Here is a 288,358-nt window from a genome sequence, read left to right as displayed (position 1 = left end):
TAGCAGTTAGCTAGCAGTTAGGTAACTGTAACGTTGTAAACAGTCCAAGTAACTTGAGCATCTCAGCAGCAAATTATTTGCGCCTTTTACAAAAAAAGGAACAGAACTCATGGATGGATCTGGTATCGGACTGGTACTTGGTGTAGGCGGATTTGAGTATCTGTAAGGAAAAAAGGTATCTGAACATCTCTAGCAGAGAGCACAGAATATTTGAAGTTCAAACTTTACAACTAATAAAAAAGTAGCTGATTAATTTTCTTATGATTTGTTAATCAACTATTAGTTTCGTATCAAAGAAGGCTATGTTGATTATCGCTACAGTAGAACTGCTTCATATCACATCCACGTACTGTGGATTATAACGGGATTCTGCAGAGATGTGGAGTAGTTACTGGAGAAGCATGAAATGATGAAGGTTAAAATGGCTTTGCTAAATGTATGCAAATCAAGATTTCGAGGCCTTTGTCAGTTTCCATTAATAAGTTAGTAGGAGGTGTAATGATGACATCCCCGAGAAAGATGAAGATTGCACAGCCTTATGGAAAAACAAAGAAAATCCTTTGAAACCTCAAATGGTCGTCTTCAGCTGCCAACTCTGCCTGATTAATCAACTGATAAGAACGTGGCAAAATGACAGTGACATGATGAAATTGCTCAAGGTTTTATCAAAAAGGGTTTTGAAAGAATCTTTTTTTTTTTTCTTGATTGCAGCCACAGTCAGCAATCCCCGGCTTGGAGACAAAACAAAGCGATTCTTAATTTCCAGCAGTTACAAATGCCAGAACCCAAGGCGCATGGAGGAGGCAGATAAAGTTGTTATTGGCAAATGTCCTTGGTGCAAGCAGAGTGAGCACTCAGTAATCCTACTGTGTTATTAGTCTCCCAGGACCCAGGGACTCTGCGTTACTATCACAGGCTGGTCCCATGCAGATAACACCAGCTCCATTCACCCTCACATCGACTCATAGCTAAATTGACTGCAATTATCAGGACCAGGGAGCTTATTATTGCCCTCTTTTATTTACACACAGACTCCCACACAAGCCCGAAAGTTTTTAATGCTGGGGGATGTTGGACATTTCCGAACATGTCTTAATTCTCCATTAAATCCTGTGGAAGAACAGCATTGATCTCATCTGCCTTCCCCTAAGCCTTAATTGACCGTGAAGCAATCAGGTATTGTATAGTTTGCATTTTCAATTCCTTGTTGACCAATCAAGAAAGTTACTTGGACAAACTTGAGGTTAATTCACATTGAAAATACGCTATTATAGCAGACATGCTATTTTTCCACACTGTTCAATCTGAAATATACATTTACCATAAAATCTGGAATATAAATCGCACCAGAATATACAACGCAGTCTGTTTTAGGGGGTACCCCAGAGGGAAAATGTTTTCTATAGCTATTTATTAATAAAAACATGTTATTTTAACACAATTTCAATTTATTTTCATTTAAAACATACAAATTACAACTTACCATCTGTTTTCGCCATGTCGAGTTTGCAGTCCTGCTAGTTACTGGTGCTGTAGCTGGCTGCCTACGGTCACGTTGATTGTTGTGAGGGTGGCGGCTGCAATGGTGATCATGATGGTGCATGTCTGTGACGAACGGTTAGCATCAATCAAGCTAGTTTTTCTCACTTAAAACAGCGAGAAAAACACAAAACAGCACTGCAGCATATTGGTAATAGGAGACGTTGTAGCGGCTTGGACCTGGAAACAGTTTAATGCGGATGTGTGACGTTGTCACTTAACATGTATTAACGTAAGCATTATTACGTTAAAATACCATAACACAATAACATACCTCTCTGCATTTGATACTGGTATATTGGTCACACCAGTCTAAAGGACGCAGCCCCCTTCATAGATGAAAAAAAAAGTATAACAAGTGCGTCTTATACACTGAATTTTATGGTAGCTGTTTTCACTTTAAAGCTCTGAATGCTTTATGTTGTCTGCCTTTAACATCCGCAGCATCTGCGTCCACCTCTGTGTTTATTCAGTGAGAGTTAGCTTACCTCTGGCAACTGTTTAAAAAACAAACAAGTCAGGTTCAGTGGCCTCAGTGTCAGCGGTCATGCGCACAAGACAGGAGAGTATAAATCAGTAGAAAAAGGCAAGCTGCCAAGTGGCAGGATGAACAGGTGAGGCCGCGACCCTCTCCGTCAGAGAGATGTCACCTGTGGTCAGCTGCTGCGGGAGAGGCCTGTAACCTCCCTCTCACTCAAAATCAGGAAATAGGAAGCGGCCTGTCAGAAATGTGAAGTGTAGGAGGGCAACAGGAAACTGAAAGGGAAAAATATTCAAACTTATCATTTTTGACACGGCATGTGTTGAAGCATTTTCAGTCTCATTTGTATTCTGCGTTCCCACAGGCTTTTCTTTTCATTCACCCGAGCATGGCAGCTGAAAGGCTAAATAAAAATGAGGCTTATCCATACGGGTAAACTGACATACCGTTGGACCTAAAGCAAAGAACGCTGGGAATATTTTCACGAAGAAAAAAACATCAATATCCTCGGGGCCACATCACAAAGTGCACCGTAGAAAGTAAGTAATATATCGATAAACATGAAGTTGTTCCTAAAAAGTTGAAAACAAATCCATAAAGAGCATCACTATCTAGTCGTAGTAGCTGCAATAGTCAGTCGTCTGTTATATCACAGAAATAAGACATATATAATGTAAAGCTTCATGAATAAGTGACTGGTCCAATCTCACATGCTGATGCATGACAAAGCACGGAGTAATCATTAGCGATGCAGAAACGGCTCCGGAGTGCCATCCTGCTTTGTAAGGAGCCGGCTGACTGTGGGGTGCAATCGCTCTCCGAGCCGCCCAGCTGAAAAATGGGCTCTGAATCATTTCATCTGAATTGTGGCCAAAAAGCAGTCAAAAACTCTGACATTTTATTTGCATAAAAGGGTTATCTCAGTAATGGGATATTCATCAAAGACGTCGTTGAATTGGGTTGTATTTTAATGAACAGCATGCAGTCATACATTATTGAACGTAGACCCTCCTGAAACGGTGTGCCTCAAGTTTGCCGGGGGCTGTGTTATCCCAGCTGACCTTTTGAAAATTTAATCTCTGATTACTCTGAATGGGAAAATATTGAAAACAGTGTATGGTGTAATCTGCAGCTCACATTTCAACTGGGCTTTGCATGTAGCTTATGGAAATGTAAGATACTGTTTCTCATTTTCTGTGTTGTTGTTTTGGCCGGACGGGCAATTTGAAAACAAACCCAATAGACGGATCTCCTACTGACCTTTGAGAGTGAATATCTATGCGTAACCCACTCACTTCCACCTAAACATGCATGTGTGTTTGTTTGTGTGGGTTCTGCTTTATAGTTAACAAAGATAAACGATCAACTTCATTGATATAATTTGATTGTAAGAGGTCTTATTACAGAGAAAAGACTGTCGATTTGTGTCCTGTGTCTTGCACAAAATTGTGTGTTAAAATGAATTATTCAAGTGAGTATCTAAAAACTTGCGATCTTGCTGATACAACATGTGAAAGGACTTGCAGAAACTGTTGAAATATTCATGCACACTTAGATCTTCTTTATAGGAGGTGTTACTCACACAGAATAGATCTCTGAGCATGACACATGAACGTGGTGTATTTTTAATACAACTAAATGCTCAGTCATTACTGTGGGCATACAGGGGCTGTTAATTGCCCAGTATGAGCAGAAATTGGACCATTCTGATATCCAAGAGATTCTCCCCATAGGTGTAATTAGATGTGCAGCTGCCAAGGCGTCCCCTATAGAGAACCTGCCATGGGTAACGTTGCTTCCCAGTGGATGCCTGAAGAAGGATAATTGGTGTAATGTTCATGCCCGGTGTTGTGAGCTAATTAAAGCTAGGGGCATTGGCTATCAGATCCCACAAACTTTATACTGCAGCAGATGTCCACTGGTGTACAAACTGCTCTGAAGTGACTCATTGCAAGTTTGGAGAATTACATTTTACCTTTGTTTACAAAGTGTTTTCCTACTGTTTGTCTCTTAAGGGTCACTCTTGGTGAAAGTTATTGGCGAATGCAACAGATATGAATTTATATCACATTTTATTAACAATGGTGGGTTTTGACACCTCCACAGGGGTGCACGCTTTAGAAAATCCATAGGGCCAAAGCTATTGTACTGTTGGGCTGCATGATAAATCTCATTCTCATTGTCACTAAGATAAACAGTACAAGTGCAATAAACATACGAACACTTTCACTACCTGGAATGCAATGACAAGACAAACCATTTCATACACGCACCACTATGTGCATTCACACTCAGCTTGTAAACGTTTGACCTCCAGGATGAAGCATTGCATATATGGGCCATGCATTCACACCTAATCCCCTTAGATCAGGACGAAGAAGACGTGTTTGATGCAGACCACGTGCATGAAAAGAACAGCACTTGTGCCATTTGAATCTATTTTCATTCAGGAGAGACAATGTGTTAGAAACACAGATTCATGCTGGTCAGCAGAAAGATATTGCAACTGTATAGCTAATAAGCACACTGTAATTTATTCATCACACGTTATATCGTCATTGCAATTAGAGCTGCACAATTAATCGATTTTGGCTTCCAACGATTAAAAAACATGACTGACGCAGATATTGACGTTTAAAATGCGTGCTCCGCCTGTAGAAAACTCTGCTGCATGTCAAATCAAGCGGCCATAACTATCAGCCGCTCCCCCAGAGGGCGATGGAGAGGTTCTGGCTTCACTTTTGCACGTCATGTCCACAGCGCCTACTTTGCTGCAGCAGTTTAGAGTGGAAGAGTAAACAACATAGACAGAGACGGTGTTTCAGTTCAAAGAGTGACCATGTCAACTGCTGTCTTTCAGCCAAATGTGCCTTTGGTTTTCGTGGTTACAGCGGCTGTTAAAAAAAAGCTTAAAATATACTCATCTGTTACGTCTTTGAAGTGTTGTTTGTTCAAATGTGTCATGTAGCAACTAACGCTCAGTCGCGTCTGAAACGCTGCTTTTTGTTGCGCTATAACATGAAGTCAGTCGTTAAACCGAAACATCGGTCCCCCGAGACGACTCGTCGTCAGTTGTTTGGAGGTATTTCAGGTTTTGTGATGTTTAAAAAGGAAAAATAATATACAAAGAGTGCAGTATGATAAATGTATGAAGGCCAAGAGGAATAACGTATATTTAAATGTGAGAGTACATTTTAAAAAATGCTGTTCCTAAATTGAATAAATAATTATGATCTCAATATTGATCAAAAATATTGTGATTATCATTTTGCCCATAATCGTGCAGCCCTAACGGCAATGTTAAACAATGTTTTATCACATCGCTGAGCTTTTCATCGGCTTACTGTACAAGTAGATAGAAATACAGATTGTGGTATTAAACGCAACAAACATACCCACACAACTAAAACACAACTCTCCCGTCGGTAATAGCCACTTTTAAAGCTAGCTGTGTACATAAGTGCGTGGGAAAAGCAATCTGCAAAGTAATTATAGCCTATATTGAATAATGTTTTATTGAATCAATACTTTTAAGCATAAATTACAGCAGTGAATCAGCCTTGAAGTACTCATTTCTACTTTTGAACTGATTTTGTCTGCACTGTATTGCGAGCGTTTTTTCTGCCGTTTAAATAAGCCTATAAACGCTTTAGGTCCCTCATTTAAAAATTATTCACGTTCCTTTCACAGAAATGTCAACTAAAAACAACCAGAGGATAAATGTCCAGTTTAACCTCCATGCTTAATTTCAGAGAGCATCCAGGAAAGGGAGTTGCCGGGCTGTAATTGCGTGAGAGTGATTATAGCTTTTATTTAGAGGCTTTTCATAGAGAACGAAAACGAAGCACCATTACCTCGCCATGATTGGACTCTTCTTGTCGTCAGCGGGATAATTGTCCACAAGTTCATGATCTCTCCACGGCGCGGACTGAATTGATTCTGGAAATGAAAATCGCTGCACCTCCCACACAGCACTCCCCTACTGAACCACCTCAGCATTAACTCTGAGCTCCGGCTCTCCCACCCAGGAAGACCTCTCCAGTCACATGTGTTTGTCATTATAATTGGACATTTCTTCCAAATACATGGAGTGGTGTGTACCCTGGTATGATTTACACTGATCAAACACATATTTCTCTTGCTACATGAATGTGCGGGAGCAGTAAAAATAGGGATATATAACTGTTCATTTTTATCCACACCTTTCAGAAAACCTGCTTAGAGGAGAAATGCGGCATTAGTGTCAAAACATAAAATATCTCATATATATTTTCACTCTAACAGAGAAGTAAGCTCCTCTCCTTTTCCCATTATTGTGGTGACAGTTAAGGGTTAGGGGGACAGAGGAGTAGATGTGGTACTGATATAAGATGGGGGTCAGCTCCAACAGTCCAGGCTGATAGCAGGACTGATGAGGACAGCAGGCTGAGCACTGCAGCAATCTGGCCTCCTCTAGACCGGCTCCATGGACATCAGCAATGAGATCTCCATTACGCTGTTAAACTGTGTCTGAGAACGCAACCTCACCATTATGTCAATGTCAGTGGCTTAATGCTGATTCATACAGCCACACAAATCCCAGATTAACCTCCAGGCTGGGAGAGAAGCTAACTGCACGGGCAACTTTATGTCTGGAGGGAGAAGCAATGTGGTTTAGTTTAGCGACGGAAAGATATGTGGAAATGCACATGCCTTTATTGACAAAGAGACTTTTAACACAATGAAGGAGTGATCTTTGGGTATTTTAAAATACAGTATAAGTTCTGTACCAAACTGTCTGTAGTCTAAAGCCGTTTTCCCACTGGTCAAAAAACCCACTTACACACGGCTTCTTCATTTAATGGGAAAGGCTACAATCGGCATTCAGACCCGGGTGAAATGACTCTGCAGTAGACCAGGGTAATTATCCCCTCGGCTCTGATGGGAACACAAAACCCATGTCAGCACGCTAATCTCCGCCCCCTTTCTGGCGTGATGCTATGCTTCGTCTGTAACTTCTGCGACTCCGTGTCATCTCAGCTATAAATTCTGCCCGTCGCCGTCCAAGCAGCGCTCGAACATCGTTCCACATTTGTCTGCGTCGAGCTTGGTACACAGACTGAATGTGTAATAGATACAATAAAGACCTAACCACCGTAACATTTCACTGTTTTCTAACCCTGTTATAATAGACTGAAAGAAAAGAGACCAACAGGAGTATACTTCACTGGCAATGGGAACAGAGACAATGAGCAGTTATAAGCGGGTCTTCCCGGGTCTAAAAAACCCGCGTCAACATGCTAATTAAGGTGGGAAAGCATAAATATGCTAAGACATAACATTGGAAATACACATCATGTGACTTTAAATCAGCTGTCATATTATTTATTATGTACAGTGCTTCATAGTTTCAGACTCCAATGTCAAAGATAAAGACTGAAACAGAATGGTCGTCCTTTCTCAAAGATAATAGAGGGAAATCCGAGTCACTATTGTCGAAGTACTGCAGTGCACCCCCACCCCGGCCTGGCTGCTCGGGCACTAAGAGCTGCAGTGTTCCTCTAAGAATGAGTATTAAGCCATAGTGGGGGGGAGAGAACTGGCAGGAGGGTGAGGGGGGGAGTGTTCAGCTGCAAGCCCTTGTGTGCCGCCAAGTGGTATCACTCTCCTTTCACAAAAATAATCCCAGCCAAAGTGGTCAATTTTGTTTTTAGGAATACGCAGCCATGAAAATAAAACACATTCATGAGTTAGGTTTCCTATTTTCCTCATTAAAAACAGAATGATCCAAAATCACATGTAATCTCAGTAAAAAATAGGCCCCTGTGATGCACATGCACTGTGGTTACGAGCATGCCAGTACAGGCACAGAAGTTGTGGTGTAGATTCTGGCACCACTCATACAGCTGCAGAGTGTTTTGGTTGGTTTTTATAGCTGCATCTTCGAAACACGTCGGGACACGGTGCAGGAAATTGCATCAAAAATTGCGTGTGTGTGGAAAATGGGTAGGTGGTGAGAGAAGTGAAATACAATAATCAAAAACAGGAAGGCGGCAGATGAGAGGTTCTCTCTGGTCAATGGCTGTGAGGGTTTATTTTAGGAAATAACAGTTTGCTGAATGAAGAGCTCTCTTTGAAAGACTTGGCTTCCTCGTCGCAACAGCCACTTCCTCAACCCAGGGCAGGGGATAAGCATCAAAGTTTGAAATGTGATTTAGCTTTGGAATTCATTATAAATCCATGATATGAACTCTGGGTGGCCCAGGCGCTGAGCACTTGTGTATCTTTAGCAGCTGCCTCTGCTCCTCAGTCACTGGCCCTGTGCCCTCTGGGACTCAGAGGGGTTAGTGACACTGTTACCCCACGTCTGCTTGCACATGACTAATGTTTCAACCAAAAACTGTCTTCCTCAGTTACTTGGCCGTTATTTATTATGCAGATTAGTATCACTTTGCACTGGTGATCATGATCCTCATGATTACAGGCTGTGGTGGAGATCACATCCATTATCATCAATTGTTACAACTTGTCATCCGAGTCATCTATCCGTTGAGGAACCCTGGTCTTTACAATGATATTCATGTTGGAGCTAAAAGGTTAGGTTGATTAATCAATATGTCCATTGAAAAAATGAATCAAACCGTTTAGATAAGATTAATAATTTAAGAAGCTTGAGGATTTGCTTCTTGTCTTATTTATTTCTAATCTTTAACTTAATAAGGACCTGTGTCCAATAACGGCATTTTTTGTAAACAAAGGCAGCGTGTAGTTAATCGCTTCGTCTGACACCTACCCCCCCAGCAGTTTCAGACATTAAAACTCCTCACAGGAGCTTTAAGCATACAGAGCAATTTAAAACAGACTGAACGATCACTACCAAGGGAAGCGGAAGTGCCGCCAGACATCTTTTGTAACCTAGAAACAATAATCGCAGGTGAGAAGCACTCTGATGTCGTTGTCGTGGGCGCTGCTAGCACAAAAAATGCTGTTAGTGGACACAGACCTTAACTTGGGTTTTTGTCTGCTCATCAGATAAATAAAAGAATTAGATATCTGAGACTTTAGCCATGTTTTCAGCATTTTCTGATATTTCCTAAACAAAACTGTTGATTAAAGCGACACGAAAATATTCAATACATATTTGAAAATGACATTGACTGTCATCTGCAGCCTTAATCCATATAATCTCTGTATTAAAAAAGCTGTAATAAACTCAGAATACCTCCTATTAGATTAACTGGGTAGACTTCACTACATACTGTTTTTCCAGTGGCCAGGCTGGTGTACTTTTCATGGTAAAACATAACAATACAACAGTAATGTGGACCTTGAACAGGCTTGAGCAAAGTTGACATTTCAAAGTTAAAAATATTTCCCACTGGTTTATAAACTCATGACAACTTCGGTGTTACTGATTACACCGGACATTTTACAAGTCTGTATCAGGTTAGACTGTTAATATTGCATCTACATGGTTTCAGGCAAACAGTGGACTGCGGCAGAGCAGATACTATTTTAGTGTATGAGGACAGGATGTGCGGCTGTGGCTCAGCAGTCACTGAACCCCAAATTGCTCCCGGAGGCATAGCCGCTGGTGTATGGATGTAGTCCGTTCCTGATTGGAGATTGGCACTTTGCGTTAAAGACTTTGCCATCAGTGTGTGAATGTGTGTAAAACGGTGAATGTGACATGTAGTGTAAAAGCGCTATAGGTGTAGTCCTTTAACTATTTAAAAACGGGCGAGGCCAGCAGAGAATATAAGTAAGGGTAGTTAGCATTCGTGTCAAAGTTGTTAATATTTTACTCTTTGCCATCCTTCTCAATTGAATTTGATATTTGATATTAAAGAAGCTAAACTAGAAGCGAAAAATGCCATTCAACTGACCGTAGAGAAAGTGTTGTCCATGTTATTGTTTTGTCCGCTTAAATCTATGTGAATCCCGAGATATTTAACGTTGGGTCCACCATCATCATCTTGTTGGTTAGCTCATTGTAAACATGCCTGAGGTCAACTCTCGCTTGATGTTAACGTCCAACAGAATTGTGTCTGCTCGCAGCTTCCCAATCCCTTCCTTCTTCCTTTTAGAAAAACAGACTCATTGAGGTTAGCACGCGCCAATCGCCTTTTGGAGGAGGGCTGTATTTATCAAATGACCATGTCATTGGTTAGGAGAACTACAGAGCGTGTCATCGAATGTGTGTCTCTCTCTCACTCACTGAATGAGTAAGGTCCCTTTAAACGATACTACACGATTATGAAGGGGTGGAAGTATTTCAGGCGTGCATACAAAGCTAATTCACAGACGTTTAAATTACTGACAGATGAACACAAACTAGGTTTTGTAATGGACATGAGCCACGTAGCTGTTATATCGCGATGATTTTACGAGAAGACCAGTAAACCCAATTGGAGCTGTCATCGTTCAGAAACGAGTGAGAGTGAGGAAGGAGCGAGTGAGTTGTTTCTTTGTCGTTACGGGTCAACCAGAAATGTCATTGAATGACTTGGTGAACGAGTCTCCTGAACTAATCTTGCTGCTGAACGAGATTTGAAGATCCGAATCACTGCAAAGACCCATAACTGCCATCTCTACTCGGTCTTGCTCATGTACTGAGAAGACACTTTCAGTTAAAAACTGGAGCGTCCTTTGTCAGACGGTATGACCTACTACTGCAGCAAGCCTAATTTGTATCTGTCCAAATCGTACACTTCTTGTTGAAAATGGAAATAAAGGCGAGATTGTTGGAGAAAAAAATTATCAATCCAATTAACTTTACGTTGCTTTAGGCTTATAATTCCATGTCTGGCCTAAAAGCTGTCAGACTTCTAGCAGGGCTGTGGAGCTGTTTTTCAATCAGCAGGCCCGTGTTTGGTTTATGTCATGCATATTAGGATGTACATGCACGTGTGTGGGATGAAGAAGACTTTCATTCTTTAACATGAGCATGTAAATAATGTTAGATTTAAAACATTATCAAGTAGGCTTTGCAAATGTTTAATGTGACAGGAGGATGCACAATCTACGATCTGTTTATGGATACATTAACCAAGATTGAAGATGTTTTTCAGGACTTTAAAAGGGTTGTGCCATCTAACAATTATATTCTTAATGGAATCAGTTTATGCGGCTCTAATTTTCCAGCTCTCGAACACGCACTGAAAGCTCAGGCAATCTTCAAACGCTGACCGATTAAGTAATTACGGCAGGTATTTGAACACAATAAAACAAACTCTTTTGGTTTCCGCAGCTTTGAATGGCTGCGACTGAACTGTTATCACGCTTAAGCTCGAATGGGGAAAGTGCTGCTCATCCACTTCATTGTGTACTTTGTCTACCTGCCTCCTGACGTGCTCACATCTCTCAAACGGGTTCTATGACTCAACTCAAAACTTTCTTTCACACACAAAAGTCTCTTAAAAACATACTTTATACCTATTAGTGTGAATATAATTGATAGCTTTCTGATGAGCTTTCATTTGCTATGTTAGCATGCTAACATTAGCAATTTAATAATGTGATTGATGAAGATTGTAGCTTTTAGTCAGCTAAATACATACTATGGATGGATTTATTTCCAGTACACAATATAATACAGAGCATGTAGATGTTTCAGGCCATGGCTAATATGATTAGCACAGGTGCTGTTGCAGTTTAGCTTCCTGTTAGAAGGATGTGTGTAAATGGCTTCTTGGGTTCAGCTGTTGCCTTTCACGATGAAATGATGGCACCATTACTTCTACTGTCCCCTAATTGCAATCCCCCCCATCCCCCCCACCCTTTCCTTCCTTCCTTTATTTAAAAATTAACAGACTGTCACAGTCCCTTAGAGTTAACATCATCCGTCTCAGGTCTACCAATGTGTGTCTGTCAGCTACTTAAATTAACTTCCTCTAACTATAAGTAGCCCTGCAGTATCTGGACACACGAGGCACTTCCATGTTAATATTCATCCCTTTAAATCCAGGGTGAATTTAAACCAAGGCTGGATACACTTTGGGAATACTGGCTCTATACTTATCATGATTTAATTCCTCAACAGGCAATACTGAGGGATTTCTATGACTTAAATTTCAGATGTATTCTGACACTCTTCCTCTGATAAGAGTTCAAGAATGTGGTATGTATGGCGTGTTGGTTTATCACTGATGTCGATCTTCAAAGCTTCCATTGCAGAATCAAAGGCCATGAGAGATGGCCTCCCTTGGTAGCGTGCGACGTGAGCTGAACTAATCTGCTTTGACAAAAAAGATCAGTAATATTTTCTGACATGTATGTTGCCATGCGCTTTTTTTAAACGACTTTCCAGGGCAGATTCATTAGAGTTAAATCGTTGTCATTTGATTTATTGGATTGACTTTCAGTTTCTACCTGAGGGGACAAGCACGTAGCTTTTATCAACAGATGTGCAGCTGCAGAAAAAGATACATTATGTGTTGAATGCCACTAAGGCGGACGCTATTCTCTTTAATAGCGAATAGAAAAGCTCAGCAGACAGTTGGCTCGATGTATATCATCGGGCGTGTGCTGCAAGGTCAATGTGGGTCATGGTCTTGGCATAAGCAAACCAGAATGGACATAAAGACACGTTCAGACAAAAGATGAAACCTGGCAGTGATTTCTATACAGCGGGGGAGAGGGTAAGATGTGCCAAAACAGCTTCCTAAGCTGAGCAGGGACAAAGGATAAGGTGGGAAGGAGTTGAAACAAAAATGTGTAGTTGAAAATGTAAGGGATTGTTGGGAAAAGGCAGGATGCAAACCACAGATGTCCTCGCCTTGCTAAACCGACAAATACATTCTGGAAATATTCTCACAGCAGCTCTGTCGAATGGAAACACGGTCTCTCCCTCATGATGCAATACTTGTCAACTTTCTCTCTGCCTCTGAGCAGGTTACTTCATGCTAAATATCCCCCCAGCCCCAGTTAATTCAGTTTTTGAACTATTCAATGGCTGTTTTATTTCAGAACAAGCCATCTGCTCCATTAATGTGTGATTGGCAGTAAAATACAGTTTCTGAAGTTTTGAGCTCGAGCCAGGAGGGTCGGCCGAGCCATTAAGCTGTGATTGCTTGTTCATTACGATGGCCTTTTAGGAACTGCTGGATGGAAAGTTGAAAAGCAGCAGGATCGGCCTTTTTACCGGCTGTTTGGAGACACTGTGATGGAACATTTGAGTCACAGTGTTATATAAAGTACACCTTGCTTCTCTGCAGAGCTAACTGTGTGTTGCAGGTTTCTTATACTTGATTAAAGAGACAAGGGATGCTAACAGCTATTCTATGTAATGCTACAGTGTATTCTCTAATGTATTTCTGTACATTTTATAATATGCACAGCCGTTCTCTAAATGGTTCTTCTTGTTTATTGTTCTTAAGGGACTCTAGTGTAGGCAAAGAAACGTTGTAATAACTTATTGATGTGGCTTCTTTAGTTCTTACATTGTTGTTTCTACCATAAAGGCAGAGAGGACATGGACATTCATGCCATTTTTAAAAGGCCTAAACATACAGTACTGCAGCGCCTTGTGCCTGCCAGCTTATTGTGCCAATATCGGCAAATAATTATATAAGTTCCCTCCGTTGAATATAGTTTCCAGAGCATATTCGGTCGCTGCACGACATTTTGCACTACGCTGGAAATTAAATGTTTGATATGTTAAAATTCAGTGCGGATTACAGCGCCGAGGATTAGGATTAACCAGCTAAGCTTGCCTAATCACTACATGTTAAACAGGATTGGTGAGTGTGCTCAGGTGAGCCTGTTTATTAACATTCGTCTCAACCCTGGGACATAAAAACGAAGCCGCAGCACCTCAGGTTTGTGCTGATTCGCTGCAGAGATGATAATACTATATGTTCCAGCAAAGTCCAGCCATTTATCACCCGCCACTTCACTATTGTGCGGTGTCACCTGCGAGATTGCTGGAAGACTTTAGAATGGATGTGCAGACTTTGGTTGTTAGTTATTAAAAGGCAGAGGGTTACAATAAGCAGTGAGAAGCCCTTGTTGTTGTCCTGTCTCAGGCTGGTTTGTATTGTGTGTTTGTTGTGGTGGACAGAATGATAAAGCTGAAGGCGGGTGTTCACTGGGTTGTTTGCTGAAGCTTATCAGATGACTCGTGCAGACTGCAAAAGCCAGGTTAAAAACTCAGTACGGACAAACTTAGCTGTGTTGGTTTACCTCACCGATACATAGGCTGTGTTTTAGGGCTGGTAGGTAATGAAAGAAACTCACATTGCAATATCTGCATCTGTTTCTGAGTTATGATTTGCATGTAGTAAATAATACAGGAAATATCAGCAGTGGGTCTTATTCAAGCACAGATTAGGGTTGCGTAATAAAAATGAGCATTTGCAACAAACACATCACAAAAGTCTGAGTTAGGACAATGAATGACAAATTATTTGATGTAAACAAGTTGTGCTTTCTCACTAAGCATGAATTTGAAGTGTTGGATGGGGCCCTGTTTTCACAGCATGTTCATGCTATCAGATGAAGCACAAGCTAGCCGTCAGTTACCCTCAGATTAAGCTATTATTTTCAGATTCTACATAAAAATGTAGAATCTGTAGGCGTGTGACCGGGAAGTGTTCTGTTTCCGTTTGTAGTGCATTTGTAGTCCGAGTATTATTGGCCAATTACGTATCAGCAGGCTTTGGCGTATGCAGGAAATACAGTCTGTGTGGAGAGCAAAATACATCTTCTAGAGACAAAATACAAATATAACTGTACCCAAAACTTTTAACTTAAATCAACAGAGCTCTGCTTTCACTTCAATGTGCTACATTCCTGCTAATATTAAAATCTTTGCATCAAACTAAGACATAAACTGAATTCAGTGCATCTCCTAGAGACAAGTAATGTTTTTTTAATCCTTGTCTTTGGGAGTTGGCCGGAAAGGGTGTTACGCTGTGCAGCATCGCTGTTATGGATGGTTGACTTGACGCTGGACAAGGACGAGTTGTAGCGACGTTTTCCTCTTGGCCTTGATACACTCATCATGCTGCACTTTGTGCTGTTTTTCAGGTGGTTGAACAAGTTAGTTATGTCGCTTTGCTGCGCAGACACGGGTTTAACATTGCTTGGCCTAAACCCAAATTCCTCCAAACAACCGATGACGAGCCGTTTGGGGGGACCAGTTCTTCGTCTTCTGTTCCAGACATTTGACTTTTGTTTCTGCCGACCAGTCTCTGTTGTTTACTCTTCCACTCTAAACTGCAAGGCAGGCGCTCATGACCTGACATGCCAGCTCCCCCAGAAGTGAAGCCCAAACCTCTCGATCGCTCCCTGGGGGAGTGGCTGTTAGTTTAGGGAGTGCTTGATTTGATACGCAGCGGAGCACGCATTTTAAACTTCAATATCGCTGTCAATCATGTTTATTTAAAGCATATTAAAATGATCAAAATCAGCAAAGAAATAAGAGGCCCGGCTTTGTCCAAAGGGGGCACCAAAATCAACACAAACTGAAAGTTCCTCACCGGAGCTTTAATTGCTTGAAGCCAAACTCGTGATGGGGATTAATATTGGATTAATTGTGCAGCCCTATATTCCATATAACCCGTAATAGGACTTCAGCTGCTTCCAGCATAAATAATCATAAATAGGTTTAAACAATTAACATAAAATGCAGCCAAGTCACTTATTCGGTCAAATAGATGTGAGTTTAGGATGGTGTGTTGCCCCAAATGTAACACAGCGTTGATCCATTGGCTTTAATGCATCTGCTGTGGTGATGGAAAGCTGCATAATGCTTTGTGACAGCTATGAAATAAAGTAACCCCAACCCCGCTGTGAGCAAGTATTTATCTATAAAGCCTTACATTTTGATGGCACAAACATTCAAAAATGATGACAAGCGCTCTCTTTTTTCATCTTGAACAAAATATAATTTCATGCTGGATTAACTACATATTGACCAGGGGTAAGGAAGAATAATCTCTGGGCACAATTGAAGCCCCTGGGCTTGAAGATCTTCATCAATTCACCATGTTTCAACACATTACTGAAAAAGAGGAGAGAGCGGGAGCGAGAGAGCTGAGGTAAAGTGAGACTGATTTTGACTCGTGACCTGAGGGCTGTCGCGTGCTTAATCTAGAGACATTACTTCTGACACTGCAGTCTACATTGCCTCACACATCTATGATTAAATTCCACTATTTTACATTTTAATTGCTTTATTACCATGATAATTCAGGGTGTAGGAAAGACTTATAGGTCTGCGATAGTAAGACATCCCTGCATAAGCTCCATCATAGGAGCACAGACAGCTACAACCAGGGCAATCATTCAGCTGGTCAATCTTTTCGACAGCTCATCAGATCATCTGCTGTTATACTTTTGTTTTTCCATCTACTTCCTGTATGATAGAGCAGAGCTGCTGCTTCAGAGGCTTGAGACCTCTGTCCGACTCCAGATATGACTTGAGACCCGACTTGAACTCTTTAGCTTTGAAAGCTGACCTAAATCGCTCTTCACCGCCCATGACTTCACTTTAAACTTGCAGCCACAAAGTTGATCACATTTGATAGCCTAGAGCAGTTAATATCAGAAAGTGCTTCACATGCAGTATCGCCGTTATGAACAGAGCATGAAAAATGGATACTGTAATGGGGACGGGCATGCCGATGTATCTATAGTCTAAAAATAAAAGGTTGTATGCGCTCCAGCTGGTATTAAGTCTGAATTCAGATTAGAGAATTAGCTGATCACTATAACATTAATTACATCAAATGAGTTAATAGTTTACTCTGTTTATATACACAGCAGCTGATGTTACCTGCTGCAGCCACACACACACGTTTGATGCTACTTCCTGCTCTATAAAAGGGTTTTTATTTGGGGTTTTATTTGTCTCTTAAATATCGGGTCAACGTCACTAAATGTACCCGTTAATGTACAGTATGTATTGTAGCTTATATATTGTATCTAATGGGAAGTATACACAATATTGATACCGCTATATATCCCCGTCCATTGAATCTATATCTATAATGATATGATGCAGTAATTTCTGTGGGAATATCATTCAGAAAATGTCTGTTAATGGGAGTATCTGTTTTTGGCTCCTTAAAAAAATCCAGGTAGTTCCATTCACTGAAGCAGAAAGCTCATAGTTATATCTCTATCTGTGGTCATTGTTTTGCAGCATAACTTGGTCCACCATCAATAAAGGGAAATCAGCAACTTCAGGAATAAAAAGTATAGAAAAATCTCTGTGGACAAACTTATTTCTATTCTATTACAGTATTTTATTATCAAATTGCCCACCCTTGCACTTTATTATTACAAGTAATGTATATTTAATGACGTTTGTGCTATTTTTTTTATCAAAATGCCATTAAATAAATTTGAGTGGTTGAGAAATTTTGGTTGCAATTTGTCATTAAGGAGGTGGTGGTGTCTCCTGAGGCGAGACCAGCTGAGAAGCACTGAAATGAAATTCACATCACATGAAAATTGTGAGGGTTTCATTCACATGGCTCAGCTGTGAGACCATCTGCAGAATCATATGCATCAGACGTGTTATCAATTCACAGATTGCAGCCGAATGTTCTGGTGCAGTTTGGACCCGACCAGCAGGTAGCGGTGCGAGGAAAATAGTCTCTTTGCAATTCATTCAATTAGCAGTTTTTTTTTCAACAGAAATAAAACACAAAAGTGCAACATTGATGCTTCATCATGTTTCAAGAATGTAAATGTAGCTGGGATTATAAAATCAGTGGATATATGGAGTGTGACTAAACTACACTTCTACTGCACGCACGTCATAGGAAAACCATGTCCTTCAAAATAAAAGCGCAGCATAGACTTTTTGCCACAACTTTGTTTTTTCAAGCACCCATCCCACTGAAAACAGCTCCATGACCCACTTTTGGGTCCCCACCCACCAGGTGAGAACCACAGCCTTAAAGCATTTAAGGATAAATATTCGACATTTTACTTTTTGACCACAAATCCAATGAAAGGGCCAAAACCAACATTGATGAATAAACAATTGAACACATCCAAATCCTGATACCACAAAGGCTGACATTAAGATAAATATATACTTTTTCATGTTATCCAGTGGGTCACATTAAGCTACATTTAGCCATGACGATAACATGCACTCTACGCCGTGCCACGTACAGGTTGAGTGCTTGTGTATTTCTGAGGGATGTGCAGGATAGACCAGAGGAGGAGTGTTGGGAGCGTCGGTGTGCAGACTGCTGTGTTCCAACCCAGAAAAAACTTGTGGCTTTTTGCATAATTAAACTCATTTTACTTCAATTTATTTTAGTGAACTACTTGACAAATAGAAAGACATTCATTCATCAATTGCAAAATGATGTGTAATGAACCACTGTTAACCTCAAAATACAAGTATTTGATGATTCTGCGTTGTACAAGGCAGAATTGGCAGAGTCAACATGAATAGACTCATAAGAACTGAGAGTTGGAGTTTGCTTCATCCAAAATAATTAGAGACTCCTCTGATATACTGAAGACCAAACATTTAGTGCGTGTTTTTCTTCCCTGATATCCTCGAGGTACTGAAAATGAAATCTAATGGGCTTTGACACTCCGGGATTTGGCGAGTATATGGCAGCTGCCACGCAGGGTGGCATTGTTGGGAGCTGTCTGTCAGCGTTGTGTCTGGAGAGCTCTGGCTCGCGGCCCAGAGATGCTCAGCACAACCTGAGCAGTGTTGGTCGGGGCTGCGGGGGTTGACTGATTGAGTACAGATTGTATTTATACTCAACCACAGCGTGTGCAGGAGCTGATGCTTCAGCAACTTCAGGAGACAGACAAAATTAGATCATTTTTCATTATTGCAGCCAGCAACAAGAAATCAATTTTGATGACAAAGATCTTTTAAGACATGAAAACAGGACGAATTGGAAAAGTAACATCTGTATTTCTTCAATCTCTTTGAGCAGTTTTGAATTATGCATGTTTTAATTTGAGGTCATGCAAGCAGAGAGCACACTCTGTCTCTTGGCTGACTGCAAGATGTGCCTCTTCTAATTTAGTTTGGATCTCCTATTATTGTGAAAGACAAAATGACAATAGGGAGGATAAATAAATTCCCCACTTGATTATTATTAATTTCAATTTATTACAAGGGCCCCAGGAGTTGTATAAAAGTAAACCAAAGTGACAAACTGGCTACAAAACAGCTTTTAAAATAGCTTTACTGTAGTGATGAAGTGTTGTTTTATATGACGCCTCATAGGCAACGGCCAGAGGTGTTATGTTTTTGGGTTTGTCAACTGTCCTTCCCATTCACATGACGTAATGACTACATATTTCACACAAACCTCTACTTGGACTCAGGGATGATATGATTAGATGTCCTTGGTCAAAGGTCAAAGGTCAAGGTCATTGTGACCTCTCAAATAACTTATTTTTACCACAAGTGTCTAATAGGATTTAACAATAAAGTGATACTTTTTTTAATAATAGGTCAAAGGTCAACTTGCCTCACATCGTGAAGTCACAATGACGAAGAAAAAAGTATTCTGGCTGGTTACCACGGCCACTTCCTAACAAGAAGAAGAAGAAGAAAGAGACATACCCCAGTAATCCCTGAGGGTAAATTAAACTTTGTCACTGTGTTTTTACAAACATGACAAACACAGGCCCCAAATACACACATGCACAGTCAGGACACGCATTAATGGAGAGATGTCAGAGTGAGAGGGCTGCACATGGCCATGGTTCCAGGAGAGGCACCTCTCCAGCTACCAGCCCCGATTCCTTGGTTGGTCTGTACTGGGACTTGAACCGGCCACCCTCCGGACAGGATGCTACTGTATACCCAACATCTTAGGAACACCAAGGAGGAATATCTGGCTTTGGACTTAACAAGATGGGCAAAGGTCAAAGGTCACTGTGACCTCATGTCTGACCTATTCTTGTGATAACTCAGCCGTGCCTACAGGGAACATCAGGTATATGTCATTGTTTTCATCCATCCACCATTTATGTTTGATACGTTGACAGTCTCTTCTCACGCTCCCTCTTGTATACCTTTTTGGTCCGCTGACGATCACATGCTCTGCAGAGAAACACAGATACAGAGATGTTCTCTTATATAACATCCCCACTGTAAACGATGGAGTCGAGACCTTTCCTGTTTAATGTAGACCTGCTTATATAATACCATTATTGTGTTTTTTTAGGTTGATATATTCTTCCATATATTTTCAATATACAAACATATCCCAGTGCACCGTCATTCTGTGGGAAACACATGAATAAATGAAAAATGCAACTCTGCTTGTTGGTGCAGGCATATACAACCCCAGGGTGATAACTCTGGTTTTATAGTGCTGCATGCCACCTACTCTGGACACACTGTATGTTCAATGCCAAGTGCTTTGTTGCTAGAATAAAACCTGCTTCATACTGTGACAACAAACAGCAGATATCAGCGTTCATCTAAAGAATCTAAGAGGGAATAGTTTAACAAAAGCAAATCACGTGTTTCTTCTATTAGTTCCCGTGTTAATGCTAAAGAAAGTTCTGGTCTCTGCTTAATAATTGTGAGAGCCAATCAGGCTGATTGGAGTGCTTCATGCTACGCTGTGATTCGAGCAATCTCCACTTCATAATTGCTTCCACGTGAAGCCCAAATGCATCACTTCTTCTCTGACGTGTCCTGTTATGCTTCTCTTTATCCCTCTGCTTCTGTTTTCACATAAAATCAGGTTGATAGCTTGAAAGCTGCAGACATCTTGCACACTAACAGATCATGACTGGTGATGGCACCACAAGAAGAGGAAGAATATGGGCAATTAGCATACCTCTACCATCACAGCGAACAATTTCCATGATCGCCAGCTGGTGCCTGCTAGCGTGTACACCTGTCTCGCTAAAAGTCACATGCACGGTGTAAGCCTCAGTGGCAGTCCGTGGCTCTGTGCCCTCTGATTGCTCCTAGTTATCCCCAGGTTTCTGCTGCGCTGACAGGCAAGACACTCAGGCCAGATGGTCAGGGCCCAGAATCCGGGCTTACAGTTTACAAGGCCACTTCCTGAGCTGCTTTACAATGATAATAAAAAGGATGATTTATTAGAAGGTATCCTTATTGCATCAAATTAATGTCCAATCAGTCCCACACACTTGAGCGACACTGATAAACGCTCTGTCCTTAACACCATCAACATTACCTACACCAAAATTATTAGTCTAGTAAAACTATGGAGTTTTTATTGATTGTGCATCAGAAACATTTTTATAGATAAAGATAAATGCTTTTAGCCGTTATCAGTATCGAGTTGAGCCTTTATTCTGGTCTCTTGTCACTCTGCTGTTGTAAACGTCTCTAATGGGTCATAAATGGGAAAAGATGGTTGTCCATTCCAATTTATGATGGTATTTAGCGAGTGCGAGTTATAACCAGTTCGTTAAAGCGCAGTTAAAGGTTGAGTCCTTTGTCGGCTTTACATCATCGTGCCCACTTGCACATCCTGTTCAGCCCGTCCCATGTGATAGCCTATAAAAGATGTCTCTCTTCAGTTGTCATTATGTCTCTGTTAATATTTTAAACATTTTAATATCCTAAATTTTCTTTGACAACTCTTATTTAACAGAAGAAATGGATGGGACTCAGTAGAGAGGATATTGATAGAGCCATAAGTTATTCATTGAATTCCGAGTAGGCATAACTTAGCAAACTTCACCTCTCCATACACGCTCCAAAACAGAATTTTCCTCTTAGATGTATTAATAATGGAAGAACCGTACAGCAACTTTATTCCCCTGACTTCAGAGACTCGAGACGTCTTTTCCTTGAGAAATGAAAGAAATCATTGGCATCTACCAGCCCCGGGTCAAACTCATCAACACGTCCTACATTGATGAAGGGGGATCTGAATGCTAATGACGGTGTCCTTGACTCACTCACTTCTAGTTGGGTTATCTGTCCTAAGATCATTAAAGAGCAGTTCGACAGCCCGCCTGCTTTATTCAATACAGTTTTCTTTGTTTAGCATTTTAACTTGCTCTCTCTTTTCTACCTTCTCTGTGATGTTTGCAACAATTTCCTTTTTCATTTCCTGCTCTGTAATTAAGCGACCACAGCTGAGATCTTGGATCGTACAGAACACTGTTCCTGTCGTTTTAGCCACAAAATGGCAAATGTGATGTTCAATTTAACACAACGCACGTGGTTAAAAACCTTCACTCAGTGTTTGTGTTCAATATAGACACTATTCGAGCATGAAAGCAGTTTTTGGCCACAGTAACGCCATGGCTCTATGGACGGCGTTACTCTGTCTGTTGCTCAGTTGGACCACCACTTTAGAGACTTTGAACTTATTGGTGGATTGCAATGAGAATTTGTACGGATTCACGGCCCCCACAGGATTCATCTTAATATCTTTGGTGACTTTTTCTCACGTGCGACCACAAGGTTGACATTTTTGGTTAGTAGTGAAATACCTTGACAACGTTTGGATGGATTGCCATGACATTTGGTACAGATATCCATGTTGCTGACAGAATGAATCCTAAAGACCTGTTCATCAAATGTTTTAAGATATAAATGGTTCTTGAAAAGTGTCCTACTGACTTTAATTATCCTGCAGTTTCCTTAAAAACAACCATGAGGTTAAAATTAGTGGATCAGAACAACATGGTGCCGCCATCAGGTGAAAATATGTTTGTAATCCTTAAAGTATTAACATTCCCATCAACCTCAGTGTGCTTTCTGTTAACCCCTATTAGTAAACGTTAGCATGCTAATATGCTTAACTAAGATGGTTAAATGGCAAACAGAGCAAATATTTTGTCTGATCATATTAAAATTGTCACTGTGAGCATGTTAGCATAGCATTTAGCTTAAAGCACGTTGCAGCAGATTTTTTTGAAAAGTTGCGACGTTTTGAAGCTTTTTTTGTGTTACACATCCACTGATCTGTGTCTGGGACAATCGCTCCAACGAAAGCCATCTATTGGCTGAGCGAGCCGTTTGTCTTCTGACATCACTTCCGGTCAATTTCGGTGTCAAGATGCCGAATAAAATGTGTAAAAATGGAATGAAACTAAAGGAAATTGCCATGTTACGGCTGGCTCAAACACGGAACATAATAAAAGACATGACACCGGGAGAGTAGATTATTGCATTTATTTAACTAATGGATAAATAAATGAAAACCTGATACCAAAAGGACACAAAGGTGGTGCTGCAGCGGGATGGAGAGCGAGAGAGAGCTGAACAAAGGCCCTGCCTAAATAGACTCAGCAGGCCTGCAATTAGGTGATTCACCTGAGCACTGACAGGAAACACTGAAATATAACAGGATGTAACACCACTGAATAGTGATTTCAATGCTATCCATATGCCCAAAGAAGAATATACACATTATTTATTACATTTAAGCTGTTCTACTTGTTATTTTGTCTCATGAGGACCGGGGGATTATTATCTCACTGTACAAACACATGAGATCAGCACTGACTCACATTTGTAACAGAGCCTCTGGTTGGTGGAAAGTTTCAGGCACCAGGTAGTGGCTAAGTGAGCGGCTAACAGTTTTAAACATGGATAAGTAATCACAAGAAGACATTAAGTATTGGATTTGTTATCATGGATTCAATTTGCATGAATTTGCTGAATCGCAACTTCCTGGAGGGACGGCTTGATACAGGCTCTTAGAGCTGGCAGTGTGGCTGAAGACTCTTATGTGGCTTTGTCTCTAAGTTACAGTAGATATTTTGCATATCTGAAGCCTTTAATGTGCTTACCGTTCAATACAAAGTCATGTCTTCGCACTTTCTATGAACTGCACTCAGGCACACTCAGCTCTCTCTCCTCAAAGTCCATGTGATGCCCTTCATCTGGGTTGTTTTCCGGTGTGTCCGTTAGGAACGCCGTCTCCTGAGAGCCACTCACAGGATTCTCTGTGCAGGAGGCCAGCAGAGCGTGTGATATCTCCCCAAGGTGCTTTGTCAGAGATCTATTAATAGGTCCAAGGGACATCCTCCATCCCCCAACGCTCCCACCAACACTACCCCCCTACTTTCAACCGTCAACACATGGGCGCACCTCTCCGTTGGCGTGCCCGGTGAAAAGACGATGAGCAGTCAGCCATGAGGCTGTGTTTATACGAGAAGCCCGGCGTGCCTAGAGACGCTGCGCTCGTTCCCTACGGGCGACAGGGCTTTTATTTCCTCTTTAGAGTTTCGAGAGGCTGTTGAGCGTGCGGCAGAGAGATAATGCAGAGTCATATATTAAAGAATGATCAGGTCTGTAATTGTTACCATGTCAGTGTATTTTTTATTGAACAGTAAGTTTCTGACACAAATTATGAAACACTTGTGGATGTGATATCATCAGTCAGACTGATGATACAGGGCAGACAGTATCCCTTGAAATACGGATGTCTAATAAAACATCCCTGAGATAACTTCTGTGTCTCAATTCCTAAATTGGTATGCAGCCCACATCCGGTGTAAATCAGGAGAGAACTGATGACATATCCCCTTTTCTCACCGTTTGAATTGCTCCCCTCAGGCAGGTAATATAATGTGTCAAGAGCCACTGAGGAAATCAAGGTCTTTTTCCAAAATGCAGTGCAGCTTTTGAACTCCCAAAACACAGACTTTAATATACGATATAGCTGCATTTACATCCTGGCTGGAGAAATTACATTTTAATGTTAAAGAATTGTCTTAATTATTTTGTATTTTGAATGACGTCTGTGTGATAAACGTCTGTTATGAGTTATAGATGCCATGTCTATATGTTTGACATCTGTTATTGATGCCAAAGGCGAGAGCATACACATGTGGGTCATAAGCTTTCCCAGCATCTTCAGACTCAGCCGTGTTATTAAGTCATTGTAGTCCACCAGCTTTGAAGAGCGGCGTTTTTTTAAACACAATTTCTTTAATATCGCATCTCGTCGTGAGAAAAGTGCAGAAACATGCTCATTTTCATAGAACTTGACCAACATTGGTTTCTTAACAGGAATGACTGCAAACAGGCGGAGGGACAAACACACAGAGCGAGAGAGGAGGAAGGATTAATCACTGTAGCCCTGCAGCTTTTTCTCCCAGCCGAACACAGTTAACTCCCCCGCCTCTGTCCTCCTGGACCCGCGCTCAGATAGGAGCGCTCTGTTTGCATTTCACCTAACCGAACCCACGCAGCATCACTAACTCCAGCCTAAAGCACATCAAGGTCAGGGTATATAACGTCTTTAGCATCTCTTATATGTCTTTTCAGACCTGAGTAGGACCAAACTGACCTGCTGCTGACACTACAATGTAATATGATCTGTTGGTAAATATCAGCCATGCCATCCTAACTGCCGAGGCTGGATGTTCCTTTAATCACAACAAATGTCACCCTGTGGCTTCTTCTTACAAAGGCGTATTATTGACCGTAACATTTCTATAAATGTCTGTTGTGCTTTGTAAGAACATTCTTTCATTAAACAAGAGTTGATTGGATGTGGCCTCCATTTAACACCTGGCCTTTTAGTTATCAGACTTTAGACTGATAATCTATGAAGTGGTATTCAATGTTTGGCTGACTTCCTTCCTTGTTTGCATTAGGGCTGTCACTTTTCAATAGAAATTCATTATTGTTCGAACCTGGTGAAATATTAAGAGTTTAAACTGTAATGATGTGATCGAATTCAACATTGAAGCACAGCAGATACGCTTGCCTACGAACAAATTAGTAACCTGCTTCCCAGAGTCCCAGAATGCTCTCACGTTTAACGTAGCGTGCCTTGTATTCCAACACGTGGCAATAACATGCTCCCTGCTACAAACCAATGAAGGAAACTAACGAGCCAACCCGTTGTTAACCTTTCCTGCTTCAGCGTCCCAACCGTAGTCAGACAGCACAGGGGAGACTTATTGTCATTCTTTTTTTTTTAAAGATTATTTTTTTGGCCTTTTGGCTTTATTTTTATAGGACAGCTGAAGATAGACAGGAAACGTTGGGAGTAGAGAGTGGGGGATGACATGCACAAATGATCGGCAGACCGGGAGTCGAGCCTGCGATCAGTGCGACGAGGACTGTAGCCTCTGTACATGGGGCGCCTGCTCTACCGACTGAGCTAAACAGCGCCCCCTTATTGTCATTCTTCTCCAGGGCCGAAGCTTTAGCTACCTTCAGGGCTAACTCACGTCACTTCAATACGCAAGCAGCATGTGGCGAGTAGTCTTGAGGAGTCTTAGGGTTTATTTTGCTCAAACAGCCTAAACAGTACATTAGTTCTGTTGTTTATACAGCTACCAGTCCCCGACACTTCACGTAACTCGTGCACACATACTTCTGTTCTATCTCACTCGCTCTACCACCCCACCTCACACGCACTTAGCTCTTCACAGAACAGAGCTACGCTTCTAGTAAAAGGCCGTGCAACAGAACTGATCATCTCAACACCAACGCACTTCAGAAGCGCTGCATGTCACAGTACGTACCCAATATGCAGGCTTGGGGAGTAACGGAATACAAGTAACGGCGTAAATTAATTTGGATACAAAAAAACGTGAACTGTTACAGTTACATAAAAAAAAGAGGTAATTAGATTCTAGAAACATTTATTAAAAATGAGGATTACTTGCAGGATTACAATTTTAAAATGAAGACGATATAATACCAAAGATGGTCTGTAACATCTGCCATCTAAACCCTCTGTCTGACCGTCTCTGATAATACCATGCACCTGCGTGCACACGTTACGACTCCTCAAAGCTGCCATGGCCTGTGCTGAGAAAATCGCTTTCACTGGGGGGAAATTTCGCCCTTATTTTGTCTTCACAGGAGAAAATTGGAGCAACATCGCAGTACGGTGCAAGTTATGCCTTCCGGCTTTCATAATCCAAGGACTCGACATCTCATTTGCAGATCATTTACAGGTAAGACCGAACACTAACGTTAGCTGCACAGAATTTCAGCTAAAAATGTTAGCTAACCTGTCCTCTTCGACGACTACTGAGAAATAGTTTGTGACTCTGGTGATGGCCACGGCCGGGGTGGTGTGGGTAAAATCACAAGCCCCAGACTGGAATAAGTTTATGGCAGTTTACCTGAAGTTTGAGTGTGAAATAGTGTGAACCACAGATTTAACAAAGTACATTTAAATTTGCAGAATTACCGCTAATAATTTAATGGCCATTTGCACATTACAAAAGTACTGAAAAGTATTTTCTCTCGTCTTTATTTGCAGATTTAGTTTTGAAGTAATGCATAACTGAAAGTAATCAGTTATGTTATTTAAAATTGTGATACTTGGATTACTGATTACATATGTTAACAGGTCATTAGTATACATATGTACCTGAATATATTTTTAAAGTAACCCTCCCAACACTGCCAAAGGGAAATTTGGGAAAAGTGACAGCCCTAGTTTGCATGATATCAAACCTGTGTCCATGGAAAAGAAAATAAAGGTGACCAATAAAGCACTTTATAGAGTACATTCAGAACTACAGTATGTTGAAATTGTCAGGTGGTCCATTAAACTGCAGATGTAGAGGGCCTGCTGGAGCAGAGCGCTTCAGTCATCACTCATTGTTTCTGCAGCACTGCTGTGTATTCCTTTCTTTACTTGAAATGCATGAACATATGTTGAGTAACAGTGTTATGTGGTCTTGCCTGGAGGCCGTGGGAACTCTGTGCCAACTCCAAACCTTGAACTACCTTCACCTGAATCCAAATTTAATTGCACAAATCCTGGCTCTGTTTCCCGTCAAAACATGTACGTAATTGTTTAAATCAGTGCCAAAAGCAATTACTGCTGCTTTTCAAAAGAGAACTATTCCTTCTTAAGGAGATCATAACATCAGCTGTGGTTTAAAGTTGTTTAAATATGTCTTTGCATGAGCGATCTACATAAGTGGATATTATCTGAATACTAATACTACATTACGGTAAAGCCCAGGGAGCACAATAGAAGATCTCCTTGGCGAGGTCAGTCCACATGATGATGAAAACCAGCGACTCAATAATTAAATATATCATTAACACAGTACATCTGGAAACATAATTAAAATAGTCTATTGGAACACAAGCATCAGTTGATCGTTGCATAGGCTAAGGTTGGCTTAATTTGTCAGTGGGAATCCGTCAGTAATGACAATCCTAACCTTGATGTGCTCTTCTGAAGTCCAATTAAGTCTGTGTGATTGCTCGTATTGTTGCTGCATGTAAATCAGTCCGCTTCCACTTTTCATACTCTGCTGTGTGGGTGAAGGACGCTGTAATTGCAATCACACTGTATTGCATCACAGTCATTACAAAACATGACATTTGAATGATTTCCGCTGTGTTGGAGACTCTGCCTCAGACTGCGCCCACGTGTTTGTGTAGCCCGGCTCAGGTCAAGTGTTTCTAAATGATATCATCAAATCTAAGAAGGGGCGGGACTCTCCTCGACCTTGCCTCTGTCAGATCCTGGCCTGTTTTGTTTGGGCTTGACCGCTCTCCTGAATGACACTTTAAACAGCCTCGTTTCCGTAATAAGCCGCATTCTCTCTGCATATTCCTCCTCATAGAGCGCTGCTGGCCCGGCACCTGTCTGCTCATCAATCTGTGTCCCTGTAGTTATAAATCAATCACACATCTGCAGCGCACACGCCCACACCCTTCTGGAGGTACTGCTAACATTCAAACAAGTCGAGCAAGAAGCCTCGCCTGACTTTAATCATGTCTCCACTCTGAAAAATCAATGTCTTCACCTATTTTGTCACATAAAACGAGTTATGGTAAACAACGGGTGTCAGAGCACATAATGTTTGATGTGATGATGGGATGCTTTCACTGCATCATCGCGTCTCATGTCAGGCGGAGTTAAACGAGGAATCCAGCGTTTTCGTATTGAGCTTCGGGACCTGTGAGGGACGGATAAAACAAAGGTCAAAATAGAGGCAGCAAAGGTCACAAGGCAAGAACACTAAAATACCTCTCGTGCAACAAACCTTCTTTGTTTGGTAGATTCCAACATCTTTTAAATTTCACAGCCTTAAAACACACTTAGACATTTTTAGTCACCATGAAATCTGCTTTAATATTTTATAGTCTGTTTTTTTCTTGAATTCTTTGTTACCATTTAATCTTTCTGAATTCTGTTTTACAAGCGAATTTAGTCATCAGAAAGAGTGTCTCATCAGATGGTGAATTAATAAAATTTCAGTGACTTACTTAGAAAATATAAAGAATATAAAAAACTTGGATGTTGTTCTACTTAACATGAAGCTGTTCTTGTTTAATTCTTTATTTTTTTGGTGTCATTTCAACCAGCTGACAGATTTTAAATGATATTCCCAGCTGACTTACGCAGGGTTCACTCTACAAGATGATAAAGACATTCTCCTGTGATGTGAGGGATGTTAAAGGGGCCACATCTTTTAAATGGATATTCTCATATCTTTGGGTGTTTTTGAAAAACTGCATAATTCTGTTTTTCCAGAATCACATTTTTAAAAAGGTCGCCTCGGAAATGGGCCGTTCAGAACAGCTGCAGGGTTCTACATTAGAACCTTGCTTTCGTCATTCACAGTCGTTCACCTCAGGCTGCCTTCTTGCACGACAGCTTGTAGTCAAGTCAAGATTTCAACTCACCATTCTGATACCTCCTGGCGATTCTGGCTCGTACATATAAGGCCAAATAACCGATCCTAGAGCAGCCATGTTTTCTACAACTTTGGAGTGACAGTGGAGTGCGGCCGCTCCCACACATGGTGGAGGGACTATGCGGTCACTCCGAAGTTGTCAGCCAATCGTGGCTACGGTCTGACCTTTGAATGGCAGAACGGCTTGTTGGTTTCAGGAGGAAGGAGAGGCTCTGAAAAAACATTAAATTGAAATATGTATACAATTTTTAAAACGAAAACAAACTTTACCAACGTGATTCAAAAACATGTTAGAACAATAGAACATTGATTGCAGAGCTAGCTACTCTGGTTGTTTGTGAATGAATCTGTTAGTGTGTTGTGTGCTGGTTTGGTCATATTGTTGCTCTCCACACAATGCGGGAACAAAACTTTTAAATCTATTGTTATTTGTCGTCATGTGTGGGGTCTTACACATTTTCAACATTTGTTAGGATTTCAAAATCTTTAAGTGTGGGCCAGCCTTTAGCTGTCAGCTGATTGGCTGTTATAACAAGTGATGTGTCTAACGTTCTAGAACGCCACTGGTTTCTTAGTTGCACATGCAATAGGCGTCTCAGCTCAGTTTACACTGCTGCATCTTTTTGCTGTTATTAAAGGGGAATCATCTCGATCCAAAGCTTTGGTCTGAACCGGGCTCCTGCTGTTTCAGAGGGTCTCCTTGACTTGACTGTGTGTGCGTTGGAGGAGCTGAGCCTCACAAAGGTTGTTTCTGTTCATTCAGTTTAGGTGGTTTGAATAAGGTTTATTATGTTTAAGATTTTTAGGAATTGCATCCACAGTTCTGCAAATTCTATGATATTCCACATTTTACTGTTGTGTTTTCCTTAATTTCAGAAATCACAAGGCCCTACATCATTCAGGTAATGAACTAAATTAACTAATATTTGTGTGTGTGAAATTGGTGGAATGCCCCTTTAATATAACGGTTATAAAATAGTAACCATCCTGTGCTGTGTAATACTTCCAGCAGTTCTCGGAACAACAAGTGTAAAAGGACAGAGCTTTGATCTTGACAATGTTGAAGGACGATCTTATGTAGTCGCCATAATCACCATTCTCCAGCTCACAGTAGCACAATGGACCTTCAGTGTGTGTGTGTGTGTGTGTGTGTGTGTGACCTACAGTGAGCGTATAGTACAGCTGAACACCAGCTTGCAGAGCTGTGACAATCTCAATGACTTTTCTTTGTAATCCAATGAAAGCGAAGCGCTCTATCAAGGAGAAAATGAAAGACGAATCCGAGTCAAAAACAGTGGAATTGTACAGCGGCCCTCATGAATAACGGGCTTGACAAAGGGGGCATCCATCTCCGAATAGGCCCTGTTATTTTCATTAATGTCTAAAGAGGACAGATTGGTGTGTGTGATGGGGAAGGCACGGGGCGGCTTCATGCACGTTTCCTCTGCCGTCACTTTGTCATGCTCGTTTCATGGCAGACTACGGCTCAAACCCATCAGCGCATTATCATTCAAGTCGCTGCTGTCTGTATCAAGGACATGGGCATTATCATGAGAATGAATTGCCAGCTGACATCGATGATACACAGATATCTTCTCCAGCAGCACGCGACCTTTCTCACTTTTCCTTTTAGGAAACTGTGTCATGAGGTTTCAGCACTGGAAAGGGCAAAACTTGCAGCATACGACACTCACTACAGAACACCAGTATGTGCAGTAATATAGCATACTCCTCATGCAGCTGCTAATGCTAAACCTATATGTCATCATTTCACTCACGAGTTGGATGCAACGTGAATATTGGGCTCACTGGTATTCCAGCTCTGTGGGTGGGAAATGCTCCTCTCTGCTTCTAAGCAGTTTGACTGGGAGGGGAGGCCCCCCTGCGCTGTGAGACATGTAAATGTAAATCACAGGTAGGTGGTTATGCTTTTCTGCCTCACTGGAAGCTGCACACATTCCTGATTGGGAGACCAGTGCCACCTAGTGGTTTGATTCGGAGCAACATGTTTTTTATCAGCATGAGTGCTTCAGTTGATTAAAGCTCAGTTGATGCATCATTATTACATTATTAAAACAGTCCATTAAAAAAAAAGGCTGTTCATCGGTTTGATGCAGTATTTTACATCTGCAGTGACGTGTGGTAACGCCTCAGAGATGCATCAAACAGTTATAATTTTAAGCCAAACTACTGTGGGTAGATGTCTCGTACTGAAGTCACACATCTGCCTTTATATAAGATATACAGTATTGCATTTAAGCAGGAATGTTTGGGGTCAGGGCTTCTGGTCTGTCACCCCCTCTGCCTTTATCTCTGCCTGGACGTGAAATACATCGCTTGGTGTCTGTTTGTGATTCTCCACATTTGTGAGCTCAGGAAACCACTCAGCCATTCAGTGTTCTTCACAGTAATTATGTTTTGTTTTGCCCACAGAAGTGAGTCACAAAAGAACAGCTGCATGTGTTGGTGCAAGAGTCAGGCACAAGGAAACAGGCGTGTGCACATCTGCGCTCCATCCGAACGGCATCAGGTCGAAGTAAGTGTCGAACCATTAGCCAGCTCAGAGTGCTAATGGAAATCTAATGTAAGAAGTAAACCTTGTTCTCTGTTGGAAATGTTATAAAGTTTTGGTGAGATAGAAAAACGGATCACGTCCTGAATGAGGAGGCTCTGACATTGACAAATACTGTACTTCTCTACAGTTAGGCGATGATATTAAAGTACAAACACAGAGTGAAAAATCCTTTCACGCACTGAGACAGGCGCTCAAAGAAATCCAGAGGCGATACAAATTTGCACAGCCATGACTCATAAATTATACATGACAGGTTATTTCCTTTTATATTTTAACTACTTTGTTGACACTTCACAAGGTAGCGCGGCAATAAGCCGCTTCACTGGCTGGAAACAGAGCGGCTTCAGTTCTCAACTTCAAATTGTCTCAGAGTGCAAATATATTTGATGATTGCATTTCCAACTATTGAACATTGTTCGGCAAAGTGCGTGTGCTCAATAGCACAAAAATATTTGTCAGCAAAAGCTTAATAAATGGAAGCAGCGAATTAGAAAGTAAAACGGCTGCGTATTTGATTCCTCACCGAGAAATTAAAGGCGCAAGAGCATCACTCAGCGGAAGAGGCTTTGCTGTGAGCAAGGGCAAGGAATCTGCTGCCTGCTGAAATGAATATTCTAAATGAGGAATTGATTGGCCATTATGAGGAACTAGCACTCTTAATTTGCTTGTAAAATGTGTCAGAAAATAAATTTGCATATATATTACAAAAGCTGGGAGATATAAGCAGCTTGGGCAGAACTCAAACCAGTGTAGCTACAAGATTGAATTACATCCTAATTGAATCCATCAGTTATTTCAAAATACATGAAAGATTGAATTGTGTTTCTGAGTGGCCAAAAAGTTTATTAAAGAGTAATTTGTTATATTTTTCTGGTATTAAATCTGATTTTAAACATCAGAGACTCTTCGTTTGGACAGCAACTATAAAGCATCTCTCCCTCTCATTGTCTCTGACACCTCCTCTCGCCTTCTCCATGTGTCTTATCATCCTCTCCACCCCGCACTGTATTGTTCAGCTGATGATGAATGACCACAGCGCTGGAAGCCAGAATGAGCTCTCGCCGAGACCACACGAATGCCACACTTTCAATACCTTCTCCAGAAAGATTCATTACAGTAATTAAAGTTCTGTTTTCTCACATTCTTCCGCAGAAGTCACTCCTCGCGATTGCTCCCGACTCGGAGCAGAAACAAAGCCTGCTGCACTTCTGTTGGCATTACAAGTGGGTGGCTAGACCGCTTTTTTCTATTTTTATCAGGGTGGACATCAACAGCTTGGATAATCAACTCCAACAGATTGCGCTCGGAGAAACAAATTGCTTCATTTAAGCATGAAAATGATTGAGCAAAAGGATGACAAACACAGCAGAGTGCATTTATCAAAGCTGTTTACATGAGACACAAATCACGGCTGCTGAATCCACTTGAAAAATTGCTTTGTTATAGTTACAATTTATCATTGACATGTTGTATTTACTGAAAACAAATCTGTCCGATGGTAGTCAAGATAGATTCAATATGTCAATTATAACCACTGGGTAGAATTAATAAGAGGTCCCGTGTGTGCTGCACACACAGTTTGATGCAGAAGTCCTCCTCATATTATTTAAATGAAAGGAACAAAAGTTTTGGGAGACGTCACATAAACACCGTTTACTTGTCCAGCTGGAGGTCACTTTAATCTTTCATGTTGTGTATTTGCATACAGACAGGTGACAGATTAAAAACAACAACCTGAATAAATGAGTATAGAAACATAATGAGTGCAGAGGCATCAGTGCGGAGCATGAGAGGTCACTCAACGGTTTAATGAGGGTGACAAATTTGGATCCATTAGGCCCCGATCACACAGAACGCGTTTTGTAGGCTGTAAAACATGAGGTGCACCGCACTGCCTTTTCTTATGGAGCTTATGGTTAAAAAAAGAGCAGCTTGCTGCACCCTTTTTTTTCTACTGTTGTTAAGGCAACCACCAAATTAGCTGTCATTAACCTCACTATTATATAGTTAACAGACAGAAGGCCCGCCTCTCCTTTCATCCTATTGGACAATGAGAAAAAACTGCAATGATGTCGGGCACTTTTCTGCTTCGAGTTTAATTTTTTTCAACTCGAGGCGCTACAACCGTTTCCTCACATACACGAGGCACACAGAGCGAAAAACGCGAGGCACTCTGCAACGCAAAAGCAGCGTGCAAAAAGCGTCCCTCTCACTGAAAACAATGACAACAAAGCCCCCCCCCCAGCTGTTAAAACTGGTTCTGCCCTTACTGTTCACCATATTTACACCACAGCCTTTTCCCTGTGACCTCACGCTTGAGGCAGGAAGTTATCCAGCTGTTATCCAGAGAATAATGTCATATCTCTGTGTTCCAGGTAGCAAATCGTATTAAGATATTATCGTAATCATGTCTTTCTGATTATAGATAATAATTGTCACGAGGTGACCCCGTGACTTATAGAGTAAAGTGCACACTAAGGATGGGTATCGAGAACCGATATTTTTTTGTACCAGTAGATACATAAAAGATTTACTTCACTACAGTGGAGTCCAGTTGGTTAAGGTAACTAAAGTAACTGACAGCTCGGCTAAGTGTGAATTTTGAGTGACAGCCAGAAAGCTATTTTTGTATTGCTTATGATTGTTACTGTTACTACATTTACTGTTAAGGTTAACTGCTGTTACTGTAGGGAGATGGCCACAGCCCTTAACCCCAGTGACAAACCCCCTCATTGAGGCACATTATCAGACTCCCTAATAGTATTGATAAGTATCGGTACCGATAAGCAGTATCAGTATCGATAAAATCCTAACAAAACCCATCCCTAGTGCACACAGAAATGCTACACAGATCCTCTCATAATTAATTACATCAAGCCAGCTGGGAGGTCTGTGCTAAGTGTTAGTGTAGCATGATTTACTCTAATATATTTATTCTAGAGTGTTTAAAAAAAATAAAGAAATAACTGTAATAATTGTTAAACATGTTTGTCAAATGTAACAATTGTTTGTTACCTGTTCCTCCTCTGCCATGCTTACACTCCAGGGTTCAGACCAGGAACTGCCAAACAGAAGGGAAGCATGCCATTGGCTTAAAAGAGGGTGTTCCCTTTGGAAGGCTACAAGATTGGTAGAGGTGAAGGGGTGTTTGGTATTGTTAAAATAGAAACTGTTGTTTAAGTTACATTTTGAAGAGGTATTTACCTGAAAGTTATTTGGTATGTTTTATATTATAGGTGTACATATTTGGATGACGTACAGACCAGGTATTTATCTCATGTGGCCAAACTGTTTTGAAGTGAAGATTGTTGACTCTTGGTACCACCCAGCACGTATAAAAGGGGAGGCTGGAGGCCCTGAAACAGTTGAGTTGTGGCAGGAGTCTGGTTGTCTACAGAAAAGTGAAGTGAAGTGAAGAGCCCGTAAAAGCTGCAATAGCCCACACTTCACAGCAAATAAATTCATTTGGATTGTATTTTAGGATTTTTGATTCATTTTGGAGTCTGAACCACTAGGCCATCCTTAAAATAAAAATAACCGTTTAAGAAAATGTTGGCCCTGAGATGGCGACCACCACATTGTTTGACTTTGCAACAATGATCCAACTCTCTTCTCCAGACTGTCCTGATGGAGTGATCCGTGGCGCGAATGCATGGGGCTTCCCTTAAGACTCTCCGGACATGCAATGCAGCTCACAAGTAAGTTAAACAAAGGGTGTTGCGTGATCAACTTTAATCTCTAGTTCTATTAGTTTATGGGTGGAGAGCTCAGGGGTGAGGGGATGTAAGGGTCGCCATTGGGAGGGTGGGGGGGAGGATTGCTTGGAAATTTATAAGTATGTGTATGTACTGTGGGGGGTGAAAAAGGGATAAAATGTATGATGTGTAATGTTTCTCTTTTGCACTTTTCTCTGTGAAAATTAAATACAAGTATGCAAAACGTCACAGTATAGAACTAGTGAGAGTGTTTTTTCAAACAAATGACGCATCGCTCTGCCTGTCACACTGACACATCGAGCAGGTTAGAACGACCTACGTGACACAACATGAAGCTGATTGTTGCACGCTTCCACTTTCCAGAAAAGGTCAAATTATGAGACTCAGAACTGCTGTGTCATACCATCCATTTTTAATAGATATAGCTTGTTTGATAGCGACAAGGTGACAGTGTTTTTTCATCCTGGCCGTTAAGCTCTGATTGGTCAACTGTATCTCAAACTGAAAGAAACGGTTTTCAATATGCTTAAATTAAGACCAATATGCCAAACAAGATGTCCATGCAGAAGTCTTTCAACCAGGCTGAAGTGGTAGCTACATTTGTCGTGTACAAATTGAAAGAGGAAATGTACACCAGCCCAATAAGCATTGTTGAAGTGGGGTCAGCTGTGACATGGTGAGCAGTTTTAAGAGTTGGTCTTTCTTTGCAAATGCTTAAGCCCACAAATGTTTGCTTTCATTTTTTCCTGGACATTGATCCTCCGTGGGGAGAAAACCAGAAATGGGTAATTAATGACTTACAGTATTTGTACATTCAGTATTTAAAGACGGCATGACATGGTACACCAACAGAACTCTTGGGGAGGGTATCAGGGTCGATACTTTGGCTAACAATAGCCTATGTATGAATTCATTACACTGTGTTTACATCCTATTTGAACAGTCAACAAAACATATTTTTAATAAAGATATTATTGCTTTAACTTTTACCAAAAAGCTGTTTTTGTCAATATTTAACAGGAGAGTCAATGGATCAGAAACAGCTCTTTCTATTGAGTCAAAAGGGGCATATTGGAAGGCACTGACAATCAATCTACTTCTATCATTTACCCATGAGGACAGGGTCCAAAATTCACTTTTAGGTCCTGAAATAATTAACCAGCCACTCAGCCACTTTGACTCAGTTTATATTTCATGGTCATCAAATTAGGAGATTATGACAATGAGTCCCGACCACAAACATACAGGTTCTGTTGGTCAAGTACCTGCGGGCAAACGCTGCAATTTATCGTACTACCGTTGCTGTCATACAAAAGCCAATCACTCCTCACCACCTTTTCTGTGAAGCACCACTTCTCCATGAAATTTCTTTTAGCCACACCTCCTCCCTAATCTTCATTCATTCTTTTGGGTTGTCTGACACCGGCTGTATGCCACCGTATTCCCTAAAGTTGGTCTCTCTTCCCTGATTAGCATGAAAGTTGCAACTGGCTGGAATTTCTGCTAGCCAAATACAGTTAGCATCACCACAGAGATGGTGCACAGCGAGGGTCAATCCAAAAATGTAGATACAGTTAATGAGGGTCATACGTTGCATGCCGCCGCCAGTGTGCAGAGTCGAGGCAGATCTAAATGTTATCCTATAATGTCTGTGTTGTAGTGATGCGAGTTGAAGAGTGAAGTAAATACTGCCGAAGATCCGGCCTTATTTATTTTATTCTCCAACATAGATTTTCACTCGCATTTGGCAAGTGGCGGTTGTTAATTTTGGACACAAATTAATTATCAGAAGACTGCTCAAACTCAGAACATACAGCTCTACACTATGAAAGAAAAGACAGAGACAGTTACTTGCACATGTAAGCACAAAGCTGGAATGATTATTGATCTATTTCCTTGCTTTGAGGAGGCTTGACACCGTGACATGCGATTGTTTTTGTTTACCCATTACCGCAGGATTATTGCCACAAACCACACAGCGTTCTACTTTGACAGTCTACAGTAACCCGAAAAATCGCTGAGGGGCGTCTCAAATCAGAAATGATGGTTTAATCAGAGGAGAGTTTAGCCTGCTGCTCCCCGTTTGTCTTCAACTTGATCTTCACCCCAAACCAAATTCTCTATCCAGGCTCGGTACGCTTGAGAGATGATTATTAAAATGAGAGGTCTTGGTTTGTTCTACCTGCCTTTGTCCTTGGGTTTTTCCACAGGCTTTACCTCCGGCCCACACAGGCAGACGGCCCAGAGCCTGAATCCATAAGAATTTACATGCCGGGCTTAGGCGACTATAGAGACACTGATGAGAAGAGACTGAAGGTCGAATGAGAACTGGGCTGCAGTAAATCTGCTTTAAGGGCAGAGTTGCGAGATAGTTCCAAACGTATCAACCAGCAGTGACATCCACAGCTTGCAACAGCTACTACACACATATTACTGCTGCTGGTAATTGCTGTGAGACAAAGCTAAGACTCCTCTGTCTGATAATTAGGTCTGCCATTGGGACAGGGGAGAAGGCCTAAGGAAAGGGTATGATGATCACATACTGTACTGCACAATTCAGCTCTGTGTGTTTCCCAGTCATAAAATCACACACACAAAATACACCCGACATCTTAACATATCTTGTGGTCCATTCCCCTGTAAATCGACATCATTTTTATGCAGTTAACTTGTTTATCCGAGCTTTCTTGAGAGTTTACTGCCATCTTCTGCTCGTGTGAGATTTCAAACCACATTATGTTTAGTGTTCAAAACAAAAGCTTCAGAAATTGGCAGGGAGATCAAACAATATGAACATTTGGAAAGAAGCGCGTATGCTTGAGAGATTTCCGCAAAAGTCTCTTCATTTCCCTGGAAGCACCATTAAATCCCGCTCACCCAGGCCGGCCATATTTGTTGGATTTCCGTCCAAATGAGAAACTTGGAAAGAGCCCAGTTGAAACTCTCATCAGGATTTAGTGGCTCACTGCCAGACGGTTTTAAGGTGCGAGATGATAATCTTCTCCTCAAACATTAGATGCAATGTACCAGCCACACCAGATGGCTCTAAATGCATACAGTGCTGGTTTCTTACAATGGAATATGCATAGTGTTGTTTTCTGGGGTTAATTTGGGGTAAAGACTCATTCATGAGATAAATGTACTTAAAACTACTGTGAGAAGTATTTAACTGATAATGAAACACTGATGCCTTTTCATGACCTTTAAAAGCAAACTAGACCAGCAGCAAGAAGAGAGACTGTTTCTATAACGTTTTGGATCATTGGATTGAATTCTGACATATATACACCGATCAACCATAACATAATGACCACTGATAGGTGAAGTGAATAACATTGATTATCACATTACAACGGCCCCTGTCAGTTGGCAGAGTGGGATATGTTAGGCAGCAAGTGCACTCTTTGTCCTCGATGTGTTGGAAGCAGGAAAAATGGGCAAGCCTAAGGATGCTAGACAACTGGGTCAGAGCATCCCCAAAACTGCAGTTCTTGGTCTGTAGTGGTCAGGCCCTGCCAAAAGTGGTCCAAGGAAGGAAAACAGGTGAACCAGCGACAGGGTCATGGGCAGCCAAGGCTCATTGATGGGTGTGGGGAGCAAAGGCTGGCCCGTATGGTCCAATCCAACAGAAGAGCTGCTGGAGTTCAAACTGCTGAAAAAGTTAATGCTGGTTCTGATAGAAAGGTGTCAGAACACACAAAGCATCTTAGTTTGTTGTGTATGGGGCTGCTTAGCTGCATACTGTCAGGGTGCCCATGCTGACCCCTGTCCACTGCTGAAAGTGCCTACGATAGGCACGTGAGCATCAGAACTGGACCACAGAGCAATGGAAGAAGGTGGCCTGGACTGAGGGATCATGTTTTCTTTCACATCATGTGGATGGCCGGCCAGTGTGCGTCGCTTACCTTGGGAAGACATGGCACCAGGATGCACTATGGGAAGAAGGCAAGCAGGCGGAGGCAGTGTGATGATTTGGCCAATGTTCTGCTGGGAAACCTCGGGTCATGTGGATGCTACTTTGACACGTACCACCTACCTAAACATTGTTGCAAACCAAGTTCACCCCTTCATGGAAACAGCATTCCCTAATGGCAGTGGCCTCTTTCAGCAGGATGATGCGCACTGCCACACTGAAAACATGGTTCAGGAACGGTTTGAGGAACATTGACTTGGCCTCCAAATTCCCCAGATCTCAAAGCATCTGTGGGATGTGCTGGACAAACATGTCGATCCATGGAGGGCACACCTTGCAAGTTAAAGGACTTCAAGGATCTGCTGCTTACGTCTTGGTGCCAGATACCTCAGCACACCTTCAGAGGTCTAGTGGATTCCATGCCTCAAAAGGGGACCTACACAATATTAGGCAGGTGGTCATAATGTTATGGCTGATAGTTGTATATTTATTTATGGCATGCAGAACTGAAGAGCCTTTGTTTACGTTTTCACTGGCTTGGTTTCACAGTGAGTGAAGTATGTAAGCTAGTTTAAAGAGGCAGGAGAAGATTGTTCTTTAGAGAAAACAGACACACATATTGGGTAGGAGCAAAGTGATAAGAAGTAGAGAATAGATTGTGGCTGAAAACAAGAGACAACCTTGATCAGAAAGTGATCTTCAAATTGTCCCGTTTCTTTCTAGACAGCTATATAATATGTCTAATGTATAAAAAAACATGAGACTTGACTCTGCATGGTCCATGGTGTTCTCACCAAAGCATACATTACTGTAAACATCTGGCCTGAAGCAACGTTCATGTTGGCCTTGGCCTATAGCCTTTAATTACACGGCTGTGTTAAATACTTGATTCTAATTGGTTAATTACAGCATTCCGAGGTCTGCTATTTGTCGATAACAGACTGTTGCTATGAAGAAGAGGCCGTTGCTACGGATGCCGGTCAAATCACAGAATCTGGAGGACTTAATGTGATCATATCAATCCACCGAGAGTAGTCCAGTACATTTGACGTTGTTAACCGTTGCTATGGACGCAGCTGTAACTGTGAGTGTAATGGACTATTTTTTAAAAGGAAAACTGAAATATAATCATTTTAGTTGTAAGTATATAGCCGGATAATGTATAGTGACAGGTTGTTATAGCACAACCCCTTCACACTATGGGTATGAAAGCTCACGTTATACTTTATTATCATCTTATAGTCATTTATTTTACTGAGCCACAAATTTAGACACTTTTAAGTTAAACTGTGCATCCTGCAAACAGATCACAACTCTAGTTGTATCACATTTGCCCACAGGGGCCACCACAATCAACACAAAGCAGACGTTACTCACAGTACCTTAAATTACTATTTAGTTACATTAATTTTCATGATAAATTAACTTTAACTGAGGAACACAGCACCAATACTGTTTGATAGCAGCCACTCTGCCTGTTATTGAGGAACTGAATACATGATTCTCCTGGAGAGTGAATAACAGAGCCTGTGGGTATGTTGAATGTTCGAGGAAAGTGTTGAAGAACTTGTTTACCACAGTTTGCCTGCTTTGAGCTTCTAACAAGCTGAACTTCTGCATGTTTTCAGCAGGGTGTTATGGGCCCCAGGTAGAAATGTACAGGCCTGACGCAGCACAATTTGCTGCTGAAAATCTTTGACACTCTTTGAGTCTCTGAAGCTCTCAGACCTCCGTATGCTCAGCTATAAATTGCTTTTTGTGAGACAAGACCCAAGCTCCATTACCCTCTGTGGAAAAGCCTCTCGTGGAAGGAGTTGTCACCTTGAGACCGATCTGTTCTCACGACTGACTGACTGACAGCGCTCCCTCTCTCCGTCTCCCTCCTTCTCCCTCTTTCTCCCTCTGTCTCTTTTTCCTCCATCTCCCTTTTCTATCACTCCAGCCGCTTGCTCTGCAGTCTGTTTAGATCAAACTGCTCTGGCAAGCGGCTCTGATTTTCAATCAATTTCAGGAACAGCACCTCTCAGTGTTGTCTGCCTGTCTGTCAGTCTTCAGAGCAGCCGCTGCTGGAGGGAGAGGAAGCAGAATCCATCAGGGACATAAAATGATAGCATTCACCATTTACATACAAGTCTGAGTAACACTGAAGGACCACTGCCAGCCCTCCTCCCCCTCACTGCTATTTTAAGTACACTGTATAGTCAACTTGGTAGAAAACAAGTAAAAATCAAGCGTTCATTTTATGAGAGGAATTCATCCGAGTGTGTCCACATTTCCGTGCATGTGATGTGAAGTGTCAGCGAGGCTAGCTCTCTCTGCCCAGTGATCACATCTCTCCTGCAGCCTGATTAGATGGCATGTGAGCAGCACGGTGGCCTTTGATGCATCAGACAGGCCTGTTCATGCTGACCAATTATACCAGATCGCCTGCTGGAGTAACTCAGGCGGCAATGCCAAACAAACAAACAAACAGAGCCTGATGAGACCCAAAAAAGCACGGAGAATTTGAAATTAAAAGCACTTTTGGATGAGCAGATTCATGAATTGTGCAAGCAAGCAAAATCAGAGTACAACAACCAGTGTCACCAAGCATGGAGCAAAAAGCTGTGTACATTATATGTTAGCTTGGGTGATATGACAAACATCATAAGAGGGCTCAAACTTACAGTCTTGTTGTGTGGCAATGACGTATATATAGATGGACAACGCGTCTCCATCTGCTCCCATTGTACGAAATTGATGCCAAAATAGCCCCTGTGATAGGTGCTGCCATCTTGCGATGGCTACATCATGTGGAGCCAGAGACTGAGCAGGAGAGATCGGCGAGTGAAGCGGCCGTAGTCACTTCCGCTAACCCAAACACACACTTAACTTACCGAAAAAGCAGCAAGGATCCCGCACACCGGCGTGTTTAACAGCAGAACAGCTTCTTTGTGTTGGTCTGAGGTTAACGTTCACAGGTATGGAAACTTCAATGACTGTAGTGATTGTTTTAGTTACGTTTTCTCTCGCGGATCGTCCTCTGCTCTGCTCACCCGGAACTGATCGACTGCAGGAGCCGAATTTGTCAACAGAGCTGTCAATCATCATTTTTACAGCATCAAATAACTAATTAAAAAAACCGTCAGAAAAATGAACACTTAAATCAGCATGATAAGAACTAGCTATAATGACATGATAGAGAAACATTTATTGGGCGTGTATTTAGATTTTATAGTTTGACCCATGTCCCACCTGTTAACATGGAGGAGGCGGGCTTTATGACCCATACTGCAGCCAGTCAGCAGGGGGCGCTCAACATGATTTGGCTTCACTTTTAGGGAGCTGTCATGTCATCCATCTTTTTATACAGTCTGTGTTGTGTGGCAGTACTGAGGCATAGTTTTAGCGCAATGCTAACTCAAGCCTCTGAGTGACAATGCTAACATGCTAATTTTTAGCACGTATAATGTGTAGATTCTTTACCCTGTATAGTCAACTTGCATACAAAATACCTATAGCATACAAACACCTATTAGCTCTGGACACGAAGGGAACAAACAAGCAAATCATTCATCCGGTATTGACTCTTTGTCACATCCTGTTTGTACCTTTTCAGACGCACAAGGTTGCTTCTGTTGTCTTCCTTTCTTACATGGTAAATGGACTGTACTTATACAGCGCTCATCTAGTCTTTGCGACCACTCAAAGCTGCTTTTACACTACATATCACATTCACCCATTCACACACTGATGGCAGAGGCTGCTACGTAAAATGCCCAACTGTCAATCAATTATCACATCCATACCCGTTGGCTATGCCACCGGGAGCAATTAGGGGTTCAGTGTCTTGCAGGACACTTCGACGTGTAGCCTGAGGGAGCTGGGGATCGAACCTCCGCGATAACGATATGAAGTACCATAAATTAAAGGATGCGAATTAGCTATAACTCTAAGTTTCTATGTCTATTTATTGTTCTGCATGGTTTATACAATACCTGTGTTTGCAACATGTCCCTCCTAATAAAAAAAAATCCCAAAAGCTTTTTTTTCACCATTAAATTGACACCAATCAATCTGAGGGTAGCAGATAGCTAGCTCGGGCTTCATCTAATCACATCAACATGGTGTGAAAGCATCGACTTTATACCCGAGACTCCATCCAACAGGTAGCCTTTTCTTATTTCTTGTCATAAATTCAGACGTTTGCAATGTGTTAATTGCGAATGCTCGTATTGCGATATCAATGACATTGCGATTTATTCAAAGGCATAATGTAATTCTTGTGAAGCGGTCTGTTTGCTTAGGTTAAGCTAAAAATCAGACACAAGAAAGGTTAGTAAAACGCACGATGTGGGTTTAAATACAAACACATTTTTGGCTTTTTATCTGACACAGAGTCCTCTGTTATTTGGCCCATTCATCGTCCCTGACTGCCACTCAAACTGAACGTTCTCCTTCTCTCAACTATGATACAAAGAGCAGTTGCTCTTTGCTTCATATATCGCCACAGATGGGTTTACACTAGAGTTTATTAAAAAGTCTAGTGCGTCTCATTTAAAGATTCAGTGGCACCTTGTGCGTCTACATGAGAAGCCAGGGGCCGTTAAATGGTGTCTGTGTTTGACGACAAGGGGCTGACTGGGGGTGGGAAAATATCAGTACGGCTTCATGACTCGTGCAATACAATAATTGGTAGGCTGACACCAAATACCGATATTTGAATTTACAAATATACGGTGCTCTAAACAGATTTCCCTCTGACTTTGACCCACTGCGTCATTACTTCATGACTCACAGTGGCGCTTATGACATGAATGAGGTTAACGTGAACGGAAAATAATTGTGATATTGTGATGTATCATTAATGATTGTCTTGTAATATATCAATTATCGCAGAATCGCTGTATCGTGAAATTATTGTCATCGTGGACCACGTATCACGTACCGTACCGTATCGTGATTTACCCTGCGATTCCCAGCAGGGCTGACACTAAATGATCGCAGCTGAAGCTGTTGGAAATGTCATTGCTTTTTCATATATTAAGTCAAAACCAAAGTATTGAAAAATTCATGTTTTGATCTTATGGTTGTAAAATAAGTCAGAAGACCAAAAAATGAGTAGGATTCATCCTCCAGTCTGCAGAAAGGTCCGTACAAATCCTTCCAACAGTTGCCTTAAATGTGTTTAAAAAGTCCTAATGTGATGTCCACTGAATTAAAACTGAGTAAAGACTCACCTGCCCACATGGGACAGCAACATCATGCAGTATTAATGCATTATTTCCAACACTCTATCACACATTTGAATACCGCTCTGCTCATGTAATGGAGGCCATTTTTATATGTTGCTTTTGGGTAATGTCAGAGTAGTTAGCTACTTAATCAACCAGGCTCTGTGTCACATTAATAAAGCCCCAGAGAAGTAAACAAATACGTTTTCAACTCTCATTAGGACGATTTCCGCACTGGTAGAGCGGGAGGAAGCTGCTGGGTAACGACGTGCAGATCACGAGCTAATAAATTACACACAGCCAAGAATTAACAAACCCTCGATATTTCATGGAGAGAGCATTATGAGTGGAGCGTGAATGCATGTCCCGGTCTCATCAGGGCAAAAACACCTCGTATGTGGTAGACATGAAGAAAAAGGATGGTGATAAGGGGTGGGTTTAATGAAGGAAAATCAGTATTAACAATTAAATGTTTAAAAAAAAAGGTATAAAAATAAAATATAAGAAATAAAAAATTTAATGTGTTTGTAATTGATGTCTGATAAAAGCAGAAGAAAGCTCTGTAAAATGAGTGGGAAAGAAGAAGAGCACTGTAAGGTCACCTCGCATCAATTTGTCAAGTTGGTGCGCTGTAGCTAAAGATTTTCAGTTTTATGAGAGGCTTAAAGCTAGAGGAAGGGGATTATGAGCAGAATCCTTTGTAATTAGGTCCACTGGGCAAAAGTCTTAGAAACAATAAACTTCAGAGGAAGCAAAAGTCAAGGTGATTGGACGTCGAGGAAGGAGGCAGAGGAGGCAAACATGTTTACATGATGAGAGATGATGCTGCATTTCGCATGTTCCAAGTCCTGTTTTCTGTCCTCGTTACCCCAGAGTATGACAGGATTATCTCTTATAGTATTTTAAATCACAGAGAGAAATCAGTCCCCTCCTCTACTTTTACAGACAGGGTCGCTTTATCATCTGCTCAACATGAATGAGACGTCCTCCTCCCTGTGCCGTGTCTCCGTCTACCTGAACCTGTGCGCCTCCTCTAAGGTCCTGCTTCTGGTCCCCGGCTTCGGCTTGAACATCTTCATCCTGGTCTCCCTGGTGTCCTGTCTGCTCAGCAAGCGGAGCAAGATAAGGAGCAATGTGGCCGTGTTCATCCTGGGAAGCACCTGCTGCAACCTGGTCAACCTGAGCCTGTGGCCAATGACCATTCACTGGAGGCAGCAGGGACGCTGGCTGCTCGGCTCGCACATGTGCGAAGTCATGGTGAGCGCCAAACACCTGACCAGCTCGGCGTCCTTCCACTACGTCTCCTTCATCACCTTCTCCATTTACCTGACGGTGGTGTGCGGCTGCAGACACCTGGTAAACAGCAGGGTGTTCCTCGCCCTGCAGCTCCTGTTTCCTGTGCTCCCTGTGGGGGTGAAGGAGCTGACCCTGTGGATCCTCGGCAGCCACGTGGATCACCTGGATCCTGTCCGCCTCACCTGCTTCTCCTTCATTAATGATGAGGTCATGAGGGTGCTGCTGCTGGTGAAGACTGTCGTGTTTCTGCCGTTAAGCCTGTATTTTTACTCTCACGTTCTCCACACCATCGTGCAGAGCGCTAAAGTGATGCACAGGAGCCAGAGAGTCAACATCCAGCTGGCCAAGGTGTTCAGCCTCATCACTCTCATCACCTTCACTGCACACATACCTGGTAAGAACATGTTTCTTTTAGGGTTTTTTTGGTTGCTTTAACTCATTAGTTTGACTTGTTGAGGGATCGCTTCACATTTTTAAGTGTCTCACAATATAAAGATATTCACATGCCCATATATTTATGTTTAAAAGCTATAAGATGCTATATTTTGGAATCGTCTGCTACACATACATATATTTGAAATAACTGACATTGGTTTTAATACTTTCAGATTTACATTTGTAGAATTCATTCATATTTACTCAACATGTATAAATACGCATGTAACGAGAGGATGTACAGGGCCCATTGTTTTAACAACACAGCTTTTTATAAACAATCTAACATGGTGAACTGACCAATGTTTAAAGAAGTAACTCGTAAGTGTAGGTGGAATTTTTGAAGAAATAAGCTTGTTATTCTGAGCTGTGGACTCAAAACTGCAGCCTGCAATGTCAGTTTATATTTTTATTTCAAAATCAAAGGAGATTTAGTGAAATCAAATCTGTGAAATGTTCTCCTGAAAAATAAAAGTGTTACTTTGGAATGTACAAAAAATGGATGAATTTAGTGCATATTTATAGTCTCATATGATTTACATGTTTTACTGGTTAAAGCTAAACTTACTGAACCTTTTTTAAAAAAAAAAACAATGACTGTATAGATGGACGACGCATCCCCATCTGCTCTCACTGAACGAAATTTAAGCCAAATTGGGTGGGTGGAGCCGCCGTAGCCACTTCTACTAAACACACGCTTAGATTACCGAAAAAAAACAGCAAAGATCCCGCAGGCCGGCGTATTTAACAACAGACCAGCTTCTTGTGTTGCTCTGAAGCAGACGTTCACAGATGAGTAAACTCCAATGACTGTAGTGATTGTTTTAGTTATGTTTCCTCTCACCGTTCCTCCTCTACTCCGCTAATCCAGAACAGATCGGCTGCAGGAGCCGTATTTGACAGAGCTGTCAATCATCCTTTTTACACTTGGACATAAATCAGCATGATAAGAACTAACTATAATGACAGAAACAATGTTTGAGAAAATTATATTTGTCGTGTATTTTGATCTTATAGTTTGACTCATGTCCCATCTGCTAACCTGGAGGAGGCGGGCTTTATGACCTATGCTGCAGCCAGCCAGCAGGGGGCGATAGAGATGATTTGGCTTCACTTTTAGGGAACTGTCATGTCGTCCATCTTTTTACACAGTCTATGGTAAAAAAAAAAGAAGAAAATCCTTAACTTTTGTCTATTAGTCTTTAAGATGCAGGCCTACAAACCTCATGAATATAAACTTGACATACTTGTGGCTCTGTATCATCTCCAGTCTTTGCTATAATTATCATTCTTCCTCCGTACTTTCTGTGCTGTAGGTGCTGTGTTTGCTCTGATGGAACACCAGTCTGTGTGTCAGGAGATGGTCAGAGATTTATTGCTGGACCTGCCTTTACTCTCCAGCCCCATAATCCTGCTCTGTATGAATAAAGAGCTGAGGGCCCAGTGTGTGCTGCTGCTGCAGCGCAGCCCGGCCAGCCGCTACGACGGGAAAACATCGATCAGCAAGACGTACGAGCAGGACAAGAACCTGACGACTCGAGAGAGTGACACCATTCACCTCTAATGGATAAGGTTATGACTAATGATGATTAATTATGTCCATGTTTTATGTGCATGCTAAAAGAACTTGTTTTGTTTCGCCTTAACTTGTCATCCAGTTTGTCACTGAGAGGGATACATGTTAAAGAAGAAAAACTAAGTCACAATTTAACACATTAAAGAAGAAATAAACATAAGGTTTGTTTTGTCCTATCATTTACATGTGTGCACGTGTGTGTTTGCAGGTCAGACTGTAAATTAAGCTGCAGAACGACGAGCATCACTGCCTGCCTGTCTGGGATCAATATGTCCGAGTCGTAGTGTTTCATATGCAGCAGAAAAACATCATAATTAATGTATGATTTATTTCCATTGGATTTAACAGTCAGACAACTGACACTGTGCTAAAGCTTGACCAACGGTTATACTGTGACATCTAGTGGTGATTTGGCAGACTGCATTTACTCTAACTGTGGGCTGTTTGATCATAAATAGTAGGTCGCAAATATAAATTAACTCCACTCATTACATCTTTATGTGTGATATTCTCCCCCACCTGCATCACCTTTGCAGGTGTCTCTGGTTTCTACATCTGTTGCAGAATAATTTAGTTGAATTTAACCACTTTCCACCTGATCAGGATGGATTGTTATAAAAAATAAAAACATATAAGAAAAGCAGCAACAGCAGGATTTTGCAGCAACATTAAAAAGAGGCTTTAAACAAAATATATTACATTGTTATATATGCTGTATAAATAACATGTCTGCTGTTGAGTACTGCCTCTGGCCAGCAGGTGGTGCTGTGTGCTCACATTTGAAGTGGCTGCTTACAGTAAGTCATGAATGACTGAATAATATTCATTAATCTTCATGATAGATTCAGTGAGAGGGATGCAGCTCCGGATAATGAATATGCATATTTATGAGCTTCTTCACTCATGACTTAGATAATCCGAGCACATACAACTAACGTATTCTCCTGCAGCCTCTTTGCCTTCCTTTTCCCGGAAGCTTCTGTAGGTCACCCACAGCATGGCGCTCCCACCAATCGACCTTTCACCCCGGTAATTTCCCACAGGTCCCTGCAGCACGGAGAAGCATATAGAATATGGTAATTACTGGTGTTTCAGACTACCCACATATTATGTTAACTAGATGAACCGCAATTAACATATTACTGGAATAGTCTCGTGTTTTGCATGGTGGATAGCTGGTGCAGTGCTGCACTGCAGCAGGAGAACTATTATGACGAGGACTGACAGCGTGGGTCATTTTACTACATGTGGATGTAAATGTGTGGATGTATAGGAACGAGTGATAAACGCTCATTTTAATGTAACTCAGGTTACAGCTTTATATCGTTTCGACTTTTCTCCGGCCTTAAACAATAGCTTTACATGTATTAACTCGTTTATATGCGAGTAACTATATGCTTGTATTTGCAGCCTATATTTACTCCTATAATTAGCATAATATTTAGCTAATCTTTATAATGAAGTGTGTGTGTGTGCTGTATGAGTTATTATCTTTCGCAATTCCCATTCATAACATTAAAACTTCCTGATCTAAAGTGACTAACTTGAGAGGAAACCCGTTTAACTCCTGCTGTGCTTCACCACGTCATACCAGCCGACCTAATATTTCATCATTTCTAATTACTAAGACATTTTTTATGCAAATATCTAAAATGTCTCCCCTGTAATGCATTATATAAGATCTTTCCTTGAATCAAAGAATCATTTCAGTCTGCAGCAAGTGTCTTCAGTTGCCTAGCAACTCCAGCCCTGGTGCGGACTAATGCTGTTTGGTGTGTGGAGGTAAATCGGGGGGCAATCTGATTTCGAAATAGGTTGCATGTAGGCGGGGGTCAAACTTTGCTCATGCTCGAGGACAGTTCTCCCAATCGCTGCTGGATTCTTGTTGTGCTGTTTGTCTTACAGGAGAGAGGAGTGTACTTCGGTGCTGCAATTAGAGCGAGATTAAGAGACTTCTGTCCAAGGACAACAAATCAGATAAGATCTAGTGATGGGAAAGTAATGCTGAGCTGCTGACCACGGAGGCTCCAGCTTACGACTTCTCCCAAACGGTGAATTCACCATGCCTGCCACCTGAGCTGCAAAGTCCCCGCAGGCAAGCTGTGGCTCTGTTCAAAGTGTGGAAATGTGCTTTGTGGATTGCAGCCATGTCCTTCCTCAGTGCTATGTATAATTGCAGAGGTGGCTCTTACACTCACACGTGAAATGCAAACGCCTATAGCCATTGTTCTTCTTCTTCTCCCAGGTTTCCTGCTTCTTGTCCGCTACGCTCCGCTAAAACAATTCCACATCGCCTTCAGCAACTCGGCTTCTCTTTGCTCCCTCTATTCCTCCGTTCATTAAAGTTTCATGGCCGATTTTTACTTTGATAACATATGCATATTGTATGTCATGCTGCTGGATGCAGGTAGCATCACAGGGGCTGAAAAAGTCTGAAAGAAGTCCACGTCCTTTGTACCCGGGCTTTGTAATCTGTCATGTGCGTCTGCTGCTTCCTTCATCTCTTTACAGATGTGTCAACGCCAGTTATGAAACACTGTGACAGCAAGAAGAGGCATTTTATTGTGATGTTAAAACTCATCCATCCAACCGATCACACCGCTATGAAAGAGGCTGCGTGCTTTATCGGATATGCTATTTGAATTTCCATTGCTTGTCATGCTTCCTTTCCTACCCAGCGATGACAGACTGCATTTCAAATGTACATGCAATCTGCGATGTGCCATCTCAGAGTTTTGATGAAGAGAATAAAGTATGAGGAATCCTATTTGCAGACAGATGGGAAATGCAATTTCCTCACTCGACAACCATATGTTCCACGTTTTCCGTATTGATTTCTAATCAAAGACTGAATCGGAATTTTATGAGTGAAGAGCCGCCTTATGAAAGCGGTTGCACCTCCCAGATCCTTTTGAGCATAGTTCAGGATTCATTCATGGTCATCCAACGCTACCCACAGGTTTTTGCCTTAAGAACAAGGTTACAGCGCGAAACGAATCAATAGGAGAAATAAAGCAGGAGCAGAATTGTAAAAGTATGTGCAGTGAGAGCTATATAAAGGTGATTGAGTGCTTGTGCAGCGCTGTAGATTTGTCAGTGAAAAGGGAAAGTAGAGCAGTACAGAAATGATTTATAGCAGCTCTAATGCTGAACAATTAGATCAAATATATTAGTGTTTACCAGCATATCTGAGGGGAGGCCTGATGGCGTGGAAGTAATTTGATGCTGTCCAACTCGATGGGAAAAGTCCCGGCCTCCGTTTTTTTTCCCCTCTCGCTCTTTTTTTCTGAGGCTTTCTGATGCATTTGCGCTCCTCTCTCTCCGTGCCCCGAAAAATCACTTTGTCACATCGCGACGCATCATTTCACATGCTAAATTTTTAAAAACTGGAACTGGAATTCCTTTCTCAGCATGCAATATCCATTAGGGAGAAAATTATTCATATGATTCCCCTGCATTATTTATCACTTAATGAAGAGAAATACGTGGCCCACACGCTCGCGCCATTGTTACCCGCCAATACTTCCCCTCGCAGGATTTCAGGGGATCCCGCTGTGGCTTTGTAATCTGTGAGGAACAACTTCTGATCACATAGTAATGGGATTTAAAGTGCCCTCATTCCTCCATCACCTCTGGAAGATTCACTTCATGGAGGTCCCATAAATCTCTGGAGGTTGTTGGGGTCCGCGTTGCTGCTGCTTTTTACTATACAGGGGGAGTGTGTTTTGGTCTTTAGTGTGGACACACATGAATAACTAACACCAAATCCTCGCCCTCTCTCCTCCCTCTGATGCACCGCAGCGCTCTAAGAGTAGTAATACAGTATAAAAGCACAAGGCAGGATGTAATTTGGAAAGACAGAAAAACATCTTCAAGCACCGTCCAATATATTTATTCTGGCTGCTGAAAATTACTGCAAAGCATCAAGCGGATACGCCTGTGTCAAATACAAACTGTCATGGGCTATTACACTCAAGGTTGGCTTGACTGTGTGTTGGGTTGTGGAGCTTTTTTGTTGTTGCGCGGTGCAGGGGGAGCAGATGGAGACTTTGCAGGTGGGAGAATCAGGCTTCTGTTCTTGGTGGGGGCATGGAGAGGTAGAGCTGCACGTCTGCTGCTTATATCCAGCCTCTCCGGGGTTCCTAATATCACAGAATGGAGGGTGATAAATGGACCTGCGAAGGCGACGCTAACCAAGTTCACGGTTCAATGATTTGGTCAATGTTTTTTTGCCTTTTCAAACAGCATAGATAATAATTCTTTTTCAGAGGGGCTTCAGGTATCCTTACGCGTACTCACAGAACACTAGTGCTTGTGTTAGCATGTGAGCAATATGTAGATTAAATTTAACGGATGCAAACACAGGCCTGTATTCGCTCATAATGAGTCACAGTAAATGCAATCAAGTTTGACTGCCTGTGCACATGTGCTTACATATGTTTGCAAATTGAGGTAAATACCAGAGACGTTGAAAATGTGCAGACGCTGACCTTTTCCTCGAAATAAACAAAGCGTCTTCTGCTGCGGGTTCTCTACACCCCGCAGCTTTTACAGGTCACAAAGAACACTTAAGTCTGTATGTACATGTAGAAGCACTAATGCTTCTGGCAGGAGTGTGTGGCTAAACAAACAAAGGAGGATGAATAATTTTACCTCTGCTGCGGGATGAATTGAAGTTTGATTTTGTGTCAGAATATCTAATATATCATAAATACTTTTAGTGTTGTTGTGAGTGTGAGCTGACCTCCATCCGTCCTGGAGGAATCCCTTCCTGCTTCCTGCACCATCCTGCACGGCCTCACCTTTGTTTACCCATCTGCCCCTGTGCTCTTTTTTCCTCACTATGATAAATAATTGACGTGCTCTTCTTCTTTGATATGTGCTTTAATGCTTTTTTCACCAAACCTTGTGAAAGTCTGCACTCACACTGCTCCTCTCCTGCCGGCTTTAAAGTGCACCAGTCGCCGATTTACTTCAGTATTCACATGTAGGTCAATCATTTGTTGATTTTCAGAATAAGAGCGTTAAACATAAATACACAAATTGACTGCCTGGTGTAGTGCTGTCAAAATTGCCCCAGAATGACATTTGATTATTCCTTCTAAAAACACAGAGGTTTGAATTATACGAATATCTACTTTTACGCAATATGTCAACATGAGGACATACCAATACAACGAGAGACAAACTTACAAGCAAATATATATCAATTTAAACATACACATGCCTTTTAAAAGATCAGCATTGGATTCCTACACCTTACAAAATAAACAGATAAAAGAATGAGGTTTCAATTCTCCGCCATTTTTACCACACGCCACACGGTTGTTGTATTAGTTCATTTCAGCTCGTGTGCATTCAAAGATGCTCCGTAACATAAGCTGTCCCCCAGTTCATGGGCTGCGGCCGTATTTAAAGGCCGATTGCGCCACAGTAGCACATCGAAGGCTGTCCTCATTCGAAGGCTCCTTCAGAGGCGGAAGACAAATGTGTCCTCTTTTTCCCGGGCCACGAAGGATCCATCGAGTGCATCCTTCTCAACGTACCCTGAGATTCATTGCACGGCAATTTAAACAGAAACCATGTTTGAGATAAATTTATTTGATGTGTATTTTGACTTTATAGTTTGACTCATGTCCCATCTGTTAACATGGAGGAGGCGGGCTTTATGAGCTATACTGCAGCCAGTCAGCAGGGGGCGCTGGCGATGTTTTGGCTTCACGTTTAGGGAGCTGTCATGTCATCCATCTTGTTATACAGCCTCCGTAGACCGCCTCCTTCGAAGGCTGCAGCCGATGGATTGGGACACAGCTATAGAGAAAGCGAACGAGTACATAAGAGAACATGCGAGAGCTCGCGAGACAGCCGCGTAGTGCAGATTTTTTTCACATCGAATATTCATTTTAAGAATCAAATATCCATGTTTTATAACAATTCGCTTATAAGGTACTTATCTTCTGTCGGCACAAAGCTGTTTCACGTGTGTGCTTCACAGGATGCTGTTAACCCACACACTGCACATCTACAACTCATAACATTTAGTGTACTGTTGACTGAAGTTATTGCCTGCTCACCGGAGTCTCATTTATTGCACGCTCCAGGCAAGAAACATTTCAAAGAGAGAAATTGTCTTTTAGAATTCTTTCTCCCCCCTCCCTGCCAAGTGCTGTAATTCTAATAGAACTACTTGACACACACACGCTGCACAAACAATTTCAAACAATTTGAGTTCAGCCCTTGAAATGTTTAGATTTTTCTCATCTATAAATCACATTATGGTTTCAAAGTGTGCAGAAGAATCCATTCTATCCATTATTAAATCTGTCTCCCTGCAGAATTGTTCAGTGTTGCAGTATGCACCCAACACGAGCATCAGCATATTAGCACATTTTTGTTGTGCTTTTAGCTGCATTTAGCTGCTCGAAGGATAAAAGGCCTCGCTTTTTAAACCGAGCAAACAGCTTAAATAATAAAGTAATCGAGGAAAAAAAAATAAGAGAAATAAAACTCCTTTGCTTTCTTCTCCACCTGTGAGACCTTGCTTGTGCTCATCTGCTGGCAGCGGTGACAGCAAACCTGCTAATTAGCTCCCTCTGTAAAGCTGTCATTACTTCCAATGATAAAGGGGTGGAAGATGGAGGACCGCACAGGGGGATACGATGCTCTAATTTGTCCTTTTATACGAGGAGAGTCGAGAATCCATTTTGAACGGTGTGAAACATATGATTGAGTTTTACAATAATTCCTCCTGCAGCATGAGCAGGCCTGTATTTAAGTCCGTGGAGCGATTAATACCTTCTTTTCACTCCTGTTACCTTGTGTTTAATGAGGAATCTAACGCATTAAAGAAGCAAAGCACATCACACACTCAAGGAAATCCCCAAAAGAAACAAGAACACCAACTCTCAGCAAGATAATGGGAAGTAAAGATGGAGAAAAAAAACCCATCTTCCTCTGGCATCTTTTCCTGCTTATTATAACTAAATGAAGACAATTTGACACAAAAGTGATTATGCATCCAGGCTAGGAAATGTGAAATAGGAGCACCATTGGGACGCAGATTCAGAAACAGGCAGTGAAAAGTGATATTCTGTTGAAATGCAAATTCTTTGAGGGTTTTGTTCCAGAGGCATGCAGGGTGAAATTGGCCTTTAAACACATCGGCATACTAATGTCTTGAGGTGCCTCCACCTTCCGCCCTTGCAGAATAACCATGGCATTAAACTGTAATTGACTCGTAGTTCACAATGAAAATGCATACATTTGCATCCGATAGAATTGCCGTGCTTTAAGGTGTGCGTGCGTGAGTGCGCGCTCGTATCTGCAGGTGTGAAGACTGACAAAGGAGTGGGTTGACTCGACGTAGTGTTGAGGGTGGATCCACGTTTGCTTTGAGGATCTCGTGTCAGTCTGCTCACCCTGAGAAGGTTCAGCAGGTCTGTTCGAGTTTGCTTAGTCATGCGGCTGTTTGATTTTCTACACATGTTGTTTATTTCACCCACTTTCCTTCTGCTCCTGTCTTTGTTTTTCTTCTTTCCTGTATCAAATGAAATCAAACACATGTTCGGCTCAGTGGTTTTGGCCTGTGACCCAATTGAACAAAACAATGTCTGCTTGTGCCGCCTTGTCAGCAGTTGCATGCCTATAAAATTCAACTACATAGTTCAAACAAAGACATATTTAATTTTCCTTTTAAGAGAGTCCAGAGAAAATGTAAATTATTCAGAAGATAAAATACAAAGATGAGATGGAATTTAAAAAGTAAATGTGTTATTTTTCTGCTTCCTTTCTCAGTGTACCAAGGACAGGCTGAACAACACGTTTTCAGATTGGCAGGTTTGAAACGTCACAAACCTAAGGAGCCAATCCCGTTAATGGACAGGGTGACGCTATGCGTATCATTATGTGTAACCTATGGCAACCACTTCGGCGATGCGCGAGCCAGCTGTAACCGTCATTGTAATTTTTACAAACTCACTACTCACGTTTAAGACAGAATTTCTTCTCAGTTTCATTCTTTTTGGCGGCACATAATGGCAATGTAAAGGAATTGTGGGCGCACATAACCAGACGTCTACGGTTGGCGTCCTTTGTTATGGCTGTAACTTTTCCTTCAAACGCTTTCCTTTTCAGACTGTTTGCCTTCATCTGAGCGTCAAATTTGTTTCTTTTTCTTTAGATTTTCACTTATTTTTGAAGTTGTATCTGTCGTCATAGATCTTTTTTTTGTTTGTTCAGCCATAGTAGATTACTGTTTACCCGCAACACTTGCAGAGACCGGAAAAGCAGCCGCTTAGCTCCGCCTACCCTCTCTGGCAGACCAACCACTGCTGGGTGATGGAAAACGCGTCACTAACTGGGCGCCGCTTGTGATTTTTTACACAAAAGTTGCCACAGACACCCAGTCTGTAATACTACTATACACTGTGAAAGGCTTTCATCAGTGGGCCATAGGCTCAATCACCATTGTGTTACCTCATTCAGCGATAGATAGTGACTTAACAGACATTTATTTACTATTTATTTTACTATGCAGATTAGGGAATTTTGAATGAGGGAGAAGAGGAGATGCCTTGGGAGGATTTTTACAAGGTAATTAAATGTATTTTGCAGAAAAAAACATATAAGACACAATTTATTATTTCAAGCAGAGCATTTTTTATGTCTTAAAACATGACTGGAGCTGGTCTTTAAACCACCATGCAACTGCCAGTTTCTCAGTTGACACACCGAGTCAGGAACCGCTGGTCTAATTAAAATGTGTCTGAACCAAATACATTGATCTCATGTGGAGCGTCTGCCTGAGGAAGGACAGGTCAAGTCAATAATTTCTTCAAACATGTTTTTACAGGGAAGTTTGTTCTCTTTAATGGAGGTTTCTATTTTCACAGATCACTGAAATGAGTATAATCGGTCATTTTCTGCCGTGTACGAATCACTCTTAAACTCCAGTTTTCAAAGATGCTGTGTATAAAGAGAGAGTGTTATTATCGTTGTCACTTATATAATAGAAACAACGTCAGCCAGTGGCTTTTTATCACAGTTTCAGAGCTGACACCTTGAGCTACTTATACCTCTAACATTTAGCTTCAGCAGGTAGATTTTAATCAATCAAACGTCATACAGTGTGCAGTCGGCGCCGTAGTGTGCAGGCTGCAGATGCATATTTGTTTCAGTGAGTCAGCTCTACGATTGGCATTCAGTTGAACTCCCCGCAGGATTTCAGGCAATAAATATGGAAATCTGAGCATGAGAGCCAGGCTCTTGTCTAGCTGCTTTTTGCCTATTGCACAGTTTAGTCAAGTATCACTTCAGCATAAACAGACTGATAGCAAACAGAAAGATTGGAGCTTTCAAAACTGGCAACTATTTACTTCAACAAGATCGTTTTACACATCAAAATTAAACATTTCCCATTAGCACGATCCTGGTTACCTCTAGCACTTTGTTTTTCAGTAATTATACGCAGCAGAGATGATAATGAGTACAGGAGGCGGTGGAATCATCTGTGCACAATACATTTAGCATGTTAGATTCAGCTTTTTTAAAGGACTCGTGTAAGGGAAAGACCAGCACAGCCCTCAGCGCTTGGCACAAAAATATCCCTAAATCCCCTCTCCCACCCTGGGCAGTGACACATGCTGTGACTAACCCTTTTCTGTCATAATGCCGGTGAGATTATTGCACAGAGAAGCGTGTCCTAATAACTCCAGTGTGGTAGTAAACATAAAGCCAGTGAAAAAGTGTGTCTGATGTGAACATTAGCAGTAAGAGCATGCATCAGAAGCTTGATTAAAACTCCTTGTTTCCGTCTCTGTTTAGGGTCCGGGGGAGATATCCTGATTTCCGAGGCTACCTGGGAAAGTGCGTGATGTGGGATGCTGTAATCAGCCTCTGCCTGAGAGCCAATCACTGTCTCAAAATATCATAAATGTGTTTGGAAACCACAGAGAGCAGTTCAACCGAGCTGAAAATGGATGTTTACGATGAAAGAGGTACGTACAATTTGCAGCAGGATTACTGCGGACATGAGCGGTGAGTAAAAAGCGTGAACATTTCACACCACCCAGATGCCCTGAAAGCTGAATTTGTTGCAGAACTGACTCTTTATTCAGTTTGTAAGACAAAAACAAGCATCCCTGCATGAGATTTTATTCATTAGACCAGTGTTTATTCGTCCTCTTGACCTTGCTATATTAACAATAATTTGGGGTTTTGGTCACCTTGTGAGCGCCCGCTGTGACACCACATTTTAAATTATGCACTTGTTCTGTGGGCGCTTAATAGATCCTTTAATTTCCTCTAAAGAGGGTGTTGTGTGTCTGTGCGCACACTTGGCTGGTTTTCAGCCAATGGGATAAATAAACACTCAAATTAAACGGTAAACTAATAAATTACATGGTCAACATTCAACCACATTTTCAACCCTGCGGTAAGAAGAGAAGAAGAGATGATCTGTTAACGTGGAAATCAGTGGAAATTTTGGTAATGAAAATTATGACAAAAAATGTTCATCGATGACCTTTTTTTCCCTGATGAAGACGAGACGTTGAAGAGCTAAAAATAGATCTTTGATAATAAAAACTCTGACGACACGTACCGTGAAATCCGGAATACAAGACGCGGTCTGTCTTTGGGGGTATCCCAGCGGGAAAAAGGTTTTTTTATACTTGTTTCCGCCGCCGTCCCGGGTGGCAGCCTGCTAGAGTCTCTCCTCATCGGCTGTGTGTAATATTTTTTTTCTTTTAGGCACTGTCTCTTTTGCATATACACTTTATATATTCACTGATATTTGAGTTGTTTTTTGTATCTGGCACTATAATTTCCTTCCCAGCCTACACAGTAACGTTGATTGTTGCGAGTGTGGCTGCTGCAATAGCGATCGTGACGGTGCATGTCCGTGACGAAGCGTTAGCAACAATCAAGTTAGCTTAACAATTAACAATCAAGCTTAAAACAGTGAGGAAAACACAAAGCAGCACTGCGGCATGCAGTAAATAGGAGATGTTGTAGCGGCTTGGACACGGAAACAGTTTAACGCAGAGGGGTGACGTCACCACTTAACACCCTACGACTTTAGCTAGATTATATCCCATCGTCTGGGTAAAATACCGTAACATACCTCTCTCTGCATTTTATACAGGTATATTGGTTGCACCCCGCTTTTTAGATGAAAAAAAAGTACTTAAAATGTGTCTTACGCATCGAATTTGACGGTATGTTTTGTTTCGTTAATGAGACGAAGACAGGACTAAAATGTCCTCACATGAAAAAAGGCGTTTTACGCATCCTTTGTTGCTTCTTCGGCACAAAAAGGAGCCATCACCGGCTGTGTGCTTCAGTCAGACTGTTAAAATAAGAAGCGATTATGAATTTACAAAACGTTTTAATGGTAAAAACAAATCCCGCTGCTGCTGTAACAAAGGCAATGGATGAATGTGCAGTGTGTGCAACTGCACGGCTTCGGTTTGTGGCTTTACATGCTTAATGTTACGTTCCAGAAGTTTCTATTTACATATAACCTCAGTTGAGGATCTGCATTCCCCATGAAGAACATCGTCAGGAAACAATGAATGTAAGGACGGATGAAAGGAGATTGAACTTGTACCAGGCTGATTGAATAAGATTAAAGAGAGAAAAATGTTTTGACTAAAATGTGCTGACTTTTTATTGACTAAAAATATAAAGGGTAAAAATGTATAAAATGTAACTCAAACTAAAAAGCATTTTCGTCTTAAGACTAAATCTAAAACAGCTGCTAAAAGTAACACTGGTGGAAATCCTATTTTAACAGCTGTCTTTATATACAGCTGCTATCATAAGGATGTAATATGAAAAGAGTTCTATGGGCTCAAATTCATGTCACGGTTACATCTCCCCGCTCTTCCCTTTCTATTTTTAATATTCACTCTGCGGAGCAAAGGTCAAAGGTCACGAAAGGTGCTGAGTAAGTTGGTCAGGCTCAGGCTAATGGTAGCAAATGGTAACAGCAAATGGTTTCAAATAAAGCAGGAAGTCATTTAAAGTGTGAGAACTGTGTAATACTCTGCCGCACTGGACATCTGTTAGGGATAAGTGACAGAAGGCCTCCGTTTATTTAGTACTCACAACAGATCAGGACATCCTTTTTCACTTGTAAAAGGTTCAACTAAAAACACATTCTTTCAACTTCAGAGTATCAAAAAGTCGAGTTTTACACTGACTTTAATTTGTGTGCAATGCTTACATGTCTATAAATGTAATTACAGTGTGTACATGTGTGTTTTTACGAGTTTGTATTGTCTTAAGCGTATCATAAATATTACAAAACCTACTGTGAACATACATCTCATGCATCTTCAGTGAGGTACCTGGAATCATCAGGTGATCCAGGTCTTTCAACATCATACACCGTCCTCCAGGCGACCCAGCTGGGACTGATCAGACAACAGCTTGTGTCCAGGATGGCTGACTACCTCTGACTCCATAGTTCCCCTCTTTTTAACCATAGCCGTCTTGAGGCTTTCTCTGGCGCTTTGGTGGTGCTGCAGATGGCTTTCCTCATCCTCTCTCCCTCAATGCCCAGGTCTCTGAAGGCTCTGACCAAAAAACACACCGCAAATCCCCTGCAACCAACCTCACATGGGAGACACTTGGCTCTCCATCCTGCCTGCTTGGGTCACTCACCAGTCCTGCATACTTGGAGAGGTTCCTTTCAAAGGCCTCCTCCATGGGATTGTCAACTCCAGCAGCACAACCTGCTGTCAGGTCGCAGGGTGGTGGCCACGATGTGGTTGGGGAACTTCAGCTGCCTCTTGAGGTCCAACGACAGCTGCCGGTCCCTTGTAGAGGTCAGGAGACCCACAAATGTTCTCTTGGTGGTATAGATGGACGACACGTCTCCATCTGCTCCCATTGTACAAAAGTGATGCCCCACGTGATAGGCGCTGCCATCTTGCGCTGGTGACTTTATTGGAGTCAGAGACTGCGCAGTAGAGATTGGCGGGTGAAGCGGCCACAGCCACTTCCGCTAACCAGAACACACACTTAACTTATTGAAAAAACAGCAACTGATCGGCTGCAGGAGCCGGATTGGTCAACAGAGCTGTCAATCATCCTTTTTACAGCATCAAATAACTAATTAAAAATAAACTTGTCAGAAAAAGGAACACTTGGACGTAAATCAGCATGATAAGAACTAACTATGATGACAGAAAAATGTATTCGACATGTATTTTGACTTTATAGTTTGACCCATGTCCCATCTGTTAACATGGAGGAGGCGGGCTTTATGAGCTATACTGCAGCCAGTCAGCAGGGGGTGATAGAGATGTTTTGGCTTCACTTTTAGGGCAGCTGTCATGTCGTCCATCTTTTTAGACAGTCTGTGGTTTCTCCCCAGCTCTGACAAAGGCGATGGTCTGCTTTGAGGGTCAGAACCGCCTTGCCTGCTCAAAATAATCACAAAACAACTCAACTTTTAATCGTGATGTTGTAAAGCATAAAATAAGGAAACTTCATGAGTAGTGGTGTTGGAAATGTTGCAGACTGGGTTCTCATGTACCGTTACATACGGTGTGATGTGTGATCCCCTCTCCCCAAAACGTTGCTGTATATTCTGAAATTTCATAAAAGCAGGTTTGAGAGCGACTAATGTAAAAGGAGTCATGTGTCAGACTGTGTCCTCCTCAGATTCTCTGCCCCGAGCTTGTCCTGGGTTAACTTTTGTCGTGTGACTGTTCATCTGATTTCTTGCTCACATCAGCGATCAAAGAAGTGAAAGAATGTGTGAATAAAACATTATGGCCGTGTCCTGCTGAGGAGGTATCAGGCTGAATCCACTCTGCTTATAAATTACAGAAGTGACAACAGATGCTTGTTGCAGTGCCCTGTCCCGGTCCTGACCCTTTGTTTTAGCACGAGAAGTGTAGAGAGTGTAAATGCGTCGCCTTCTAGACCTCTGTCTTCTTTCAGCGCTTTTATCCGCACACACAGAGACGCTCTTTGTCTTTGGGGATCCCAACTGTATTTTTGGGCACACATTCATGCAACTCCTTAGAGAGCACATGACCACACAACAGCAAGGCCTTTATCTGTGATAACAAACTATTTAAAACTGATTATGAATGATCTTATCAAACCTTTTGATCACTGCCCATAATAAATCCATTTGAATAATTGGATAACAGGCTTAAGTAAGTTATGAGCTTCTTGGAAAACGTTTTACAGAGCTGAAACCGCAGACACACCAGAGGCAACCATCCAGCTTTACCACGTATGATATCTCCGGCCACAACGTATCTTTTAAAGCCATTTTTGTTGTGCATGAAAATAGAAGAATCTACTTCTCCTACAAATGCAACTGTGACCAATTCAAATAAACATGGTAATGTGGAGAAAAGTATGCAGTACAGAGCAACACAGCTGCGTCACATAGATGTTTCAAAGGTTTACTTAAAGCCGAAGGCGTCACAAGACCGAGGCACAAGGCAGAGCGTGAAACAATAAACTCTATTGCTAGATTAGCAGAATAAACTCAGCGTCGACTCCCTACAAGCTTTAAAATGCAACACAAACACACAAGTGTACTGTAGGCTTCACCCTAATTCAATGACCAAATACAGGCAGTCAAAGTGGAAACAAAAATAACAGAATACACGTGTTTTGATATGTAATAAAACAAGATTTAATTGTAGGTTTCGAGTTTAATTTTGGTGTCATAAAAGGCTCTGATTTCAACCTGCTTCCAGTCAGTTTAAAAGGCTTCCCGTATATTTGCCTCACCTAACCGATCATCTCTCTAGAAAAACGTAATAATTCCTGCAGGACTGTGCTACGGATGGAGGCACTGCGTTCACATTAAAGTGACAAGAAGCCAAGAGCACGGGGCATTGTAAAAATACAGCACTGGAATCACTTTGCTTCACACAATAATTCAGCACAGATATAATAAATGTCAGATTAACAGCCCCGCTCTTTCTATAAAACATGCTTCTAACAAATAGCACATGCCTGACCACAGCTTGTGATCATTTCATAAAGCTTTTCAGAGTTTTCTCCACACGTAATTTCTTCACCGCTGAGGCTGTGATGGTGTGAACCCAACTGTGGCCAGTTCCTAGTTTGAATCACGGTTTGGACGCAGTGGGCCTTCCTGTTTTGTTTGCATGTTCTCCCCGTGCATGCGTGGGTTCTCTCCGGGTACTCCGGCTTCCTCCCACAGTCCAAAGACACGCTCGTTAGGTTCACTGGTGACTCTAAAAATAGCCCGTAGGTGTGAATGTAAGCATGAAAGGTTGTCTGTCTTTGTGCGTCAGCCCTGTGATTGACTGCCAATCAGTCCAGGGTGTACCCCGCCACTCGCCCAATGACAGCTGGGATAGGCCCCAGCCCCCCAGCGGCGCCGAACAGCATAAACGGTATAGATAATGGGTGACTTGATGGATGTTTAACTATGTCCACTTATCCCAATGTCAAAGAGACTTCCAGCCAAAGCCTTTTTATACTGTGTTGTTTACAGTCCGACCAGCAACCAAAGAAGTGAGAATGGGGTTGGAGTTGAGATACGACATCTAAGAATGGATTTTTGGCTCCACTTTCATGGAGATATCTGTTTAAAGAGATTAATTAAGAAGCAAAATTATTGTCAGATAACCAGCTCCACACGCCTGTTTTTCCTGCACGCAACCAAAACCTGCCGATACGTCAATAATACAAATTTTCAGCAGCCAAAGAAATATTATGGTTATTAATATTAAAACATTATAATAGAAGAATGAATAATTAAACCTTAATGGAACTGTAGGAGAGCCGGCTACTCAGGTCAGGACTCAGCCGTCCACCTACATTTAAAGGACGATGGACACTCCTTTGAATACAGCAAAGTTCGCATCCTGGCCAGAGGAGATCACTGGTTTGGAAGAGATGTCAAGGAAGCCATCTATGTTAAGCTGGAAAAACCAAGGTGGTGGTCTAAGACACCACCTATCACCCACTTACAATGCAGTGTTGAATTCTCTGCCCAAACAGCTGAGATCACACTCACACTCAGGATCAGCCTAACGACCCATCAACACCAGTGGGTACTAACGGCTCTCAGTAATACTGGGTCAACAGCTCTTGCTAACGACTCACCCCTGATTAAACATCTATTGGCATACTAATGACCGACAGAGGCTTATATTCGTGGCTCTGTCCACCAGTCAGTTTAGAAGTGAAGAAGCCTTTCGGATGAGAAGTGAAACGTCTTCCAGAGTCCAGTTGCCAATTAGTCCAATTAATGGAACAACACCTACGAGCGAGTTCAGGCAGTCACCTCGAGCTGCGCTGTTACACACTTGACATGTCTCCAGTCACATGACAAACGCACCTTCCCAATTTGCTGATCTATTTTAGCTGCAAGATTTCACCATCTCTCCCCCTGCTCGCCACCTCCGGGCTAGGGGGGTTTAAGATATTATTTCATCACTCACCCAAATTTGTGCGTGGAGCGATGAGGTCGGAGCCTGGACGACAAACTGTTCTACTGTTATTAGTTATTAACAATAACAGTATAAATTAATGGTCCCCCAAGCTGTTTCCCAAATTAAATAGATATCTTGTGAATATTTGAGCAACACACTCTTAAAGTCTCTCTTCCCTTTCATCCCCTCACACTGCAGCTCTTTATTGATACACAGTCATGGTCATCACAATGTCAGCTCTCGTCCTCTCTGTTCTGCTGACTCTCGTGTCCCGCTGGCCTGTCGTGTTTATTTATCTTTTCCTCTCCGCGTCTCCTGCCTGACATTTTTCCCTTAATCTTGACTGTACAGTATTTGACAGGTCTGAGCCTTGTTGTTTCTTCATCTTCTGTGCATCCCGCAGCCCGTGCTTCTACCTTTAGCCTTCATGACCGGCGCCTTTATCGTTTTAAAACACTCGTCATGTTAATGTGCTTCTTAGCATCTGGCCAAAGACAACTGGAAAGATTTGCCTTGTGGGGTTTAGATTGCTTTAACTCATTTACATTTTAATTGTTCATTAATGGCCTAAAGTTATAAATCGTCTCTAAATGTGGGATTCTTCTACAGCACACAAAAAAGACGTCCCCGGCTGTGTTTCCTTGTTTGTATGCTGTTTTTAAATCATCATGGGATAAAAGTACTTAAAGGTAAGAGCACTTTCACATCCTACTACCAAGAGACCAAATCGCTTTTGAATATGCTCTGTATTGAACCCTGAAAAGCCTTTTGTAGAGTCATTTTCCTCTGTGCTAAATGTTCTATCCTCATGGGTGTTGTTAGCCTAAATATTGTTGAATTAAAAAGTATAATGCCGGCTATTGGCTATTTTTAGGTTGTAAAAATTGTGTTCATAGATCCCTTATTTACGACAGCATTAGGGCCACATTAAAGAAAAAAAAGAGATAATGAGAATAAAGTCGCAATTTTATGAGAATAAAGTCGCAATTTTAGGCTATGGTTAGCTTATATGTTAAAATGAAGGGGAATATCAGAGCAGCAGCCAGCCTTCTGCGCTAAAATGACTAAAATCACGAGTCATTTTCAAATTTTCAGAGTCCTGATATTTGTGACAATGCGTTGCTGATGTGCCAAAAGATTAATGGTATTTCGCTTTTGTGAAACCAATACTAAATATAAAGTGTATAAATTTAATGTGCTTGCGCAATACTACGTGTTATACGGTAACACAGCCTTCAGTGAAACCTAGGACACTAGGAGATCTCGCATGTTCTTGCTTCCATGCTACCAGGTGTGTTCAATAAATATACAGCAGCTCTGGCTAGAGTGGTATTATGCCTAATTTATTAGTCCATCTCCAGTCATGTTTTAAGACATATAAGATGCTCTGCTTGAAATAATAACTTGTGTCTAATGTTTTTTTTTCTACAAGATTCGTTTAATTACCTTGTTAAAATCCTCCCAAGGCATCTCCTCCTTCTCCCTCATTAAAATTCCAGAATCTGCATAGGCCCCGCCCACTATGCAAATTTCCAACCGCCCCCCTCCGTCGAAAAAACAAAACACGTCTCTGCCGTCGTTTAGCAGCAACTTGTTGAAATTTAGCTAGCTTGGAATGTAGTAATTAATAGTAACATTAACGTTAGTAGTTTAGTTAGTGAGTTTGTAAAAATTACGGTGACAGTTACAGCTGGCTCGAGCATCCCTGAAGTGGTTGCCATAGGTTACACATAATGATACACATAGCGTCACCCCGTCCATTAACGGGATTGGCTCCTTAGGTTTGTGACATCTCAAACCTGCCAATCTGAAAACATGTTGTTCAGCCTGTCCGTGGTAGACTGCGGTTTAAAAGCAGACAGGCCCAGCCATGGAGATGACTGCTGATGTTGTCCCTGTTATGTCTTGTAGCACATGAAACACACCACCTGGAGATGTTCACAAAGTTAAACACTTAATTTTCACTGGAGGGGGTTTTTAAGTAATCATTTCCAAGCGTAACTTCACAAGATGCTCCATGTTCCACATTTTAGCGCAGGCGGCTAGCTGCTCTTCTGATATTCCCCTTTATATCCAGGCCAACAATAGCCTAAAATTACCACTTTATTCTCTGAATCTAACAACTTTTTTCTCGTATTATTACAACTTTTCTAACTGCTTTTCTAACTATTCTCATATTTTTTTATTCTTTAATGTGGCCTTGATACTCTTGTAAGAACTGTTGTACTTACCTCACAGCATTGAGTCCTTTTTTGATGCTCATTGCAGATTAAACTAAACTTTGGTTAAATAAAATGAATCCACATGTCAGGATTCTTAAACTCTTAATTTGAGCATATTATCACAGAGATGTTTTGGGACAGTTAATGGAGAGCTGACATGCCCACATTTTGACATTAAGTGGCTCACCCTCTTTCCTAAGGCATAAATATTATTCTCCCGCATGCCTTTGAACTAACCCATCCAGACGCCTCAGGCACTACATTCATCTGTGTGTGTGTGTGACTCAGTTGACACGATCCTTGAGAGAAAAATTCGTCCTTGTGAGTATGAATGAGTGGCCTGAACCCACCTGTAAAACTTCAACTCTCCCCGTGTGTCGCCTCTCTGCCGCTCAGTGTCGACCATTAAAGGGCCGGGGTCCCGCGGTGTTTGTTTATTTTGGTTTGGCGGGTTGTCTCTCCTAAAGAGGACGACTAAAGTTGCAGTTTTAAGTTAAATATCGGTCTGTCATGGTGAGGGTTGTATTGCTTCTCGTTCTCTTGTGTTTTGAATGGCAGTGATAAATAGCAGCTCCATCTCTTTAGTTGTGACACTTGTTAACATCAGATACTTTACTCTGTATAATTAAGTATTCTCTTCAAAGAGCGCGATAAACAGTGTGCTGGTTTCAGTGCCAGGCTCTACATTAGATTTCATTTGAAGGAGATATTAGTGGCGGCTGTATCGTGGCTCTGATTGTTGCATTAAACGTTAAATCCTGCTTCTATTTACACCTGCAGGAGTCGCTTATTATTTCTTATTTTTGTGCTGTAACTACAGTTTAGAGCATGCGTTGAGTTTAAATCTAAAGGCAATGTTTTATTTGGGGTTTAAACTGTCCTTAAATGCATCATTACTTGGTTTTAAGTGTTTTAATTTCCAGCAAAAGTTATGTCAACTTTATTTATAGACAAAATGTCAGACAAAGTGCAGCACAACTTCAGAAGGCTCAGACAACATCAGAGCAGAGACACAAGGACAATTTAGGCGTCACACAGAAAGTCAAAGCACTGATGATGCAGTATTGATCACAATTGGATTTAAAGGCCAAGGAGAAGAGATGCAACCAAGATTTAAAACTATCAATAAGAGAGGGAGGCAGACTTTTCCTGTATGAGGAGGGATCAACTGTTCCGTAGAGTCACTTTGCGACTGTGCGTCTAAAATAACGCAGAGTCAGATCTCTCCAGGGCATTTCAATAAACACACAGTAAATCCAAGTTCACACACAACAGGGAGCGGGAAGGAGTTTCAGCTGTGATTATTGGAAACTTATCAGAGAATGTAGGATAGAAAGGAGGCTTATGGGGAGGCCTGGCAAATTGCTGCAACGTCGCTGGTCACATCAAAAGTTAGTCCCTCTGAATCTCAGGTAACCACACCAAATAGATACATTTTATAACTCTACTTAATGTATTTAGCACCTTTGAAACAAACATGCTTCCCATAGTGTTTCATATATCGGGACAAAATGGACGAAAATAGATACAATTTTTCAAGAATGCAAAATTACAAAAGTAAAAACAGCTAAATGTTATAAACTCAGTTCAAAACATTACTTCAAAATAAAATCCCAATTAAAAAGATATGCCTTTAACTTTCTTTTAAAAATAGTGACAGAGCTTGAGATTTGGGATCCAGAGGCAGCGAGTGAAGCCGCCTTTTACACACATATTTATAGTGATATAACAATTTTGATAAGGTAGTTGTCACCCTTATATCCCCCTGCTGGTAGATTTGTAGGTCTTAATATTTCCCCACATTAAGTCTGCATATATTTTTGTCACACCCAGGATCCTCGCTTTATATTCCTCTCCGTTACATTATTGGCTTGCAAACATTAACATGGATATAAAGAAAAAGGCTGTAAAGCAGCTTTAATAGTCTAAAGTTAAATTACTGAGTCAGGAAAGTCAAATTAAACACATCCGAGCAAAACTATTCTGCAGCTTATTAGACTTCTGATCAGCCTATTCAGCTTTTTACTAACTTTTACTTCTCCTCGTTTTCATTCATTAACATCAAGAGTTTGTTATCTTTGTGCATGGCTTATCTTCAGCAGGATTTTATCTTAATTTAAGAGAAATCCAAGAAACTTAATGAATCTGAGGATTTATGAATGTTCCAGGAGAAATGTGACCTATAAGATGACTGATGCCTTTAATAGGACGCTGTTGCGTCTTTCTGTCAGAGACACTTCCCGTCAGCGGAACATGAAAAAAGGCCATTTTTGATGACCTGTCAAAGACGGCCGAGCAGAAGGGCACAGCGGAGTTGGAGGGCATCAATCCTCCTCGCGCTCCTTTTCATGTATGATGCGTGTGCCCTTGGTTACCTTAGTAACTCTCCTCTCTCTCCGTCTCCAATCGGCGCTCCCGAGTGAGGCCGCCGGGACCGCGCCGCGCGCCCCCGCCACCCGAGCTCGTGTTGAGCCGGAGAGTGAAGGCGAAAGCATCCAAACGCACCAGGAGCAGGAGGAGAGAATCCCGCTGAAGAAGAAGAAGAAAAAAGAGAAGAAAATGGGAGAAACGTTGTGAAATGTCAGCGCAGAGAGGATAATGACTGTGGTTATCGCTTCACGGGAAGGTCATTAACGGGAAACAAGCAGTGCGCAGACTGGACGGATATTTGGACATACCCTGCAAGTGAAGACCCCGAAACAGTGAAACATTGTCCCGGCTTTTTTTTTTATTCCAACAAAGCAAGGCATGGGGGGATTTAGGTCTCGACAAGGCAGGTGAGTCATTTCTAATACTTGATGAGCAGCTGGAGGGGGAATCTTGAGGCTGTGACTGTGCGTGGGGAGAGAATTAGGAGGGATGCAGCAGGGGGAGTGGGCACATCGGGGACTTGGACTCACATTATACGACTTTGTGTGTTGTCTGTAAAGATAAAAAGAGGCTTTGGTGATGCTACATCGACGCAGCGCAGTAAACCGGCAGGAAGCACGTAGATTTCCAAAAAACGCATTTGGATTTTGTGACTTGAACGGACTCCCCCGGTTTCTATTAAAGGCAGGGGTTTGGATGCGAAATATTTATCTGCGTAATTTTCCCAAAACGGCACATCTAACATGTTACACTTAGAAATAAATGTGCTAATTGTTCAGGGCACTTGTTACTTGGCCATAAAGACATCTTGTGTGCGTGATGGAGCAGTGACGCGCACTCTCCCTCTCCACCCCCCCTCTCTCCATCTTTCTCTCCCTCTGTAACAAAAACGAAATAGCCTGGTGACTTTGGGCTCTAGGCAAATTAAATTGCAAGCTTCGAAGTTTGACGGAAATTAAAGGAAGAATTACTGAGCGAAGTGGCCCAGGATGACATCAGATCAAAGGTTGTCTAATGCGAGTGGGATCCGCCACCAGTTTTGTAGCAGGCTGTGCACCTCCATCTGTTGTGGAGAGGAGCAGCAGAATCTGCCACAAGCATATGTGGGGATCCCCATTTTGCTCTTCTTTTAAGTTCTGCTCATGAATTGATTTGATTGGAATAACTAGATAGCTTTGTGGCTAATTAAGAATATTTATTTGAGTCATTTCGAGTGACAGAGTGAGCTACAATACAGATCTTTTATGTCATTTCATGCCTGCTCATTGCTGAAATTCTTCCTGTTGTCTCCCGTTTACCGTGCCTCACTTTCCCAGATTTGTAATTCCCATGAAAGCTGGAAAAAGCACATGCACACAGTGCCGTTGGAAGAAAAGAAAGCGTAGTGCTTAAATTTAAAGCTCCAGAATGATGCAGCAGGCCTCACGTGTGTCTGCTTCCCCACTACTGTCTGAAATTCCTGGACTCATGGCAGGAACTGAAAGATCAATAGTCCCATTGTAGCGGATGGAAGAAAGAATAATTAACTGTGAGAGTTGGATTCCAAAAACGCAGGGAGAGGGAGTGAAAATGTCAAGAAAGAGTTGGCACTGTGATTTGTTGCATGTGTCCCTGAGAGAATTTAAGAGATGATGCAGGCTTTTATTTTGGAATGCAAACTAGTGGATGAAAGAAGGCCCTAATGGGTGGTAATAGGACAGACACACAGAAGAAAATTATATGAGATTAGAAAGGCTTTTGGTTCAATTCGCAGCAACATTTGCACTCATTTCTATTGTATGTGTTGTATGAAGGATTATGCATCCTGCTGCTGCTTGTGAATTCTCTCTCTGGCCCGTCTCTGTTTGTATTCCAGTCCTGCAAAGTCCTATTTTTCAACTTCCCTGCTGTTTTAATATCCATTCTTCACTCTTTTTCTTCTCAATTCTTCTCGGCTGTGCTCAAGCTGTGTCACAATCATGGCCTCTAAAAACCGAGTGTCCTCGAAAGGAAAACGCATTACCGAGAACGCTGCTTCCTGAATGTGTTCATTTGCTATACATATGAGCCTGGAAGGGTGAGGACATCATGAAGTGGTTAACATGTGATTACTGCAAGACTCTCTAAGCACACACGCACACATTTCAAAGTGCAGCATTGAGTCTGTTGTTTACCCTGCGACTCTCAGGACTGCTGGGGAAAAGCTCCATGAGCCTCCCTGTCTGCTGCAAAGGTCAGCGAGGCTCCGTCCTGACCTGAAGTGAATACACCTGAGAGCGCCGCGGCCTGACTTAACATGGATGAGCCACTCATTGGTCTCTGGCCCGGGAGGCCTCGTGTTCTTTAGCCTTCGGTTTCTCTCCTCTTGTTATTGCTTCCAGAGGCGTGGACGGAGGTGTGCGTTTGCATGTGCTCCTCTGTGTATATGCAGAGGTGTGTGTTGCACGTGCAAGGAAGGTTATTTGTGTTTTTCTAATATTCTTCATCGTGTTTGACGCGTTGTCTTGAAGCAGCAGGAGCAGGAGCTGAATAATTTCCCAAATGGATACCTCCGACCTTCTGAAAACATGTCCGATCACCGCCTATCCCGCAGCCCGGGAAAAGCCCGTCATTGTTCTGGAAGTGTTTTCAAAACTCTGCAATGTCATTCGTACAGAGAGGAAGCGGCAGTTGTGGAGAATTTTTGGATTTATTGCAGATTAGTTTCCAGCACACATACCCGGCAAACAAGACGAGTGCTTCGGCCTTGATGGCTGATGCTTGAAAAGACTCAACAAACAGACGCACTTTACAGATCTTCTTTAAACTGTGTTTTCTTCTGTTGTTGCAAGAAAAGAGGAAGAATTCGCTCTTTACATTTTAACAGCTAAAGTCCTTCAGGTTTTTAATTGGCTGACACAGTCACAGTCATGTAGAAGGCTGTGCAGAGTATTTGAAACCAAAGTGCATCAGCTGAGCTCTCCAATAACCAGGCTACCCACAGACATGGACGTCCAGGGACTGATGATGGAGGATGAACTTGTCTCTGCATGTTTGCTCAGGAGGACGCGCTCACATCATCATTTAATGACACCTTTTTGGATGAAAAATACCCTGATTGATTTTGGAGTGCTACTCGAACCGAGCTGCTTTCCACCAGATACACTTGTGTCACTTTGGATTTTAATAATGAGTGAGACCTATTTGTTAAATCTGTGAAAAGATGAAAGAGTCTTTGTTTGACGAACAAAATGCTTTTTGGCCTGAGGCACAAAGAAACGCCTCAAGACTGCTGCACATAACATATTTAACAGAGATTTTACATTGTTCATGGCCCAAAAACATCTCCCTCGACTAACAGGTTTCCCTGCCAAAGACCAATGTCTGCTTAGTAAACAAGATTCTTTTGGACATCACCATTCTAACTACAAAGCAGATGTCACGCAGTATGTCTCCACTCACTGTCTGCCAGAAGTTATCTCCTTATTATTTAATTATTAATTAGACAATTTACACTCAATAATACAGAGACCGAGGACGAGGCCCGCAGAGTTAAAATCACTGACGGGACCAAGTGTGCGACGGCAGCAGCAGCAGCGAGGAGCTATTTTTTGATTGCTTTTGCTTTTTTAAAGGAGACTTTTTAAAAATGCATCACATGGAGAGAGAGAGAGAGAGAGAGAGAGAGACAGCGAGAGGAGAGGTGGGGGGTGGGAGACTGTCATGACAGGGAGACAGGGCGCCGGGATGCAAAGACTTACAGAAGCTCAGATTGGGATGGAACTCAGTTTGTTTCGTTCACGTGGAACATGCAAACGACATGAATGGCCTTTTCAGCTGTGCAGAAAGGAATCAATGCACCCATGTTTGTTTACATCCCATTGATTCGAGTGCAAAACTCTGATTATTGCATGCATGCTTTCTCCAAACACGGATGTATGCTTACATTTCCGTTGACCTGCACTTGCTACCCTCTAAACGTCTCTCGCATGCCAGCTCATTTGAATTTCAAAAAGTCTGTCAGAAATCATTTAAGGAAAGCGTGAAATGAACAAAGAAACAGTCATACTGCCCTCCCTTTCTGCCTGACAGGGGCGAGGCCCTGCCTGTTTGTTTTCCGCCCTAATCCGTATGATTCAAATTGCATTTTATTCTGCTTAATCCACCCTGAGAATTCACAGACAAGTGACGGGGAATCAACACTTTTTAAATCCCGGGGATGAACGTTAACTGTCCAGGTAAAGTTGATGCAGCCGAGTGTGTGTGTGTGTGTGTGTGCGCCTTCCCCTGTTGATTCCACAGCTTCTTATCCAACTTAGCCATCGCTAAGCCCCTTTCTCTCCTCATTTTCTTAACACGGAGCGAGCATTGTGTGGGTCTGGCAGGACACAGAGGCGAGGGCCCGCCTAATTCATGGGGTAAATTAGTGGAGATAAGGCCTGAGTCAGTACCTCCAGCCTCCCATAGATCCCCCGGGGCAGGCTCTTAAGGAGCTTAGTAAAAGCCTGTCGTATGAAGACATGACATGGAGCTGGCTAAATGGGCTACGTTGGAGTGTCTTCCATCAACCTTATATTCACACACTGTATGGGTCACTGTCGCTCAAGCTTTAATCCCATTCAATTTATTCATTCTTGGTTATTAATTCAGAGTTTGAGGAAAACACGGCGCCGTGTTGTAGAAAGGTTGTAGAGGGTGTTTATTAGTGAGGCTGCAAACCAAACTGACAAAACACTTAGGCCCACTCATACGACCATGTTGTGTGAGAAGTCTGTGCCACCAAATCAATAATGAATGCTGCTTTACGCGTAGTGAAAGAACAAGGAAGAACTCCTCCAGAGTCACTGGGTCACATACACTGGGGAAACAATTAGAGGCTTCCTCGCTCTGCACAGTTCCGCCGCTTCTTTTTTTTTTTTCCTCCCTTTTTTCAAGCTGCACGCATTTCGCTTAATTTTTCTCCGGGGTCCGGCAGCATGTCCGCGCCGCTGTTGAGAAATTACAGACACCAGCCGCCGAGTCTTTTCCAGCCTGAGCTACAAAAGGCCACGTCAGGGCCCCTGTGATGTATGTGGGGCCGTGTGAAGTGGGAAGCATGGTGACGGATAGGACATACCAGTTCTTGCGAGCGTGTGTTAACCTCATAATGCTGACAGATTACAGATTTAAATATTTTAAATCTCATAGAGCACATGCTGCTGGTGATGAAGAGAGTAGAAATGACTGCCGTAATGCAAGAGATTAATAGAGATCCTTCCTCTCTCTCCCACTCAAACACACACACACAAGCTCTGCTGCCATCGGTCGCCCGTCGTATCCTCGCAGACCTCTGTGCTCTTGTCTTGAATTACATTTGCTTTAGACTCTTTTGTATCGCCGCTTCTTTGCTTTAAACCAAATCAGGGCTGACATTGAGTCGAGCTGCAGTGTCACGCCGCTTCTTTTTCCTTTCTTTCTCAAGGCAAGTTGTAAATAATGTAGAAGCGTTTATTTATAACCTTTTTTAAAATCTGTTTTTAGGCAGACTCTCCCAGACTTTTCACATGTATTTGTCACAGTACACAGAGAAGGCATTAGGCACAGATGTGCGCTCTTCAAAGCTCTGGACGACTGAGGTTTCGTCTATTTAGATTTTATATTTCAGGTCTCTATTTTGGCTACTGAGTCTCCTGGAGAACAAATAAAATAATGTGTATTATAAATGTAAAGCACAGGATTGTGACAGTGATAAAGTCTTTGGTTCGTCCATGTTGTTCTTTTAGCTATACCAGAAATACTGCTAGTCCAAATTCTTCCTTCTCCAACCATCCTCATCCTCGTACACATTTTTGACAGGCGCTTTATAAAAGCAAATGATATGTTTTATAAAAAGATATGTATTCTGTCGTTTCCATCTCTTTAAATCTCTTCCAAAATCTTCCTGTCAGTGCCCGGGATACAATTCTGTTGGAGAAACACCAAATCCCTTTATTTTTCCTTTTATATTTGGGCCTAAAAAAAGTCCAGATTTAGAACATCAACCTTAAAAAAAAGCACTCATAAAACATCATGTGTAAAAAAAGATTCCAATGACCCTAACAGAGGTCATTAAACCCCCAAACCCCCTAAAAACCAAAGCGAAGACGTGCCCTTGTTTTCTTTGGCGGTAGCTCCGTGTCTCTCTTCTGAAGCTCACATTTCCTTCCTTTCTTCCATGTTCATGCAAATCAGGTCGACTGACTCTGAGTGGCCCGTAGGTATGAATGTGTGAGTGTGAGATGATGTGTGTCAGCCCTTTGATGGATGTCCACTGTGTCCTGCTGTAGCTCCAGTCACCTTAATAGGACTAAACTAGTGCAACAATATTTGGATTAACAGGAAGCCTCTAAATCTGATCAGCTCGTCGTTATAGCGCTGCGTTTTAATGACATTGTAAACCTTAACAGGACAGTACCTGTTTTATGATCGGTGTATTTTGGTGCCTACATGTAGACCTGCTCCTGACTGCAGTCTATTTATATCCGTGCCAGCTTGGCGATGCTTCCTGATAGCCTTTGAGGACACAGAAATTCCTCCATCAAGCTCAGGGCCCATCTGTGCCCGTATTCCTCCCAAAAGGAGCCGTCCTCCACAATTAGAGCTTTCTTCCAACGATACCATCATCGTGCCATCACTCTGTGTAAGAACAGGCTCCAGGAAATTGACTTGATATTAATCTGACAAAATTACCAAGAAAGGAAATTAGAGTGGGGAATTTTCGCTGGAAGTGATTGTGTTTCAAAGGCGGGATGCTCACGTCGCGGACCTCTTGGAGCTTAAAGAATAAATTACAATATTGATCATTTGAAATATACTCCGAGAGCGTGTATTTCAAGCTTTAAAATCCTCGCAATATACATTTAATTTGACCTCATACGTTCTCTTTGACTTTCTGCAGCTCATTACATTGATAGGGATCCAGATTCACCTGAAAATCTGGGTCACTACCGAAATAGCCGTGTGGCTTACTCTCCCAAGATGGCAGCTGTGATGAATTGGCGGCTGTAGGTCACTATGACAATAGTTTGAGTGAAAAAAGTGAGCATGAAAGAAGGAGGTTCTTATTGGTTTTCAAACCAGGACAAGTTTCCGAGGAGTTTGTTGATGTGGGCGAACACATAAGACTAGAGGGTTCCTCTAGGCGCTTCTCTGATCCTTTAAGTAGCGCAGATTTGAGGGTTTTGCTACAAATGCCCAAATTATTTCCTCCAAAATCCATAATCGCATATTATTTGTAGACTGCTTTAACTAAGTGGGATGCAGTTTGAACCCTTATTATTAATATTCTGTATTTCCATGAGCTTAAAGTGGCATTTCAGCTCAGTGCAGTCCTCTAGAGTGACACATTTGTCTTCTCTCTCTCGAGTCTCGACAACAGGAAGGTAGATTTGGCTTGAGAGACTCCAGAGTTGTAGTTTCTCCTTTCAGTCCTTTCAGCCTGCGCCCACAGTGAGTTTCAGCCTGGTTTAAGTACAGGTGTTGAATGACATAATAGTGGTGGGCAGTTGGGTTCCTGAAGCTGAAGAGTGAAATGATGCAGTTGGATCGAAATGGTTCTGTGAGAGTAGCAGGAATGGAGAGGGGATCAGAGAGGATAAGAGCAAGGACAGAGGAAGAGGTGAGATTGAAAAGAAACAAGAGGAAAATGGTTACGTTGGAGAAAGGTAAGCCTGGATAAGCCTTTTGACAAGTGAGCTCTGGGCTGGGGGAGAGCCAGTCAAACACAAAATCTGCCAAGTTTGTTTTATTCATGCTGTGGACAACTACGGCTTTACTATCTATTTTTTACAGCCGTACACAAACAACAAGCGGAATACAAATGCTGCTCGATTGTATCCCCGAGTTTTTCTGCCTTCCCGCTTTTATGTGAAGATTCCTGATTGAGCCAGATCTCCCTGCCATGTTGAAAATTACTAAATGATTCAACGTTTTCTGACACCCCAGAATTTACAGGCATTCTCATCTCTTATTCTCTTTAATCACATCCTCTTTCAGTCCAAACCTGCTTCACACACTGCATGCATTTAAAATTCCACTGAAGCCCAAACTCCAAAGCAAACAGTGACAATAAGCTTTTATTGTGGAAGCTTTTTGGTGGCCTGGCACCAAGTAATATGTTAACTAATGGGGTGTCGGATGCAGTTATTTGCTAATGCTTCTGAAGAATAATAAAATAGGATCATTCTTAAAGGAGCAGTTCGCCCCTGCAGAAAGCCTCTGTCAGTCAAAGCTGGTGTTCTCTGTAATCGATAGAAGCAATGATATTTGAAATTGACGCCATAGCTGTGGAGAAAGTTGTACAAACAGCTCGTGGTTTTGCCCATTCTACATTCCTACAACACCCAGCATGCATTGCGCCCCTCCCTCTGAAAGAGACGCTGGAGTGAAATACTACTGCTACGCTGCAGACAATGGCTCAGAGCGGCACAGAATCAGAAATACGACGAGAATATACCGGTGGATTGTCTAAAATATCTTCAGGTCTGCAGTCTACATTTCGCGAGCTCCCTGGCCTCCGCCAGATGATGCGTTTTACATAGTCTGGCGGAGGTTTTCCAGGGCCCATTGGAGAAGCGCATAGCGTCCTCCAAAGGCACAGAGCGAAATAGCATTGTTGTCCTACCATAATGGCATTAGCTCCCCATAATAGCATGATAGGACTGAGGTTGAAAATCGGCAAAGTGGGCCTTTAAAGCTTCATGTTGAAATGTATCTTACAAATCTACACCAGAAATACACAATTTAAAGGAAGAGTATTGTGTATATTACACTGCAAAAGGCATCAGAACTGTACTTCAGGAGGGCTTCCAAACTGCTGCACATGATCTAACTTGATTGGTGCTGTATTAAGGTTGAAAAATCACCTTAAGGAATGTCATTAGCAAGCGTACAGTGTACACACACTTACAGGCTGCATCCGAAACACTCCTCGGGGTTGATTCTAATGAAGCCCATGTGATTTATCCAGCAGATCCATGATAAGTGTGCTAAAAGGAATCCAGATTTGACCTAATAAGCCATATCTTCACCTTTTGTTTCCCACTGTGCTTCTTTTAAAAGGAGACATTAAGAAGCACCAATGAGGAAACCTTATCACAAAAGACGTGGGAAATGTGACATATTTCCTCAGGGATATTTGCGCTTTGTGTCTCGGTGGCCCACTTTTCCTTCGTATTGATGCTTTGCTGCACACGAATGACAAACAGCTGCATCACATGGAAAGGTCTTTTTAGTGAAATCCATTAGAGGAGAGGACTAGAGAGCGGCATATCACCCATATATGAAATGTTTACTCCTTGTATTGAATTGTTCGGCACTCTCTGGAAGGAGTTTTCCAATTGGGTTAAATGGAGATCCTCAGTTTCCCTTTTAATCCGAGACTTGCACCCCATCCCAACACAACAACAAAAGCAGCTGAAGATAAGACCAAAACACAGAGCATGGATATAGTGTTGAATGGCTCATAGAGGATATTTATGTAATCTGGGGGCACCAGGGCTGACTCAAACCCGACTCAGAGCCGCTGTTGCAGAGAGAGGCCCAAGGACAGTAGCAAATTTTCTAAATCCCTAGTAGACACAGAAAGTTAAGACATGCAGTGTTGCAGTAAAACAAAGCCCAACCCTTTTATCTGAGCATCCCACAAAACCCCTGGCCCAGATTTACAGCCCCGAGCATCCACAGCTACCAAATCTTCTGGCATCCACTGCCGCAGATATTGACGGGGAGAGTGAGAATCCCACCGAGGAATTCTGAGCTGGAGGGGCTCGCTCACCAAAACATGAGCTGTCCCTTAATGGTGCTGAATCAAACATCAAAAGTGCATGATATAAAATGTTATGTGCTCTAATCACATTGTAAATTGGGATAAATTGTTTCACATTGATTTTTAGCTTTTTCTCTGAACTTGTCTTGCTAGTATCTTGTGCTATGTGGCATTAAGAGTTTATGGATTGTTTGACAAAGCTCGGGCTTTGATGAGCATTTGTAGCCTCCGGAGACAGAACACAGCCGCTATTCCATCAAGAGCAAAATGCCTGTTTGAAAACAAATAAAAACAGGCCCTCTCTCATCATTAGATCTAAAGCACTTAATCCTGCACAGAGGCTGCTCTCCTCTTCCTCTGAAAACCTTTTCTTTGTATATATCACATATGGATTTCCTGCATGGAGTTTGTCTGCATACAAAGTTACCTCTGGAGTTGGAGGGAAGTCTTCGCCATTGTGCCCCTCTTTTGGTTTCCTGAGGGTGTGGATGCAGATACTTCTAAATTATTCAGAGGATAAAAAGAGATTTATGGATTACAGTGGTGAAGAGAGGTCTAGCTCTAAGAAAGAAGAGATAATTAGTTGTGAAAACAAATGCTTCTGTTCCTAAAAGTTAGAACAGGCCTTTGAAAAACCTGTACAAAAAAATCTGCAATAGTAAAACTGCAAAGGGGCCAGATGTTTACATTTCCTATGTCTGACCTGTAAAGATAGGAGTTTAAATATGTTGAATATGCACCTTTAAATCTTGGAAGATAAGGTTTTTGCATTTTTAATGCAATTACAATGCAATATTGAATATTTTTTTTCATATTTTTATTCAGTTTGGTTCACCCTAATCTCCTCTGCTTTAACAGCATGGGTTAAAATATAGATAAGTCCATTATGCTTAACAACAGACATAGCTAATGGGCTGAATAGATGTTATTACGGAACATAATTACCGTCAAATAATCAAACAAAGGGCTGAGGAAGGTTTTTTTAATATTAATAATTATTCAGTTTTATTACACTTCTGTGTTAAATACTTGATTCTGAGTGGTTAATTACTGCATTCTGAGGTCTGTTATTTCTCGATAACAGACCGTTGCTATAAAGAACAGACCGGTGCAAGGGATGCAGCTCTAATAACACTATCCGGAGAACTAACTGTAATATTATTAATCCACCGAAAGAAGTGTGGTACATTTTGACGTTGGTCTGTTTACGGAGGGAAAAAAAGAGATGAAAACAGCGGAGAGAAAGCAATAAAGGTTAAAAGGCGTGAAAACTGTAGGCTACGACAGAGAGATATACAAAACTGAAGACAGCACATGAAGTAAAAACTAAACAGAACACAGTACGGGATATGACAGGGTTTAAAGATGAGAAATGAAAATGTCAACAGACTGACAGTGATGAGACAGAAAACCTCAATCAGGCGCTGCTCTGATTCCTGCAGCCTCGTTCGATGTCTTACTTCACCATCAATTAAAATTTTTCCATCTAATGTGAAACAGCTAGGTTAGCTTATTTTAATGTGAGTGCAGCTAGGTTAGTTCTTTTTAATGTGAGTAAAGACAGCTAGGTTAGCTCATTTTAATGTGAGTAATAACAGCTAGGTTAGCTCATTTTAATGTGAGTAAAGACAGGTAGGTTAGCTCATTTTAATGTGAGTAACAGCTAGGTTAGCTCATTTCAATGTGAGTAAAGACAGCTAGGTTAGCTCATTTTAATGTGAGTACGGTTAGCTCATTTCAATGTGAGTAAAGACAGCTAGGTTAGCTCATTTTAATGTGAGTAATAACAGCTAGGTTAGCTCATTTTAATGTGAGTAAAGACAGGTAGGTTAGCTCATTTTAATGTGAGTATGGTTAGCTCATTTCAATGTGAGTAAAGACAGGTAGGTTAGCTCATTTTAATGTGAGTACGATTAGCTCATTTCAATGTGAGTAAAGACAGCTAGGTTAGCTCATTTTAATGTGAGTAATAACAGCTAGGTTAGCTCATTTTAATGTGAGTAATAACAGCTAGGCTAGCTCATTTTAATGTGAGTGCAGCTAGGTTAGCTCATTTTAATGTGAGTACAGCTAGATTAGCTTTTTTTAAAGTGAGTGAAGACAGGTAGGTTAGCTCATTTAAATGTGAGTAAAGACAGGTAGGTTAGCTCATTTTAATGTGAGTAAAGACAGGTAGGTTAGCTCATTTTAATGTGAGTAATAACAGCTGGGTTAGCTCATTTTAATGTGAGTACGGCTAGCTCTTTTCAGTGTGAGTACAGCTAGGTTAGCTCATTTTAATGTGAGTAAAGACAGGTAGGTTAGCTCATTTTAATGTGAGTAATAACAGCTGGGTTAGCTCATTTTAATGTGAGTACAGCTAGGTTAGCTTTTTTTAATGCGAGTAAAAACAGTGAGGTTAGCTCGTTTTAATGCTAGGTTAGCTCATTATAATGTTAGTAATAACAGCTAGGCTAGCTCATTTTAATGTGACTAATAACAGCTGGGTTAGCTCATTTCAGTGTGAGTAATAACAGCTAGCTAAGCTCATTTTAATGTGAGTAACAGCTAGGTTAGCTCATTTTAATGTGAGTAAAAACAGCTAGCTTAGCTCATTTTAAGAAGGCTACACAGTTAACTGTTGCTATGGACGCAGATCTCACTGTGAGTGTAACAAACTATTTTTAACTATTTTGATAAAATTATTTTGAAATCAATATTTTGTGTCAAATAATTGATTTTGTAGGAAGTTGTGTAATAAGCGGGATAATGTATAGTGAGCGGGTTGTCATCGTGGAGGAACCCCTTCAGGCTGTCACAAAACCCTGACTGCTCACTCAGGTTTCCATTCCGCTATTAACCTGCTCACTATACATTATCCCTTACATGACTAAAGGGTCATTATTTTAGATCATTATCAGGCTGGATTTGGCCTGCAGGTCACCACAATAAAGGTCTGACGAGGTCTGATGTAAAGGCTTTCTTTTCCAACTGTCATATGAGCAAGCCTTAAATAAAAGCTGGATTTTACTTCTACTGTGTAAAAATTCTGTCATGATTTATCTTTTCTTTTACAGCCAACTCATAAAACCTGAAAAGAACAACACAAATCTCCCACCCACACACATAAACACAAACTGAGACACGCCTTCCAAGGCCAGCAGTGATGCTAGCCAGGCTCTCTGTTCACCACAGGGGTAAATATTGGTAATAGGTTATGTGCCATTTCAGCTCTCAGGGCTATTTGTGTATGCTGTAAGGCCTTGTCACATGAAATTTTACAGCTGTCATGGAGGCATTTTCATTGTTGTGTTTGCTCTTCGCTGAAGCTCCAAGGCTAAAAAAACAACAACGGCCTCGTTGTTCCGTCTCATCTACGTTCATGCCTGCTAAAAGGAACATAAACCTCTGTTCCCTCTGCGAGCCCCTGCCAGTTGCACTCGTATCGGCACAGTTCAGGCACAGAGGAATAGTTTTCAAAGTGTCACCGTTTAGGGCATGGTTTGGATGTCAGCAGCTAAATGAATAAATAATGTGCCCTGAAGTTGCATTTGATGTAGCAGGATCTGATCTGATATGACTTCTCAGTCAGGCTAGCTAACATCCAGATGTTAGAGGAAAAGCATTTTTTCTCCCTGAGGTTACTAATGAAACATGGAACGGGGAGGATGTTTGTAGTCGTTCCACCGACAGAAACATTAAGACGGTTGAAAAGAGTCAGATAAAAGAAGCTGAAATTGACTTAGAAATGTTGCGATGGGTGTAAATCTGTCTGCGTGATCACAAAGCGTACGAGCACGTGTACAGTATCTACAGTATGTGTTGTCATCGCTCTGGGCTTCTTTGCTGCAAAGGAAGGCAGATCGTGTAGTAGCTCTCAGCGTGTTGTGTGCAGTTTTTGAGGAAGTGCAGACAACCCGAGGCCAAATTTTCCCTGCAGTGTTTGGACATGGCCTACTTCTAAGCGTGCAGTCATTAATGTGGCGTTCTACTCTGTTTAAAGTGCACAAACCTGATTTTAATTCATACTTAGCTCTCCGTATGCAGAGCATCTGTACTGTGACTCCAAAGCTTACTATAATGTAGAAGCAAAGATTTAGATAGAAAATATATTGATTTTAAGAAAGTGGTCGCATCCCTTATGTGTGGCGCCTTCCTGTTTGACCTTGAGTAACCCTCAGTAAGCCGCAGTGTCTGAGCATGTGTGTTCAGTACTGTAGTGGCCCACGCTGGTCTCATGGACTTTGTAGTGCCTGCGTGTTTGAATAATGTCCTGCAGGAGACACTCTTAAGTGCAACGTCTAGGACTCAGGCGTCAGCAGTAATATCACGGCAACCTCTCCTCTCTCCTCTGTGTGCACTGGTATGAGGGATATTACGGCATTAGAACGCATGAATTATGGCCGCATTGTTCGCTCAATGTCAGGGGACGTCCCCGTGCTTGTGGTACCATCATGGCATCAATGGAACAGGGGAAACACGGATAAGGAAATGATTTAAGTGTGGCCATGTGCACACTGTTTTGGACAAATTTAAGCCATTTCTCTGATAATGCCACATTGAATTAGGGTGCCACTTTGTCACAAACAGAGCTCGAGGTAGCTCCACTGTTTGCTATCATACAGCTCAGTATTCAGAATCACAGTGAACGGATCTTTGCGTTTCCCAAAGACGTGCAGGCTAAAAAAAAGAGAAAAGACCAACCGGTGCAATAACATAGGATGCATTACCTAATAGATTTGGCAGAAATACAGAGTTCAGGGCGGTCTGATAAAGCTGGGTTACAGTACTTTAATCAATCACTAAGAACACGAGCCAATTTAGGAAGAAGCCTGACATTCAAGATAGGCTTTCAGACAGGATTAGAAATAGTGAATGGAGAGGAGACATATCTGCCAGGGTGAGCCGAAAGGACCGCTGTCAGGGGACACTCTTCCCTCCTCCATGTGTGATATTGAGGCATGTCTCTCCCTCAACCCCCGCTTACACAACTGATCCAACCCCCTCCATATTTGGAAAGTCACATTCTGTTTTTCAGGCCTTGCCCCTCAGTAACACGTGTTTTTTTTTTCTTCCCAGAATGCAGATGAGTGTTAGTAACAAGACAGTGTTGGGTGCCTCTGCTGTTTACCCTCTCCCTTCAAGAAAGGGCACTGTCATTTAAAGCGTCCCTCGGAGCTCATCATCATCTGGATTCTCTGGCTTGTCTAATAATATCTTGAATATCAATGTGGACATGCAATGAGCAAAATAAGATGAGTGCTTTTCTAAACAGACTACTGGGAGTGTCACTGGAGGAAAAACAGCTGCTTTCTTTTCCTCCAGGACATTTCTCTGGAGTTTTATTTTTAACCTAGCTGCACCAATCTACCCTTCTTATCTCATCTGTAACACTTCCAAGCAAGAGGACACCCCAGTCTTTGTCCAATTTACCGATACATTTGACTCTTTCCTAAAATTGTAAAACGAAAATAGCTTTTTTTCCACAGCTTTAGATCCCCTGAAGAGATCTAACCCTTTGCTCCACCCCTCCAGCCTGAGCAGGATCAATGGGGAAGGCAGCCAGGGGCTGTGATGGTGGTGGATAAGAGGGTGGTTCAACTGTGGTGATTGATATCACCTCGCTAATCCCTCTACATCTCCTCTAAATCCACCTGGCTGGAGCTCCGATGAGCCTGTAATGTGATGAATTAAGATGTTAATGCTCCATATTTACATCACCGATTTTAAATGTAGCTTATTTATTATTGGACTGAAATCCAATTCACTGGAAGCAGTCGGGATTATATTTGGTTGCTTTTTTATCCCCATTCATACGTCCTTGTTTCCTTTGTTTCAAGACCAGAACACATCCAACAACAAACTTCTACTCTGAGATGTCAAAGGTCGCGTGTCACATACTCCATCTGAATATTAGAGTCCTAGTAATGACTTAAACACCTCTTATTAAGGGCTGATAGAGGCCATGTGGTGCGGCATGTGTTTGCTTGGTCTTTGTTTACGCCGAAGATGAAGGTCACCCCCTCATTAGCGCTGCAGCATCTTTTTTTTTTGATGTTGTGATATACATAGTAATCAAGTGTGGCTCGCATCGCTGTTTACTGCTGACCTTTAGTTAAAAGCACATCACTGTCGGGTCGGTTCAAAACTTAATTATGCTCCCATAACACTGCAGGCATCATGTACAGCGGACAGAGCACATTTAATCTGTCGTCATTAGGCCGTGGTAGCCCTGTGCTCTCGCTGTAAATAGAGCCCACACCATAAAGCTTGTGAATCCATTACGTCTTTATTTTGTATAAAAAAATAAATGCTGGGGGTTTTTCTGTGTCGAGCGCGCCCGTGTACATCCAGTTTTTCAGCTGTGTATTCAGAAATTCTGCTTGTCACACAACAATACACTTTGGCACCTCTCACTTCTCTGCAACTATCCGGCATTTGCATGTCAATAGCATCATTCTAGCACTGTGCTTTTGGCATTTGTGAATACTCTGCGAGGAAGCCAGCTAGTCGAGGCCTTTGAAAAGAAACATCACAATAATACGTTGGCCGTTGCTTCGTTCATTAACACTTTATTTTCTCAAGAAATTCCTCTTGGCTTAATTGATCATCCATCACAATTAAGGCACACTTATACATATGATAAATGGCGGTTTTAAGGGTATATGCAGCATTTTAAAGCACATGCCTCGTGGGAAAAGGTGAAGCTGGGAAAGTGCTGCATATGAAGCTCCAGAAAAAGATGCACTGTGATACTTTTAGATCAGGACAAATTCATTACTTCCTGTTGTGACATTAAGTCTAGCAGTAACACCATATTTTACCTGAATATGTTTCTCCATGTTTGCACATTACTGTAACTGCCGCGAATGCTAAGGAACCTAGTGCATTATTAGCTCATTAATTTTACAGGCAGCATCTGGGTCACGTCTCTGCTCGGTGTATGTATGGTTCTGCGGAGCTCTTTCACACCCAATGATAAAGCTGACCTTTCAATTTTCTCTGAGAACAGCAGCCTACTTACCTTGAATTAAAGCTGTTATTTAGCTTATTAGGCCATGGGAAGATTCATTTTCTCAGCACAGTTGTAGTGTGTAGTACAACTGTGAGCACTCATACAAATACACAAGGCTGTTTCATTTCACAGCGCAGGCCCGACAGCGCTCACATTATTCTTTAAGAAAATTAATTAATGTCACATTCTTCTGGACAAGTTGATCTGAATTCGTAATCTTTGTCTGCAGAAAACATAATTCAAAATGCAGCGGATGAAAGCGGTGAATTACATGCACTCAGAGCAGGGCTTCATTGCTTTTTGAAATGGTGCATAGCTAAGTGTTGTCCTCAGGATGATCAGCTCTTCAAAGGCCTGGCTTTGTATGCTTTATGAGGATACTTCTGTTTGTGTTTCAGCAACTCTAATGGGGAGTTGGTGCTACAACCGCAAGAATTAATTTCCTCTATCCCTAACAGGAAGTGTCCACCAAATTGTAGACATTACTGCTCGGTAAATTACCCACATAATCCCATTTTTAGATGTATATTGTGTTCTTTTCATTGCAAAGACAATCTAAATCATGTAATTGTCAGAAGTAGTCTCGCTTAGAGGAACAGTTCCCTTTAAATAACTGCTCGGCAATGTGGGTTACACTTAGCTGCATATCTGCGTTTTAACCGGCTCCGCAAGTAGTAATTCAGGCCAAGGACGGCTGCATGCTCTCTTTAACCCAGAGCAGAAGAGTCAATACTAGCCATAGGAGCTGATCTATCTCAGATTTTATAATGCAGTGCCAATGAACTTGGAGCCCTGATTGTGAGAGATCGACTCCCTGATGTAATTACCACCCAGACCTCAATTAACTCAGCGTAAACCCTCAGTTCAACTCTATATGTTTGTGAAGTGTTAATAGCTGCTCTAAGAGAAATGTTTCCCCCGCTCGCATCTCCCTCAATTCTGTGGTGCAGTTAATCCACGCGGATCAATATTCAATGCACGGCATATTGTTGGATACATTACTTTAAATGACATACATTAAGCATTCAATACAGAGTTTAAACAGGAAATAACCCATTTATCCCAAATGATACCCTCATTAATCTTAAACTATAATCAATCAATGTAAACGTAAGTGAGCTTCCTTTTCCGACTGTGACTCTGATAGCTGTCTCGAGGCTCCATGACAGGCAGCATTTAGACCAAAGAGAAGGAGGAGTAATACACAGCAGCTCACATTTGAAGTGATTGTCATAAACTTTGATTTGCTTTATATACGTAGTGCCATGCCAGCGCCGTTCAGGTTCCTTGCACTTGCCTGAATTTTATTAGGGATGCATCCCAGAAGGCTAAAAATCCATCCTGCTTTCCACTGTAAGCCAGAAATTGATGTTAGTGCTGCCATGTTATACGTGCTGTCCTCACAGTGGAGGAGATGAGAGGAGCTGTTTGAAATACCTGCTGAATTCTCCTTGGTACACCTGAGTGTATGCTCTCTAGGATTTCAATCATGTTTCACATATGTTCAGCCAAGTCCAATCAAACATGTTGCCTCAGGTGTAGGATGATTCCACCTGCAACTGGGAAACAGCGTAAAGAAACACATCCATGTTAACAGTTCATACATTCAATATCTGTGTCAGCTGAGCAGTGACGCTTTTTGAGATACAAACAAGCTCATGATGTCAAAAATGAAACACACCAAAGTGATTCTAAATTCTAAAAGTAAATTCTGGTCTAGCGGAGAGTTGCCAATTGTAACATTTTTCTTTTAATTACACAAAGTTTGTGGTATTTTCAGTCTAACTAGCGGTGCTTTCTGCTTTTATAAACCTATTAAACTTTTCTGAAAGAAAAACAAGTCATGAGGAATTAATCTGAAAGTGGACGCTATCCAATGTAACAATTTAATCGCCATGTTAGTCTCAGTTAAATTCGGTTGTAAACCAGCTAAGAAACAGAATAATTATTTTTTGGGCCTTTTATGCCTTTATTTAGAGAGGGAGGACAGTGGATAGTGTTGGAAACAGGGGAAGAGAGAATGGGGAATGACACACGGCAAAGGGCCGAGGGTGGGAGTCGAACCAGTGGCCGCCGCATCGAGGACGGTAGCGTCTGTACTCGAGCTGCCAATTTAACCGCTAAACTGACACCTGCAACATAATCAAATAAGTTGTTTTCTTGATGGATTTCTTATTAAGCAGATACTATCTAAAAAGTAATGATATCATTGAAACTCACCAGATGTACCACTTGGCACATTAGTGTCCTTCCTTATTAGTAACTGCATTGAATACACCGACAAATTCTGTTGATGGCGAAAAGAAACCTAATCTTGTTTAGAATACATTTAAATGACTTCTGAAATAAGAGTGTATCGGCCAATAAGGCACATTCAACCAAGAGGAACGCTGTACTCACAAATCAGGGCACTTACAAATAAGGGTGGGAACCGCAGGGTAAGTCACGATACGATACGCGATACTTGTCCCACGATAACGATTATATCATGATACATCGATTCTGCAATAATTTATATATTGCAAGACTTCTTCCTTGGCTAATAAATTTCTGGTCACGTCACCCTCATTCATGTCCTAAGTGCCACCAGGAGGAGTCATGAAGTGGTGACGTGGTGTGTCAAAATCACAGGGAAACATGTTTAGAGCATCGTATACTGTATTTGCAAATTAGAATATCGATATTTGACACTATTGATAATTGTATTTCATGAGTCAGGACGATTGTATATTGCTGTATTGATATTTTGTACCACCCTGCTTACAAATGTAACATGGGTTAATGAGACACGAGCCATCCATGCTTTGACAATCCTTACAGATAAGCAGGCATTGAATGAATCACTCACTGACAAAGAACACACTCTTGCACAACATACAAACTCAATTTTATATATAAATAAAAAAAAACCTCCATTTCCTGTGGAATAAACAATCCTGTTAAATTTCATTGGTATCTTTAGTACTGCACATGCCTGCAGAAAATTAGGTCATGATGGCATTATACGTGCCTAACATGCGTGTTACAGCTGTAACGTAAGCATTTAAGGCAACTCTCCCCTACTCGTCATCATTCATTTCTTATGAGCAACAGTCTTTTAAAAGTGTTTACAGGCATGCTCGGGGCTGCTGTAGCTCAGTGGTAGAATCGGCCGTCTTTCGATTGGTTGACGGTTCGATCCCTGCTGCTGCAGTCTCCACGTCAAAGTGTCGTTGGGCAAGAAACTGAACTTGCTCCTGAGGCCATCTTTGTATGAATGTGTGGTTAGCTGATTAGAGATTGGCACTTTGCGTAGCAGCCTCTGCCATCAGTGTGTGAATGTGTCTCTGAAAGGATGAATGTGACATGTAGTGTAAAGAGCTTTGAGTGGTCGGAAGGCTAGAAAAGAGCTATGTAAGTGCAGTCCATTTACCATTTCTGCTAGCAGCTCAGTGAGGCTGTTATTAAGAACAGTGTGCTTTGAGATAAATGAAAGTGAAAGGCAGCAAGCTTGCTAACAATAAAAATTCTGCTGAATTTCTAGCAGATCTACTGTGAATTATTTTGTGCATGTTAGTTTAATGTGTTAGAAGACACTTGATGCTGCTGGTCACTGATCACACAGCACACCTGAGTCCGATTAGATTATTTGTTTTAATTTGGAGGTATTTTGACATAAATTGTACATCAGTTTTTTCCACAAGTTTTTACATTTCACAAACAATCGGTGAAAAACTGTCTCGCTTGTGTGGGAGTTTTTCACAGATTGTTTCAAGACTGCACCTCCCTCCGACGAAGCTGTCACAATTCAGGTGTGCAGAGGTTTTCTTAAAACATTTCACAAACAGAAACTGTGCACCAGATAACATTTGAATCCATTCTGTCAAGATATTTCATTAAAACTGAAACAATCTTCTTAGTAATGGTGCCAGATCTAAAGTAACGAGATCACCAAAGTAAATAGGATTCGTCCTTGGGATCAAAGGTTAATAGTGACCCAGTTAATAGGTGTCAGGGTTTTAACTGGCAAGGCTGGTGTGACTGAAAAATTCCCCATAATTCTGAGTATATGTCTGTATCATGTTATGGTTGGGAAAGTTACCTACCTGCAACTGTTTCCCTCTTTATGGTCTGTTATTTGGCTATCTCCGAAGACGAGACAGAAGCCCTCCTCGTCTTGTGCTCTTTCCTCAGCAGCACTCTGGAGCTGCGTTGGCACGGTGATAGAAACTGCACACAAAACACTCTGTCAAGAGAACAGATCCCACCCTGCAAACGGCATCTGTGGGAGGCTGGATAATGAGTACGCCATGTGTAAAGCCTTAATGTGTTTACATACGGCTAGATTAGAGACGGACCCAATACTTGCCCCTGCGGTTTCTCAAAGAATCCCCGTGGGCTGCTTGAGTGATTAGCAACTTGAAGTTTTTTCAGTGGGAGTGTCTAGTGGGACTCGGCAGTGGATCAATACGAGTTAAGATGATGAACTGTTGGGGAAATTTCTTTATTTATCATTTTTTAAATGTAACCTACTCATTCCTTTTCCATCTAATTGAGTGAGTTAGCTTTGATTAATATCCCCGGACCCCCACGTATTGTTTCACATATCGCATTACTGGCTTAACTCTATCTGACACTCTGAGGCACGCACACCAGTCAGGAGAAAGAGAGGCAGAATAGATTTAAGAACGGCTCCACTGCTTCCACTCACAGCTTTAAGACTGCTAGATCAAATCTGTCCCTATCATTTTAGTCCTGAAGAGCAAACAGTTGTTTCAAGCACCGTCAGCAGTTAAGAGAATGGCCATTATTTATTTGCTGTGCAGCCAAAGAATTCATCTCAACATGTGCTCACCTGGAATCCGTCTTTATTTGGCCTGCCAGGCTCCCCTCTCGCTGTTTCCTCGGCCGTTTGCCTGGTAATGATACTCCAGGCAGCATTTATCCAGCAGCCAGGAGAAGGGGTGGAGACGTGTAGCTTAGCAGGCGGCCGCAGCAGCAGCATCAGCAACGCCCCTCTTTCCTCGCCGTCTTCTTTAAAAATATGTGGGCATCACTGTGGTGATTAGCAGTCAGAATGTGCTGCGTCTTTGTCCTTGATTTAATGCCAAATCTCCTAAGTAATGACGACTGCACAGGCTTCTGTGTCTGATGGAAAAAAAAAGAAAAGCAAAGGAGCGGAAGAGTGGGCCCTCATCCCTCACTGTTCTAGTGGCACTGGTTCCCAGCAGGAGCCTTATGAAGCTGCGGTTTAGTTTTGACATTTAGTGAATGCTGTTTCTGAAACATGCCAATCTTCCTGATTTAATATGGCGTGCTGTTGTTCGTGAAGCTGAGGAGCTTATATGAGGAACGTGCCTGCCCGAGGAGACGGGTAGTATGTGCATACGTTCATTATTGATTTCGCCGTGTGGGAATCCATGTTTGCCTGTTTGAAATAAACACGTGTAAGCAGACAATCACAGATATATTTTCCACATTACTGACGCACTGAGGCCGGAGAGCAATCCTATCACAGAGCTGAGCTCGGCTCAAAATGGAGCCTCCTCTCTGGATGGTGAAGACTCTAAATGAAGTTTTTGCTGTAGCCGCTCACATTTTAATGAGTTCAGCCGAGGTAACAGCCCGGGTACATAAGTTTCTGTCTTCTGCTTCCTGTCTTATTGTTTCCATAATGGCACATCGAGCCGGGGTTATAATGTACCAGCAGCAGGAGCATTTGTAATCAGTGATTACTCTGTCTCAGGTCAGGACGGCTCACTTCATTTGGAGTTAGATGTTGCACAGGACTAATGCAGCTCTGTGAATGCCTTTGTTGCAGACTACTGGCTACTCTAATAACAGAGTGGAGAGAGAGTCAGAAGCTCCATCCACTCAGAACTCTTATTGGTTCCTTTTTTATCAGAGTCCATTCAGCCTCTCTCTAAGGGATGTCAGCGCGTAGGAGTACATTTGGCTCTGAGCTTAGACTTTTATTGCAATGCAGAGATCTCTGCGCGGTAAGAGAACAAAGAGGATTCTACAGTAAAACCAAAATCAAGAGGAAGAAAATCTATGTGATGTCTGCTAAATATGTGAGACAACATTAGAATATTAATGAACAGCGATTAGACCTGAAGAATTGAACCCGTCCGATTAATCAGGGACTTGAGAATTGGGAGGAGGGTGTTTAATGGTGTGTACTTGGTGGATTTCCATCTTGCATTAAGGGCTAATAACCTCCCTTAGACTTACAGCAACAGCAACCCTCCCTCGCCTCCACCTCCTCCTCCTCCTCCCTACGCCGCCTCCATCACTCCAGTTGTATTTATTATGGGCTGCAAGGCCACGGTGATGAGACGATCAATATTTCTGGGATGATGAGGGAGAACTCATGCAATATCTCTCTCCCTCTGTTCCTCCCTTGGCAGTGCTTCAGCAGGTAGAGAGATCAAAGCGGAGAGGACCTCTGAGATGCTGTTGGAGGGGAGACTGATGAAGTCCTCTGAGCAGCGTGTCCTCTAAACACACACACTCCATCACGCTGTCCTATGTCCTTGCTATGTCCTGATTAAAAAGTTTGACCCGATGTATTTTATCTCGATGAGAATTAGTGTTATCGCACGTATTCTGCAGCCGTGTGTGCACATCTAAACAGAAATGGCTTCAGTCAGAGTTTAGATTGAATATCTTGTACGTATGATGGGGAGAGAGGCCCTGTTGTAAACCAAACCTCCTGTGGGCCGACAGCTGTCTGTGTTCATCCACAGAGCTCATAACGGATCATAAATGTGATCAATTTGCAGGTTAAAACAGTTTTTGGGGATGCCGGTTAAATTGTGTGTCTCATATACAGAGACTACAGTCCGCGATGCAGCGGCCCCGGGCTCGACTCCCATCCTCGGCCCTTTGCCACAAGTCATGCCCACTCTCTCTTCCCCTGTTTCCGACACTATCCACCGTCCTCTCTCGCTCAATTAAGGCATAAAACGCCCACAAAACAACAACACAAAAATAAAAACAGTTTTTGAAGATGGTATTTTACATTTCCCAGTTGATTAGGTACGCCTAAATGCATCCACTAGAAGTGATCTGCAATAAATACTACGTTCACGAAGCTTTTAGAGTTATAAAGTGGGAAGCCGGCTTAATATTTTTCTATATTCTATTACAAGAAAAGTGAATGTGTTATTGAACATAGAAACACATGACTCTCCAGCAGGGTTTCCGTTGGCCTGTATCACATGTAGTTGTCCGGCAGATAAAGATAAACGGCCAAATGCCGGTGGGAAAATATGCCAAATAAATAAATAATTTTAAAATTAATAATGTTGTATTTAATTGCCTTTTGTACTAATTAAAAGACATGTTGCCAGGGCGCTGGTTTAGCTCAGTTGGTAGAGCAGGTGCCCCACATACAGAGGCTACAGTCCTCGACGCGTTGATCGCAGGTTTGACTCTCGGTCTGCCGATCACTTGGTGCATGTCATCCCCCACTCTATACTCCCCACATTCTGTCTCTTTTCAGCTGTCCTATAAATAAAGGCAACAGCCAAAAAAATAATCTAAAAAAAAAAAAAGACTTATACAGCCTCCACTGTTAAAACATCGACAGATGGACAGGCGGAGACGGACAACAGCGCAATGCAACCCATCATTTGCATCTCGGCACTCGGCCAGGTGCAGTGTTGATAATGACAGCGCTGTGTGGCTTGAAATTCCACACGGCCTGTGAAACTATCATTCGGGATCTGGGGGAAATTTACCCAGACTGGGCAAAGCTGGCAAAGATTGTCAGCACGATTCCCGTATTGAGTGTGGCTGCAGAGCGTGGATTCTCGCTTCACGACCGTATAAAAACAGCCCTGAGAAGCTGCGTCACTGAGGACAAAGGTTAATAACTTGAAAGTTGTCCCAACGGATTGGATGGCTTCAACATTGCAAAAGCAGCAGAGCAGTTCTGTTCAGTGAAGCCCCGCCACAAACTAACCTAAACGACAATTTTTAATTTTTTTTTTAGACCTATATTGGCTGCTTCATGTAGCTTAAAGTTATTTGTCACCGATTACCCAGAACCGGAAATTTGCGTTGTTATGTTGAAGACTTTGTTTTTTTTCGTGGGTTTCAATCCGGCATTTTTTCAGATCTAAAAATGGCTCCGCTGACTAAGCATCCCCGTATTTAAAATCTTAAGGAAGCCATTGTATTGTGTTGTGACTCAGATTGAAATTACGTAATCGCCAAACAGCAGGACCTACCCGGCTTTACCTGCCGGAGACGGACTCTGTTTTCCGGTGGGCAGTGCGCCCCTGTCGGTAGTGAGGTCTAAAAAGCTACACATGCCACATATTTAGTATCAAATTAAAAAGGAAGTTGAGTTTTTTTAAAAATGAAAACATCTTCCTTTCTGTTTTTGAGATTTTGTTTGGATGAAGCAGGAAAATGCTCATTAAGTGAGAGTTCTCAGTGAACTGCGGTAACATTATAGAAGTCTACCGGGGTCTAGAGAGTTAACGGCTAAATTGACTGTCATAATGATGTCATCATGAAGCTACAGGTTTACGGTAGGGCCGTCACTTTGAATAACATGAATAACATGTTTCGATCTTTAGTTTTGCATGGCAGCAACTAAATACCACAAAACCAAAGAGCCTCAGTTCTTCACAGAGAAGAGGCCAGTCATATGCAGCGACAAAATCCTCTTCATCACTGTTGAGAACAAAACTCTGCACCATAGTAATTTAATACGTCCACAACTGAGCCAGGATTTGTAAATTTAAGCTGCAGATTATGTTTTCACTTCCCTCAAATCTGTAATTTTAAGCTAGTTGAATGGACATTCTCGCCAAAACACAAATCTGGAGTTGTTGTAGATAGAAGTTAACCTTTACCGACATGTTTTCATGTACACAGACTTTGTATCAAAGGCCGAGATGTTTCCCAGCAGAGAATCTTTCAGACTGACAGGGAGAGTTTCATGATGGTCCAAGCTTTAGAAGTGCTCCGCTCTGTTCGGGAAATCGTATGAATAAGAACGAGCTCTTGTGAGACAAACAGAAAAATAGATTGGGCAACATAAATATCAGCAACCCCTCTCAGTATAATGCAGTGTAATTGAACAGCACAAACTGCAGCCTCTTCAGTAAGCGTATCATTACTACCTCTCTATAATAGTTGCAACAGCGGCTGAACATTACAAGCTTCAGGTGGGGAGGATTTATTGCAATGATGTCGCATTAAACGGAATTAATTTAGCTATAGCTAACACACAGGCCACTGGGTGTATGATGTAACAGGTTGTTGTGTTTGTAGATGTTTCCTTGCGTAGCTGTGTGTATTTCTGACTGAAAAGAGGTCATTCCCGGTTCGAGTGTTTCACTCCGGCTGAGGCTATAAATACTGTGCTCTTTCTCTGCTATCAAAGCAAACAGGACTGAAATACTCTTAACAATATGTATTTTTTAAATATGTGAATATGGCGGTAATGTATGCTAGCTTTTCAGCCTTTGCGACAGAGATCCAAGTGAGCAGCAAAGTGGTACTTTGTCAGTATGACTTTTCTAGCATATCAAAGCCTTCGCCAGCTCTCGGCCCCCCAGCGATGCATGCTTTTTACTCCCCAGATTGGATATGGATGGCTTTTCATGTATTATCACCTAGCAGGTGCTCGGTGTGCCAGAGTCTCTGAGCAGAATTGCAGACCACCACACACATTTCATTTACACTAGTATCAGTGACGGCGGGCTCATCTGCAGTATTTACTGTATGTATGTGTTTTTGATATGAAGTGAGGGCCTCCATGTACGACACACGCAGGCAGGCTCTCTCCGCTGATCCGAGGCTGCGGCAAATGGGAATAGCTGCCGAGCGATAACGGCACCTCCAGGAACGTCAGGATTGCTTTCTCTCAGTGGTTAGTGGCCCTCCGACGGCTGCTGATACATTATAAATCATTTACACAGTCATTTTGGAATGCAATATCCTCCTCTAAATGCTGGCTTTTCTTCTCCATTGTTATTAGAGCGAACTCTGCAGCAGGCGCGCGGGGATGAGGGGGACCCTAAGCCACAGAAATTGAAAATTGATCAGGCAGTGTGGGAAGGTGTTGTCACTGGCACCAGTGCTCCACCATGGGACTGTTGATTAGCATTTACAGCGCTGTCACTGGAGGCCGCCTGTGGATTCATCCTCCTCTGGCTCCGGTTTATCCCTAAATGATCTGTTATAAGATCAAAACAAGAGAAATATGTTTAAAAGCCACCTTGTTCCAAAGGGAGGTGAAGGGAAAACGCTGCATGATGTAGGACATGAAATTTTCATCATGTTATTATGTTCCTGTGTTTTGCAGTGCTTCTGTAAAGCTAACTTTCTATACCTACAATGAAACAGGTTTTTTTGCTGTAATATTTCCTCCCGCTCACATCGGGCTTTAATATATCCCTCCCTCTTCAATGGAAGTCGGTCTCTGCTTAAAAAAAAAATTCAGAAGTCAATCTGAAGTTCTTAGGCGGCTCCAGTCGTCCAAACTTTCTGCCTTTTAATACAAATTCCCTCTTTTTGTTAGCGTCCCTGCACCGCGCAAAGAGGGACTTTTTACACAACTTAAACTTGGTTTGTCTCATTCAGAGTGCAGAAAACTTCAGATAAACTTTCCAGTGCATGTTATCGTAGAATGAGGACAGTAGTCTTAGTCCCCTGTCACTTCCATTGGAAGCATACGGGGAATAGATTTTTAAAGGCCGGCACGAACAGAAGGAAGCAAAATGGGAGTTTCAAAATAAGAGCACTTCATTTTGTTTCAAGACAGACTTGAAAAATCTGTCCTTTAACTATTAATGTAATTAGTGTCCTTTGAAGTAGAGAATAATTACCTTCTGACAGTTGATGCCTTTCACATTTCACTTGTCCTATTAGCATTATTAGGCGCATCTTGACAAGTTGCCCAACAGTTAATTGCAATATCCAAGTCCAGGGCAGGTTCTTGAATACGTGGATTGATGATAGCACTAAGAGCTCTGTCATGTTTATGTGAGCTGTTTTATGTCATGGCAGAAAAGGACTCCACAAGTCAATAAAAATGACGGACTAAAAATGGGATGCGAACTGGTGCGCTGTCAGGGAAATATCATTAATTTTCCTGTCCTCTTCTTCTCTTGCAGCACGGGATAGAAGACCTGACGAGGACGGTGAATAAGGACCTCGCTGCGGAAAGGAAGGAAGCGCGTATCTGCGACTGTTTCTCCTCGCCTGTAGGCCGGCAGGCTCCGCTATCGCAGCTGATGACTGTCCCTCGGGTGGCTGGACTGCAGGGCTGAGCGGGAGGCCTGTGTGTGTGTTTGCTGAGGGGGGAGCCCCGGCGTGTATGTTGGTCACTTGCAGTTGCACTCGCTCACAAGGACCATGTGGTTTTCCCCGAGGAGAAGTCGCCTCCCCGCGCAGAACTGGCACGGTGCCCACAGTTGCACCGATTTCAGCGTGTCCTTGTGGGTATTAAGCTTTTGTTGGTGCTTTGCGGCCGTCAGAGGTCAGAACTACCACCCAACTGTGAACACGCAGTACGGGAAGCTCCGAGGGGTGAGGGTGCCCCTGCCTAGTGAGATTCTGGGACCTGTGGATCAGTATCTGGGGGTTCCTTACGCCGCCTCCCCTGTGGGGGAGAAACGCTTCATGCCCCCGGAGCCTCCCTCCTCCTGGTCAGGGATCAAGAACGCCACTCACTTTGCTCCCGTGTGCCCGCAAAATATTCACAACGCTGTGCCAGAGATCATGATGCCAATATGGTTCACCTTCAACCTGGATATAGTTACGACATACATACAGGATCAACACGAGGATTGTCTTTATCTAAACATCTATGTTCCCACTGAGGATGGTGAGTGTGTGGAGTAAACAGGACCAAACCTCTCCTCCTCTCTCTTCTCTCTGCTTCTCTGTCTTTCCTCTTAAACTTTGTGTCACCTCTGTGTTTTTGCGCGGAGCATGACCTGTTGTCTGGCGCATGCTGTGTCCGTGTCCATCATCTCAACCTCCCATCTTGACTTGATCTCTCATTTAGTCTTTTCATCAACTCTCCCCTTCCATGCCACTGTTAGAGGTTCCTCTTTTGATGACTAAATGACCTATAAATACGACTGAAAAGAAAAAATAAATCTAATCAGACAAGCAGAGCAGATTGGAAATACTTGGTGCACCTTCCTACCCTCACTGTCTTGACTGTTCTGGGGATATTAGCCATTAGCGATTAGCAGCCTGCCTCATAAGTGAATGATCTACTACTGTAGGGTTGGTGAAATATTCTGTCTGGTACACGAGAGGCCTGTGGCATCAGCCTGACCTATGTAAGACCCTTTACTCTCCTTCCATTCAACCAGTTTGTCCTTGCACAAAGCTCAAAACAAGAGCAGGCTTTGTGTGAAAGGCAAACACAGATTCGGCCTAACCGTGGCGAAAAGTCTCAAGTTTTAAATCTGGAGTTGTTGCCTTTTATAAATGGCCCCCATTATTTCACCACTTGAAGGAGACCCACACAAGAAAATGGGCTTGAAATGTTAAGTGCTCTGAGACTCAAATGTGCAAAGTCATATAACACTCTCACTTATCTGATTACAATCGCAAAACTTTTAAAACGCTGCCTCTCTGCCCTCTGTGTGGCTGTAATGGGTCTTAAATAGAAGTGCATGTGAATATGGGCTTCCTGTGTCCCAGGATGCAGCAAATTCATTCCACCATTTTGGAATATTTCTGCAGCAACACCCCAGTTACTTTCTCAACAGGTCCTCTGTTGTTCTTGTTGTTGATGATGGCTGGGAGGGCGGGAGGAGGAGGAGAAGGAGGTGGAGGAGGAGGGAAGGAGGGTGAAGAAGGGGGTCTGACTCAGTCTGAGTTGTTGCATGTCACATGCGATCTTTTTCCAGAGCTCTCTGTTATTTTGTAGTTTTTCCATTCATTTTACAGTCAAAAGAATATCCAAGGAATGTGCCAGGAAACCCAACAAGAAAATGTGTAGAAAAGGAGGTATGTAAAAAAAAATCAATCAAACAAAGAAAGAAAGAAAAGCCAACACTGGAACGAAAGAGGATTTGAAAGAGTGAAAGAGAGAGGAGAGTGATGGGTGCATCCTTCCAAAGCTGCCAATATCACCACCTATCAACTCCCAAATCAAAGTGCTAATTGGGATGAACGTGGGACTTGTGACTCAGATCAACCTTGACATGAGTGTGAGAGATGAGTGAGTAGGTTTGCTGTGTTATATATGAGTGTGTGTGTGTGTGTGGGCTGAAGTGTGGTTTTACAATAAGAGTGTGTCAAAGGGTGAAAAGGCCCTGAATAAATAATGACATTTGTCAAGTAAGAGCTGTTCAACAATGTGATGTATTTTATTTTATATAATTGTATGGCGTGTGTAATATTCTTTAATTTGAACGCAACTGTTGATTAAATCAGAAGCATGAGAGCTGCTCGAACATAAACCTGGTAGACTTTGTATGCAAAGGACTTCAGTCATGTGTCTGACTGCTGTGACAGCACCTGAGACACCAGCTTATTGGAAATATTTGTCAAATACGACACCTGAAAGCGTCTCAGTCCCAGACGCTGATTAAATTTACACTAAAAAGTGGAGGGCCGCCTATCTCTCTCCTGGATTTATTCTTCACGATTGTTCAAATAGAGGCTGGTCGGTGTGTTTTATTGGCATGACAGCTTTCATCTATCCACGTGGTTAATGTTTAAACACACAGCAACAGAGAAAAACAGTCCAGTTTCATTAGCCGCCGCTAAAATATCACAACAGAGGGCTCATTTTCTAAACGCGCCCGAAGGCACCAGAGGACCTTGCGAGTAGCCTCCGGACCGATCCGGAGCGTATCTCTCTGCACAGAGAAGATTCAGCTTCAGCTGGGAGACCTCTGCTGTTGATTTCCACGGAGGCAGCAGGCAGCTACCGGCCTCACTCTGTGCAATCCTACATCCTGCTTTGGTAAACCAATTTTGTTGGAGACAGACTGGCCCTCCAGGCACTTCTGCTTCTGAATTAGTCCCAGTTGTGGAATACACACAGAAATATCTCTTTAATATTCCCCTTCCACTTGGAATTTTTCAATTATCTTCCCCATGTTTGGTAATGAGAAACCGGTTTATCATAAGTTTCATATGTTGGTTTTGTGACACATTATTGTGCAGAGAAATGATTGTTGCATCGCTCCTCTGTTGCTATCAACACAAAGGTTGTAATTTTCAGACTCGCTGGCTCTTTTTATTTCAATTGCACTGCTTCTGCTAATCTTGGCTTATGTTGAATTAGCAGTGCAAATGAAGCATAATTTATCCTTCTTAGGCAATGAAGAAAGCAACCTCTGAAGCATACTCTGGATACGGTTAAATGTTTCCAACACGGAAGTAAAAGTCTTGTTTTACAAATTCAGAGTGAGCTGGGAAACTGTTAAACAGTTCATCAGCGCCCTCATTAAAGATTTTAATTAGTGTTGTTTCAGTTTTTAGATCTCTTCCATAAAACTGTTAATTCTAACAGGGAAGTATGTGTTGTAGCTGCCAAAAGAGACCTGTATACTGCAGCAGAGTCATACACACTGAGCATATTCAGTAATAATAACACCTCCACCACCAATTTTACAATCTCTATCTCTATGAATGCGCTTCCTCTGGAGGAAAAGAGTGATTAATTTTCAGAAAGTATGGTTTTTGACTCTTGATGAAATGGTTGTGTGATTGTTGCCAGGCAACAGTATGCAGCTGTGTCAGAAGCAGAGTAAATGGGCCTCTTACCTCGCTTGAAGCACCTTTGTTGCAATGGTGATACCTATCAAGTGAGGGAAATACATCGCCCATCAACCCTCTGAAATAAATCACACCTGATCTTAGTGAGATTCCTCTGTTTTATGAGACAAGGTGTTAGTATGGGATGATTTGTGCAGACTGGAGCAAATATATAACACAATCTGCAGTGCAAGTTAAAAGGAGAAGAAGACTGTGTTTTACAGATGTTACGATACCCTGTTTATTTTATTCCCCACACTGATATACAGACCTGGGTATTGGAGACAGTACAGAGTACCCCTCCCATACTACTAAAATCTACAAAATATTGGTGGAAAAACACTGATTGCTTACATTGTTCTAGCTTTAAAGAGGGGGTATTATGCTGTTGCACATTTTAAGACATATATATAATGTTACAATGTTGGATGTTCACACTAAACGTGGGTGAAGTTTCAAATCTGTAGGTAAAAGTATGTTGGAGTAATCCCCAGGCTTCTCAGGCTTCAGACGTTTTCAGACACTGCACTTTGTGACGTTAGAGAGCTGGCCAATCAGAAGCAAGCGGGCTTGTAGGGGCGGGGTTTCTTAAAGGGACAGAGCTGACTGAGTGGTTTCAGGCGGAGGCTGTATGAGTCCCTGCACAGAGCACCAGAGTGAGAAAAATGAGGATTTTTTAACTGTAAATGATGCTAAGCTACTCCACAGATACCATAGAGTGAAATATGAAGCTTGAAATTAGCGTAATACCCCCCCTTTAACTAACATTACACTTCCTGCTAGCACCACACTGTTGTTGTTTGTTATCATCACAAGATGATTTACTTGAAACTAGCTGATTTTTTGGCTAACTGGTCACATTATCAGATCCCTGCATTGACTGGCATACTCACTGATACCGCATACTGAGCAGCATCGGCGGCTGATAACAACTGTTTAATGCGTAATTTGGATAAAAAAAGTAATTCTCATCTTCCAAGAGATTATCGTTATTGGAAAAGTCTGCGACGGATCTTTCTTGGCATTGTGCAAAGAAACCAATTGATTTGCTGATGTAAATATGGGGCTCATCATCCTCCATTTCTCCAGAGGAAAGCCTTTAAATCACAGAGTAGTGCCCTGACAAAAGATCAAAGACAGCTAGCTAATCCTGTTCTTAGTGTGTCTCGTTTGTATTGAGAGCAATGGGGTTGTTTTTAGCTAATTTTGACAATGCAAAATCTCCACAGCATCCGCGTTTGTCCTGATGTAACACTGACTGAAATGTCATTAAGAGAATGGCCGTCCCTTCCTTTGCTTTACTAGTGCAGCACCCCGTGTCCAAGGTGTCTGAGCACGTAGCCACGAGATCACGTGGAGGTGGTCGAATGTGCGAAATCAGCACCGTAGCCCACTGCTCTCTCTGACGTGTCCTTATAGCGCGTACACACATAGCAGTATCAGAGACACAGGCGCTGGAGCCTTGGTTATACCACTCAGTCATTTTCTCTGCTCTGAGTCAGAGTGAATGGAGTGAAGAGAGGGGTAATGATGTGCAGGGACACAGCAAAGCACTATTCAGCCTCAGAGTGCTAGATCGGCTCGAGATGGGTCAATTTTGTGAGGACAAACCCAGATGAGGTCAATCTTTATCTTTAAAAGAGGTTTACATTGTTAAATTGATTGACAATCTTTTAAAGAGATCTGTAAAATCACATCCTTTTGATGGGATCCTCATTGAGGCAGAGCTCTGATGATAAGGTGCACTCACTGTGCTGCGTGCTGCCTGTTTATACAATATGCACATCATTTTCTACTGGGTTTTACAGCACGTCTCTTTCACTGCTTGTAACCCGCTTGTAAAACCCGTCCTCAGAGTCCTTCACACTGGTCTCTCTGAATAAAACAGCTTCTGAGAGCGCTCTGAGATCAACCTTCCTGACTCCTAAATTCATCCCTCATCATGAGTCTATTTGAGATAAGTGCAGCGAAATCTGTTAGACATTTTGGCTTGATTTGGACCACTCGACTATCATTCTTATGCAGGCCTCACAGGCAGCAGGCTGCCATGTGTTACGCAGCCCGGTGCCAGTACTGAACAGCCCGATCGGTTGCCAAACCTGTAGATTAACTACCCCAGCAGAAACAGGACATATTTTCCTCTTACCAGATGACCTCCAGATGCTAGAGAGCTGTAAAAACTGAGAAAGAGCCCCAATCCCGGTTAGACTGCGTCTGGGCCTTTGCAGACAGTAACACACCATGGTAATCCCGTTGGTTGGCCGACTCAACCCTGCCTCGGGGAAGGAGGGGCTGCTCCCTGAGTGCTGCCGAGGAAATCTGTTCGCCAAGCAGACAGCACAAAAACTTTCCAAGAAGACAAGAACAAACATTGGCTTGTGCGATCTGAAAACAGAGCAGATGTCCACTTTTTTTTTACAGAGAATTACTTTTATAATCGGCTATGATGATCTATCAGCGACTGTTGATGACCCGCGAGAGTGAAGGCTGTAACCAGCCAGCAGCAGATTCAGCAGCCACACTGACTTGAGATGCAGGACGCGACCTAAGCAGGAAGTTCCCATTCAGAGGCCTCCTGCTGCTGTGCTGTCCAGCTTCCCCAGTCAGTCCAAGGCTCAATATCACTGTTCTGTTCTTTGTTTACCCCAAACTCAAAGGGAACAGAGGATGCAGCCTGTGGAGTCCTAAAGCCCTGCTAAAGGGGAAAACAAATTTATTTGTTGCTTCTGCAATCTCTGTTAGCGTAGACTGAAGCTCCTGAGCCCTGATTTCACTTAAATCCCTCCTATAAGGGGGCTGCATCAGAATCATACTTTATTTATCATGGCGTCTTTCTAACCTGTGTTCATGGCTGCACCAGAACAAGCATCATTTTATGCACAGACTATTTCTTTTAATTCAAGCCGATATTTTTGGTATCTCTGGAATTTCATAAAGTAGTGCCTTGCCACACATGCTGCATTTGTCATGAGGCGCCTGCAAGTGACTTTGACGTCCGAAAACACCCCCAAAGTGTTCATTTACACAAACAAAATTTATGTTTGCATTTACTTACATAAGTAAAACGCCTTTCTTCTAATCTAGTGTTTTGTTTTTCTTCCAGAATAGATCAATGTTTAACCGCTTACAACTGTTTTCTTCGCTGCCTTTGTCGGTGCTTTGCCACATTTCTTGGTAAAACAGTGTGAAACCAACAGCAGGACGTTAATCGCCTTGTCTTTACGCTCTTGTTAATACAAACAAATTGTGCTCCCACATGTAAATACATTGCTTCATAAGTGGTTAAAAAAAATCAACAGGGTACCTTTAACAAGAACCCAGTGTTGGAGACTACATACCTGCTTTGCTTTGGCTTTTTCAAATCAGTAATGGTGCATGTTCAGCTGGCGCATTGCTTATTTAAACGACTATTATGTCTAACAAAAGATTATTAAGAAGCCTAAAGCTTTGTGAGCCTTGATGGTTTTTTACAGATATTTGTGCCGTGTAATCTTTTTGTCCCTAATATGAGAAATAAATTCTTCATTAGGGATAAAGAATAGAGGTAGGACGCCCCGGTGTGTTAGCTCGCTTCCATACTCAGATTCCCGACTTCTCTGTTAAACTTGTCTCTTTCCATTATCAAGCTGCAGACAGGCAGGGAGACGACTTGGCTGCCTTTATTTGTTTCGTTTTTTTTTCTCCTTATTTTGGGAACAGCTGAAGCGCAGTGTGAGTTTTGGCTGTCCTTTACTGCAGGATTACAGCCTCCTTAACCTTTTAGCTGCATTCTCCATCATTCTCTCTTATGTGTCCCTCCCAAGCTGTTCCTTAACCTCTACACTGGCAGACAGATTGAGAGAAGTGGAGATAGACAGAGAGGGAGAGGGAAAGATAGGGAGAGCAGAAAGACAGGAGGAGAGACAGATCCAGGCACTCTGAAAGAGAAAAATGGCCACCTGAGGATTAGAGACTGAATATAACTGCTCCAAATTGTCAGGGCTGCAACATTTCACATTTCACTAAGTCCCTTTCCACATTCTGACCTTTCTGATATTTAACTCCAAGGCCCATCTATTGTCAGCGAACCTTTTTCCAGCAAAGGAAAGGCAGTTAACATTTAGCCCTTCCACCATGTATTGAGTGAATTCTGGATTCAGTCAGGAAGTCTCTAGAGCCTAACCCTCTCCATGTGTGTGTGTGTGTGTTCGCTACGCACACGTGCATGCTTGGGTCTATTCATGTAAAACTCTTCAGTCAACTACGAGAGCGTCTTTTGTTTGCAATTCAATCCTCTTGAAATGTTAAATTTCAATACCCTTTGTGTTACAAGTAAGCCCATCAAATGCGTTTTCTTTGAACCTGATTTGATAAATGCGACAGGTTTCTATTTTGCTTGTCAAGGAACATGAATAAAAGCTGTTTTCTGGATGCAGCCTGTTTTGAAGCAATGCAAATGTCGGCTCCTGGAGGCGGACTCACAAAGAAACTCATTAACTCATTGTAGTTTTATCGTAATTTCACACTCTTTCACTGCGGCATCTCTTAAAAGATCCAAGGTCAAATATAGGCTCACTTGCTGAGTCACTGCAGATGTCACATGTTTGCAGTTCCTGTTATAGATCCGGCGTTTGACACACACAGGCTCAAAGACAACAGAGTACAAAGTGGCAGAGCTTCCCTGTCGACACCTGCCATCAAATCTATGCCTGTCTGAAGCAGTGTCACTCACATAACCTCACTGTTTTACCACGTCAACGGCACAGTGAGCGCTAGAATAACCATAAACGCTAACAAGCCGTAAAGAAGGCTGTGGAAGCAGATGGAGCCCTTTTGCTTTTGTGCTGTCTTGTAGTCTGATAAACATCTCTGTAGGTCCCCTTGAAGCCTACATTAGAGAGACATGACAACTGATAACTTAATGACAGTTACTTCCTACACGGGGAAGATGCTCCTGACTGAGAGCTGCTGCTGCGATCAGATTTGTTCAGCTTTTAAGTGCTAAACCTGACAAAGTGTAAGAGATGTGTTCATACTACCTGTGAAAAAGCATCACACTACAAGTCATTTTTAATGGAAGCCGGCGACATGAAGCTTTAAACTGAAGCCCGACACTTGTCGCCTCATACTGGGCGTGACAGTTCAATTCAACATGTTCAGCGCTCCGCTGATGCGGTGAAGTGTCAACCTATCATAGTTTTTTTTTGGTCAACTCTGCCCCCCGGCCTTAAAACATTCTCTTCCCAGCGCTCCTCAGCTGCTGTGCTAAAGATGTTAACGCCAACCCTCCCCCTGCTGGCAGAATCAGCTAATAGGACTGCTAGCTGCATAGCTAACTGAGCTAGTGTTATTAGCTAATAGCAGCTACAGTTAGCAGCAGCTGTCAGTTACTGTTGCATAACAGCTGAAGGACTAAAGAATGAAAAACCAGAATCTAGTTCCTTAAAAATTAATGAACACATTTCTGAAGTTGTAATAATGTACAGGTTATAGTTGTGTTTGCAGAGTAAAGTAGAGTCAGCCCCAAGACAGGCACAAAAGCATGATGACCACACTCGGTCAATGAGAGACATTTCAGCGGCGATGTAGCTAGCCACATGTAGCTAGCTACCCATAGCTTTGTAACTCGTAGGGGGGAACATAAGACTAAAGCCATTCTTAGACAGACATTAGCACATTGTGAAACACCAGTGTCTCCTTATTCACTCCAATAAGATCACTGTTTTGGATTGAAGACATAGAGGGCTTCAGAATTATACTGCAGGCTTCTAGCTAAAGGGTTAAATCTGTACCACTAGCCCCTACGTTTTTTTATGCTATATATTATTTATGGATTATAGTATTGATTACATTAGCCTTGAGGGTGCACCCTACCAAACCTGACTAACCATACATCTAACCCTCGTATGCTGAAATGAAAAGCCTGCTCCCACTCCTGCCAACCCTTCCTCAGATTTCAGTACGATAACCTCTTATTGCCCAACAGGCTGACACACATAGTGTATATCATTGTGTAGTTGTCTTAGTCATGTGGTTGTGTTTGCACGTCTAAAAAAAGAACATCATACAGCAGGCCATACAGACTCCATTATTCATTAGGCACATTATATAAATCTGATGGACAGACTTAACAAAGAACAGACTGGAATACAACAGATTGAAAAGGCTTCTCCACTTTGAGAGCTTGAATGTGCTCAGTAAATGTCACGACACTCAGCCTCCTACATTATGCAATGTATTCAATCTATCAATTAACAATAGATGAGGTATGGAGACACAGCGGCGCATTCATTTAAATAAAACCTGTTTAACTAGCGCCGAAGCTAAAGTGGTTTAAAATACTTCTGACTTCCCTGTTCAAACTGTGTGCATGTAGTAGTGCCTTACTCTGACTCCACGTGAATGACGGAAATAACATCTTGAAGACGAGTTAAACGGCGCATTCATTGGCACTAAGTAAGGTGCAAGGGGTTGTATTGGATCTCTTTGTTGATCAGAGGGATGTTTTGGATGTTACATGAATCAAACCATCAGAGTTTCATCTCACATTCCCTTTAAAAGCCAGATGCACCTATATCTACCGCATTGCTGTTTCTTCGGCTGATTTAACACATTTTTAAATAGGCCAAGCTCGGGTTGGACTTTGACTCATTTAACTAGAATTCTTCCACTGTACCAATATGAACTATGACAATAATAGGCCCCTGTATGATAGTTGTGTCTCCCCCCATTATCAGAGATGCTGTGTGCATTTACACTTGAGGTACAGCTGTGTGACTTTGTTGACCGCTTAAATATCCATAGTGTTAGCTTGTTGGTATCTCCACATGGCGGCACATCTTCCTATCTAGATAATGCACCCTTTAAGCAGCAGGAAATTCTGCGTGATTGACTCTAGACAACGTTTGAGACAATCAATGGTGCAGTCATTTTCTGCTACCCAAAGAGAGCAATGCACAAACCAGAGCAGTGCACCTGACCAGACATTAATTTAAGACTAACAAGCCCATAGGCACGCTGATTGGTGCTAGTGCATTTGCTACTTAAACAATGTGGGCGCCGTGCATGAAATTGAGAACTACTTTGGTCGGAAACTAGCAATGACAGTTACATTGTGCCGTGCACTGCTTTGCACTGGGTGTAAGATAGGGCCAAAGGAGATTCAGGGCCTGAGACCATCATTAGACTTGCAAAGGTTATTTCAGCCCAGTTTGAAGTAGCTTGAATCATCTTTTAGGTACCATGAACACCCATAGAAAATTAGATGTTACACAGGATACGAGTTCTCCATTACAGAGCTGATGATATGGCCTAAAGTTGGCAAGAGTGGAAATGACTCATAGAGTGGACAGAGACCAGGGTTTTACCTGAAGAAATACAGCCATGGAGGAGAGTCACTCATCCTGAAGTATGTTGTCACATGGGGAGTTTACTTCGTAGATGTTGGCCTAAAATAGAAGCACACTCATTAAAAATATAGCTTATAGTACTTGAAATAGCAAATCCAATCTGTTCCCTTAAAAGTTAAGGTTTAATTTCATACAAAATAAATGCCATAAATGTCAATTAATTTACGATCTTAGCTAAATGTGTGTTGGCGGCAAATGTCAAACCCAACTCCTCTGTTGAAAACTCTGAGAAATACGAGACTTCTTTGGGAAATCAGTGAATAACATTGAAACCAGCACATTGGATTTTTATGTTAAGTCATATTTATACTGGCTCAGTGATTGCAGATTCAGGATTAGTTGTATCAAGCGTTGCTCAGGGGGAAAATCTGAACTGACAGTGGTGCTAGATGAAAGGTCAGGGTATCACCAAAATTCAAAATCCCCCGATAACACAATATTTCTTTTCTTGTTAGAGGATGATGGACTATTAATAGAATTGACTGATGGATTGACCTACAGACTAATCAGCATTGAAATCCCTGCTGCTTGTGTGCAACAAAAATGATTATACATGGATTCAATCTGTGATACCGCTGTGTGAGTGGTAGGTCAACAACCGGGCATGTACACTGCATTGCTAAATGCTGCGCAGGCGCCCTAGGGGGCTAGTTTTTTATACTATATAACATGTAGCACAAGGACGACAGCGTATTACCTATTGTTTAGGGCAAAGAAACAAGCTGAAGTAACTGCACACATCGCTGAGTATACATGATACACGCAATCTTGTGATTTATTCAGATCTCACCACCTCGAGGGAAGTTGCAACCCAGCACTCCTGCACGTGTTTGTGCTTGCACTGTGAACCCTGTTCTCCCAGCTGTTCTCTGCATCCTGGTTTTTTTATTCAGTATCTTACCACTAACCACAATTTGTGTTTGTTGGTCTCTTAAACTGGATGCCCAAGATAGGACAAAGACACTAAAGTATTGTTTTAACATGCCAAAACTCTGCTCCAAAAGTCATGACCAGAAATGCACTTTAAACCTAAAAACAATATTTCATCGACGTTCAGTCTAACCAGTCGCTGGTTATGAAACAGACTGAAATTAATTCTGTTGTCTCTAAATGAGCTACAAAAGCAAACAAGACCATCAGCGACAAGATTGATTATTTCTATAAAGTTATTTTTAATGCCTGAACATGCTGGCGGGGGGTAGGTGTCAGACGATGCGATTACGCTGCCTTTGTTTACATTTTCCAGGGCAAAAATTTAAAGTGAGTGATACATGTGTTAAAGAAAGCAGGGTGAGATTTGTTGTTAAAAACACTACTTAGGCATGTACAGAACAGAACCAGCAGACAGATAAGAGGTACGGCTTTGTCCACAGGAGGCGCCCAAAATCAACACAAACCTAAATTCCTCACAGCAGCTTTAAGGTAACAGTGGTGTTACCCACATGTACGGGATTCAGCAGGTTTCCCAAATATATCTAAAAAGATATTTCTGAAACTGCCAGTGTGTATGACTCTTCTACAAATATTCTATAAAAAATGTTTTTAATTACCTTTTGTGCATACGTTTTTTTGTTTTTATCAAAAGTGGTCTTTTATTTTTTATTTCTATACTGTTGAAAATGAGTGTTTTTATCTCATTGTATGATCTGTGAGTGTTAACAGGAAATGCCCTTGACAAACTGTCTAATTTGAAGTGTATTTAAATTAACTCTGTTTTTATTATTCACACACTGAAATACTGCTTGTTATTGAATTGCTTCTTTTTCCATCTGTGTGCTGCCAAACATGCTATTTTGAATTTCCCTGTGCCTCTCTATGTCTCTCCCCGCTTCAATAACAGGGGCCCATGCAAAAAAACAGGGCGAGGATTTATCGGATAACGACGGTGATGAAGACGAAGGTATTTTCCATGGTGAACAAAGATGGTGCATGATTTATTTTTTCTTAGAATGTCACTGTTTTTTGATCATGTATGTTTTTTGTTTGATTTATTTTTGTCTTTAATTACAAATGCAATCATCAAACAGCGCTGTCACATTACAATCTGTAGAGCGGTGTTGTCTTTGATCAAATGTTAGCGTGTGTGTGTGTGCGTGTGCGATCCTGAGCATCTAAATTCAGCTGATGAGTGGGGTGTTTGGCTGCAGAGTCAGGTGGGATCTAGTAGCTGTCTAGATAACCAGGATGAGTTGAGTCATTTTAATATCTCACAGTGACTGGGGCAGCTGTTATTGCACAGGCGGAGGCAGCGGTGAGAGCCCCCTCTGAAGGTGTGGCCAGCAGCTGGATTTGTGGCGATAATGGCAGAGGGAAAGTGAAGCAGCAGTGTAATATCAGACCGTTCACCCGGCCTGCCAGCAGATTTAGATGAGGAGCGGCAGTTCAGGAGTGCTGCTGGAGAGGATTAGAGGCGAGAGGTGTAGAAAATGGGAAGTTGCTGCTCAGCAATCGCATTGTTCACTTTCCATATTTATCTTGGGATATTCCTGGCTCAGGGTGGATCGCTGCCGAGATTAGAATGAGAGACGATTCTTGTGCTGCAACAGAAACGGCTTAAGTCTCTGAATCTAAATCAAACCCTTGATATCGCCCCGCCCTTGTCTGTCTTTTGCAACAGTCGGGCAGGTGATGCAAGCATGATGCTGGGTATCAGGGTAAAGCCCTTGATTTAAACCCTTTCGTTTTATATGGGCAGATTGGATCCTTGCACATTATGTGTATAACAAGTGTACACAGGGAGTGCAGCTGTTAGCACACGGTTACGGCATATGGACCTTCTATTTGGCAGACAAATCTAAGAAGTCACTGTAATTTGCTAAATGTTTCACTTATTAGTCTTGCCTATTGGCCCGGTTAATGCCGGCTTTGCTGGAGGTCTTGTGCTTGGTTTAATCCCAGCTGAGGCTGGATAACCAGGGTTCTTTCCAGATGTTTAAGGGTTTGTAGAGAAGCTCCTTCCTCTTTGCCAGTGGGCTCCTCTTTCAAAAAAAAAGCCTCACGCTGGCCTTGATCACAGAACAGGAAGCGTTGCCATGGCACCACTTTGACACACAGGTGTTCCTCCATTCAAGCCCAGGGCGAGCTGCTGCAACAGGAGCCAAATTGCCTTCGGTTTTCTGCTAGACTTTGTGTTTACGTGCGTGCATGTGTATGTTTTTTTTTCTTCCGTTAAGCAAACCCACATGCAGCCCTAAGTCCGTTCAAAATTGCTGACAAGTGCCGATCCCTTTGTCTGGCAGGTCTTTGCATGCGTACACAGTGGCTTGGTCTCCAAGCTGTTGTGAAAGACCAGCCTCACTGAAAATGTGACAAGTCTATTCTTTACTGAGCGCGACTAATGCTATTTACCGAGCATCACCGTAGCAGCACAATGCGGTCCCAGCAGAATCTCCGCCACAGCACTGTAACTAATGCATGTGTGACAGAGTCGGCCATCAATTCCTAAATATGATCCAGAAGATTTTCATTGTTCTGGTGAATGTGTCTGTTTTGAAGTGTCATGGCCTGACATATGAAACCAGTGTTCAGGGACACCCGCTCGTTTCTCTGTAATTCCCGCGTGTTACCTCTGAGATAAAAAGACTTCTTTCCTCCGTGAAGGATGGCTGAGTACGCAGCACTAACCACACAGTCCTTGTAAGCTGTCTTATATACTACTGCTCTCACAAGTGGCTGTAATATTATTGCCGGTAATAGCAATCTCCTTGCCTACAGTAAATGTACGTCCTGCATTACCAATGAAAATCAAGTTCAAGGGCAAGTAGAATGAAAACACAAGGCGAACTCCCACACTGTCACTCTTCAGCTGATGCAACTCTTATCCACATATTCTCATTCAGCCCAGTGAGCTGCTGTCTTCTCTGGTCTCCCTGTCTAACCCCCTCCATCTCTCAGTCTGTTCATCCCAACATTACCATGCTGTCTCAGTTGGCAGACTGACTATCCTGGGCTAATTCCCTCCTCCCTGCTCCACGTCTGAGCCGCCCTTCTGCCTCGTATAACCCTCCAGACATGCTCTTAAATTCTTATTCAAATAAGTTTTATTGGAACAGTAAAGAAAGAAATTACCAAAGAAATGTTAGTAACAAATGTAATTTAATATTTTTTAAATTTAAAATTAAAAAAGCAGTGGAACAGCCAATAAAAAACAATCAACTGAGACAAGGGGATGAGCAGAATAAAACATGTAGGGAGGATAAAAATGACCTTTCTTTATACTGTATAGCTATTTGCTGTTAGCTGGCATAGCCTTTCTGTCTGTTTGTCTGTTCATCTGTCCCTTTGTGTGTCCGCTTGTCCATCTGAGCAACAATCAACCCCTTGGCTCCCCCCAAAGTGCATTCAAATTCTACGCAACACTCCCTGCAGCCACACGAGCGCGCGCGCCAAGTCGCTGTGATTTACATCGGCCCACAATCAACACTCACTTTTACAGAGGCTGTTATTGCACTGTAAAAGCGAGCACACGCTTTCAATCACCTACCTGCTGTTGTTAGATAAAGGTGGGCATGTAAACAGAGGAAGTGAGGCTGTGTAGGAGCTGAGTCTCCCAGGTGGAACATGGCAGTGGTGCTGAGGTACGGTGCCCAGTGTGAGGCAGAGAGAGGCAGCCGTCCGCACTCCACCTCCAGAGTGTCTCGCGCCACTGCTGCTCGGCCCTCTCCCACTGATGAAAAATAAATATGTGGGTGTGTTTTCTGTATGTGTGTGTGCGTGTGTGTGTCGTTTGGCACTCCGAGACTCTAGCTCTAATCAGGAGGAATACTTCCACCCAGTGTGAGTGTGCAGACATGTACACCCACACCCATTAAATCAGTGAAGCATGCACACATGCACACACTTGTACGTATACACAATGCTTGCATCCAAGCTCCAGAAGCAAGCACTGAAGAAAACAACACATACACCCACCCCCCTCTTCATCGCTGCTGTGCCAGGGAGCAGAGCTGAGCTCCACCTGCCTGGGTATTACCATTAATTCCATCGCACAGGCCTGACTGGATCCCCATCCAGCAAAGCCCTCAGCTCAGCTCATGCAGGCTGGAGACCGGTGAATCGACGGTAGGGGCAATTCACACACCACCCTCTCCATTCTGCCACTATCCTATTCTCTCTGATGTGGCAGGGATGAGGAATTGTGCCCTCTTGAAGCCCATTTATGCAGAGATATTTGGAATGCTGTTGCTCAGCGTCTTTCCAAGATAAGCATTGCTGCTAATGGCTGATCCACAAGGGCATCATTCGAGCCGTTTCAAAGGATGGGAGAGCTGCTCTGTTACTGTCGTCTATATTTTTTTCTCTTTGTCCTTTACTCCTGAGTGGCACAAAATAATTGGCAAGGCAAAACATGTAAAAAAAAAAACATTGCTTTTGAAAAATCTGGAGAATGGAACCAGAGGGAAGATTAGCATTGAATTAGTTCACCGCAGCACTTTTACTCGTTGTTCAGCTTTGTGCAGCTCCACAGCACGTCACAGAGGTTTGTGCTGTGTGCACTTCTGTCGTCAAACCTTCTGTGTGTTTCTACAGTGTAACTTCAGCTTTTGTACCTCGCACCATGGACAGCAGGCTTCCCTGAAAGACTAAAGGGTTAGTCTTCATTCACTCAAGGAGTAAAGCGATGTCTGTGAGTCTTAGGGATGACAGCACCTCTACAGCCTCTGCCTCTCATCTCGATCCAGGCCAGCTGTAGGGGGCTTTGGCTAATAGCCTTGTAGGCTTTCTCACCGTGTCTTGCTTTTTATTTCACTCATCCTGCGTCTATCCCTCCGTCTCTCTTTTCCCTCCGTCCTCACACACTCTGCGCTCTGCCTGCCCTGTTTCCAACATCATATTTAACGCACAAACATACCCGGCTGGGAGGTAAAAAGTCACCTTCACACAAAGGTCATTCCTCCCATTACATTAGCTGTAGCGATGTCAGGATTCGTAGTAAAGGCACACACTCTCTCACACACACACCTCTCGTTTTCAGTTATCCAATTTCTTTTATATACAAGAAACACCTCAGTCACCCTCAAAAATGTCAAGAGTTGTGGAAAAGACCATCGTGTGTGACATACTCTTCCTATAAGTTGCTCTTTTTCTGCACATCCCATCGCTCCTGTTGATCTGAAGTCCACCGCCTTAAAAAGCTGCAGCTATGCAACATTTTTTTTCTTTTAAGTCCGCCTTCCACTTTCTTCTGAGTCCAAAATAGAAAATTTGTCACTGTGTGTTCCTTCACTTCAGCCTTCTTTCCCCTCCGAGGCCGAGTCACACTCAGTGCCACTTCATTTGATTCAGTATAAAGAGAATATTAAGCGGACATTCAGTGACATTCAGAACACTGTCAGTGACTTGAACACACGCTGCTGTATAATTCTGTGTAATTACTCTGCCTGTTCTGCAAGAAGCTCCCCGGTTAAACCAAACCCAGTTTTTAAACATGGCTAGTAATGGAGTTGTCATGAGTGAAGCGTGAAGCTTGGCTTGACGAGAGCGCTACAGTAGGGTGCATGTCATGTCCTGCCACATCAGGACATTGTCACCCGTTTCCTCCCCCCTCCCCACCCCACCTCAGACCTCTCTGATAGCCGCTGACAGCCACCATGTTTCACAAAGTGTTGACACAGTGAATGCCACCGACACTTATCTCCACTCGCCTTTTGTGTCCTGTCCCGATCCGGAGTGTCAAGGCCGCTTCTGGGGCGCTTAGTGTCAGATATATATGACGGACTGTTTTCAATGGGGAGAGAGGCAAAGGACAAAAAAAGGTGGAGGTAGCGAGAGGAGAGAGAGAGAGGAAGATAGAGGAGGATGGAGCTGCTGCCGGCCCTCCTGGTGGGTTTTACTTGCAGCAGCAACACTTAAAGGCTCAGCTCAGGCCTGAATTCTGCCTCCCACTGACACTCCAATCAGTCCACAGGCGCTGCGATGCACCTGAGGAAGGTTGTGCTCCTCCGGTCCTGCTGTAACTCACGGCCTGTGATGTATTTGTGGGTATGAAAGTCCCCAACTGTTCTATTTAGCCAGAGGAGAGTCCAGCGAGCTTTGATTTACTTGTTCATTTACGCTCAGTTTTTCATTTATTTCCTATTCTGCGGTACAAGTTGTTGCTGTTAGTTTGTGTCACTGTAGATGCTGCATGACCTGACTTGTGTGATTGAGAGAAACATGAGAAAATGATGTGTTATATAAATATTTTCTCCACCTCACATCCGCTTTCATCTCCATTCCTATCATGCACATATATTTTTGTTCATCTCCCAAAAAGAAGTCTTGTTTTTATTTCCAACTCACTGTGCATGGTGTTTTATTGCAAAATATAGCAGTGTGTGCATTAATGAACCTATCTCTGTTTCTCTCCTCGCACAGAGCTCTGTGCTGCGTTTTGATGCTGTGAATATGTTTTGATGTAATGATGTGTTTGCCTCCGAGAAGCGAGTGAATCAGAAAGCAGCCTTTTTTTTTTTTTTTATATGCGGGGTAGCCACTTAGTCACCTGTGTCACCAGATTAGGCGTCCACGGCAGCAGCTAAAGCTCTGATCTGATTGGTTTAGGAAGAGCTACTCACCTCATTACCTCCACGTCATGCTGTGCTGCAGCCCAGATGTGGATGTAGCTCGAGAGGATTATTTTTTTTTCCTCTCTGTAAAAGTCCAATTTGGATCTGTTGCATGTATATTTCCCTCTGACACAAATCACATCAAGTCAATAAACAGATTAGAACAAGTGGAGCTTCGATGTCTGATGTAGCTCCCACAGAGGGATTTAAATGTTTTCATGGAGTCCTGATGTGAATCAACAAAAGAGGTGGCTGATAACAATGACATGACTAATCTCTTTTTCTTATTTCTGCCCTCTGTCCCTTCTTCCTCTTTGCCATTCTCGTTGTATCTGTGGCCCATTTGTTTGAGTAGCTTGTGCAGGATATCGTTTCGCTGTTATTCTCCCCTTCTTTACCCCCCTTTCCTCCCCCATTCCCCCCTCTCTGACTGTACCTTTCATGCTTCCTCACCCCGTGCATCCTCCTCCTCCTCCTCCTCCTCCTCCTGTCTGTAAGATAAGTGTGTGCATAGAGAAGTGTCAGCTATAAATCACATTTCACTGTGTAGCCTTCTCAGATACCAGCAAGATAAAGCCAGCCGTAAATAAGGTCACATCATATACAAGTTATTGCTTTGCTTTTAAACGTAACGGGGCTGTGAATAACCAGGGGAATTATGGGGGAAAAAAACAACCTCTGAATCAAGGCTGAGCTGTGCTATAGGCTCTACAGGAAAAGCGTGTCTTTACAAAATGCATTTAAGTAGTTGTCCTTGGTGTGGAGCATGCTAATGTGACGACAAACAGAGCCTGCAGATGGGTGCAGATTGGGCTGTGCAGGATGTGGTCCGCGATTAGCTGTTCTTGAGGATTTCGAATTTTGGCTCACAGTCACCATCGCAACCAGAATACAATACCTCCCTTTAAATCTGACTCCATTGCTTTCTCTTTTTTTGCCTTTATTTCTGCCTCTCTTTTTTATTTTCTTCCTTCTTCTCTCTCTCTCTATCTTCCTTCCTTCCGGTCTGTCTTTGTCTGTCTCTCTCTCTCTCTCTCTGTATCTTTCTCACTCCTCTGCCCTCCCACCCTCTCTCATTCTCACCACTCTCGAGGCTTAGGGGGAAAAAAAGAGAGAGTGAGAGAGAGAGAGAGAGGGAGAGGCAGGGAGTTGGACAGAGATGGAGGGAAGGCGGGAGAGAGACAGGGGAGAGTCTGTGAGTGAAAGCGATACAAAGTGAGGGAGGGGGAAGGCGAGAAGCTACAGAGAACGCGGGGGGGAGCGGGAGTGAGAATGAGAGAGAGAGTTTCTTGTCTTGTCTCCCAGCTCGAGCTAGCCAGCCAGTAATTCAGTCTATTCCTCAGACAGAGGCTTTTTTCTTCCCTCTACCTCTGGATGTGCTTTATCTGGCTGGAGTGTCGCTCCAGCTGGGTATCAAGCCCTGAGTCGGGAATAGAATAAACAACATTTTTACCAAAACTCGAGCACGAATTTAACTGCGAGCAATGCCAAGAAAGAGCGTGCAAATAAAGTGTTGCACAGAGATAGGCCTGTGTTAAAAAAAAAAAAAAAGGAGGCGTATGGTCGCATTGTGTAATTAGCCAGCGCGTTTTTTCCCCTATCACTGTCAAGCCAGATTAGCCTTCTCCCTGGTTAGGAGATGTGTCAGAGTACCTCTCTCTTTATTCTCCCTAATGGCTTCCTGCGTGTCTATATTGGGATGTGGGCTCTGCCTCATGGAAGGCAAAAAATACGACCCTAATAGTTTGGTCAATATGCTGCGTTTTCAGCTGAGATGGCCAATTACTATCATAGATTTAAACTCGACATAATGAGACATTAATTTGTGTTTCACAGAGCAGAAAAAAATAGTCCGTTCGAAGGCTCACAAAGTGTCCTCAGCTGGTATCTGAGAGGTGACCGTCAGCTTGTCTGTTTGTGGCCACCATGTGCTGTTATCTGCTGTATCTGAATCTGAGCTGAACCCTTTGATCGGAGTGGGTGGACGGCTATGTGAATGTGTTAATGATGGCCGCTCTTGCAGACATACGAGACACCGGGGCCAAGCCTGTGATGGTCTACATCCACGGAGGATCCTACATGGAGGGGACGGGCAACATGATCGATGGCAGCGTCCTGGCCAGCTACGGAAATGTCATCGTTATCACTCTCAACTACCGTGTCGGAGTCCTCGGTAAGCATCTTATTCCCTTCTTCTTTTTTTTCTCCTTCAAGGACATTTTTCTGGGCCATCTTTGTAGGGCAGCTAGGTGTAATGAGCGCCGCTGATTGCCACATCCACTCCAAATAAGGCGGAGGGGGAAAAAGCTCGGCACTGTTAATACACGGGCCGGTTCCTGAGCCGCGTGTGGATGTGGGGCATGTGTATCAAAATCACAGTAATTGAGTGTGCTGAATGTGGGTTTGTTGTTGTGACTGGGGTTTAGAATAAATTAAGAAATTATTGTAATGAGGTAGAAAAAAATGATGAGATGGGCGTGATGCCGGAGAGATGGAGGAGAGAAGAAGAGTCTGTTAGAGAGGACGAGGTGCTCTCTCTCTCTCTGTCTCTCTCTCTCTCCGGGTTGTGGTTGGTTGCAGATTGACTCACACAGCTGAATCCTCTTTCAGACACTTGTGTGTGCGCGCGTGTGTGTGTGAGAGAGAGAGAGAGGGAGAGAGATAGAGTGGAGTGGCAGAGAAAGAGAGAGGGTGAGAGAGCTCCATGGAAACAGCTGCAGCAACACAAAATGGAGTTTGTTAGCACACTACCAGAGCTTTGTACCTTCTCCATCCATCTCTCTGACACAGCTGATTTCCCCCCTCACACATTTTTTACATTTAGAGTGCTTCTCCGCTGCCTACAAACGCTTTGAACATCAAATGAAATGTCAATGTTGTGTTTTTAGCTGCAAATGTTGAGAATGTGGCCTCCCATTTGGGCTATTGTGCTGCTGTTTGTTGTCGTTTCTGGTTGTCTTCGGTCAACTCATCCTTCGAATACACCAACAGGAACGATTCATAAATGTGTCCCTGAATAATCTCATTAATCGATTGAACTCTTGAAAGGAGGGAATTGAGCAGATACTAGGTCACTGGATGCCAGAGATGTACCAGCACTATTTTCCCTGATACTTAAGCAATGTCACAATCGAGGTCACGGCTGTGATCCGGTCATAATCACGGCCGATTGTGATATTGCTTTAAAACGACGAGCGGCAAAATGGAGTAAACAGCAACAATCACCAACAGAACTTTTTCCTGCACCGTCTCAACTAGGTCCACAGCTTGACTGAAACTGGACTGTTGTTGCCAAGCAACCCAAGCATTCTCCTGCAGTCTGTAGCTGTTTCCCAATCCAGGAGGCTGCAGCCTTCGAAGGAGGTGGTCCACAGAGGATGCCTGCGTAGGCCACTAAAGCCGAACTGAAATGAGACAGTCTGGTCTACCCTTGCGTCACCAAACACCGCTCCTGTCACCTAGCAAAAGGTAGCTAGCGGGCTAATTAGCTAGCATAACTAACGTCATGTAACTTAACCTATTATTTAAAGATAATTTGTTTCAAGGGCCCTTTCGTTTTTTAAACATCAGTATCGTTAGCTATTCGATTGAGTTGAAACCAAAAACTTTTACAATTTAAAGTGTATTCTTCGGCCATATAAGAGTCCGCCATCTCTTTGGAGTTGGTGCGCAATTAATCTTGTTGGGCTGCAAAGGATGCACCCGATGGGTCCTTCATGGCCTGGGAAAAGGAGGACGCATTTGTCGGCTGCATCTAAAGGAGCCTTCCAATTGGGACAGCCTTCGATGCGTTGCTGTGACACAATCGGCCTCCAAATAGGTCCTTCGAAGGCTGCAGCCGCTGGATTGGGACACAGCTTATATCTGCAGGTTACCACAGATCAGCTGTTTTTTATCATGTACATTTATCTGTATGTTTTAATTTATCATCAACCAGTGAAATAAGAGTCTGCTGTGTGATTCAGAGCTGTGTTAATGAACAGTATTCAGAACACCTGGCTGAGGTTGTGAAAAGTCCCAGTGATGTTACACTCGTGAAATGTCTCTTGTCCAATCAGATTACTTGGTTGGAACCAACTGTTGTATCCATGCACTACACTTGAGTGCTGACACTGAGTACCCCTCCAATACCAGAGGGATAAAAAGCTACTTCCTGACATCCTGTCTGGAAGAGCGTCAGAGGAACCATGATTCCAAAACATGAAACTTCCTCCTTTTATGTTTAAATTCTTTAATACAAATAGAGCCTTAAAATATGTAAGGGTTAAAGTTTTTTTCTCGCCTTGTCTCATGTCATAGCTAGCGCTCTATTGTTGTTTGCTATCGTCACATAAGATCTAAGTTCTTTTCTCCTCTGAACACTGGCTGCTTGTGAAAGACAATGCATACCGTACAGTATATAATTGCTGTGATAGGCTGCTGTTATGGAGAAGAAAATCAAGTTGATATTTTGGGGGGCTAACAAATGCAAGAGTTCTGCTTTTATGAGTACTTTCAGTGAGTATTTACCGCAGCAGCAGGGCGATGCAGCATTTACTCAAATAAACAAGGTCCATGATCATCATGATGGAGGACAGTGTCACTCAGTGCAACATTGTGACACACTGATAGTTTCTGGTCAACAGCGTAAGACACATCGGTCCAAACCTAGAGGTCGGGACCCTTTAAAGGGTCGCTCGATGATTGAACGGTAACAGGATTATAACAGAACAGGAGAGAAGAAGGATCATCTGCTGCATGATAAAATGCGAATGTTTTATTCCTTCTTGTTACAGGGTGAACAGTTTTACCATTCAGGCCTCTAAAATGAATCCACATGAGACAGTTTGTGATTGGAAAATTAGTGAAGGGACAAGACACGGCTTTGATTTAAACTGTCTGAAGGCAGAGGGATGGAGGTCAACGAGCTGTTTCGTCTGCTCCTGCTCCACGAGTTCTTCTGTAGGATGAGCAGATCCTTTCATGGCATTTGTCAACGAGCAGAAGAATATAAGATATGGACCGCTTTATCCGTAAAGAAGTGCTCTGCCTCACCTTGCTGCTCAGAGAGCTACCGCATGTCAAGAGCGGGAGGTTGACGGAGGAGCGCTGCCGCTTTATCCTCCAGGACATTGAGATGACTGGTGCGGTTGAATCACACTGGCACAACTACATCCATCCCGAGCCTCTCTTTTTGATGGAGATGAGAGCGCTACGGCCTATCGATTTTGTCATCAGAGTTGCTCGCCGTGAACGCGCCGTGTTTTCCCTCTGTCATTTTTGTGGAGTATCATTCTGAGCGTTGTAATCAGCCTTCGGGGCGGCGAGGTAGTCAGAGTGCTGGCTGAGCACGCCGCCTCTTGCTCCTGCCGCTGGTTTCAAGCCGAGCACGTAAGCCTAATACAGATTCATGATCATATTTCTTTCATGGCACTTCAATTATGAGTCAGATGTTTCTTCTCTCGCCGCCACATTTCGCTAAATGTCATTCTACATGCATGCACACACCCCCTCAAACAGCACATATGAGTACTCTGAACATCTGACACTCACACATACAAGTGAGACACAAGCAAAGACAAAATACACACACAGCTGCGGTTAGCCCACACACACACACACACACACACACACACACACACACATGCAGTTTACAAAGCAGCTCTCTCGGTGAGCTCCCCAGCAGCCACTCAGAGAAATGAGCAGAGGAGAAGTGATGCATGTAGTTGAGCGATAATGTCCATCGCTGTAGCATGGTCTGATAATCTCCCCATGGTACGGCTTTAAACTGTTATTACAGACACACTCATATAAGCCAAATAAAACCCAGGCCAGAGAGAAATCAGACCATGATGGGCCAATTAACACTAAGCTGTCTGAAGATTTTCAGTCATAAAGTGGGAATTGCAACACTCAGAACATGAGAAACCGTAATCTTCGTTTCATATTTGTTTGCACTTTTTTTATTGAATACGGGCGTCGCTAACCGTTTCAGCGCTAATCTCGTCTAGACAGCAATAAGTGGAGTAGATAAACTGTTTGTGCATTAGCCGCTGCACACATAGTTGAAAGCTGTGCTCCTGCAGTTTAGCATCCGGTCATCCGGCGGCTGGATGAGAGTAAATATCCCAGTTTCTTCTTCTTCGTCTTCTTCTTCTTCTTCTGTGGCTTAAACTCGAGTAGTGTGCAGCAGCAGCACTCCCTTCAGATGAATAATGAAAAAAATCAGTAATTTAGATTCTACGCTGGCTGAAGCCGTCTCGAGTAGAGTGAAAAATAAATAAATAAGCAAATATTAATGAAAAAATGAAAGCTCTTTTAATTAGGCTGCTTAAAGGGATGAGGGAATAATGGAGGCAGAGAGAATTAGACAAGATAATGAGTTTAAAGTGAAAGCAGACAAGGCAACTCAAACTCCGCTTTCTGACACTAATACAGCTCTCCCCGCCGTCCCTGCGCAATCTGAATACGACATTAATAATGCAGTAAACACCTTTGAAATACGCACAACAATCTGAATATTTAACTCCTTTCACAGGAATAATGGGCCTAAACTATTAGGCAACAACAGCCCTCGCTTACAAATCTGTACTGAAAGCATTTTTAATGCGAGGAATGCAAAACATTTTCAGCAGCAAATTGGACAGCGCCCAACTTGGGTTGAACACCAGTTGTAAATTTTTCATCCATCTTTTGCATTAATTTAATTTTCCTTACTCTTGTTTTTGTAGTGAAATTATTTCCAGCTTTATTTGGCTTTTAAACATTTTACTGAAAAGGAGTAAAGTAACTGAAAGCCAGAGCTCAGTTTGTTATGAAATATAGATTCAGCACTTGTTTGGTTGTTTCTCAGACGGCACGCCGCGGTGGGTTTAGTCTATATTTCAGCGTGGTTGTATAATATATGCAAGGCAGCTGCTGATTCTCCAGAGAAACACACACTGATAATACACTGTTAGAGATAAAAAAAAGAGGCACAGACTGCAGGCGGAGGAGAGGAAAGAAGAGGTAACATGAGGAGAGTTGTACTATTTCTATTCGTTGAGTCTGATGTGTGAGTCGCTGCCACTCCTGTTCCAATTAAAGAGGAGTCCGCTAAGTTTCCAGTGCTGTTCTATCATCCCCCTGCAGCTCGTAGCCCTACGCCGCTGTAATGGTAATTATTGCTTCAAAGGGTGGACCACAATTCTCCCGAGGCCCCATTTGGAAACTTTCATATCTCAACCTTTCACTATTTAGATGAATGAGAATTCATATCAGATTTAATCTTTAATTACTTATTGACCCACTGCTGTGTCACTATCAGCGGATCAGATGTGGAGTTTACAGCAGCAGCCTGTCCTGTTAGGACATGTCAGCCACCTGAAGAGCAAAGTTTGTTTAAAGGGACTCCTGCTCATTGATCTGCACGTGCAGAGAGAGAGGGATTGTGTTTGTGTCAAAGAGTGCGACTTGTCTGCCCAAGTGCATTAAGGGCGTGTGTGTGGGCCGTGCACGTCGAGCGCGTGCGTGCGTCTAGTTGCCGCGCCTCTCTAATGATGTGTAATGAGTCCCAGTCAGAGGGGAGTATCTTGTATCACTGCTCTTTACAAATATAATTACTCACTGGCTCTCCAGAGCATGTCAATTTCCCAGTCCATTGGGGGGGAGGGACTTAATTACTAGTTTCCAAATGCATTAAAAATTAACAAAGGCTGCCTCTCTTGCCAAAACTCAAGGTGAGCCTCGTCTTTCTCAGCCAAGTGCTCGAAAAAAGGAGAACGGTCAAGTGCGGCGTGTTCTTGTGGAGTGTTTTCACCTCTGACAGGGTTTATTTGTGACCTTTGATGTCTATCTGCCATATCTCTCTGATCGCAGCCATTTTATAGTGGGACAGTCACCGCTGTGGACAGACCACCCGAGTTATTCAGGCCTTCAAAAGAATAGTTTTAGATCCAATCAAAATAACCTCAGTCTACTGTGTGAGGAAGCAGCGCCGAAGCGGCAGAGCAGGTGTCCCAGAGTCGTCCTGCGTGTGGTTAAGTGACTCTGCCGTCCTCTCTTATGTCCCTCTGCCAAGCTAAAGATGGGGACTGTGGGTAATTCAGCCAGGGATTTGGGGGAGCGGAGGATATTTGTGCCTGTATGTGAGCGATATTGTCTAGCAAAGGAGTCACACATTTGTTATTTGTTCTCCGCTGCAGTAGTACCAGCTCCACAGAGAGTTGAAGTGCTCCCGCTGTGCTCGCGGCCTCTGACCCATATGTGGTTAAGTGTATATGAAGGTGTATTAAATCGCATCTGGACCTGATCCGGATATAAGACACTTGAAATGATAAGTGTAAATGGTTTTAGACCTCAGGCAGGAAGTATCCAGATGACATCTAAGATGACCTGTATTACTACTTCACCAACATCCTGCAGAGTACAGCATCTCGGTTTTCCTTTGCTGCAGGAAATCGGGGTCAGGCCTCCTTCAGTCGGGCAGGTTGTGGAAAAGCAACTGAAGCTGTTTGGGAAGTGCAAGAATACACCACAGACAGGTTAACGTGTGCTCTTAAGCAGCTTTTTTACAGAAATGAACAGTTAGCAGTAGCAGCTAGCTAGCTAACAACAACTACATAAACACATGAATGAGTTGATTTATGAGACAATATTCCTATGAAAAAAAAATCATCTCTGCAGCTGTCACTCACTGCACCACATCACCCACAAAAACAAGCTGTATCAGCCACTGGATCATTTATCATCATAGTATTAGATACATGCAAATCTCGAAAACCATCGGCTACAGTCTGACGATGATAAGGCCTCTGGGGACAACGGTGAACATGCCAGGGCGTGTAGCCGGGGGTCTTATCCGAAATTTCAACATCATGATGCAGATTAGTAAAAAGTCAAAATGAAGCTTTGTCAGGTCTGTCCTCGGTCGGGTCGATAATTTCTGATGCATTCAAGGAAGTCGGGAAATCTAAACGCTGAGTGACTTTCGTGACACCGAGTCAGGGAATTTATCTCAAGTTGAATTTTAGATCCAGAACGGATTGTTACTTGCCTGCAGATGTCTGTTTATAAAGATTAATAAGAAGCTAAATCATTGTCAGGTGATGGGAGCCGGGACGTCATTACAGCGCAAAACATTTTTGCTCTCCACACGTACTGTTTTTCATACGCTGCAGCCTGCTGACACGTGACCGTTCAGTATTACTCGGACTACAAGCGTAGTTCAAACATAAACCTGAACACTTGCCGTCCCTGAAATCCACATCCCTGCCTACAGCGATCTGTGAACAGAGATTAGATAAATGCAAACAGCTCAGTGCTTATGCTGTTTGATAAACAGCGGTTAAAGAAGTATTTTGACCTTTTACACGAGTTCAAATGGCAATTTAAATATAGTATGTCACAAGTACTGGAGCATTACTGTTACTTGTAAAGGAGAAATAGTATTTCAAATAGTACTTAGGTAAAAGTTTTATTGCAAAAATATATAAAAGTATAAAAGAAAAATTTCCACTTTACAGGCACAAAGGGCTCTGTTGGTGTTACATAAAGCAATAAGCTGTTGTTATTGCTGTTACAGTAGCATGCAAGCTGAAATTTAATGCTATAAATAGTAAGAACTAATTGTAAATATGACTGCATTTATCTGCAAAGTGAGTAGCATCTGCTGAGCAAATGTAGAGAAATGAAAGTAGTACAACATGTTACTTGAGTGAAGTACTTCTGTTAGTTAGGTCACCACTGATGATTGAAAGTGTGAAATAATCTGCTAATTTCAAAGGTTAGCGCTGTCGCCTCACAGCATGAAGGTTCCTGGTTCAAGTCCTGGTTCGGACAGAGTGGGCCTTTCTGTGTGGAGTTTGAATGTTCTCCTCGTGCATGTGTCCTCTAGGAACTCTGGCTCCCTCGCACAGTCCAAAGACATGCTTGTTTGGTTAAAGGTTGTCGGTCTCTATGTGTCAGCCCTGTGATTGACTGGCGGTCAGTCCAGCAAATCCAGTCTTGCCCAATGACATCTGCGATCGGTAGGGTTGTCATGGTAACTACCTGACAGCAATAGCGCGGTTATGTGACGCCAGCCGTGCGCGATCGGCTCCACCCCTCTGTTACCCTGAACAGGATAAGCAGCGTAGATAAGACCCTCAGTCTTCACTGACATCGGCCCCACTTGGGAGGTGTAAGAATTCTATATTCTTGTATAGATAGATGTATTTGCACCTTTTCAGCATCATGCTACAAAGCGCCGTAAATCAATTCTTCTCGAATGACTTTACAAACTGTTGAAACACGAAAAGTAACAAAGTGTAAATGGGTCTCGTCCTTGATGAAAATACTCCTCTCCAGCTTCCCTGCCTTTATTGTATCCCTGCACCGCCTTTATAAAATGATGAGCGTTAAAATGACTCTTTTTTTTCTTGCTCTGTGTTCATGTGCAGGATATAATCTGTCTGGGTGCGCCTCATTTGTCACATCGGATGTCTGGGATCACAAAAATCACTCTCTGAGTTACTACGGGATAAAATTTGACATGACAGCCTCCTGTGTGGCGAGGGTGAATCGACTTAGAATAAAGAGCCTCCCTCAGTATGTGTTCCCAGTCTCAGTCATTTCGGTTATCATCTGATATATGAGCCTGGCACAGAGCAGAGGAATTTTCTCTCACGTAAGGTGAAAGAAAAAGCGAAGGCAGAGTGAGTTCTCTTTGTCTTCTATTATCAGGAGGGGGGCTGAGATGGATATTTACTTGTTTTCATGGCCGTTTGGATGAATTCATCCAAATTAAGCAGAGAACAAAAACATTTATTCATCCTATTAATGTCAGGGAGTGAGGGATTGAAGTAATGGTTTTCATGCTCCAGTCTGCTGCAGCTTGTTGATGCTGCTCCCCTACAAATCACTGCCAGGAAATTAACTCTTAAGCCGCTTTTGCCAGACACTCTGCAACAGAAATCTGGCTCTGCAAGACAGGGCCAAGATGACGAGGCCTTTTGTTTCTCAGTGCTCGGCTTTTCAACATCAACCAAGAAGATGTTTCCTTTCTGGCTTAGAAGTCTTGAGAAGTATTGATTAAAAGTGAAAGGGATTAATGCTGGGAAGCAGTCTGTCCTCGGAAATGGTGCAGCAAACAGCACTTACTCAGCAGGACCCACAGTCTGCTTCATATTTAATGATCTTTAAATATAGCACAGATCAAACATTTAAAGCTTTTATTAACTTTTCATGCTGTTGTATTGTGCCTTAATAATAATAATCTGCCCTATTTCTTCATAACATTTCAAAGTTAGTTCTCTATTGCAGTCACAGTGTCTCAATGCAGGGGCTGCATGCTTCCAACGGCGCAGTCGTAGCCCGTGTAGACCGCTCAGGCTGAAACGAGGCGGTCTGGTCTACAGAGGATTTCCTGTTTGCGTCACCAGCTGTTCCCGCCCTTACCCTTGCGTCGCCAAACGCCGCTCTTGTCGCCTAGCAACAGGTAGCTAGCGGGCTAACTAGCTATCATAACTAATGTCACGTAACTTAACATATCATTTTAAAGATAACTAGTTTCAAGGCCCCTTTCATTATTTTTAAACATGTGTAACACCAGAGTTAAAACTAAAACCTTTACATTTAAAAGTGTATTCCTTGGCAGCCATCTTGTGGGAACTGGCGCGCAATGAATCTCGGGATACATTGGGCCGCGAAGGATGCACCCGATGGATACTTGGCACCCGGGAAAAGGAGGACGCATCTGAAGGAGCCTTCGAATTGGGACAGCCTTCGACGCGTCGCTGAGACGCAATCGGCCTTCAAATTCGGGTTTCGAGGGCTGCAGCCGCTGAATTTGGACACAGCTACAGATCCTCACCTCATCCCCCTTAAACCGACAGAATTTAGTCAGTTGCTGAGGAAGAGGAACCAATCAAGGGCCCTGATTGTAAAGTATAAAATCTGGAAGCTCCAGCTTAGTTGTCTCACAGAGGAGCACTATTTTTAAACGCAGAGAGACCTGAGACAATATCCATAAAAGGACAATTGAATTAATTAAAGTTATATACTTTAAATATTCATGAAACCATACCTCGTCTTTAATAATATATATGGTTTGTTATAGTTACACAAAAGCCTTTTTTTTAATTACCTCCATATGTAGCAGTTTTCATTATTAGCGGATCCACCATCGATGATTATCTGCCCACACACTTAACTCACAGGAAACACCTTAATGTAATCCAGGGTTAAGGCTTTGAGGCCTACCGGTTACCCTCCTGCAGTAATAGTTTTATTAACTCACTGCCAATGTAAGCTAAACATTTCCTTCCTCCTCTAACTTGCGCTAAAAGCATCTTACATTTAAAGTGGCAGTGGTGTGTATTTAAAGCAGGCTCAGGTAATTCTAAACCTGACAGCCACTTAAACTGACAGCACTGACAGCCATCATCTATCAAACAGGACTTTGTCATGTCGGACTCTTTTCTGTCGGGGGATCTGTTTTAAATAATGTCGGCTAACATTGCGATCTGCATATTGGATACTGTGCGTGTAATTTCACAAAAACAATTACCTTCTGATCATTTCGAGCTCACAGCTGCGGAGGATTGATTTATTTTCACGCGCTCTCATTGGCTGGAGCTGCCAGAAACTCACAGTCACTAAAGTAGAGAGTGAAACATGGACTCGCAGAATTAAATCAGTGTATTAGGTCTGATAATTTTACCTTTGATCAGTCAGTAACGAGTATTCGGGCTGATTTCATGGATGCTTAGAGACGGTCAGCACAATGATTAATTCATGTTTATATTTTTCAGGCTTTTTAACTTTCATTCTTTTAGAAATATTTAATAACTATAAAACATCACCAGTTGTGAAACGTTGAAAGGCTGATATTCTTAAAGTCTAACCTGCTACCATCACAGCAGCGTTGTGCAAAGATGTTCTACACTGAATGAACAACTCGCCGCTGTGACTTGAACTCAGATTACTGATGTATTTTTAATGAGGAGTTGTCCCCCGTTTTTAATCTTACAACAAATAGAAGCAGGAACAAAGCTGGTTATATTTCATAAGCATGACATTTAGGAAAACTGTGACATTAAGAAATCAATTTCTACGCTACAGTCGCTGCAGCGCTTCCCTCACATGGAAACATGTTTAGATGATCGCTGTACTTTCACCCCAAACAATAAATATGCATTACAAAGACATCAAAGCGCTAACCCAACAATTGCTTTCATCTGGTCAAGGGGTTGTGTGCAGCGTCTCATGTAAAAAAACGGAGCGCTTCACCCAAAGATGGCAGCGTAAAGTGCACGGATGGATCGGCGGTTCGCTGACGGAAAATGTCACCCAAGTGTCAGTGTTTGTGGTTGAGATGTTTTATTGATGCTTGTTTGACCTTTTCTGCTTGTGATGGAAGATTTGTGCATCTTTTGAAACTCTCATTTGCATCCTAAACATAAGCAAACACTATTTCTATTCAGCCCGGCGGCAAGCTAAAATTAGAGTTTTGCAGGTGGAGTTTTCAAAGACAGAAGACTAATATTTGCTGAGCAGCTGCCTCGCTCTCTCTGACATGGCGTGCTCGAGCAACAAGAGATGGCATTTCCATTTCCACCGCAGCACAGTCTAATAGTGACGCAGAGCTCGAGCTGCTATTTCCAGGTACCCCCGCTTGCTGCCAAAACTTTTTTTTAATTTTTTTTTTTACATATTTTCAAGTGGTCCTTAAATTGAGTGTATTTGAGTGTGAGACTCAAATAAAGTGCCCGATAGATGATTCATAATGCAATGCATGCACAGAGGCAGGTGTTGCCAATGCGGTGATTAAGCTATTCTCTCACCTTTGCTTTTTTTGTGGCAGAGGCTATTAACTCGCACAAATAGACGTTTTAGAGTTGCGTGCGGACCCCTGGCTGGCCTTCGCCTTTGCTTTCAGAGCCAGATGCCCTTTTAATAGCCGCACCAGTAAATCCCAAAATATATGCACACCAACTGGGGCTTTTGTGCGACCTGCGATACTTGGGCCTGTTTGGGCTGGTTTATTGCCCGGTGATTGCAGAATGACCTTCGTTTCTCAAGGAAATAAATTGAAGGTCTCCCCAACCTTTAATGTGTCATTGCATAGAATATCAGCTATATAACATCGCGCCTGTGAGGTGTGGAAGTGTTATAATTTATGTGTTATTGTACTCCCCGGGTCACGCTGAACTGTGTAAATACTGAGTGGAGATTTCTGAACATTTCTGCAAAGTTCCAGACACTAATAAAACACTAATGGATCAGACTGTAGCTCTAAATAATGCAAAATCATTACCATTACAAAACCAGAGTCCATTGAGGAGAACAAAAACGCCACAATGCAGTCTGGGTAATGGGAACTGCAAATGACTGTTTTGTTTCTGCTCTGAGATATTGACATGGGGACGAAAAATCAATTAAATGAAAACACTATATCATTGTATGAAGTCTTTGAACAAATATCACTCTGTCAGATGATGGCACAAGCAAGATGTATTGTATACCCGAAGGTGAATATTTGTATTTCTGAGACTTTTTACAACTGTAGTCTATTCCCAGCTCGTATTGGGCTTCTTGTTTATGGTGCCTGAAAGATCTATCTGCGGTGATTCATTGCTTGAATGCTTTGTTTTTGCTTTATACGCTGCTCTAGGAGGGAGCGTGGGGCTCCTAATGGCAGCGCGGCTTTTCTTCTTAGCGCATTTGTCCTTGAGGGATTTTTAACTTCACAACCAAAAAAAAATAAAAACACACACACACAGGCGCTTCTTCTTCCTAGGGGCAAAATACGTACAGGTAACAGCCTTATCGAACGGAAGCCAGCGTGTACACCTTCCAGATGAGCCCGGTGCTGCATGTTTGATCATTCAGAGCAGAAAATAAAGGTTTCGGAATAGTTTTTTACTCCTCCTCGGCAATATTGTGAAAGGAAGAGAGTAAGGGGGAGGATTAGAGGCGAGTACAGCGAGAGGAAGGATGGAGGTTAACGTTTGTCCATCATCAGGTGCGCCCTGAGACAGGAATGATGTGTGTAAGGAGATATATATTGTCCGGGCAGGTAGAGGTACTTGCTTCTTGTCTTGTAGAGGCATTAATCATAGCAGCGGCCAAGCCTAACCGCCAAGGTCAGCAGTCCTCGCATGTGTGGGAGGCACTCTACACAGCTGCCACCACAAAGCGCTGCTGCAGAGGGGCCAACCGAGGCGGGAGGCAAGAATCTGAAGAGGGCGAGGAGCAGGGTGTTGAATCGACAAGGTGAAAGTAGGAGGAGGTGTGGAGGGGGAAGAGAATAAGGTTGGATTAGTAGCGACCCAGAGGGGCGTGGTAGGTAAAGAGTGCCACTTGAGGTGGTAGTGAAGGAGATTGCTAAGCAAAGGTAGGTGGACATTTTGGGATAATGGATTGAAGTGGGCAGCACAGCTGGGGGAGGCGGCGGGGGCAAAATAACAGCGTGGTACAGTCGATGGCACTGCACCAATCAGATGGAGGCAAGTGGGGAGGGACAGCGTGTGAACAGGGTCTGGTCACAATGCTTTTAATCACACCTCTCGAGTAGGAGTTTGCTGTTATTAAAATAGGACAGAGGTGAGAATTATGCCCGTTCAGGGAGAATCGTGACTGCTTGGAGCTTTGAAAACGACGCTACATGATAAAGGTGCTTGTAATACACAGCCAGTGTAGTGCTTATACTTACAACAACGTATCCACAGAAGGACCATAGTAGGCAAATTGGTGGCAATATATCCATGACAGGTATATTACACATCAGGCGAGTACGATCCTCCTCCTATGAGAGCTAATTTTACGGGGTCATGTGTGGTTTTGAATGTGTTTTAACCCCAATGAGGTCTATCAGAACGCGTGGGAGAGCGTTTCCACTCCAACGCTAGGAAGAAAATAGTCATTTTCTGCCGCCCGTGTGCAACAGAGGTGCAATATATCCTTACACGCTGTAGTGAACTGAGCCGTGGCTGCTGTCCAACTTAGTCCAACTTCATCTCCCACACTATTTAGGAGCCTTGATTGGGCTAAAATTGATCCAAGTGGGATTTTCCTCTGTCTCTTTTTACCCATACAGTCTTTCCAGCCCCAGAAAAGGAGGAGCTACTCTGAAGGGAAATGTCGAGAATTAGAACACACTGGATGGGCTTTGTTGTAGTAAGCCAGCGTACAAGGAGTTCTGCGGGCACCCTTTGCCTGACTGCCTTCTGCTTATGTAACTTTTGCAGTCATTTCAGGTGGGGGGGGGGCTGTCTGCAGGCATCATTATGTGAGCATTATTAGTTGTCTTTTTTGTGGAATGTGAAAAGAAACACAGAATCAGGCTTCAGAATAAAACCTCACACTAAGATGACAAACTAGATTGTTTGTCTGGGCAAAAATGAGCCACATGAGTATTATAACGAGCCGGCAGCCCTGATGGAAGAAACAGCAGCATTAAACTGCTACATTAAGGTCAGGGACAATTGTTGTTATGGATGATATCTTATGTTTATGGTATTATTATCTCCAGTTGATTAAAAGAAAATTAATTACCACAAGTAATTCATCTTTTTAATCCTTATTTTAGGCAGTGTGTTTTGGTTTTGGGCTGGTTTTTTTTGGAGAGCTATGTGACGTCGTTACCTTGGACTCAAGGAGATTGTGACGAGCATGTTTCAAAATGTTTTTGACATTACCCACAACCCAATGATCAATCCTTTTGTCATGAAAATAATAGGTAGAGAATTCAATGATAAAGTAATTGTGTGCGCAGTCCAGTTAGCACATTAAATCTTGTGTTTTAAACCAAAAAATACTAAAATTGAAAAAGTTGCTATCTTTCTCTAAAAAATAACAGAATAAATGTTTGTTAGCACATTGTTAAACCTTCAGAAGGCAGATTGTTTTGTTTGATCAAGTCACTTTTCATATTTATTCACTTTTAATTTTTTTGTGTAATATCTTTCAACTGTGGGGAACACACCCCACAAATAGTTTCCTAACCAAACTTTTAATGTGAACTTCAGAAAAGCTGTATGTTTCTTTTTTTATTTTTGCTCAAGCGAACACAAAACAAGTAAATGTTCTGCCAGAATGGGCCGGAAAAACTAACCCAAGCTGCCACACACAAAAGGCCCAGAAATAGCTGAAAAACTCTCCTAATGAGGCCGAACAGAGTGGAGTGGAGTGGAGGGAGCTGGGCATTGACGTCTCCAAGACTCAGAAACTAGGAAGTGGAACAACAAAGTATATATAGTGAGCTTGGCAGGTGAAGCACAAATGATGCTGATCAGTCAAATTATCAGCTATCAATCCCTGCCAGCGGGATTCCTGCCATTCAGAGGGAATGTCCAACAACAGCCAGGACAGCCCCAGATTCAGCACCCTGGACAGCGACATGACACTCAGTGATGTAACTTATTGAAATGGTGGCTACACTTCTGCATAAATCTTGCTCATAGATATACAGAAAAGACTCACATGCAGAATATATGCATGCATTTATTGCTGTCTGCATCTGTTTAACATGGTTGGAAACATTGTTGACGTTTTAAATGTGACATAATCCTGCAGTAAAGTCAAACTGCACCAGTGGTTGTTTTCAGCACTTCCTAGGGTTTGATTGCAGCTCAAGGCCAAACATCTGAATCTCATCCTGTCAGACTGACCTGCTGCTGGTGTATCTAATGTAAGCTCACAGCAACAAAAAGAAAGTTATGTATGGACGGCAGCCTGAGGGCTGAAATGAAATCACAGCATGACAAAGCAGCTTACAGAAGAAGGGAAGGAGTGCAGATGGTTGGTATCTAGCAATTTATTTGTAAATTACATACTTACAAAGAAAATCTGACATGGTTTATATGGTGGTCTGTTGGTAAACTGGGAAAAAGGGAGAGAAACAAATGAAAATGCTAACATTACATGCAAAGGGAATCAGGTAAAACAAGGTTTTTACATGCACACATAATGTGCATGTGAGTGTGAGTGCATGCAGGAAAAATCCACACACACCTTGAAGTGATAATCTCCAAGATCTCAGTTTCGTTCTCTTTGGCAGCACCTATGGCGAATAAACAGTAATTGCGGGAGCACACTTCCCAGATATCCAGCCAGTGCTGCATGTGTGACTTCCACGGTTGGCTCCGATTGTAACTCTTGATTTTCCTCGCTGACGGTCGCTTTCCTTTTTAGTCTGAGCGTCGAATTTGTTTCTTTTTCTTTGGATTTTCACTTGTTTTTGAAGTTGTATCTGTAGTCATCCATCTTTTCTTTGTTTGTTCAGCCATAGTAGATTATTGTTGACTCACATCACTTGCAGAGACCGGAAAAGCAGCCGCGAAAGTTGCATCAGACACCCAGTCTGTAATACTGCAAATGCAAAGGCTTTCATCAGTGGGCCATAGGCTCAATCACCATTGTGTGACCTCATATGGCGATAGATAGTGACTTAACAGACATTAATTTACATGAAAATCATGAAGAATTTCACTTCAAAGGGTTGTAGAGAGTGACACAAGCGGCACTTTTTGAAACACACTATCAAAATAAAAGACTGCGTGAAGATACATTTTAAACTAGAGATTTAATTTTAAATGGAAATAAAATACTTGAAGCAAACTAAATATTCAGTTACAGAGGTTTGATTTAATTAATGGGAAAGAAAATTACAGGGATTTAAGAGAATAATTTCAGTCAGACCTAATGCTGTTGAATTCAGCTTTTTTCACAGTGTGTCCGTTCTGCACTGCTGTTCAAAAGCTGTGCACATAGTACTTCATCAACTGCCGGGCTTAATTGAGATTAGTCCATAGAACAGAAAGAGACTTTGTTCCTCGCAGGCTACAAAGGAGTTCAAGGGATTCTTGTAAATATCATGCGGGACTGATGTGAGCGTCAGGTGCTGCCGAATGTCAGTGCCTCATGAATAATAGCGGTGAAACGTGTTGATAAATCCTGAATGTCTTGTTGGAGTTGCGTGGCTTCGGGTGTTAGCTGACATTCTCTCCGTGGAGCTGCCAGTCAAACCAACGCTGGGCCTCTGGAGCTCACTCTCTGTCTCTCTCTGCCTGGTATTTTTTCAATAGCACAGTCGCTGCACTTGAATATCCTGCTCCTCTCATGCAATGTGAGTGTAATACTGAAAACCAGCAGCCTCACTAGCATACAGTAGCGAGATTCCTCCGCTCATATTCTGAGGTATCTCCTGTTCCTGTTTTGTTTACACAGATATGAGCCTTGCTGTGTTTTCCCATATCAAACTGTATTAGATTCTGTCATCGCTAACACGACGTAGCAGGCTAATAAAAGCATCAGTGAGGAGCGCGGCACATGGCAGCCGCTCGGGGACGGCTCGCTGCCGAGTAGCAGCTCTCATCTGGTTTTGGAGAAGCCTGAGTCCTGCTCCCTTATATTGGCCAGAAGCCCGTGTGAGTTGTGACCCCATGCCACTTGTCCTTTACACTCACTGGCTGCATGCTGGCAAGTTGACCTTTATCATTAACCCCGCTGCGTGCCTGTCATTTGAAGTCTTTATTATTCACGCTTCCCTTTGGGTATATTGTATACCAGGGGAGCAGAGAGCAGGGATGCAGAGCTAGTTAGCACACTCATATTCTGCAATTATAGCACTTAGCTGCTGCTGAGAGAGACCAACAAACAAGAAACAGATGAATACAGAAATGATTTGTTCTCATCTCTCATACAAATGGCTACACAGAGGAAGAAAAACACGCTTGTTGTACTTTATCTAACAGGCACACATATCCCTCTTTACCATACGTGCATCGGCTTCAGCACGATATTTCAGCATGCTTATAAAAGATTACAAAAGTGCAAACAAACTGACCCATCAAGCACACGTTTCTTTGAGTTTTTTATTGATTAGTCTCATCTTTTTAACTAGCCACGGTTTCCTTTATAGAGCAGCGTTTGTTCCATTTCTTTACTTTGATGTCTGGAGCCCGGTCTGACTCCGTGGCTGAGGCCCTGTTGATATTCTTTGGACGCTCGTCTTTATCCGCGGCGGCGTTAATCAGCAGCCGTTCTAATTAAACCCAGTTTGCACTTGAAATGCTTTAAAACATGTTCAAACACTCCTGAATGACAAGTGTTTGATAGGACACATTCCAGCCTCCGTCCTGCTCGCAGGTGATAAGAGCAGCGAGAGCAAAAAAGGAGTCGGCAGGGATGGATTTTAAAGTGCAGATTGTCTGAGTGTCATCAAAACCGAGCCGATCCACGTCACACACACACACACGCACACACACACCTTCGCCGTGATATTATTCATGAATGTTTTTTACCCCGATCCCACATCTATTACATCTTTATCACAGCTATTTTCATTATCATCCCGCTCCGCCACTTGCCTTCACTCAACCTCATTCTGCCGCGTGTCAAGTCAGCAGTCTCCCACAAAAAGTAATCCAGTGCTTTTACTGATGGGCTGAGATACGGCGCTCGTCGTTTCAGTGCCGCTGCGACGGCTGCAAAACGTGGGAAATGTGGCAGTTGACACGGCACTTTAAACGCAACACTATCCAAATAAATCCTTTTGAATCACCTTGATTATGTTTGATATCCAATTACTCTTTTTTTGCTGCATCTATCATGAAGGCATTTCCATTTGTAAGGCTGAAATATGACCTTTGTACTCGGAGCCAAATGATACAGCTCAGTTGTGCGTACTGTTTGTATGAGCACTTGTTTGTAGTCCTGTCAAAGCCCTAACAGCGACATGACATCCAAGCTAGCCAGAGGACAAATCACACAATGCTTCAGCCTCGCAGAACTTTCCATCATTAAAGGCAAAGCGGAGGAATGCCATTCAGATTACAAATGGGAATTTTGCAAATGCGTGTTTTTTCCCCCCCTCGTTCAGCCTGTCTGAATCAATTGAACAAACCGGCATGATATTTGATGGCCTGTGAGCTCCAATTATTAGAACAATATTATGGCTGGGGCAAGTCGGGGGCACTCTAGTGGAATTCCAATAGTGTTTGGAAGCTATTTGTATTGGTGTTAGTCCTTCAGGGGCGGAGAAGGGCATTCAGCTCAATAACTCAATTCTTAACAATTAGCCCCTGACATGTCCCCCAGAAAAAAAGATGGAGAGGACTCTGGTGGATAATATTTTCCAAAGTACACAGATTATTGTTTCAAAGGCCTAAAACAACATCGCAGCAGAAGTTGTGACTCAAATCATACTTGAGCGCTGATAAGATCACAGCCGATAAGCGCTTAATTCTTCATCTCTGAACTGTTTAGGTGGCTTTTATTTTGTCAGCATCAGCACCCCGCTTACTGTGAAAAAGCAGACCGCCTGTTCTCCAGGGGCACTAATTATCAACAGCGCACTTGCAACATTTTAAATGGCACAGACCTTATCACTCTCAATTATAAATGTGTTCTACTGTAGTGAGAGGGACGCTTGAATCTGGGATCAGATCTCATCTAACCGGCTTGCTGTGTCTGCCGCTCCCCTCCCCTCCTCCGAGCGCGCTACCTCAGCCGTGGACCCGGCAGAGAGTGACCTTGGACCAGGGCCGACCTTGCTGCATCACCGCGGTCTGATGTTATTAGATTGTCCAGGAAGGAGAAAGGTTGAAAAAGCACACGCAGTCCATCTCGCCTTCGCTCGGTCTTTGGTGCACTTTCAAGGGGATAGGGAGAACAAATAGAGCTGTCTGAGGGTGTTTGACTTTTGTGTGTGTGGGTGCAAATGTGTGTTTGTGCGTTTGATGTACAAGAGCTTGTGTCTGCGCAACCACATAAAACACGGCTGGCAGACAGACAGACACGGAGGTGGCATTTGGAGTCACCCGCTCAGGGGAGTACTCCCATGCCTGCGGGGATCATACTGAGTCGGGCCTTTGGGTCCTGATGGGCCGTGCGCTGTGGTCTGATTGTAAAGAGGTCATAGCTCTGTGAAGGAAGCCCCAGAGGCCAGCTACAACAATTAGAAATATGTGTTTCTGGGTCACTGGAGCACAGTTACAAGCCTGGTAATGCTATTCTCTTCCCTGACAGTGGAGGGAGAGGAAGTGGCTTTGCTCTGGCTTTTGTCTGATTCGTGTTGTGATAGCTCCATGCTGGAAAGGCCACGCGTGCTGCTTTGTTTGAACACTTGCAACAATGCCATAGATTTCAAGGCTTTCACTTTATACTGTATATCCTAATCTTGCTCTCCCAAAGTCAGTTGTCTTTAAGTCCATGGCAAGCTGTGCTGCAAACACGGCGGTGACAATACAAATGCACGAGCAGTAACCCAGCAACAAGTAAGCTAAGCCTAATGTAAACATGGCCATCATTTCACATATGCACGGTGCAGCTTGTCGCAACAGAATCAATTTTTCCAAGAAAATAGACCTCAGTGCTCCATAAATATTAGATGAACTCAGAAATGCAGGGTCTACAGACTACAGCAGAACACATGTGTAATTGAATTCATTGTTTCTGTAACACCGCTGTGAGCCTAATGCTTTCATTGGGAGTAAATTGCCACAGGCTATATACCTCTCTCTGAGGCAGCAGATCTGCTGCTTAATATAGCAGTAAACAAGTTAACAATGCTTGACAGGGATTAAAACGGATATGGATTCCTGAGTGGCAGGAATTCAATGACACAGATCATATTAGAACTGTTAAAAGTGTCAGACCGTTTAAGCTTAATTCAGATTTAAAGTTGCGTGTCACTGCCTGACTCATACGGGGAGAGTGTGGAGCTGCAAGTCGTAATGACAAACTTGCAAACTATTAAATTAATCGGCAACTTTTTTGTTAATCTTTTTTTAGTCATTTTCTAAAGAAAAAATGTGAAAATTCTCAGATTCCAGCTTCTTAAATGGGACTATTTTCTGCTTCCTTTACTCCTCCAGCAAACTGAAACAAAATGTGGACAAGACGAGACAATTAAAGGGCCAGTTCACCAGTTTTCAACTTTAGTTTTATCATGCTATCATGTGGATCTAATGCCATTATGGCAGGAAAAAAATCAAATTTGGCTCTGTGCCTTTGGAGGACGCTATCCGCTTCTCCAATGGGCCGTGGAAAACCTCCGCCAGACTACGTAAAACATGTCATTAGCGGAGGCCAGGGAGCTCGCTAAACTACACTTCCTCAATGTAGGACACTCCCCTCCGATGTCATGTCTCGTTCAGAATCGTCAGGTTTGAAATGTAGTCTGCAGACCTGAAGATTTTTTAGACGATCCACCGGTATATTCTCGCCGTATTTTTGATTCTGTACCGCTCTGAGCCATTGCCTTCAGCGATCAATGTCCTTGACTGGAAATCTTTAGTATTTCCCTCCAGTGTCTCTCGCTGGGCCGTTCCTTTCAGAGGGAGGGGCGCAATGCATGCTGGGTGTTGTAGGAATGTAGAACGGGCGAAACCACGAGCGGTTTGTACAACTTTCTCCACAGCTATGGCGCCAATTTCAAATATTATTGCTTCTATCGATTACAGAGAACACCAGCTTTGACTGACTTTTCCAGGATTGCTCCTTTAAGGACGTCTTTTTGGGCTTGGGGAAACCCTGATTTACATAATTTTCTGTACTATTTTATGCTATATGTACCAAACAGGTAATCAATTAATCCAGAAAAATAACCCCCAGATGAGTCAACAATGAAAGTCATTGTTACTGCAGCCGTATAACCTCAAGTTTACCAGAACTAGATGTATAACAACAACATATGGAGGAAGTTTCACCTTTATTTTTCTCTTTATGAAATATGAAGCGCCATGGGCAGGATGAGTCAAGCTGTCCTTGTGATCAGTGGATCCAGCTGTTATGTATGAGTAAGAATATGGAAAGATATGAATTATCACAAGTGGTATAAGGCCGGCATCGAAACAGATTATCTCCTGACTCAATAATTCTGCAGGGTTGTATCACAGTGGTCTAACTTGATCATCCACCCCCATCATTTTAGACATGAGTTGTGCATCAGTTATCTCCCCGGCCTGAGCAGTTTGGGTTGTGTGTGCAGCCCCTCATGATTTGGTATCCCAGCTCTGGCATCTAAATGCATGCTGTTCCTAAGGTACCATTTTTCATGCAGGATTATAAAATGCTGACTGCATGCTTTGAAGCGCTTCATTTGCATTTTAATGTAAACCCCCATTTACATTTACTAACAATACCGCTGTGGTCAAAATTATAATGGTAATACCGGCAATTGGGTTAGAATAAATAGTTTGGAGGGGGAAAAGGAAGTCTTAAAGGCGTTTAAGAACAGAGAAAGTCCTTTTTGTTTGACACAGAGAGCTAACACATTTTTCTGTGCAAACAAGTCAGGGTCCAGTGCCATTTGCTGGTGGCACCACTGCTCTAATGCCCATTTCCCCCCATGTTGTAAAAGGCTAAATTAGCCTCCTCTGGAGCCAATTTAGCTGAATTAAGGAGCTTAGAAAGGTCATACTTACATTTCATTTGAACTTAATAGACATTGCAATAAGAGTGCGTTTCTGTGTTTGCCGACATCGCCGGCTGACACTTTCAAAGTTAATCAGACTAAATATTGTGTCATTATTCCTGATCCCTCATCATCCAGGAGCTTTACAAGTGGCAGGGGCAAAAAGAAGCTCAGGTATCCAATATCTTCATGGCATTTTCCCAAATTAGGCCCCCACTGCACTGTATGTTTGGCCACTGAGCTACCTCGTTAAGTTAAATAATGAATGAATTGCACGGGTAATTATGAAAACTCTCACACTGCTCACAAGCGGGACTAATGCTTCTGCTGGTTTAATTAGTAGCAGGAGCCTGCCACTCAAGGCTGTTCTCCATGCCAATCCTGAGGACAGAATCGCGGATTCTCAGGCTGGGGCCGAGATAAGGCTCAGCAGAAGAGCTACAAACACGCCACCGTCGTGCAGGCTGCTACAGGTAGCGCGGATTTCCATCCACAGGTAGGGATGTTACTGACAGCGAGCCACAACACAGCCTGCTCCTGTTATCCACAGCTAGAGACAGGAAGAGCAGTTAACCACCTGTTTCCTAACATGGGAGCCATTGCAGCGTAGTTAACCTATAAGAGAGGAGAGAAAGCATTGTCATCAGCATATGTCTTGATCGCACCGCAGAGAGCATTAATAGGCATTAAAGAGCGCTTTCCGTAGCACAGACAGTTAACTGGACACTGGAGTGAAGGAATAGATGTGGGCTGGTAGAACGAGGGATGATTCGATCAACACAATTGGCTTTATTTCCGTTCTGCACCTGCTAGCTGTTTGCTGCTGATGCTATCGCAGCGCCAGAGGGGCCCACTGGAGCACTGACTGAAACAAGATGTCCTGCTAATAAGATTCAGAGTCCTTTCCTTCCATTAGGGTATGTCTGTTTCCCTCCCATTATAGGCATTGTTGTTGGGTTAGTAATCCACACTCGTGACCTCTCAGCAAACTGACTCTGAAGGATTCAGACAAAAGTGTGTCAGCTCGGAGACGGCGAAGCGAGGGACGCGAGACTGGCAGCCACGTCCGCTCGTGGTTGAGGCCGGACTGAAGGGACGCGACATCGGCCTTGGCTGCCTCGAAGCACTACAAAGCAATCTGTATAATGAGTGGCTTCCCCTCCGACTGACACGGCTTGTCACTCCGTTCATACGTCGCGGCTCGATACGTCCTTCCTAACACTCGGCAGCTCCCTCCAGCCCGAGGGGGAGAGGAAGAAAACAGTGGGGAAGCGTTCACCAGGGTAAAAGGGAATGTACGCTGTAGAATGGAATAGAGTGGAATAAATTATCACATTGATTCACTTTCTTTGATAATAATACTGCAATTACAGAGTAACCGTGTTAACTCAAATGTGAGAATTTAGCGCGTGTATCCTTGCATTCGCCTCTTTTTTCTCTATAATGCTAATACAATTCCCACAGCACATTTGGCAGAAATTGGTTACACTTATTCCCGTCCTTCGTGTATAACAAATGTCTGAGCTCGTGTTGTTGTTTACACTAAGTCTGTTTTGAAAAGAACGAGCATGTGCCCCAGATAAGCCCATAGGCTCGTGCAGCGAGCAGCCGCGGTTCAAACATATTAACTCATAAACATCTGCTATCAAATAAAGAAAAGGAAACTCAATTAAGGGGAGAGATCTGGTGGGGATTGCATCAAATTAGGTGACTGACAAGCCAAGTAATCTAGAGCATATAGCATTTTTCATCAGAGATGTCCTTGGAAAATGAAGAATGTGCCGATGCCGGGCTGATAGAGAGGGAGGGGAGTGGAGCCGGCCAGGGGGCGAGAGGGTCATGTGCGAGTACAGTGACAATTTCACCCGACAATGTCCCTTCTTCTTTTTGCTCCGTCAGCAGGCTCTTTAAAGCAGGGATGTCGTATTTAATCAAATTACCTGTGAGAGCGGCTCCTTCTTTTATTAATTTATTGAGGCGGGGCGGATGGGTGAAGGAGCGCCGACGAGCTCCTTTGGGACGAGTGTGTTTGTGCTCTCTGAAACGTGAACCAGGGCTGAGGCTGAGCTAACAGGAGCTGACAGCGGCAACCTCCCCGGTGCTCGCCTGTAAGAGGACCAGTTGGCTTTTTTAGCTCGAGCCTCGTTAGGTAAACTGTGAGAAGAGTCATGTGAGGGTCTGCCGCCGCCGCTGCTGCTGCTGCTGCTGCTGAGAAAAAAAAGGATCGGGTTTGACTGTAGATGTCAAGAGTTTGATGCTCGGAAGCTGTTATGTTAAGCGGTGGCGAGGATGGAGGGCTCTTATCCAATCACATCTCCCTGCAACGCGGAAGGATGCTGCTTTAGCGCTGTCTATCAACCATATATGATTTATTTGCGGTTTAATCAAATAGCTCTAAGGTTAGAGCTTCTAATCTAATTGTCCATCAAAGTTGATTTTGTCAATGAAGATAAAACGCAGGCGGTTAACAAAATGTGGCACCTGCAGCCGAATAAACAACCCCCTTTCCTCGCGCTCTCACTCCGCACTCCGGCCTTCGGGGCTCTCAGGTGTACGGTGCATCTGGCCAGCCTATAGGGCGCGTGGAACAAAGCCACGGTGACATTTTATCTGACGGTAGCTCCTGTGGGGCCTGAGCCATGCTGCCGAACTGTCAGGCAGATTTCAGCGCGATGAGGAGGGAGGGAGGGAGGGAGGGAGGGGGAGGAGAAAGCCAAACAAACGGAGGCCCTGGCACAATCTCCCATCGGCGAGCGGCGCGGACGAGCTCAGAGAGACGTCCCCCGGGGATCGCGGGAGGCCAAGATGAAACAGAAAGCGAGATCTAACCTTTTTGTTGTTGCTGGAACCTCGTTCTTTAGTGCAGCTAGATTAAAAGGAAGAGCAGGGAAGTGAAATGAAAAAGGAATCGCTTCAGCTGTTAGAATGAGGAGACCCTGACTGGAAACAGACCTTCAGTATCAATTGAGAGGGAAGAAAGCAAATATAGGACGCATTCATCCTTTGTAGGACATGGGTACAAGTGTCTTTGTACAGTGCATGCCCTTTGTGTTACGTGCAACAATACACGACGGGCACGCCCCCTCTATTGTACAAGTGTTGTTGTAATCATATGCGCTGTTTCAAAGCTTTTCATTCATTTTTCATTCCCCACTGTTCTCAGGGTGAGAGAACAGGCACGTTTCATCAACAAAGGGATATGTGCAGCAAAGCAAGCCGAGCGTCATCGCAAGGTAGACGGTGATAAATCTGCAAACTAGCAGCTTCAGTATGTACGGGACAGGAAGACTTACAACTGCTAATAACGGCAAATAAAATAGAATCACAGTGCGCGTTGTATTCCCATGTCCTCACCTTTGATTGCTTTGAGTGTTTGTCACTCCAGGTGCGTATCTTATTCTCATTTTATTATGAAAAAACATGCATTTCACAGAAGGGCTGCTGCGTTTAATCACAATCGTCTCACATTTGAAATTACAAAACTTAAATGCTGCTTCTCTCCAGGTTTTCAGGAATCTTTGAAGTAGCTCCAATGTGCTAAATACGGATGTGTAGGGGTCTAATTAATTCTATGGCACAAAGTAGTCCCTCCCCCACTCTCACTCGTCTCTATAGGGTATTAACCTCCTGCTTTCTGGGGCAGATGAAGAGATACCCAGCACTTGATGTTAAGCTTGGAACTGGAGCCGGGAGCCCCCAGGAGGCTCGGATCAATCCACAAACTTAGCGCTTGAGTGTGCACCGACTAGCCCAGTTCAGCCTTGCATGGCCCGGCCTGCCCGGGCTTACACCAAAGTGATCCTCCCGCTCCGTCCTCCTGGTGCGCAGAGGGGGAAGGATCACAGCGGAGGGAGGCAGAGATCAGATTGGAGAGGAAAGAGGGAGGGAGCAGGAATGGGGAGAAGGAAGATGGTGATTGAGAGGTAGTTTAACATGGAGAGTCCACAGTACAGTGAAGTCAAAGTTCACTGGAGACAGAGGAAAAGAAACCGTTCTTGCTTTAGTAGCACCAGGTCTTTAAAAAAGGGGCTTAACACTTCTTTTATAGGTGACAGACACTTCAACAGCCCGGGCTCTTTTAGTTAGTGATGTCAGGCTTTTAAGACCAAGGCTATAAACAGCTGGTGAGGAGGTTAGACCGTTTATACCTGAACTCAATTTGTCTGAACTGCTGCTCTCTGTGGTACACACCTTATACCTTTTTTTTCCACATCAGAGAGTAAATGCATGCTATTACCATTGGCCCAGGCAAATGCGCACATTGCCATCGTTCCGGCACTTCATCAAATTGATATTGTGGGAAAACACGCGGGCAGTGCCCAGCCTTTAGTTTCGTAAACACACCCGGACTCTCTGCCAGCTCCCACTGGCTCGTGTGCCGGCCGTAGACCTCGTCAGTGCGCTTGGCTGATAAAATGAATGGGAATGAGTGACTCGCTGCTGGGATTGAAAGCAAAAGTGCTGTCATAATTGAGTTAGATTGATTAAAGTAGCTCCACTGTATTCTTACAGATCAGTGCATCTTGTCGGGAGCACCGGAGGGGGTGTGTTTGCGGCCAAGGTGTATGTGTTTTTGCGTGTGTAACCTGCAGATTGCGGGTTAGGTGGGTTGTTGTGCGAGGAACTAATTGAAATGAGAGGCGATGTGCGAGTCTCAGCCAACAAGGCCGGTCCATTTGTCAGGGTGACATCACTGCACTCACACCCCATCCATCTCCGCCCGGCGCCACAGAGCCATGCTCCTCCTGGTGATTAATATCCATACCTCCCTCGCCGCGCTGCATACACTCCCCCCCTCGGAGCTACTCGCACACCGCCGCCGCTGCTGCTCCACACATGCACTCCCACAAACAAACAAATACTCATACACACTCTGCTGGAAGCCCTCCTCTTCACTTATGCACACCGTGGCTGCGCACTCACCCACACTCGGTGTCATGGCACTCCCATTTACTCTCTTATACACACATGGCTGCAGCCCAGGCCCGGCCGGTCGCACACATAAACTTCCTAATTGTTCCAAACACACACTGTCCTTGCTCTCTGCAGGGAAGTATTTAGATTTTATTCCTGCAGGTGCTTTCCAATTTCACATGAAAATATGAGTTTGCTCATATTATTATTATGTATATTATTATGATATTAGAGGAAGAGAGGGCCGAGGGTGGGAGTCGATCCCGGGGGCTGCTGTATCGAGGACTGTAGCCTCTGTATATGGGATGTGTAACACCCACTGAGCTAACCCGGCGCCCCTTTGCTCAAATTATTTGAGGAAAAAAAGAACCCAAAACATTTTTAAAGCAAAAGTCATCTTTATTTAGCTGTTTATATTTAGGCTGCAATGAATAATTATGTGTCATAACTGATATTCAAAAGGCAAATATTACGCAATTGCTCATATTTGATTGAGCTGCACTTCCTGTTGGCATTAGCTGATCATTATGACTAAGATTGGAGCACTTCAGTGATGTGAACAGAAATATGTATGTCAGACTTTCCCCCATAAAGTTGTTTTTATGCAAGATTTAGAGCTGCAACGTATGATTATTTCAATCTATCCATCCACCCATTTTCTTCCGCTTATCCAGGGCCGGGTCGCAGCGGCAGCAGGCTAAGCAAGGTGACCCAGGCGTCCCTCTGCCCAGCAACATTTTCTGGTTCCTCATAGAGGTTAATGATTATTTCCATAATTGATTAATTTGTTTTCTCAAATAATTTACAGTCTACAAAAACATTTAGGTGATCAAATCGTTTCCATCCATCCGTCCATCATTATCTATACAGCTTATCCTGTTCAGGGTCGAGGCGGGGGCTGGAGCCTATCCCAGCTGTCATTGGGCGAGAGACTGGTTACACCCTGGACTGATCGGCAGTCAATCACAGGGCTGACGCACAGAGACAGACGACCATTCACGCTTACATTCACACCTCCTGGCAATTTAAGAGTCACCACTGAATCTAACGAGCATGTCTTTGGACTGTGGGAGGAAGCCAGAGTACCTGGAGGGAACCCGCGCATGCACGGGGAGAACATGCAAACTCCACACAGAAAGGCCCGCTACGTCCGAATCAGGATTCAAACCAGGAACCTGCTTTAAATATTTACTTTTTTTTTTAAAAATAAATATAATAAAAAATAAGAAGCAACAAGTAAAGAATGTGACAAATGTTGTATTAAAATTGCAGACAAAAAAGGAATTAAACAATTGATCTTTAATTAAAATAGTTGCTTTGGACAAAAGCGTCTGCTAAATGAAGTTGTAACATTGTAACATTGTAGTTGCTCATCCTTTTCCTGTCAATCAACTTACTAAATATTCGGCAGGTCGCACGTAGTTTCTGAATTTATACACAAAAAAAAGTTGTCAATCTGGTTAAGTACGATCAATTCATTGCTGCTTTTGGTCTTTTAATGAGAGCTGTTGAGAATGAGAAACATGTAGAATATAATTAAAGCGATCCTTATACGTGCGGGTGTTCATTATGGTCTGCCACATTGTAAACACTGTACATTAACATTTACATATGCATAACTGGCAGCCCAGATAAAAGCAGAGCGAAGTTTGCTTTTAGTTTATGATGAGCTGAATCAAATAGGATATTTCCCAACAAATCTTTGCCTCTTGTAAATTTGGAGCCAAAATCAGAACACAACCCCTACTGGCAGCGCCGCCACTTTTTAGAGCCAAAAATATAATACCCTTGCAAAGACAAATACGACATCAGTCATACAGTACAAACCGCAGCGCTAAACCTCAGGAAAACAGATGTTCATTTAAATCGCTGTCATTGATTTACAATTGAAGTTGGCAGAGTTTCTGAATGAAAACAATGAAGGAATCTAACTTTATCAGGAGTGAAAGCTGTCGAACTGGCTGCCTGGGATGGTTTCACGTTCACATGGTTTCTCCTGAGGGAGGGGTCAGCCAAAGTGGGCTCATTATGGCCGGCTATCAGAGCTACTCCAACCTGAGGAGCTTTGAAGATCCTCTAAATGATGACCTTTCTCTCCTGCCCTGCTCTGCTGATGTGCTTTGATAAGCCGGGCTCTGATCTCCTGCGTGGCATCGCAGCTCATCACTGCACACTGGCCCTCATCCACCTGCAGCCGGGTGGTGCTTAACTTTCTCACCACGCCCTCAAATTACATCACCCGGGCTTGATGTCATGCTTTACACCCAGCCTTTGAACCTGAACAGCCACAGGCCAAAAAACGAGACACAGCAGCCTGCGTGCATTGTTGTTATATTAGAACAAAGGACGGTTAGTATAATGCAAGAATGTTTTATTTTTAATATCTGACTTAAGCACGGCAAATGGCTCATGAAATATCTCCCTCTGATGCATGTTCCTCCAAGTGGAACCAAAGCGCTGCTTAACCTCACAGTTGTGTCTCTCCAACACCAGTCTCCCCCTCTCCCTCTGTGGGAGCATGCAGGCCCGCCTCCGCACCAGCTGTGAGATGCAAAAGCTCCCCTTAATGTAAAAGCATTTCGCTGTCTTTGAGAATCCGCTCCGTGCAATTCAGAGAGAAGGGGAGAGATGTGTGGAGATTCAGAGAGGGGAGAAATGGATAGGCAGTGTAGGGGGAGCGCGGAGTACAGAGGAAGAAAGGGAACATGACAAGGAGACCAGGAGGAGAGGGAGATGCAACAAAACTGGAAGTCGACAGCCGCTGAAGCCCATGTGTGATTGATTGAGTGGCGCTCGGATGCCAGGGGTCATACATATGCAAACTGCTCATTTGTAGTTGCTGCCAGGCTCGCCGATCACCAGAGCCCTTGAACAGTGTCGCCTGACCACCGGGACACATCGCACAATCAGATTAAGCAGCCCCCAAGTCACATGCAGGACGACCAACAGCTGCCACGTGCGACAGCAGCAGCATCGACTTACAGTATCTGCTTTCCATCCGTGTCTGCTCCGACAAACGCTCGTCTGTCTGTCTGTAAGAGATCTGGGTTTTAGAGGCTCAGATATGTGTCAGACGAGCTTTGGTGTTTGTGCGCCGCAGATTTTTTTCCCTCTTGACATTTTGTTGTCTTTCTTTTTTTTTTTTTTTCAGCGCTTTGTTGCACACAAACCACATTTTCCATTTGAGTGGCTCAGTCTGTACACAGCAGCGCCGTATGTGTGATGCTCTATCTGCAGCATCATGCATCAGACCACGCAGCCACCCTTCAGCACATAGTATGGATGCACCGCTCACGCTTCACACGCTGCATCTATCTGTGTCATTGTGTGCTGCTGAGCACATATTAGAGCTGAAGTATTTAGGTTTCTGTTAGTCACTAGTCTGTTCACATTTGAAGCAGAGACCTTCAGCTCAGCGAGCGTGTTTTCATTCAGTCTGAACTCTCCCCGAGTCGAGGGCCAGGCCCCTGACGTAGCGCTGCTTTGTTGCTATCCAAGGCGGCCTGATATTTCCTTTAATTATTGATTCGTAATGAGGCCAGCAGGAGTCAGGAGGCTCATACATAAATTCTTTTACACCATTTCCTTGTTTGATTCTGCTGTCATGTTGTATTCATTCATATGGAACTAGTAATTTGTCGGGGTGACAATCAAAAAGCACGTTTTTTTTTCCATCCAAGTCTTTATTTTCTCCTCCACCGGAAACAAGGAAGTGGTGTTGGGTAAATGGCTCTCAGTGTTCAGGCAGCCATAAAGAGGCTTTCTTGTGCTTGCTTGCCCTTCTCTCCTTCTTTTCCCCCCTCTCTCTCTGTCTCTCTATCTCTCTCGCTCTCCCTCTCTCAGATCAGTCTTTGCTCCGGCCATGTTATTGGGCAGCGAGCTGTAAACAGGAGCTGTACACTGATCCAAGTGGCAATCACCTCCATTCAAGCCAACACCCGCCCCCCAACCTCTTCCCCCACCCTGCCTTTTTCCTTGAGTCTCGTCTGCGCGCTGAAATCTTCACCCTCCAGAAAAAAAAAAAAGAGGATGAAAAATCTTGTGGGAATGACTCCCTGTGCGGAGGATGAACCGCTGGGTATGTCCCCTGCTCATCGTGAGCTCAACACACAGGCCCTTTATGTGGCTGTGTGGAGGGTGGCCCCTTCCCTCCTCTGCTTCTCATCCACACCCCAGAGGCTCCCATTCAGCCCCGGCCTGGCTGGGGGGGAAGTTGGAGCTCTTTTGTAGTGAGGGATTCTTAGGGGAGGCTGTCAAGGCTGCGACTGTGTGGGCCTTTATTTCCCTAGAGAAGAGAAGGGAGGGAGAGAAGATAGAGGGAGAGGGCGAGGGCGAGTGGGAGACGAGGGGGAGTACCGAAAGGAGAGCTTGGACACAGACTGCCTTGTTAACCGGCACCCCGAAAGAGGGAGAGGATGAGAGGGAGAAAGAAAGAGGGAAAAAGGCAAAGTAGAAGCAAGAATGAATCCTGCAGAACGCCTAAAAGCGACCCCTCGGTTACGTCACCGCTGTTATTCTCGTCCTCCTCCTTCTCTTTTTGCTCCACTCCTCCCTATCCGCTCCCTCCATCTGTCCCTGTGTAAGCTCGCTCTTCAGCTCAATAACAAGCTTTTGCCCTCCTCCTCACCCTTCCTCGCCCCCTTCTCACCCGCCCCCCTCCTCCCTGCCATTACTTCACACACATTCCATTATCTGGGAGACCAGGGCTAAGAGAGATGTCTGGGGTCGGAGCGATCATAATCATCACCTCTTTCCGCTACACTGTGAGTTATGGCTCAGCGTATAGGAAACAGACATTTAAATCATAATCAATAGAGCAATATCAATGCTGAGAGGCATGGCTAAAGGAAATCACTGCCGCAGCTCAGGAGGGAGCCGAGGAGCCGGGTTTAGACGGAGATAGAGGCGCGTGCTTATTGATAAAATATGATCAAGACGCAGGATGCATTATGAGGCATCACGCTCCGAGCTGCCTCCTGGTTTTTGTCAAATAAACTTACTGATATTCAGGTGATGCGATGATTGAGGCCTCTCTGTGTGTACACACTTTTGAAAGGTGCATCGCCTGGTCTCTGAACATCAGCGTCCGCTCCTCATGTATCCCCTCCGGCTCCTCCAGCGCGGCAGAGAGGGGACGCTGTCGTGCCGTATACATTAACAAACCCTCCGGTCATGCTAAGGTGACTAAGTTTCTCGTGGGGGGGGGGTCTACTACACACACACACAATGTTTGATCCCTAAGGGCGATGCAAGGTGACAGGTGTGACCTGACCCGGCTGCGCCCAGGCCGCGGACGCTGCTGCCTCTCCAGCTGAGATCAGGACTGACTCTGTGACTACCAGCTCTCACGTCACTGTCAGGGAAGAGCAGCTCTGAGACACGATACACAAACATATCATGTAATCAGTCAGGACAAATTACAGCTCTAACATGCAGAGAAAGAAGTCAGAATCATTGTTATTAACTCATACAGATTGTTCTTTGTGCATGAGGAACCATCATACAAATCTCATGTCGAACCCGGCTGACATGTAGACGGTTGAATTCCAATTTGGGAAATCTTTGTTTCAGCCTTGAGACGATTTGGGATGTTGTTTGTCGACGTGACCTTTTGCAAATGATTGTTTTCTCAGCAGATCTTATTAAATTTATTTTGTTTTTGGCACAGATGATTTAAGGAGGTTAGCTATAACAAAGATGATTCCTTTTCTCGAGCTTATTTGCAACTTCAGGGCATTTTCTTTTTCCTTGATGTCAAACAAAACAGCTTCCACTGAACAATACGCGCTCGCTATACAGGGATATTTCTTGTTTTTAGACGAATCAAAGTGTTACAAATGTGTGTAACATTGGTGTTCAGCCTCAAGGTCTCGGCTTTGAAAAGGTCTTGGCATCTTTTCTACAGTTTGTTACAGAATTAACGAGCAAGATGAATCATGTCAAAGAGAAATGAATTACAAATTAGCCTGTACGTCTCATCTAGGCTTATTAATAGTTTGTTTTTTAGTCTATGTTTGTTGAGTTAACTACTGTTATGGTGTGTACTGTCGTAATTGTCAGATCATGTCAGAAAGAAGTATCATTTCATTTTGAATCCAGCAGCTCCCAAAGATAGCCACACTGAGATTACAGCTTAATATTAAATGCTTATTGCAAAGCAGCATTTAGTTTGTGTCAAAAATCTCTCATTGGATGTCAGGCTGACACAGACGAACGCATAACCAGCCTGACCGGATAGTTCACAAACACCGAGCTTCAGCCCAGAATCCCGAGGTCCTGTGTAGGAGGGAGCCGTGAACAGTGTGCTCTGCACATCACGGTTCATGTGCAGCCAAAGCCCACGCAGGGCTGAGGATACAGGATCATCTGCTAGATCTGCAAATCTATAATTCAATCCCTGGTGAGGAGAGAGGTTCGGAAATTTAGAGACGAAGGTAGACTACACGGTGTGACTCAAATAGTACCTGGGAGGTAGACTGCAGGTGACGGACGTGAAGAAGCTTTAAAACAAAAAAAAAGAGCACCAGCAGAAAGACAGCATTGTGCTCTAAATGTAAAAATAGAAATAGCGGTGCATAAAAACAATTACTTTGCTATCTTAATTGTTTTTTCCAAAGAATATACCTTCTGACACGTTTCCAATTAAAACATAACCAGCAGCCATATTAGATGTATTTTAAAACGGCGCCTGCAGCTCGTCTAGTTGTCTAAGATATTGGATTATACCTCTACATTTTAATGGCCAGCTTCGTTTGGAGATGCAGAGGAATCAGCACAGTGCAAAGTCACATGAGACTTTATCTCACCACCCGTGCATGCACCGTTAATTATTTACATTTGTTTGATAAGGTTTGCCTCGTCTTTTCCTTCAGGCTTACAGATGCACAGGCTCCCCTTCACCTGTCAGTCTCCTGACATTTCCTAACCCGTCTGACATACTGCACACTTGGCGGAGTGTGAACCATTTCGCAAATGAGGGTTATTCTGGGAGAGTCACGTCTCCTCTCTCTCCACAGCACCCGGGAGAGGCTTGTAAAAGCTGTTGTCCTTTAGTTATGTCGGGAACGCGAGGAGGAGCCGCGAGAGAGAAAGAAAAGGGGAAAAGCTCTTCAATTGGAGACCTCCTCTCTCCTCTTCTCTCCTCTCCTCTCCCTCTCTCTGTCTGTGTCCGTCTCTGTTCCTCTGCCTGTCTCTCTCTTTGCATGTGCCCTGCTGCTCTGTCATCCTCGGGGACGCGTCTGAAGGAGACCATCTGTTGATCCATTTGTCTCCTGCTTTGCTTCCTGTGCCACCGCCTCTCTCACACCGATGATCAGGCCCGGCCTTTCCTGCGCCCACCCTCTTTGTTGCTGCCAGCAGGCGGGGAGGGTGTGCTGTTTGAGGGGGTGGGGCAGGAGGTTGTGCCCTCTAAAGCTTCTGATTCACACAAAGAGAGAAAATAGGGGTGTTGGCAGACATGCATCGTTTTTGTACGTACATCCTATGAGCGGCTAATGAGCCCGGAGCAGCTGCTTTCTAATCTGTGTTTATTTAAAGTGAGCATGGCCGTGCTGACCTGAGTCAAAAAACACTCCGATTTGATCTTTTTTTTTTTGCACTGCTCATATCAAAACTCTTCCCCTTGCCCCCCTTAGGACTCAAACGCAGAGAGTTCATCATTATGTGGAGGCATAGACCATGAAATAGATGTTAGAAACAACGTTGAGATGCTCAAGGACCATCACTGGAGGCTGGCGCGCGCTCAACACCAACACGTTTATTGCTTGTGAAGTGTTTGGCGGTGTCGTCGCTAAAGAGAGGAGGGGGGGGTCTCAGTTTCCACACATGTCTCCTAGCTGTCACCTTGCATGCATGCTCGGGGGTTTGATGGACACTGAGTCCACCGTGGGGACTTCAGGGATTGCTTGCCTTTGATCTTCTCCCACGACTCTCGATTACCCATCATTCAGCAGGGCTTAGGCCCTGGAGAGCGGCTGGGAGAGGGTGGTGTGTTAACACGAGCTCTGATGTGCCCAAGAGAGACTCAGTGTCCGACTCAGACATCATATAGCAGATTACACAGACACGGAGGAAAATGTGCCCTGAGAGCGCCTGTTGTGAGTGTTTAGAGTGTGTGAGAGGATCGAAATATGTCAGAGGAAGATGCTAACTCTGATATAATGAGGTGGCAGTCCATACGCAGGGGTTTTTAAAGCAGCGGAATTATTATGAATCTTATCATCACGTCTTTTTCTCGCTCCGTCTGCGGAGCTCTCATACATTCGTAAGAATTCATCAGGACTACTCGATATATCTGATGATGGGTGTTCACCCGTGGAGACGTGCCATTGATTTCCCATAAGGTGCAGATGACATGTGGTCACACGCACTCCTATTTTACCAACAGATGTGTCATGCAGTAAGTCATGATCTCACCGCTGCTGTCATGTGCGGTGATGATTCTTCTGACTAAATCAGGGAGTGGTTAGCCATCGCTGCTAACATTTATCCTGCAAGTGCGAAATAATAAGCCGGGGAAGACCTACTTTTTTATCCCTGTGAGCGTGTGTCATGATGTTAAATATTTGATTAGCTGCCTTTTTAATCTCTTAATTTTGCATTTGTGTTGCAGGCTTCCTCAGTACCGGCGACCAGGCTGCCAAAGGGAACTACGGCCTCCTGGATCAGATCCAGGCTCTGAGGTGGATCAGCGAGAACATCGGCTTCTTCGGAGGAGACTCCAACCGTATCACTGTGTTCGGTTCTGGGATCGGAGCTTCCTGCGTCAGCCTGCTCACCCTCTCCCACCACTCTGAAGGTACAGTACAGCACAGAGGGAGGAAGGGGATGGGGGGGCTACAGCTGTGAGGCTCATGCCTGCTGGTGTGTGGGCAGCTCGATATTAGAAACTGGCGATGCAGCCAGCGAGTTATTGAGTAATGTATTCTACTGTATCATACAGCGTGACAAATGTTTGAAGAAGCAGGTGTTTGCATTTAAATGACTGAGATGTTCGTCCCCTCCGGAAATTGAAACTCCACGGAAGATTTCGAGCCACATGTGACGCCCTCGCCCCGTGTGCTAGTTTCCCCCTCTCTGTGTCAGAAATAAACATAAAGGCATACTGTGTGTTTGTTAGCGAGATGAAAAAGAACATGGTGTACCGGTGAGAGCTCTTCAATGGCCGCCACCGTCACAATAAGTGACACACACACACACACACACACACTATCACACGCTGTTCCGTTTGTAAGCAGTGTTGTTTATCTGCTGGCTACCTTAATGCGTCTTCATCATGATTTACCGCCCATGCTAGCCGCGTCTTTAATGCTGAATGCAGCCTGTGTGCTTAACCTGGACATGCAATAAACATCGCTCATGCTCCTGCTCCTCTAATGCATCACTGAATTAAGATGGAGCATTGTAGGTGAGTTCCTGCAGGAAGTGCTTTCGCTTAACTGAATGGACTGCTTCTTTAAGGTTCTTCCATAAAGTGCACCCTACAGAGCCGCATGTACACATCATGCTTAAATGACCAGAGCGCCAATTTTCAACATCAGTCTTATCATGCTAGTACTGGGAGCTAATGCCATTATGGTAGAAAAGAAATGCAATTTCGCTCTGTGCCTTTGGAGGTCGGAGGCCCTGGAAAGTTCCGCCAGACTATGTAAAACGCGTCATCTCGCTGAGGCCAGGAAGCTCGCTAAACTACACTTTCTCAATCTCGGACGGCCGCCTCCGATGTCATGTCTCGTTCAGGTTTAAAATGAAGACTTTTAAGGCAATCCACCAGTATATTCTCGTCTTTTTTTTGATTCTGTACCGCTCTGAGCCATTGCCTGCAGTGAAACGGTAGTATTTCACTCCAGCGTCTCTCGCTGGGCCGTTCCTTTCAGAGGGAGGGGCGCAGTGCATGCTGGGTGTTGCAGGAATGTAGAATGGGCGAAACCACGAGCTGTTTGTACAACTTTCTCCACAGCTATGGCACCAATTTCAAATCTTATAGCTTCTATCGATTACAGAGAACACCAGCTTGTGGCTTTTTCCAGGGGCGAACTGCTCCTTTAACGTGTAGTTATTACAGTCACTCACTTATTTGTACAAAGGCTGGCTGTTTGCGTTTAATTGTTACAGTTTTGTGTACATGACAGCTCATCATGGATATTGCTGTGTTTTGCTATAGCAGTGTTGTTTACTTGGTGGTAATATTCCGAATGAGAAATCTTTAGATCCAGCCGAGCTCTCAGCCCCGCCTGTGAACATGTTAACAAGCCGCAAACACGCTGCTTCAGACACACATGGCTGCAAATGTAACACGGGTGCTTTTACTGTACATTACATGCAAGTGAATTACATTAAAGAGATCACTCTTGCATTAAATGGAGGATTGGTCTAAGGCAATATTGTGGTCAGAGAGCTAACCACCGCCGCACACACAGAGGCGATCCTTCTCCTTGTCACGGGGCAGAGTGAAACCTCCAGAGTGTATTTGAAAGAGGTCATTTGAGCTGCTCCTCTTTGGTTCCCCATTACAGTGCCGGGGATTTGTGATGTGTTTTGCGTTCTCCAATTTGCATTAAAGTGTTACTAATTGCCTTGATTTCCTCCGATGAATGATGACTGCGTTCGGATTGAATTTTTACCATAAATGCCTTTTTCATTCATACTCCATAATGCTACGCTCCATGTAGCATGTTATTATACTGCCAGTGAAACCATCTCCTCTGCCTCCTAGTAAATTGGATATTACCGGGTCTGTTTTTTCCCCTGAATGGAAATGTATGCCCCACTGATGGGATGAGGAAAAAAAAAAAGAGGCAGTAAAACTTGAGGGATCCTAGGAAATTGAAACAGGAAGCCTTCTATCACGCCAGGACTCTCGCTGCGAATGTTACCAATGGCAATCAGATTTCGCACAGTCTCTCTCAGAGCACAGATTGTTGTAATTATATAAAGTTTAGGACTGGAGTGGGCTGCAGGATGTGACAGGAAATCTAAGTGAAGAAATGTCTTTTTTGCACCTGCTTTCACAGCCTCCCCTCCTCGTCCTCCTCCTCTCCCATAGTCTTAACTGTGGAAGGGAGAACTGGTAGGTTGTCCTTGTTGCCAAGACGACACGATAAACAAGAGAGGAATCAAAGAGTCTGCACCACATAGCAGTAAAAAAAAATAGACGTAAAAATCTATAATCAAATGAATTATACAGTGTGGCATGAGCACACCTGGATTCAGGTGGCTTCTAGTGATGGGTTTGTGTAATCATTTCACATCCATGTTAGCTGGCTTGTGTCTCAGGCAGATTAAAGTGAGCTTCTTAGCTTGCATTCTGAATAGAAATTTAGGCAGGAAACAAGATAGTCAAAAATCCATCATGGCCGCCTCTTCATCTCCTGATCTGAATCCTTTTTTTTCCTACTCGCTTGTAAAACTACCTCCAGAGATAGCGGTGGTTTTGTCACAATAACTGTGACGTGTCTAATCCAGGAGTAGAAGAATAGGATTCACATGTCCACATACACACACACGTGCACACACACGCGCACAAACATCCTCCTTCACCTGCAGCTCAGATGCAGGATAACAAGGCCCACACAGGTAAAAAAAAAAAAAGCTAAAGTAAATCAGCGATGACACACAGTTCTGAAGCTCCCCTGTGTGTCGGTGTATTTAATGACCGTATTCCCACTCTCACTGTACACAGTCTGTCATCACTGCCTACAGTGCATAGACTCTCCATCTAACAGAGACTCTCCTTTTATGCCTGTTGGTGGCAGAGTGACAACTTACTTCAGATGCTCCGTGCTCCTCCTGAAGCCTATTTAATAAGCTGGATCCTCCTATATCATCCCAGCCCTCCGGCCTCTCTCTCTGATTGCCTGCTCCTCCGGCCTGGCCTTGGTGTCGTCTCCATGTGGGCGTGCCGAGGGCTCCAGTCACAGTGTACATCCATCATAGAGCCCCCCTCTCTCCCAGCCCCCCCCCATCCCTTCTGGCCTGGACGTCCTCTCGTGAGGTCTGGATTTTTTAGACCCTGGTCCCCTACCCTGCCTCCTCCATCTAATCTCCTCCTCACTGCACCCATCTGTCTCCCTGCTTCACACACAGTAAAAGCATGCGAGGGAGACACACGCTCGCTCTCTCTCCATGTGCCAGTGTGCCTCTCTCCCGCTCTCGCTCTCTGGTTTTCTGCTCCCAAGTCTGCGGCATGTGTGGTGCGTTGCTATTAATAAGATGGCTGCCTTGTCGGCTATGTGGCAAGCAATCTAGCCGCACATCTGAGACTTTGGAAGCAGAATGGTCATTAAAAGCGCCGTCTCTCTCGGCAGGAGAGTGTTTTTGACCGGCTTATTAAATGTAGCTCAACAGTTGTGTTCCCACTGAGGGAAATCTCTGCGTCCCCATCTTCTTTTTCTCCGGCTTCAAACAGAAAGCGGCGAAAGAAGTTCAGAAGCAAGGACATTAGCCAGTCCCATGTATTATCTATCTGGCATCGCACAGGCGCTAATTGAACATGCAGATTTGGCTTTTTCCCTATCTCCTAATAATCATTATGATGTACAAAAAAGAAGCGAGACGGCTTCTCTCTACACGAGCAGAATACCAAGTAGCCAGAGCCTCAGAAATATTTGCTTGAGCGTATATTTCTGAGAGAGTCCATATGTTTGTTTCTACCTTCAGATCCTGCAGAAATCCTGCTGCTTACTTACGCACATCTGTCTGCCACAACACACGTACCCCAGCTGTCCACGTATGTGCATGCAGGCATGTCCGTTCGATGAGACACACACAAGAGGAGGGCTGCAGCCGTAGAGCCACTGAAGGTCGTTCGGTTTCTTTTTTCCCCCCTCTCTTCCTGTAAGCAATCAGGATAAAAGCCCCGCTTCTGAGGAAGTGCTCCCCTTTTAATGGAACGTCTTGGACATTAAAGACAGCTAGTGTGGAGGATCCTTCATGCCAATGTCAGCTTTCATTTTTATTAAGACTTCTGGGTTATTGAGGACCATAAATGTGCATGTTAAATGCTGGGGTTTTATTACAGCAGCGCAATGAGTACCAAGGCTTTTTAACGCGAGACACCAACCAGCAAACGGTGAAACCCTTGAACCGCGAGTATAAAGAGGGCCGTAGTTGGTTTTCAGCAAAGGGTAACACGTTTTTAAATCCATTTAGAGTGAAGGATAGCAAAGACGGTGATTAAGTGAAGGAATGCATCGTGGGATGTGCAGAAATCGAGGATCAGAGAGATTGAAGAAATCAAATGGCGTGGCAGGACACATTTCTCAAATCAAACCTGAATATTCACTTTATTAATGGCTGCTGCTTCACGGTGAACTACCTGCCGAGGGTTTCCTGACTCCAGCGTTTGATTCATTCAGTCCTGGGCAGGACGTGACATCATGAGTCATAGGAGTTGCACTGTATACTTTTCTCCAGCTGATTGGGTGACAAATTAGAGCCTCTGTTAGAGAGGTGATGATTATAGTGAGGCACAAACTGTTTTGTCCTTTGTAGTCAAGTCTGATCAAGTATGTGCAGGCAGTGAATCACCTGAGGGCAGACTGCTGCCGAGCGAAGGCTGAAATATCCCAAACTAAAATGATCATATTTCACAGCAGACTCTTAAAGGGGTTTTACTGCTGTTATTTTATAGAAATAATTACAGAAAGAACTGCACTTATTAACACATGTTGCTGAAAGTTTAATCCATTTTAGCTGAAAGAGAGAGACCCCAGTGAATCAAAGTGTAATTATATTTCCAACAAAATATATGAATTAAAACACAGCGGCTTCTGGAGTCATTTTTTGTACATTTTCTTTTATTTCTGCATCAAAACAGACGACTGGATGTGACTTACCATCAGAGAGCCCTGCCGATTAATGACAGGTTTAACATGAATAAATATGGATCTAAATGCCAGTGGTGTCATTGAAGAATTGAATTGTGAATTCATATGCAAACGAAGCACCACAGGCGTCAAAGAGACTGAGGCGTCATTGAGCTGTAGTGCGACCAGAACCAGTTGATAATGGGGCAGGAGTCGTGATGAGTGACCGGCGTTAGCTAGCGAAATCTACCGCTGTGCTCACGTCACAACATTGTAAAGTTTATCACACACAAAAGGCTCTAACAAATCATGAGTGAAACAAGTAGGAGCTTTAATACTTAACCATTACAGTTACTAATGTACGAGTGTCAGCTTGTATCAGCTGTATTTGCCTTCTATAACGGTAAATCCGTACTACGTTTGGCGGTGCCACAGCGGTGTGTGAGAGAGAGACAGAGGGAGAGAGAGAGCGATGACAGTTTCCTGACACTTTGTTTGATAGGTGCTTGTGTCTCCCGTCTCAAAGTCTCTTCACCTGCACAAAACGCATCCAGGCACAAGAGCTCGCTCCGTTCCTGTCAGGGAAACAGTGAGCTCGATGTCCCGTCAAGCTAGAATTTGTGCAACCGGCACAAACGCAGAAATCAACCATCATAAGAACTGGTGAAATGCAATGTTAGACTACTGAAATACGATACAACTGCTCAGACTACTTCTGCACGTCGGACACCACGAGTCCCTCTTGTGACATAAAAGCAGCTTTACTGAAAGCGAACACTTTTTCCTCTAAATTTGTGTCCTCATGTCTTGTTAAATCAAGGATTTACCTTTTCCAGCAGACACGACAGAGTAATAATGTCGTAAAAAATATAACCTGCCAGTTGTTCTTTAATAAGAACTGAATATTTAGCTTCATTCAGGAGAAATGCATCAACATCTATCTGTTGTTTTGTAGTGTGTGTCGTGTACAGTGTCTCAGTGACAAGCTACACCTAGCAACACTTATCACAGTTTTGTTATTTCTGTTAAAACACCTTTTTCTCCACACCAGCAGCCTCCCCACGAGGGGACAGGCTCCTTCCTCTGGAGTGTAAACAAAACAAATACTCTCTGATAGTAAATCTACTATCTTTGGATTTGGGACTATTTTTTTTTTGGACAAAAGAGGCGATTTTAATACACTGTTTGGGCATTGGGTCTTTTTTATATATATTCTAATAATTAATGATACTCTTGCTGCAGCTTAAACATGTCTCAGACTACATCTGACCTGGGAGTTGAATTCTGAATAATGTCTTCTTAGATGACCTCCTCTTTAGGTCTTGTCTGGGCCATCCTCTCATTTAACTGCACAAATGACTGCTTCGCTGTCTCTGGCATGTACTTACCTCGTGCTCTGACAGAGGAAGCACATGAGACTGACATCAGTGTTTACTGGACCTGGTATCAATCTGCCTCTGTCAGTGTTCTTGATGCAGTGTTGTCGCTGTAGGATTCAAAGCTCGTGTTACCTCCCAACCTCTGCTCTAACAATGTTTTACCATGTACGCGCAGGCATCCTCAGAGGGAACAACACAAACACTATCGTAGTGCGGCTGCTGGGAATTGTGGGGATTTGCTGAGCCTTGGGAACTTCTGTGCTCGTTCAGTGCTGTGTGCGGAGATATCGACACGTAATCTAAGGCTAATATAAATGCTGCTCCTAATTACCCTTTCTTACAGAGTGGTGGAGGAGGCCAACAGGCCATACAGATGGAGAGTGTGTGAGTGTTGCACTACATCACTGCTTTAACTGTACTGTTACGTCTGGCTGTGACCTTTGGAAATCACCCGTGTGGGTTTCCTCTCTGAAACGAGGCCCATGGGAGGTTCTCCTTGTGGAATGGCCTACAGGCCCGCGCACCCCCTCTCCATAATGTCCCTGTGCTGGGCTCTGAGCGCTCAGAGCCGGGGGTGCGATCCATCCACGCTCAGTGTCAACTTCATTTCTGTGGGCTCAGGCTTCCTGTAGCAGCCTGTGGAGTTCAGGAATCAGAAAGCTTGCAGGAGCTGGAATGTGATTTGGAGTCACCGGAAAAGATAGCTGCATAACCACATCCCTGGGATGTTATTCTTACACGATGCAGCTGCTATTGTTGTGCAAATGCCTCGCACTTGACAAATACCAGGGACAATTGTCGAAGTTGAATAGACCCCATTTCAGAGGTGTCGGAGGCATTCAGCGGGTTGACACTGTAAAGTTACCTGAGTGTTTGGGGCAACTGAATGCCTCCATCCCGAGGTTTGATTCGGCTGTTTGCTGAAGGGTGTCTGTGCATCTCAGGGTGTGAAAAAGGCCTACGCGAGATGAGAGAATGAGGACGCGCCTTGTCAGGTGCCGTATTCTTCCACCTCGATTGACAGGAGCGATAATTAAACCAGGGGGATGCCATCTCGGCGGAGCAAGAATGCTTGTATTTATTTACGCTGACGACTCGGCTTTGTTGTCTGCCATATAGTGTGGCCGTCATTGTGTGCAGAAAGCAAACTGCTTTTAACAAGTGGCCTGTGTGGCGTTTGAACGCCAGTGTCTTTGGCTTGTATGGCAGAGCAAAAATTGCTTTATTTTTCCAAAACAAAAACTGAGAATTATTCACCAACTAAAGGGTATTACTCTCCTTTGAACTCGAAAGAAATTGGAAACGGCCTAATTCAGGCAGCAAATAGGTTTCTCTTTCTCTTCACTACTCGCTGTGCAAAGAGAAAATGAAGCCGAAGATGTAGTGAGTAAAAGAAAAGAGGTGGCCCTGCTGAGTAATGTGAGGTGTGAGGGGTGTTATTAGACTAAAGATGACTCCACCGAGGTCAGATGGCCAGTTCCTGCTAACGCTCTCGAAAATAATATCCAGTCGGGCTGTCCATCAGAGAGAGGCAGCTTTACCTATCCCTCGCCAGGGAGAGCAGAGGAATGAAGAATTGACAAATGGGCCGAAAACGGTGAAGGCAGTCCATTCAGGTAGTCCGGCCATCAGTCTGTCTCCGCTTGCAGCAGGTAGTTGAGCCTATAAAGCATGGAGTTATAGGTGTTAAAGAGCCGGGCAGCAGGTCAGAGAAAGAGGCAGGGGATAATTGAGTACTTTAGTAAATCCATGCCTCCGTCAACCAAGGTAATAGCTCAGAGCGATGCATATACCTGCAGCCTCACATCCAAAACCATACGGATGGTCTCGGGCAGCTTGAGCGACATGTGGCACACACGGCCTGTCTCGGCGATATCCTCCAAGACAATGCAACGGAGCCCAGCTGCTGATGTATTGCCCATATTGCTTTTGGAATCTAATCGTACGCTGATGAACGAGGTGGCTACAGAATATGTCATCTGTTGACGACCCGCAATCCCCAGTGAGGACGCTGGCGAGTCATTAGTTCAGGTAGATGCCATCTATGAATCATTCCTGATAAATCATTGTCAAGGGCGCATTCATACACCTCCTAATGGACAGTGACAGCGGCAGCGGCGGCGGCGGCGGCGGCGGAGGGGGGAGCGTTGGCCTGCTGCAGCTCCCGGCTGTGCCCCGGAGCTCTTTGATCCTGTTAGGCTTTAGATCAATTAAACCAATAGCTGCATCATATTGCTCCCAGACTGTCTCGTCTGTTTCCTCCCTTGATTGGTCTAATGACTTGATGGAGGCTTCAGTCTGTATCCGTATTCTTTCTACACTCGCCTCGGCTCCACCGCCTTAATCTCGGAGGCTTTTCTTTTCCCTGTACCTCATAGCAGTTTCTTTCTTTTTTCCACCCTCCCCCGTGTCTCTCTTTCGTCTTCTCACCATGTCTCCCTCCCTCGCTCGCTCGCTCGCTCGCTCTGCCTCACTCTTTCTCTCTCTGGCACCAGTGTAAAGCATCCATTATAGAGTGATGCATGGGTGTCTGTGTGAGTGGGAGAGAGAGAGGGAGACTTGGCACTCCTCCTGCCCCACCTGCAGAGGAAGCACTGACAGCTGAGCACTGGGGGCTCATCTCCCCTCCTCCTCCTTCTCCTCCTCCTCCGCCCATCTCCACATCTCTACTGACCTCCCTCCTCTTCCTCCTCCTCTCACACCTTCTCCATCTCACTCTCTCTCCATCGCCCTCCCTTTATTCCCTGTTGTTCCACACATACTGGCCCAATTTCTGCCACCACTACGCTTTCCCTTACGCTATTTTCACATTTCATTATGTCCGGCCATCTTTTTTCCTTTTGCACTGTCTGTTCTGTCTCTTTGTCTTCTTCACTGCACATTCCTATTTGTTTCTTTTTTTACCCACCATTGTATAAAGGTTTATTCATTAGACATTCCTCACTAGGCAACAGGGCCTGCTATGTGTCGTTAAATAGTCTGTTGTTTCTGCGTTTGTCTGCCAGATGAACAACAGCGGTGTAATTAGCTGAACTTTGCCCTTTGGTGATGACCGCAAGCGCTCTGTTTGCTTGTTGTTGCTGACAGCTCACCTCTGCGGCTAGCTAGGTCACTCCTTCAGCGTCTATACATCTGTTTATCTCTGCAGAGAGACGAGCGCACAGTGCCTCTGCATGAGAAACAGAAGGATACCGTGGAGCTGCTAAGAACTCGCTGTATGCTTGAGAGCACCGTCACAATCCTCATCAATTTCAGCGCTTTGCAAAACATGTGATTTATATACATCTTCTGCAGCGCGCAAACAAAATTACCAGGTGTTTCGAACTGTTTCAGGTGATGTCTTTTGAAACTTCTAAATTATTTTGAAATAGCAAATGTGCGACTTTGTGCTCACTTAATTCTGGCAGAGCGGCTTCATCTGCACAGAGAGGAGAAATACTTGTTTACGGCATGATTATAGGCATCCAGGAATATATCATTCTGTTTACACAAGGCCTGCTCGCCACAGTCTGTGCTTACAGACAGGATGATTTGGAAGGAAAATTGTTTTTTCAATGTGTGATAAGAAGTGTCGCGGAGGAAACACATCAGTCCAATTATTTTGCTGTAGACCTAAGCTGCGGGGTTTGCTCGGTGGGAGCCTTTAACAATGCGATATAGGGAATGGAATTCATGTATGCCATCTGGATGCCGATCACTTACATCACGTGCTGCAAGTGTCCACCGTGAACGTGTGCATGTGCAGCCACAGACGTTCTGGGCAGTGCATTAGCCTTAGCTGTGAAATTTGCATAGTCTGAGCACAATGAAATCCCAAATGAGAGGAACTTCAGCAAACATGCTGACATGCAGAATCCTCTACTGTAAAAGGGCCAACATTGTGCAACCTGACAAAAAGACTAAATCTTTAGCTTTCAGGCCCACAAGGCTGCAATAGATTTTTAGCTTAGAGAGGTAACATAAGCTAAAGATCCTTTTCAGGGGTAAAAGAGAGACTCACCAGATCGAACGTAGCTGTCAGAGAGCCATATTACCTCTGTGCTGGCTCACTATTCCACCAATGTGCTTCTCCCGGATAGCAAAAGTCTGGACAGGCGACTTGTTGCTGTTGTTGCGTTTATTTTAAAGGGGGGGTATTATGCTAACGTTAAGCTTCATATTTCACTGTGTTATACATGTGGAGTAGCTTAGCATAATTTACAGTTAAACTCTCCTCATGTTTCTCACACTGGTGCTCTGTGCAGGCCCTCCTACAGCCTCCTGAAACGACTTAGTCAGCTCTGTCCCTTTAAGGAATCCCGCCCCTACGAGCCTGCTTTCCTCTGATTGGTCAGCTCTCAGAAGCCTTTGTGACGTCACAAAGTGCGGCGTGTAGAAAAAACTGGCGTTCCACACAGCTGAGGATTACTCCAACATACTTTTACCTACAGTTTTGAAACTTCACCCACGTTTAGTCTGGACATCCAACACTGTAACATTATATATATGTCTTAAAATGAGAAACTGCATAATACCCCCTCTTTAAATTAGCCTCTGCGTGTTGCAAATTCAGTATTACCTCATAAGCAAGGCTGCTGCTTCTTTTCACAAACCAGCTTGTACAACATATCATCCAACCGCTCATGACAGCAAATCATTCACACCTTTTCCAGACTAGTTAAAGAGAAGGAGGGCTGCGAAGCCGTGTGACACAGACAGTCGGATTATAAGCAGGAAAAATAATGAGTCTGTGCAGCTCTGGGGTTAGTGTGGGAGATTAATATACTGTTTATTCTAGTCAGATAGAGATCTCAGTATTATCTGCCGACAAAGAAATGTCCCAAAAAGACCCAACTCTTACAGCACTAACAATACTACAAGATAAGCACTTGGTGGCTAACCTCGGAGCTACAAGTCAACACTTGGTGCAGCTGCTTAGCAGAAAAAAATAAGCCTTCCAAGGGCACCTTAAGGGCCTCATGTGTAGGATTTGAAAGTCTCTGATTTTTGGCTGCAGCAACGATTGAGAACACCGAGGTCATGTCCTTGTACTTTTCTGGGTATATTGGGTTTTCTGTGAGCAGGTGGGAGTCACAAATATGCATATAGCTGCTGTTTTGTAGACTTATTCCAATGAAAGAGAGAAATAATTCAGCTTCACTCCTCCAGAATTGTGATTCTTGCAGCATGAAGAGGGCTTTGAAACAGCATGGAGACTTTCATGTCGGGAGATAAAACAGAAACGCGTCATTTTTTTTGGGGTCCATAATTTCCTGTGAAGTTCCTGGAAGGATTTATGTAATTTGGTACTATTTATAGGGAAAATAGAGAATTGTTTTGTAGGTATTTTTATTCTAGCTGGACTATTTCCTTTATAAACAGGCCTCATTTATTTATACCATGATTGTCTGATTTTTCAACAAACAAAAAAACTGCTATAATCACATAGGAAATCTACATATAAGTCACCAATGTTTTGGTGCCATTGGATTAATAGAAAACAGAGTGACAGGCAAGCGTATAATAGAGCAACAAGCAACAGGCCCTACAAACCGAACCTCTTCTCTTTACTATAGAGATGTAGTGCAGCTAAGTCCCGCCCACACCAGAGAAGAGAAAAATTCCTGACTCAAATTTGACCTTGTATCGAGTGAAGGAGCTGTTGTGTGGTTGGATGTACTACTAACAGGGTAAAGCACTCAACGTTTATGTAAGCATCTCAATAGACAAACTTGAGTCTTGAAGAAGATGAGAGCGAGTGTGAGACGTGAGGCATCAGCAGGAAGACGAGGAAACAGTTGGATCCCGACACTCGGAGGTTGAAGCTGAGCTGAGAAAGGCCTGGTTTCATGACGATCGTACCTTAACTTAAACAAATATCCTATAGTGTGTGATATAGTGTGTCACTTTTTGATCGTGTGACAGCCCTCTTGACTTCCTGTGTGGGCCGCCTTGCCCTTTTCAGGACAGAATCAGGAAGTGCAAGCAGTCAATTAGTATCACCTGTGTCTGCTGTTCCTCAGCTTTATAAGCTACTGGATTCAGACAGTCTCTCTCTCTCTGTCTCTCTCTCTCTCCCCTTGGGTTTTTGTTTCAGTTCATTTTCTTTGTTCACCACACTTGGTATTACACTCATCTAACACATTTCTGAAGTTACTGACATTCTTAACATTGGCATCCTTAGATTTATATTTGGTTAAATAAATGTTTAGTTAAAAGTCATGTGTGGCCCTCTCCTCTTTGTTCTTCCCTATAGCCTAGAGTGTGACTGTATCTGGTAGACATAGCCTAGGGTGCTAAAATAATCCTTTGAAATACTGGAATCTTGTGTTTTAAAGATGAAATCTGAGATCTCAGTTTCGTTCTCTTTGGCGGCACCTATGGCGATAAACGGTAATTGCTGGAGCACACTTCCCAGACAGTGTTGCATGTGTGACGTCCACGGTTGGCTCCAGTTGTAACTCTTGATTTTCCTCGCTGACGGTCGCTTTCCTTTTCAGACTGTTTGCCTTCATCTGAGCGTCCAATTTGTTTCTTTTTCTTTGATTTTCACTTATTTTTGAAGTTGTATCTGTAGTCATCCATCTTTTGGCAGACCAACCACTGCTGGGTGATGGAAAACGCGTCACTAACTGGGCGCCGCACGTGAACTTGTGACACCCAGTCTGTAATACTGCAAATGCAAAGGCTTTCATCAGTGGGCCATAGGCTCAATCACCATTGTGTTACCTCATTCAGCGATAGATAGTGACTTAACAGACATTTGTTTGAATGAAAATCTTCGAGGTTGTCACTTTAAGCTAGTTAGAGGCATTTTGTTTCAGTACCTGGCAGTACATTGTGGTGCCATGTGTTTTTCCTTCTGGTGGGCATGGTTTACAGAGTATGTTGTGTTGAGTTCTGTCTCTATATTAAGTTGCCCTTACAAAGTGTGTACACTGCATACAAGTGAGACATACTCTACTTTACACCTATCTGTTGTAGTCTGTAGCACATCAGCTCTATGCAGCTCAGTCAGTGTGACGTATTCTCCCGCTGTGCAGAGTATTGTGGGTTCCAGGACATCCAGGTATTTTTACCATACTTAATTTGTCGACGTGTATTGGGACTCTAATCTTTTTCTCTGGCATATTAAATAGCATAGAAGTATGGCTTTTGGAACGCACCCATAGTTTTGCCTACAAAATTGATCATAGCCCCTGAAGGCTTTTATTGTGAAGCATCTGCAGGAAGTGCTGAAGAAGCGTTTGCTGACAAAGCACGGCAATGAAGTGGATCAGAAAGCAGCGCGGCTCCTATCTGCTAGATGAAAAGTGAGAACAGGATTGTAGGAGTAAAATAAAACTCCCAGTGCGACTCCTACAATATCCAAGAGCTAACAAATGCAGATTAAAGCAAAGTTTTTCCTCAATGCTGTTCATGATGAGCAGTTTAGTATTCAACACAGTGACAGACGTAGCTGTGTGAAGACTGAACAGAGGGGAAATTGCGGAGCACTCCAAACTCTGCCTATTTCACACCTAAGCACACCTGGCTAATTACTGCAAAATGTAAGTGCAGACTTGAAGGATCTCCCGCCCGAGCTCTGATATAGTCCCACATTCAGAACAGCCCTTCGTTTACAGCCTGACAGATGAAGTGACTTCTCAACAAAGGCAAAAAGAAAGTGAAAGGAGGAAGGTGACCCAGGCCCAGACAGACGATCAAGCCTTTGACAGACTCAACATTTAACTAAAACAAATGCTGCTTTTTGCTAGCCAAACATAATGCTGTGTCATGTTTCTGTAAAAATGAAAAATAGGCGCCCGTCGGAGACATTTCTCCTCGTTTCACTAAAGGCTGTTTGGAGAGCATGCATCCTTCGCCGTATTTCAGATGTTGACAAACCCATATGGCACGCCGCTAATCTTGATCGATGCCCACCACTGTGAACACCACTCACGCTGTAGAGGATAATGAAATGTAGCGGTGCAACATTTCCCCAAAAACCCTCACACTGATCTGTTTATAATCCATTATGAAAAGCATCAGGACTGCTGCTGTTTTCCACTCAGAAAAACAATGCAAAGAAGTGTTTACTTTCCCAAAAAACAGAGCGGCACACAGTGCTCATAAAGACGTCTGCACTCACCCAATGTGCTATTCTTAGGGCTCCCCTCAGAGCCACTATCTAATTGGAGCCTCGGCTGTCCTATCGGTGAAGCTATCCTCCACACAGACTTTTTTATGAGGCTTGCGAGTTGCTGAGATTCCCTGCCTGGCTGTCTGTGGCTGTTCTCAGGCATGTCCCGGGACTCCTGCTCGTCGGTGAGGGCTTCATTAGCCGGGGATGGGAGGTGGCAGCAGAGAGAGAACAGCTGTTTAGCTAACCACTTGCATTGTTAGCCAGCCTTCTCCGTATGCCTAACTGCCTAAATCCGTCCCCTAGCTGCTAATAGAAAGCTCATTAGGAGAGGGGAGGGAGACTCGATGGGAAACAGCGCCACTGTGCTACAAACCCAACAGCCTTCGCTCTCCTCCTCTCCCTCTGGTCTCTATTAAAGAGCTGTATAGAGTAAACCTTCCCTCTGTGGACCAACTACCTATACAGCTCATTTTGACCTCTCCCCCCGACCCCCCGGGAAAGACAGAGGGTGTATGGGTATCTGAGTTGTCCTCTGAGATGTCTCGCAGCCTCTTTGATACCAAAACATGCTCCTCACTTGCAGAGATACTGAAAGATACAAGATTTGAAAATCCCATAGGAGCGACAGATGATGCCGTCTGCTCGCAGCCCTGCAGAAAGAAGAGGTTAGCTTGCTGTGTAGGTGTGTTTTTTTTTTAACATTTCCCCCAAGCGGCATGGTGTTAAATTATTCAAACACTGTAGATTGTGCTGCCGTAATTTGTCAGGAACCCAAAAGCACAAGTCTGTTTCTCTCTGTGTCATACCCGATGAAGCTGGCGAGGAGGAGGGAACGCTGCGACATCAGAGATGACACTGTGAATATCTGATGGTGTTCATGGGAACAGCGTCAGATCACAGCCAGAAACCCTGCAACCCCCGTCACAGCCAAAACATATCCCTGGCTGGAGAAGGGTGGCCCATGTTTGATTAAAATTCAAAGAGGAAAACATGTAACCGTGGAAGGGCTTCATTGAATCAACACGGGCCAGTCGCTAACATTCCCGGTGCACAAACCCAGGCAAAGAAAGAGCACGGCAACACGAGGGGAGGCAATTTGTGTTAGAACCAAGACGCTCCGAGCTGTTTACAGTAAATGACAGCGACTGTACACTCGGCTGTCATGTTGAAATGTATTTGGGAATAGCGTTCACAGGTGGGCGAAGAATTCACAGAAGGATTGTGCAGCGTTTGTGGCAGCTTAACCCGCACAAATGAGACGAACTGAAACCGAAAATGGCGAGATGAAGCCCTAACTGCACTGCCAAGAAAATAGCTCTTTGTGCTCTGGTGCTATTTGCATATATTAAACTTGTAAAGGTAAAATGCATAAACATTTGGCTCAAAATGGGCTCCTTTCTATGCAAATGAGCCTCGCTGCAAAAAAAATAAAATGACTAATTCACCAACATCAAAGCTACGAGCCACATGCAGGTACAGAGAAGAAGCATGGTCAGAGAGTTAGAGGTTACTGAACGGAGGAGAGGGGTCATGGCAGCAGCGATCGCGGCCAGACAAAAGCATCATTGAGACGCTGCTCGAAATATTTGAAAGGAGAGTTTCCAAAACTGGAGTGCTTTTTAAAGATAACAAGTGGTTTTTAAAGATAAAAAGCACTCCGAATTAAACAAGGAATTCAGGGGGCGCTGGTGTAGCTCAGTTGGTAGAGCAGGCGCCCCACATACAGAGGCTACAGTCCTGCACTGATCGCAGGCTCGACTCCTGGTCTGCTGATCATTTGGTGCATGTCTTTACTCCCCTTCCTGTCTCGCTTCAGCTGTCCTATAAATAAAGGCAAAAGCCAAAAACATTATCTTTAAACAAAGACAAGCAATCCAGATGTACGTATATCAAATCTTCAACTGTGAGACAAACTGTCATGGACTCCATCCTGGTGTTTCCACAGCGGACAATGTTGCAAATCAGTAAGCAGGAAATGTTTTCTGTCAAACTGGATTTTGATTTAATTTTGCGATGATGATGAAGTGCCTCGATGTGACAGGTATTTAACAGGATTTGTCCAAAACGACGCTCAAATGTCTGGCTAGTTAATTCCTCAACAGTTTCTCTCCAGTTGATTTTTGTCAATGAACTGCTTTAAAATCAATCAGTTTGACAGGATGACATTTACAGACCGTGACAGTGCTTTTTATCCACTTTATTGTTTTAATTATAAATGCATGTCCACATCAGAATAAATGAAATACAGTATATCTGTGTAAATGCATTAAAATAATGACTACTCTTTACATTTTAACCTATATCCATGAGTGACTGTAGCCCCAGAGAAAGCCAGCTTCTATTTACACAACTTTAAATACATAAGGATTAATGGTATCCTTAAATGTCTGCACGGTGGTGAAGTGGTTAGTGCTGTCGCCTCACAGCTATAGGTTTCCTGGTTCGAATTCCAGTTCTAACGAGAAGAGCCTTCCTGTGTGGAGTTTGCATGTTCTCTAACCCTAAGGCTTCCTCCCACAGTCCAAGGACATGCTCATTAGGCGTGAGTATGAGCGTGGAAGGTTGTCTGTCTCTATGTGTCAGCCCTGTGATTGACTGGCGATCAGTCCAGGGTGTAACCCCGCCCCTGCACAATGACAGATTGGGATAGGATCCAGCCCCCCAGCAACCCCGATTGATGGTATTCTTAATTCAGTTACACCCTTTTATCAGCTGGTATATTTGTGTTGTAACACTCATCCACACGCTAAAAAGCAGCCAAGTGTTTTGATCCAAAGCTCCTGTTTGCTACGTCTTCTCTACACCAGTGAAAGGGAGGGAGGGATGAAGGGACACAGATAGCAAAGAAATTAAAGGAGTTTAAACGTGTGATGTCTCGTACATAAATTTAATGACACCAATTTTTCTAGAAAGAAACATAATGTTGTATTAACGACAGTATGTAGTAGTAGCAGTATAAGAGCAAAAAAATTACCTTTTTGTAACAAGTAGTCGAACAACATCTGAAGATGTAGTTTATCTTGTTAGATGTAAATTAAAAACTGTACAACTGAAACTAAATGTTGACTCGTCAGAAAAGGAAAAGCACAGATATTACTGAAAACATTAACAGTGTCTCGTTCTATTCAGTCTTACCAGTAAGCCGTGACAGTGAAACAGCATATCTGAGGCAATGATTGATTTTATTATTCACACACGTATGTCAAAACGTCTTCTATCATGAATGCCCGTTGCTATAAATAGTCCAGACAAATATAGAAACACGTCAGTCCACTAACCCCAAATTCACCATATACCCATAATCCCCTGCAGCCCCTGAAGTCACCATCAGATCATGATTTGATACAGTGATGTAAATGAATGTGTTTTCTTGCAGGTGAAAAAGTAATATAAGCAGTAAAGACGTGTCTTTTCAGCATGCCGAGAAGCTTTTAATTAATGTGTGTTTTTTCAAGCCTGAGAGCCGTACAAAGACCTCGAGTGTACGCGTGCTGCGGAGGAGACCTGCGCTGTGTGTCATTTCTTTAAAGGTGACAGAGGCCGACAATGACTCATTCTGTAGTAATGGTAGTAGGCCTTACGATGCCACTTTGAATGTGTGCAGGAAAAGAATGTCGTCCAGTGAGATATGTGTCAAGTGTTGTGACGTTAGTGGCTGTTGAATATGCATTAGCTTGACATTGAGAGAGCGGAGCGTGCCAGCGTGCGGCCAGACTGATAGACCGGCACACGGACATAACTCATCTCCACGCACTCGCATCGATACTGCCCAAACATGTACATACATGCACAAACACTTCACACACACACACACACTGCTCTGGCTATGGCAGGTCCAGGCCTGTGGGATTGCTGTTGAAGGTTGGCCTGCGTAAATATCCTCCCCCACCTCCTCCTCCTCACCCAGCTCTGCACACATGCAAACACACACACACACAGACGCACACGCAGAGTCCATGTGTTCGTGTAAGTCCACATACTCTCCCACTCCGGGGGATTTCATGTGGCTGCAGCTGTGTGCCCACTGGCTCTGGCAGCAGCAGACACAACAGAGAGAGGAGAATATGGAGGGAGATATGGAGACGGACAGATTGCAATGAAAGGCATGTTACCATGGAAAAGAGCACAAAAACATGAGAAAGGAACCTGCGCGCTCTCTTTCTCACTCAGATGAGATATTTCTCTCTCCTTTTTTATTTCTCTCCTCTAAGGCCTACAGCCTGGTTTGAATGTAAAAGACTGATAATCTGAAGTGTGACTGCCGAAGCAGAAAGGCAACTATTGAATGCCTTTTCTTGCCTCAAAGAGACGGGCACATAGCTCACCAGAATTCACTATAATGCAGGCTTGTGTGTACGCACACACAACAACATAAGCAAACAGCTAGCTAGCAGCATGCTCACGCACACACACACACACACACAGGAACACAAATAAATAGTGGATGAGGCTGCCGGGGCGGGGACGCGGCGCTCCTCCTCGCCATAGCTCAGCTCACAGCTCTCTGCCCTTGTGCCGGGACCTCGGCCTGTCACTCTGCGTTTTACTCCCTGCACCAGCACTCCACTGTAAGAAGCCAACACAATTCTGGGTATTGAGGTGGTGAAGAAACTGTCCTCCACTACCCATTTGGCCTTTTCAGAGCTTGACAGAAAGGACCCGAGGTAAAAATACACTGCATTCTGTCTGCCAAAAATTGAAAACGGCTGGAGTGCCGCAGTGAAAAGGGGAATGTACAGTATATAGTGGTGGTTATTAGGCCGGCTGCTCTGGAATGAGGTTGACACGGTGCCAGACATCGAGATGTTTTCCGTCACTCGGCTTTTTTTGTTTCACCTGAAACTCAATATGATACATTAGTGATCCAAATGGAGTCCGTGCGATGGATATTAATTACTTGTCCATTACGGTTTGCGACACTGTCAATCTGTTATCAGCCGGCTACACCCATGATTCAAATTATCTGTCACTTCTCAATATCAGCCAAGTCATCTCCGTGCTTGATTGCCTTCATTACAATATTCAGTTCCTTAATGGTGTCCTCGTGAGATCGGACAGTAAGCGAGACGCTGGCGGACGCTGCAGCTGCAAAAGATGGATGTCAGGGCGTATTTATTTGCACAAAATAAGTAAAAAATCGAAGAAAAGGTGGAGGAATGGAGCGTCAACAAGCAACAGGAATGTGTTGTGGACGTGAGGTAAAATTAGGCCTGTGCAGCCATATCATGATCTGCTGATCTCATGTATATTTGATAGGGCCTGCCAGATGTGGCCTTGGATGTGTGGATGTGTATCAGCAAGCAATCTCCCTCACATAGCCGCGCAGAAATTAGATTTCATCTCAGGCCCCCAAATCTAATACACAGGCTTATATTTACTCACAGTTGCAGAGCATCATAAGCCAATATGACCCTATAGAGGGGCGGCAGAGCCGTGCAAAATACAGTTAAATGAAAATGCTTTGAGCAAACTGTTCCGAAAGCCATGGAAGCTTCAGAGCTGCGGACTAGCTAGGAGTGTAGCTGTTGCTCCGCTGCATGCGCTTAAACTGTCATGAAGGCTAAAACTGCAGGAGCCCATTGACAACAAACACTTTATGTTTTCTCATTGTCTTCCATTCAATAGAAATCAGATTGAATGTTGACAGCAGGAGACAGCAGGATGTATATTTCTAACTCCAAATATAAGCATCTTTAATTCGACCAAATCACACTCTGAAATCTTTTCAGAGCGTCTGTATTGAGCTGGAGAATATTGGAGATGGTTTGCATGAGTCACCACATGCATTGAGATGCCTGTGTCTTCCTCTCAATGAATGCAAAGTCACATTTAGCATGCCGAGTGCCATTTTCCTATGCAGAGAGCCTCTGTCTGCCGTGAATACTCTCCAGGGACAAAAGCACCCACTGAGGAATCTTTAAACTCTTCTCTTATCCTCCCATGACCTCCCATTTGTCCCCCCTTCCACTCTGCGTCTGTGAAACAATGAGAAAGGAAGTCGGCAGCTTTCTTTATCAATATCATGGTGTTTGTCTTGCTGAAGCGGGGTACACACTACAAGGTAATTGGGATGAATTTGGGCCCGATTTCCCCCTTCTGACAAAAGTAAAGTAAAGTAAGCAAAGTCCTGATTTTTTGATGCTTCTAAAGATTATGTTGCCAGATGTTCCTGTGCTGTGAGGGATGTAAACAGTGATTTAACTTCCCCCGATCTGCTCGGAACACCGCCGTGGCAGCACCGATTTCAAATCGTAACTATTAAACATGCTCAATATTTACGATCCGTTATCCTGTTGTGTGGGGGGACCCTGAGGACAGCCGAGCACGCAGTCTGCCGATTGTCACGTGGAATGAAACGATACCCAATGGGGAAGCAAGCTGACTAAAGAAGGAAGCACAGCAACCGCAGCCATGGCGACAAAAGCAAAGGGGTGCAGCCCATGTTCATGCCGTCTCTTCTTTTTCTCCTCCTGAATTTTCACTAAAAAGTCCAAAAACTATCATCAACAATTCTTCCTGCCCGTCGTCCGCTATGTTTGTTTACTCTAAAGTCTCGTTTGACTACTAGAGCTTCGTGAGATTTCCAGTTTTGAGGGTCGGACTCCAATCTGTTGAATGAATCTGTTGGTATGTGGTGTGCTGTGCGTTCGTTGCTCTCCACACACTACAGGAGCTAAACTGTTAAATCTATGATTTATATATTGTCATGTGTGGGCTGGCTCACATTTTCAGCATCTGTTAGATATATTTGCTCGTTGGTAGTGCAGATAAATGCGAAGTCGGCACGCTTTTGTTCGGAGGAATGAAGGATCTCAGACTGATGAACACTTTGGTCAACACATTTTTAATCTCTATTTCTAAAGTCAACATCTCAGCGGCTCTGTGTTTCCTAATCAAAATAAAAACACTGGAACTGATTGATTCGGTTTCGCAGCAAATCGATGCTCAGCAGACAAACGCTGCGTTCAGATGGGCCGCACAAATAGCTCGTAATTGTTGGGATTTCCAGTTGACTTGATTTGTACGAGTAGATTTTCAGGGCTGCTGCTGCCAATGGACATATAGCAGGACATGTCATAACCCAATTGTCTCAACATCCACTTACAGTAAGTGGCTATGGTGGCTAAAGACTCTGGGACAGTAATTGACTCAATGGGAGTTTACAGTTTGAAGCATGAGGCAGGGAAAGCAGACATAGTGCTCTCCGGGGATGTGCTGTTGTGACTGTGCTGCTATCTCTCTCTGCACACACACAGAAGCATCCACACACACAAGCTCAATAAAGGCACAAACACAGCAGCAGGTAATTCCACAGTCAAGTGTTGGGATCACGTTCGGATCTGACGTCCCATCACAGGCCTCCGAGTTTGGCTCTCAATCTTTAACGTGCGCGCGAGAGCATGAGCGAGGGCGAGGCGAGGGCAACACGTATCCATCCTATTTTCGGCCCGCTGTTTGCATGGTGTGCCGCCTTGAATTAGCCCTAGCTTGTGTGGCTCCCGGCTGCGGGGCTGCTGGCACAATGGGCCGAGCGGGGGAACGGTGGTGTCAGACGCAGAGAGAGAGAGGAACACACAGAGTGACATAGGCACAGCTAGAAGAATATGTTTGCGCTGCTGGAGCCCGCGCCCGGTCTACAATAGTTAATCGGCTCGGACGCTGCTTGCTGGTGTGACCGCTGACCCTGAAAGGCACGGGTAACAGGGGGGCTCTTTTCTAATAGGAAGAGCTCTATAATTTTGAGTGGGGCTCAGGAATTAAAGTGCATCCAGGGGAGTGTTTTTTTTTTTTCTAATGTCTCCTCCGGTTCTGCTTCATTAATGGAGGTTTAGATTAAAAGAGTTGTTGATGTTCTTGGTCAGAGAAAAAAAGTTGCTGCCTACCAGGAGCTCTGTGTGTGGTGCTTAATGAGCTTCCTGAATTATATGAGCGTGTGTATGTGTGTGTGCAGGTAGCATTTAAGCGTGTAGGACACATATATAACTAGTTGCCTGCAGGTATTTTCTGTGCAGCTAAAACGGGATCGGACTTCCCTGAAGAATCACTTGATATTTAAAGGATGCTCGTGTGCAGCTAAGCCAACATCTTTACACTCTGCACATTGTTTGCCTTTGTATGTAAGCTACAATCAGATGTAATCGGGGACATATCCTTTTCTTCAGCAGACTCAAAGGCTTAGGAGCTAGTGATCTGCCGCAATGGAAGACTGTGAAAGGGCCAGGGAAAGCAGTAAGCTTCCACCCACCTCCTGCTTTTAGCCAGCATGTGCGTATCCATCTCAGTTTCACCTCCCGTACCCCTACAGCTCACAGCTAATTTGTTTCTGCAAGACTCGGGCACTTAGACTGAGGTCTCTCTCTCTCTCTCGCTCTCTTCCCTCTCTCTCCCAACGCTGTCACTCTTTCTTTCCCTCTTTGCTCTGAATCCCTCTGATTCCCCTCGGGGGGTGTACACCCCTTGCGACAATTTGTCACAAATGCAACTGCGCCCTCTCCGTGGCTTTCCCTGGCCCAAAAAAAATGAGTTTCAGCCATCCCATCTGGCTGTCACAGGCAAGATGTCGCCAAGAATAGACGCTTCCCATCCGTCCACATTTCATGGCTGAATTGTCATATTTGTGTGTGACTTATATCTCTGACCCGCCCATGCTAGACATATTTTACATCTGATTTGTACTTATGTAGCTGCGCTTCCTTGATGTGAGTGCACTCTTTGTCTCTCGCTGTCACTGCTGGCAGCATATAGAAAATGAGGGCTGCTATATAATGCAGATGGGGTGAGGAATATGATGCATATATTTAGAAACAACAGGAGTCAGATGTTTGCACTGTTACGACACAGCAGCCACTTGCAGAATTCTCCCATGAAAACCAGTGACTGTGTGAGCTAAAGGCACTAATCATTTCCTCTCAGCACACTGATCTGAAATCTATTTGTGGACGCAGTAGGAGAGGAGAGAGGAAATCAGAAAACATCTTTAACAACTTGTCCCATCTAATGAGATTAGCAGAGCCGCTTACACAGTCATGACATGGAGATACACACAGATAACCCTGTAATAACTCATTATTCCTCCCATTTCGGCATCGACGCCGAGTCAGGGCTCGCTGGCAGTGCGTGTTGTTGTTGTGCATACACAGCTATCAGGCCAATCTAGGCACTGCAGCAGCGCTGTGGATTGAGCTCTGTGAATGCCGCCCCGAATGCCACAGCACAAAGAGAGCTAGCGAAAGAAGGACACGGAGATAGCGTTCTCTGCTTTTCAGAGGCTGCAGCATTAGTGACACATGCATGAGTGCAAATGGAAAAAAAATCAGCGTGGAGGCTCTGTGTGTTTCTCTGTACGGCTGCGAGGAGGACTGAAGTCATTTCAGTATGTATGTATGCTTACATGCATCACGAGAATGCAGATAATGTCCCAGGAAACAGCCGAATGAATGCACAGTAAAGGCTTCTTTCTTGCCTGGAGATCAATAATAATAGAACATGTCAAGATCTCTTTCTTTCTTTGTTATCTTGTGCGAGGACGTCTTTTGATGACATGAACATTTGCATGAATTGTAAGTCTTTAAGGGAATTTTCATCTCTCTAAAGCACGACCTTGTCAGTCAGCGTACTTGCACCCTGTGATTTCTCCATCCATCGCACACACTTACATACTTAAGAGCTGCCCTAAACCTCACTTTAGTCTCCTTTTTAAGCTAGCAAACGTGAGTGGAAACCTGTGCTCCTGTCTCTGGGCTCTCTAACTGGATCACATCAGATTTTTAAATAAAAAAAGCAGCGTTATCCTCCTAAGAGTGCCAGATCCAATTTGTCGTACAACACAAAAGTTGAGACAAATCGAAAAGTATTTGAAATTACAGTTTAATCTGCTTGACTGCAAACAGCAACATGCACTAATCTAAAACGTCCCGATGCACTAAAACCCCCTCTCTCACGGCAAATTGTTAGGCTGAAATAAATTCGGGGAATTAGTCTACAATTACCAGTTGACTCAGGTGTGGCGTGCGCGCCTGTGATTAGCCGCCAGATTGATGAGTTCAAGGAGGAGCGGTGGCCCCGGTGAGCTGTGCGTGCAGAAGGAGGGAGGCCATGGGCGTGCAATGATGAGGCCTGGAGTGTGCGGTATTGACCAGTGGATGTCACGTCGTGATTAGTAGGAGATATCACACTCGCCAGGGCTCGGATGCACATCGATCCTGGAACCTGGGTGCAGCCTGTCAATGGGGTCATTTTTATCCTCCTCTCCCTTCCTCTCCCACTTTTGCCTCTTGCTATTTCCCGTTTCCTCTCCTCTCCTTCACTCATACCTTCATCCTCTCCCTTCCTTTTTTTTTTTTTTTGTCTTTTTTTTGCTGTCTCTCCTCCTTTTTCTGCTTTCCCATCACCGCCCTCCCTCTTCCCTCCCTCCACCCTCACGGATCAAACTCTTTATCTGGCCTAAGCCACAGCCTGCAGGCAAGCAGGCAGTCCCTACAGAGGCTGGAGCAGCAGACCAACAGCTTCAAACAACATTATATAGGGCTGGCATGAAGCATGTCTCACACTGATAGATGAAAACGCACTGCCCCCTCAGACTCTGACTCTATATGGACATGATGAAACACGAGCAGGCCGGTCCTTCTGTTTCAAAGCCCACTCTTCACTTTAATATTTTTACAACACCTCCCGGGATGGAAGACAGGCTCAAGTTTTGTAAGAATTAGGCAACAGTTCGCTTTTGTGTTCCGATGCCCATGCACAAACGAAACAGGAAGAGGATGCATTTTCTCTGGCAGCCGTCCCGTTTGATCATCTGTTATGAAATCAGAGTAAATCTGCTTTAGAGGAGATATGAGACGCGAGGTAACGAGAGGGAGCTGCAGCCACGAAAGAGCAAGAAAACAAATCATGCATGCTGGAATAGAAAGTCCTATTTGGGCTGTTGCATGTCGTGTTTCATTTTTTATGTTTAAGCGAACAAGTACAGCAAATAACAGCGCGGCTTGGATTAATGCTCACGCACACATGCAGCCTGGATGGGTTTGTGCTTGAACGTACAGTATCTCCACGTAGCCCGAGGGAATCATGGGAGCGGTCTCAGGAGGCCTCGTCTCGGCCTTTCAGTGGTTTCAATGTATGGAAGTTTTAACGGAACAGAAAAGGGATGTAGGTGTTCTTTCAGAAGAGCCACACCAATGTGAAATTATCCACGGACTAATGCATGATCAGACCAGAGGCACTTTTGTTTAAGTGGATGCAGCCTGGGGTTCTGTGGGCTGTAGCCATGGAGACAGCAGCTTTAACCCTGTGTTATAAAGTGGACAAGGATGTTCAAGTAGGCAAATTTTGATAGAATTCATCCCCCGGCTGGCTTAAAATATTTCAGATGGGATTAAAGCACTTCATATATCTTTATCTTTGGGAGAAAAATAAGATTCCTGAGTGAAGATGAGAAGTGTGTCGAAAAAAACACGGCACAGGGAAAGAAAGACAAGAAGAGCCTGAGTGAAATGCAGCAACAAAAAAAAAGAAGCAGAGCAACATTTATCGAGTGTGTCCAACCGAGCGCTAGCCTAGTTCGACTGTAGACGCAGAGAAATGTTTGCAACAGAGGGGGGCTCTGCGCAGTCCACGGGTCTGTGGAGATTTGCTTACACCGAAGAGATGGTGGAGGTAAGATGGCTCAGAGGATTCAGGCTCCGCTGAACGCAGGCTTATGTCTAATAATCAGCAGGGAGGGACTCAGCATGGTCCCTGTGAAAAGAGAGACGGGGGAGAAGAGGGGGAGGGACAGAGTGGAGGGAAGATTGAAGGCAAGGAAGTACAAGATCTAGTAGGAGTTATGGGAGAGAGGAAAGAGAGAGAGAGAGAGAGAGAGGGGACGTGTCCCTGTGGCCACGTTATTCCTCTCTCGCGATGGCTTTTATGTGTATGAGAGGAATTTTGATAAGATTTCGCTGCTTTACATATTTTCACCCCTATTAGCTTTTAAAGTCATGTGGAGGATTGTTAAGAAAATGAATCACTGACCTATTAAATAAGAAAGGAAACTTTGAAGGTCATTTACAGGACGTCCCGTTAGCGCTTTCTTAATCTTAATTTGGACGACGTTCTTCAGGATGCTCTTTAAAGTCGCATTTATCTCCGAGTCAGGCCGACACAACTCGCCGCCGATGCTTTGCTGCCTCCTGCCAGCTGTTCCAGATTACAAAGTACAGTTATTTATGCTCACAAACAGATCATCCTCGTCCATTAACACCAACGCTCACACATGCCCGACGCGACGTAATACATCAGCAGTGATCCAAAACAGCCCAGTCATGTCTCTCTCCAGTCATGTGGCATCCATATTGTTGTTGTCAAAACACAGCTTTAACGTGTGTGTGTGTGTGGGGGGGTTTTGGCTCTCTAACCTAAGCCGCGGTCATCATACCCCCAAGGTCAACCTCTTCTTTTTCCCATCAGCAGTGAATTATCTCCACAAGCTGCTCCGCCAATCCAGGGCCCGAACCGCACGCCCATTTAACGGGTGTCTCGTAGTGAGGGGGGGGGCAGCGCGGTCGAGGTCGGCGCACCGCAGCACACGGCGCGGCTGCAGAGCGACGCGACAGCATTTTAGCAGGCGGCCAATGAGTGATTACCTCGCAGCTCCACTCATAATTCAGCGTGACCTCAATCTGCCAGCAACGCTACGGTTTGATGGATCTGCTCACAGTTTGGGTGTCGGGTCCTCGCATGTCAAACACAGGCAGATAATTTCAGGGCTATCTGTTGCTCTTACAAAGTGAAAAACATGCGAGATGCGAGTGTGACACACGTGTCGGCCGTGTTGCATCACGCTCTTTCTGTTTAATTTGGCGGGATGTTGAGTGAGGAATCGTAGATGTCAGAGTAGATACTGAAGACAAAACAATGTCACAAATGGTTAACCTCCGTCATGATGATGCCTGTCGTCTGTCGGTCTATTCATCATCGCCGTGCCTTATCAATCAAAGTCGGCACAAATAAGCGTGCACGCTCACACGCACACGCACGTACACCTCCCAGTGTGGATAATTAGTGGATTCCCTCAGTGGGCGATCGAGCCCATGCTCTCCTTCCTCTCTCTCTGACCTTCCCCTGTGAGCTTCCTTCCACAGCGGGGCTCATCACACGCAGCTCTAATACATATTTATCGGTCAGGTGACAGCTCAAGCTCGCTGGATTTATATGTTTCTCGACAAACAATGGTAAAGCCTCGGTCACTCTTCCTCCCTTTCATCAACCAAAGCGGAAGATAAATCTATGAGTGTCACCCTGGCTCCTCAGCAGCGGGCCATCTGCGGGTTCTTGGGCGCAGATAGACGGGTCGACCGAGGCTCGTCACATTCAGGCCACTCTCCTCAATTACGGCAAACGGATTTGATATACGTATGTCTGTCAAACGGTCTTGGCGATCAGAGGAGCGGCTCTGCTGGCAAACGGCTTTCCTCTGGCAACTTGTGATCAAAGACATTTAGAAAGTGGCAGTGGCATGGCCGGCGGCATTGGGATTCAGGACAGACTCCCTGCACCATGACTGGCTCTGTTTGCACAGCGCAATCTGAGGCGAGATGTGAAGAGAGGCAATACCACTAAAGAGTGAGGGAAGGGGAGGGAGGGAGGGGAGGAGGAGGAGAAGGGTGGGATGGCAGGATTAAGCCCAAGCCCCCCCCCTCTCCTCCTCTCCCCTCCTCCTCGCTGCCTCCGAGCGGCCATCTTTCATCTTGAGGCTGTCCCTCTAATGCTTTCAAGTGGGAGAAACTCTCGACATCTGCTTCCGCTCCCTGGGACGCGGCACAGGCCACCGTCCTGCAGAGACGCACAACCGCGGGACAGATCCAAGGGCAGCGGCGGGGCAGGGCCACAGAAAGTCTCCTCAGTGTAGACTGAGATTCATGTTTCAGAAACAGGAAAGAAGAAGAAATAACTTCCACAAAAAGATCTTAATTATCAAGGAGTTTCAGTGCCACTTTGGTCTTTGTGAATGTGTTGAAAACATTAAAACCACACCTGTATATATCATTTCGAATGCCAAAAGGCTGACAACCATCTACACCAGGCCTGTTCAGCTAGCGGCCCACATCCAGTGTTTCCCACGCAGTCTTTAGCTTGATGCTGCACACAGGTGTATTAACGGCTGCCAAGTATTTGCCAACCCATTTTAGCATTTGGTACATTTTAAGTTTTTGGGGGTTTTTTTTGAGAGAGAGAGAGAGAGAGAGAGAGACACCACCCGCGATCAAATTATAAGTGGACACTCTCCGCTCGCGCTGCCCCTCAGAGAACTGGAGCAAGGTGAGCACATTTAGTCAGGAAGACACAGGAAGACACAATGATATAGCATGGTAATTAAGAAGAATTAATACTGTGATATAACAAATAACCTACGGGAAACAGGGTCATGCATTTTAAAATACCTATGCTGCAACTCCTCACAGGCGACTTACAGAAACATTAGGCCAACTTTCAGCAAACTTCAGCTTCACAATGTCTCTAAACGCAATGTCTGCTCTAACACGTAATAAACCAAGATATTTATTGTTTATTTATAATTCAATAGTTGATTCTATTATTATTGAAATCTTTGATGCTGTAAATGCAGGAGCTATTTGAAGCTATTGACAAAATAGTTGAATAGCCGTGATCTACCCCGACGAGGGTGATTCAGTTCCACAAACAATCATTCAAACTCAATACATAAGAAAGAATATAATATCACACAAAAGTCCTCCTTCAATATCACAAAAAAACTCTGAAAATAATAAGCTTATGCAAATGTTCATCGTTCTCTGAATCCATTAATTAACTACATAAAAACAACGAGGAGGAGTCACACTTAAAATAATTCTCTTTTAATGTTTTCTGATTTATTTGGCACATGTAAAAAAGAAGAAGCAAGAAGGTCGTACAGGAAATAATAATGTTACACAAATAGAAAGCATCACGTCGCATCAACTGTCAAACACTCGATGACTCAGTAGCCGAAAAGAAGTGAGAAGAAGGGGGTGCTACAGCCGCCTCCCGGGGACCAGGATGCTAATGCAGCCCTGGTTGTGCGTTGCCCCGTGCTATTGTGTGACCCAGGGCCTGTGGTCATGATAATCCATCCATGCTTACCTATATATAGTTTTAATACAAATGTATTACTGATATGTTCATATCAAATATATAATGTCATTATTTAGATCATTATTTATTGTAACCAAATGTTTGTCATTTGTCAAATGTATAAATCCATTTAGATATATTTAATTTATATGTACATTTTTCTATATGTACATGTGTGATCAGGCTGTCAAACATAAATATATAAAATGTACCCATACATATAAATTAGAGCCTTCCTGCACTAGATACCCAGCTAGCAGGAAAACATCACCTACAAGTTCTAATTACGTTTAAAGAACGTTTTAAGGATGTTTATCATTTCAAATAAAGTTCTTGTAACGTTAAAACTTAAACTAAGACAAACCCTTTTAACTGCAAGATGTTTTCAGGATGTTATTGAGGCCTGGGAAGTCAGAACGCCTTTTATAAAACATTTGCTCAATGTTCCGTAAAAAGAAAGGTAGAACATGCTTCCTTTTCTTTTCAGGATGTTAGTACGGCCTGAACTATCAGAACTTGATTTATAAAACGTTCCTGAAATGTGATTTGAACATTCTCACCGCAACAATGTTTTCAGAGAATGTTCTCCTGCTATTAAAAACATCGCACGTAACATTCTTCTTCTTAGGATGAAAAATATCTAGCGGGGTAGCTGTAAGGGCAGCGTTCAGGCAAGGCCACAGAGAGCTGATCATTTCCTACATGTATGAGTCAGAGACAGCAGAACAAACATTTGGTTCTCTGAGATTAAAAACAAAAACCTACGATTCAGACGTTGTATTAAAATCTGCGCCAATAGCTGCATTCACAACTATAATCAATGTTCAAATACTCCAAATGTGGCTCGTACGAGCAAACACTCTCACCACAGAAACATTTCACAGTTCACTCACCCAGACACATTAATTCTACTTACTACTTGAGAACAAATAAATGTAAATAGCTCTGTAAATAAACACTTCATCTTCACCAAGAAGAAATAAGCCCCCCGCCGCCTCTGATTAAGACTACCAAAGTGATATATCTGGCACTTAAGTCTGCTGTTTACCTCATAAACACAAAGACTTCAGCACAGCCACCCACACTGTCGCTGAAACACCACAAACTGAGTGTGCGCGCGTGTTCATTTCTGTGGGAGTCTCTAATGTGGAATCATTTAATGACTTTTTTAATGGGTGCCATTTTTAGGGAGCGTTTCATCTGCTGCGGTTTTCCATATCATGAGCTCAGAGGTGTTCCTGCGATGAGAAATAAAGCCGTGCGGTTAGAAAAGTTTCTGCTCTGATTCCCTGAGATTTGTAAAAAGCGCACTTGTGATTTAAAGGAAAATATATCAAGGGCATGAGTGGTGCTGTCAAGACAGAGATTGTGCGACGTCGGTGATGATGTGAGGGTGTACCCGAGACAGAGAGGATGTCATGTCACCTTCACTCAGCTGTCTGCAAGGAGAAATCTTTCAAAGAGGGCGCAATTCAATTATTTCTGAGGAAATGATGTTTGTTATTTGGGATCTGTTCCTCGTGCTGAAAAGTCATTTTAGATTTCCTTCATACTGCACTGTAACTAAAATGTAATTTAATTTGCGAGCGAGCGCCCCGTGAGACTGTAGATGTGTTCGCCTGGGTTTCTGAACCCCCTCCGCCCCCATCAACGCTCGCCCACACACACAAACACCACGCTCCTATGTACATTCAGATGCTCTGTTGACTTTTAGTCTCTATTTCTGTGTTTAACAAGCTGAGATCATGTTGTTCCATTCAGCCTGGTCCTCTTTCATTGTGTGCCGCCGTGTTGCATTGTATCGCCGGGTGAAAATGTGCGGCTCCTCCTGCAGATGTAGGGAGTCAAGTTTTATTTATAGCAACCCGCCCACAAACTCCTGTAGAATTTAGTGATCGTTCAGGTACGGGAAAAAGGCTCTAAACTCACGCGAGGTGTAACTGATGCAGACGTGCTGTGTGTGCGCACGTGTGTGTGTGTGTGTGTGTGTGTGTGTAATGAGTGCAAAAAGGAGCATCTGTGTCTGTAATTGCTGTGTTTGAGGTTCATCTAATTTAAGCTACCTTGAAAAGAGCATTAGCAGGGGGAGGGCATTTGCACAAGGTTCATACGTTCAAGAACGCTTAAATCTGACTCTTTTTGCTTTTCTTAATTTAATGCAGCGAAAGGAATTAATTTTTCTGAAGGTGCAGTCCTGTGAGCGAGTTTTGGTGCATTTGCAACGAGCCTATAGAGCCATATTGGCAGCATCTGCTCCTGACAAACATACAGAGAGTATTACGGAGAGAGCGCATAGAGATGGATGGAAGGAGACAAGCTGACAGACAGAGTGCTGATTCCCTCCTCTGTCTGCGAGCTGTCTGTGAGACCAGGCCATCTGCACATTCATTATCACAGCCATGATTCCATTATTGTCTCGGGCGGCAACAAGGACTTGTTCTGTCTGGCCTTTGTTATTCTTATCGGCTGCGTAGCTGACAGTCCCCTTTTGATCGTGGCAGCAACAAAATTAAAAACTATCATGTAGTATAGCACATAACTGAATTATCCTCTGTTACAGTGACACACTAACATCTTCCTGTCTCTCCTCCCTGTGCAGGTCTCTTCCACAGAGCCATCATTCAGAGCGGGTCGGCCCTCTCCAGCTGGGCGGTGAACTACCAGCCGGTCAAGTACACGCGTCTGCTGGCGGAGAAGGTGGGCTGCAACGTCCTGGACACCTTGGACATGGTGGACTGTCTGAGGAAGAAGAGCTCCAGGGAGCTGGTGGAGCAGGACATACAACCAGCGAGGTACCACGTGGCCTTTGGACCTGTAATCGACGGCGACGTCATCCCCGATGACCCCGAGATCCTGATGGAGCAGGGCGAGTTCCTCAACTACGACATCATGCTGGGGGTCAACCAGGGGGAGGGGCTGCGCTTTGTGGAGAACGTGGTGGACTCGGAGGACGGCGTGTCTGGGAATGACTTTGACTTCTCCGTGTCGGACTTTGTGGACAGTTTGTACGGGTACCCGGAGGGCAAGGACACGCTGAGGGAGACCATTAAGTTCATGTACACAGACTGGGCGGACAGAGACAATCCAGAGACGAGGCGCAAGACGCTGGTGGCGCTGTTCACGGATCACCAGTGGGTGGAGCCGTCGGTGGTGACGGCTGATCTCCACGCTCGCTACGGCTCGCCCACCTACTTCTACGCCTTCTACCACCACTGCCAGAGCCTGATGAAGCCGGCCTGGTCGGACGCCGCACACGGGGACGAGGTGCCCTATGTTTTTGGAATTCCTATGATCGGCCCCACCGACCTTTTCCCCTGTAACTTCTCGAAGAACGACGTCATGCTGAGTGCGGTGGTCATGACCTACTGGACCAACTTTGCCAAGACTGGGTGAGTCAAAGACTGCGTAGTGTTATATCTCAGTTATCTGAAGAAGGGACTGGAATTGCTAGTACATTTATCTGCTCATCATTCAATCCTCATTGGTTCTCTTATCCGCTGGATTTAAGTGTTTTGCAGAGTAATTATGGTTTATTGTATATTATCTGTTTAATATTTTATGGTGAGGAACAGATGATTAGATTGTGAGATAAGCGTATGAGACTGATGGCTGCTTGTCTACCTTACATGTGCTACAGGGAAAAGACAAGACTCTGAACTGAATAAACGACACAGGTTGTCAGAAGCTACAAAAACACATCAGATGCAGGGAAGCATTAAAAAATGCTTGCTACACGTTTAAGAGCAGAGCTGTCTTTAATGTTTCCATGAAAAAGGATTTTGTGTCACGTAAGTCGTGCATTGTGTTTTACCTAAATGTCAGTGTCTGGCTTAACAATAACAGAAAGTTGTTTTTGGGGTATTCTTCATGTTATTTAAGAGTTTGCCATTTCCTGCTAGACATACAAAAGTGCTGATGACTCATTTGGCACTTTGGGCCGTTTACATAATTGTATTTCCGTCCCTGAGTATAAATACCGCTAGCTGCCATCCTCAGTGCTGTAAACGCCAATCAATATCCATGACAACTCCATGCATAGCTCTCTGTCTTGAAAAGAGACACGTTAATGTGTGGTATCAAATGGAACTTGTACAAGGTAGCCCTTTCATTAGAGCTTGATGTTTGCTGAAGTTGCAGTGTGTATGAGTCTTTTTTCTCCATTTACAGTGTGTGTGCAATCTCGGATCCCATCGGCTATAGTCTGACGTCGATAGGCCTCTGGGGACACCAGGAAACATGCCGGGGCGTGTAGCCTGCGGTTAGCATATAAGACTTCCGGATAAGACTTCCTTTTCCGCGTGCTGCATTGTTTACAGAAACTGTTTTTCTTGTGATTTACTTTAATTAACGGGTCTTACCTTTGCCAAAATTTCCACATCATGATGCAGATTAGTAAAAAGTAATAATGAAGCTTTGTCAGGTCTGTCCTCAAGAGGAGGAAACTTTTAAAAATGCTCGTTTGGTGAATGGAGGCTGGATCGATCGGATGCGTTTGAGGAAGTCAGGAAATCTGAACGCTGAATGGCTTTCGTGACACAACGTCTGGGAATTTATCTCAAGTTGAATTTTTGATGTAGACCGATTGTTAGCTGTTAGCATGCAGATGTCTGTTTACAGAGATTAATAAGAAGCTAAATTGTTGTCAGATGACGCTGATGGGAGCCAGGGTGTTATTACAGCGGGTTACGTTACGCCTGCTTCATCCCCCCCTCACGACTGTTTTTCCTGCATACGCCGCAGCCTGCTGTTACCTGATTGGTCAATATTACTCAGACTACAAGCATAGTACAAACGGAAACCAGAACACTTGCCTTCCCTAAAATCCACGTCCCTGCCTACAGTTTGTATATTTCTATGTAGAATGTGTATATAAAGATTACAGCGTGTGTAACTTTTCTCATGTTCTGGGTGTTGAAGCTGGTTGCTAATTTAGGCCAGAGGGATCGGACTGTCTGCAGTGATGGTGGAGCAGCTGCTTATTTCAGAAAGTCAGACGCTGTGAATGGGATGAAAGGCTGTTGGTTCACCAACGTCAGCCCATTAAATTCAATAGCTATTATCTACATGGCATTAGCCGTGTTTTCTCTGTCTTTGTTACAGTTAGCCGACCCTTCAGAGCGCTTAAATCTGTCCGGCAATTCATCCTCAGCAAAGATGAAGTCCCCCAACGCAGAGGAACACATTATGATTAGCAGAAGGCTACAAAAAGTTAATTTAACTTCAGGAAAATTACTGAAATTGTTGAATTAAACGGCTGAATGAAAGATAGTACTACTGACTGCTGCAGGATCTAAACAGCATTAAGATTCTGACCAATCAGGAACCAATCACTACCACTTTAAGAGCAGCCCTCTGTATCCCGCTCTAATCCCAATTTAAATCAGACAAGTGTTTGGTTTTCATCCAATTATTAAGTCAGTCTTTAGCTCAGCGTAATGATTAAGTCTAATTATGTAGCAACACAACATATCGACATATATTACTCCTTGTGTTTAAATTAGTTAAGCAGCAGTAATTGCACATGAGTAAAGCGAGTGATCAAACAATTACAAAGTTGTTATCGATAGAGAGTCAGTCTGGAATCCTCTCTCAGTCCTATTAAAGGACGTCTGTGCCACAGAAAGAAGCTGCCGGGAGAAGAAGCTCCACAATGGATGGTAAAGGACAGAAAAAGGCATTTTTCAACAAAGACATTTTTTTTTCAGAGGTGTTTTTCGCCCGGACTTCCTGGGTCCCCGTCTGAAAACCTGAGACATATTGAATCTGAGGAAGATTAAATGTTCCCCCAGAATGTGTGCTGAGCTTTTTGTGCTTGGCTGACTGTTTGGGTTGAGTATGTGTGCATGGCTGCCTGCCTTTCTGTATGCTAGGCCGTGTGTTTGTGTGTGTGTTTGGCTGGAAATACTATCTATGTGCTGTTATACCAAGGCTCCAAAGACACAGAGACTTATCAGGGAGACATATCAAACTCTTGCCCTCGGCGGTATCGATTCCCTCAGCGTGGAGCAAGTCGATCACTCGTGCCCTGGGTGACTCCCGCTCCCCGCAAAGCTCAATTCCACCCCCACCCATCACAAAGCCTGAGCATTTTGTATGACTACTAGTAATCATTTCTAACAACTGAAATTTAATTTGACAATCCCGTAACCAGAGAGGTATTGATCCCATCCTGGACGGGACGCAGGAGGAAGTTTCTTTTATCTGCCTTTGTATCATCATCTGTCCAATCAGGTGGCATTTACATCCAGCCGTCTAGATCCTTGAACTGCTAATGGCAGAGTGCTGCAGATGGACTGATGTCGGCCGCGCTGTCTCCTCGAGGAAAGCTCTGAGGTCCATCAGTGATGCTTGGACTAAACAGCTGTCTCCTCTGCCTGGCAGCCATCTTGTGTCAACAAAAAGAAAGCTGCAATTTCAAGATTCAGATTTTTCCACTTACCCTTCCAAGAATATTATCTGTATTTATAAGAAAAGAGGCTTTATTTGATTTTAATGAGAAGTTAGACGCCTCCAGCTAAAGACGCGCACACTGCGTCTGAGCTGACTCACTCACTTAATTTGGATCTTGCATTGTCAGTGAAATTAATTCTGATGGGTGCTGACAGCCTGCCCATCTTACCTACAACAGCTCAGATTTAACACAGAGCCACGGGCGGGGAGCCTTCCGTATCTCTAACCTGGCCTTCACCCCGGCAAGCAGCACAAGTTGAAACAACAAATTGCACTTTACCGCTGACCCCGTGTCAGTTTTGTAGATTTCCGCATCACTGGTTGATTGTGAAAAGGAGCAGAGCGCTGGGAGAGGGAACTGGTTGTAGCTCCGCGCTCGCCGTGTTACGGGTAGTATCCGCCCTGTGGTGTGTCGCTTTGGCGTTACTCCAGATCGGGGGATTACACACAGGCCGCAATTAGGCACTCAGACGGTAAAAAGCCAGGGATTAGATGCCAGGATAATAGAAAACTCGGTGCGCCGCTCCAAAGGGTAATTTTACCCCAGTGCAAGAAGAAGGCTCTACTATCAACTCCTTAAGGAGACGGTGGTAAGGATGTGAGATATTTCCCTTAGATTCTGAAGTTCATCCTCCTCATTTAGACCGCAATAGGGGATATAGATCTCTCCTCCAACACCACCCAGCCCAATCTGGCTCCAGAGGACATCCTCTTAATTAAGACGCTGTTGGATTCCCTTTGCCTTCTTGGCCCCGTCCAACCAGCCGTCTTCCTCGTATCTGTAAAGCAGCAGCTCTCGCTCCCCGTCCAGATGTTCATAATGAACTGACCCAGATTGCACTTCCTGCCCTCTCGCTAAATCGGCTGTAGAAACATGTGTGACATGATGTTGAGACACTTGGGCTGCATGTCAACACTGTGTATCATAGCAGCGTCCCCCCCGCCCCAAAGCTCTTCCCGTCCCTGGCTCTCATGTGTCATCTTTACGAGGCAAATCCCGGCCCGTGCTCTTTTTTTTTTTTTTGCTCCATCAGTGTCAGTGAAGCATAAAAGCATACAGAGAGTGCACGCTGTCAAATCTTCTTAGTGTGCGTGTGCGCATGTGTGTGTGAGAGCGATTGTGAGAGCGTGCGTTTTACACCATGAGGCTGTTCTTTGCTGAGAGTTAGGGATGTTTCAGAAGCCGGGGATTTACTCAGCTCAGAGTTATTTTTCTGGCTGCAATATTTGTTTTACTATTGACAGGCGAAATTGTCCTGCACTTCACTGCTACAATAACTCCTCCTGAACTGGTTCTCCCCAAACTTTTGCCACAATTCGGCAGCTTGGGCGCTTTCTTTAAGTCGAATGCAAGCACAGAACCCGGACTGTACACACATCGGAAAAGGCCGGAGATGAAAGCCCAGAAAAGATCAGTCATCTATACCATTAGTGGTATGTTGGTCCATCTTCCAGCGTCTTTGTTTCTCTTCCGGCTGGTGCTCATTCCCCCTGTTCGGCGAGTTAGCTGTGCCACATGCTGCGTGGGCCGTGCTAGGTAGTTAAAGAGCAGAGCGCCGTCATGTGCTGAATCTCTCTCTGCATTCCCGTCCACGCCTCTCTCCCTCTCATTATTATGCACAAAAAAAGAAAGTGTAGTCATGTTTTACATTCACAACATGAGCTAAAATATGCACTATTGATTGCTTTGTCTTTCGTGACAATGGCTGCAGACCAAACAAATGTACATAGCAGTAACTACAGTGCGGCGGAACAGGCGGCACTTTGATTTACAGCCCTGCTTGTCTCCCTCCCACATGTCAATCGAGCAACTCCTCTGTAGGCTTAACAGCGCGTATACATCAACTGTTTCTCCCGTCTGACCTCATTCACGCACTGATTCAACCTTTTTCTTTTTTTTTTACCCCAGCTGTCTAGTAGTTACATCACTCATCCCTTACCCCTCTACTTGTCCTTTCTCCCGATAATCCCCCTGTTCTCTTCGTCTGCCTTCTTCGCTAGGGGCAACTCGACCTGCGCCTGGAGTGTGTGAAAGCTCGGCATTGTGCAACAGCACAGCCACCTACCTACTCCATTAAATAGGCACTCACTTGATGGGGAGATTTGTAGCCAATATCCTGATTTGCATTAGAGAAGGTAAGGAAGTGGTGTGGCTTGTTAAGGGGCCTGGATGCAATTGATCGGTGTCCATGCTGTGTGCTGAATGTAATGAGGGAGAGGGCAGCGGGGGGAGGAAGTAGGTCTGAATGTGTACATCCATAAGTAAGTGGTTGATTAATTAAAGCAGGGTTAAATATTAAGTACAACTTGCTTAAAGTAGCAGTTGGTAGAAAAAATAGGGGCGTACGGACGCCAAAGGGGGAGGAGAAGGTGTTTTGTTCGCTGTCACTCATCAAATCAAACAAATCAATAGCGTCTATAATAAGGAGTGGTCTGAGAGCTGTGTCCTCCAACACTTCTGCACGCCCCAAAGTCACAGCGCCTCGCCCTGCATCACTTAGCCTGCTGAACCGAAGGCTGCCATTAGATACGAGCCACGCATCACTCAGCCCTCTGCCCCAGCGTGAGACCACACGAAGGGTAAAGGAGCACAGCCTGATCATTTGCCCGCTCAGTGCCGAAGTCACCCCCCCCGAGACGGTCCACAAATAGATTTAGATTGTTTGTAAAAAAATAAAAAAAATGTACACAGAAAGCAGGGGAAGGTGTCGCGAACCTTCTGTTGGAGTTATAAAATCACAATTAGCTGCTTACTTTGTGTTACCTGGTGAGTAGATAAACAACTGCAGGGGATGAATTTGTCTCACAACGGTTAGAACAATAAAAAAAACAGGTTCTAACTTTACATATTTTAGCAGCTTAGCGAAAGAGCATCAGTGCCACTGAATTAATGCGTGTTCCTTGTTTTATATCGAGAAGCTATACGCAGCTCAGGATCCACAGACCTCGAGTGTAGTGAAAATAGATTCTTGTCTTCCCGCCTTAGGGCACCTAAACGTGTCTTTTCAGATTTGGTGATGGCTAGGTCTATGATCATTCAAGCGCTTCAAATTACATCAGGATGAAAAGGGGAAGGAGGTACATGGGGAATGAAAAAAAGAAAGAAAATGATATTCATTCTTTCCCCTTATCTACCTTTTACATCGGTGCTTGCAGACAGGCCCTGGAATAGGTAATGAGCTCCGGTCCTGCTCCGCCTCGTGTGCAGGTAGAGCCGGGAGAGTGTGTCTGTCATCCAGGTGGCGCGGCGTCTTATAGAAGACTTACAGTTACACAAAGCTTTGTCTTTTATCAGCCTGGAGAGGCCTCGTCATCATCGCTACACGGCGTGTACCGCTTTGTGAAATGTGACATGCTTTGCGTTCGAGTGAGGCACTTGTGTTGCCCCAGAGGCCATCGCACCATGATGCGATGAAACTCAAACACACACATACACAGGTACGCAATGTGACAGACGGGGAGATGAAGCACGCACACACAAACTCCCAGTCAATCACAGACGCAAACACATGGGAGCACTTAAACACGCGTGGCAGGCCAAGGTTAGCGGGGGTCAGCGGGTCATCATGAGGAGGAGGTGAAGGCTATGGTTTATGGTAGCACACAGCCATATGAACACATCAGAGGAAATCTGAAAGGCCATTAAAACGCCTGCTTTTATGGGTGTAATAATCCCTCCTCTCTGCCTGGGAGGCCAGCCACAGCTCCAATGACCGTTGGGATTAAGTGGGAGGCCTGACAGGAGGCAGGCTATCAGCTAATGCAGGGGGAGCTACAGGAGCCCAACAGGACCAAAAAACATCACCTTATGCCAGGACTGTTTATACAAGTCTCGACGAGGCGTTTGCCGAAGAGCTGAGCACACACGCTGAAGCAAAGTTTGGCATTTTATCACCCAACTGTCATAATATTTGAATGAGAAATGATGCAATGACCAAGAGCGTCGAGTGCAAGAGTGTCAGCTTTAATTTGAGGCTATACAGGCAAATTAAATGAACAGAGTTAATTTTTTTTCTGCGAGCCCTCCGCCTCCTCCACACGCCTTCCTTTCAGCTCGCCAGACAGTTTCTGACAGGCTAAGATAATGTTCAATGAGTGTTTTCATTTAACATCTCTAATGAAAAGTCTCTACTCCGGAGCTACTTCTTAAAAAAAGTGTACGGCCAATCAAGATCAGCCGACTGTTGATATGTTATCGTCGCCTATTTAATTATATGTTTGTATCTCAGAGTGTTCAGCTGGCTTCATTACAATGTTTATGTTCACACGTTCTCAGAGCTTAATGTAGAGATTAAAGTACTTACACAGTAAAGGTAGAAAAACTTCAAACTCTGTTTATTTGTTATCTACAAAGAGGAACAAAATAATTATTTCTATAGCTTATGATTTGTTGTTTGGGTGAGATTGTTACTGTCTGCTTTGTCGTTGTTTTGAACAAATTAATGGGGCGACGCCATAGACTGTATAAAAAGATGGGCGACATGACAGCTCCCTAAAAGTGAAGCCAAAGCCTCTCTATCGCCCCCTGCTGACTGGCTGCAGTATAGGTCATAAAGCCCGCCTCCTCCATGTTAACAGATGGGACATGAGTCAAACTATAAAATCAAAATACAATTTTTTCTCAAACATGATTTCAGTCATTAAAGTTAGCTCTTCACTAAGTGTTCATTTTTCTGACAAGTTTATTTTTAATTAGTTATTTGATGCTTTAAAAAGGATGATTGACAGCTCTGTTGACAGATTTGACTCCCGCAGTTCCAGATTAGCAGAGTAGACGAGGAAGAGAGGAGACGTAACTAAAACAATCACTACAGTCATTGAAGTTTACATATCTGTGAACGTCCGCTTCAGACCAACACAAAGAAGCTGTTCTGCTGTTAAATACGCTGCCGTGTGGGACCTTTGCTATTTTTTGCGGTAAGTTAAGTGTGCGTTTTTGTTAGCGGAAGTGGCTACGGCGGCTCTAGCCGCCGATCTCTATTGCCCAATTTTGGCTCCAAATAATGTCACCATCGCAAGATGGCAGCGCCCGTCACAGGGGCTATTTTGGCATCAACTCCGTACAATGAGAGCAGATGGAGACGTGTCGTCCATCCATATTTAGAGTTATTTGGCGACGCCTGCTAGCTAGTTCAGGCAGGCGACTCAAGCTGCACTGATTTCACACTTGACATGCGTCACTCTCCACACTCGCCTGACAAACACTTCCTCCCGATTTGGCGGCCTATTTAAGCTACAAGATTTCCGGTCTCTCTCACTCTCTGCAATGTCATTGTCATCTCTGCCCTGCACCAGTAGCTACTGCGCTCTTACTTTCAGCCCCCCCACCACCCCAGCATCCACCTGCAGGGGGTTTAAGATATGATCTCATCACTCCTAAAATTGCTGCATGTAAAATAAATCTGCGAGAAGTGATGAGGTATACAAACGTGAGTTGTCTGACTGAAATATATTAATTACTTCTAATATTTTGATCTCATATGCAAGCGACAAAACAACACGTATAAGATAGCTGCAAGATTTTCAAAATAAAGTGCACATCAGATTCAATCTGGCAGTCGCCTTTTGACGACTATATTGAATCATATTGTGCAACTGTTGTAAGGTGAACTATCTATTTTCCACCCAGGATTCAGACAAAGCTTCCGCTCTATTTTACCCCCTTCAGATAGAAAAACACAGCAGCACAGCTCAGGAAACATTATAAAGTGGATCTGACTACATTGCATCACACAGCACCCAGTACGCCCCCAGTACAAATGGAGCAGGGTAACCTAGAAGCCCTCACCACGCTGAGCGGCAAACACAGCGAGCTCAGATCACTCGTTCAGACTCCACAGCTCAGGGCAGGACTTCAAAGCCAGCGTGCAGCCCAAAGTTGAGCAGCGGTGGTAGAAAGTGTTCAAAGGAATGTAGCCTGTTTACTATTGACTTTGCAACAATTACCCAAGCATATGTGTGTGTAATTAGATAAGGCAGCCAGTTGTTCTCTAATGCGGCAAATCAAATTAACTAAAGATGCCACATTGATTTCTTTGTGTTCCCTAAATTATTCATCTTCACTTACACTGAACCAGCCAGCCAGCCAGCCACAAAAGAGCTTTTCTAACCCTTCCACACTGCTGCTCCCTGCACACACACGCAGTCACACACACACCGCTTGTTTTGTGTGATCTGTCCAAGTACCTTTTCAATATTTTGCCACCACAATTCAGCAAATTGACCCTCCTGAAAAGAGAGCATTTGCAGTGTTATGGAAATGCCCGGAATTCCCATTAACGGAGATTGCACCGTCCTCCGTTATTGTTGTCATGTGCGTGTATGCATATATGGAGAGATGGAGAGGGGGGGGGTTGAATGTGCATCTCTGTGTGTGTGTGTGTGTGTGTGTGTGTGTGACAGCACGAACAGCCCTGCCATGAGGATTCATGAGGCACGCAGGCTGCAGACAGCCACGTCTCAGGCTGCTCTATTGACGTCCTGTTCTCTGGCATGTTGTGCACGGGGAGATCAATATGACCTTACCTCCACCACCCACTCCTTTGAAACTTAATTACTGATATTCAGCTACAAAGTCATCATAGTCTGGCTGTCAATATTCATTGGGGATCATTACGGGCCTAATAAAAGAGGTTATTTACGGGCTGCTCTGCTGACACCGGCCCAAGTCCAGGGATTCAGCTCCAGCCATCTCAATTTGCTTTACCTCCACCCCTCTCTCTCTCTCTCCTTCTCTTCCTCTCTCTCTCACCTCTCCCAGAAGCACTGACCTGAAAAAGAAAAATTGACAGCGGAGAAACGAACAGGAGAGAAGACGGAGGGTGAATTCTTCTGGCACGGCTTTTAATTCTCTTGGCCGTGTTTGGAGCTTTTTCAGGGCCGTGCCAACAACGCAGCGTAGCCGCTATATCCCTAAAAATGAACTTTGCTTGCCACTGGCTGCGCGGTCAGACCCTCAAAGGGATATTTCCTGACATTTAGAGAAATGTCGCGCTGAGCCTTTCCTCCTTGGAACAACATAGTTTTAACTCCTCCGCTCCAACATCAATTATTGTGTTTTCAAGGCCGCCGTGCTATTCTTCAGGTTCTTCCACAGAAAGTCATTTCCTCTGTAACAAAAGCAATAGCACGGGCCGCAGAGCTCCCACCCCTGACATTGTACGGCAACGGGGCAACAAGGAGTTGTGTGATTGCTGGAGATTGCTATATGTTAATTCATTCAATAAATCAATAGCTTCACTGTAATTGAAATGGTCGGCCATCCGGTGTTGAGGCAACATGTCGAGACGCTGAAAAGTGGAACAGTGAACTCTGTAGATCAAAAGAGGTACTGCATAAAGAAAATCTCTCTCTCTCTCTCAGTCGCACACATCCCCTTTTGTCTCACACAAACATCCCTATGTCCAAACCCACACACACGCACGCTGCAGTCTCCTCTTCCTGTCTTGATTAATATGGTCCACTTTACATCAGCACACTGGAAGCCGACGCACACTGTGCTGCCTTCCCTGAGCAATTAGCGGAGGGGCTCCACCAGCGTCGGATTATCAACAACAAGATGCCTCCTGACGCGAGCCCTAAAGCCTGCTGACTTATTCATATGTGTTTACTTTAAAAACCTCTGCCCTGGTTTTTGTGGGTGGGCTGCATCTGAACTGAATTAGGAGCAACATCTGGGGACAGAAGAGAGAAGGGGATGAGGCACGTCGTGACAAAACAGAGGTGGCTGGAAAGAGATGTCAGAATGGGAAATAAATTGATAGGACAAGTCAGCGAGTCGATGCAGCAACAGAAAGTGTAAAAATACAGACCCGGCCATACACACCTGTATCAATTATTTGCAGCCGGTTGCTGTTGTGGATTTGTGCTTTCGCTGTTTGTGGGATTCGCTGAGCGAGATTAATAATTTCTCCAGCAGTGGCTGAACCTCTTTCACGCCAAAGTATAAGCTGTGACTGATTCTGTTATGTTTCCTTTTTACTATTTTTATTTGCCTCCATCCCCTCATGAGTGTGGGAGCATGAATAATTAAATAAACTGTCACAATCTTATTTAACACTCTATTATGTCTCTCTCCTCTCTCTGTCTGTAGAGATCCCAACAAACCGGTTCCCCAAGACACCAAGTTCATCCACACCAAGGCAAACCGCTTCGAGGAGGTGGCCTGGTCCAAGTACAACCCGCAGGACCAGCTGTACCTGCACATCGGCCTCAAGCCACGAGTGCGCGACCACTACCGCGCCACCAAAGTGGCCTTCTGGAAACACCTAGTGCCCCACCTGTACAACCTCCACGATATGTTCCACTACACCTCCACCACCACCAAAGTGCCCCCGCCGGAGACCACCCAGAACACCTTGTCCACCAAGAGGCCCAACGGGAAAACGTCCTGGCCGTTCAACACCAAGCGGCCCCCCATGTCGCCGGCCTACAACAGCGAGGACAAAGACTCGTGGAGCGACGACGAGGAGACGGGGCCGCTGGTGGTGGAGAACCCGCGGGATTACTCCACGGAGCTCAGCGTCACTATCGCGGTGGGCGCCTCGCTGCTGTTCCTCAACGTGCTGGCCTTCGCAGCGCTCTACTACCGGAAGGACAAGCGGCGGCAGGACTCCGGGCACGGGCAGCCCAGCCCGCAGCGGCAGACCACCTCCAACGACATCGGCCACCACGCGCCGGAGGAGGAGATCATGTCGCTGCAGATGAACCAGACGCACCACGAGTGCGAGGCGGGGAACAGCAACGAGGGGGCGCTGCGTTTAGCCTCGCTGCCCGACTACACGCTCACTCTGCGGCGCTCACCGGACGACATTCCCCTCATGACGCCCAACACCATCACCATGATCCCCAATTCCCTGGTGGGCATGCCCAACCTGCACCCCTACAACACTTTCACAACCGGCTTCAACTCCACCGGCCTGCCGCACTCCCACTCAACCACCCGCGTATAGCTTTAAGGAGGCCAGGGGCCAGCCAGCGCAGGCGGGGGAGGAGGAGCGGGAGGATGAACGAACGGAGGAGAGGATTGTGTTTTATAAATATCACAGGGAGGGGGAGGGAGGGCTACGAGGGGGAGGGGAGGGGAAGGGCATGAGTCGGATTAAAACGTGAAGAGATTTAACTAGACTTTTACTACGAGGAGAGTTGCTGAGAGCTCTCTATGGATGTCAAGTTGTGCAGAGCTGCCAAAATCAAACTGCTTCCCTTCTCCTTATCAGGGGAGGGGGTCTTTCTGCAGTGTTTTTTTCTAAAGTAATCATTTTAAAAGCCTTTTTAAGCAGACTGAGGAGATATCAACACTTTTTTTCTTGAATTCATAACAAAAACAAAGAGAAGTGCTTTTTATTTCCCATCCCCTCCTCCTGCGGGAGACACATCTCGAACAATGGCCTCTACGTCGATATTCGCAAAATGTTTTTAATTGCTTCTTTGTTTTGTTTTACGTTTCAATGCCTTACAAAGCTCGTTCTTTTTTGTCTTTATTTCTATTCCCTGAGACTATTCCGAGTGGAGTGTGTTACAAGCAGATGAGACTCAAAGATGAGAGACTGAAACCAGGAAGGGAACCTAGAGGATATGCAGATGTAGAGATTTTTAAAACCCATTTTGGGGCGACTCATTTTTGTTTCTTTCTGTTGCGTACCAACACAACAGCAACACAAACGGTGTTATCTCTTTCTTTTTGTTTTTTTTAAATCTCGTATAGAAATAATTTGTCTGGGACAGCTCTTGCCAGGAGATGAGAAGGCAGAGATAAATACTATGTTACTGTGATTGTTTTGTTAAGAAAAAAGTGCATCTTTTACAGCCAATTTCTCTGTTAAGCTATCTGATATTATCTCCACAAAGTGTGCACGTACACATGCTGCTTCGAGCACCTGTGTGTTTGTGTGCATGAGAAAATGATTTCCAGTTCCCTGCGTGCAAGCGTGGTTAAGAGGCTGAGATAAAGGAAGAGACACATTGTCGGAACTTGCAAAAAGCAAGAGCGGTGAGTGAGTGAGTCTGTATGTGCGAGAGGGTTTGAGAGAATGAGTGTGTGCATGCGTGCGTGCGTGTGTGTGTGTGTGTGTGTCCGTGCACCTGTTTTTTTGTTTGTAGGTTGTACAATGTGGTTTCGGGGGGGGTGGGGGCTGAGTATTTTCTCATGTTGTTGATTTTGGTTCACCACCAGTAGTGTTTCTGCTGCGTCTCTGGGTGTCTGTCTTTGCGAAATAGCACTTTTGTTATTTTCAAAGTTATATATGTCTAATTTTGCTTAAAGATTACAAAATAAATCTATTATTTTACGTGTAAGAGAAAAAAAAATAGCTAAAGATTCAACTGAACTAACTGACATGATTCCATTGACTTTGTAAGAGTTCCTCTTCAAAAGCAGACAGTGGCCTGTTTGCACTGATAAACCCACGTCAGTGCACACTTGTATTTCTTTGAATATATATATAAATATGGGCATACATACATATATGTATAGGGCTTCTATGGAGATATCACTCCCACAATTACAACACTGTTCAGACTACAAAAACACAAATATATTCTATGTCTCGTTATTATCATTTGACACATCCCAAGCCAAGACTGCCCCCGGTGTCTTTGTAAGAGCTCTATATGTATATTTATGTATAAAATATTTAATATTTATTTATGTATACCAGATGCATACATGCTGATTGTGCCATGTGCCAAATTAAAACTGTAAAAAATGAAGAATATAAAGTTTCACAAAACTTTTTTCCTCTCTTGATCAAAGTTCTTTTCCTCCCTTTCCCATGACTTTCTATTATTTCCATTTTGAAGGAGTTAAATAAGAAATATTCTTGCAGCGAGTGCAAGTCTCCCCCCAGGACTTCCTCTCTACCCCCGTCTTCCTCTCTCGCTCTCCCCTCCTCCTCCTCCCTCTCTCTTTTCTCTCGCTGAAACCTTTGAGAAAAACAGGCTAACAGCTTGGGGCCTATCTGCGTGCATAACTCCAGATTTTACTGTAATTCATGCAAAGTAGTGCTGCAGCGATGGGAGATTGTGAAAAGATTGCCTTGATGTACTCACATTGCATCCTATTATATGTTGTTCTCGGGGAGAAAACTGGAGTTATTGATTCTGCGAGTTAAACTGACAATTTTCATTAAGTATCTTGGCATAGCTCAGATTGTCTGCCGTGTTACGAGTGCAGAAACGCGGCCTGACCAGCTCTCATAGATAAGTGTCGCAGTCCTTCGATACTTTATGCACATAAACCTCAACATTTTTATGAAGTATTCCATTACAACCTCATCTGGTTTTTAGTTATCGGTGGTGCAGCGGAGCGAGAAGCACAGGCTGGTCAGCTCATCACGGATGCTGCCACCAGCAGAAAGAGAGAAGGGTTATTCGAGGGGAATTGCTCGGAGACGGATCTATGTGAGTCATCTTGTTTTTGCTCTTCCTGCCTTATATGGGGCTCACCTCCTAATCAGCCACTGTCTTCAGCTGAGCCGCAGCCACGGAGGAAGATTTAAGCAGTCGGTCTCTACCTGGTGCTTTCTCATTCATACAGGAACATTTAATAATGTCTCTGTGCTGGTGCTTATGTAGGGAATAGGCTGTACAAATAGTCAAACGTGTGTCAGTGGATAAATACTCCTGACTGCGGAGTGGATGTGAAGCTTTGTTACTGGAAGGTGAACCCAGATTACTTAAAGGGGCAGTGTGTGAGATTTAGACGGATCTATAAGCAGAAATGGAATATAACCATCATAAGTATGTTATCAGTAAGGCTGGCCCACACTTCAAGATTTTTTAGACCCCACACATGACGAAAAATAACGATTTAGATTTAACAGTTTTGTTCCTAGAGTGTTAGGAGAGCAACGATGTGACCAAAGCAGCACACCAACAAATTAATTTACCAACAACCAGTTGGAGAGTCCGACTCTTAAAACTGGAAATCTTGCAAAATCTCTCGCGGTCAAACACGACTTTAGATAAGGTGGACAACAGGTAGGAAGAATTGGGGCTGATAGTTTTTGGACATTTTACTGAAAATTCACAAAGAAAAAACTATGGATGAAGTCATGGAGACGGCGTGAATACGGGCTGTACATGTTACTTTAAGTTTGGTTTCACCGAATGTGCCGATGGACGACGTGTATCCACCTGCTCTCATTGTACGAAAGTGATGCCGAAATAGCCCCCATGTTGGTCTGAGGTTTACGTTCACAGATATGTAAACTTAAATGACAGCCCATGTTCACACTTGTCTCTTTACTTAATGCTTCACGTTTGCTGCCATGGCTGCGATTGTTGTGCTTCCTCCTTCAGTCAGCTCGCTTCCCATTTGGCTATCGTTTCATTTCACGTGACAATCCACAGAGTGTGTGCTCAGCTGTCCTTGGGGTTCCTCCCACAAAACAGGATATCTGATCGTAAATGTAATTGAAATCAGTGCAGCAACGTTCTTCTGAGCAGATCGGGGGAAGTTAAATCACTTGTAACACACCTCGCACCACGGGAACATCTGGCCAGATAATCTTCAGAACCATCAAGAAGTCGTGACTTTGCTTCCTTTTGCCTGAAAAGGGGAATAACCCAAAATTATTAGCTTGATTATCTTGTAGTGTGTACCCCGCCGAGTCTTTGTGTTTCACTATCTATCTTGAGCCCTTTATACCTACAGCCAATCAGGATACATTCCCTTGCTTCTAGAAAAAGTCCAGAACTTCGGCTGAACTTTGCTACAAATTCTGTTGAATCCAATTTGGCTGTTCAGTCTGAAACTTTTTGTTTCTCTATTTTTTCAGCTCAATGCCACACCAAACTCTTACATCAGCCTGCTTGAGCCTCATATTTTACCTGCAAGCTGCACAAGTTTCATTAGCTGGTTGTCAGCCACACATTAAAACAATTCCAGATGATTACTTTATTAGTGTTTTACGTCACGCCATCGTCTTTTACTATCATCACTCGATTGGATGTAGTGATTAAGTCAGATAGTGAGCTAAAGTTAGAGGCCTAAAGAGTTGGGAAAGAGTTCGTTCTCTTTGGCGGCCCCATATGGTGACAAACGGTAATTGTGGGAGCACACTTCCCAGATATCCAGACAGTGCTGCATGTGTGACGTCCACGGTTGGCTCCGGTTGTAAATCTTGATTTTCCTCGCTGACGGTCGCTTTCCTTTTCAGACTGTTCGCCTTCATCTGAGCGTCGAGTTTGTTTCTTTTTCTTTGGATTTTCACTTATTTTTGAAGTTGTATCTGTAGTCATCAATCTTTTCTTTGTTTGTTCAGCCATAGTAGATTACTGTTTACTCGCAACACTTGCAGAGCGGAAAAGCAGCCGCTTAGCTCCGCCTACCCTCTCTGGCAGACCAACCACTGCTGGGTGATGGAAAACGTGCCAACTGGGCGCCGCTTGTGATTTGTTCCGCAAAAGTCGCCACAGACACCCAGTCTGTAATACTGCAAATGCAAAGGCTTTCATCAGTGGGCCATAGGCTCAATCACCATTGTGTTACCTCATTCAGCAATAGATAGTGACTTAACAGACATTTATTTACATGTAAATCTGTGAGATTATTACATGATAATGCTTTGTTCTGCGTTTTATCAGGTGAAAGTTCCAGTCTATTTGTTTTGGAGAGCTGTTCTGGACACATCTTTAATTCTGCTCCCACTAAAAACCTTGTTTATGACAAACACTGAAGGACTACTTACCTAAAAATAATCTGAGCCCCTTTTAACAAGCTATTGGCAGCTTATCTTGCAGCCCCTCCTGACCGCCTTTAAGAGCACTGGAAAAACAGAGATTTTTAACAGGCGAGGTTCAGCCTGTTACTATTTAAAATGACCGGGTCAGCTTGTTTTGAGGATAATTTGGCTCCTGGTTATAACCTTGCAACATTTGAACAACGAAGGGTCATTTTTCTAAAGTTTACAGCCGTTCATGCAGAGATTGACTTATAAAAGCGAGTGGGCTCTAGGTCATCTTGACCTAAACCCAAAGGGAGAATAACTGGCTCTAAAAAGTATGTTTTTGTGGCAACCATTCTCCTACATGCTCAGAAGGGAAGAATGTAGTTGGCTCTTCTCTACATCTAAATCCTACACAGCATCCTTTAAAAACGTATTTTTTAACTTGCTTTTTATTATTTCTCAAGGTTTTTTACAAACTTGTCTGGCCCTGCAGTCGTCTCCAGTACAATGGAAGTTAATGGAATTTTTCTTGTGGCACTCACGGCATTGAAATATGATTTAGTTTTTTAAAATCCAAAAATGTGTTTCTATTTCCAAAAAAAGAGAGGACGTCCTTGTTACTGCAGATAATCCATAGAGCACATGTCTCGTACAATTTAACTGTTTTTGGAGTCTATTTCTTTGTTATGGAGATTTTCCAGTAAAAACTGTTAATCAGAGAAATAGGATCATAAGAGTGAATTCCTTGTAGCTGCTTCAATCATTATTTTTATACTGACAGTGATTTGCTCGCAGGGGCGAACACGCAGACATTTATCACCTGATTCTACAACCTTATTTTAACTTTTTGGTCCCTTTCACCGCTCTGAAGTAGCTCTCAGAGGAAACAGCCCTTACACACACTACCAAAAGGCAGACAGACAAAGTTAGAGACGAGCTGGTCGACACATTGGGACACCTGGAGTTAAAGACCAGCTCCAGTCATGTTTTAAGACATATAAAATGCTCTGCTTGAAATAAGTTGTGTCTGATATGTTTTTTCCGTCAAACTCAGAAAGCTGAATGCTTGTTTTGATTTTTCTATTTTGCTACGATAGCTTCTGTACGCTGCAGAATGGCAAGTCGAAAAATAGGGGTAATTCAGCCATACATGTTCGAACCGGAAAGCTACATCAAATTACAGCCGAAAACAGAACACGTCTCTGCCATCGTTTAGTTGCAGTGGTTCCCAAGCTGGGGTCTGGGCCCCCCATAGGGTGGCGCCAAAGATCACTGGGGGTGCGCAAAGCTTTGTCTGCACTGAGATTGACAAGATTAGATTTGCACATGTTAAATAAAATCATTAAAAAAACACTTTGATAATCAAAAGTCTTTTCAGCTATTCAAATATAGTAGCTGCTTTGTAGGCCACACCTCTGCGAACTAAAGGCTGATTGGTGTTAATTATTGCCAATAAAGATTTGGAATGAATCACTTTATTGTTTTGGTGTACGTGTGTGCGGGCTCGGGGGGCTCAGCCTTTCTTAGTTACAAGCAGGGGGGGCTCCAAGGAAAAAAGGTTGGGAATCACTGGTTTAGTGGCAACTTGTTGAAACTTAGCTAACTTGAAATGTAGTAATTACTAGTAATGTAAACGTTAGCAGTCAGTAGTGAGTTTGCAAAAATGACGATGACGGTTACAGCTGGCTCGCGCATCGCAGAAGTGGTTGATATGCATAGCGTCACCCCGTCCGTTAACGGGATTGGCTCCTTAGGTTTGTGACGTCTCAAACCTGCCAATCTGAAAACGTGCTGTTCAGCCTGTCCTTGGTACACTGCAGTTTAAAAGCAGACAGGCCCAGCCATGGAGATGACTGCTGATGTTGTTCCTGATATGTCTTGTAGCACATGAGAAACACCACATGGAGATGTTTACATGAGTGGATTTTCAGTGGAGGGGGTCTTTAAGAAATTTCCCTGGGTAGAAGGTGGGGAACAAACAGAGGTAAAATTTGACGTCATCTTTAACTAATGTTGCACACCATAAATAACATTACTACGTCATCTTTTAGCACTAGCTAAGGTCATCTGCTAAGGTCATCAGTGCGCTGAAATCAAGATGAAAGCTCCAGAAAAAATTGACAGTAAGCACACCTGGAGGATTTTATTGTGAAATTGTGTGCCCTTAGTTTGTTTGTAATGTAGAGGAAGCAGCCCTTAAGACAGGACATGAATCAAAGTAGACCGTCCCCTCGTCTGATCCGTCTGCAGTGGCAGAAGGTCATGTCCGTTGGCTCTGACACACACACACACACACACACACTCAGAGTGGCACTGAGCTAAAATTGAGTGGCGAAGTTGAGAGCGAACTATCAAAGGGAAGAAATGTCATGGGAGGGCAACTTGTTTTTTGCCATGTAATTTTCCCATATGCTGTTAAAGCAGAGCAGATGTCACCGAGTGCTGGCAGGGGGAGACCTGGTGGCCTCGGGGACACAGTTTGCGATACATGGCGGCCACATAATTAAGTGTCGGACCAAAGGGGAAGACCATGAAAGTGTAGCGAGAGAAAACGGGGTCAGACTCCTTCGGCAATCAGGCACGTGAAGGCTTGATTTAATTAGCCCGAACTCCCCCTGACAGGAATCACCACCAGTAGAAAAATGGGACAGTTACGAGCCGGACACTTTTCCACAGTCGACAATTGTTTGCAGTTCAGTGAGTGTGTTTCGCAAGTGACATCATTCAAGGGTTGGCTGGAATATCCCAGTGGGGTTTGTGACTGCCGCAACAGCACTGAAGACAAGCTCAGAGTAGGAAATGGATGTGCCAAATTACACAGTGCCACCCGCTGGGAGAGCTGCAGAAGAATGTGTGTGTGTGTGTGTGTGTGTGTGCGTCCGAGTGTTTGAGCAGATATTAAGTGTTTAATTTCTGCCGCAGTAAAAGCGTTCGTACCTGCATTTCCTCTCACCTTCATCTCTCTTCCTGTGCGCCATCCGTCTTTGTCTCCTCTTCCTCTTTACCGCCGTCTTTTTATCCTCCCGCGCACAAAATGCAATCTGAGCAGCTATTACTCTGTCTCACACCGACATGACTTCCCCATTTTCTCTTTCTGCTGCTTTGTAAGTGCCATAATCTGGACTCGTCGCTCATTTCCAGTCATTTAAGGTCTAATTTTCTTGAGTTACTACATTCCTCTGCTGACTAAGAAGCTAATTGACATCACTTATAGGGAAGCGGAGGAGAACCAGCCACTGAACCAGAAACTCTTGTAGTTCAAATTCAAATAGCCTGTTTTTCTCCAAAGGGAAATCATTCTGCATTTTGTCAAAACATCAATAATCTGCGATTTCCATGTGAAAAACGCTCTCCTGACAATTTCCTTTTGTTCCCGCAGAGCATTGACAAATCACTGGCATATTTTTCAGGTTTTCCTAAAGAGGAACATCATGCACTGCGGCTTTTATGGAGGCTTCAAAACCAGAAACTGTAACACATTTTTCACTCCAACCTGCGACTGAAATCAACAAAACCAATGTTCTCTGAGCTCCAACACATCCTGGTAACTCTGTTATGTCAGTGTCATTGTACAGATTACTAAAGATGCCCTGTTACTTCTATGTTTATGTCCATAGAATGTATTTATAATCGCCAGAACTGGAGTAAACAAAATAAAATATCTATTCTTTCTGTATCTTATTGTGCTTCTCATGAATATAGAGCATGGCATTCATTTTCAGTTGGCGTCAGATGGAGGAGTTCGGTGCTGATAATAGTGTTTAGTATATTTTTCATCCTACAAAATGATTACAGAGAGAGCAGCGCTATCTAAGAGAGCATCTTTGTAAGTGCTTTAAAAAAAGGACACACAGCTTTTGCATTGAAGAATAAAGGCGGCATATTTTAAGTTTTTTATTATTATCATCAACAAACAGAATCAAATCCAACTAGGATTTTATCCTGCTAACAAGTACTAACTTGTGAAGCTGCAGCCAGATGTAGCATATGCCTGTGCCGATGATCTCACTGCATCCAAAACGACTTAAAACACAGAAAGTAGATCCAAAAAAACGAGCCTTACTGGTGCATCGGGTGACTTTAATCACAATCAACACAGACAGTGTTTCTCATTGCTCGTCAAACTAGCGAAGCAGGGAGCCACATCCCCCAGCATGCTCTGTGACTCTCACTCAACATGGAGCTCCTATCCAGAGAAAACGCTTCCGCAGAGTTGTTTTAGAATAAAACTGGAGCATCACCCAATGTTTGGGCTGCTTTATGTGTTTTTAATGGTTTCTGGATGCAGTTGGACTGCAGTGGCACAGAGTCGTAAGCTGCAAGCTGTGGCTACTCAGACAGCACTTGTTAGCGGGATATATTCATGGCTGTTTTTGGTCTTTTACTGGGTTTTGTTGGTAAAAATAAAAAGATAAAATAACACCAGCCTCATCCTTAAAGGGAGCTTTGGGTGCAACAAACTGCAGCAGCGCTGCAAGAATAGAACAAGCTCAAGCGTAATGTGCTATTCAACAGTAAAAGGGGGGCTTGTTTGGCTTTATGGAGGTCCACTAAAGAACAGTAGCAGCCTATAGTTCATCTAGTACAAGCAGTCCCACCTGCCCCCGGCCTAAAGCTGCTTGTCGACTACATAATGATCTGGCCTGTGTAAGATGGATGGCCTGGAGATACCACAGAGGCTGCTGAGACTAAAGCGTGTTGCTCCCAGTGTGCGTGAGGGAAGAAACAACAGCAGGAAACAAGCACATTCAGAGTCTCTACACTGTATCTATCCTGTTTCCTGTCCACAAAACCCCTGTTACAACGAGACGCTGCTTGACGGCTCATTTTTCCTGCTAGTTGGTCCACTTCTGACGGCGGGATCGGAGAAGAAGTTTCCCAACTTCTACGGGGCTTCTTTTCTTTTCCAACTGCTCTCATTATTCAGAGAGTTATCTCGCACATCCAGGGCTATTCTGCAGAGTTGTTCCTCACCAGATGAGGCCAGGCCCGGCGCTATCTCCCAGTTGCATCAGCTGGAGTTCACCATCAGATGGCAGTCCAATAATGCCTTTCTCAGATGTGGGTTACTGGTGGCAAGGGAGGGTTGCGTCAGCGGACCTTTGGTTTCTGAACTCGCAGCTGCGGCACAGACTGCGGAAGACTCCCGGAGGACTTTCCCTTAAAGTATCTTATCACTTAGATCACATTACAATGACTCTCAGTGGCACCAATTTGATCTTAAGTGCTAATCCAGGCCACCAGGCTTTTCACAGATCTCTCTGATCAAATACACTGTGAGTTTGACTTCAATATATGAGCTTACTCCTAAAAAATCTGCACCATTTTTTTTGCTCTGGAAACATCCTTTGAAGTTAAGCCTATTTTTACCCCGAGAGGCAGAGATGTTCATTTGTCAGTGATGCCTAAATGTTAGTCTTGTACAGTGAATTCTCCAACAAATTGAAAAGATGTTTGCTTCGCAATTTTTGCCCACAGACGCACATTGTTAATATTTAATCAGAAAATCTTATAAACATGTGACCTCATAAAAGTTTTTACAAATTTCTGTTGAAAGATTTGCTCATTTGAATTATCTCAGTGTTTACACATGCCGCTAATTGTACACAACTGCATTTCACACACTGTGCTTTAAAATAGATTCAGAGATCCTGTTGGATGTTATCGGTTGTGACATAAAGATGTCAGCTAATCTTCCCAGACACAAAAATGTTTCACACCACTGAAATACATATAACATTCCCTGGATACCTCGTAAAACTACTAAAACACTGGGAGCACTGACACAGCTGTAAAGATGCACTGAGACCTCCTGGAGTGACTGACAGCTCACCACCTTGCTACATTAAAACACAGCTTTTCCTGCCCACTAGGTAGCCCATGGCATTTGCTAAAACTATGTTCACTGTCACTTCCATTCACGCATCCACATTTTCCCACAGGTTGTTTTTACTCCCTTTTCTCAACAGTGTTCAATATATAACCAGCACTTAAATTGAACATCATTTCAAATACAGACACAAAGCAAGGAGTGAGTTCTGATTATGTTTGAGCTCTTTGATTTGTGGTGTATTATTTGCCCGAGTTTCGGTAATGAATTCTAGTAAATTGCCTGTCTGAGTTGAAAGAGGAAGAGTGAAGTGGCGTCAAGAAATCTCCAGTCAGCAGTGATGTAATGGCTCATTTGAAGTCCAGGGAAGGCTGCATGAGTCACATTCTTTAGGAATGAACTCCTGTGAAAATAATTGCACTGGTTTCCTGCTCTATACAATGAGGCCTGGAGAGTCAGGCAGCACAACAGGAAATGACTCGGAATAGGTTTAGACTTTATAGGATTTACGTAAGCAACCTCAGAAATCCGAACAAGCCATTAAAATGTTTCCAGTGGCTTTAAAATAAGACAGTAGTGATTTTTCCTCCTCCTGAATGAGCTGCATTTGGGCTCTATTTCACTTTAACATCCACAGAGAGCTCGGGGTTATTGTTTTCTGATGCTGTGAAATGGTTTGTTTACATCAGTAATTTTTGTAAACACAGCAGAAAAACAGGCCAATAGGCTTAATTATCAAAAGTTAGCAAACATACAAAGAGCTAATCTTGCTAAATATGCTCCATTAATGTAAACTCTTTAATTAGATAACAAATATGACTTAAATTTAGAAGGTCGTGAACAATAAGGGTTTACAGCTATGCTAGCAGCTCTGGGGTCCGTTTCACAAAGCAGGTTCAACAAACTCTGAGTCTAACCCTGAACTCTGAGTCAATCTACTCTGAGATAGGAAACTCTGAGTTTTCGGTTTCAGAACAGCTGATCAGAGTTAGTTCAATCAACTCTGAGTAGGTTCACCCGGAGTTAAGTGCGTGCACGCTGACTGTAAAAAGCCAGCATTAATGGAGCCCCGACACCAGGATTCACCATGGCAACGGTACACAAAAAGAGGTCCTCCTACGTCACACCAGTGGAGCTCGAAATCCTCACGCGGACGTTCAGCGAATACGAGCATGTTTTTAGAAAAACAAAGTAACACGGCTGCAGCTGCAAAAGAGAGAGAAGCGGCGTGGGAAGAAACTGCTGCTCGAGTTAATGCGCTAGTTTAAACTGGTCTATTTATTTAATACTTAAACACGACCGGAAGCTAAAATGTATATTAATTTAGGAGCAATGCAGCGGGAGAAAAAAACATACATGGAAGCACTTCAATCATATTTTAAATATTAATCTAATGAAATATAATTCAGTGGCTGTTTTAATGTGCATTAGCTTTATCCCTAACATGATGCTGACTTCGCATACATTATAATTTATGTTGATTAAACTGAATGTGTTAGTTTAAATAAATAAAAAAAATCCAATAACTTAAGGTGTCTTATTTGAGTGCTCTCGGCAGTGGTGTTGGAAAATCTAAAAATGATGACTTTGACACAGATTTGTCTTTTGATTTTTTTTATCATAATTATAAAAGACTTTTGCAAAGGGATCAGAGCAGCACAGAGACGCAACGTTTCTTCTTTTAATTCGGTAACCGCTTAAACACACGCATGAGACGGGCTGAATGAATGAGGAAGTCGAATTGATAGAATATAACAGAATATAAGAGAATATAAAACCGAATCGGTTTTATATTCTAGAGGGAGGAGACAGAGCGAAACTCTGAGTTTCCTGAAGAAAACCTGCTCGCGACCAGGTTAGGTTCATAGAGTCTGTTACTACGGTAACTGACCGAGAGCTTAAGTTACCTCCCTTTGTGAAACGGAAAACTCAGAGTTTCCCTCATTTCAGGGTTAACAGACTCAGAGTTTTCAATAAACCTGCTTTGTGAAACAGACCCCTGTGCAGCTGTGTTTAGGCACAGCAGTGCTTTGAGCTAAATGTTAACATTAGCATGCTAACATGCTCACTGTGATAATGCTAATGTGCTGGGGTCCGTTTCACAGAGGTAACTCAAACCAGAGAAAGAGGGGTAACTCTAGCCTGTTTCACAGAGAGAGGTTACTTAAGATCCGGTCAGTTACCGTAGTAACAGACTCTATGAACCTAACCTGGTCGGGAGATGGTTATCAGACCGCGCATAGATGTTCTAGCATTTCCAGACAATTATCTTTTTGAGCGGTACCGTTTCATGTCACAGTCCATCATCTACATACACAACCTAATCCGTCCTAACATTTGCAACATTACCAACCGTAGTCGTGCTCTCACATCCCAGCAGATATTGTGTGTTGCGCTGCGTTTCTTTGCAAATGGGAGTTTTTTGTACAATGTCGGAGATGCAGAGCACTCGAGTAAGGCAACTGTATGTTTTTATGTTTCATCTTAAGCTGCTGCCAAGTGCGCTTCTCCCCCGCGGGATTGCACCTAAATGAAATAAATTAATAGGCTACCATTGAAGCAGTTTTCCCCTGTAATATTATTGTGATTGCAAAGGACTGCATTTAAACTTACGCATTGACCCGAGCAGCAATGTTCTCCCACGCCGTCTCCCTCTCTTTTGCAGCTGCAGCGGTGTTGAACTTCTTTCTAAAAACATGTTCAAACTCGCTGTATGAGCGCATTAAGATGTCCAATTCTAGTGGGGTGAAAAACGCAGCCCCCCTTCCCCGTTGCCATGGTGACTCGTCGAATCGTGGGTTCCATTGATGCTGTCTTTTTATAGTTGTGGTGCACGAGCTTAACCCTAGGTGAAACTACTCCGAGTTGATCAAACTAACTCAAATCAGCTGTTCTGGAACCGAAAACTCAGAGTTTCCTATCTCAGCGTAGATCAACTCAGAGTTCAGGGTTAGACTCACAGTTTGTTGAACCTGCTTTGTGAAACTGACCCCTGGTGTTTAGCAGGCATTTGTTTACCATGTGTATCATCTGAGTTTTGCACATTAGCTTGTTAGCATTGCTAATTAGCACTACACCAAGTACAGCTAAGAGTGATGGGAAAGTCTTTTCTACTGTAGTTCCTGTAAACAATGAAGGCCTGTGGGAAATTTAGACTTTCTGATGGTAGTTTGAGGAAGTAGGGGTTTTCTCAGGTCATTGCAATTCGTTTGTGGAAATCACAAATGTCTAAAAAACAACAACAGAGAACAAATAACAAAGAATCAAAAAGTTGTCGAAACAATTCACTCAAAACCAGAAATGTCACCCCCGCGGTTCCACTGGAGGAAATGTCACCACCAAGTCATTAGGAAACATGATGTGGGAGGCATTACTGTCTGTGAGGGGATTTTGTAGAAGGCTATTGTGTAGTTCCTGGGATAGTTAAGTCCAAACTTTAGTTAACCAAGCAACCAAACCACAGACTGACAGTGAGCTGCTAGCATGGCTAATTTCACATGATCAAAAAAAAAGAATCACTGGCTTTAAAGTACTGTATTTATGGCTTATAGAAAAAAACTCTCACACAACTATGAAGTGTTCTCATATGAGTGATTTTATTTCACAGCACACTACTGACGTCTTTTATGGCCCAAGCTCCTCGCTCTGCCTTTGGCGAGTTCTGCAAGAATAACAAAGCAGTGATCTGAGTCCTTGATCCGGGCTCAGGGACCGGCCTCTGTTATGTAAGACCCAGTCAGAATCTGACAATTCTGTGTGTATGTGTTTGTGTGTTGGGTTATGTTGGCGGTGCTGGTTGGGTGTGTGTGAGTGTGTTGGGCGATTGAGCCAGCTCATTCCTTGGGAGAGCGTTGTTAGCCTCGACCATTTGGGGAGCTCTCAGGGGAGCGGCGTTGCTCGGTCTCTCATCAGGCAGACGACAGAAGACTGCGTGCTCGGCATGCTGCACTCATCTCGGCCATGATAGCCTCGCTGCACAGGCCATATCTCTGCTTCATTTACTCATTGTCTGATAATAACAAGTGTCTCCTTCCTGCTATACTCAATTACATCTTCATTAGCTTTCTAACTAGCTTAAAACAAACCAGCATTGTGTGGAGAGATTTTAAGTGTTTGTGACATTTATTACCGGGATGCCTGAGTCTATAGGTGACGGGCAAAAGGGGCGCAACATACTTATTATGTCTCCATCTCTCAAGACCGTACACTGTCTCATCATAACATCTATTCATTCTAATTTACAAGCTAATGAAGCCAGTTCATTCATCATTACTCTGTCTGTTATCTAAACAAGGCGACCGGCTGACATATTGGCCTCTTACTTTGGTGCGATGCCAATCAAATGCTGGTCTCACAGTAATTAGCTAAACAATGGGGAGGTGTTCCCATAAGACAAGCAGATATATTACATCAAGATCCCATTGAAGAGCAATCTAATAAAAATCATACAGCATAATTAGCAGCCGCTGGCTTTCCGTGTACAATGAAATGACAATGCGGATCAGAGCAGGTGAGTGTGGCGACTATGTCAAGTACCAGACAGGATCTGAAACACATTGTTACGAGGCCACCACGGGACACACAAAGGGAGACTTCTAATCAAATGCCTTTCTGTTTCATCTCTGCTACACCGTCACATTTCCTGCATTGTTGCAATTCCTCGCCTTCGGCCTCTGAAAACAGGATGTGCCCTTCGTTTGTGAGGGAAGTTCCAACTTTGTTTGTTACCACCATCCTGAACAGCTGTGGCCTCAATCAGTCATCCTCGCCTTTCTCTAAGTGGAACAGACAACACAGGAGGAGCAGGTTACTCTACACCCCCCCTGTGTCTTTCCTTATTGTTTGAACACTCTCAGTTTCCCTTTTGGTCTCTTTCTGCTCCCACTTTTCCTCTTTGCTTTGCGGTAATGTCAAATTTTAAGCTCATTTGCTCTCACTACTCCCCCCGGAGCAGCGGCTGCGCTCGTCTCGGTCAACGGGGTTAAATAGTTGGCCTGCGTTCAGAACAGTGAACTTTCTGAACAAAGTGTCTTTTAATGAGACATAAACAGACAAGGAGCAGTAACTTAAACATCCAGCCTTCCTTTCTTTGGCGAATGACAATGACTTGATCTCAAAAAGCAGCTCCACCAAAGCAGTCTGTCTTTAATATATCACAAGGGCAGGTGGTGTAGGTGACGGGTCGTATCAAACAGCCGTCTGGGGATTTTTGAGGAGAAAACAAAGTCAATTCAATAAACTGCTGGTCCCCGACGTGTCTGTTCTCACAACTTTTCCTTGGCTTACATCACCCATTCCACCAAGGCCTTGTGTGTTATTACGATAAAGTGTGCCACTTAATATTTCAGAGATCTTGCCTGTTGCTTTTAGGTCCTCATTTAACCTCATGCGCTGCTCAAATCTGGCAGGTCGTCAGCATACTAAAAATAATTTTGCATACTTCAGCTGGATTACACAGCTCATGTCAGTCAATGTAAAATTACAAGTCACAAGTGAAAAATCACATTTCACCTCAGCCTTGTCTGTGTCTGTTCCTTAGCAGTGCTGTTTTGACAAAAAAGGAGGAGACACCTTTAAACGGATGGCACAGGATGAACCTAGACTCGAGAGAACTGACAGCCGAATATAAACACAGCCATGATGGTAAGTCACAGTCGGTAACTGCTGAGACGCTCTTTTATACGAGACTCAAACAAAGCAGAACCGTTTCCTTCCTTCTCTATACAGCCTGGATTTGTGGTAATAAGCTATATCTAAATCATCATTGTTTCTCACAGATCAACTGACGCACTTCCTCTTTCAGCTGTCTTCACATGGTGTCTGGGCTAAATTTGTGGCTTTCCTGATTCGTGGTAGAAGTGAAACTCAAAGCGTAATCAGAGCAGGCGTACAGGAAGCAGGGGAACAAACAAAGAAGAATGGGTGAAGGGCCTCAGAGACATGTGGTGTGACAGTAGCAACAGTCATTTTAGGGCACGGTGAAGGTGCAGGCACACTGAGTATAATTTGTTGTCAGTGCTGTCAGGAGTGAGATTTAGAGAAGAGAAAGGCTTCAGCAGTGTGTGTGTGCGTGCGTGTGTGTGTGTATCAGATGTGGGCAGAAAGGCGATCAGTTTCTCGAAGATTAAATATAGTTTTGTATCAACAAAGGACATAAAATCTGTTACAACATTCAATCAAAATTAGGCTTTATTTATATGTGCAGTCATCTGTACAACTATTTATATTCAAAAAAAGGATATTAACAAGAACTGTACATTGGAGACGTCAACACATGAGCAGATCTTCACCCGTCGGACTATTTTGAAGCTAAAGTGCCATTTGTGATTTGAACCAAACAAAGATCTGCCTCCTTTTCAATAAAAAATATGGCACTGAGAGTTTAGGGCCCTTTTCTGGAATAGTACTTTAGAGAATCGTAAACGTGCTGTCTGCACTCTAGGCGGCGTTTTCTTCCCCTTCCCGGACAGATGGAGGCTTCGCTAGTTTAAGCAATCAGTCGCACATCTTGGATCTGATGCTGCAGGGACGTCGTCTTGCCCGCTGGACGCGTCGTCGCCAGAGGTCTGAGGGTGTTCTTGCATTTTGGAATGGAGTGCCCTTTTAATTTCTCATGTTAACCTTTTCCCCTGCAGCAGCCAGGGGAGCGTTTGCTCCCTCAGATCTGCTCTGGTGTAGATCTGCCTGTCTGCTCGGCCGTGTCGCCCCCGGCCTCCTTCTCCCCCCTCGTCTACGTGGCTCATTTTCTCGCTCTGTTCACATATCTGCAGAAGAAGAAAGAGAAAACTTCTTAAGCTCAGGAGCCAGAAGAAAAGAAAAAGCACACAGGCCACTAACAAACACATAAACATGCTCTAACTAGCCTCCTAAAGATAGAGAGGGAGTTACGATTAATTTGTAGCATTAATTCTCTCGGCGTCAGGACCACTGATAGCAGAGGATTTATGCTGTGTGCCTAGTGGTTTGTGTACGTACGCAAGGCCATGCGTGTGTAGTTCCCTCTACTGCTTTAGTGGTGATAGCAGGATCATGATGCTCAAGTAGTCAAGTATGCTATTATCACTAAAGGTCGTGTAGATAGCCCACCTGAGTCCCCAGACATGGCATTTACACACAAGAGGTGCTCTGAGATAAACGTGGTGGTGGTGGGGATTTAGTACAAGGTAAAAACAAAGTGGCTACAACAACGCACTCTTGTGTTTCTGTCTGCATCTCTGCCACCACTACACACTGCAGCCTGCTGGCTTGTCAGCTTAAGTGGAAAAGGAATAAAGGGAAGATTGAGTGATACAGGCTGTAATTCTCTTAAAGACTTACCTGCGAGTTCCTGGTCCAACATGTTGATAAAACTCTCCAGCTCCCTCGTGTCTCCCAGCTTGGCTGCAGACAGACGACAGAGAGAAATGCAATTTGAGAAACTATATTATAGAGAAAAAAAAACAGCAGTGGAACATTTTTGTGGAGAAATGCGGCTCAGTGCCCTGGTATTTCCTTTGGACCGAATGCTGAGAACTAATCTAAGTCCCAGAATTACATATGAAGCAAACTGCTCTTGGACTGGCAAACACATTTTCAGCTTATTTTCTACAGAGATAAAGGCTGATCTTAAGCGCTAAAAAAACCTCGACAGCTTGATGGATCTTTGTTGTAAACATCTTAAGGTATTCTGTGTAAACACTGACACAGTGGATGCCACCTCCTGGTCACCTCCTTGTTTTTATCCTTGGAGATTTTAACAGTAGTCTGTGTGTCTGCATGCGAAACACACCCACTCTAATTCATTTGCACACACCTGAGCCCCTCTTCCCTCTACATTATGGGACAAATAACCCCTGCAGGAGACTTTGGGGGGGGCTGAGACGTCACAGTCACAGCGGCAGGGGCTTTGTTGTGTAAAAACAAAAGAGCTCCCAGGCTAACGTTGAGAGTTTTTGTGTGGCTGTGATAGTGATCAGAGAGAAAGCGATAGTGATCACTGTAAGAACAAGGGCTATCTGGATGGAGATGGGCTGATGGGAGCCTCGAGTACCTTTCGGTGCCAGCGTTATGCCTGCTGTGTGAAGCTCCTCCTCGCTGGTGTTCAAACTGTTTCCCAAAGAAGCTTCGCTGCCTGGGGGGAGAGGGAGGAGAGGGGGGGAGTGAGAGCGGATAAAAAACAGGAGGCCAGCAAGCATGCAAATGATCAATGACAACGACAACAAATTTTACACAATGCAGGAGCTGCACATAATGATAATAACATGCAGTAAAATAAAGGTAAACACGTGTTCACCGTTAGCGACTCCCGAGTGTCAGATTTTGAAAGCGATTTGCCTGTTGAAGCATTAGGGGGCAAAAATACTTTCAATAATGACGACGCATGGGAGCAGAAAAACCTTTCTTCTTTTATCTCATAACCGCCGACAAACGCAGCACAAAACAGACAATTACAGAAGATGGGTTATCCGCAATTGCAGTTCATTCCAGTACACAGCTACAGTATTTTCATAAGCAAAACAGTGTACCGGTAAGTGTCCTCTTGCACTACTAATTTCATGCAAATTAAAAGTGTCGAGCTGCAGTTGTTTGGACTGATAAAGGAGCTCAACCAGCACCCGGGGGGCTCCATAAATAATGTCTCTCCTTCCCCACGCTTTGTACAATAATATTATCTTGATCACTGTAACATTGTTTTAGATTGACCATTAAGTAACTCACCATAGTCAGAGTCCTCGACCCCGCTGTCGTCCGCCAGCCCTGTGCGGGTCTTAGCCTCCTGCAGGACACGCTGGTACACGTGAGCTCTGTTGTGAGAGGGGGCCTTCAGCTCCTCCACCACATCCTGGAACTCTTGCAGCAAGTCGTCCAGCTCCAGCTCCAAGTCTGCGGAAAATGTGTCAGCAGTTGGAGAGAAGTCAGATTACTTCACTGAGAGAAAATGTTCAGAGGGTCTGAAGTCATTTCAGAAAAGGCAGAAGAGCGGAAAAGAAAACATTTTAAAGCCCCGATTAAATGTGGCGTTTAATTCTGAAATAAAACAAACAAATAATTAGCATTTCAAAGATTCTGGAGATATCCAAATGTAAGCAATAACTTGCGACAAAAAACATATCTTCTGGGTGAAAAATGAAATTACATAAAAGCTAAAAGGCACAGCCTGCAGTTGGTGTTTATGTCAGTGGGCTGTATCCGATAACTTGATGTGTGAATATAAAACTAACAGCCCATAAGGCATATAAAACATCTAACAGCCTGTAAAACAACTGGTCTGCAAACTGTGATAAACAAATATTACATTTTAAGTCCAAGTTGTACGCTTTAGGCGGAAATAAAACAACATTTCCTTGAATAAAAGTAGAGTCGTAAAATAACAGATGCAGTATGGCTGGACAGACCTCACTTTATCCACCAGTTACTTTATCAAGCACACATGAATATGAAAAAGCTTTAACAGTTTGGGAAATATGATGCAATGTGTTAGAAGGATACTCCAAGAAAAATTTTAAACAAAAACACATTGTTAAAACGTCCTTGTTAGTGAGTCATTAAAGATTACAGCCTTAGAAATTTTATTCAGAAAAGGGAAGTAACGTGTCAATATTTAAAAAATACAGATGTATGCCACGTCTGTTCAAAATATGCCAACAAATAAAAAACGTGGTTTAAAAACGAAAGAAAGAAAAGAAAGCGTGGAAACTTAAAGCATGGGAGCCATTTACTTTCTTTTTAACTTAAAGTATGAGATATATAAAGAGAAACAAGTCTAGAAACTTAAATGTTTTAAAATATGGCTAACAGCCTCTGTGACAGGAGTAAACCGGTGTTAGCTGTTAAACGCAGGTCTGTTCATCATCACTGTATCATCATTAATAAAGTAATGGCTCAAGAAGTTGCTGAACTCACCTGTAGTAAAGTTTGAGGACATGTTGAAGCAGTGAAGTAACACACTAACAGGCTGCTGTCTTTCAGGGTTTCCTTAAAACAGTTTGAAGCTGACGAGAAGTGCTGTAGTTTTATTCTAATTCCCTCCACACCCGCTAAGCTAGCAGACCGGAGCAGCCAATCATGTCGCAGAGAGACCTCAGAGTCTGCTGCAGCTGGAAAAAGTGGGCGGAAAGTTGAAAGGAAAAGCCATAACGCAAATGAGACAGACAGAAATAAGCCGTTACGTAACTCAGGTCGAGACGTTTAGTTTTTCCCATGCTTTCAAATTAAAAAAGAGAGAGCGACTGTGTGTAGACTTATAAAGTTACTCGTTTAGTATTCATAAGGGTGTTTCCTGTCTCTGGCACAGGGAGCCTGCTACATTAAGATTTTACAGAGGACCTCGGAGAGTCACTCTGAGTTTGAGTGAAACTTTATTTAAGAATAATAAACTGTGTTGTTAAACGTGCTTTGTAAGAGCACTGTCACACTGGGAATGCATGGTGGCATCATCCTAAAATTAATTTTAAAATATTCAGGATGTTATTGCTTAGTTATATAATTTGTCTTCCCAAATTCCTGCCGCTGTGTAGAGGGAACTTAATATTTTTCTATAAAAGAGCTCTTTGGTGGGGGAAAAAAATCGCTAGTTGTGTCGAATAAAAAACCCTTTAAATATTTAATTTCCACAGTGAACGATGCAGTACTCTGCTCTGTCGACAGGGGCCGCTCTGGTGCAGGTTCTGTGTAAACCCCACAGAACAGATGTTCAACTCTGTGGCCTTATTATGTAATTTTCAGAGAAGTAGCCTTGCATGTTTACCAGTGTTAGAAGAAGTGCTTTTTAGTAAAAAAAAAAAAAATCCAATGGTGTTAAATGCTTAAATGTTAAAGTACTTTTGCAGAATTGCCCCTGCTTTAATTTTTTAATCATCGTTATTCCAAATATTTGTGCTCATTTCAATCTAAAAACTGAACCTACAAAGTCATTAGTAACTAAAGGTGTTAGATAAAGGTAGCACAATCAATAATACAACTCTCTGGTCTTTACATAAAAATTGATTTGCTTTTTTATCACTCGTGTTGAACTGTTGAATAAAAGACCAGTTTGTATCTGTGCACAGCATGTTCCAATGTGAATGCAGCAACAAGAAGAACACTTTTACCACTGTTGTTATTGATCGAGACTTGATCTGTTGGGTTTTAGAGGCTTCTGGAAACGTGGACAGAAGAAAACAGTACCAGATGAGAAAAATGATTCAGACACAGTTTGTTAAGATTATGAAGTAGTAAAATAAACAGCAGATAGCAGGTGTGCTAATAAAAAACAGGTGTGCAAACACATTTGGTATTTGCTCATTAATCCCATCCCATAAAGTTTCGTATTTAGTTTAGTAAGATATGTAAATAAACCACATGCTTACTCGGTTTTATCCCTTAGAAGCGCATGAGTTGCCGCTAAAACATGTGTTCGACTCATGCAGGTAAACCTGTTGTTCCTCTGACTGCTCCTGCCTGACACGCAAGGTAAGTGTTGTAGGAGGGGCATGTAATGAATAATAACTTCAGCTGTGCAGGTTTAGGTTGCTGCCTCCGTCCTCAGCGCTCACTTGCTGCCGGGGATCTTGGGTAACATGTGTAAGGGCGATGGGCCATGGGACTCCTGATAATATGAACTGGGCTGGACTGCTGCAGGTCAGTGGGTCAAAAGCAATGCAGGGATTATCCATTCTGATGGTATCTAATTACTGTCTCTGTGTTTCTGATTGAGTGAAAAGTTCGAATGCTAATCTTTAGTGTGCAATTTCGAAACACACCGATAGAGCCTCTGGAGAAGCACTGAAGAGTTTTTGGATTATATGAAAAATGAGACAGTCTGAGCCTGTTTTAAGATTAAAATAACAACTAATGACTGTCAAATATTTATGAAAATGCAGAAATATATGCAAATAAGATTTCTTTGTTATGCCAAATACATTCTTAGCTATTTGCTTATTGTTTTTTGTTGGTGTTATTTGTGTGTGAGAGTAATTAGTGGAAGATAAGCGAGGCCTCATATTACCTTCTTTGTGCAGCCGCCTGCCTTTACTAAAAGAGCTTACTGAGGCATGAAGTTTAAACCTTATCACCACCAGGGAAAACCTCTAGACTCTGTCAGTTTCAAGTGTAACAAAAAGAGTGTCAAATCATAGCGGTGCTTTTAAAAACTGCTCACAGTTTGTTTTCTTCTCCTGTCAGAATCTGCTGGTCGTGCTCCATCTCCGGCAGATCATTTGTGCTTCTTCTGTCTGGTTTTCTGTCCCAGAGGAGCAAAAGCCTGGTATTCTGGCCGGGTCACTTAGTAAACACTTTCCACCTCCGTACCAGCTCCTGACCCAGCAGTATCTGTGGATGGACAAAAACACGGGGAATTTCTACACCACTGAGCAAAAGATGGATCGCGAGGCCCTGTGCCCCGAGGAGACAAAGGCTGAGGAATGCATTATTTTACACAATGCTGTCGTGGGGGCCTCAGGAGACCTTATTCAGTTCCCTGTGATCATAGAGGACATCAATGACAATGCACCTCATTTTGAAAATGGTGAAATACACCTGAGGGTGTCTGAGGATGTCACCGTGGGGACCAGCTTCTTACTGGATGACCGGGCTCAGGACAGGGATGCTGGGTTTAACGGTGAGCTGCACTACCACCTGGAAGACTCTGATGGAGTTTTCAGTTTAAAAGCGGAGGAAGACGGCTCTGTCATCATGGTTGTGCAAGCAGCTCTGGATAGAGAGACTCGGGAGCTGTATCAGATGGCGCTGGTGGCCACCGACTGCGGCTCGGACCCTTTAAGTGCTACGGCGACTTTAATAGTCACAGTGACAGATGTTAATGACAACTGTCCGAGCTTCAGCCCTGACAGCCCCAGCAGTGTCACCCTCCCCGGAGACTCCCTGAAGAACACGCTGGTAGCTCAGGTCAAAGCCACAGACCCAGATTTAGGCCTGAACGCTGCCATCGTTTACTCCCTTAGTCCCAAAGTCTCCGAGCGGGCCAAGCAGCTCTTTAGCCTTGACAGCCTCACTGGGTCCATCAGACTAACACAGGACCTCCAAAGTGACAACTCCGAGGAGCTGCTGCTGAAAGTGTTAGCTAGCAGCCGTCACTGCCCCCCAGCAGACACTCAGGTAACCGTATCCGTGCTCCCCAAGGCGAACCAGGAGCTGACGATCAAGATCGGGTTCATAGCGGAGCATCAAAACCAGACTCTGGTGTTACAAGAGAACCAGCCCCCCACTGTCTTAGCTGTTTTAGAGCTGGAGGGTGACAGCAGCTTTAAAGGCTCATCTCTTGCCATTGAGAGCGAGGTGCCTTTCACTTTGAACCTTCAGAATGGTAAATATCTGCTTTCCACATCAAAGCCCTTAGACTATGAGATGAAAAGTGAACATCATTTTCCTGTGGTAGTGCACGGGAGATCATCTAAAGGATCTGTGATCATTCCTTCCAGGCGTGTGATCAGGGTGCTGGTGGCAGATGTCAATGATAACGCTCCACAATTCCTCCAGTCTCAGTATCAGTTGGAGATGGAGGAAAACAACCAGCCGGGGATGTCACTGCTCCAGGTTTCAGCTACAGACGCAGACAGCGGATACAACGGCAGAGTGACCTACAGGCTGGACGAACACACACCTACCATCTTCAACATAGACTCGGTGACAGGTCAACTGTCTGTATCCGCCTCTCTGGATAGGGAGCAACAGGGTGAATACAAACTCACCGTGTTTGCAAGAGATAGCGGCTCTCCTCCCTTGGAGTCAGCGGCAACCGTCTCCATTCGTGTTCTGGACCAGAATGATAATGCCCCTGTTTTTCTAACCCCTCACTTCATCTTTTTCATCCCTGAGAATGTGCCGCCGTTTGCCCAGGTGGGAGGTGTAGGGGTGACGGACCCAGACGAAGGGGAGAACGGGAACACAGAGTTGCATGTTGTTAACAGCAGCGGCCCTTTTGTTGTGGATAACACTCAGGAGACGCTACGCACCACCACCAACTTGGACCGCGAGACACAGGACCGCTATGAACTCTACCTGCTGGCCAGCGATCACGGCCACCCGGTCACTTTGACTTCCACTGCCAGGGTGACTATCTTTGTGGAGGACATCAATGACAACCAGCCTAAAGTGATCCTTCCCAGCAGCAACTTCTCATGCCGCACTGTCTCTCCAGCAACTATAGCCGGCACGATGATTACAAAGATCTACGCCATCGATGAGGACTCTGGGCTGAATTCGGAGATTACGTACACTGTTGCGGCACCAGAGCTAGCGCAAAACCGCAGCCCTTTCCAGGTGGATCCAAGGTCGGGGAATATCACTGTATCTCAGCAACTTCTACGTAAAGACCTGGGGATGCATCACCTGTTCATTGTGGTCAGAGATGGAGGGAAACCAGCTCCGCTTTACACCACTGTCTGGGTTAATCTGTTGGTCAATGAGAGCATGGAGCCCTGCCACTTGGACAGAGCGCCCACCTGGACAGGGACGCCCGACTTCGGCCAAACCCCATCAAAGGCCCCCATCTGTGAGGTGGAGGACACCAGGTCTGGTCAGATGACCCTGTTTGTAGGCCTGTGTATGATGCTGGCATCCGCCTGTCTGCTGGTGGTGTCGGCTGTTTTGTACCTGAAACAGAGGAGAGGAAGTCTACGGCGGCACAAGAGCGGGCGGATGGAGGAGAATGAGATTCCACTCAGGCTCAAAGACAAATATTACTCTGAAGACTAACAGGATGAAGCGAGCAAAGTGTATAATCCTCACTAACACTGTTTCAAGGATGAAATCAGCCTCTGAATTAAAGATAGGAGTATTTGTCAAAGGCTTCTTGCATTTTAATAATCATATCTGTTGAATTATTCTGATACACAGTGTACGCAGCCATTTGTCAACAGCAAAATTCAGTGGAAATAAAGTTGATCAAAGGACTCTGTTAGCTCCCGGGAATGCATATAAGGTGATCTGATAAGGGAAGTATTTGATTTTATCAGCAGAGGCTTGTTCCCCGTGTAGTCGGCACAGGTGATGTGTACAGTATAACAGCAAGAGACTGTTAAAAAACCAGCATTACAGCAATTATCTTCAGGGATTATTCTCCATGCCCCTGCAGAGAGAAGACGACTGAGGTAATGGTCCGCTGAGTTGATTGGGCCTTACTCAGATTTCCCTCTCTGAATGATGGGGAGTCTAAAGTATTTAGTCACACAAAAGGGTTTAACGTTCCTCCAGCGGGGAGGTGATGAAAGTCTCCCAAGAAGCAGCTCTGAGACGACCACAGGTGGACAGGTGAGAGGCCGCAGAGGGAAGGAACACCGCCGTCTCAAGTCACCGCCTCACACCTGTTATCCGATAGCGCCGCTTCTCACCAACAGAGCTGGATGGCACCCAAAAGGCTGAAAAAAAAACACACCCTACTGTACAGCACAAAGTAACCCAACAGGCTTGTTGTTTTGATGACAGATGTTTAGAGGGAAATCACACTGTGTTCAAAGAAATCTTTACAAAAGGCACTTGCTCTCGTGTGTCACGGATACATTAGTATGCGTGCAGGGGAACGATTGAGATATCAAACCAGGTTAAGTGATGCATAAAGTATGAACGAGTCAGAGTAAAATGTGTTTACGAATCTGTTAACGCACAATTACACAAAGAGGCCAGGCTAATTGTTTCAGCTTTCACAAAAGAAACATGTTTTTTTTATCTTAATGGTATCATAAACTATTGAGTGATCCTTTCAAGATACACCTGTGTTGGAGGAAAGGAGCCAGGAGCCCCAACCTGTAAAACACAATGTACAACAATGTGCTTTGTGGAGAACAAGGCTTGTATAACATGAGAGGTGTTTCTCAGAGGATTCCTGAGCTAGCGGCTGAAAAATAAATAATCTAATAGGGTTGTACTGTGAGGCTAAGTACATTAGCAGAGAGGGAATAAAGAGCCCCGTAACAAAATTACAAATTAAAGAGGGAACAACAGATTCCATTAGATTAAAACACAGACAAATTCATATTACAGCAGACCTTTTGTGGTTTTACAGGGACATCTTTGACATGGCTGACAATTCGCCTTACATTCCCACAGACTGGATTTGAAAGGCAGCTTGTTTTGTTGATTTTTTCCATCCAAAAATGAGTGCTATTGAGGGATAAAGCTCCTGCCTCTGTGAGGGCGCCGTTGCAGGAGAAAGTCTGCCATCTGCTGGCCGCAAATGAATCCAAACGTGGCTCTTTAATTTCTGGTATTTGGCCAGAGGGTGGAGATGAATCAGAGGACAGTCTCTCACTCCGCCACAGTCAGGTCGACTGAGATCACTGATGTTTCCCTGCTGCATGCTGCTCTGCTCCACTTACAGTTCAGCTCATTTTAATACGTTTTTTCTCAAGCTTAACATTTGATTGTGGGTTATGAGGTTGCGTGAACTGACATGGACAAAGAACACAGCCGACTATGACCTAAAATACCCTGTGGATTAATCCTGTAGTACAAATCAAGGCATTTATTATCATTTAGGAAATAACTATTCTGTATTTAAAGGTACAAGTGATGTTTTTCTTATCAAAGGGACTCACTGTAGTGATGCTGACAAATTCCCTCATTGCAGCTTAAAGGCATTATTTGACTTATAACAAAAAATGGTTTATCCACTATTCATGGTCTGTGTATTGCCTTTAAGACTAAAGGACACATTTAACAGATAAACATCATTTGCAAACAGGGATGATTGATCTTTTTATGCATCTAAAACAACGCAGTCAAACAGTTAGCATGTGACAGCTTCCTGTTTGGTGAGCAGGTTCATGTTGACGCTGTAGACAGATCCCCTTCACTGGCCAGGGACACACAGCGTCTAATTATTCCCAAAGATTATCAGCATGCTTCTCATTTGGTTTTATTATCATGATGTCATTAAAAGAGGCCTTGATAAACAAAGGCCTAGAGTTAGGATGGCCAACTAATTTTTTCCATGAAAAACAAAATTCTTTTTCTGTATTTGCATAGCAAGTTTCAAATGTGCAAATTTACGTCAACAATGAACTAAGGAAATTTCTGCAAGCGTAAGAACCTTGACCTCCTCATTATTCCCCGCCACGAAGTTCATTGAAAAGCGACATTGTTTCTTTAAGATTGCACTTGCAGCCAACAGCGGCTCTGTGCATTGTTGTGGGAACAGAAAGCGAGTTGAGATTGATATACGGGGGCCGAAGACAAGTTGCGCATATCATCAGCAGACCAGCTGCAGAGCAGGCAGCAGCAGAAGTCTCCGACGAGTCCTGAACGCCTCATTCCAGACATGGGTAAGAAACTCCAGCCGCTGGATTATTTACCTTTATTAGCTTTAACCAGACAGGATACTTCATATTATCAAATCTGCGTTTTATTTCATGTGATAGCACGCTGATAAGGAAGGGACTGTGAGAGGGCATCACAAGTTATTAAGTTTTTTGTCACTTTAGAGGTCGGCTACTCACCGGCTGATGCTCCACTGATATTATGAGATTTATTTCATGCTTGAGATGGCAGGACGGCTTTCAGAGGAGCCCTGTCGCATTTGCTTTTGGTCGCAATCTTTCTCAATTTTTAAAGAGCCGAACTTGGCCTCGGCTTTGCATTTTCTACCAGAATGAGGCCTGTTTTTTTTATTGTAGTCTCCAGCGAGGGACTGTTTGTTTCAGAGGGCTGCAGCTGTTTGCTTTGGCTCGTGATGTCATTAATTAGTAAATTGGTACAAGGTGGATCTAAAGGCAAGCGGGAAATACAGGTTAGACTTTATGATGTTAAATTTCAGAGACAAAGACAGAATTTCTCCACTTTTTATCCATGGAAATAGCGGTATGCATAAATTAACTACTCAATTTAATTCCTTAAGAGTATAGTAGCATATGTCAGCTATTCCAACACTATCATTTTAAACTCCCTCTTCCATTGCACAGTTAAGTTATGTCGTCTGAATGATGGTGAGCAGAGTCTCCCCTTCACTCACACATACACACAGCCATGTAGATGTGTTCAATTAAAGAGCCATCTATTTGCCCCTCCTGCCATCTGTGTTTACTGTAATGGTACCAACCACAGTCTGTCTGCCTCCATTGTGTGCATGTGTGTGAGTGTGTGGATGCAGGCATGCAAGCGTGTAATGGCACACATGCACACAGTTGCATTGTTTGTTTGTAGATTTGCCTCTCCATCCTCTTCCAGCACAGACAGCTCCCTACTGTCACTTTCTTGTTCCTGAGTCTACCCAGAAGGAAGTCTATGAGTGCATGTGTGTGTGTCCGTGTGTGTGTGTGTGTGAGGCATAGAGGTGCCTCTGGTCTTTGTTTGCTTGACATTGATGGCCCTTGTACCCCCATGATGCTGTGGGACAAAGACTGTTGTCTCTGCGGTCACAAAAGCAGCCTCTCTCTCTCTTTCACTTTGTCTCTCCTCTCCATCCTCCCCCTTTTTCTCACACTCTCCATGCTGGGTGCTGAATGGAGGCAGGGTGCGAGCGGGGGTCAGAGCAGACACATCCCCATGCCCTTGGCCCTTGGCATCCATTCAAGTAGCACATGACCATTTGTTAGAATGCGCTGCTTTACTGAGTGAGCCAAAGTGTTTACAGCTGCAGCTCGAGCTGTAGTGAAAGTAGCATTAGCAGTTGTTCTAGAGAAGGCTTGTTTAAATGTTTAATCTTTGTGTTATGCATGTATGCAGATAATATCCATTCTATGTGCACAGGGAGGTCAGAAATATATGTACAATTTATTCTTCCGCCCAAGTTTAGTTGAACTTCACATGGTGTTCATTGTACCCTTCTTTCAGAGGGACTATTTTTTACAAAAGGAACAGTCAACATGAAAAATGCATACAGCATCATTTGTGAATTATCCAACATAACAGGGAAGCAATCATAGGAGTTAGAAGTGCAATGTTTAGAGAAGTGAGACACTTTGTTAATTATTTATGTGGTGGATCCATAGAGAATTACTAGCCAACAATTTTGATAATTATTTCATAGTATCTGTAAAATATCAAGCAGATTCCAGCCTCTCAAATCTGAGGATAAGCTGCTTATATGTGATCTCTTTTGGGTATTGGACTGTTTGTTGATAAAAACAAGAATAAAAGATGTCAACTTGGGCTCTGAGATACTGTGGAAGACATTCAATCTCCATTTTTGGACAAACAAAATGATAAATTATTAAAATAATTCAAATTTTCTCTAGTTGCACCCTAGTTTTGAGCAGCACATACAAATACATTGGAAGGCAAAAATGCATCCAGGCAGAGGCATAAACACCAGAATTAATTGAACACTTCCAAAAAAAGAGCCAGTCCTTGTAGTACATGGATCTTTGCATAATTTGTTCATTGGAACGTAGTAATTTCCTGTGCTGTCTGTCATACTGCATCAGTTAATTATGTGCATTGACTTTCATGCTGCTGCGTCCTCACAAACAGGTTGCTATGACTGCTGTATGCGCTGTTTGGGTGGAGTGCCTTACTGCTCACTGGTCGCCACACTGCTGTGCTTCTCTGGCATCGCCCTCTTCTGTGGTTGTGGGCACCAGGCACTCACAGAGACAGAGAGACTCATCGAGACTTACTTTGCCCGTAACCTTCAGGACTACATCACCCTTGCCTACATGTGAGTGTTAAATTTAAGTATTTCCATCACTGACATCACATTTCTCGTCTCTTTTTAGGAGCTTTGGGTTCTTTGTAACCCTGAATTTGTCTGTTTTCTTTTCCTTTTGCTTCCTCTCAGCATTCTGTATTTCCAGTATGTCATCTACGGTCTGGCCTCCTTTTTCTTCCTCTACTGCATCGTGCTGTTGGCTGAGGGCTTCTACACCACGAGCGCTGCCAAGCAAACCTTTGGAGAGTTCAGGAGCACCATGTGTGGCCGCTGCCTCAGCTCCTCGGTGAGAGGTCCCAGAGTGGGACAAGTAAAGGGGATTGGAGAGATTGGATGGGATTAATACACATATCACTCCCTAGTGGGTGCTGAGCCGAAAATCTTAAAGCTGCTAAAAACCTTTGGGGACATGCAAAGATAAGCATACAGTGTGTGTTTGAGCGGATGGGGAACAAGCTGAGTGGTTGGAAGACGAGGAGGAGAACAGAGAGTGAGATAACGAGTGAGGCTAATCAGGAAATAAAGTAAATGTGGTCACTGAGTGAGTCACTGCTCGTAAAAACACTCTCTTAGATTACTTATGTGCATCGGTTTATTACGATGAAGCACCCTAATGTGTCTTCTGCTCTCTGCTTGTACAGTTTATAGTGATGACATATGTGCTAGCTGTGCTGTGGCTGTTGGTGTTCGCCTTCTCTGCCCTGCCGGTCTACTTCTTCTACAACATGGACGCCACCTGCCACACTATCGATGTTCTGACTGAGACCCCGGCCAGTATCAACCAGCTCTGTGTTGATGCAAGGCAATATGGTAAAAAGACACCCAGCTTCTCACACGAATGATATTCAGTTAAGGATTAAGCCTGATGATTCCCAATATTTTTCCAATCGTCAGCAAATCCCATGAAAGGCTGACTATGCATCGTTCCTACTCACAGCTTTTGTAACCAAAGCTAATTCCTCTGTAACGTTAACCTCCACTCTATTAGCTGTACCTTAGCAAAGATGCTAACATGCTCACAATGACAATGCTTAAACGCCCCTGAAAAGCAGGTACAATTTAAGCCATGTTTACCATCCTGCACCAGTGTGTTAGCATGCTAAGATATGCTAATAATTAACACTAAACACAAGGTACAGCTCAGGCTTTTGGGAATGCCATTAGTTTTGCAGCTATATGGTAACATTTGGACCAAAGTCATGGCAAAATCAAAGTTTTGACTTAGCAATAGCAGTAAAAGAGAAGTCAGAGGATCACCAAAGCTAAATCCTCTCTGGCGTTGACCTCCATATTTGTCCAAAACCTACAAACAAGACTAGACAACAGTATTCCTAAAGGCTGTACCTTAGCAAAGATGCTAACATGCTCACAATGATGATGCTTAAACCCTCCTGAATAGCAGGTACAATTTAAGCCTTGTAAATCATTCTGCCCCAGTGTGTTAGCATCCTAATGTATGCTAATAATTAGCACTAAACACAAGGTCCATCTCACGCTTTTAGGAATGCCAGTAGTTTTGCAGCTATTTGGTAAAATTTGGATCAAAGTTTTGACTTAACAATAGCACTAAAAGAGAAGTCAGGGGATCACCAAAGTTATTACATTTCATCTAGAGGGTAATTCAAATGTTTTAATACAAATTTTATGGCAATCTCTCCAATATTCCACAAATTATGGCCCAAAATCCAAAAATGCCAACTTCATTGGACCAGAAGAAGGTCAGGGCATCACAAAAGTCAGTAGATTCATCCCCCAGGGACCACGAATGTCTGCACAAAATGTAATGATAATCCACCCACTAGTTGTGAAGATATTTCAGTCCAGCCGACCATAAGATCCACTGAGCTGTAGGGCCTTAAAGTGCACATTGATGCACTGGATGACATCTTACTTCATTACAATAAACATGAGCACTGCACTGTATTTGTAGAATCCATATGTTCTGACCTGAAGGTGTAAACACTCCCTAGCTAGTCAAATATGTATTAATCCCAAGCTCCAATAAATGCAATATTTACTCAGATTTCAGTAGGGTTAGCTAACACATACAAGCTGTTTTGGGAAAAATGATTCAGCTATTTATAGAAGTAAAGCTTTATATTTGTGACCTGTTTTTATACATTTATATCTTCACTATTATTCAATGGGCTTTTGAGGGCCAAAGACAAAGTAGCCAAGCCAGAAACAGGTTGTTGGTTTCGGTCATCCCATGTTATTTATGGACAGCCAGCCTCAGCTTCATCCTTTGATTGACCTCGTACATAAGACATAGAAGTAAATAGAGAAATGTTATTTTCTACAGGGCTCCTGCCATGGAACGCAGTGCCAGGGAAAGCTTGTGGTATAACTCTATCCACTATTTGCAAGACCAGAGAGGTAAGTTCAAACTCTGCTGTCATGTTTGATAATTTGCCTGACGTGAAATGAAGACAACATGTTAATGCAAATCTCCCCCTATCAGTACCAAACGACCTATGACCTCTACATTGCTGCCTTCGCCGGCGCGGGCATCACTCTCTTGGCTCTGGTGAGTGATTATGCTTCAGCTTGAGCCAATTTGGCTGCACCAACAATAGTGTTATGGCTCATGTGACTTAGTGACGCTCAAAGTGTAGGCGGTGAGGCATCTCCGGCCTCCATGACTGATGACTTTTGTACTATCGCTCTCTGTTCCTCTTTCTCAGCTGACACAAACATCATAATAATGCTGTAATGTCTGGTGGTTTTCCAGCCAGCCAAATGGTGTACCCATTATACTTGCATGCTCCATTACAGAAGCTGTTATATGGATGGTATCTGCTATCAAATTAATGTCATAAGCAGTTAATCATATTGTTTTTCTTATTTGTAGTGTTTATGTGTCGTTTTTCTTCTGCTTTCTGACACTTCCTGTCTCTGCTTGTCCTTCCATAGCTCACCTACACTGTGTCAACCACCTATAACTTTGCTGTTCTGCGGTATCTGGGGAGAAAGGGTATAAGTGCACGGTGTTAGACTCACCCGCTTCCTGTCTGCTCTGTCACAACTTCACCACCCACATGGGGATTTAAATGGACGACAACACTTCTCTCACTCCACATCATCAGTACAGAACCACCTGTTTTTACGGACTCTTAAAAATGTTTTGTCTTGTATTTTTACTTTTCTTGTCTGGAACATTTTTATTGTTTTGTTTTTTTTTACTTTTCTTTTAATTGTATTATATGTAACTGAGGTTTGTCTGCTGATGTGACATGCAGCAAGTCTTATTTCAGTATTTTCAAAGCCACATGACCAAAATATTTGTAAATTATTGCTCTTTTTACTTGCTGATATAAGTTTCTAAAATTCATTTTATGCTTAAAATCCAAGTAACACACCACTAAGAAGTTAACATGTGTACGAAATAACCACCAACTTGCCGCACGTGCAGCTGGTATGCAGCTGTTACAGGGAATGGGGATTAGAGGTTACAATGGCTACCATCCCTCACATCTGGTTGCCATGGTAGCAGACAAGCACGCATTTGCCGTCTCACGCTGACCTCAGGACTTTTCTCACGGGCTGGAGAAAAGCCTCAACAATGGAGTCAGGCCTGTCTTTTAAAGCTGGCCAATAGGGAGCCAGTTGTGGGGGCCACCTGCGCTACGAGTCTCTGCCAAGGGTTAGATTACATGTCAAGGGAGAGGGTCCTCCACACAAAGAGGGGGTTAGACCCCTCTGAAGCCTCAATGTAGCTCCTCTGAGATAGAAACCACACACACACACACCATCCACATGCTGCTGCATGACCCTCACCTCCCCCCTGAATGAATTAAATGTTTCAGAGGGAGGGGACTGAAGGAATTTTAGAGGATTTTGAATAGTTTCTTTACAAAAAGGGACATAATTGATTAGTTCTGATCTGGAGAGGTCTGAAAATGTTTCTCATAATTTTGAGATAGCAAAAGCACTAGGTGCTAACTTATCGAGTGACCTTAATATTCGACCTAAAGCTCATATTTGAGGTGTGAGTCCCCCTGCTGTTAATGCACGAGTGAGGTCCTTTTAAAGAGATAGGACGGCTTTGTTTTGTCTCTAATTCTTTAGGATTTTTTTGTAGTTATTGTATAACACATCCTTTTACTTAGCTGATTTACTACTACTTTTACACTTTGGGTATTACTAACTAACACGTAGCAGTATTATAATTAGATTCTTCTCTTTGGTGAAGCTTTATCGAGCTGTGAGTGGTTGATTTGGCTGTTTGATGATTATTTTTTGTGTTGGTAAATTTGATAATAAAAAGAATATCAGAGTGCCTCTGAAAATATTTGTTTGTAGTCAGTGAATGTGCAGCGTGTGGTGGTGTCACTGTTTAACTGGCGCTCCAACCTTGGCTCCGTGCCACATTCAGGGGCCAAGGTATTTTGTAAGGTGTTTTGTATTCTCTCCTCTTGTGTCCACAGGTGCACTGTTCCCTGCACTTGGCTTTGAACCAGGTGTACCTGAGGAAGCTGAGGCACAGGGCGAAAGAGGAGAGGAGAGGCTATGACCTGTATGGGAGGCTGCAGAGAGACAGAGGGGGGGCACTGTGCTCGCCGTACCCTGCTAACACGTCTGACACCTCCTGACAGCGCCTCCAGTGTGGCTGCAGGAGCTTTCTGCGATAATGACAACTGAGCAGGTTATCAAAATGAAACTATGTAAAGTGTTCCAATTTAGTGGTTCAACTTTGTAGCTTAATTGGATGTCTTTATTTAAATATAGGTTGTTGTGTTTTATATTATCAGTTATAAAATGGTACAGATGCAGGTGAAAACTGAGCCATAATGTCTCAATATTTTCTGCATATTTCCTTTATTGTTCTGCGCTGACCAACGACTATAAAATCTGCTCTTCCTGTTTTGTTTTTCTTTAATTTTTAAATGTTAGATATCAAAATATGTAGTTTAAAGGCAGACATAATGGAAAATAGATTTTTCTTTTCCTGCCAAGATCTTATTTCACAGTATGCGGTGCATGCTTAATATTCTTTTTAATGAAGAGGAAATAAACAGTGCTCACTGTCTCTCGGGTTCCCACACATACTTGGTCATTCAAGGATGTTCAAGGTCTTGTGTGATTTTTTTTTAAGAGTTTTGCATTTTGGGATTTTGCTCGGGATTAGAGCTGTGCTTAATTTCAACACCACAAACACAGGGAAAAGTGGAGAGCTGAAGTGTACTGATTAGTTTGAGTGACCTATTTTAGTTTTAAAAATAGTGTAAGAGCTTTTCAAAATTAAGCCAACAATTAAAGTCATTTTAAAGGTACACACTTTCATGAGTTTTCAAAGCATGAGCACAGAGACCACAGACAAGATAAGAGTCTCCATTTGGTATGTTGCATGTTTTATTCGTAGCCAAGCACTGGAGAGTATTAACCACTTTGCCAGCATGTTGGCACACCCGGTCTCATCCTCCGTAGTGCAAAGAGAGGATTAAGGGAAGTTGTCCATTAGATCAGCACATAATCAAGATGAACAGTCTAACTTTCACACAGCTTCAATCACACTCACGGGGTCGAGCGCTGAGAGTGAAACAGACGTTCAGAGTCGTTTTATACATTATTATAAAATCAATGCCCTTTGCGATGTACATAAGCCGTTAATATGGACAGCCCAAAGAAATGTGTTTTTACATTCATAAATACCACAGCAACATTAAAAACACTGACAGACTGGGTGCAGTGATTATTAGACAGCATCATGAAAGCAACATACTGTAGGGTTATGCTACCTGCTTTAAGTACCTGCTGATTATCAGGTAAGTTTGGTTTCAGGTAAACACTGGTAGGCTACATTATCTGAACAGGATAAACTAAAATGGTACAGTAAGAAATTAATTATTAACACTGACAAATAACCGACTAAAGCCCTCATTTTTATTTTGAATTACTGTAGAATACCAGCTTTATTTGTCAGTTCACAGTTCATGTAGATTCTCTCATACCCAGTAAGTACCAGTACCCGACACGTGTAAAAAAAAAAACGTACCGTAATCTATTTATTAGAAGCCTATATTAAATCAAAGAAGAGTTCATATGACAGTACCTGACTGGATTTGGTTAACGTTCACAGTGAAGCTCCTGTCACCTTTAGTTTACACGCACAATGAGACAGGATGCTAACTTTTACTTGAAAGGCAAATGATGTGTTCTCAGGCTTAGCGAGTACACTAAACCTCCAACGTAACAGAAATAGGGTGTGGAAACACAGACTACGATTTGAACCATAGCAACTTTGTGCATTCAGAAATTATAATATGTAATTTATGCAACAGGTACGGATGTTTAAATAAATATAAAATAAAATACCGGTCAAGCAGCAATAAAAAAAAACTGATGTGAATAATATTAAAAAATGTTCAACTTAGTTTAAAGTGTTTTTCAGTCATTATTTTCTCAAACCGTTCAGGCCAACAACAATGCCCCCTGGCTGATAACAGTAAAACATTGTATTATTTTTAATGTAATTAATATAAAAGTACCACCCAGCTGAAAACAAGTGAACACTGTTAGGTTGTCAGAATACTTCAGTTTCATTGAATACTGTATAAATGGAGAGGAGAGGTGATGCACAATGCACACATTAGTAGTCTAAACAGCCGCCTCCTTGTGCTCAGGCTATTTCATATTCAGCTGAGAACTAGACTGACCAGGCTGACAGCACAAGGGGCATGTAATATATCAGTAAAGCAGAGGAGACCTTCAGAAATGGCAAAAGTAAAAGGACTGGAATGTTAAGGCCTGCTACACAGTCAACAAGTCTACAAACATGTCGTTATTATGACAATTATTGTTAATTATAATAATTAAAACCTCCTTCTTACATCAGACTTTAATCAGCCCTTGATCAAACGCTGGAGCACTAATGTAAAAATCACACTTAAGAAAATAAATGTGAAATGTGCTATTATAGACAAGAGTAGCAAAAGCAGTATTATTTTAAACTTAGTAAACATTGGCATAAATCATGGGAAATATCATCAGATAATGCCTGAATCGTATACCTGACACCTCCAGCTACACAGCAGTGCAGTGGGAATAGATACAACTAATTAGTAAGAGCAGCACAACGGCTCGTACCAAATGCTTACAGTCAAAGCAGCAAAATAAAGCTCATAATTCCCTTCCTATCACAGACAAACATCTCCCTTTTAACTTCCTCGTACCTCAAACATATTGGTGATTATACTGATGCTGGGAGTTCCCGAGCTTCCAATCTGCCTGGATTGGTAATGCTGTCACTCACAGACACCCTCTGGGTCCAGAAAATACATTAACTCTCCACTTCTGCTCAAAGATCTGATAACAAGAAAATGTGATGTTGTATTCAAAGTCCTTCTAAAACCTGGGAAAATCAGTTCATGGTCAGACTGTTTAGCAGCTACAAGACCAACTGCAGGTTGCTGTGCCAAAATGTTAAGTGTGCTATTCAAGGGAGGATTGTTAAATCCTCTTATCCACTGTGTAAACTAAACTTTAAATTATTCTTATCAAATAAAAGCTCGGAAAACACTATTTGATACAACTCCAGCAAAGGCAGACAAAGCTGAAGCTGGGTACAAATGTTTTTGTGCAACACGATTAAAGCAGACGGAGTACAGAGGATGAGAGTGCCTGTTACAGTGTGCCTGTACCTTGGTAAGAGCAATCATTCAACAATCTAGATACCAGCTGTATCCTTGACATGACCCTCCTCAGAGCAGCTGTATCTTATCCACATTATCTTGAGGTGACACTGTGTTCAAACCTTGTACCTACAGCATGTGTACCATAAACAATATCTGGCCCTGAAAACTGCCGTGTGCAAGTGTAAGCCAGAGAGAGTTTAAGACGAGACGGATTCACCCCTGACTAATCAGCAGCACGATGTACGAGAAGTTTTGCGGTTGCCATGTAGATCGATAGTACTGCTCAGCAGTGCATGGTCGATTTGGTCCTCAGCTGCCAGAACTTCCCTCACAGCTGCCTCGAATGCAGCTGTGACATTAGTGTCATCTTTTGCACTGGTCTCAAAGTAAGGGCAGCAGCCGTTCTCTTCACACCACGCCTTCGCTTCCTCCGCCCCTACCTCCCTCTGCTCCATGTCGACCTTATTGCCCAGCACCACAAAAGGGAACCGCTCAGGGTCTTTAACGTCCGAGTAAAACATGAACTCCTTCTTCCAGCAGCCGAGGTTCTGGAAGCTCTGCAGGTCGTTCACAGCAAATGTGAGCAGGCAGCAGTCTGCGCCTCGGTAGAAGGGCGTGCGCAGGGACTTAAAGCGCTCCTGACCAGCTGTGTCCCAGATCTGAAGAGTGACCAGGCGTCCGTCTACCTCCAGGTCCCGGTTCAGGAACTCTACGCCTATGGTGTGAAAGGACTGGGAGTCGAATCGGTCTGTGACGTAGCGGTTCATAAGAGAGGACTTGCCCACTCCACCGTCCCCCAGCAGGATCACCTTCAGCAGCAGGCTCTTACCGCTCATCATATTTCCTCCCACCCAGCAAGGCCTCCTCACCAGGTGGCAGAACAGGGTAAATTTAACCTAGAAAGAGGAAGGAACACAAACTGATACTCACTGCATAATCATTGCAGGGAAATGCAAATCACCATTGGGCAACAGAAAACTGAATTTACGGACTTCTGACAAAACATCTCACTTAGTGGGGGTTGACTTTGATGACAATTCAGGCTAGATAACTTAATAAAAAGCTTTCAGTTTTAACTAAATTTATATTCAACCTCAAATAAAGCTTTGTGACACTAGATGAAAACAATGAGAGATTTTTAATGTTTAACTAGTTATAGGGACACAATGACGGGGTGAAGGACCGAGATGTCTGCCAAAGGTCTCTGGATGAAGCTCTGGGTTCGCTGACAACAGCCTTTTTGTTTACAACACAACACACTAACACTGACTCATGATATATGCTCTGCTTTCAGGCCATGGCGTAGGGCATGCACGTTATTATAAAAAAATAACACTGACACAACATAAGCTTTTATGTCATTAGTTGGAGGTGAAGTATAGCAGTTGCGCCACAACAACAGGGGCGAGGATCATGAGCTGCCCTGAAAGCGACCACTGCACCTGCGCAGACCACAGACATGCACCAGCTTGTTGTCAACTGTGACTGGAGGCTACAATTCTACTGTAACTGCTTTGTCGGTGGTCTCTGCGAAACTGTTCATGAAGTGAAGTGGAGAAGTAAACAAGGAACCGAAACAGGTAACAGACTTCCAAAAAAAGCTTCAGTATAACGGACAGTTTATGTATATGCTATGTAGCGGCTTAGCAGGGCTCTCAGCCAACAAGCTAGCCGGCTAGTGTGACGGCTTGTTGACATTCCATCCTGGACAGGCTAACCGTTAGCCCCAGTGCATCAGCGACTCTAAACAGTTTTAAAAAGCATTATAAGGTACAAAATAACAAATGTTTCAAATAGGTAATACATCTATAGGTGCATGCATATTAAGTAAATAGAAAGAACATTATTTATAACTCACCCTGTTCCTTATAGTTTATATTGCGTGGTCTGCCCTGCTCCCCTACATCTGACTGAGATTGAGTGTCGTGACGTGCGCGCCCCAACCAAGGGGCTGCACGTGCACACCACCCAACAGACCGAGGTCCTAAAGTCCGTCCAATAAGTGATAACAAAATGTGGAGATTGTACGAATTTACTAAAGGACATTTTGAGTTGATAGTAGTTATTGTTCACTTTGCAGTTAAACATTCAAAAGGCTATTCAAAACATGATGAATTTATAAGATCTGAAGCTGTTAGGGTATTTCTTAAAATTCCCAACAGTAATGTAGATGTAGTGGAAAATACAATTCAATTATTTAATATATAAAAAAGGTTAAACATTTACAGGGGCTCTACAAGTACATTTGCGTTTGATACGTAATATTTCTGTACTAATACTTAAGATATCTTTCCATTTTTAAAGAAGAGGAAAACTTCAGATCCAAATTTATAGCCAGCAAAAATAGTTTGAAAATATTAAAGGTACAAGACTGAAAATACCAAGACATACATTTTAACATTTTAGGACTAAAAGGTAGAACTAACAAACATTTCCTTTTAGTCATTGCACCTGTAAAAACAAAATAACGCGATTTCTTTTTACATAACTCAATCGAACAAATTGCATTAAATATTGCAATAAACGCTTAAAAGCTTTGTTTTTGTATATGCTTTGATTATGTTCTTCGCTGCGCTTTTATAAAATGTTTTGCGACAAAAAAATTAAGCGTAGGATAAGCCAAAGCTGGACTTTGAACAAACGTGTTGCATTGTTTACAGACGTTTAGCAGATATGCATTCCGTGCCTGTAGGTGGCGGTGCACATCTTAGGTTGGTTTGCGAACCAGAGAAGAAGAAGAAAAACAGACACGTAGAAGAAGAATCCAGCTGTTATTATTCACACAGGACCGTTTGCTCTTGACTACACAGCATCTTGCTTATTCAAGTCCTGTAAATCACTTCGTACGGAGCAAGCGGTGTATTTTCTGTTTGAAGAATCAAGAAAAACACACCTTCATGTGTTTGCTGCAGTGTCAATGGTAAGAAACAGAGTAAATGTGTCGATAGTGGTGCATGCTAAGAAACTCACACGTATGACTGAAATGTTTAATTGTGGGGGCAAATAACGAAGTTAGAAATAACGGCATTATATAATTAAATTTATGAGCACCAAAACAGGACTTATCTTTATTTGCAAATCTGGAGAAACACGCCAACATTAGAGTGAAAAGAAGACTAATTGGTTTGTCCTTTTGAATGTTGACCTACTTGTATTTGAGTAATGCATCTTTATAAAATGTTTTGTCTGTCTTTTCAAACTCGCAGATGGCAGGAAGGGGCAGGCTGGTGCCCTGTGTGTGTCTGGGGCTTTTTGGTGTCCTGTGCTGGGTCTGGGTCTCCTTTGCCTCCTTTCCAGACGAGCAGCTTCCCCTGGAGGCCTTGGATGCAGTGGACCGAGCAGCCTTTCAGCCCCAGAGTGCTCTATCAGAGATGGAGTTTGCCTCCATCAGCTCATACACAGGACCTGGCAACACTGACCGCCGCAGCAACAAAGAGCTGCCAATTCTCCTCTGGTGGAGCGGAGGACTGTTCCCACATTTTCCTGGTGACACTGAACGCATCGACTGCGCCACGTCCTCCTGCCTGGTCACAAGCAACCGCAAGGTACCACAGACATTTAACCTTCATGGAGATAAAATGAAGATGCTAACATTTATAATCATTAGGGTCTGAAGTTGTTCTGCCAGTAATCTTGAGTTTGCTCTTGAAAGGTCCAGCTGTACAAACGGACAGCATCCATCATCTTTTATGGAACAGACTTCAGGGCATATGAGGCGCCGCTCCCCCGTCTCCGGCACCAGACCTGGGCACTGTTCCATGAAGAGTCACCCATGAATAACTACTTCCTGTCCCACGGACCAGGAATCAGGCTGTTCAACTACACGGCCACATTTCGCAGGGAGTCAGACTATCCTCTGACGCTGCAGTGGCTGCCCTCTCTGGACTACCTGCTGCAGCCTGTGGCTGTGTCACTTGAGGAGAAGAACCGACTGAGGAGGGAGGGCCTGGCTCCTGTGCTCTACATGCAGTCTCACTGCGATGTGCCATCAGACAGAAACAGATACGTCCAGGAGCTCATGAAGTACATTCAGGTACAGGGAAGAGATGTTCTTTCAGGGCCATTTAAAAGTTGCGTGCTTTGTGAGCTACACGTTTCCAATTATTGTGAATGAATTATAGTCGCCAATCCACAGGCTGTAGCATTGCTGTATACATCTCTTTGATTGAAATAATTTTTTTATATAGAAAAAGGTAACGGAGCATACATTTATTTTTTTATACTTTGACATTTTTTCTCAAATATATACTTTTGAAAATTTTCCAGTTTTTCCCGTCTTCCTGTACCAAAAAAATACTTACATTTTTTGTCGTCTCTGCTAACTTAAACCCAATTTAACCCCAACCACTTTCCTTCCTCTGTGTAGGTGGATTCTTATGGGAAATGCTTAAACAACAAAGCTCTACCTGAACATCTGGAAGACACAGCCACAGCTACGGGAGAAGATCGCAGCTTCATGAACTTTGTCGCCCGTTACAAGTTTCACCTGGCACTGGAGAACGGCCTCTGCCCAGATTACATGACGGAGAAGCTGTGGCGGCCTCTCCATCAGGGCTGCGTACCCGTCTATCGAGGCTCCTCCGTGGTGTCAGACTGGATGCCCAACGACCACTCTGCTGTCATCATCGATAACTTCCCCTCACCGAAAGCTCTTGGTGAATTCATTAAACGTCTTGATGAGAATGATGATGAATATGCTAAATATTTAGAGTTCAAAAACCCCAAAAGCATTACTAACATTCGTTTGCTGGAGGCTTTAGAGACCCGAGAGTGGGGAGTTAACGACATGAGTAAGCCTAACTACCTGAATGGATTTGAATGCTACGTGTGTAACCAGGAGAATGCACGAATGGCAGCAGAACGAGCACATAGGAAAGCACCTACGAAGAACAAACCTCCTGAGCCGAAAATGGCCAACAACTCTCACATGGGGTGCCCCCTGCCCGGCCCGGGGTATGGAGATATCCAAGACGTACCTGCAGATGACGGGTGAGTTTGTCTTAAATTGTTCCCTTTAATTTGAATAACAACGTCCTGAGGGGAGGGAAATCAGTCTATTTTAATGGTCTAATTAAAACATCTTCGGTCTTGAGCCTAATCTGTTTGTATATCTGTCTGCAGATGGTTGCAAATATGGCCGCAGGATTACTGGCAGAGCCTGGACCAAGCAGAGGGGCTGGAGTCCCTGATAAGACATAACGAGTCGGACCCTTCGCTGCTGTGGAAGCACATCCAAAACATTGCAATGAGCAGAGCCAGAGGAAAACACTGACACAGGCAACAAACAGAGGATGGAGCACGTCCAGGATTACGAGGGTGTCCCATATTATGCACCCCCCTCTGTTTAAATGAGGGGACTGAAGCAGAAATGACTTCTGCCCCTGTGCCAAAACCCCTTTTACCCTTACGAGCCATTTAGTTACACTCTAACAGATTTTCATTTTGTACTCATCTGACATGATAGTGTCCTTTACCACGAGTCCACTAATGGGAATATTATGTTTAAGAGCGCTATATGCTAATATTTTCAAGTGGTTTTATTGCGATAACTGAGAGGCCATCATTGTCCGCACTCTGCTTTGCATTGTTAACATTAACTGCATGCAGTGCAGTTGTTCCACAGAGGCACATTCTCATGGGAGGCAGCTTTTCATTGGACTGGGACTGAGCCAAACACTTGTCCTCTGCACCAAGGGAGCGCTGCCTAACTGTGTGTGAAGACCATCAAGACAGTAGCCAGCGAGCTACATTAGCTTCTTTACAGTTACTCTGCGGGTCGCTAATGGTTATTAGCTAAAGTCGCATTTATGTAAACAGCTTTCTTAAGTGACTATGCAAGGAAAATATTATTCCACCAAGGAGAGGGGACAGACAAATGTAAAGATAAGCACACGTCCCTATGGGAAATCTCCACTGTGTTCGTTAAGTAGCGCTCAGGAACTGCTCATGTAATGAATTTCTGTGGCTGACACTTTATAATATTGCCCATCAGTGTTTTTCTGTTACATGCTGATCATGTTCATGTGCAATAACCTTTTTATTATACTTTTTTATAACATGTTGCTGCGTAAGACTCCATGACAGCTATTGTGTTTCTACTGACACTCTGCCTTTGAATCACGTGTATACCAGGATTTTATAAATCTGTTTATTTTCTTAACAAAGAGTCATACAAAGGTAACACACTATTTTGTATCAAGAAGAGCAAAAGAAGTAAACATTTTGTAACATTCATTGTCTTGCATAACTAATGCTGCTAAATCATAATAGTGAACCCCACATTCCAGTATTAGTCCGTTTATATGTAGTACATCATGTTTCACAGACACATCCTTCATAGTGTACGGAGGCAGATACAGCTTTCACCAGCAGGAAGAATAGCTAAACACAAGCTTGAATAATGTGTTTGAGAAGTTAGAAATTTCACCTAATGTAAGAGTCAACATTAAGTAATCATATTGTCCACTACACCAGCGTCTTTGATCACCCTGAGCCTCATGGTTCCTAAGTTCAAACCGAACACAGTCAAAAGTTTGTGACTGACGAGTTCTCACTTTATATGCAAATGAACATGAAGGGAAGAGGACGAGGATAAGAGGCTGCTGAAGAGCTTTGATAATCAGTCAAGGGCATTGGAGTAGCAGCTCTCGCAGTGGACTTTCCCACCGTGTAGGAACATACTGAAGAGAAGGTCTCCCATTGGCTTGCTACAGACACCGCACTGGAAAACAGGAAGAAAGTTGTTAGAAAATGTGATTATGAGAAAATGCAGTGACGGTCCCAGTTTTTATCGTTGAAATACTGTCATGCTAATTAATTATTCATAATACACAAAAACAATCATTAGGAAGCAAATGTAAGTCAATTATTAAATCAATACTTTCACTTTCTTAGAAATACGCTTATTGACTGTTTTTCCCAGATTGATACCACCTTCCTGATGCTTAGCTTAGCATAAAGACAGAAATTGCTATTAGCTACATCTGCCCACCAGCATCCTTAAAGCTAACTAAACAACACGTTTTATCTTCTTTGTTTTATCTGTAAAGAAACAGGACAACAAGACTCAAGAGGCTGACGGCTATAAAAAAAGTCACTCTGTGATACCTGTGGACTAGCTTAGCATAATTTACAGTTCTCACACTGGTGCTCTGCGCAGGCCTCATACAGCCTCTGACTGAAATGAGTCAGTCAGCTCTGTCCCTTTAGGAAACCCCGCCCCTACAAGCCCACTTTCTTCTGATTGGCCAGCGCTCCAAAGCCTGCTGAGGCTACACTTTGTGTTCATACACATATGTATAGATAAGTCAGAACTTATTTTTAAAGGTAACAAAACTATGCTTTTCAAGTCCCTTCTAGGAAGTGAATACATGCAACGATTTATAGCCTCATTGATACCAGTAGTATCTTGATCAGAGCTGAGCAGACAGATGGATAGTTACCTTGAAGCAGGCAGGGTGGCAGTTGATATTGAGGTGCTCGATGGAGATCTTGGCATCATTGCCGACCAGCTCTCCGCAGTAGTTACAGGTGGATGATACACTGGGGGGGGCACAGCGAGTGAGACAAGTTAGTTTGGCCACCGACTCGAGCTGCAGCTCTCGTGCAACTGCAGCTCTGTCTGGTAAAAGAACCTGTGATCCTTTCTGTGCTGTGCAAAGGGAAACCTAATAAGTGTAAATAATCCTTTGATGTCCTCACTTAGCCACCTAATGAGCAGGCTTGGTGGAATTTCTGCCCTGCTGCTTGCACTGGTTTCGTTAGAACTGGAGATAACAAGGCAGGAGGAATGGGCTCAGGCTGAAACAGGTTTAGGGAGTTGTATGTTAGGCTACTAGAAGGAAGTGGACGGGCTGCTGAGTATCTGATGACCATGATAAGTATGTTTGTTCCACTATGGAAACAAGCAAAGTCTTTTAAAAAATACATCTGGAGAAATGCAAAAATTTAGCGTAGAAACTTTTTAAAGCATTAAAGTCCTGAAAATAAGGTGAAGGTGCATTCACAACACACATTTTGAAAGCGGTTGAAATGAAAGCGCAGAAAGAGATTCGACCTTGAGTTTCGGTTTATAAACTGAATGAAGCTGAAGTGTCAGTTAACGTGTGAGAGCTGAGTGAAGTTGAAGTATCTAGAAATTGCTGAAAGGATTTTGAATGTCAAGTTATGAGCTAAAATAAATGGAATTAATGCTGGAAGAATGCTGAAAGAAGTTACTGATACTTCATGTTTTTATACTTAAAGGTATGATGGGAATTGTCGGCTGAACTGTAGGCACTGAAAGTAATTAAACTGTTAATGAGCATTGGAGGTTACAGAATTTGTTTTTTTGTTGATCTGAGGAAAGGATTTGATGTGTTGGTTGAAGTGGAAGCATTGAAAGATGTCAAATGTCAGTTCTAATATCAGTTCAGTGTTTTCAGTGAAAGCAGTTAGTTTTAGACATAAAGGACTGAATGCAGTTGAAGGGTGAAGGGACAAAGGCAGGGCCGTGCACAGACATTTTTGGGGGCAGGGGCTCAAGCAATGAAAATTAGACTAGCTTGATTGCTAGCACGTACAGAATACAGAGGCTAATAATGAGGAAATTACAGCCAAGTCCTACTGACCTACTTAATTGTTTTTCTTTAATGGATAACATAAAAGTGTTGTTTTGGTTGATTTCATAATTAAAACAGTGCCTACCTGAGTGATATCATTCACTGTAACCGAACGAGGTGGGGCGTGATGTGAGCTTTTATGGCATGTCAAAACATGTTGAAAAGTTTGAACTGACTGAGTGATACAAAATCAATTTGGGAGGTGGTGGGGTGAGGAATCGGGAGTACTTCCTAAATCGATAAGGCATATATCTCTACTTCACATTTCCGTCTTTAGATTGGATAGAATTAGGGCACTTTTCAACTCTGGGGGCACAATGGCAGGGGCTCAAGCCCGCTTTGGGTCCTATCTGTGCACGTGCCTGGACAAAGGGCATAGGGTTACAGCTCGAGAACTGTATGTCACTCACCTTGAGTAAGAGGAGGGGCTGCTGTACGAGTAATTTGCAGCTCTTGATGTCAAATAATCTGACTCACTGTGAGGAAATAAACAGTTAGCAGGCCATCATGCGTCAATACCGTTATTTGATTGTGTGAATAATGTATTGGTCTTACCCATCCGGTGTGTCTCTGGCATTATGCAGGGACAGCTCTGTTGCATTGACATACTCCTTCACATAAACAAACCCCCTTAGGCCAAGGCAGACAAAGGAAAGAGTGATTAAATATGCGTTGTCAAATTAGCTGTCGCTTTAATTTAAACGTCTACCGTGTCACATCACTCACTTTTTGCTCTCAGGTTCGGGTGTTTGGACACGCCGGTCTTCTTCTATCACAGTCCTGGAATAGGTGTCATAACTGGAGACAGAGAGCAGCAGCGTTAGTCTCATCTCTCACTCACCAGCGACAGCGGTGTGATGGGTTACAAAGACGGCTCTATATCTGTCAAATGTAACTCAGGAGATAATCATTCTCTGCCATCGCTTGCTAATGGCATGCTGTTTAACAGGCTGTGATTTGACAAAAGGACATCTCTAATACACATCATTAATCTGACATCTGGAGACTGATAATTAGTGGGAGGAAAATGAGGGCAGATTGAAAGACAATGGGAGAGCAGATCTTGTCATTTGATTGCAGTAATAGAGTTGAGGCAGGAGTCTGTCTAAACAGGCGTCATAGAGGAGTGTCAGGTAACTTCAGACTCAGCAGCTGTGTTCTGTTAGGGTTTGGCCTAAATCTCTCATCCTCTATCTTACACTTTTATGTTACAAACCACAGACTGTATTAAAAGATGGACGGCATGACAGCGCTCTAAAAGTGAAGACAAAACATTCCGAGCGCCCCCTGTTGACTGGCTGCAGTATAGGTCATAAAGCCTGCCTCCTCCACGTTAACAGGTGGGACATGAGTCAGACTATAAAAAATCAAGCAGATCTGTTTTGGATTAGCAGAGTACAGGAGGAACGACAAGAGGAGACTTGTAACTAAAACAATCACTACAGCCAGTGAAGTGTACATATCTGTGAATGTTAACATCAGACCAACACAAGAAGCTGTTCTGCTGTTAAATACACCGACGTGCGGGATCCTTCTGGTTTTTCAGTTTAGTCAAGTGTGTGTTTTGGTTAGCGGAAGTGGCTACAGCGCCTCAGGGGGCATCAATTCCGTACAATGAGAGCAGACGGAGATGCGTTGTCCATCTACATATACAGTCATTGTTACAAACATAGAGGCAAAAGAAAAAGTGGTAGGTGCAACTGCAAAAAAGGCAACACTGTCTGTATTTATCAGTGTGTGTTTGATTTTAAATACATTTGATTAAGTTAAATATGTACTCAACTCAAAGAATAACACGTCAATTTAATTTCCAGGCACTACCACGGCCTTGCTAAAAAAATGCACACACTCATAGAGGACAAATATCTCGGGTTAAATGGAGTTTTTCTTTACAAAGGTAAGAAAATCAACAGACCAAATAGTCGAAAATAACACTCTGGAGAAGGTATTCTTGCATTATGCTGTGTGTGACGTTAACAAGATCATAAACTTACCGATCCATAGCAGGCTCCGGCTCGCTGTACTTCTCCCTGGAAGGCAAGGCGAGCAGTATTAGACTTTTTACTGTAGGCTGTAGCGGTCAATAAGCTGGATGCTAGCCAGTGAACAAGATTTTTGCAGCTTTTATAAGCGTATGAAGCTGATCTTTCTGACTCAAATCACCAGAGGGGTCGGGATTTATTGACCAGGTGTGCTCTAGTTTCTATTGTACGACAACATTCAGCAATCTGAGCCCTCCTCCCATGTATTGGAATTGTGAACATTAACCTACATTTCCCTCCCGCTCGTTTTATGAAATTCAAATGTTTTCCCAACCTGATAGTGGTGATGGTTGTGACTGTCTGTGTCTGTGTATCCTCGGGGCTGCAAAACAGAGGACATCCCTGCATTATAATGAGTCTGGCAGAGCAGGCGAAGGAGTGACAGTATTAAAGTAAATATACAAGTTTAGAGGAAGTTGATTATGCTCAGTCTGAGCTGCGAGGATCGCAGATTTAGCTTGCTTTCAATTAAATGGTTGACAGGCAGTGAATATAAAGGTGCTATAATCACATGCTTCGAAAATAAGGAAAAATAAAGTGGTTTAATGTGCATTTAATGAGCCCAGCCACAGTGGAGATACCTTTCCTCCTCCTCCTCCTCCTCCTCCTCCTCCTCCTCCTCTTCCTCCTCGTCATCCTCTGTGGTGATATTATAGACAGTGGGTGACGTCCATCTGTCCCATGGGGAGTCATTCTCCTTGGACCTTGAGACAAACAAAACATGACATTGTGGCAAGAGAGGAAAACAAGTTCTCTGTATATTGTTAAAAAAAGAAGCTGGGAGGGGATCTGCTTACCCCAGTTGTGGGTAAAAGTTGTAACAAATATATATCTGACCTATTTCTGTGAGCACCAGTGCACAATGTTTTTCTGGCTCACTGAGTATATGCAGCAAAAGCCTCGTTTCTCCAGCGTAGTGAAAGGGAAGGAGGTTATGGGGATAAAAGGAGCAGAAACGCACACGGAGCTTTTAATAAAAGGATGACTTACTTTCTCTCGAACGTGACTATTGTGTTTTGATCTTCAGCTTGGCCTCCCGGTTTAGCTTCTCGGCTGAGAGGGGACATACATTGAAAGGCTTTTAGCACACGTGGATGGGTGCATGTATAGATGAAGGTGGTGGACTGCATTGCGTTGGAAGTGTAAGAGTGGATCTAAGTGTGTCCTCACCTGTCTTCTGTGTAAGTCTGCCGGGTCGTGCTGCTGTCCCATGTGCGTGCCCATGAGCGGCGGGTGCTGAGGCTGGAGGGACGATGGAGAAGTTATGACAGGTTGAGCATCAGACGACGGTAACGTGTTCTCCCCTCCATCTCTCGATTATATATTCATATTTCAACATAATTATCCACTTTAGACTCGGTTTAATACCTTGTAGCGTCAGTGTCGATCGGGATAACGTCATCTGAAAGGGCTTCCAGTGCATCTCTGCTCATACTGTCGAACAAAGACAGGAAAAAAATAAGGTTAGGATTTAAGAAAAAAGGGTTGCCTGGGGGTCTGACCATGAACTGTAATGTGGCTCTCTCTCACTCTCTCTCCCCTTTTTTCCTGTCATCACTCTAATAAGGGCTTAACCGCCCAAAACATACTTGGGAGCACACAGGGGACATGCCACTTTCACACCACATATAAAGACAATTCTACTCAGATTGCTGCGTAATAGGAATTCTGTTAATAGGTTAACAAATCAGTGATTTAATCAAGCACAAATACCAAAGAGGTCTTGGTTTCAGCTTCTCAAACATAAAACATTTCTGCTTTTTCTCGTTTTATTTTATCATGATTTTAATATATTTTGTTTTGGACTGGTGGCCAGTAAAACTAGCACTTGAAATAGCTGTTCTTAGACATATTATAGGCTAAACAATAGATAAATCAACCCAAGAAGAATGGATTATTCATTGACAATTAAAATAATTGCTAGTTGCAGTCCTAGTTTTCTTAATTATTAAAGCTCCTGTGAGGAACTTTTGGTTTGTGTTGATTTTGGCGCCCCCTGTGGACAAAGCCGTGCCTCTTATCTCTTTGCTGATTTTGTCCTGTACATGCTTAAGAGGTGGTTTTTAACTAAACATCTCATCCTGCTTTCTTCAGCAGTCATATGTATCACTCACTTTAAATGTTTGCCCTGCAAAATGTAAACAAAGGCAGCGTGCAGTTAATCACTTCGTCTGACACCAACCCCCCGCCAGCAGTTTCAGGCATTAAAAATAACTATATAGAAATAATTAATCTGGTGGTCTGTTTGCTTTTGTGGCTCATACAGAGTAATCAGAATTAATTTCAGTCTGTGCTGTAGCCAGCAAAAAACTCCTCCCAGGAGCTTTAACAACTTACGGTGTTTCTGGACTTGGATCTTTGTTCTCATTGGACGTGTTTGAAGCACTGCAACAAATATGAAATCAGCATCAGTGTAACAATAACATGTTGGCACAGCGCTCAGTGTGTCTCACTAATCAGCTGCTGATTATGCTAATCATGACAAAGTGAAGCAGTTGTAGTAACAATGATATCATACAGTAACATGAGAGTAATTGTGCTACAAACAGAGGTTACAGTATAGAGAAGGGGGAGTTTGAATTATCATTCCAGTACCTGTTGATGGGAATATCTGCGAGGGGCTTGAGCAGGTCAGAGGAGCTGCAATGGAGGAAAGAGGCTCATAATCAGAATCTGCTGCATTATGCATGCCGAGATGCTATCTGGCAGGCTGGAAAACAGTCACAGCTCCAAACCAATATGATTACCTGTTAGGGGATGTGGTCCCTATCGGATATGGATCAAACGGATCAGCCGAGCTGAAAAACAATTTCACACTGATTTCACTCTCAATTGTCAGCATGGCCCATCTTGTGTCAGAGGAATTCTGATCACATTGACTCATAATGGAAAGATTTAATGCAGTTTGAATGGTAAACAGAAACACAGAGGGACCCGGGGCCAAACTCAATCAAAGTCAGAATGTGGATGTCTTTGACAAATGGAAAGACGACTCTGCTGCTCATGTCATTGTTCCCTAAAATGAACCTTGATTCCAGTTTATACTTAATAATACAACTGAATTTAATCTAAAGTTAATGTATATGATCAAATTTGCAACAAAATCTTAGAGGAAATAAGAATCCATCTTACAATTCAATACAAAATTCTTTTAAGCATGTCATTTTTTTCACTCAGTATCAGTGAGTATCACCTCTTCTTTAGTTACAGTTGCATGGATTTTAAATGCACTTACGCACAGACATCTCTAAGCACGGGCCTGTATGTGATGTTGCAGAAGATAAACTACCTTGATTTAGTGACTGTGGTTGTTTTCACTTGTGAGCTCCAGGGATCTGCACTGTCCTCTTCGCTGCACAGAGGCAGAGAAGAGAAGTAGGGAGGGTGGTGCGGATGAATGGCATGATGGGAAGAAAAAAAGAGGGCAAATAAAGGTTAGTGTGGCTCTTCTCATAAACTATTTAAAACAGCAGTCCATTAGAAAAGCTTGAAACACACTGAACTATTTAACGGGCATGAAAACCATCTGAGTACAGAACAGACTGCTTCTGTGTGTGTGTGTGTGTGTGTGTGTGTGTGTGTGTGTGTGTGTTCTGATACCTTTTGTCAGTAATGATCACAGTTTTGGTGGTTACAGTGACTGTCTCTGTGGAGCTGGCGGGCAGAGAGACACAGCACAGTTGCAGGCAGAGTTAGTATAAATCATTACAAGGCATATCTGAATAGAAGGCATTTCTAAGCAGGAACAGCTCTGCGTAGATAGATAATTGTTTAAGAGCAGCCTGTCATCTCCCTCTACCTTTGTGTTTCTTTGGCTGTCTCATCTGTCGGTTTCTCCTCCTCTGGCTGCGTGCTGAGGCTGGCGGAGACAAAAACAAAGCCGCAATACTAATCAGTACAGAACATTCTCTTCTATTTCCAGTCGCGTCGCAGATAAGACGAGGCTTTCTGTTTCAAAGTGTTACTCGGTCAATTCAGGAAAGGGCGACTCTGTTTCTATCTGTAAAGACGCAGGGGTTAAAATAGAATCCTGGAAGTGGGGGAGTCCTGATTTATGGATCAAACTTGAGGCGGGATGGGATTTATTAAAGATCCTACATTGCGGGGATGCTTGGCCCCTTCATGTGAGGATGATACAAAAAGAGGAAGGGACTGTAGGCGTGTCTCTGTCTCACCTGCGTTCCTCTTTGTTGCGCACTTTGACTTCATTGTCCAGGAGATCCAAGGTGCCACTGGTCTCTGCTGGGTTTGACTCACTGCAAACATCAAGCACAAAAAGTCAAACGCAGGAAGGGTTGTGTGCCAGCTCCCTTGAAAATGTTTGTCCAACCCTGGCAAGGTGAGTTAAGGCAAAGCCTCTGCCTGCTACTGACAAGGGAGTTATTGATTTTCCACTGATGAAAGGATAACTCTTTGCCTAACTCTGTATTTGCAGGCTTGGGTGGGAAAGAGCTCCTCTTATACCTGTCTAGTCCGGTAAGCAGAAACTGACTCCAGCTTCCCGGGCTGAGGGGAACAGGCTCTGCTGACTCCTCGGGACTGCGGAGGAGGAAGGACGAGAGGAAGAGGAAGGGGGGAGAATGTGTTAAACAAAAAGGGATTTAGGATTCAGGGGAGCTTTCAGAACAAGAACAGGGCAACTGAGGTAGAGGGGAGGAGGAGATTATTAGAAGTGCAACAGTGCCACCTTGTGGGTAAAATTCATAGCGTATCTAATGAGAGAAGAAGGGTAAGAGTGTGTTTATAACTAACCCGTCAGTGAGAGCCAGAAGGTCGTCAGTCATTGGTATACAGTCGCTCGTCTCCGGAGTTGGCTCCTCTTCATCCCTGCAGACAGCAAGAGAAGAAAAATATCAGACCACCTTTACCTCTTTACATACTCTCTCTCTACATCTCATTTTCAGGTACCACATCTCATCAAGTCTAATTCTGGACACCCTCTAGTGTGAGGAAGTTTCAGGCACCTGAAGTTGAGATGTGGGTATAATTAGGTGGTTACTTTGAAGCGAACACAGTGGCAGTCAGCCACTATCTGTTCTCCTGCCAACCCTGCTCTGACATGAGTGAGGAAGTTGTTGGTTTCATACCCGTCCTCTGCGGTGTGACTGTCCGCTGAGCCTCCTTCTTTCTCTGCCAGCTCTGGCTCGTCATCCTTCAAGCTGGAGAGGAAATCAACTTTAATTATCTGATGGCCTGTTGTTGAGGCTGCAGGCAATAACATGGTAATATTTCATTTCATTCCTATAAATTTACTTAAGCTGCATTTATCTTTTTCTGCTTTCCAATACCTGGTTGAACTTGGGCTGAAAGAAATGAGGGTGTCGGACAAGGCGCTGAGAGTGTCAACACCGGAGCTGTGAAAATAGATGGAGAGCAAACACATGACATTCCAGAGCAGCTTTCAATCATGCATGTGAAAGAATGAGAGCAAACAAACCACAGACATACAGAAAGAAAAAAACATTTCAAAGCACATTTAAAGCTTGACTTAAGGTTTATGATATCTAATCTTTTATAACAAATATTTAATGTGATGTTACTTTGAGGCCCATTATCACACTGATATTTACATGATTCACAAGGTTTTCATTTAAATAAATGTCTGTTAAGTCACTATCTATCACCAAATGAGGTAACACAATGGTGATTGAGGCTATGGCCCACTGATGAAAGCCTGATGAAAGCCTGAAAGGTGTCTGTGTTGACTTAAGTGAAAAAAATCACAAGCAGCGCCCAGTTAGTGACGCGTTTTCCGTCACCCAGCAGAGGTTGGTCTGCCAGAGAGGGTAGGCGGAGCTAAGCGGCTGCTTTTTTCAAGTGTTGCGAGTAAACAGTAATCTACTATGGCTGAACAAACAAAGAAAAGATCGATGACTACAGATACAACTTCAACAATAAGTGAACATCCAAAGAAACAAATTGGACGCTCAGATGAAGGCAAACAGTCAGCGAGGAAAATCAAGAGTTACAACTGGAGACAACCGTGGACGTCACACATGCTACACTGTTTGGATATCTGGGAAGTGTGCTCCCGCAACTACCCTTAATTGCCATACAGTATTTACCACCTTATGGCGATTAAGGTAATTACGGGAGCACACTTCTCTTCGACATCACCACTTTAAGGTGACCTTGTATCCTAGTAACTAAAGTTGTTAGATGTAAACTTTGAGGGGGGAAAAATAACACCCTTTTATTCTGAAATTGTGTAAGTATAAGGAGATCATTATCGTAATACTCAAGGAACGAACAGGCGTCTAAAATCAGTACAATATTACTTTCCACAACTGACAGTTTGCTACAATATGTATATAATCTGAGTTTGTAGAAATCTTACCGTGGCTTTGGAGATGGTTCTGGTTTAGGCTCTGGTTCTGGTTCTGTCTTCGCTGCGATCTCTTTTACAGCAGAGACCGGACGGGGTGAAAGTGGGACACGTGACACAGGGGTAGGTGTCACTGGAGGAGGTGATTTTGGGACTGCTGGAGCCGGGGTAGGAGACACTGGAGTGGGTGTAAGTGGGACTGCTGGAGGCAGGGCAGGGGATGCTGGAGTGGGTGAAAGAGGGACTGCAGGAGTGGGTGTAAGTGGGACTGCAGAAGGCAGGGTAGGGGACACTGGAGTTGGTGAAAGCAGGACAGCTGTAGGCGGGGCAGGGGATGCTGGAGTGGGTGAAAGTGGGACTGCAGGGAGGGATACAGGAGTGGGTGACAGTGGGACTGCAGGAGGGGATGCAGGAGTGGGTGACAGTGGGACTGCAGGGGGGGATGCAGGAGTGGGTAAAAGTGGGACTGCAGGGAGGGATACAGGAGTGGGTGACAGTGGGACTGCAGGGGGGGATGCAGGAGTGGGTAAAAGTGGGACTGCAGGGGGGGATGCAGGAGTGGGTAAAAGTGGGACTGCAGGGGGGGATGCAGGAGTGGGTGACAGTGGGGTTGGCAACACCGGGGCGAGGTCAACCAGAGGTTTGTCAACTTTCCCAGAAATGTTTGAATCCTCAGGTTTGGGGTCTGTACGGACTGCTTCAACAACCTGAGGGATGAGTTCAGGGAGAGGGGTGGCCACCTTGGTGCACCCTGGTTTCATGCCTTCAAATGGGTCTTTTTCTGGGACAGACACTGGAGCGGGGTCTTCTTTGGCGGGCACTGGGGCAGGTTTCTCCTTTGGTGCCACCGGCTTCTTAACAGTGACATCAACAGGCTTCTTAACGCTGGTGTCCACTCTGTAGATCACACATTTAATGAATTCACTTTAAGGATGAGGAGTCGCTTGTTGCAAAGAAAAAAGAGACACGGTGCAGGACTTACGGTGTCCGCGGTTTGGGCAGAGGTTTGGAGGCAGCAGATGTGATGGGGGCAGCAGGGGAGGGGGGCGGAGAGCTGGCAGGCGCTGGAGTCGCAGGACTCTCTTCATCATCTGTAATCTCCACCCTGCATATTTGTCGCAAGGCAAGGAGTAACATTTGATCACACACGTGGACTGCCAGGCTTTTCTTTTGGCTTTAGGTTCAGAAATATCAGAGGGAGCATTTACCTTTTAGCCACGAAGGCCAGAGTGCTGTTGACTGGTTCGGGGTCTTCTGCTTTAGACCTGCAGGGTTTTTTTAAATCACAGCTTTAATAAAAACACTCACCATTTAATATCCAACAGACTTCTCAATGTTTTGTAAGTTTTCAAATATATCTTTTATGACTTAAAAATGTCAGAAAGAGTGTTCGGATTAGCATTAGTAGAGTGACATACTCATATTTCTTAGCAGCAGAAAGCACATAAGACCGCTGCCTGCCCGCAGACTTCTTCAGAACATTGCTGGCTGCCTCCGTCCTGCGAAAATGAATCATTATGATGTTAATGTAATCTCTTCTCCGGGCATGTGAGTTCAAATTGAATGGCGTTCTTCTCCTGAAAGGAGCCTCACCGTTTCTCCTGCTCCTCAGTGCTTAGCTGGCTCTCCTGGTTCTCCACAGCAGGCCTCAAAGTGTAGGGGGCTCTGGGGAACAGCAGAGCGAACAGACACTGTATATAAAAACACATTCAGCTGCCAGGAGTTTCATACAAATCTGATCTGTGTGCGCTCACATTTTCTTGTAGCTCTCTGAAGGTTTTTTAGTGAATTGCGTTGTTCCACTGCAAAAAAAACCCCAGAAAACATGAACGTTGTAACAGGAGAAGTAAAGTTTTTAAAGTTATTGAGTAAGAGAAGCTCTTACGCTGTGCCGTTAGTTGCAGGTGGCTTTGCTGGTGGATCTGGCTTGTCTAGTGGCTTGAAAATGCCTCTGAAAAACAAACAAGAAGCTTGAGTAAATAAACATTACCTTCCATCACTATTATCTAAAGTTCAATCACAAGAATGCTCTATGTGTTTTAATTTTTCAGCACTCAAATAACTCGACTTCTACATTCTTATTAGCTATCTGTGTCCACATTGGGTTATAAAATGCAACTAACCTGATCATGAATCCTGATGTTGGTGCTCTAGGGGTCAGAACAGAGACTCATTATCAGCACAGTCATGTTGAGAGAGAGATTTGTAACGCTGGATAACTTTTACATTAGATGTTTACCTTTCAGTCTCAGGCTTGGTTGGGGGCGGCGTTGGTTTTGTTGGTGATGAAACTGGACTGGTCTCAATAGGAGCTCCGTTTACACGGCCCGCTCTAACCTCTGCCATCCTGCATGGATACAAAGAACTTAGTTTTATCCATTCAAGTGACAGCGTGATGGTTAAGGGTGGATGTATGTGAAAGCATGTGATTTACCATGGTTTCACCTCCTCATTTTCAGCCTCGGGTTGACTGCGGCGCTGCAACCAGCTGCCATCATCCTTCAGCTTGTGACGCACCTTGGTGGTACGAAACACAGCTGCTTTGTCCCCTTATGAGAAACAAACACAAGCACACAACATCTGAAGTATAACACACACTGTGGGCTGCCTTTTAATGACATCTTTAATCACAGTCTGCTTGATTGCACCCATGATATTCAGTCCCCTTTGGGCCGACACACACCGCTTGTTTTTTTCCATTAAAATGAGGACAGTGTCAGAAGATCAGAATTTACAGAGTCATCAGTCTGCGCGGAGACACGCCCTCGGATGCCCTCTGCTTTCATCGGAGGAAACACGTCATCGCACATTCAGATCAGATCAGTCAAAGACTTACCTTTAGACATGCTTGTTCAGGAGGTTTCTGTCTCTTCTTTGCTCAGTTTTCTTGACCGCCTGGCTAAAAGAGAAACAAGAAAACACAGAGTTAAAAGAAGAAGTTCAGTTTACAGCAATTTGTTACCACAGACTCCACGTGATTCTCCCTCCCAACAAGGAACATGTGCTGTGTAAAGCATTCCTCAGTCTCATCCTTCAGACATGCAGCTCATCCTGTCCTACCACTTTCCAAAATACACTGCTGTTGCCTAAATATGAATGGACACCCAGATACTCGAATACGATCTTTTTTTGTTTGGATAGAAAATATAATTACACAGAATGATTCATGTGACGGCTGAATATTAATTCCTTTCACACATACCCGCTCAGTAATTTATTGTGAAAACCTAACCGCTCAGAGGCGAGCCCACTTCCCTGAAGGAACTACAGACGAAGAAGAAATGACTAATGAAACATCGACGAGTGTTCCCTTATCTGAAAGTAGGCGCAGACTACGGCTTATGCAAAGTTGTGGAGTACTGCCAAACTCAGAATGCAAATATAACTTATAAAACTCCCGGGGCTGTGAATCCACTTTGTCTAAAGCACTCAATTTCTCTTGAGGAATTTGTCCTCCATTTAAGTGACATAGCAAATACACTGAGCGCTCAGAAAGTATATTTATTCAAGGTTTACCATCCGTCCACACGAGATAAATGATTGATGAAGAGCAGTAACAGTTAAGGTAAGCGTGGAGCAGGACAGGCAAGTCTCATGTTAGAGAAACACACAGAAAAATGAGAGGGCAATGACTGACTATCACACGTTAACACTGTAAACTATTTACAGAGCATTAATGATTACTTTTACTTCCCCTGTTCTTATAAGTAAAGCCCCTGATACGAAATCTAACCAGATAACTTGATCATCATGTTGTAAATAACACAGAGTACGTACCTGCTTTTAATTTTCACCCAGCAGAGCAATGTCCAACCTCTTGTGTCCCTTCTTGTGCGGCCGGTGTGAGCGGAGGGAAAGTCCTTCTCTACCTGACAGGTGTCTGCGCTAAAGAACAGGTACGGGCGTAAACTCCAACAAGCCGAGCCAGTCATGAAAGGTGCATGTGGGGTGGAGCCGTAAGTGTTTGTCTACCCATATGTGTGTGTGCGTGATAGAGGTTGCTAAGAACTCATTTTTTGTTTACTACATTTATGCAAGCACGTACCTGTCGGGCAGGTGGCTGACAATCAATCCTGAAAAGAGGAGAGGAGCAGGAGGGGAGAGGGGCACATACATAAATGAGAAGAGTCACAGCAACATGTCCTGTGGGAACGCTGCTCTCATGCTCACTGGGTAGGAAAAGCCAGGAAGCACACACACACACACATGCACACGCGCCATTAAAATGAGATCAAGAACAACACACACAACTGAACTGAGATAACACAGACAAACAGTGTTCCACAATAAAAGTCATAAAAAAACATCTTAACACTGAAAAATAAACTGTATTGAATTGTGTGAACTGTGTCTATGGTTGTTTAAATGGAAGACAAAATGACAAGTGTATGCTCTAATCATCATACACGTTGCGCAAACATTAACAAATCGTTTTCACATCAGATGGGAAGGGTGTGAATAGATTTCACAACATGTCACAGAAAGGTGGGAGGAGGAAGAGGAAATTAGCAAACTGAGAGCCAAAGTTTCGCTCAGCTCAGAAACGCTCAGGCCAATTACCTGCCTGGGATCCCGCTCCCTCTTTCCCCTGAAGAAACCAGTCGGACGGCCTTGCCCGTCTGAATCTAGCAGTGAATCATTAGGGTGCTGCTGGCCCAGAATTAAAACGAGAATGCAAAGTATCTGAACTTAACCCCCACCTTACTGTCACCACACCAAGAGACGGAATGACAAAAATGCATCACCTAGAAATGGCAGAGGCCTGAAGCAGCTTGTAGATATGTTTTACATACTATGTTAACTATGTAATCTAGTGTCTGAAAGTGGATTAGGATAGAATGACAGGTAGAACGTGGAAATAGGATTGTAGCTTACATGCTCTGTCTCTGCCCATCCCATTCTTATGTGAATGACAGGCTTTGAATACTCTGCCAAACTCGTAGAAACACATGCCAGCCTAATCATGAGCAGTTTGTAAAACTAGACTTAACTCCAGTATCAGAGTAAAGGTAGGCTATAAAGTGTGTTTGATACCAACCTTCCCTCCATCCAGGACTCACAAGTGTCCAGAGTGAGGAAATGGGCAGGAAATGTCACTGTGGACCCATCACTCTCTCACACCACGGACACACCCTACACCCTACCATCCAACCTCTCTTCTCTGGTGGGCGCTACAGAGCTCTGTAAACCAAAAACACACGAGAACAGTTTCTTTCTTCAGGTGTGTCAGTAACAATGACACCTGAATCCTGATTTTAATTTGTTTACATGTTCACTGTCAAATACAATCTGTTATATGCACCTATCTCATGTATATAAAGCAACTTGTTGCATATCTAACTATTATCTGTCTACATACATGGTTTCATATCTATATTTTTTTTACACACACACACATATATATATGTGTCTATATATTTATATTTGAAATGGTAAATGGGCTGTACTTACACAGCACTTTTCTAGTCTTGCGACCACTCACAGTGCTTTTACACTTCATGTCACATTCACACACTGACGGCAGAGGCTGCTACCTAACTGTCAATCACTCATCACATTCATCACAGCGGGATGGCTATGCCACCAGGATCAATTTGCGGTTCAGTGTCTTGCCCAAGGACAATTCGACATGTAGACTGAGGGAGCTGGGTATCGAACCACCATTGAAATGACTCTACCACTGAGCCATTTGAAGGGCTGTACATTGTAGTTTCATGTTTGTTAACGTTGATTTTGTTGTCCTGGTTTAAATTGAACCTAATGTCTATTTCCGTGTATGTTGACTGACCGCAGTGTAAACCGGGAGTCAAAGCCCTTGTATGTGTATATATGTGGCCAGTAAGGCGGATTGTCATTTAAAAAAAAGCTGAATGGATGCTGACACCAAATATTAGTTGCTGTGTATCTCTATTCTGAAGTATTGAAACACTGTTCACAGGTCATTACACACACCACAACAGTTACTCATCATTCCTCATGTAGGGGAAGTGATCCTTCATAACCAGCATGGACATGAAGTCAGTACGGTATAGTTGTAGGACAGAGCTGACAAAATATGTACCTATGCTCTGAAGTATTGGCAGAAATATTCTGCTGTATATTGCAGCCTCCACTCTTCTAGGACGGCTCTTTACAGGATTTTGGTGATTAAGAGATGTCAGCCACTGATTTAAAAGGTCTAATAAGTAGGATTTTTTCTAGAAAAATAAAATGTAGACTTTTACAAATATAAAATAATATAAGTCATCACTTATGGGCCTCTATACATGTGTTGGTGAGTGTGTGTGCAGACCCTTGTGAGACCTTCGCTCTGCATCTATTCTGTCGTTTTGCTTTGCACGGGACGTTTTCAGGAGGGGTGCTGTTGTGGTTCCCTGAGCCAATCACAGCGTATAGGTGAGTGTGGGAGTGGTTCAAATTAGCAACTGGGCCCCGTTCAGAGCGGCGAACCTGGCGAAAGGGCAATGCAGAGTTGGCCTTCTTTCTGTTGGACAGGTAGGTGCCTCAAAAGGGGTAGAACAAGCTAACCAGCGGTTAGCATGCTAGCGCAAAGGTAATGGCGGTTATCATGCTAGCACAAAGGTAACCGTGATGTTGTTGGTGTTAGCTCAGCGGGGTGGGCGTGCTCTCGCACGACAGAGTGAGAGTGAGCTTCTAGTGACGAAGAGCCCAGGAGGAGGGGCCCAGTTTGAATGTTTTGTTGACAAAATGCAAGGAAAAATCCTCCTTATTATACCTAGAAGTTAAGTTTCTTTTTCGTCCAAAGGTTTGGATAGGGATGATAGTCTGACTTTGTGCAGAGCTCTCACGTTCAACACGAAGCCCAGAAAACAGTTTTGTTATCTCAAAGTGGAATGTATTAAGGCAATTTGACACAAACAGCAGCATCTCAATGTGTGTACAGCAAACGGGTAAAACAAATGGAGATGGAACGACAATATTTGTACATGTTTGCAGTTTTACAGTGTAGGATTTATATATTTTAAGTTTTTTTTTCCATCTTCTAAGTGCTTTAAAACATTTGTAATACCAGACTGTAGTGTGTTAACTTAATACAGGACCTCATGCTGCCATCTGCTGGTGAAAATGGTAAATAGCTGTTGAAAAGGAACACATATGCTACATAATGTGGGGTTTGGATAAAGCGGTCTGTTTACTTATTTTGAATTGTCCATATAGTGTGACTCGATCACCTTGTAATAACGCCCACAGCTCACATGTCTAAACAGTCTTCACCTCCGTTCTAACATCAAGCCCCTTGTCTGAGATGAGGGTAGCTCTCCACTGTGCGTGCTATCCCCTCCTTCAGACTGACCACTGGTTTGTAGCCCAGGTCCTGCTTGGCACGATCACAGCTGTAGTAGTGGTGGGTTCCTGCCAGCGCCACTCTCATGGGGGTAAAAGTGGGTTTGAAGGAGTAGAGAGGTCGCAGGATGAGGGCCAGCAGCCAGAGGAGCAGGGCCAGTCCGTACACAAGAGTGTAGGGGAGGTGGTAGCGGGGAGCAGCATATCCCAGCCCAACCAGCACATCCGACATGAAGTCCCAGAATCTAACTGGCTCGTCATTAGTGATGTGGTACGGCTGGAAGTGAAGCAGAGGATAAAGATTTAAGACGTATTAACTGTATTTTCAGTCTGTAAACCATTCACATATATATAAAAATCATGATGCTGATACTCACTCTTCCGCATATGGGGGAGTCCGGCCTCAGGCGTTCAGCAGCCAGGATGTGGCCATAAACCACGTTCTCCACAAAGGTGAAATCCACCAGATTAGTCCCATCACTACACAAAACAAAGAAAGTGAATAAACTACAGAAAAATACCAATAAGCCCAAAAGAATTAAAGTCCTTTCAGCACTCTGGCGCAGCAGTCTGTTGGCTGAACAACAACCTCACTATAAATGTCAGCTTTTTTAAGTGGCAGGGGAGTCGTGGGTGTTTGCCAGTGAGTAAATGGGTAGTAGTAGGTTTTATAGATATTTAAAGTTTTGAATGCAGTTTATATGATTGCACTGTGAATTCATACATAAAAGCACAAAAGTGATGTTTACACACTGTTCTATAAAACTGTCAGGAACAAATATCAGGAATATCTGCAATGTCCGATGTCATTTTTCATTATTACGATGACTATTTGACTTGTGATAGACAAGTGTGCATATAAGCTATAACTTACAGTTGATGTTTTCCATAGTACCTGTGTGTTTAACATCTTGCCTGAATCTAGATTATTCCATTCCAATAGCAGAAGTGTTGTTCTTCCTCATCGCAAGGTCTTTGTCAGCCAAATTTTCCTCCCTTTTTTCTCCTTCCTTACCCACGGTGATAACTAACCTTGCAGCTGCCACAAAAAATTGACACCAATTAATCTGAGGGTAGCTAACGGCAAGCTGAGGCTTTATCTGATTAGCCAAATATTTTGACAGCAGGAGCAATGTATCCAGGGCACCATCTCATAGGTCAAATGTTTGCACGTTAGTGTGAATGCATAGCATTTTTTTTCCTATTATTGGCAATCTTCTGCAATATGTTAATGCATTTTCTTATTGCAATGAAAAGAAAATGCACTTTGTTGTGCAGCCAATTTGAGCACTTACATAACACTTTAGTTTTGAGGGAGCAAACCATTTCCATCCATCTATTATTATATCACTTATCCTGGTCAGGGTCGTGGCGGGGGTTGGGGCGTCTGGAGCTTATCCCAGCTGACATTGGGCAAGAATCTGGGTACACCCTGGACTCAGTCAATCACAGGGCTGACACACAGAGACAGACAACCTTTCACGCTCACACTCACACCTATGGACTCTTTCAGAGTCACCAATTAACCTAACGAGCACGTCTTTGGACAGCGGGAGGAAGCCAGAGTGCAAACCATTTAATTCATATTTATTAAATGCACTGACTAGTGTTAGACCCCTTACATGAAGTTGAGCAAGTCATCCATCGTTGTATATTTACCCTTTGACTCACCCAATAATGAACTTCATCTTGCCCCTGCGAGCCGTGTCCACTAGGATAGGAACCAGCTGTGGGTCCCGAGGGCCGAAGATGCCATGAGGCCGGATAGCAACTGTGAGGAAACCCTTCTCTTTGTCACAAGCCTCAAGGACCAACTGAAACACAAAGGCAGTAGAAAGTATTAAAGTCTGGATACTGCAAGACAGGAGGGTGCAAAAAAGTGCTCTGATCATTTTCTCTGGCAAGCCAGCGCCCCCACGACCTTTAACAGGATAAGCTGTATAAATAATTGATGGATGGAATTATTTTGGTAAGTCATAGGGTTCATAGCTATGCGCAGTTCAGAACCTCTTTGTTTTGAGAACCACCGGGCACTGCTGAAATTAATAAACTCAAGTTGAGACTCCCACTCTCCTACCTTCTCTTGTTTAATCTTGGTCTCTGTGTAGTAGTCGATGGGCTTCCTGGCGTATGGCAGATCCTCTCTCCCATTCTTAATGTCAGTGCCTTCAAACACCACACTGGCGCTGCTCGTCAGGACTAGTTTCTGGCAAAATCGAAAAGACAAACCAGTGGTATCCTTGAACAATAAATCCTTTGCATGAATAAACAAAATAAAAGCCCTCTCGTCTAATCCCCTGGCTGCCTCACCTGAACTCCAGCCTCGATGCAGGCCTGAATAACGATGCGTGTGCCCTGAATGTTGACCCTCTCGAACAGCCCACGGTCATCGCTGGCAGGGGCTGGGGAGGCGCAGTGGAAGACTAAGGACACATCCTTCAGAGCTGGCAGCAGAGCCTGTGGCAGAATGTGACAGACACCTCACAGATGCTGACTGTTGCATCAGAGATTTAATTTTTCCAGGCCAGAGGTATTTTTGAGGGCGAGTCTAAATTGCTTGTGAAACTGCAAGTATTTCAGATCTAGAAATATTTCGTAACCGCTGAAGTTACTGTCTTTTTACACCACTGATATAAAGTTCTTTCAGTGTGTAAGCTTGATATTTTAGGATTCAAGGGATACATGCCACAGTGTTATTCATTTACACTGTTCAAGAATTTTACCAGGAAAAGACTTAAGATTTAAGTTTTTTGTTTTGTGATTAGATCAAATACATGAATAAGGATTTAAGAAATAACTTTGCATTCTCTACAAAAAACAGGACAATATCTGTACAATATGAAAACATAGCCTACTAGTTTGCACTATAGATATAATAAAGTATAAACTATAAAGATACTTTACAGCGAGGTAGGTAGGCTTAGTCAGGTCAAATCTTTAGGAAGTTAAGTCCAGGTATTTTAGTCATTTTATTTTTGATTTATTTTTATTTAGTCTGGCTTATTGGTCCCTGGTCCATTCTGAGAGGAGTTGTCTCACCTGTGTGTCGCAGAGGTCTCCCTGGTGGAAGGTGACACCTGGCAGCTCGTAGCTCTGACGGATGTCAAACACGGACACAGAGTAGCCTCGCTCCAGCAGCTTCTCCACCAAGTGTCTGCCCAGGAAACCCGACCCCCCGATGACTGCACACCGTTTACTACTCTGTATGACAAGCACAGATTAGTTTAATACATTTCGACTAGCACTAGCATCAAACAGGTTGAAGCAGATGTGCACAAAGAAAAGTTTGAACTCACCGGTCTAACTCGCGTGGCCATAATGCGTGATATTTACCCAACAGGTGAGAGTAACAGGACTTGACACTGGAATTTCGATAAAAATGTGTTCCTCGGAGATGGAAAGTGAGTAACTTACAGGCCTCCTTATTTTATATTACTTGGGACATAAATGTGTGGAGCTTCTAACCTTAAAACTACGAAATACTGTACTATTTACCTGCAGTCGGTAAGTGCAACTAAACCGCGTACGAACCATCAATGAGCTGAGGAGAAGTGCTCTATGATTGGTCAAACAATGCTCAGCACAAAGATGACGCTCAAGAACAGCCAATCGCGTAAAGGATACGTCAAAGAACGCCACAATATTAACCAATCGGGGTTGACGAAATGATTCCATCCGCCTTCTGGCTCAAAGACCACGCCCCTCATTTGTGTCGTCCCAACAATCCAATGTTAAAGCAATAAAGTGATACAATACTCTCAAATTTAGTGTTTTTATATATATATATCTATATATATATCTATATATATATATATATTTAATTAAGAAAAAAAAAAGGATAAACATGGAGACAAATAAAACAGCCGAAACGGTTGTTTTTATAGAAACAAATAAATAATGCAAATTGAATTAAAGCAAGCAGGAGACGTAGACATGTGTGAAAGAGGGACAAACGACACTACAGTGTGAAAATGAATATATCAAAGGTGAAAGAAACAGATGTGGAAACAAGGAAAAAAACAAGCAAACTAGAAAACCATGCTGCACTGTGGACCTTTTACAATAATAATATTATGCTGTCTTCAGAAATAACATATATGCTGGCTGCAATATCTGAGGCCAACAAGAACACTCTATTACATAATCACTGTCTTATTATTTTCACTTTTCATTATCAATTATTATTATTATCCTTTCTATTCTTTATATCACAACTATCACATAGTATTCTGTAAGAGGACGCTTTGTTATCACTAGAGGGTGTATTGAGGCAGTTTCACGGAGCAGCAAGAGCAAATGCACCATTGCTATTAATACATTCTGTAATCTGATATATTTTGCACCTAAATATGTAATAAAAACTTTTTCATTCTCTATTTTCCATTTTAGCATTTCATATTTCCATTTCTAATCAGTTTTTTTTACAGCTGCAAATTTTATGGTCGCGTCTTACGCCACATGATCCTCAGCAACCAATCAGTTTTTTGCCCGACTGTTGGGTTTGATTTTAACTCCAGTTAGTACCGGTTTGAATCCTGCATTAACTCCTTACCGTCGACAAAACAAATGGCTCGTGTGCGGACACCAAGGGTAAAGAAATCAAACGCCTTGGTTAATGACAGCAGCTGCCTAGCAGCAAAACCTGTGCAAGCTATTAGCTAGAAACATTTTTGCACAATTTAGCGGCTGTTCCTGTGATAGAAACAGACGTGTCTGAGGGATAAAAGACTATCTTAGATTTAGTGTAAATAAATTGATAGAGCGAGTAGCTGATGTAAAAAGTGTAAACCGTTTTATCACCTCCACCTCCCTAAATGATAGGGAGGATTCATCGTCCAGAGGAAAACACTGATTGAATCATAAATCTGCAATTTCTTTTTGTCAGTGAAATATTCAGCAACTGATGGTGAGTAGAAGGTTTCATGAAAATTTAAATGTATTTTAATGGGTTGCATTTGAGCCTCGTGATATTTACATGATTCTTAAGACACCGCTATTTGGAAAATAAGCTCTGATTTTGTAGTCTTCATAGAGGTAGTGGCTTTTTTGTTTGCTATCCTTAAGATTTGTCTTCCTCTGCCCTCACCAGGCGACCAGTGCAAAGAGGCCGTCCCTGCAGGGTCCTGTGCCACCTCCCCGCAAGAAGACGACCCCCAAACCAGAGCTGACCGAGGAGCAGAAGCAGGAGATCAGGGAGGCCTTTGAGCTGTTTGACACCGATGGATCCGGATACATCGATGTCAAGGAGCTTAAGGTAAAATTGCAAAGACACTGTTCACAATCAACATGTGTTAAAGGCAGGGAGACAGCCTCTTTACTTTACTCTTCTCCTGTCTTCCACTATGCGAGGTTGCAATGAGAGCTCTGGGGTTTGAGCCAAAGAAAGAGGAGATCAAGAAGATGATTGGTGAAGTGGATAAGGACGGCACAGGGAAGATATCCTTTGCTGACTTTCTCGCTGTTATGACACAGAAAATGGTACATATCTCTATCAAGAAATACTTCACAAATTCTTCAAATTAAAACCAAATGAGTTGTTCGTTGTTCTTGTGAGTTGGTATTAAATGGTCCTATGATCATCTTGTATTATTCGCAGGCCCATGAATCTATAATATAGCACTGTGTTCGCAAACTATTCTGATTTTAGGCTGAGAAAGACTCCAAAGAGGAGATCCTGAAAGCTTTCCGCCTGTTTGATGACGATGAGACGGGCAGGATCTCGTTCAAGAATCTGAAGAGAGTAGCCAAAGAGCTGGGAGAGAACCTCACTGATGAAGAGCTGCAGGTAAAGCACATACATGTGTAATAAAACAATATACCCATAAATACTATCAAACAAGCTTCATTTGCTATCTTTCATTTCCTCTCATATCGTGTGTTTCTGCAGGAAATGATCGATGAAGCAGACAGGGATGGCGATGGAGAAGTGAACCAGCAGGAGTTCCTGCGCATCATGAAGAAAACCTGCCTGTACTGATGGAAGTGCATGAGGGTTGGTGACGTGGAGGGGGCTGGTGCTTGTTTACGTGTAATGCTGCTCATATATCTACTTCTATCTCCCTTTTTATCGTGTTGTGCCATACTTTAAAAATGGTTTTAACTGTAACATACTACATTGAAAGGAAACAGTTTAAGACTTGAGCACAAAGTCTGGTCAAAAGCCAAATTATCCTGATTATCTACATTACATTTGCCAAAAACAGTAAGAGAATACTCTCTCTAGTTTCCAATGCTGCATACTTTTATGAAGAACACTTTGATGATATTATTAATGATAACATGTAGGTTATTTGTTGTAGAGAAATACTCAGTGCCTGCGTCAATACAGTGACAACCAGAACATTCCAATGCTTTGATAGTTTTGTGTGCTTTTACATTCATTAATGTGCAGATTGTTTTATCCCTGTTACTCCACTGTTTCATGTTTTGGCTCATGTATGCTGGTTTACTAGAGAAATATATGATGTGAGCAGCTGGTTAACCTCTGATGGTTAAGGAGTGCTGTCTCCCCTCAGTGCTACCTGTAGATTTGTGCCTGTGCCTCTTTAAAGGGTCGATCATCTCAATCAGGGAAGCTGCTCGACCTCTGACCTGCACACCTTCCCCACAAGTCCTAATATCTTAACATAACGTGTATTTTTCTTGTAGCATTGAATATTTAATCCCTCTGCTGGTTATAACTTCTCCTCTGAATGTTTTGTATAATACATAGTGACTATTAAGAGTAATTATACAGAGCTTTTAAGTGTTTGAGGTACAAATTAAATATCTTGAAGCAGTTTGTCCTGTCTTTAATTTCCCATTTTTGGTTATTATAAGAATCTCGTCAGTCCAGTAGTTATTTGAACACATTTTATTCTACTTCAACAAAAAGCCTTTGAAATGCAAGAGGATTAGCACATCATATTGGCTCAGGAACATCCCCACGTTGTAGCTATATCAAGAGCATCACTGTGCACGCAGCCTGGGTTTAGTTAACCCGTAACCCATGACAACCGGGACAGAAAAGAGAGAGGGTCTGAGCTACCCGGAGGTTCACGGTCTCTCTAGCTCTCTTGATGCAGAGAAAGGTCAAAGCATCCCAGCAGTCACAGAGCAGAGAGGCACCATCACCAAATTTCCCACAGTGCAAAAAAACATAGGAGCCGATGACCCTGACGGGCAGGGTAGAGGGATGAGAGGTCCTCAGCAGGTAATAGGAAAATTGATCTGGATGTTGTTGAGGCTGATACAAAAAGCCACCCTGCTGAGCACAGCTGGTAAGGTCCATATGGCTGCAATGGTTTTGTTAGGACACGTCAAGAATTTATTTGACAGTGGCTTCTTGATGGGTAAAAAGTGACACCCAGCCACAGTGGTGCTCAGGAAGAGGTCTACCTGCGCAATCCTCAGATTTGAGAGCCATGTTAAGAGTGCAGGTTTCATACAGCCTGGATTTAGGTCCCATTTATGTCCATCACAGATCATTATAAAGAGACCCTAGAGCTTGTTTTGACTCTATTATTATTATTATTAGTATTTGTTGGAAGTCTCTTCACATCAAAAGAACAAGTTCCAGTGCATGTCTATGGTGGCTGCTGCAGGCTAGAAAGAAGTCTATCCAATCCTTTCATTTGGACCTACTGAAATCAAATGGAGAAATTGAATATTTTTTATTAAACATCCAAAAACTTGCTTACTCTTGTTGATTTTTCCAAAATTGCTAAGCTAGCTTTAAATATCTTACATCATTTGTAGCTACAATTTGACAAGCTGTTTTCACACAGAACAAGGGTTATCTTCTGGGCCAATATATAGAGGAAGATCAGTTATTCTTTCAATGTACTCATGCGCATGTGAAAGCTATTTTCAGACGGATGAGTCATATCTTAGTGAGACCCAAATAAAAATGGATAACACAAATATATTGAGCATTTTACAAACCAATGAGCAGGCCCGGATAGCAGCACAGAAGAACAGACACCCAGTCAAAGGTTTAACCTCTCTCAATATTTAATTCAAAGCTTTGATTGTCTTGAGAAGCTAATGAAATTATAATTCTGATCATTTTGCTTGAAATAATCAAAAATCATATCATTATTTCAAAAGGATTCTTTGAAGGGACTCAAACTTGAGTTCAAAGTCTTAAAGTGTAGACCTACCTGGATGTTGTCACACATAGGAGCAGGAGTATCAGAGAAGGGGTGGGGAGCACCTGGGTAACAAAAAATGTTGAAAGTTGCTTTCCTCTCTTGAGCATTTCCAACTTGACAGTGTACTCAGTGTTGGGGTGCAATTTTAACAGAATAAATAAATTACAATCAAAACATTTAAACTTTATTTAGAAAGCTCATAACACATTTTAAAAATATTGTATCTACCAGGTACAAGAGGTGGTATGAATTTCATTTCTTGACATTGCCTCATGTACACACATCAAACAATACACACTGAGGAACATGAACTTGCTGTTGAGGCTCAGATTTTTCCAGTTACAGCAGGTTCAGTGCATAAACACATACTGACAAACACAGAAATAAAACAATCACAGCTGCTCTCTAATGTAAGACTGGTTAATTGAGGTATTTAAAGATCATAAGAGGTTTCCCTTTAATTGAGCAGCTCAGTCCATGGCTGTAAGTACAGTGAGTGTCAAGATCTCAGCTTTGACTGAGTTTAGTCTTTGAGGCAAAGTCTGCACTTAGTTTACGCATCACTTCTGCGTGGCTTTGTCCTACCAGCTCCTGACGTACATTTCCATAATTCTCTTTGACAAAGTTGGCAAAAGGCGTGGGAGCACGTGGCTTGGAAGGCGTTAGTAAAACTAGTTGTCCTGTGCAGAGGGCACACACGAACTTCTGTGTGTCCAGCGACTTGGAATGTCGCCCGATCCTGTGGAGAATCCAGGTAAAGTACATTACAACACAAGTCATAAAGGCAGGGTGAATAATAAAGAACAATATGATGTTAATGACATCTAAAGTCAGTGACGTACGAATTCTTGCAGCGTGTGCACTGGTACTGGAATTTGTACTTGATGTCATAACTGTGGCAGCGTGTGACCATGGGCAGCTCCGGATGCGCCAGTGTGGCCTTGCGAGCATACAGCTTCCAGAAGTTTCCGTGCCCGTCCCTTACACCATTAATCAGCCAAGTGGCAGCGTGACACATCTCATGAACCAGTGTGTCCCTGAGACGATCTATGAGGGAGGCACATGTAAAGCAGATTTTCAACCGAATCTAAACAGACATGAAAATTCACACTGCGTGACAGATGACATCGTGTATTTACATGAAACAGTTAAATGAGCCTGTCTGGTTTATTAAAGCATTACCTGCAGAATCACAGACTTTCTCTGACAGTTCAATACGGGCATAGCGGCTCCCTCCACCTCGCTCCTGCCCTGTGATACAGTAACCGGCTGTTTTCCGCATCTTCTTGTTCCAAGTAACCGACATATTGACTGGGAGCTAGAAGTCAGGATAAGGAAAAAGGAAAGACTTTATGTTAAAGTAAAGTAAAATATTTAAGCAGCATTGAAGCATTGAAAATCATGTAAAAGGTTTCTTTATTACCTTACTGTCAAAGACGCTGGTATTGTACAGCTGGTAGAGTTTGCTGGTGAGGTCTTCCTTGTTCTGCTTAAAATTGCGGCCATAATTGGCGCCAGGGTTTGATAAGGACTGCAGGAAGCACCCAGGGGTCTTACATAATGCCACCCTAGAAAGTGTACAAGACGAAACAAATGCATATGAAAGACAAACGAAGCAGGTGACAGACAAATGCTGTTTTAAGCAAACTACACAATAAATCATATTTTTTTTAAGTTTCCAACACTGTCCAACATTCAAGCAGTTCATAGAAACTGGTCAGCAGATGTACCTGCTGGCTGGGCCGGGTCTGGGCTCTGTCTGACTGACTGTGGGCTTGAAGAGGGTGGATTTTCCAGGTGTCTTCATCTGCAGAGGTGATTCTCCTAAAGATCTAGAGGCTGGTGTTGTGAGTCCCTTTACAAGAGGGACTGGCACAGGAAGCTTCTTTTTGCATTCTAAACTCATGATAAAAACAAAACAAAAAAATAGACATCAGCCTCCTATAGCATAAAAATAATAGCTAGAAACTATTGTAATGCGACGTGTTAAAAAATACAGTTACCCGGGGTGTTCTTAGGTGAGAATGACGTGCTGGTGAGCTTATTTTTCCTTTTCAGTCTCTCCAGTAGGGATGTGAACTCCTCCTCAGAACTGGCAGATTCTTCCATCTTAGAAGGTGCTGAAAGTGTGCGTTTGGGAGAGTCCAGTAATGTTATAGTTTTGTGGGGAAGAAAAGGAGAAGGGAAGGGAGGCAATGGCAGCGATGGCAAACTATCCTCTTCATCACAGTGCAGAGCGTTACTCTTGCTAGACTTTGGCGGGGGCTTAGGTTTTGAATGACGAGTCCTCCATGTGCTCTTGATCACAATATTGTCCACATCATCATCGCTGTCACTAACAAAGACTGGGGAGTCACACTGAGAGAGAGGTTTCCTAAATGGATGCTGAGGTGCTGGAGTATTGCTCTTCTTAGGCACTGCACAACAGAGGACACACAACATCACCAGTACACACAAACAGTTATTTGTTCCTTTTCTTTAGGATATAATAGAAAATTCAAAAAGGTAAAGTTACCTTTTATAGATGATTTTGTCTCAATAAAGTCATCATCTGAGGAGAGGTCATCCACGATGAAGTTTTTGAGGCTTTAGAATAAACAGAGGAAAATCATTTATTTAGTTTTTACGACTACAGTCAAAAAGTGAGAATGCATCTGAAGGAAAAATGACATCAAAATCTCACCTATCTTCACTCCCCCTCTCTGATGTTTTCTTAGGCTTGGCCTGAGGGGTTTTCACTCGCTGCAGAACTTCAGTGTGCAAAATAAGGAAATAAGAAGGATACACGTAAGTTAGAAGTTAAAAAGTGTTATCTTCATCATCTAACTGAATTTGACTTATTTATCATTATTGTTTAAAAAGAAAGATACGTGTACCGTGCAGAAAAGGCCACTTACATGTCTCGAAACAGCCGTCATCGTCTGAGCTCACAACAAGAACATTTGAACTAAAAAAAGCAAAACATCGTTGAGACAAATGAAAGACAAAAATGAAATCAGAATTGAGATAATGTGCCCTTTGTACCTATGTTTCTTTACAGCACTACGTGGTTTCTGTGAGCTAAGTTTAGCTTTCGGTGTAGCCCTTTCCACAAGATCTGAGAAACAAATAAAATGAAATAAAGTCATTAATATCTTTTGTAGTCTTTTCATTATATACATCATTCATACAGTCAAATCACTCACATTGGTCAAATTCATCATCACTGGACTCGATCAAAGACTTGGTTCTGTAATTGTTGCCCATGGCAAACTGGTTTTCCTTGTCCGGATCATCTTCACTGTCGGAGAGGGGAAGCTGGACAGGTGAGGCTGATCGATCCACAGGTCGATGACCACTTGTGGCAGAATGACGAGTCTTGCCAATTGTGCTTATCAACTAGAAACAATGAAGATCAGCGTAAATTAACAGAAACATCGCCAGCATATAAACAGGGGTGCAACTAAGGATTATTATCATTATGATTCACTACAACTACGAATAGTTGCAGATATTTCAAGGAATTGTTGCAGCTCTAAATTGAAATATGTGCTTTAAAGTGGATCTTTCTCCTTGTAACCCAAACACAATTATATTTATTATTAGCGTTAGTTTATGAGTTATTAAATACGAACAAAAACTTTAAGTTGGTTAATAAAGAGTAAAACAAACCTTTTTTTCTGCTGTGACCAGTCCTCCCTCATCAGCCCATCCCATCTTTTTCGCGACTCTTTCAAATAAATTGCAGGTATCATCATTCATAGTTTCCTCTGCTCTGTGGAAATAGAAAAAACAAGATGGCAGTATTTTAACATTTAAAGTCCAGCGCTAAGGTCACACGTATTTATTAAGCCCGTAAGCTACCATTATAACCATAAGAGGCGGTTATCTGATGGTTAAAATACATTACTTAACCAGTAATTTTTAGTGGAGGTTAACACAAGCACAGTAGTAAAAGACACATATGCTACGTTCACCACAGCTAGAGACGTTGGCGATACCGTTAGCAACTTGCTAGCTAGTATAAAAGTAATATTTGGACTCGAGCTAACTTTTGAAAATGGTTGTGTTTTCCCCTAGTATGCATTGTTTGAGCCTCATATAATGTATAAATTACATAGCTTAAAAATGTTCCTTACTTTAATTAATGTTACCAAACGCGTTTGTGTTGTTTCTGTTGAAAGACACGGATATCACACGAAGCTAGACGAAGAATTCAAATCTTGCACGCCATGACGCCGGAAGTTGTTACAAAATACGTTCGCCCAATCGGGAAAGACTTGAAGTGACGCGCCGAGTGACGTACTGTCCATGGTTTAAAAATCAGAATCGGGGTTAATTGCTAAGTAGGTTTAAACCAATTACTGTATATATGTCTTTTTATACAGTCTATGGTTTAAACATACAAGGAATTTGACTTGGTGTTTAGATGCAGAACAGTTAACACAGAAAAATAAGTAAAAAGGTATTAAACAGTAGTACTCCTACTGTCAGGGACCTTTAAAGAGAATTTAAAATAGACAATAAGAATAAGATATTAAAAAAACGCAACATAATAGAAATTATGTACAACAGGTGTTAAAGAGCTGTACAGATGTGCAGGTCTGTGCAAGATGATGGTAGTGCAAATATTTAACAGTATGAAAATAAAAACAGTGCAATGTAAGCAGACAGTATATAGTCCACTGTGTGTCACAGATGGTCACAAAGTATCTAAGTACATCAAATAAAAACGTGACAGCAGATTTTTTTCCCATCCAATTTTGAGATAGAAGTTTTTATTTTCATCCACTTAAGACTTTCAACTTTTATATAGAAACGTATGAACATTTAAAACCCGATATTTTGTTGAAATACACAAAACTGTAAGGAGCTTTAGCAATTATGAGGATCTAAACTTTGGGAAGAGAATTTGGCATCTATTATAGTTATCTTCCACATGGGAACACTCTGCTCACTTTAAGAAAAGGAAACACAAACCATTTGCTTAATTCTTTATTGTTTTCACCAATGACTGAATCTAATGACTGCAGTAGACAGTACAGAGTTTGCCATCTCTTTATTTTTTTTTTTTTATTATATCTGGAGCCTTGAGGCATCTTTGACAGCATACAGTTAACGGACAATACAAAAAGAAAAAACGCTTAGAAAATACTTACCTAGGCCGTTCCTGGTTTGAGTGATTAAAAAACAAGATCAATTTTTGTGAACAGCTCTGACATCTAAACTAAAATTTAGGCTCATTCCAATGAATTGAAGCTCCTTTGTCCAGCTTTGACCAATTATCTTTACAAGCTTACTGTGACATCAAACAGGACGACAGCTACTGAACATATTCCTTGATTGACAACAAAATCCATAAAAGTTGGCATTTGGTGAGGGGGTGATGTCTTCATCTAGACCATATTCCTCAAAACTTGCACATCTATTCATCGCAGTAATTTAATAACAGCTTAAGACAAAATAAAGAGTAGTTGCAACCTATGTATCACAATCGCATGTTAAAGCTGATGAAACTTAAGTCAGTTACATTTTTCATGGTGCAACATTGTCCTTTTAAAACACACAACACTCTTAATCCATTTATAAATAGATCAACAAGTAATGACGGCTGGGCATTCTCTCCACAAGCTTCAGTTAGTCCTGTATGCACACTGACAAGAGAAAAAAAAAAAATCCACTGATCCAAGTAGTGAAGGGGTAAGCAGGGTATTCACAAACCTCTCATGCTCACCAAATATACTGTGTTTTCAGGACGAGAGTCTCAGATGAGCTGCCTGAAAGTCTCAGGCTCTATCTGGCTCAGGAAATGGAGGTGTGTGAAGCAATGGCGAATGTATCGGGGGACAAATGTGTACATCTGTAGGCTCCTTCACAATTAAAGAGTCCCGTTAAATGAGAGATGTGGAGACAATCATTTGGGGAGAGGGCTGGTGTGTAAACTGACCATTCCAAGGTATGGTGCAGATAATAGTTTAAACAAAAAAAAAAGATGGTGGTGAGGACTGGATGTGGTCAGGGTATGATGAGAAAGAAATCAGTGTGCTTCCAGTTCAGGCATTTTCACTGGCCTCTACTGTCTGGACCATGTGCTCTGGTTTGTTGCCGTTGCTATGGTGCTCCCACATCTGCAGGTAGAGCCTCTCCAGGTCAATTGTGTACTGCTTGGTGTTGAAAAGAGGGCTGCAGATTCGCTGCTTCCAAACACGCGCCCTAACCATCTTCAGGCTAAAGGCGACAAACAAAATGGTTAGACTTCAGTTGAACGTCAGGTCACAAAATAGGTTAGATCATCTTGTACTTACTATTCCATGTCAGAGCCCAGTTTGACTGCGATGTCTTCATAGTCCTGGCGACTCTGGGCTATCATCTCCGGGCAGCCCAGACAGTTGAGTTGTGAGGCAGCCACACGGGACGCAAGTGTCTCACCTTTACAGCGACGATTTACAATTAAAAGCAGCCTTCATTAAAATTAACAATACTGGTTAATTTATAAAAACATTTTCATTCAATTAGTAAAAACGGTTTTAAGTCTCTCACTTGTGTCCTTACCTGGCATGGTGACCATGGGTGTTCCAGCCCAGAGGACGTCCATGCCCGTGGTGTGACCATTACATAGTGGAGTGTCTAGGCACACATCGGCTAGCTGGCCCCTTCTAACGTGCTCCTCCTTAGGGGCCACAGGAGAGAAGATGATGCGAGAGCCAGGCAGGCCCATGTTCTGAGCGTACTGCTGGATGTTTGGCTCGCCCACAGCAGGGAAGCGAAGAAGCCACAGCACACTGTTGGGCACACGCTTCAGGATCTGCAGAAACAGTGACGTTTGAAAACATATTTTAGACACAGATGTATTAAGAGTTGAAGGGGACATTCAGAGCACGTCTGTTTCACTTACATTGGCCCACATCTGAAGAGTAGGGGGGTCGATCTTGTAGAGCTGGTTGAAGTTGCAGTAGACAATGGAGTCCTCTGGGAGACCATACTGGGAGCGCGTTGTCACGACGATTGTGCGAGGCACCTCCTCTCCAGTGGCGGCCTTGTTATTGATCTATTATGGAGGAAAACATTTGTTGTTTAGAAAGAGAAACGCCTGAACGCTTTTTGCTCAGAAAAGAATATGACAGGTCTTGACAGTCTGAACCACTTGGTGGCACTGAGTCAAATGATTTTAATATGCTGTTCACCAAGACTATCAATTATTTTACAGCCAATCCAAAGTGCCACCATTTCCTTCACCAACAGTTCTGTGCTTCCACCTTACTTTAATGAGAACACCATACCTGCAAGGACAGAGCCTCAGAGACTACAACCACATCTGTGATCTGGAAAGGCAGTAAGCTAAATTAAGATCACTGCTCTCGCCTTGTTTCTGCATTTGCAGATGTTCTGTATCAATACTTGTGCCCTAACATTTTGCATTTAGATGGACAAGTGTGTCTAAGAAGGTCAGACATACCTGTGTGGTTGCCAGGCCGTTGCTGACAGTGAAGCCGTTGATTGTGACTTGGATTTGGCCTTGGTTGATCATGTTGATGATTGCTTCAGCTGCTGTGTTCATTGGGATTACAGGCATGGACAGAGCTCCATTTGTGTCCCCGGCAGCTTCCTGGTTGTTGTCACACTTCATCTGGTCACAGAGAACAGTTTCAACTCAAATCAGTCAACAATATATTTTAATGTGGATTTCATGTTAGCATACTTTGAGTTCAGAATCAGCAGACATAACCAAAGTACGGAAATGACCAAGTGATTGCCTCCTTCTGTTTCATCCCCATTACCCGTCGCCAATTGAATGTAAAAGAATGCGATCTTGAGGTCAAACATTTTACTACAGTGCCCAGCACACTGAACACACGCGTTTCTTCGTAATTGACAAAAAGACTTGCAGCTTAAAGGAGCAATTCGCACCTGGAAAAAGCCACTGTCAGTCAGAGCTGGAGTTCTGGTGGAGAAAGTTGTACCAACAGCTTGTGCTTTAGACAATTCTACATTCCTAAAACACCCAGCGTGCATTGCGCCCCTCCCTCTGAAAGGACCGGCCCAGCGAGAGACGCTGGAGTGAAAAACTACTGTTTCACTGCAGGCAGTGGCTCAGAGCGGCACAGAATCCAAAATATGACGAGAATATATCGGTGGATCGTCTAAAAATCTTCAGGTCAGCATTTTACATTTAAAACCTGGCGATTTTGAACAAGACATGACATCTGAGGCGGGCGTCCTACATTGAGTGTAGTGTGTAGTTTAACAAGCTCCCTGGAGGTTTTCCAGGGCCCATTGGAGAAGGGATAGCGTCCTCCAAAGACACAGAACAAAATCGTATTTTTTTTTCCTACCATAATGGCATTAGCTCCCCATATTACCATGATAGGACTGAGGTTGAAAATCGGCAAACTGGCTCTTTAAAAAGGTTTTACAAATTTCTCCAAACTCACCTTTATCACCTTTACGTCTGGCAGACTGTCCAAGAAGGCCTTCAGATCAATACCATTGAGAACAATGCGGTTGTCAAAGATGTGTCCATTAGACTTGAAGTCAATCACTGCCTTTTTCTGTAGGTCATAAAAAACAAACGTTAGAAACATCCTGATTAAATTTGATATTGTGTAATGATTCTTTTAATTTTAAGATTACAGAGAGGGCAAGCAGTGTGACCAACAAACCTTGAGGTGGGGGAACATGTTAGCGTGGTCTCCTATGAAGAAAGTGTGCGGCATGTAGGCCAGTTTCTCAGAATATTGCTCAGCTACTTCAACAGGCGACGTCTCTTTGTCAGAGATGATGTAATCCATGAAGGGAGCCCCACTGGTTCCAGGGTAACCCAGCCACATAGCCTGTTGAACAGGAAGAAACAATTACTTATGTATTCTTCGTTCCTTGTACCACCATGAACAAATGAGAATGATTACTGTGGAAGTGCAGGTGACCTTGATCTAAAGTGTAAGTGCTCACCTGAACAGGGGCAGGGCGGAGAGCAAACAGCTCATTTCGTGCTCCCTTGGTGTATCCGTTCATGTTGATCAGGACGTGGATTCCATCCTGGTGAATACGATCAGCTGCCTTCCCATTGCAAGGGATCTGGACGAGAGAGGTACAAGTTTCAGTGAAAACAGTTTGTTTGTGACATCAATTAACATTTTCAGGTGAAGACACAGGTTAATAGACACTTAGTAAACACAGTAAGGCTAATAAAAGACTGTCCAGGTCATAACATTTACCTGTGAGAGGTCTGTGAAATGATGAGCCTCTGCTACCACTTTAACACGGAAGTTGGTACTGTCATCAGGGCTGAGCGCATAGCAGAACACCTTGGGAAATAGAGAGACATTGTTAACACAGCAAGTTTTGGTCTAAGACACTTACACCCTTTAGTGATCTAACATTGCTATCAGAGCTATGTTCACTCGTCAAGTTGAATTTTATGAATAAAAAAAGACAAAAAATATATCCTACCTCAAATTTCTCTGGGTTGTGCATTCCAGGAATGGACTGCATCAGGTGTGAAGTAGGGTGGTTGCCAAAGTCGGAGCTGACGTAGCCAACACGCAGGCGTCCGCCGCTGGCCTTCAGATCCTTTGGATGCTCAAAAGCAGGTTTGTGCAGTGCATTGATCTGTGGAATAAGCAGCAGTGTAAGGATACAACTACAGCATGGGAGACATTGCTATTTGACTCAGTTACACACACTAGACGATAAAAAAACAGTGATTCCTCTAAAACCATGTCCAACTTTACACCAAACCCTCAATCCCTGCAAGCAACCCATTCACCACCAGCTTTCCCCTCTTTTCTACTCAGTAAAATATACCCAGACTCTCTCCCATCCCTTACCTTCCCCATATCCCTGCAGACAGCCACTGCCATCACCAGCCACCTTCCATCCCCCCCCCCAAAAATGAATTAAAGGTTACTTGCTTTGATCAGTGCGTGTACCTTGTCCAGGCAAAGGTTTCCATGGCGTTCAGCAATGGCCTTGCGGAAGCCATGAGAGAGTGGGTACAGCATGCTGTGGTGTGGGTGCACTGAAGGCAAGCGGTTCTTGTCCAGCTGGTCAGCCACAATGCTCACAAGCTTCTTCATCCGCTCATCATAATCTGTCCAGTCACACACAATCTGGAAGAGTGACAGGAATAAAACGTGTTAACTTCTAATTCAGCATGAGCAATATAAAGTAACTTTTACAAGTACTTCACATATTAGACAAACATATGAGTGTGTAAGAACCTGCAGGCAATGTGCCAAGTTGCAGTAAGCGTCAGGGAAGTCTGGTTTGAGCTTCAAGGCTGTGCGGTAAGATGCAATAGCCTCTGGGATGTTTCCAGAATCCTGAAAGTCAAAAGAAACATAATGAATGTGATGCAGAAACAGGGTCCAATCCTGCAAATGTAATTTTGACCAGCATGAGCCCGTAGGAATTATTCTAACCTTGTGGATAGAGGCCAAGTTGCTGTGAGCATCAGCAAAGGCAGGGTTGATCTGGATGGCACGGGTGTAGCACTGAAGCGCTCCCTGTACATCTTGCATTTCCTTCAGTGTATTGCCCATGTTGGAGTAGGCATCAGCGAACGTGGGGCTGATTCTAAAATCAAAGGGCAAAACTATTTAAACAAAAACTTGCACCAATAAATTACATTTCTGTGGCGTGATGTAGCATAACACATTTTTCTAAAGGTGCATTTAAGGTCCTTTTTTTATATTTACACACCTGATGGCTTCCTTGTAGTGCATGAGGGCCTCCTGAAGTTTGCCTTGCTGCTGCAGGACACTGGCCAGGTTGGAGTGAGCTGCTGCAAACTCTGGGAACACCTGATGAAAAACAAAATGATTAATCAGAAGAACAGGACAAGAAAACCATGGTCTCATTTACAGAAGTCATTAAGGTATCATTACACAGACCTTTGAAACTAAAATATAACAACAGAAACCTCCTAACTCACCTCTAGCGCTTTTCTATAGAGCTGTACTGCATCCTCAATGTTGCCCTGCTCACGCTTGATATTCGCCAAGTTGTTAAGGGAGTCTGCGTGGGTTGGACACAGACGCAAGGCCGTGTTGTAGCACTCTTCTGCTTCAGATACCTGGAGGAAAAAAAGGCAGTATTTTAAGATTTAAAATTCGCCTCAGAAATATTTCGAGATGTTGATATTTAAGATTGTCAAGACGAGGGAACACACAAAAAGCATTGCCTTACATTTCCTTTCTCTTTCAGGGCGTTTGCCAAGTTGCAGTAGGCATCGGGGAAATGGGGCTGCAATTCAATAGCTCGACGGTAGGTGTCAATAGCCAGGTCAATGAGGCCTTGCTCGTAGTAGACACAGGCCAGGTTTCCATGGACAACAGCATGGTTGGGGCTTAGACTCAGGGCTCTTAGGTATCCAGCCACAGCTCTGAAAACACAAGATGAGGTGCAGATGCACAATATGCTCAAGATCAAGTCTTAGCAAATTTAAAACTGTAGTTCTCCTCTCTTGAAATCATTTCTCAGAACCTGTTAGTGGCGCTAAAAGGGTGATTGCAAAATTTGTACACCCTTTTTTTTTTCTCTGTAAGATGTTTTGGCTGTTGGCCTTCATTAGATAGAACAATCAAAGGGCTGATACCAATACCAACTGAGCTATGCCAGCGCCACCTTTTTAAACAACTTGATCACTGTACATGTTTCTGCTGAAATGAAACCAGTGACCATCATCGCATCCCTGTGGGTTCAACAAATCTGCCCTGCCCAAACAATTCCTTGTGAAAACAAAGCTACAAGAACAACAAAGAGAGGGAGGAAATAACATTGACAAAGTTATGGACTCATTTCAAAAGTCTACATTGGGTGTGGTAGGGAGATGCTTCAACAGACAAAGGATTAGACGTGTGTAATATGGGAGTGTCATACTGTTGACTATGTCATGAGTTTGACTCACCTGTCAAAGATGCGGGCTTCCTTCAAAACATTTCCTAAATTGATGTATGCATCAAGGAAATTTGGGTCCAGAGTCACTGCCTAAAAAATCAAATCATTGTTGAAACAAATTTGACAACACAGAATGTAGTATGATTGAAACATTTTTGCAACCGACCTTTTCAAAATGGTGTATGGCCAGCCATATCTCTCCCTGGGCGTTAAACACACACCCCAGGTTGCTCCAAGCTACTGCAAAGTTGGGTTGAGTCTCAATGGCTTTCAGGTAACAAGCCTTCAGTAGGTTTATAATAAAAAAACCAAAGGACAGGAGGAGTAGAGGTAGAGTAGGAGAGGTATAGTATGTAGAGGGGCGGGGAGGGCAGGGGTTGTAAAATAAAACAAATAAAAGATTGAGAATAAAAGAAAGAAAAAACAAAAAGGGGCAGAGAAAGAAAAATTAGTGACCATTCTCCGTCTTGGCAAAAAGTGAGTCTACAGTATGGGCTCGTGTGCGCACAACTCTGCCGCGCTAAGCTGCATTGCTTTTTCCTACGCTGCGCGGATCCAACCGGCACCCACACGAACGCCTTCATCCTTCAGTTATGACCACCTTCTCATCAGCTGTAGTGGTCCCCACATAAGGCACACTCTGCTGCCCACTAATAATAAACCTTTTAGTTATAACCCAAAGCTGTGAATACATTTTAAGAACTAAGAAGCATCAGCATGAAAGCTGTATCTATTTTTTGAGTGGAAATTTTCTCACAACCTAGGATGCTCGACAATTCGTGCAAGTGATGGTCCCTGTAATGCATGCGCAACAAACGCCAGCGTGTGGTGTGTGTCTGCTGCCACCACCACAACAATGCACCATAAAGCCGCTTGCGTGACCTTGCTCCTGGCAAAGATCAATACTTTCGCTGCTGCGCCCGCTGAATGGCCATATGAGACAGCTGCAGACCAACAACCCCTTGCAGAACACCTGCAACACCAGACTGGCACACACTCAGCTCCCATGGGATCTCAGCAGAAAGGGGGTGTTTGGGACTCTTTGATGAACCATTGGCTAAACTATGCTACTAAATCAGGGGGCGTTGGGAAATTAACAGCCAATTAAATAGCCAATGGTCACTGTAAAGGTTTTACTGTGCATGATAAATATTTTTCAAAAGCCAATTATGACTGAGATCTGGACGCATTTGGGAGCGAGGCTGGTTTTGAGTGGGGAGAGGTCAGCAACCAACAGGCCAAAGGGATTGAGGGGAGTGGGTGTCGCATGCTTGCGCTTTCCGCCATTTTTGGTTGCTGGAGAAATCGCTGCGCAGCCCATGCGCTACTGCAGACTCACAGCGCACTATCTGCATCGTCAGAACGCTGCAACTCCAAATAAAGAAGGAAAAACAAAACAAAATAGGAAAAAATAAACAACATGTAAGAGTTAGAGGGTTCTTACTTGATTTTCACCATTATTTCTTCCAAATCCAACTCTCTTTTTTTAAATATAGAACTGGGTAATTAGTATAGCATATTTTCAGAAATGCTCACTGTAATTTGTTTAGTTACTTTTTTCTGTTGGTCTTCAAAAGGAAGCCACAAGACAGAGGAGCTCAAGCATGAAGTGAGGTGGTTTTTCTTTTGCTGGCAGTTACAAACCCGTTACCATATTTTTGGACTTTGTCAGAGTGGTGGCCGCAGCTGGCTGGAAGAAGAGGAGAGGACTGAGGCTGCCCTAGTGTTCCTTTCCGCCAGGCACCTACGCAGGAATAGTGTCACCCACCTGAAACCTTCTAAATAACAATATCAGTTGTGGAAAAACCAAAAGAGACAAAATCAGAAAACAAGATCGTTAGTAAAAGTTTCAAACAATACATTCTTTTCTTATTTTGGATATAACACAGGCTCTTCCAAAATCACAACAAACGTAAAAAACAGACTACTCTTGGTTTTCATTCATGCAATGAATGTTTCATTTTAAAGAAAACAAAAGAAATGCACTAAGGGTCACTGGGAGGGAAGAAAGGCTTTGATTCGTTCAGTTTATCACTGTTAGACTTCAGATGTTCATCAATTCAGTTTTCATATCAAACTACAGGAGGGCAGTTACTGGCTTGATCTTGCCCAAATGAACTGATCCCATGTGTTTGGGAATAATGTTACATCTTTAAAGGAAAAGGGAACAAGTATGAATCATTGCTTTTCTTTGATCTTTTTGCATTTTCATGACATATTTATAAAGCTTTGATTTCTTTATCCTGGCCTGCTTTCTTGAATCCTGGCCAATGGGATAGGGAGAGAAGTCTGTGGTGGAATTATTTGTATCTAGAAGCCTCCTCAGCTCTGAAATAAAGAGGTCATCGCTGCTGCTGCGCGTGCATCTGTCTTTCTAAACCAGCATCTGACGCAGGCGGTGGAGTGCAGATTGTGAGCTGTCTGCCTGATGCAACTTGGACCAATTTAAGGCACCTCAGAATTAGGTTTAATCTTAAACCCACACCATTTAACACCCCTTTCAACAGCAGTGGATATCAGAATAGATAGCCAGCTGGGTAAAACAGTTTTTATCAATCAAAGTTAAAAGAAAAACTAATGCAAGCGCACATGAAACTTCTTGTGCTGGGCATACTGAAAGGTCAGGAAGACAGCTCTGAGCGCGCGCGCACACACTCCACCAATCCTCAGCGAGCGCGCGGGGGGTGGAGCGACAGAGCAGGGGAGATTGTAACTCCCTGATGCTCCTCCCCACTCCTTAACCCCCCCTCAAGCACAAAATAAGATGGCCTGTAACCAGTTGGGCAACTCCACATCTCCAGATTTCCCCCAACCCACAGAACCCCCCCTTCAGTATAGACTTAGATTCTTAAATGACAAAAGGACATGGAGCAGTTAAAAACCCCACACTGGCAGTAGTGGAGTGGATAGGTTAGAAACCATCTTATCTTTTGCACTGCAAAGATAAACTAGCGTCGCATCAGTTCATATATTACTCAAAGACCGAGCCAGCATTTTCCCTCCAAAGTCAACTGTATGAAAATACACAGGCTGAGGTTCAGAATTACTATACAGATGCATCAAATTTAAAAACTCCAGCCTTTCTTCCTGAAAGGGGAGGGGCTGACCTCTGGTGAAAAGGTCGAGGTAACGCAAAGTACACTGGGAATAAGACTGATAGACGATGGGGAAAAATGTAATCAGCAAACTATGCTGAAAAAAGAAAAAACATGAAGCTGTCTAAAAAGTAATCAACAGAAAAATTGTGTCTTATGAATTTTAAAAAAAATACAGAAACCTCAATGTAGTCCAATACTTTGGGGTTTTTTAGTAAGTTAGGGGTGAGAAGCTGACTTCAACTCTGAAAAATGAGAAAAAGCTGCCAGTTTTTGTCCTTCACTTGGCCAAGGAGGTTCAAGGGAAAGGACTTGAATTGCCTGAAAAAGGTCAAAAAGGGGGGAAAAAGGGGGCACTATCTAGGGCCTTTTTAAAAGGGGACTAAAAACAAAAATGTATGAAGAAAAAAAAAGACAAGACATATATACAAATGCCAACCCGATGTAACATACCTTAGCCTCTTCCAAACGCCCAAGGGCTTTAAGCAAGTTGCCCAAGTCACTACGAACACAGTAAAGATCCTGGAAAAACAACAACATACATTTTATATTAGTGCTACATGTAACTGCAGATCAAGTCATTAAGCAGGTAGTTTGCCATCAACACATGATTGTCAGTCTGGTGTTATGTTATTCTTCAAGGATACCAACTCACAGGGTTATATTGTAATGCAGATACGTAGGCCTGCACTGCTCCCTCCATGTCCCCTGCGGCCACCAGAGCTGCTGCCAAGTTGATGTATCCATCTATGAAATCTGGCTTTAGCCTCAGAGCGTGGCGATAATGCTCAATGGCCTCCTGCAGTTGCCCACGCTCCTTGTACACGTTTCCCAGGTTGGAGTAGGCCTCGGCCAACATTGGGTTCTGTTTGATGGCCAAGGTGCTGAAGTGAGCAGACCTGTAGGACCAAAACGGGTACAGAATTGTTACAATTGTGATGGAGTGGCTGGGGGTGCTTGCTTGATGCATTATGGCAAGGCAGCAGCAATGTGCAGGTGGTGAAAAGGAGATTAGATAATTAGAGATAATAAAGATCAATATCCTTAAAATGTTGAAAGTGTAATACATGTTGCCCAGTACGACACACATTTCTCTTCAGTGTCTATTGTGCAAAGAAATGATCAGGCAGGCAGTGTACTCCAAATCAAATTATGCACACACCAAACTGTCATTATTTGTTAAATTATAACAGCAAATGGCTTTGGAGTATCCTGCTGCCATTGGGCTCATTGAACAAACAGAAAAGAATAAACAAGATCAAATGTTTAAACCTGCAACTTGCAAAACCCGAAACCTTCACCGTGCCACCTGTAAAGCAAGGGTGTAGCCACCACCGATAGTTAGCATCACAAGGGGGAAAAGAGTGAGATCAGATCAAATCATGAGACCAGGCAACAGGATTCCCAGAGGACAGCGCAGTTGTTGCATTTGACTGCCGAAACCAGCTGCGTGCACTGAAAGTCACAGAAGACCCTCTATTCTCTGCCACTTCCACGCCACAAGCTCAGTGTGCGTTGTCAGCCCCCCCACACCTCACCTGTCGAGTCTTCGGCACTGGAAGTGGATGGAAGACAGGAGCAGCAGCACGCCTGTGTTATCAGGCTCCTGCCTCCAAAGCTGCATGCAGTGGCGCTCAGCTGCCTCAAAGTCCCCTGATTGATACTCCCGGTGCGCCAGCTCAGCCAACCCTTGGAAGGAAAGCATACGTTTTGTCGGTTCTGGAGCACCAACACAGCCCAAGGAGGGGGGAAACAACATGTTAGAGGTGATGGAAGAACTTAAAACAGACAAATGAAAAAAAAAATAAAGAGATGAAGCTTATGCTGTCAATGACAAATAATGGCTAAGAATTTGAAACTTGTGGAACTTTGGCAACTCAGCATTCAGATTTCAATTCTTGGTGTTCACAACTGAATTAAAACTCAATGCTTTTTTCAGTTAGCCAATAAGATAGTTCAAGGTATATTTGGGTGTCAGGTTGTCTTGGAAAAGCTCATATTAGTGCAGAAGACTGCCATCAACATTTTAGACCAGCTGAGTTGCAGTGTGTTCCTGGCACACAGCTCAATCTTTTTTGTCAGTCAGTAAAACATAGTGTGAAGTACAGCGCACTACATTTAGGCTATATATATACACACAAGTAGTTTACCACCTACAGATCAGCAAAATGAAACACAAACCTGAGAAACAAAATTAACACACAAGATGAAAAAATGAACAGGAGGGGAGATAATTCACGAGCTATTTTGACATCACTTTGTAATCTCACATTTTCAAAGATAAGTCAACAGCTTGAGAGTACAGTTGCCATGAGTCACAATTCAGTACTGTACAGCTTTACCACAACAGATATCGGAGGCAGAATTTGATTCTTATTTTTTATATATTTTGTCATCCGATACATCTCTCATTCTTTGGCCTTAATGGCTAAACGTGTGGTGTTATATTCATTCACCTGTTTTACACATGAACCCTCGACTTTAGATGGACCTACAGTGTCATTCAAGTTCACTTAATTCAGGGTGTGGAATAATCGACATGCAAACACCAAACATGCAAGTTCTTCTGTGTACAGAAGGGTGGGGGAGGGCTAATGGCTTTTTAAAATGCCAACTTGTGTACAGAGCATCCACACCCATCTGAATTAATACCATAATGCCACGGCCTACAGTAGGAACCTAGCAGATCAGGTTCATCCATGCATGAGCATTACGTCATAGTGCTTGTATGTAGGAAGGATGGATCGTTACCATTACATAACGCACCCAGTCCTAACACAAGACATAACAATCAGGTGTAATGTGTACAATGGAAACAAAAATTTCCAATGATGAGAATTGATCATATTTAGGATCTAATCGAAAGCAATGTCAGCAGAAAATATCCTTAACCTTGAGCATCTGCGCCAAGCAGTAATGTCTGCAGGGCCGGGTTTTAACAGCAAGCCGCTGTAGGAGCCTCTTCGTGGAAAATAGTAATGACAGTTATCATAACCAAAAGGTGGTGTAGTTTTTTTATCAGGGGAAGCCATATTTATGTGCTCACTCAGCGAACAGCAAGCTAATACATCTTGATGTTGCTCGGGCTAACACTAGCTAATGCTGCGTTCAAGATAACTGGGAACTCGCGCTTCATAGAACGCAGCATTTTCCCGACGTCCGACTAAAAAAATTGCAAAGGCACGCTATTCAAAGTCAGAGTTCCTACTTATTAACTCGGAGCAGATTCATCTACCCCGACTTCACGATCGGAAGTCGAAAATTTGTACTGGGAAGTTCCCAGTTGTATGGAACGCAGCATTATTGACGTCAGGGTATGCTAACGTCAGCTATAGACCAAAACCAGTATCCCGTCAGCGTATAGTTCACAGTTTAACATTATTATAACGTTTGTACACTTTCCCCAAGTCGTCAAATTGACGCTCGTAAACTATAATAAATGTTGCATTCGTAAGAAACCTACAGCTCCAAATGATGCTAACCTAACGTTGCTATTAGCTTAATACTTAAATAATAATGTAACCGCAGAAGCATAACCTGCCTACACTATTAATACCATTATATTCTCCAATTTGACGCTAAATAATGTGTTGTTGAAAGCTGTACTTCTGCTCTAATTGTATTGAATCTTAGCGTTTTGTTAGCTCGCAGCTAATCAAGCTAGCAAACGTTGTCACTGCAGTCCAAGACCTCGTCCTCACAGCTCTCAACCCCGCGTTATTAATGTTAGCTAAATAAAAGCAACCAACCTGTGCTGTCAGCCACGTTTCCCACTGAGGTCGCCATCTCCTCAGTTTTCGTGTCTTGTACGGTGGTCGTCAATGTGTCTTCTGGTTGATAACAGTTTCAGAGAAAAATGTGCCCTCGCCTTTTGTCGGCTGCGGTCAGCAAACACGCTGCCTGGGAAGCTAAGTAGCTAACCTAATCTTTGATTTTCCGCACCCGCACAGCGTTTAACTGAGCTCCTGCATTGGTCAGTTTATATCTGGGTAATAATTAATCAGCTAACCACGCTACAAAACCTAATATTTATCTGGCATTTGGCTCTGTTTGAAGGTTCACGCTGGTTTCTCTTCACAACAAAGCAGGTATGGTACATAAAATGGCGAAATGGGTGGAACTTATTTTTGAGAGAAACTAGATCCGCACAACGCCATTACGAGGAAACGAATGTGTGAAATAATACTAAATAGCATTTTAGTAAAATAAATATTGAAAGGATGCTGAATTAAGGTAAAATTACAGTTTAATAACCATGCGTTAAGGGTTTCATCACGAAAAATACACCGATTACAAATGATATTGCGCGGAAGGACACATTGGTGCAGTGAGACAGAGTGCAAATGATATCTTGGCGTTCAAAAAAAAAAGGGCTTGAGCGCTTCAAAGATTCATGTGATTACTTTACATGCAAATTTCA

At 43.3% G+C, this 288,358-nt stretch overlaps 11 protein-coding genes across 17 annotated transcripts; 5 read left to right on the top strand and 6 right to left on the bottom strand.

Annotated features, from left to right (window-relative positions):
- Nucleotides 1–69,394: 69,394 nt before the first annotated feature.
- Nucleotides 69,395–198,915, top strand: nlgn3a (neuroligin 3a). Of its 3 annotated transcripts, XM_069669617.1 has the most exons (8): nt 69,395–69,746; nt 97,193–97,905; nt 98,988–99,047; nt 110,037–110,096; nt 117,767–117,916; nt 153,627–153,812; nt 186,017–186,806; nt 197,960–198,915. In XM_069669617.1, the coding sequence occupies exons 2-8, from the start codon at nt 97,434–97,436 to the stop codon at nt 198,816–198,818; spliced, it is 2,577 nt and encodes an 858-aa protein (XP_069525718.1). In that variant the 5' UTR covers nt 69,395–69,746; nt 97,193–97,433; the 3' UTR covers nt 198,819–198,915. The 3 variants fall into 3 exon arrangements, with proteins under 3 accessions (XP_069525718.1, XP_069525716.1, XP_069525715.1); XM_069669615.1 differs by lacking the exons at nt 98,988–99,047; nt 110,037–110,096 and having other exon boundaries at nt 69,395–69,742; XM_069669614.1 differs by lacking the exons at nt 98,988–99,047; nt 110,037–110,096 and having other exon boundaries at nt 69,396–69,746.
- Nucleotides 198,916–215,538: 16,623 nt separating this feature from the next.
- LOC138598211 (regulator of cell cycle RGCC) lies at nt 215,539–219,337 on the bottom strand. Its single transcript, XM_069669939.1, has 5 exons — nt 219,250–219,337; nt 218,065–218,229; nt 217,397–217,477; nt 216,685–216,747; nt 215,539–216,131 (listed from the first exon to the last, which is right to left on the bottom strand). The coding sequence occupies exons 1-5, from the start codon at nt 219,269–219,271 to the stop codon at nt 216,124–216,126; spliced, it is 339 nt and encodes a 112-aa protein (XP_069526040.1). The 5' UTR covers nt 219,272–219,337; the 3' UTR covers nt 215,539–216,123.
- A 1,580-nt stretch (nt 219,338–220,917) lies between these two features.
- On the top strand, nt 220,918–224,064 carry pcdh20l (protocadherin 20-like). Its single transcript, XM_069669214.1, has 2 exons — nt 220,918–220,965; nt 221,509–224,064. Exons 1-2 carry the CDS (start codon nt 220,918–220,920, stop codon nt 224,038–224,040), a joined length of 2,580 nt encoding a protein of 859 aa, XP_069525315.1. The 3' UTR covers nt 224,041–224,064.
- Nucleotides 224,065–226,600: 2,536 nt separating this feature from the next.
- plp1a (proteolipid protein 1a) lies at nt 226,601–233,520 on the top strand. Its single transcript, XM_069669355.1, has 7 exons — nt 226,601–226,604; nt 228,751–228,937; nt 229,058–229,214; nt 229,570–229,738; nt 231,231–231,304; nt 231,390–231,455; nt 233,356–233,520. Exons 1-7 carry the CDS (start codon nt 226,601–226,603, stop codon nt 233,518–233,520), a joined length of 822 nt encoding a protein of 273 aa, XP_069525456.1.
- Nucleotides 233,521–234,276: 756 nt separating this feature from the next.
- On the bottom strand, nt 234,277–238,476 carry rab9b (RAB9B, member RAS oncogene family). Its single transcript, XM_069669809.1, has 2 exons — nt 238,421–238,476; nt 234,277–237,458 (listed from the first exon to the last, which is right to left on the bottom strand). Exon 2 carries the CDS (start codon nt 237,399–237,401, stop codon nt 236,790–236,792), a length of 612 nt encoding a protein of 203 aa, XP_069525910.1. The 5' UTR covers nt 237,402–237,458; nt 238,421–238,476; the 3' UTR covers nt 234,277–236,789.
- A 927-nt stretch (nt 238,477–239,403) lies between these two features.
- Nucleotides 239,404–242,836, top strand: fut11 (fucosyltransferase 11 (alpha (1,3) fucosyltransferase)). The gene is made up of 5 exons (XM_069669763.1): nt 239,404–239,482; nt 239,769–240,107; nt 240,215–240,595; nt 240,929–241,551; nt 241,684–242,836. Exons 1-5 carry the CDS (start codon nt 239,480–239,482, stop codon nt 241,832–241,834), a joined length of 1,497 nt encoding a protein of 498 aa, XP_069525864.1. The 5' UTR covers nt 239,404–239,479; the 3' UTR covers nt 241,835–242,836.
- On the bottom strand, nt 242,716–257,417 carry znf185 (zinc finger protein 185 with LIM domain). 2 transcript variants are annotated; one of them, XM_069669761.1, is made up of 34 exons: nt 257,307–257,417; nt 256,366–256,428; nt 255,964–256,078; nt 255,769–255,876; nt 255,653–255,679; nt 255,415–255,480; nt 255,284–255,331; nt 255,123–255,194; nt 254,948–255,028; nt 254,738–254,794; nt 254,512–254,634; nt 253,542–254,426; nt 252,493–252,558; nt 252,292–252,363; nt 251,957–252,031; nt 251,669–251,743; nt 251,380–251,460; nt 251,004–251,063; nt 250,805–250,858; nt 250,494–250,556; nt 249,952–250,002; nt 249,800–249,844; nt 249,542–249,589; nt 248,573–248,638; nt 248,375–248,446; nt 248,195–248,257; nt 247,786–247,908; nt 247,479–247,526; nt 247,157–247,192; nt 245,889–245,960; nt 245,718–245,792; nt 245,573–245,638; nt 244,005–244,104; nt 242,716–243,283 (listed from the first exon to the last, which is right to left on the bottom strand). In XM_069669761.1, exons 2-34 carry the CDS (start codon nt 256,373–256,375, stop codon nt 243,182–243,184), a joined length of 3,105 nt encoding a protein of 1,034 aa, XP_069525862.1. In that variant the 5' UTR covers nt 256,376–256,428; nt 257,307–257,417; the 3' UTR covers nt 242,716–243,181. The 2 variants fall into 2 exon arrangements, with proteins under 2 accessions (XP_069525862.1, XP_069525863.1); XM_069669762.1 differs by having other exon boundaries at nt 256,366–256,424.
- Nucleotides 257,418–260,378: 2,961 nt separating this feature from the next.
- On the bottom strand, nt 260,379–264,309 carry nsdhl (NAD(P) dependent steroid dehydrogenase-like). The gene is made up of 7 exons (XM_069670458.1): nt 264,131–264,309; nt 263,874–264,035; nt 263,145–263,291; nt 262,912–263,040; nt 262,506–262,648; nt 261,212–261,314; nt 260,379–261,111 (listed from the first exon to the last, which is right to left on the bottom strand). The coding sequence occupies exons 1-7, from the start codon at nt 264,149–264,151 to the stop codon at nt 260,779–260,781; spliced, it is 1,038 nt and encodes a 345-aa protein (XP_069526559.1). The 5' UTR covers nt 264,152–264,309; the 3' UTR covers nt 260,379–260,778.
- Nucleotides 264,310–265,452: 1,143 nt separating this feature from the next.
- On the top strand, nt 265,453–267,615 carry cetn2 (centrin, EF-hand protein, 2). The gene is made up of 5 exons (XM_069669655.1): nt 265,453–265,740; nt 265,924–266,088; nt 266,184–266,312; nt 266,482–266,619; nt 266,722–267,615. The coding sequence occupies exons 1-5, from the start codon at nt 265,738–265,740 to the stop codon at nt 266,809–266,811; spliced, it is 525 nt and encodes a 174-aa protein (XP_069525756.1). The 5' UTR covers nt 265,453–265,737; the 3' UTR covers nt 266,812–267,615.
- A 1,855-nt stretch (nt 267,616–269,470) lies between these two features.
- On the bottom strand, nt 269,471–273,171 carry gcna (germ cell nuclear acidic peptidase). The gene is made up of 13 exons (XM_069670542.1): nt 273,085–273,171; nt 272,618–272,720; nt 272,152–272,344; nt 271,991–272,063; nt 271,864–271,913; nt 271,650–271,716; nt 271,482–271,552; nt 270,970–271,383; nt 270,697–270,862; nt 270,390–270,534; nt 270,149–270,284; nt 269,809–270,013; nt 269,471–269,705 (listed from the first exon to the last, which is right to left on the bottom strand). Exons 2-13 carry the CDS (start codon nt 272,705–272,707, stop codon nt 269,474–269,476), a joined length of 1,842 nt encoding a protein of 613 aa, XP_069526643.1. The 5' UTR covers nt 272,708–272,720; nt 273,085–273,171; the 3' UTR covers nt 269,471–269,473.
- Nucleotides 273,172–273,987: 816 nt separating this feature from the next.
- Nucleotides 273,988–288,010, bottom strand: LOC138597760 (UDP-N-acetylglucosamine--peptide N-acetylglucosaminyltransferase 110 kDa subunit). Of its 4 annotated transcripts, none has more exons than XM_069669241.1 (22): nt 287,688–288,010; nt 285,477–285,657; nt 284,594–284,837; nt 284,392–284,460; nt 281,010–281,126; nt 280,854–280,933; nt 280,133–280,328; nt 279,879–280,019; nt 279,647–279,747; nt 279,367–279,520; nt 279,166–279,267; nt 278,857–279,054; nt 278,396–278,554; nt 278,161–278,250; nt 277,895–278,020; nt 277,606–277,776; nt 277,378–277,494; nt 276,402–276,572; nt 275,841–275,993; nt 275,498–275,750; nt 275,251–275,374; nt 273,988–275,173 (listed from the first exon to the last, which is right to left on the bottom strand). In XM_069669241.1, the coding sequence occupies exons 1-22, from the start codon at nt 287,722–287,724 to the stop codon at nt 274,999–275,001; spliced, it is 3,159 nt and encodes a 1,052-aa protein (XP_069525342.1). In that variant the 5' UTR covers nt 287,725–288,010; the 3' UTR covers nt 273,988–274,998. The 4 variants fall into 4 exon arrangements, with proteins under 4 accessions (XP_069525342.1, XP_069525343.1, XP_069525344.1 ...); XM_069669242.1 differs by having other exon boundaries at nt 278,875–279,054; XM_069669243.1 differs by having other exon boundaries at nt 285,477–285,627.
- Nucleotides 288,011–288,358: the final 348 nt, after the last annotated feature.

The sequence above is a fragment of the Semicossyphus pulcher genome, unplaced genomic scaffold, assembly GCF_022749685.1.
Source record: "Semicossyphus pulcher isolate SPU_LCO1_2020_fin unplaced genomic scaffold, fSemPul1.0.p SCAF_2, whole genome shotgun sequence".
NCBI lineage: Eukaryota > Metazoa > Chordata > Actinopteri > Labriformes > Labridae > Semicossyphus > Semicossyphus pulcher.
This window is presented reverse-complemented; position numbering and strand designations above follow the sequence as displayed.

What these genes read in the sequence shown, in the direction of transcription:
- cetn2 (XM_069669655.1), top strand. An exon ending in CTGTTATGACACAGAAAATG is followed by an intron (nt 266,313 to 266,481) that starts GTACATATCTCT and finishes TTCTGATTTTAG; the next exon opens with GCTGAGAAAGACTCCAAAGA. An exon ending in TCACTGATGAAGAGCTGCAG is followed by an intron (nt 266,620 to 266,721) that starts GTAAAGCACATA and finishes GTGTTTCTGCAG; the next exon opens with GAAATGATCGATGAAGCAGA.
- nlgn3a (XM_069669617.1), top strand. Translation starts at nt 97,434, where the DNA reads ATGTGGTTTTCCCCGAGGAGAAGTCGCCTCCCCGCGCAGAACTGGCAC. An exon ending in CTATGTTCCCACTGAGGATG is followed by an intron (nt 97,906 to 98,987) that starts GTGAGTGTGTGG and finishes TTCATTTTACAG; the next exon opens with TCAAAAGAATATCCAAGGAA. An exon ending in CTACCGTGTCGGAGTCCTCG is followed by an intron (nt 117,917 to 153,626) that starts GTAAGCATCTTA and finishes TTTGTGTTGCAG; the next exon opens with GCTTCCTCAGTACCGGCGAC.
- nsdhl (XM_069670458.1), bottom strand. Translation starts at nt 264,151, where the DNA reads ATGGCCACGCGAGTTAGACCG. An exon ending in AAGATGAAGTTCATTATTGG is followed by an intron (nt 261,315 to 262,505) that starts GTGAGTCAAAGG and finishes TGTTTTGTGTAG; the next exon opens with TGATGGGACTAATCTGGTGG. An exon ending in ACTCCCCCATATGCGGAAGA is followed by an intron (nt 261,112 to 261,211) that starts GTGAGTATCAGC and finishes CTTCACTTCCAG; the next exon opens with CCGTACCACATCACTAATGA.
- plp1a (XM_069669355.1), top strand. An exon ending in TACATCACCCTTGCCTACAT is followed by an intron (nt 228,938 to 229,057) that starts GTGAGTGTTAAA and finishes GCTTCCTCTCAG; the next exon opens with CATTCTGTATTTCCAGTATG. An exon ending in GCATCACTCTCTTGGCTCTG is followed by an intron (nt 231,456 to 233,355) that starts GTGAGTGATTAT and finishes TTGTGTCCACAG; the next exon opens with GTGCACTGTTCCCTGCACTT.
- rab9b (XM_069669809.1), bottom strand. Translation starts at nt 237,401, where the DNA reads ATGATGAGCGGTAAGAGCCTGCTGCTGAAGGTGATCCTGCTGGGGGAC.
- LOC138598211 (XM_069669939.1), bottom strand. Translation starts at nt 219,271, where the DNA reads ATGTCCTCAAACTTTACTACAG. An exon ending in GGTCGAGGACTCTGACTATG is followed by an intron (nt 217,478 to 218,064) that starts GTGAGTTACTTA and finishes CTCTCCCCCCAG; the next exon opens with GCAGCGAAGCTTCTTTGGGA. An exon ending in CATAACGCTGGCACCGAAAG is followed by an intron (nt 216,748 to 217,396) that starts GTACTCGAGGCT and finishes GTCTGTCTGCAG; the next exon opens with CCAAGCTGGGAGACACGAGG.
- znf185 (XM_069669761.1), bottom strand. An exon ending in GCAGATATTCCCATCAACAG is followed by an intron (nt 249,590 to 249,799) that starts GTACTGGAATGA and finishes TATTTGTTGCAG; the next exon opens with TGCTTCAAACACGTCCAATG. An exon ending in GAGGAGGAGGAGGAGGAAAG is followed by an intron (nt 247,527 to 247,785) that starts GTATCTCCACTG and finishes TCTGTTTTGCAG; the next exon opens with CCCCGAGGATACACAGACAC.
- pcdh20l (XM_069669214.1), top strand. Translation starts at nt 220,918, where the DNA reads ATGGGCCATGGGACTCCTGATAATATGAACTGGGCTGGACTGCTGCAG. An exon ending in ACTGGGCTGGACTGCTGCAG is followed by an intron (nt 220,966 to 221,508) that starts GTCAGTGGGTCA and finishes TTCTCCTGTCAG; the next exon opens with AATCTGCTGGTCGTGCTCCA.
- fut11 (XM_069669763.1), top strand. An exon ending in AGCTCATGAAGTACATTCAG is followed by an intron (nt 240,596 to 240,928) that starts GTACAGGGAAGA and finishes TCCTCTGTGTAG; the next exon opens with GTGGATTCTTATGGGAAATG. An exon ending in GACGTACCTGCAGATGACGG is followed by an intron (nt 241,552 to 241,683) that starts GTGAGTTTGTCT and finishes ATCTGTCTGCAG; the next exon opens with ATGGTTGCAAATATGGCCGC.
- gcna (XM_069670542.1), bottom strand. Translation starts at nt 272,707, where the DNA reads ATGAATGATGATACCTGCAATTTATTTGAAAGAGTCGCGAAAAAGATG. An exon ending in GACAAAATCATCTATAAAAG is followed by an intron (nt 271,384 to 271,481) that starts GTAACTTTACCT and finishes TCTGTTGTGCAG; the next exon opens with TGCCTAAGAAGAGCAATACT. An exon ending in GAAAGTCTGTGATTCTGCAG is followed by an intron (nt 270,014 to 270,148) that starts GTAATGCTTTAA and finishes CCTCCCTCATAG; the next exon opens with ATCGTCTCAGGGACACACTG.
- LOC138597760 (XM_069669241.1), bottom strand. Translation starts at nt 287,724, where the DNA reads ATGGCGACCTCAGTGGGAAACGTGGCTGACAGCACAG. An exon ending in CACTACAAGGAAGCCATCAG is followed by an intron (nt 279,521 to 279,646) that starts GTGTGTAAATAT and finishes CTTTGATTTTAG; the next exon opens with AATCAGCCCCACGTTCGCTG. An exon ending in AGGTACACGCACTGATCAAA is followed by an intron (nt 278,555 to 278,856) that starts GCAAGTAACCTT and finishes CTTATTCCACAG; the next exon opens with ATCAATGCACTGCACAAACC.